This window comes from Ceratotherium simum, chromosome 9 (assembly GCF_057802395.1).
Source record: "Ceratotherium simum simum isolate JZ-2026a chromosome 9, ASM5780239v1, whole genome shotgun sequence".
NCBI lineage: Eukaryota > Metazoa > Chordata > Mammalia > Perissodactyla > Rhinocerotidae > Ceratotherium > Ceratotherium simum.
The window spans coordinates 66456662-66745019 of NC_141908.1; the positions used below are offsets into that span (position 1 = coordinate 66456662).

At 36.0% G+C, this 288358-nt stretch overlaps 2 protein-coding genes across 2 annotated transcripts; one reads left to right on the plus strand and one right to left on the minus strand.

The window, feature by feature from the left end:
- The first annotated feature begins 583 nt into the window (after positions 1-583).
- Positions 584-39611, plus strand: COL3A1 (collagen type III alpha 1 chain). Its single transcript, XM_004426721.3, has 51 exons — positions 584-786; positions 11053-11255; positions 11517-11567; positions 12005-12118; positions 13416-13496; positions 14382-14435; positions 14908-14961; positions 15735-15788; positions 16414-16467; positions 16636-16689; positions 17336-17389; positions 17821-17865; positions 18002-18055; positions 18519-18563; positions 19147-19200; positions 19632-19730; positions 20289-20333; positions 20491-20589; positions 20791-20844; positions 20967-21074; positions 21272-21325; positions 21940-22038; positions 22348-22401; positions 22562-22660; positions 23055-23108; positions 23224-23277; positions 23607-23660; positions 24231-24284; positions 24621-24665; positions 25243-25341; positions 25429-25536; positions 25794-25847; positions 27358-27411; positions 27500-27553; positions 28463-28516; positions 29112-29219; positions 29667-29720; positions 29990-30043; positions 30240-30401; positions 30524-30631; positions 31603-31710; positions 32362-32415; positions 32504-32611; positions 33337-33390; positions 33773-33880; positions 34180-34233; positions 34331-34438; positions 35306-35603; positions 36677-36864; positions 37263-37505; positions 38491-39611. Exons 1-51 carry the CDS (start codon positions 708-710, stop codon positions 38635-38637), a joined length of 4401 nt encoding a protein of 1466 aa, XP_004426778.1. The 5' UTR covers positions 584-707; the 3' UTR covers positions 38638-39611.
- Positions 39612-54779: 15168 nt separating this feature from the next.
- COL5A2 (collagen type V alpha 2 chain) lies at positions 54780-199141 on the minus strand. Its single transcript, XM_004426722.3, has 54 exons — positions 198748-199141; positions 126047-126271; positions 121012-121025; positions 116547-116579; positions 115441-115473; positions 113920-113973; positions 108748-108858; positions 107308-107385; positions 105624-105668; positions 104586-104639; positions 104112-104165; positions 102977-103030; positions 99976-100029; positions 98960-99013; positions 97822-97866; positions 97280-97333; positions 94337-94381; positions 93157-93210; positions 90802-90900; positions 90427-90471; positions 90214-90312; positions 88884-88937; positions 88541-88648; positions 87461-87514; positions 86771-86869; positions 85549-85602; positions 84721-84819; positions 84558-84611; positions 84411-84464; positions 83426-83479; positions 82371-82424; positions 80711-80755; positions 80292-80390; positions 79167-79274; positions 78837-78890; positions 76561-76614; positions 76299-76352; positions 75816-75869; positions 75304-75411; positions 75140-75193; positions 74535-74588; positions 73607-73768; positions 72851-72958; positions 71599-71706; positions 70090-70143; positions 68054-68161; positions 67468-67521; positions 64383-64490; positions 63926-63979; positions 62526-62633; positions 60401-60692; positions 58741-58928; positions 56861-57100; positions 54780-56165 (listed from the first exon to the last, which is right to left on the minus strand). Exons 1-54 carry the CDS (start codon positions 198842-198844, stop codon positions 56019-56021), a joined length of 4500 nt encoding a protein of 1499 aa, XP_004426779.2. The 5' UTR covers positions 198845-199141; the 3' UTR covers positions 54780-56018.
- Between the last annotated feature and the right edge of the window lie 89217 nt (positions 199142-288358).

Genomic DNA, 288358 nt, shown 5'->3' on the forward strand with positions numbered 1-288358 from the left:
AAGATGCCATCCAAACATAGCTCAGATACTTAATCTTTTGATATTTGCCTGAAATTGAACTTCCAGGACCCAGGGTGGGTGGACGAGTAGAAGGGACAAACAGAGGCTTTTCTCTCGGTTAATCTGTTACATTTCCTTCCTTAAATTGAGTTAGGGTGGATCCTGGCAAAATCCCAATATGAAAAACTTCTAGGAAGGTAAGGTTTGCAAATTAGCCCTGCCCAAGAAAAGGACATCAAGCAATTTCTCAAAATTACAGTTGTGAATGTTATAAGGGGAAATTAAAAAATGCATACATTTAATTCTTTTATTTAAACACTAGGCAGAGCATTTTGATATATATCCTTAAGCTATACGAACATATATATGACTAAACTATGTAACAAACTTATACATAAACAGATGCACACACTCTCCAGCTGTGTATTTTTCTTACTTTGTGGGTTGTGCCTTCTATAAGGGAAAAAGACATATTAATCATTTCTTTTACTGCTAAGGGGATGGGTGCTGCTCTCATGTTTCAGAAAGGGGCTGGAAAATGAGGGAAGCCAAACTTTTTCCTATTTAAGGCCAAAGCAAAGGAATCTCAGTGGCTGAGTTGTATGACGGGCCCGGTGCTGAAGGGCAGGGAACAACTGATGGTGCTACTTTGAACTGCTTTTCTTTTCTCCTTTTTGCACAAAGAGTCTCATGTCTGATATTGAGACATGATGAGCTTTGTGCAAAAGAGGACCTGGTTACTTCTTGCTCTGCTTCATCCCACTGTTATTTTGGCACAACAGGAAGGTGAGTAGGTACCGATTTCAAGACACTTTACCGGGTTTTTGTTTTTACTTCTTACAAATAGGTGTAAAAGGAAAATCAGTCTCCTAAAAGATACTTTCCTCTATACGCTCCCAATTGTGAAACATGGAACTTAACGTGATGGTGCCTGTTTACATTTGCTTAGAAAGAGTATTGTGATTTTTGTATGTAAAAGTTCTCTGGCTTAAGATAAGGATGTTCTCGTACTAACTTGTTTTCATGTTAATGGCACTGGAAACTTTTAAAATGGCTTTTAAAAGTTCCCCTCCAGGATTGTTAACATCTTGGAATGCTTCCCTTGCAGTCTGGAAGTTATTGGACTCTTGTAATAGTTTTATGTTCTCGTTTGTATGCTGGATTCTTTGTAAGGATAGAATATTGAGTATTGTTTTCCCAATAAGATAATGCATTTAAAAAAGATCATGCATGAAGAGTAGTCTAAAGAAAAATACTACACATTTTATTAGAGAATTGTTGAATGTATTTCTGTAAAATGGCAACAAGTTACTATCTTCAATATTCTTTAAAACAGATTCAAACTGCTAAAACTTTTTCATTGTTTCTGTCTGTGTTCTGTTTCAAGCACTTACATGGTTGATTAATACATATTTTCTAATTGCTTATTGCTAAGAGTCTAGTGTTTGCCACATGTTCTACATTCTAACTGCGTTTGCATTAATGAAGAGAATATTTTTAAAAATGTTTTCAACAGGAATGTTTGACTTTTCTGCAAACAAGGTAAAGACACTACACTGTTTGACTTCAAAAAGTTGATTTGTTGTATTTTCTAGTAAGTGCAAACAATGGTTTTCACGTTCTAATTTCCCCCAAACCACATTTGTCTCATTATTTGATTATGTGAAAATATTTCTTTTAATACATGTGCTCATCTTAGTCGTGAAAATACTGGACAAATTGGAATACAAACTTTCATAGAAATGAGTATTTAAATGATAAATTTGAAGGTGCTAGAAGAAATCATTACACATCAATTTCTATTTGCAAAGAATCAAAAATGTTTATCTTTAAACCTACAGTTTTTGCAAACATGGTGTCTGAAAATAGTTTTTTGTTTTTAATCTCAAATATCTCTGATGTCCTCACAGGTCCTATATGTATTTGAGTGGGGGGGGAATACCCAGTGACATTTCTTCAGTTATATTCAGCCTGTGGCCACAAAAGAAAAGCAACGCCCATATTCCTTGTTCCCTTGTTCTCTCCTCCCTTCCTTTCCCCTCCTTCTTGTCTCTCCACCCCTTTTGGCTCCGTGGGACCTCCTCCCCCTTTTGATTCCTTCACTCATCACCCCACCCCCTTCCTAGACAAGCCCATCTCTCCTCATCTCCCCTCCTCCTTCTTCCCTTGCTCTGTCACCCCTCCCTCATCCCCATGAGTCCTCCCTATGCCTCCATCTCTTTTCTTTCTTCTCTCCTCTTGCCTCCTCCCCCTTTTCTTCCCTAGAACTCTCTATCCTCCTCTCTATTCCTCTCCCTTTTCCCTCCCCATTCTGTCTCTCCCAGAAGATGCTACAATTCCCAGTCCTTGGTTAGGATACCATGACTACTGCCATGCTCCCACCTCAATAAAGACTTTTATCCTTTTTAAAGCTCTTAAATTCTCCTGATTTCTGAAAAAAAAGAAATCACATAGTTCCCATTTATTGGAAAGACTACAAATCTTTGGTGTTTAGTTCAAAAGATTGACAAAACATTTGTAGGGGCCTGGTGGTTACAATCTTTTATATGCGCTATGGCTATTTTTCTTCTCAATCCAACTTTAGAGGGAAAAAAGTGTTTGATACCTACATTACCTTTACATCACATAAGTTCTTTTTATTTTCCCCTTCTCTTTAGCTGCAGAAAATAATAAATAGCTATGAATTTTGCTGATACGTTTGTAGCTTTTAAGCTCAAAAGAAGTTGAAAGGGATTCTGTTCAGCTTATTGTTTTTGTCATGAAAAATAAGTTTTTTAAGCATTTTAAGACAGTACATCTTATGTTCCCTATAGGTTTTATTAAAAAAAAAATCTGCCAGTGGATTAGATTAGGGAGGTTACAGGAGGGGGCTGAATGAACAGCACATTGAGGACACTCATATGCAGTTCTGGGGTGTACATGCCCTGGGAATCCCAGAGAGAAACAGCACAGTTCTGATGAACACTAACTTCTAGTTTACTCACATGAATTTTCTGGAGCATAAAACATGTCCTCACAAAGAATTTTGGTCTTTTGCAAATTTGTGAAAGTTATAATTCATATATTTTATTCCACCAATAAAGAAATGTGGTCTGTTTTGTATTTCCCGTAGTTTATAAACACGCCCAATTTTGAGCACAAAGACTCGCCACCTAGTGGCTGACAGTCAGAGTTACATCTACATAACCAAAGCCAACATAAACATTAGACAGCTGGAGTCCCTATGTTATAATGAGATTTAAAAACATTATGTGTGAATTTTAAATATTAAACACTACTTTCCTAAGAAAATAAGTATATTACTGATAAAATATTGCCAAACACACATACTCACACACAAACAAGCTCATTCAAATGAACTGGAATGTTATGGCCATTTTCAAAATTCCTGGTATAACATAATTATTTTTTTGAATATTTGACAAGTTTCTGATGTCGTCCTTATTTGACATAAGTATTTTAGCTACCACTTATTAGACAGATAGATAAATGGACAGAGAGATATTACTACATAATATTGCTTCATTAGGGCAGGAGATAAACTTATTTTAATTAAAAGTGTTCTGATGTTTAAGATGATATTTTGCTCCCTTGATAATTCCACTGTGATGATGAACTGTGGGCCTTTAGTTTTAGAATTATGGAGCCATAAATGGACGCAGGATCACTTCCTTATTACAGGTTATAAGTCTATTTTTCATTATATTTAAAGAGAGAACTTGTAACTGATCAAGTAGCATTCAAGTTTTCTGCTTTGTGTTGTCCCTAAAATCAAACATACCAAACTAATGAAAAAAATATAGCATAAAATCACTAGAAATAATTGTGCTTTTAAGAGGAGAGACTGCGTGACTGCTCACAGATTTCTGTGTTGTTCACATAACATGGATTCAGAATTTTGGTTGTGATTACACAACCAGGAAGTGGCAAAGTTAAGACTAGAACCAAAATTCTGTGAAATCCAGGTAATTAGAGAACATAAAACATAACATTAAATCCAGAATTTTCTTATTTTTGTAACTGTTTGTCATTGAAAGGAAATACTAAATAATTATATATTTTCCTAGAAAATGTACGAGCTAATGCATTCATAAAGGTGAGAAAAGAGTAGATTTTTTTCTGTTTAACACTCAACTTTGAATTGGTAAATCTATTTTTTTAAATGATTTATGATTTAACCAGAAATTATCTTCAGTTCTGTAATATAAATTCTAAGTAAATAAAGTATTGATACAAAATTTTGTGTTTTTCATTCACGATACCTTGCATGTCTTTACCACTTCCAGAGTATTCAACATCAGATGATCTAAAGGTCTATAGGTAAATAGAAATTCTGATGAAATTCTCGCATCAAACATCTTAGTAGTCGAAAAGAGCAAAGCCACTGGAATAATTCTGGGAAAGAGGAAAGACTGTGACTAGGTGCCTTTTTAACTAATTCGGATTCCTGGGTTGATGTCTTAGCTACAGACTTCTTTTAAAAAAATCAAGAATCATTGGCTGTGAGTTTTCCATCAGTAGAGTTGAGACTAAAAAATAGCTCCTCAGAAAAGCCCCTGTTCCACACCTACAGAGTTGCATGCCAGACCTTGAGCTGTCGCTGAGAGAGAAGAGTGCCATCTACTGAAACCCCATGGTTTCCATTGTGGATCACTCTGGTGCAGAGTTCCAAAGATTATGTAGCCAGTTCTCTTATTTTGTAACATCAAATGATATCACTGCCTTGAAGTGATTAAAGTGGATTGCTTAAGAGTTGAAGTTTTAAAAATGAAAGATGTTATTGCCTTTGCTGGACATGGAGAACATTTGTCAAGTCTCCAGGTCTACAATAACTTTCTGGAAATGTCTCAGTGGACTGTTTCTTGTAAAACAGTTTTCCCTGGAAAAAACCTCAGTCTCACTGTTTTCCACGCTCAAAAAAAGGCGGAGGGCCGGTGGGGGGTGTCGCATGGTGTAAAAAAAATCCAGAGTTTTCAAAGGGGAAACTGCCTGTTTCATGTCAAGATGACAACGGAAAAAATGAGATAGCTCTCCTTACACAAATCATTTGTTAACTGCAGTTTGGGGAGTTACATTAACCACTAGAATTTCTGCCTGTGCCTAATGAAAACACAGCAGAAGTGGATTCCTTTCAGATTAACTAATAAACTCCCTGCATTTTCCATGACTGAGATCAAGCACTGCCGTCTAAACCGTAATCTTAATGAACAAAATGAAAGGTTCAAAGAAGAGAACAAAAATGAAAAGTCCCAAAAGATGTACAAATCAAAGAGAAAGGATTCAGAAACCATTAAAAGTTAAATTTGCTTTGAAAACTCGCATTGAGAAATGACTGCTTCAGTAAAATGGCATTTGTTTTTCTGAAACTTTGTTTCCTATGTTATTTGGTGTGGAGGATGATAACAGGAACAGTGTTTCTCAAGTTAATTAAAACCAAAGAAACACTCTTTGGAGCTGGCTAGTATGTTCATTATGTCCAAATTCAGAAGAGAAGCTTCTAATGAAGTTACAAGTTCGTTATTATGAATCATTTAGTAACTGTATTTTCTGAAAATCAGTATCTTAGTGAGATGTCCTAAATATGTTTTTTCGCATTGCCTCCAGAAGCCTTATCTGTTTGTTGTTGCTGCTGCTGTGCTGTTTAAATCCTGCTTCTTTGTATAAAGTAAAATGTATGCTGAGTTTCCCAACCACGTTAATCCTGCTGGTGGTCTGGATGTCATTAGGGTGGCCTTACAGATAGAACTCTTTTTCAGAGGTTCAAGAGAAAATAAACAGCAGATTTCAACTCCAGATGTTATCTTCTTATTTTGAGACCAGACAGAAAAGATATTCTGTAGAAAACCGTTATCCCTTTTAAAATTCTGCCTTTTTAGATTCTGATTTTAAGCTTACAGGGTTTAGAAACCATAATGTGACAAAGCTTTAAAGTTGGCTTCTTTAATCCTACCCTGCCCTTGCAGCTGCAGAGAGAGACTAGAATGTGGTAGTTAAGAGTATCAAATTAGAGACAGCTTTCCTAGTTTCTCCTCTTAGGTTTACCCCTTACCGTCCAACCTTGAGAAAATTGCTTACCACCTCTGTGCCCAGATTCCTCATCTGCAAAATGAACATTATGATAGCATTCACTTCCTGGGGCCTTTGAGAAGGTTAAGTAAAATTAACGTGCAAATCCCTCAGAACGGTGCCTATAACATAGGAGATACTGAACAAGCTCTGCTGAGGATTAGTTTTACTAACACTGGAAAATAAAATTAACGTAAGGGAAAAATTAAAGCACTTAGTGACTTAGTGATAAGAAAGGTAAAATATAAAATTCTGGTTATCAGATGTAAAATTTAAATGTTTGCCAACTAATAAGCCAAGGAGAATATATTTTCTTCAGTATTCCTAGAATTTGTCACTAATCAGATTATATTATAATGCAATTGCTGATTGCTAGATATACAATACTTTTAATTCTACTTCTCTAATTATTTTAATTTTTCACAGGACAAAATATTAATCTCTTTAAAGGAAATTTCTAATTGGAGACATAAAAATCATATATCTGTAAAGAGTAAAACAAGGAAACTTCTAGAAATGATGATTCATAAAGTTTTTTGTTTTTTAGGTTTTTTGGTGGGAGCAAGAATAAGCAGAATCTACCTTGCCCATGCAAAACAACATTGAAGTTAAAATTGAAATTATCCATCCAGATAGGTCTACAGATATTTCCTTCAGAGTCCTTTTTGTTAACTCATCTAACATATTTTAAGATATTCTGATAAATAGATAAGCAGCAGAAACATATTTAATGAAAATGTATGTTCTCCAAACATTAGTATCATTTAAAAGCCAAATATATTTCAGTTGGAAACTATATGAACTCCATATACCCACACTTACAAAATATTCAACTTTATAAAGTAACAGGAAAGTAATGTTATGATAATTTGCATATCACATCTGTTATTTTTAGATTTTCAGATTAAAGAACACCTTTTCCCAGATGAGGCTTCAGTAAGAAGAGAAGAGAAAAAAATTGAACAAGTCACTCAGGCTATATTAAAAATTTGATTACATGCTTTAGGGCATATTATTTTTACTCCAAATGTGGAATTAAGACAAACATAATTTGCATTATTTTTTAGTCTCAACAATGAAATTCTATCAAATCAGTGTAAGTTAACATTTGAAGACCGGAAACAAAAACTACAAAAAGGAAAGCTTTAAGTACGTCTAAAATTATTAGATTATGTTACCTGGTTTTATTTTTCTCAAAAGTCCCAAAACAGAGAGCTAGGAAATGAAAGAAGCTAAGAGTGGATTATGTCATATACTAGCTTTATTTTGTTTTATAATTTAGATCCCAGTAAGGAGATGATTTAGTCTACTGAGTTGCTTGTGTAACCACAAGTAAATTTGTTTCAGGACTATACTTTGTAATAAGGAACAGAAACACCAAGTGACGTGAGAAGTGGGATTTAAAATTAATTATAAATTGGAACTTGGAGACTTGTTTGAGCAATAACAATAAAGGAAGTTATTGGAAAATCTCTTACTTGTTCAGTAGTAAAAACAAGATTATTTGCCTTTTATTTAACATTTTTGCAAAAGTATTTAACTTATTTTTTATCAGAGCTGCTCTGAATTTGGATATCTCAGAAAAGAAGGGAATAATATGAGATGACTATTATTTCTAAATCCCATTTCTATTTCATTTCTTGCTGCAAGTGGCTAACTAGAACATTTTATTCCTCTTGAAAACAAAACATTCTTTTCCTTGACTCTGCCTTGATTTTCCCACATATAACTAGGCTATGGTACTAAAACAGAGGGCCATCAGACATTTGTATGAGAGGTTTAGCTTCTGGTAGAACATATTGCCAACCACATTTTGTCACGTACAGAATAAAAAAATAGAGGAAATTGCATAAAACTCTCCATTTTTTCAACAAAAGTGGCTGAGGTAGAGCAACAGAGAAAAGTCTGACTTGCAGCCACAAGTTTCTACAGGAGCAGACTTTTCAGGAGAGCCAAATTTCTTTCAAATGGATGTGAAATAAGTTATAGCCATAAACAAAACCACAATAATTCTTACTTTTCAAATATTCCAACTTTCTTCTTTTACTTAGAACATCACTTTTAAAAAAAGAGAAGTACGCTAAAATAACTGAGCCTTCATATTGAGACCTCTGTGTTTTAAAAAGCATAACACACAGTTTCTAATAAAATTTGGAAACGAAGCTAAATAACAATTTTTGTTTATATAACATTGGGTTTAGCCCAATTCTAACAAATTTGTTTACAATTTTAATAAGTCAATATGGTGCTCATTTAACAGTTTGCAGAGCAAATGGGAAATACTGTATTGCTAGTGATGTGATGATACTTCAATGAGACATAGACACAGGAGGATGAATACACAAGGGAAAAATTACATTACTTTTAAGGCAAATTAAGAATATAGGAAGAGAAGATATTTGAGATGCTTGACCCTAGCTTTAACTGGTATTCTCCTTTGTCTTTAATACGTCGTTAGTATTCAACAGCTAATTTTTATAACACAGGTCCTGGGTTAAATGTAGAAAGATATTCCCGATCCAGAGACAAAGAGCCGAAAGAATCATTAGTATACACTAGCAATGTTTTTTTCTTTTTTCCCAGATTTACTGAAGTATAATTGACAAAATTGTATATATTTAAAGTGTACAACATGATGATTTGATATACACATACATTGTGAAATGACTGCCACGATCAAGTTAATTAATACATCCATCACCTTAACATAGTTAACTTTTTTGTGTGGTGAAAACACTTAAGATCTATTCTCTTAGCAAATTTCAAGTATAAAATACAGTATTACTACCTCTAGTCAACATTCTATACACTAGTGATATTTTCAAGGGGGCTGGGAAGACTGAAATCCACATTGGTAATGGGGAAATCTTCAGCTAAAACTAATCTGTTGGAACATTTTATATAAAGTTAATTTAGAGAGAATTTTTAAATGATTCATTTTAAGAAAAGGAAGCCAATGCAAAGATCAAAGAGTGTGTCTCATGTAATTTTATTAAACAATCTTGTATCTCATCAAAACTTTTAGACCTTTTCTGAAAACCAGTGAACTTAGTTCTTAAATAAAAAATGTCTAAGATGTCTAAGCAGTTTTGCTTAGAGAACAATAAGTTTAATGCCTGGACCCTCTTATGTTATTACTGTTCAAAATAATGCGGAAAAGATTATTTGTGCTTCTCTCAAGCATATTTTTCAAAACACCATTTAAATAGGCCTACTTCGTTTGCATTAGGTAAGCATTTTGGCATTCAGCTTTTGTGCTCCCTAAGTATAAAGGAATGCTCCTTTAAAAGCTTAGACAATATTTCTTTCCAATGTTCTCATATATCTGTTCTAAACATGGAGGAGGAACTAGAATAACTTTTCTAAGTAAACAGATTCTTTCTTGCTTGCTTAAAATGGCAGTAAAACAATCATGCTTTCATCTATTAGCTGTAGACTGCATCGGGAAATTGTAACAGAACCTAAGAATGGACTTTTAAACTTCTTGAATCGATCAAGGGTGTTGCACAAGATCATTCAAGTTATATTTGCACACATAAGTGGAAATGAGGAATGGAGGCAATTTGGGTACTCAGAGTCTACAGGCTCTGAAATTCTCCTGTTTTTGTGAACTTGTACTAAACCAGCTAAACCTCTAAACCCAAAGTATTTTGCGGGAACCTATATCATTATTACTTCAGATATGGAGAGAATATAGAAATGGGAACTTAAAAAGATGGTCTTCAGGGCTGTATGTAGAATCCAGACGGAAAAATCTCATGAGCCACTCAAAGGCCTCTTGGCCACAAGGCGGCAGAAAGTCTAGTTAAACTACTTGCCTCTTCCCAAGCAGGCCTCTTTCAGCAAACATTCTAAAGGTCTCTGCTCCGGGAAAATAAAATTTCAGTGTTTCTCAAAAATACAAATATTGAACAGTATATCATTTGTTGTTTGCAAAAATTTTTGCAGATGTTTAGAAATTTCTTATTTATTTACTCAATTCCTGGCAAACTATCATAGTAATCCTCAAGAACTAAAGTTGTATTTAACCACAATCCACAGCGAATGCTTTAAGAATTGAGACCAGGTTTTATTTTGGCGATCCCTAAGCTGATTCATTGTTAATAGATGCCGAAATTTCAGTACCTTGCATATAATTAGGAAACAAGTCTAAAATTTTGGTTGAAGCAAATTTTTGACCATTTTAAGCCACAAATACACATGACCATGATTCATATTTTTTCCTATTATTTTTACTTATTCCTTGCCAATATTTGTTTAAAAAAAAAACACCATTCTTTTTTTAGTGGTTTGGAAACCTCTTCACATCCATATGAGATATACAATATATTATATCATATCATGTTGACCTACTAATGCCCAACAGAGCTAGCTGTGATATTCAATACATACAATAAGGTTTGTTGAAGTTTTCCCAGGAATCTAGAAGAATTTTATGCTGCCAAGAGTAGATCAGTTTTCCCCTGAATTTCTCAACTAGGTTAATAAAATCCAGAAAGTCTTCAGAGTTCGTGACAAAATCATCTTTATAGTTTAATGCTCCCATCTACTGTTAAAGCAAAGAATAGCATTTGGGTAGATAGGCTTGTTTTCAATTGCACAATTAATCAATACATGTTTAAGTGCTTGTGTGATTTCCACTGGTGTTAAATTCTTGCTATAAACAAAATTAAAATACTTACTGGACTTAAGAAAAATTTACTACGGTGTGCGAATTTGATGTTAATAAACAGATATTTTAAGCAATCTCTTACTCCTTAGCAAATTATGTAGGGAGAATATGATATTCTTGGTAATTTAATTTGTGTATTTTTTTGCCTAAGCATGCTTATAAGAACATACTCACAAATTAGTTTAATGAAAGGAAAAAATTATTTGTTTCAAATTGTTTCCACCTTGGCAACTGGAAATAGTTACAATAGCATAACGAAAATCACATTTCAGCAAAACATATGAAAACATCACACCATGTAACTTATTTTCCAGCTGTTGAAGGAGGATGCTCCCACCTTGGTCAGTCCTATGCGGATAGAGATGTCTGGAAGCCGGAACCATGCCAAATATGCGTCTGTGACTCAGGATCTGTTCTCTGTGATGACATAATATGTGACGAACAAGAATTAGACTGTCCCTCCCCAGAGATTCCATTTGGAGAATGTTGCGCAGTTTGCCCCCAGCCTCCAACAGCTGTGAGTTTAAAGATAATCTGTACACCTTCAAGATTCATATTTAAACACATGACTAGCTCCTACATCATAGGAGCCTGAAAGGAAATGAAAGTAACATCTGTCAAACAATCATATTGGGGTTACATGTAAAAGGCGAATGTTCTAGTTTAAACTAGGAAATGGATGTGATTTGGGCTGAGAAATAAATATGCGAATTGGGACACACTTCATGGGAAAGTTGTTCCTATGTCTTATTTAATCTGTATCTTTTCCATTTATTAGCCTACTCGCCCTCCTAATGGTCATGGACCTCAAGGCCCCAAGGGAGATCCAGTAAGTAAACATTGTCCAGTGGAAGGAAATTAGTTCCTTGAGTACTTTGCTTTTTGTTTTTCCTTCTAATAGCTTTTCCATATTTGAACGTTCATCATTCATATGTTTCCTCTAGGACCACATATTTAAATGACACAAAATAACTCAAACTGAGAATCCATAATTGTACGTGTAAAGATACAAATTTCCCAAATTTTGTATAGTGTCTTCATCCCCATTGTCAGTTTGAAAAATAAAATATAGGTCAATATACGAAGGAATAAATTACACTGAAATTTTTCACATGATTTGGATAAAAATATATGTATTCTCAAGAAAATGTCTCACTTATGTTGATTTCTTATATTATAAAGCAGAGAAGCTATAATTCAATAACGATTCTGAATCACTAGGAAGTTTCACTGTTTTATTAATTTTTATCCCCGATTTTTTTTTAGGGCCCTCCTGGTATTCCCGGGAGAGATGGTGATCCTGGTATTCCAGGGCAACCAGGTTCCCCTGGTTCTCCTGGCCCCCCTGGAATCTGTGAATCATGCTCCACTGGTGGTCAGGTAATCAGTTCCAGGACTAAAAGATCCCCCTCTTTAAAACTACCTAGTTCATTTTCTTTTCTTTAGCCTATATTACATCTCACTCTTGTGGGTTTCTTATATCTATTTTCTGATTTGATGTATTTAAGAAATCGTTATTTAGTGCTTGTATGTGCTGGGTACTATTCTAAGTGCTTTATAAATATTCACTTTTCCTCATAATGCTAATGCTATTGCTACTATATCTTTGCAAAATCTCCCAACTTCTCAGCAGACATATAATATATGCACCATGTTTGGGGAATGAATCATGAAATCCTGAAAGAATTTACCCAGAGAATTTAGGAATTGCTGCAACTGTGCCTTATTGCCTGTACAACCCCAATGGTAAAGCCTCTGAAAGTTGGGACAAAAAGCAGTTGAAGAGCTATGAACACTCCTTAGTGATTTCAAATCAACAGGACTATTCAAACCTTTGCAACTACTTTTGCCAAGCCTTCAGAGCACAGCATGCTTCTTTTGAAAATCATGACAACCAACTAATTCTGCATGTAAAATAAATAAGTAAGATGACATTCTTACTGTGTGGAATTAGGAGAAATTAGAAAACATATACACAAATCACTATGAGTTTTAAAAAAAATGCTTTTCAAAAATCAATTCAACAGGAATCAAAGGTTATCATCTAACTTATTCTTGTCCTGGTACCAAACAGAACCCATTGCAAGGTCTAGATTTCAAAATAAAATAATCTTCAAAGAAATCCAATAAGAACATGAGACCTTTTATTATTCTTGTGCCTATTTTCTATGAGAATTTTTATTTTTGTTTGAATATTAGGCATATTAACCAGAAGCCAGGGAATATAAATTTTACTTTATCATTAACTGTTGGGAAAGTAATTCGACTCCTCCAGTTTTTCTGCTAAAAAATAAGAAGGTCAGATTATATTATCTCAAGGCTCTTTCAGCCTCCAACAGTCTATGATACTATGTTTCTAATGCTGTGGTTATTGCTTAGAAACAGTATTTTGAGTAAGAGCCTACAGGAACAAATGATTTCAGATTAACAATGCATACAGTTAGTGGAAAGGTCTATGCATTACATAAGTAAGTATTTCTGTAGGATAGCTAATAGCCGAAGCTGCAGAGTGACAGGATAAGCAAGGTAATTAACTAGCACATGTTACATCTTCTGGCCTGCAGAAACTTTCTATCGGTGAATAGTAAATGTTGCATTCACTTCTTCTAAATGCTTTTGAAAAGAACTATGATCTATATATTCATGTGACCATATCTTTCTGGTCTCTTTGCTACAGAACTATTCTCCCCAGTATGAGTCATACGATGTCAAGGCTGGAGTGGCAGGAGCAGGACTTGCAGGCTACCCCGGGCCAGCTGTATGTACAAGCGTTTCTCAACACTTTAGAGCATTATTGAGCCTTCCAGTTTGCTAACTCTTGAATGGTTATTCTTCTAGTAATACAGTATTATTACAGAATTGTGCAAAATAGCTTATTCTCTATTAAGGCTGGGAACTAAAATGGTAGGATTATCATGATCCTTCTACCCTAACTCATTAACTTGCTAGCATTCCAGAAAAGAGGTTACAAGAGAAAATTTAATTACAAACTGTAGTTTTATAAATTTATTACCAGTATTTAGAAATAGTATGCTACAAAACTGAAGGTTTTCTAGTTTACCCTATATTTCTGAACAATAATTAATCAATTGATTGTATTTGTAATTCATCCTTGTCCCATATATGATGATTCTCATAAGCACATCTAAATCTTCATGTCAACATAACTCAGTGATAGCGCTAAGAACTTTTGGGTTGATTTACATCACTATTTTTAGAAAACTGGGATTTATAGTATGCAGATACTTTTCTGCAGTGAGTTTGGCTGCCAGGCAAAAAAACGCTTCTTCACCAGTACCAGTATTTTCCTAACGTTGCAGGGATTCTCATAGTATTTTGCATGGATTTTTCCAGATTTTGAATCTCCTTTTGGGAGGAGACATTGGAAAATATTTTATAACATTTACTAATAACTTTTATTGATTCTGTGGGAATTTAATTTAGAGTGATGCTTTTGTGATGAGACCTTCATTGTAAAGCTAATAAAATTAATCATATCCATGAATAGTTATCACATATTGACGTATGTTCTCATTTTTAAAGATGTCGGTATCATCCCTAAACAGAGGCATCTCTTTGATGCCTGTACAGACTATATTTCAGTGCGTTTGTTTTGTATTTATCCTTCAAATTTGCATTCCAGGGTCCTCCCGGCCCTCCCGGTCCCCCTGGTGCATCTGGTCATCCTGGCTCTCCTGTAAGTATAGCTGTGATATACATACATAGTGGTGCTTTCTTCTTCATGCATATTATATAAATCAGGTTAATACAGATCCTGCTGTAATTTAGCCATTCCGCTATGAATAATCCCAATTAAGTAGAGAAGTCACAACCAAGAAACTGTCATTCCTTCAGAGATGTTGGAATTTCATATTTAATTCCTTTCTACCAACAACTATTAGCAATTAAAATCTTGGTAAAACATGTTTAATTTGCATGTAATATGGCTTCAAATTCGAAACAATTCAGTTTCAGTGGAATGAAGTGGATGGAATGGAATAAATTTATTTTATTCTGGTCTGAAAATTTGGGTTTCAGTTTTTATAAACTGGAATAAAATTCGCTGACTACATTCACAAATCCTGATTTCATACTGTTTTCAGGATGTAAATGGATCATACGGAGACTAAGTCGCTTAAAAATTATTTACATATTATTCTATTCACTAGGGTTCTCCGGGATACCAAGGTCCCCCTGGTGAACCTGGGCAAGCTGGTCCTGCAGTAAGTAAAAATTATATCTCTGTTTAACAAATTGACAATTCTGTATAGAAACCACCTCCATTTTCTAAAACATTATTATAGGTCCCTACAAAGAACAGATTAAATTTACGCTTACATTTAAAAATTATGTAGTGTTTTTATAGTAGTTGAACTGGTTTCAAAGATCTTTCAGAGTCTTTTCATGGTCTAGATATCTTACATACTTACTATTTTATCTAGGAGTTCCTTGGCTAATTAGCGATCACAACAGTCCACTTCCTAGTGTGGATACAAATCCTCCATCTTAAATATGGATTTAATTTTCCTGTCGTCACTTGGTTCACCTTCATATCTACTCTACTGATATATAATTTTTAAACTTAGTATAGTAGAAATAAACATAATGTAATAGAGTCCTCCAGGAGAACATGCTGTGTAAATAAACAAATAAGGAGAAGTTAAATTTAATATTTCGAAATATTTGGAAATACCTATATATTTAAAAATTCAATATCTCAAAAAACGTACAAGCATATTTGGGCTTATAAACACACACATGTGATATAAAATGTAGATAAATAATACTTTTAATTTTCATTAAAAATAAGTTTAGTAAACAGTAAAAACTGAATATAATGTAGGTATGGTATTAACTCAATGTGTCATTTTCATGATGAGAAATATTGACGATATTTTCTAAAAGGAAGTTCCAGGAATACACATAATATATAATAATAAATTGATTGTAACAGAAAATCTACAGATATATTTGTTCTTTATTTCCTTATTTTCAGGGCCCTCCAGGACCTCCTGGTGCTCTAGGTCCATCTGGTCCTGCCGGAAAAGACGTAAGTTTTTAAGGATTGAATGGGGATACAGCAAAATTTCACTTGGAATATTCTAAATAGCATATACCATATGCCAGAATCTCAGAGAGAAAAACCTTACTCAAAAAACTTTGACATCTTAAAGACATTTTAGATCATATTAATCTTTGAATATCCATACAGTATTTACATAGCTACATATACCATTTACTGAATTCCAAACTCACAGAACCCCCCAAGTCAAGAAGATTCATCATGTATTACTTAATAGGAGGAGAAATAAGTTTCTTCTCTCCGCCTCTTGTAATGAAGAAATTTATATCAGTACTTTATGAATTTCAACACTTATAAACACCTATTCTTTCTTTCCCATTTAATTTCCAATGGCAAATTCTTATACTGGATTGAGAGATGGTCACAATATTTCAGTGATGAGAGACACTTGCATTATTCATAAGTGTATATCAAAGTGGGAGAAGCCCTCCTCATTCCTTCTACTAAGAAAGCTGATCGCACAACTGTATGTTTAGCCCAACCATTTTCATGAGTCCTTGGTGATAAAAATGCAAAGTTATCAATTTGCTAATTGGCTACAGTGTATTTTCCCCTCCACAAGCACCGACGTATTGTTTATTTCTTGACCTAGGGGGAATCAGGACGACCCGGTCGACCTGGAGAGCGAGGATTGCCTGGACCTCCAGTAAGTCTTCGGTATCCAATGAATTCATTGGAGTAATCACAATGATCCTAGCTTGAAAATTATTATGTAATTAAATTGAATTAAACTTAAAAATAGGGAGGCATTTTACTACTGGATTGTGATTCTATTTGAAGGTTCATTAATATCTTTTCTATTCATTGCTTTTAGGGTCTCAAGGGTCCAGCTGGCATGCCTGGCTTCCCAGGTTTGAAAGGACACAGAGTAAGTAGAGTTTCTAAATTGACTATAAGCCGTTCCATTTGCCTATGTGTGTACTTGTCTAATCAATTTTATTGGACAATTGATATGTGCCAAAAAAGGTTGATTCTGACAACTAGTTTATTTTTTTTTAAGTCTACCAACTTTATTGACCAAACTAACCACTTATTTTACACAAAGTAATCAATTTTAAGTTTATAGAAAGGCTTGGAGAAGAATAATTGAATTTTCTTATCACCAAAAAGAATCAAAATATGTTATCGAGAACTGTGTGTTATTCATTGATTTAGTCGATATGATTTATAGATTGAATCAAGCAACATTATTCTACGCAAAACATTAGGCAGATTTAGCCAACTGAGCCAAAATCTATCAACTTAGAAATAAAATGTATGAAACTAATACTTGCTACTCTACAGTTAAGGCAACTTCCTAACTGGACTAAATTGTACTTTCTAATTAGTTCAGATTTTTTACTGTAAAATCCAAATCAAATGTTTTCAATCTATTTAAAACAGTTTTAAATCAAGTTAATGTTGAAAATATTGCTGTGTGGTAAAAGCTAGTTATAAAAATTTCAATGTAAAGTTTTCAATCATTCTGGATTATCAACAGATTTTAATATTTTTATTATTTTTATACTTCATAGGGCTTCGATGGACGAAATGGAGAAAAGGGTGATACAGGTGCTCCTGGATTAAAGGTGAATCACAACAAAATCATATTTTCATGAGTAAATTTATTTAAATGTTATAGTTATATTTATGATTTATATTTGGGGGTTTAGCTTTTTCTGAAATTTGCCTGAATTTTGCATTTTAGGAGCTAAATATCGGTGACTAATTGAGGTGTTCTATTAAAGCTTCCATGAAATCTGATAACTTGGACTGCCTAGATTAGAAATAATGGTACATCCCTGAGTAACTCATTGATTACTTCTGTTTAGTCCTCAAGTTTTTAAAATACAAAAATTGAGATTTATAGCAAATAAAATGTTAACAAAAACTTGATATTGTTAAAATGCATATCTTTTTCTTGGGTTCCATAATATTTTTCATAATATGGAGTGTTCAAAAAAACTATGCATTTCTCTTCCTGTTATACACAATGGTGACATATTTTATATGTTTCTAGGGTGAAAATGGTCTTCCAGGTGAAAATGGAGCTCCTGGACCCATGGTAATCATGTTTCCCATATAATAATCAGTTTTACTGTTAACCTCCATCTAACCCAAAACTCGCCTTGCTTCCCCAGCAACTGTTCTTACACATGTCAAGTTTAAAGTAAAACCATACTTCCAACTTTATTCGGTAGGGTCCTCGAGGGACTCCTGGTGAGAGAGGACGACCTGGACTTCCTGGAGCCGCCGTGAGTATTGTTACTGAAATTGTACAGTTACAACCCAGAGTTACAGCTAAGTGTCACAGCTGGGTCTTCAGGCTGTGATAATCTGCAGGAAAATTTCCTTTCTATGAATTGCATCTAAAGTCACCTCCATAAAATTTTAGCCATAATTACAGGGAAACAAGTAAGTGTTTTATAGTTATTATCTCTGTCGAGGATTTTTTTTAGTGTTAACTTTGCATATGGTGTTAGAGCCATTAATTCACATTCAGTTCTGTAAAACAGAGAATCTGATTCTTCTACATTAGATCATTGCTGTATATATCAGAATTTTAACAATTGGACTCTAAAATTATATAATTAGTAGGCAGATTTTAATATACTTGAGGAAAAGTCAAGTCAATTGAGTCCGAATTCTAGTCAAACTATTACTTATGACCAGCCTTTTAGAATTAAGAAGATACTTGAGACAAACTTCTCTTTTTAGGGGGCTCGAGGTAATGATGGTGCTCGAGGAAGCGATGGGCAGCCGGTAAGAAATTTTTTTATCTCACCCTGATTTGCTTCAGGGTAAGCAGAGATCATGGATTGTGGAATATTGGAATAATATGGATTGTAGACCCCAAACTCAACCTTGTTCATAAACATCTGATTCAAACCAACACTAAGCCCATAAACACAATCTGGAAACACTAAGCCCATGAACAAAATTCTGATACTTTTCATTATTCTTGGCCGGTTGCTGACATCTGTATGGTGCTTACACTGTTAGTTAGTAGCTGGTATTGGAGATGACAATTAAGAACCCTGCAAAATAGATAATACTGTTACCTCCAGTTTATAAATGAGAGCTCAGGGCTGCATAATCTGCACAAAGTCCCGGAATTCGTGGCAGAAGTGGGTGGGGGGATCCAAATTTTCTAACTTTAGATTTCACTGTCTTTTTATTTTACCACATTGTTTCTCCATATAATATTCATCCATGAATGATAAATACTATTTTTACCTGCATAATTGTCTTCTGTATTGGGTATGTGCTCACAGATTATTTACTAGTAGCGTTAGCTTTCGTTTACTTGATTAAGAGCTCTTGACATTGTGTTTAACTTTTTCAGGGCCCCCCCGGTCCTCCCGGAACTGCAGGATTCCCTGGTTCCCCTGGTGCTAAGGTAGATAAGTATTTCTATAGAAGAATATAAATACACCTTGGAGACAACAGAAAATCAGTGGATTGCTTCTTGAATATGACTTTTTTTTTTTTTACCATTCAAGTGGATGTCTTTTATCTATATAGACCTTTAAAGCCCTATTCTTGATCCCAAAAGGGGTGTTATTCCTGGCATCGTATCAGCTATCCTAATATCTCTTCTGATGCCTTTTCTCTTTTCCCAGTCTCTTTTGGGGAAACAGAGGTAACACAGTCACACACATAGTTGCCATTTTTCTATGCCTTCATGTTTAATGACTCTTTCCTTTAGATAGAGTATATAGTCATACTACTCCAGCCTTTGGGAGATGAGTTTAAACAGAGCTGAAGGGTAAACTGGCTAAGAGATTGGAAGTGGCAGGGGAAACTGACTACTTAGGGTTTATCCTTTAGGGTGAAGTTGGACCTGCGGGATCTCCTGGTTCAAATGGCGCCCCCGGACACAGAGGAGAACCTGGACCTCAGGGGCAATCTGGTGCTCCAGGTCCTCCTGTAAGTAGCAAATATGGCCTTTGAGAGGGAGAGTGTTGCTACACTTATTTTGTGAAAGCATATATTTTCACGTTGCTATCAATTAAAATTATTTTTTTGAAAGGAAATGTTGCTTAGTGCTCTGCAGTGACTCTACTGTAATAAATACTGGTTTGATTAGTACTGAAAATGGTAGTTTTTGATTCTTGCATTCATCTAGAATTTATGAGTTTTTGGTTTATATGACAGAGTGCAGTAGAGGATGGATAGTAATCTGATACTTCAAAGAATGTGCCCCAAACTAATCACCAATCAGAAAAATTCAGAGAAAAAACAAGACCAAAACCTCTTCTATTTATTTATTATTTAATAATTTAGACCAAGTGCTTATTACCTCTAATTTATTCAAATCATGATTTTTTTTTGCCTACATTTTATGTGTTATGCTATAGTAGGAGAAATCATCTAATCTCTAGAAAGCACAACACCCCCCAATAAATTTATTTTACAAATATACAAACAACTTCAAACATATATACACTATCTGCATTGTTATTAATATGCTTTTTTCTCCTCTAGGGCCCTCCTGGGGCTAGTGGTAGTCCTGGTGGTAAAGGTGAAATGGTAAGATGTCCCCATCCCCCACCCTCATTTCATCCACACACACATTGTTGACTTTCTTTGCATTTTGCGTAACAATCCATTTGGGATGTTTTGAGTTAGCTATTCAGAAAAGGAAGCTCAAGCTTGGCTAATGTGAGTGTTCTTGGCTTGTTCTTAGGGTCCTGCTGGTATTCCTGGAGCTCCTGGGCTGATAGGAGCCCGGGGTCCTCCAGGACCGTCTGGTACCAATGGTGCTCCTGGACAACGAGGGCCTGCAGTAAGTTGCCTATTTTTCCTTTGTTGCCTGAGAGGTGTGGCTTAGTTCTCACAACAAAAATGTAAATAGCGGGGATTTTGTTCTTGTTCAGCTGAATTTATGTTGATTTCATTCTGGTTTTACAATTGCATCAGGTGTTACTGGTGATGACTCTGCTAGTCTACTCTCCTTGTCTTTAAACCAAGATTTTGCTCCGTTTAGGGTGAGCCTGGTAAGAATGGTGCCAAAGGAGAACCAGGACCACGTGGTGAACGTGTAAGTATTACCTCAGCAGATTTGGTTATTTCTTAGAAAAATGCAATCTAATTAGAAAGTAAACCAGTAAAAATTTTGCAACCAAATTCAGTGATTATTCTTTTATTAACATCATTCCTTAGGGTGAAGCTGGTTCTCCAGGTATTCCAGGACCTAAGGGTGAAGATGGCAAAGATGGTTCGCCTGGAGAACCTGGTGCCAACGGAGTTCCAGGAACTGCAGGAGAAAGGGTACGTTTTCCATGGGCATCACTATCATCCACACAGAACTACACTTCAGGGTGAGGCAACCGTGGTTTTTCTTGAGTACTCAATCCCAAATATTGTTTTGAAGCATTTAAAGCATGAGAATATTTCTATTGCCACTTCAGAATTATGAAAAAGTTTTAATGCTTTGGACTGAAATATTTACCTTTCCCTATTTCCAGGGTGCACCTGGATTCCGAGGACCTGCTGGACCAAGTGGCCTTCCAGGAGAAAAGGTAGATGACTGTAGTTTCTATCTTCATAAACGCTGGTACTACAAATAGATATATCCTTCTCTATAGTTTCCCATTAATTAAAACCTAAATATCTGAAAGAAATATATTGGAGTTTTTAAAAAAACAATAATTCCCAGTGTAAAACAATGATTCTAGCCCCTGCTCAACCATTTCCTAGCTTTGTAACTAAAGCAAGTCACTTAACCTCTATGAGAATCCTTTAACTTATCTGTTAATTGGGAATTATTTATCTTAGCATCATTGCAAGAATAAGATAAACTAAAATTCCTGAATGTCCTTTGAAAACTCTAAAGTGTTGTACAAATATGATTTCATATCATCAAACATATGTAACTTTATATGCACAGAAATATATTGTTAAGCCCACTAAATATTGCTTTTTTAAGCATGTGATATTCATCAGAGTTGCTTCAAAATATTTTCAACAAGACAATCCAAGCTAATAGATAACTGATTTTATACAGAGCATGTCAGCAACATACCAACTCTCTCTAAGAGAACAAAGGAAGTTCTCTAGTTGCAACATAAATATTATCCATGTCTAGGTCAATGACAGCTCTTTTACATATTTGTTGACTTATTTCACCTCTTAGGGTGCCCCTGGAGACCGTGGTGGTCCAGGCCCTGCAGGGCCCAGAGGAGTTGCTGGAGAACCTGGCCGAGATGGTGTCCCTGGAGGCCCAGGAATGAGAGTAAAGAGAAACACTTGTTTGATTGACACTGTCATTTAGAAAGAAGCAAGGCAAATGGAGAATGACCAAAGACAACTTAAATCAGACTACACATTTTGTCGGCTCAAAATAAAACAAAATTATTTTCAGAAAACAGTCTAGGATTGATGGAGGAAGAACAGGAAATAGAACACTTGACTAAGACACTTTATAGACAGAAAAAAATGTGTGCAAATATATAAGTGGAAATCTTAAAATTTTAGGTAGACGTTTTATTTTTTTTAAATGATCATTTTTAAATCACCTGACTGACTAACTTCTTTAATTTAGGGTGTGCCCGGAAGCCCAGGAGGACCAGGCAGTGATGGGAAACCAGGGCCTCCAGTATGTACATTTTTAACATCTCATTTTACAAGCCCAGTGAATAATAGAATGCATAGTTTGGCCTAGCCTTGATGTATATTGTACAGCCTTGATATGAATATTGTGTATTTTTATCAGATATTTATCAAACCTCTGTTAATGTAATTTTTTTTCTCATTAGGGTAGTCAAGGAGAAAGTGGTCGACCAGGTCCACCAGGCCCATCTGGTCCCCGAGGTCAGCCTGGTGTCATGGGTTTCCCTGGTCCTAAAGGAAATGATGTGAGTTCCTGCCTTCCTTTTTTCAATAAATATTTGACAGAAGGGCTTTTACTTTCCATATGGAAGTGCAGAGATGACCAAAACTTGATCTCCACTTCAAAGCAGAGAAGAGAAATATGAAATATATGAAAGAGATATATGAAAATCAAAATAACATGTGATCAGGGAGCTAAAATATTCTTTGTAGAGTTCCGGGGAAAGAATGGCAATATTTATGGAAATCTAGTTCTAGAAATAGTTTTTGGTTGTGGATGTATGTATGTATGTTTATGGAGGCGATAGATCAAAAGTATGAGGGAACAGTATGGTGAATAATTTCCTTTTGAGAATTAGTAAATATTGGCCACTTCTTCTTTAGGGTGCTTTTAGTAAATATTGGCCACTTCTTCTTTAGGGTGCTCCTGGCAAGAATGGAGAACGAGGTGGCCCTGGAGGTCCTGGCCCTCCGGTATGTAGCTTTCATCAACTTATTTCCAGCTTTCTAATAGAAGCATTTTTCTCCAACCTATGACTTCTCTCTGTTATTTTTGTTAACTCCGCTTCCCTAACTGGTTTTTTTTTAGGGTCCTGCTGGAAAGAATGGTGAAACTGGACCTCAGGGTCCCCCGGGACCTACGGTCAGTTTACTCACATAAATTGGAGATGGACACGGGTGGGAGTGGGGCAGAGGAAAGACTTCGGGAATTATGTAATCTCTAACACTATATCATTACAGTTCACCAAAGCAATTACGAAGCTTCCTTACTTAGCTCGCTTGCTAAATACTGACGTTGAGTAAAGTTTATATTGTACTTGTCTCTTTTGCATCACTTTCACAGGCCACACTCTGCCCTCCTTCATACCATTAATTTTTAAATTAAGCCATCGCCTGCTGAAATGAAAATGTGTAGACTAAATATGAGAGGATATTTTATAATGGAGCATCTCGTTATATTTTTCAATATAGGGCCCATCTGGTGACAAAGGAGATGCAGGACTCCCTGGTCCACAAGGATTACAAGTAAGAACTGGTTATTTAAATGTCATTGAACACCTGCTTTTATCAGACAACGAAGTACTTCCCTTTGATAGCTGTATTTGTTGAGTTAATTGACACTTCAGTTTTTTTTGTGACAATAATAGATTAAAATTCATCTTAGGCTTAAAATTTGTGGGTCTGTCTTCCACCTTGAAATAAAATGACAGACAATGTTAATAGACAGGCATAACTTCCATGTCTATTCCAGAATGGGTGCATTAATAATTTTAAAAAAATAGTTAAGCTCACATAATTCTATATGTTTATACTTATTTCCATTATAGTTTAAATTCATAAAACTATATCCATCTTACCGTGCTCATCAATTCATTTTTATATACAGCAACAGAAAGAGTAGAAGGAGATGAATAGGTTTGTAAGATATGAATATCACATCTCTGTCATTGGATTTTGAGAGCCACAAATTTTCTACCCCTAAAAAGATCACTTAAACTATTTTTTGAATACTTTGCAGAAACATATTTACATACTAGAGGGAATCAGTAAACAATGTTTGAAGTGATTACACAATACGAATATGATTCTTTGTAGGGCTTGCCTGGAACGGGTGGTCCTCCAGGAGAAAATGGAAAACCCGGTGAACCAGTAAGTTGTATGCCATTGTTTCAAAACTCAGACACCAAAAGAATAAATAATAATCATTTATCAAGTATTAACTTTTCCATTTTCTTATGCCAAGGTATCTGAGTTTTCACATTTAGTTTTGAAATAGACATAACAAAACAAAGAAAAATTATTCAATCATAACTATTACGTAGAAAGTTTGAATTTTACCATAAAATAAAAGGAACTAAAAAAAGAGTACATAGCTCAAGAATTGACAAATTGTACAGTATGCAAACAAGTCAAAAGCGTACCTTGCTTATATTTATATAATATGCATTGTGATCTAGGCCTAATCATAGAATGCCGATCTTATAGGGTCCAAAGGGGGAAGCCGGCTCACCTGGAATTCCAGGAGGCAAGGTAAATATCTCAGTTTGTTTTCTAATTTCTTCTGCATGTTATAGAGCAATTGATTAGTGACACATTTTTAGTGTATCAAACCAAAATATTCTTTTTTTTTTTTAGAAGCGCAACATTGCAAATGTGTGGTGAGCACACTTAGGGTAACTTGAGACATTTCCAATACATTAAATTTGCTTCATCTGGAAAATCAAATTCTCTGATATTATTAAATACCATCGAATCATCTACGGGCCTGAAATTTCAAAAGAAAAATCTTTCCAGTCTATTGATTCTATATAGGAAAACTGTTTTGATAGAAGAACTTTAAAACTTTGCCCTTGTGAATAAAATAATAATAGTTTCAAAGCTAGCTCATTAGACCAGGGGTCAAAGTTTCCCTGTTTAGACTCTGTCTAAGTTTCAAACTCTCACTTAGTTGATCAAATGTCTTTTATACCTATAAAAGTTTCCGAATTGTTCAAAAATATAAGTTAAGAACCTAATGGTCTGCATCAAAATAACACAATTTAGGGTGTTTTTGGCTTGTTTTTGGCATTGAGTTTTCTAACACGGATACTACATTTTCCTACTACAGGGTGATGCTGGTGCCCCTGGTGAACGTGGACCTCCCGGATCAGCAGGGGCCCCCGGACTTAGAGGTGGAGCTGGCCCCCCTGGTCCTGAAGGAGGAAAGGTAACTCCAAATAATTCAATTCACCTAGATTTTACAAAATGCATTCCACCTTTTTTTTGTGATTTGTTATTTATCCTTTAATTTCAGGGCGCTCCTGGTCCCCCTGGGCCACCTGGTGCTGCTGGTACTCCTGGTCTGCAAGGGATGCCTGGAGAAAGAGGAGGTCCTGGAGGCCCTGGCCCAAAGGGTGACAAGGTGCTAAATGATTTTCTGTTAATTATGTAATAAAACAGACTTTGTAGTTAAAGGAAAGCAACATTGCTGGAAAGTAGTCTATTTTTAAATTTAATGTTATCATTTTCTAATAAGTGAAATATGAGATGTATCACTAGAGCAACTATTAATCAGAACACCCACTATTCATCACAACAAACCTTAAGGTTTGCTCCCGTTCTTAGCAGACTTTCATTGAAGATATGTCTAATCTGATGACGTTGGCTTTTATTTGACAGGGTGAACCAGGTGGTTCGGGTGCTGATGGTGCTCCAGGGAAAGACGGTCCAAGGGTGAGTACTTGCACCGGGGAGAAACAGGACTTATCTGTATGTGATATGGAATAGTCCCTCACCTCAACTTCTATTTTTTTCCCAAAACGCCTCATGAAAAGTTAGATGACACTTTGCCACCTTCTGGGCATTAATAAGACCCAAGTGACTTGGTTGTTAAAATTTATGATTCATGTCTATCACTACCTGGTAGTTCAATAGTAACCTGAGAATGGAAAAATCTCAAAAGTATGATAAAGGTTACAAGCTAAAGTCATAATAAGTCACTAAAATCCAAGGTAATCAATACTGCTCATGAAGGAAATTTTTGATTTTATGAAACATTGTAATTCCATGGTATATTCATACATGGAATACTACTGAGCAATAAAAAGGAATGAACTATTGATACACGTAACAACTTATACAAACCTCCAGGACATTGAGTGAAGAAAAATCAATATCAAAAGGGTACGTGATGCATGATTCCATTCATGTGACATTCAAGAAATAACAAAATTATAGGCATGTAGAACAGCTTTGTGGTTGCCAGGAGTTAGGAATGGGGGAGAGGGAGATGGGTGTGGCTATAAAGAGGTGACACAAGGGAGTCTTATGGTGATTACCATTTGAGTATCTTGATTGTGGTGGTGGCCATGCAAGGCCACACGTGATAAAATTGTTTAGAGCTACATACACACATACACACACAACAAGTTCATGTACAACTAGTGAAACCTGAATAAGCTCTGGATTGTACCCATGTCAATTTCTTGGCTTTGATATTGTACTATAACTGTGTAAGATGTAGCATTGTGGGAGGCTGGAAGAAAGGCACACAGGATTCCCCCCTATGTTTTTTTGCAACTTTTTGTGAGTCTATAACTATTTCAAAATAAAAGTATACAGAAAACATTACAATCAATTCTACTCACGTTAGCAAACATCTTCTAGCTATGACTACAGCAAATAAACATGATAACTAAGCCATTACATAGATATAATATTTACTGTAATTGCCTTAAAGAAACTTATAAATACTTCACTTTTGACAGACTAGATGGGTAGCCATCATCCAATTGAAAAAGAAAACCTAATATTTTATTTATGTAATATAAGTAAAACATTAATATTTGAAAATGTCAATTTGAAAACTTTAATATGTGTAATGCTACTTTGAGTAGTTGAATGAAACATTCTGAATTATCAAGCAGTTGAATAAGGCAATGTTCTTTAATTTTTAAAAGATTTCACTGTAAGATCTTATATCACATCTTATTCTTCTTCTGCAATAGAAAGAAAAATGAATCAATCAACTGCCACTGAATCTTGTCATCCCCATAGAATCTTATATTGACTAAGCTCGGCAGTATTTACACACGGAGTGAAGAGCATATCATTCAAGCCATAAAAGAAATCATCTTCTCTAGCTTGTTAGATAAATGATATGTCTATATACTCTCTGCTTGATTAATAGGAAAAATGATGCTTTTTATCTTCAAAATTAAAAATATATTTTTGTTTCTTCCAGGGTCCTACCGGTCCCATTGGTCCCCCTGGTCCAGCTGGTCAGCCTGGAGATAAGGTGACACTTATCACTATTCAGAAACAAAAAGAAAATGTTTTTGGCTTTTTGGATGCGGGGAAATATTACTTTTTTTCTCTTTTTCCAGGGTGAAGGTGGTGCCCCTGGGGCTCCGGGTGTAGCTGGTCCTCGTGGTGGCCCTGTGAGTATTAAAGACGTTTCAACATGCTTTTTAACCCCACACAGGCAGCGGCTACTTGTGCCTCCCTCTAGCAATTCTGCCCAGGGCTCTGAGTGTCCATGGTGGCATTCCGTCTTTAGGAATCATACGACATGCAGTGCAGGCTAAAGTTCTTAAATCTAAAATTCACAAAAGACCATTTTAAATCATGCCTTCTTTCCTAAATAATTCTGGAAAAAATATAAAAATTGTACAAGTAATATACCCTTGTAAATGAGTATTTCTTAAACCTATAGGATCTTTGCCTGAGGCTCCTTCTAGACCTAAAATTCTCTGTCTTCAGAATTTGTGACTCAGGAGAGAAATACACTTAGTGCCCTGCTTAACGATGGGGAAATGTTCTGAGAAATGCGGCGTTAGGCGATTCCGTCGTTGTCCAAGCATAACGGTGTACTTACACAAACCTAGGTGGTGTAGCCTACTACACACCTGGGCTCTATGGTACTAATCTTGGTCTATGGGACCACTGTCATATATGTGCTCCTTGACGAAAACATCTTTATCCAGCACATGACTATATAGTAAATCTTTTAATTAATTAATTGATTGATTGATTTCTCAACCCTTTTACCATATTTTTAAATCCTCAGATTTTTAGAAGTTATACAATTAAATGTGCTAAACACTTCAAAATTCTCAAATTATTTTTCTTGAAAATAATATCAAAGTCAGAGGCAGAAGGAATCAATGGTTCTGGTGTTGTCCACTTCTAATTTTGTTGAGAAATGGAAAAGTCTTCAGGGGTTAAACTATGTTAGTTAGCTTGGCACTCTTCCTGCTTAAAGGAAAGACAAGATATACAGAGGGTGATGTGTGCTCCCTCTGGGAAGACGTCTTCACTGCGACTAACAAGGATATTTTTCACTTCAGGGTGAGAGAGGTGAAACTGGGCCTCCTGGACCTGCTGGCTTCCCTGGTGCTCCTGTAAGTATGAACATTAAAATATACACGGCACATAGCCTAGAATCGCGAACTCACTGAAAAATAGCAGAGGTATAAGTCAAGTCTGGATTCTAGTCCTGCCTCAGACATTCATTCCCTATAGGGTTATCTTATCCCTATTTTTTTTTACTTTATTTCTATTCTTGCTCTTTAGAAGATGGAGATGAAAACAACTGTCCTGTTTTTATCCAGGTTAATAAGGCTAATATACCCTAGATTTAAAAGCATTTTGAAAATTTTAAAAGTTTTTCCATTATAGGATGATACTAATTAAAATTAGCTCTTAGCCCCATCTTTCTCAGATGAATTTACTGGTGCTGACTTTCAAATGCACAATCCTTGCAGACACTTTCTCCCTTATGGCAAATAATGTGCGTCTTAACACTTTCTTGATAATTTTCTTGTATCATGGAAATATTTTGCTTGACTTTGTTTTGCCATGTCTTCGGAGAGCCTTCTTCTCTGATTTTATCTCGACAACTCTCTCCCTGAAGAATTCTATTTTCTGAAGAAAAATAATGATAAGCCAAATGTATTGTGAAGGATGTCAACTCAGAGGCTGTTGTTCTGGATGTAGGGACAAAATGGTGAGCCTGGTGCTAAAGGAGAACGAGGTGCTCCTGGTGAGAAAGGTGAAGGAGGCCCTCCTGGAATTGCAGGAGCCCCTGGAGGTTCTGGGCCTGCTGTAAGTATTCTTTCTTTCCCTAAGCCTTCTATTGGAAAGCACGCAGGTTTATCAGTAATTTAACACTTCATACTGAGAGAGCTCGTCATGGTGACAAGAGTACAATCTTCAAAGGAATATAGTTCTGAATTCAAAGCTTATCTCCAACAGTCTAGATATGACCTCAATCAAGTTATTTTGACCTCTTCATAGAGTTACTGGTTTTTGGCTTTTCAGGTTTTTCTGCTGTAGGTTCTCATTTCTGTTGTAGATTTTTTTTTTCAGCTTTATTGGGACATAATTGATATGTACCCTTGTATAAGTTTAAGGTGCTCAACATAATATCACAATTACAATTATCACAATAAGTAGAGTTACTGATTTTTCAAAGACTTAATACTTCTCCTAAATTTTCATTTTGGTGCTATTCTTATAAACCATTTCCATTTCCACCTCCACTCCATATAGGGTCCCCCTGGTCCCCAAGGTGTCAAAGGTGAACGTGGCAGTCCTGGAGGTCCTGTAAGTATTGATCCTCTTAAACATTATTGAAAAGCATGAATTAATATCAATCTGTATAAATATTGCTTTGAAAGCACTAGATCCCTAAAGACAATACAAAAATGGTAATCACTCATACATGACTATGTAAATTCCAAAAGGAAAAGCAAACCATGAGTGACCCCAGGGTAGAATGAAGATCCTACCACATTTCTTATACTTTGTTTTTAGCTGTTAATTATTTGTTCTACTTAACTTTTGATATTCAAAAATGTGTTATCACTTCACAGGGTGCTGCTGGCTTCCCTGGTGCTCGTGGTCTTCCTGGTCCTCCTGGTAGTAATGTGAGTACTTTTTAAAGTATTTTTTCACCATATACTCCATAAAGAGTGTTCATATATGCATAGCATGAGAAATTTACCCATTGCTAGTTTTCTTTGTATTAAATCTCATATAAAATTATTTGAACTCAGGCAAAGAAGGGAAGAAAAATTCACTTTTTCATTATAAAACACTCAAATTTCAAACATTTCTTTGTAGGGTAACCCAGGCCCTCCAGGCGCCAGCGGTGCTCCTGGCAAAGATGGACCCCCAGGTCCAGCTGGTAGCAATGGTTCTCCTGGCAGCCCTGGGGTGTCTGGACCAAAAGGTGATGCTGGCCAACCAGGTGAGAAGGGACCACCCGGCGCCCAGGGCCCTCCGGTGAGTCAGTAACTTCATTGCTCTATTGATTGGCAATACTGTTTTATTTTTCATCACAAATTCAGTACAGGAAAACATAGTCACATAAAGAAGAGCTAAGGCTTCATTCTCTCTCACAACAGGGAGCTCCAGGCCCACTTGGACTTGCAGGGATTACTGGAGCACGGGGTCTTGCGGGACCACCAGGCATACCAGGCACTAGGGGAAGTCCTGGCCCACAAGGCCCCAGGGTGAGTACAGCCATCTTTCACTGGACTCTCGTTTCCTTTGATAGACTTCAGAGATCACCTAACTATATCAAATATAGTATGAACAAGTTTTCAGATACAAATTCTTGATATTTTCACATTTTCTGGAAGTGTGCATATGATTAAAAGGATCCAGAACACAAAAACAATGCACATCATAGACTAGCCTTGAACATAAGCACAAATAAATGGATATCACAGAAAAATATCCTGCCATCTCAAACACCTCTGTTAGGAAACTTAGGAGCATTTTTCATTTTGTTGACTGTCAGTCTTGAAGAGGGAAATATGTCAGTTTATAGACTTTTGAAAGCCTTTAGTTGATGCCAATTATCCATCCATTCTATTTTTTTTGCACTCCTGATTTTCTTTCACTAATATTACTATAACATCCTAATGCTTAGCATCTTAAATATCCATTTAGCAAGTGGGAAAATAAAATTCTGTATTATTAGGGCTCACATTTTGGCACTTCGAGCACCTCTCTATAAATAAAATGTCATATAATATTACGAAATTAAAATATAACATTTAAGTGTATTCAATTTATATGAACATATCTAGTAAATGTGTATTCTTTAAGTAGAGCCAAATGTTCAATATACCCTAATTCTAAAGGTCACCATAAACCTACAGTTTCATGATGGCTCATCATTATTATTTTTTTACAATAGTTGTGTCTATTTATACATCTCATATTAGAATCTATTCTGAATATGATAATCAATGTAATTACTCAGCCATTTGGGATCCAGAGTCATTGGCCAAGTTCGAAAACACAAGAAGCTTGCTTCCCCAAAGCTTTTCTCCTATAGTGGGGATAGTTTTAGGAAAAAATTCAATAGACATTGAATAAAACAGGGCTTTTCCCTGGGAAATAAAGACATCTGATAACATCATAGTAATTGATTTCTTAAGTTAAAATAAAATGTCTTTTATTTCTTTGTACACAGGGTGAAAATGGGAAACCAGGACCCGCTGGGCTCAGTGGAGAACGTGGTCCTCCTGGACCTCAGGGTCTTCCTGGTCTGGCTGGTACAGCTGGTGAACCTGGAAGAGATGTAAGTACTAGTTCTTAGGAAACATCCAATCAACCAGGTAGTATTTGATAATTTATTTAAGCAACCGTCAAATTAGGCCTTCGTGTCTGAGAGTGTAAATATTGTCACATGCCAAAATTCTCTTTCCTCCTCTAATAACAGATATTCTTTTTGTTACAACTTAGAATAGCCTTAAATGTTCATGTTAATTAGTATTTACCCAATGAATGATCATTAATGGAGAAGAATATGGTCTCTAGCTAAATAAACAAATTGGGGGTAGGGAGATCCCCAGTTTACAACATTCCTTCTGGGTGAAAACGTTCTGAATGTTATCTGTGATTAGTCTTTTCTTAAACTGTAAATTTCCAATATCAGTTTAAATTACTGTCTGTCAAGCTTTTATTTATTATCTCTCCCCTAAGGATCATTTTTAGACTTTTTTTTCCTAATTAATTCTCCCTCTCTCACCCCATGAAATTTTAGAACTAGATACATTGCATATACGTTTAGATATTGTCAACTTTTGAAGGGCCACACACACACGCTCCCAAGAACCAGTTTTTATTCTCTTTAGGATGATATTGCTCCCTTTGAGAACGCATGACTTAGATGGTATTTAAATGGTTCCAAAGAGTTTGATTTCTTTTCTCCTTTCTTCTCTTTAATCAGGGAAACCCTGGATCAGATGGCCTGCCAGGCCGAGATGGAGCTCCTGGTGGCAAGGTATAACAAACACATGTACAACAGGTTTGTGTAATTAAAGCAATAACTGCTGCTTATATTTGTTTTGGATCTGTGAATTTTCCCACAGGGTGATCGCGGTGAAAGTGGCTCTCCTGGTGCCCCTGGTGCTCCTGGTCATCCGGGTCCAGCTGGTCCCGTCGGCCCAGCTGGAAAGAGTGGTGACAGAGGAGAAACTGTGAGTTCTGATAAGCACCATCTTTCTCTACTTGTCTGTTTTCCTCAGTAAAGAGATTAGAAGGCAGAAGATAGAATGTCATATCTGCTAATCCAAAGATCTACTGTCATTTGTTTTACAGTTTTCATGCTAGTCATTCCTTAGGAAATTGTGGTGATAAAGATAAATGAGAAGTTTCTGGCAGTGGTCAATGAAGAATTCATTATTAAAATTCGAAACAGTATTAATTAAACCAAATGGATATTCACTGGGTAAATGCAAGGCTGAGTTAGTACAACTTTCTCAGCTTCCTGTTTAGACTTCCTGGGAAAGATATAAACAGGACTTTGAAGGAGAAAATGATACTAACTTTCGATAACAGTATGCATGCTATTATTCCATCACAATGAAATTATTAACTTTTTTGTGTGTGTGTCAGGAAGATTAGCCCTGAGCTAACATTATCGCCAATCCTCCTCTTTTTGCTGAGGAAGACTGGCCCTGGGCTAACATCCGTGCCCACCTTCCTCCACTTTATGTGGGACGCCGCCACAGCATGGCTTGACAAGCAGTGCGTAGGTGCGCGCCCGGATCCGAACCCTGGGCCGCCGCAGCAGAGCGCGCTTACTTAACCATTACGCCACCGGGTCGGCCCCCTGAAATTATTAACTTTTAAATAAAACAAAACTATATCAACAAATAAACAATTCCCTGTGTGTTTGTTCATTTGTTTGTTTTTATTTTAGGGCCCTGCTGGTCCTGCTGGAGCTCCAGGTCCTGCTGGTGCCCGAGGTCCTGCTGTAAGTCTTTTCTTTTTTTAACTCATGCTGCAGGGTTGGAAATATTCTATTTTCTGGCATGTTTGGGAAAAGGGGATGACAAAACACATAACTATAGAGCAACATTTAAACTTTCCTTTGATGATATAGAAAGCAATTCAGGATCTAAAAGTTCTTTGGGGCTAAGGATACACACATTGATTATTGGAATTCCATGCAATTATCAGTTTAAAATCGAAACAACCACAAGAACAATCTTTTTTTGTTCCATGTATGCAGTGTCTGTTGATGGGATTTCTAGCTAATAGAATGTCATAAAATGGACTTAATTGTTATAAGTTCTATTTTGTTTTTCCAATGTGTAACTGTGTATATGACCTTAATTTGAAATCTGTTTGTGAAGGGTCCCCAAGGCCCACGTGGTGACAAAGGTGAAACTGGTGAACGTGGTTCTGCTGGTATCAAAGGCCATCGAGGATTCCCTGGTACTCCAGGTGCCCCAGGCTCTCCAGTGAGTGCATCCATTTTGTTAGAAAATCCCCTTCAATGTGTTTTAATTGATGAGATAGGCAAGTCTTAGAGACGGATAGTAGAAAAATATTCATCTCTAAAAGTATATGCTAAAAGAGATGAGAAATGGATTCGAGGTCTTATTTGAAATAGTAGTTGGCATGAGACAATGGAGAGAGTTAAAAAAAAAAAGGAAATCATATTTTGTCATGATCCCCAAGTTTCTTGATCTGATGGTAAATGTACAGTTTTCTGAACCTTTTTAGTCTTCACTCATATTCACCCTTCCTTTTCTTTCAGGGTCCTGCTGGTCACCAAGGCGCAGTTGGTAGTCCAGGACCTGCAGGCCCCAGAGTAAGTACCACAGAAAGATATTGGAAGGTCCGTATTTTTTAAATGTTTGCACTGCAGGAAGTTATTCTAGCATTGTGATACCATGATAATGTTTTAGGGACCTGTTGGACCCAGTGGGCCCCCTGGTAAAGATGGAACAAGTGGACATCCAGGTCCCATTGGACCACCAGGGCCTCGAGGTAACAGAGGTGAAAGAGGATCTGAGGTAAGACATCACTTAGAAACATGTATATTTAATTTGCTTATCATCTTCACGTTTTCAGAACCACTTTGCAATATTTTAAAGCTGAGATAGTAACTTAAACACAATGCAATCACCCAACTCGATTTAGAAAATGAACAATGACTTTAAGACATTCTCTACCACGTTAAGACTTTCTCCATCACACTATAACAGGGAGAAAAAATCTGTGTACAGTTTGATCAGATAACAGTTATATCAGGATAAAAACATAAGCCCAATTAATCGAATGAACTCTGCTAGTGTTGATCTCACACTAGAGATTTCACACTTATGATAATCATAATGCTTTGCAAGTGTGTGGTACATTCTACTTCTTAGCTTCCATGATTCGTATTTTGCTACTGACACCAACATTCCTAGTATCTTCCTATCTTACACCTTTAGTGTAAATGGAATAAAAACTACTATCCCCACAAGTTACATACGAGGCAATTGAAACACAAATAAATTAAGTGACCAGCCCAAAGACATAAAGTTAATGACAAATCTGGGATCAGAATCGGGGTTTCCTGATCACATCCCCTCTGTCATGTCAGCATTAGAATTGCTTACATAACTTATACAGAAGGAAACACGATATAGTAAAATTTTTGCTCTGACACTACTGATTCTTACACAGTAGAACACAACAAATTTCATGATAATGAATTATAGTTATTATAAATTGGTTCTCATTTGATTGCAAAACAACCCAAATAAACCTTTATTAAAATAATTATGATACACAATGTATTTGTTATTTTTAATGCATTTCTTGGGCTAGGAACATATTCTTTCAGTGGAGACCAAACAATTCACCTCGATGATGTATGTTCTTACCCTTCCTAGGGCTCCCCGGGCCACCCAGGACAACCAGGCCCTCCTGGACCTCCGGGTGCCCCTGGTCCATGCTGTGGTGCTGGGGCTGCTGCCATCTCTGGAGCTATTGGAGCTGAAAAATCTGGTGGTTATGCCCCGTATTATGGAGATGAACCAATGGATTTCAGAATCAACACCGAAGAGATTATGACTTCACTCAAATCAGTCAATGGACAAATAGAAAGCCTCATCAGTCCTGATGGTTCTCGTAAAAACCCTGCTCGGAACTGCCGAGACCTGAAATTCTGCCATCCCGACCTCAAGAGTGGTATGTTGGGGAACCTTTCACACTCGTGGCAACAAGATTACAGAGAAAGCTGCTTATATTAGAATTTGGGGAAGAGGAAACTTCTACTGTGAATAGAAAATATTTTATAGCAGAAATAGTACTTAAAGAACACTAGTTGAATTGAAACTGCTTGATATTGTAAGAAAACGTGAACTTTGCAGGTGTACTTAAAATGTGACTTGAATAACTTCAAAATATTCCAAATGTGAGAAAAGCTAAAGACAGTTTTGTGGAAATCTTAATACAAAGCATAGTTTGATGGGTTTCTGCATATCATGCAAAGTTGTTTGACTGATAAAGCAACGTATATCACTGTGTTTTCAGGATCAAATGTATGTAATTCGATGCAGACATAAATTGCAATTTAATTATTGCAATATTTATTTATTAATTTTTTGTAACAAATCTAATTGTTAAATTTTTTCAAATTAATGAAAAATTCCAGAATATTGTATAGAATTAAATCAAATATTGTAATAATGTAAGGTTTTGCAGGTATTGGGTTAATTCTTTCTGAAAGATAAAATTACTTCAAGCTTTCAAATATCTTGACATGGAGCATTGCCTTTGTTAGGTGTTATTTCTGGAAATTACGGGACATTTCTTAAAACAGGGGACAATCATCAGTTGTAGGGACTTTAGGTTTAGACTTATTGACATAAATCTAGATTAGACAAAGAGCTCACATTATTAAGCAAAACTACATTAAACAGATAGTCATCTTTAAAAAGAGAGAGAGATTTCAGTAAATATAATACACCAATCAAAATGTCTTGGTTTAGTATATCGTCTTTGTTCAATATCAAGATGCTATTTTTTACTTCAGTGCTTCCTAGTGGTTATAGCTAACTCTTTTACCTCAATAATTTCAATCTAAAAGTTTGTCTATTATGCTCCACTATAAAGTAGAAATATGTTAGCAGTCATAATACATTAACAGTCGTAATACATTATGAATGCCTTATCAGGTAAACAAACAAAATCATTCTGGTCCAAACTTTCTTACTGGATTTTATAACCAATTCCCATTGTCCCTTTTTGTGACTATTCAGGAGAATATTGGGTTGATCCTAACCAAGGTTGCAAGATGGATGCTATTAAAGTATTCTGTAATATGGAAACTGGGGAAACATGCATAAATGCCAGTCCTCTGAGTGTTCCACGTAAGAACTGGTGGACAGATTCTGGTGCTGAGAAGAAACATGTTTGGTTTGGAGAATCCATGAATGGTGGTTTTCAGGTAAGAAAGGATATACCGTTTTTTTTAACTAAGTCATCCCTACTTACCTGAATTTTTTGGTTCCTCCCATTTGTTCATCACAAAGCAAAGTTAGTTAATAAATAGAGAAGCCCAATTGATTTTATATATTCAGGTGACTATGTTTATAACTCATCCCTCAAGAGCGAAGCTAGATTGAATTATTCTTTGTTTGCAACCACTTTTCTTTCAATTCTTAAGACCTTTTTTTCTCTAACATTATACGTTATACATGCAATAAAAACATATTCACATATAAAATATTCATACATATAATATATGAACAACCTACGATAGAATGACCATACTATACTGCATGAATCCCTTACATACAGTTGTAACTAAAATGTTTGATCAGGTTTATTTGTTCCCTATCACAGTTTAGCTATGGCAATCCTGACCTTCCTGAAGATGTCCTCGATGTCCAGCTGGCATTCCTCCGACTTCTCTCCAGCCGGGCCTCCCAGAACATTACATATCACTGCAAGAACAGCATTGCATACATGGATCATGCCAGTGGGAATGTGAAGAAAGCCCTGAAGCTGATGGGGTCAAATGAAGGCGAATTCAAGGCTGAAGGAAACAGCAAATTCGCATACACAGTTCTGGAGGATGGTTGCACTGTAAGTAACATTTTTATAAGCATGGATCATAATGAGCTTAGCGTTTCTAGTTTAATCATGTTGACTATTTTGAAAAGAAGAAATAGAAATAATGAGGGTGAATAAAAGATGGCATTTGGTGTGAGTCGTATAGAATCTATAGATTCATTGCAGGGAATGTTAAGAACCACAAAAAATAAATATATATTTTCAACCTCCAGGTGAAAACTAGTTGAAATGAAAGCAATTGAAATTTAAATCCGTAATGTAAACTTTACCAGTTACTATACATTCTGCATAATAGCCTAATATGGACTCGCTCTAAAATCTCTGCTTTCTTTTTCATTTTAAAGGTTAACTTTAAGTTTACCCTTTGTTGTTATCATTTATGAACGGAAGGAGAATTGACTTCTAATATTAGCAAATTCCATTGTGAGAAACCTATCCACTTCTTAGTAAACCAGCTATATACCTGGTAGTAACAACCAGAACTGAGCCTTCCAAGAATGGACTGACCTATGGCAATCTCCCTGCTAGGTTTACCTGGAGGCCTTTTAAGGCTTTTGGTTAACAATTTGGTTTATCAACTGGGACGATTATGGCTTTGAAGTGGAACAGGTCTCATATGTATGGAAGATAGCATGGCAAGTTGGCAACTACTGCCAAACAAATTTTTTTTTTGGGGGGGGGAGGAAGATCAGCCCTGAGCTAACATCCATGCCTATCCTCCTCTCTTTTTGCTGAGGAAGACCGGCCCTGGGCTAACATCCGTGCCCATCTTCCTCCACTTTATATGGGATGCCGCCACAGCATGGCCTGACAAGCGGTACTTCGGTGTGCACCCGGGATCCGAACCCGGGCCGCCAGTAGCAGAGCGCGTGCACTTAACTGCTATGCCACGGGGCCGGCCCCCACAAATTTTTTTTTTTTAATTTGGCCAGTCAGAGAAAGTGTCTAAGTAATTGTAATGTCATAATTACTTACATTTTGTTGCTCTTTTTTACAGAAACACACTGGGGAATGGGGCAAAACAGTCTTCGAATATCGAACACGCAAGGCCGTGAGACTACCTATTGTAGATATTGCTCCCTATGATGTTGGTGGTCCTGATCAAGAATTTGGTGTGGACATTGGCCCTGTTTGCTTTTTATAAACCAAACTCTTATCTGAAACCCCAGCAAAAAATGTCACACTCCATATGTGTTCCTCTTGTTTTAATCTTGTCAACCAGTACAAGTGACCAACTAAATTCCAGTTATTTATTTCCAAAATTTTTGGAAAAAGTATAATTTGACAAAAAAAGATACTTTTTTTTTTTTTTGCTGTTACACCAAATACAGTTCAAATGCTTTTTGTTCTATTTTTTTACCAATTCCAATTTCAAAATGTCTCAATGGTGCTATAATAAATAAACTTCAACACTCTTACAAGAACACTGCGTTACATTCTTTGAATCCTAGCCCATTTGCAGAGCAATGACTATACTTACCGTGAAAAGATAACCTTTCTTTCTGAAATAGTCAAACAGGAAATTAGAAAAGACCTCCCTGTTTCAACTACCTCAAGCTGGTCAGAAACACAGATGAATTCAGTAAGTTCCAGATGACAAAAAAAATTGTATAAATTGGTAAAACATAAATTTCATTTATTTATCTCCTAAAATACTGGTAAAAAAGAAAAAGTAGAATGTAATGCAGGAATTTAAAGGAATATTTTAAAGGCCACAATTATTTAAATCTTGGATATCAACTGCTTTTAAGGTGCTTTTCTCTTTTCTTGTCATTGCTGGTCAAGATTACCAATATTTGGGAAGGCTTTAAAGACACGTTATGGTGCTAATGTACTTTCACTTTTCAAACTCTAGGTCAGAATTGTTGCCTTGCATTCAAAACATAAATGCACATCATCTGTCCATGTCTCCTGTCAAAAAGATTCATTGGCGTGTCACTTCAGGGGACTCTCTCCCTCCATCTTGTAAAAGTCAACAACAACAAAAAACAAATTATGGGGCTTCTTTTGTCACAGTAACACAGAGAATGTGTTGAAATTTAACTTTGTAAGCTTGTATGTGGTTGTTGATCTTTTTTTCTTACAGATGCCCGTAATAAAATATCATAAGAAAACGTTCCTGTTTTTTTGTCACTTTTCATAGATTTAACAAATGCATGTCTACACTCAGGAACTCGAGCGATTTTCTTGAAAACAGCATATTGAATTCTAAGTCTCTAGATTAATAATGCAATGACCTTCAGGAATGTGAGATAATATAACCTCTGTTCAGAACAGAGATAATGCTCAGTGGGGAATCTTGCAGATTTTTAGATTATATTTAGTGGAACCATTGGGGCATATTGAAAACTAAGGGCATTCTATCTGAATCAATCCCTGGAAACAGTAACCCAGGAAATTAGGGTGCCCCCAAAGTGGGATTAATCGGAGGAAAATGCTGCTACTTTATCAGGAAGTAAGCAAGGTCTGGCAAAACAGACATTAATATTAAGAATAATTGCAAGCTTAGACTTGTTCTACCACCTCTAGACACTGCTCCGTTGCCCTCTTGGGTCAGCCCCTTCTCCACCATCCAGTTCTTAATCTTTTAATTACTGTAAATAAAAATAGTATGGTCTTGCACATTTGACTTTATAGTTTGAAATTTACTCACTCTATATGGTTAATGAAAATAATAATACTTTCAAAAATTAAAATTCCATCAGTCAAATGTCAAGACTCTTAGTCTACTTGTCCTCCAAGCTAGAGACAACCAATGTCAACGGTTCTCACGTCAGTTCTCTTTCCAGAAACATTTTATTCATATACATATAGACACAGACAGTGAGAGAGAGATAGAGAGAGAGAGGCAGAAAGAAAGCCTGTTTGCATTATGTGTTAAAAGATTAAATTACTTGGAGTTTATTTTAGACATCTTCAAAGCCAGCAATATTTGGTCGAATCTTTTTCACATTGCATCACTCTGACATTGGCACTCTTGCCTTCATCTTTCATTTATAAGGACTCTTATAATTTCATTGGGCCCAACCAGATAACTCAGGATAATCCCCATCTCATAGTTAACGGATTAGCAACCTTAATGCCGTCTGCAACCTTAATTCCTCCTTACCTTGCCATGTAGCATAACATATTCACAGGTTCCGGGGGTTAGGATGTGGACTTATTTAGGGCTAGTATTCTGCCTCAGTAGTGACTCAAAGAAGTAAGGAAAATAGAAAATCCATGTTGGTGGTGGTCACAGCTGTAGTCAGGGGAGCAATAGCCAGATTTCAAAAGAAGCTTGGCCAGTAGTGCCAGAAATGGCATCCAGTGTCCAGTTTTATTATGGTTTCATGAGGCTGCTTTTGGGGTATGATTCTGAAGATGGCTCTGAATGTCAGCATGCTCTTCATATCTGTTCATTGATGATCCTGGGTTCTAGAGCTTTCCCTGAATTTCCCTGAACTTCAGATAAAATCTATAAATTACATTTCTACTTACATCAGCCCAAGTTGGTTTAGGTTGTTTGCAACCAGGAACTCTGACTAGGCCAGCAATCCATAACAGCAGTGATGACAGGCAGCAGAAATTCAGGAAAATGAAAAGACTATGGGGTCAAATGTTTGCACTGGTTAGGGAAAAATGTAAGAAAATCCAGTTTATATCCAGGGACGAAACCTTGGCCGTCTATGGAAACAGGACTCACCATCTGTGGTCACTTGGTGTGATTCACACTTTGAAGTCAAGGTCTAAGGTCTAAGAACATGAGTGGCCTCTGCTATACAATAGCATATTCAGATTTCATGAGAAATTGCAGGACGGTGTGGGGCTGTGGCTGTTTTTACTGTTGATACACAGAAAAAGAATGACAAGTTCAAATCCCTCACTTCTTGGCTCAAGGTGTAGAAGGGAAGCTATGACCTTTCTCTGACTGTGCTAAAAGAACATAAATATTAAAAAAATATTTAAAAACTCATTCCTTGCATGGGTCTGAGATAACTGAAAAGCAAATGTAAATCTTAATTCTGCAGATCACAAAACTTCAACAGAAATCTAAATGGATTTTCTAATTCTCTGTTTGATTGCTACATAATTGGGAAATAATAGGATCCCAGAAATTTGAATATAGTTTATGGAAGAATTCTCTTCAAACATTCCTGTTTCACATTAAACTTCTCTAGCCATCTAAAATATGACCCCTTATTTCCCACCTGGTAGTATTTCTGCCTTTCTTGAAATGCAAGATGCCCACAAGAAAAGACCAATCCTCATCATACCTCACTACATCCACTGCTTATTGTCTCCAGATTTATAACTAGAGCATAGCCCAGAATGCTTCAGGAGGGTGACAATTAGAAGGTCAATCTCAGGAGGAGGCTTACACATAAGAATGGAAGGATTTAATTAATTAATATTGTCTAAAATCTGGGCCATATATGTGGGAGCCGGTTGTGAGGTACTAGACAAAGGAAAATTGTGCAATCAGATTAGACAAAATTTATCAATATGTGAAAGTATCAGAGAGTTCTAGGAAGGTTATAATTATTAACATAGTTGGTTGACTGAACCAGGCCTCAAAGGCAGCCCAAACTAAATGAATTTGAGACATCACAAACTTCTTGGCAGAAGGAGGACGTAATTCAAAAACTTAAGATAGAATGTTGGAATAGTTTCTCACATGAGACACATCACTCACCTTCTAACGGTATTCCCAAAGTGGATGACCAAAGTCTTGAGAACTACACAGTGAGACGTGTGCCAGCACTTTTGAAAACCTCCCTGTAAGTGTGTCTTTAGTCTGGAGATGGAAGGAGAAAAGAATCCAGCTGAAATAAGCTTCTTGATTTCAATGGCGATGACAGGATTCCATGCCAGACGGCATCGCTAGACTACCAGAAACAAGTGAAAATAATTGTAAGAAAATTATAGGCCCTCTTAGACAGGCTGCTTGTGACAGTCACACTTAGTTTTTTATAAATAATAATGAAAATTTCAATGCAAGTGAAAAGACAACTTAGCTGAGCAACTACACAGACTGTAAGACTATCATCCAGTTTCTAGACTGAGTTCTTCATCTTAAATGAAGAAGAAATTCAGTGCTTTGGAGGAAGTCTCTTGCAATAACACAACTAATGGGCAGGTAACGTGGGCCAACTATTATTCTAGTCACTTTAAATTTACTCATTGATGTATTACTCACTTGAGTCCTAGGAGGTACTATCATCTTCATTTAACCAAAATAAGAAAATAAGATATGAAAGTAGGTAAATTGCCCAAGGTCACATAGCTAGTAAGAGGGAGAACCAAGATTTTATCCCAAACAATGTGACTTTAGAGATAATTCTCTAAGCCCTGATGTAAACAGTCTAAAATATTTATCATACTCTTTCTCCAAAAGAAACCCAAGTTACCATGTGAGAAGAAAATGCATGTCTTGGGGAGAATTATTAATAGTAATTATAAATTATCAATAATTGCTAGGGATTCAGAATCTTACTCTAAACTTGAGTTGGGATTTTGATTACTCACTTCTAGGACGATCATCGCTCATTCATATACCATAATTTATGTAAGCGTGCATTTATTTAGTAAGCCACTTAGTCCTAAGATGTTTATCAAGCATCTAATCTGTACCAAGCACCGAGAAAATATTTTATCCTAAGTGAATTTTTTCCCATTGCTAGGCCATTCCTTCTCTATCTCCATCATCTTCCTCTAGCCAATCATTAGAGTGCCATTAATCACTCTAATATCTCTTCTTGACAATCTCATCTATTTCTACCACTTCAGTCATCACTTTAGCTAATGATAACTCACAAAATTACATCTGCATTTCGTGGAACCAAAGACCATATATTCTATGTCCTAATTGAGAGCCCCACGAATGTTTTCAAATCTTTCATGAAGCAAGCAATGTGGAGATCTTGAAGAAGATCATTCCAAGCAGAGGGAACAGCAACTGCAAAGTCCTTGATAGAGGGATATTCTTGGTGTGTTCAAGGAAAAACAAAGGCAGCGTGATTGGAGCAGAGTTAGCACATGGGAAAGTAGTACAAGAAAAGACCACAGAAATAGAGAGGAAGACAGATTGTCTGGAGTCTTACAAGAAGGGTGACCATGAATCCAGATATGCCTGGGAAAGCCCCAGTTTATGTGTATTTTTTTGATGTCTCATAACATTTAGCATTTTAGAATTCTTCTAAGTAGTCTGATTTGGTGATATTATACTGCCACCCTACTTTTGTTTGTCTGCTGTGAGGACTTTGACCTTTGCTCTCAGAGAGATGAGAAGCCATTGAGCAAACAGATGGCATGATCTGGCTTACAGTTCTAGAATGTTGTTGTGGCTGCTCTTTTGAGATAACAGTGTGTTGGAACAGAATCTATGAGAACAGATAGGAGTCCATTGCAATCATCTGAGCCAAGGATCATAGTAGCTTCCACCAGGATGGTAATAGTGGAAGAGACAGAGTAGTCTGGTTCCGGATATATTTTGAACACAGAGGAAACAGCAAGTGCTAATAAATTGGATGTGTGGTTTAAGGGAAAGAGAGACACCAAGCATGAATCCAAAGCTTTTGGCCTAAGTAACTGGGAGAAGAGAGCTGCCAATAGCTGAGATGGAGGAGACTAGGGCTCAAGATTTCAGGCTGAGCAGGTTACATTTTGAATGCTTATCAATCATCTAAGTAGACTTGCTGAATTGGCAGTTACATACAAATCTGGAAGTCAGAGGAGAGGTCCAGGTTAGAGAAATAAATGTAGGAGTTTCAGCATATGTATGGTTTTTATATCCATGGAAGTTGATGTGATCATCAAGCACTTGAGTGTAGAAAGAAAGGAGAAAATGTATAAGGACTGAATTCTGGGATATTTCAAATTTACCAGTTAGAGAAATGAAGAGGAAGCAGCAAAAGACATGGAGAAGGAATGGAGGGAAACTAGGCAAGTGTAGTGACCTAGACGCCAAGTGAAAAAAAAAAAGTGTGTTGTTAAAATTTTAGAATTATAGCATATAATATCCTCCATAAGAGGATGAGTAAGCTTAGAGTTGATGTATTTCAAGGCCAGTAATTACAGATTTTAAAAAGTGAGGCCAAATGAGGTTATATAGGTTTCCCTATGTCCTATAGATGCCAAAGAGTGACATAATGAAATCTAATTCACAGTCATATTATCGCTTTTTATCTCTTTCTTGATGGAGAATTGAATACAACTCTCTTTACCTTTAAACAGGCATTTAGCAAAAAATATTTCACTTATAAAATTTATTTTATAAGTCTTGAGGATGAAATTTATACAGTAATTATAGCATATTTGGGAAATGCAGAAAAGTAAGAAGAAAAATTAATGATCCATATTCCACATCAGAGGATATTTCCTTAAAGTCTTCTTCATAATTTTCACAATACTATATATGCAATTTTGTATGGTGCTTATTTCATTTAACATGACACCATTTTTTCCTTGAAAAAAAATATTTTGATTTTGGTAATAATCAGGAAAAATATAGAGGAAACTATTTTTAAAAAGTAATGGCTCTGAAGTTAGAAATCACATCAAAGTGATCTTACTTTTATTTAGTTTATATTGAAATTTTACTTGTCTGGGTTCTTTCTTAAAGGAATGTGCTTATTTTTAAAAGTGAGTCATAAACTGTGAAAATATTTTCCTTTCAGACTCCATTGAGTCATAACTCACGAAGTGAGCTTGACACAATATTGGTGAGAACATTCTATACAACAGAGCATACATGAAAGCTCTCCTCAAACCTTCATGTTCCCCAGGTTGCCACCCCTACAAAACCTGGTGAAGAATCCCTTCCAGAAATCTTATGAAGAACTGCCTTTGAGTCAATGCCATAAAGAAAAAAAGACACTATTATCCATAGCCAATATTTTTCTAGACAAATTCTTCTCTGATGATATTTTTGCTCCTCCTTTTTCTTCTCATCTCTTTAAATCTGTTCAAAAAATATTTCCCTTTAAAACTCCTGAGTGTTTTCACTAAAATGCACAGATTTACTTGGCATATGTTAACCATATCTGACATGATTCTCGTTAAAAAAGTAAGATTACTCTGTGTGGTCCATAAAGTTTATAAATGGGAATTAGTATATTTCACACCAGTTTAGAGATGATGTGAAAGCAGTGATATGCTTGTTGCAATTTTGAAATTTTAAAAAGGTGGGAGAGAAAAATAAAGATTTAAGCCTGTTTTAGATTGGGTTCCCTGGAAACAGACTCTAAGATGGTGACTTAAGTGCAGAAGATTTATTGAGGAGTCATTTATTGAGGGAGGTACAGAAAGGCAGGTTTGGACAGAAGGAGAAGCTGACCACATGGAATGGACATTGAGGTTTCAGGCAATCCTACAAGAAGCTCCGGAGCTGAGATGGCCCTTCAGAGTAGTTATAACTCACAGTGAGAGGGAAGGGTCTGTGTATCCTTGACCCAGACAGCCATTGACTATGGGCCAGAACCTGGAAGGGGTGGGGGTTACCTTCAGTAAGGTAGTCTTGGTGACTGAGGGCAACTGTCAATGAGGGGCATGGCTGTGAGTCCTCAGTAACAGATATTCCCAGGGGGCGATAGGTGGATGCTTTGGCTTTCAAGAGAGAATATGGGTGGAGCAACAAATTATCTACTACAAGCTCCTACTCGATGCTCAGCACTCTGCTAAATGCTATAGGAAAATATAACACATGATTGCTCCTCTTTAGGAATGTGTTGTCTACAATAGATAAGTTGAACTCACATGAAACGGTACAAAAGAATTCAAGATGGTGAATGATTAAGTGCTAAATTGTGCTGGGCCAACCATACAAGATTTAGATAGTAGGTCAGAAAAAGAATTGGCTGGTGATGATTATATTGCCACAAGTCTTCTTTAAGAAGATAAAACTTGAGTTGTGCAATAAAGAAGAGATACGATTTTGGTAAACATGGAGAAAAGGAAAGCCATTTCAGACTAAGAAACAAAAGAAGAGGAGAAATAGAAGCAGGAATTATTCCATGTCCATGGGACAGTGAAGAATCCAGGCTGTCTAAATCTTTCCATTTCAGCTTAGCAACATTATTGGAGCAATAACGAAATGCAAGGCCCAGAACCAAGTGCTCAAGAAGATTCAAGGAGAATGAGACACTATGAAATTTGGTAAATAATATGTTACGTGACTCAGCATAATAAGTTGTGTTAGAGAGATGTGAGGTAATAGAAAGGCATAAAGAAGGAACATTCCTGTCTACTTGGAGACCCTCAAGAACAGCTATAAGAGGAGGGTAGTATTTGAGGCAGACTTTAAATAATAAAATGTTTTCAAGGAGAGAGAAAGGAGGTCTACAGAAAATACTGTAAGGAAAGAGGTGCAGTGATAGGTATATTTGGCAATTCAAATTAGCCCAGTTTCAGATGGAGCATGGGTTTCATACAGTGATATAAGAGGAAAGGCTGGAAGTATAGTCTGGACCAGAGAGCCTAGAATAGCAAGGTGAAAGGTTTTTGGTTTTTGCTTCTTTAATCTGCTTCTCATTGTAGAGCCATATAAGGGTTTCAAATATTGAAAGACCATTGCCTGAGGAGAGCACAAGGGCAAGGGAAGTGCAGGGAGACAGGATCAGATTTGCAGGCAACGAAGAGACATCTACTGTGGAAGAAGGAGGGATGAATTCACGTTTTAGGGAAGAAGGAGATAAGACTAAAGAACCTTGGCAAGGAATCAGAGCACATTTTTTCCAAAGACTAGACTGAAGAAAGAGTCACAGAGCATAGACATACTTACTGGGAAAATTAGGTTAAGAGGGGAAAATGGGGACAGCAAAAGGAGTATATCAAAAGTCATGCAGGAGATGTTTTTGTTTAATAGAGAAGGACTAAGTGGAAAGTTACACAACTCCAGTCTTACTCACAGCTTTCTACGTGGCAGTTCAACATGACATTGACTCATTTGGAAGGGTAGTTGAACATGATAAAATGTGTGACTGATTGGAGAATACTAGGTCAGGGGTGGCTAAGTAGACTTGGAAATTATCCTTATACAGATGGTCGATGAAATCATCTGGCTCCGGATGAAATCATTAGGGAGCAAAACTTTCAAAAGAAAGGGGAAAAGGACAGCATGGTGTGTATGCGGAGGGAGGGAACATGTGGAGGAAGCATCACCAAGAGTCTGATTTGGCATCTTGTAGCTTTTAATGGCTTAAGAAAAGGAAGATTTAATTTTGGGGGCTAATATTGTGGTTAATTCAAGGGCTATGAGCACAGAGAGGAAACTGAACAGAAGGAAGGTATCATTAGTGCCATCGATAAAAAAGATTTGGGTCTGATTTTCAAATTTTGTCCTGAATTTAAACCACCTGGAGACTGTCTTCAGCAAGAGCACAGATTTGAAGGAATAAGGGAGTCACTGCCTGTGAGAACCCACAGAGCACAGCATTGTGCAAGGAAAGGACATGTCAGATGTCTCGGGGAGGAGCTTGGACTGCAGTTTCCTATTTGAATATTTCGGGCTTACATTTTGACTACAGATGTCTTCAAGTTCTGTTGCATTTTTCTGATTAAAGTGGCTACCAAGGGTGATCATTCTGTATATCTCCAGCTGCCTTTCATTATGAGATCTATCGCATAACAGTTTCAGCTGCTGGGAAAATTGTTCACATTGACATGGCGCTGCTACCTTCCTCCATTTATTACCATTTGAATCCGCATTTGTTACTTCACACATGTACAGACCAATCTCTTACAGTATTGACGGCATTTAACATAATTGCGTATATGCGTAGGCCTTTGGCATGCACTCCTTAAATTGTGGGGACTCATATTCTTTGATAAAAATAAATGCAATCTCAGGGTTTCCATTTTTTTAACTTGTAAGATAGTCACATGGTAAGGCACTAAAGTGAATTAAATATCATTTGAGATGTTTGCTGATGGCATCAAAATAAAATCCAGCAGAGAATTACAAGCATAAATTATATAGGATTATGCTCAATTAGTACAATTTCATTTTTAGGGTTCCCTATTACAACAGTCTCACCGCTGTCTTTGCCTAGATTGATTTTCAACCAGAACTTTCATCTTTCTTCATATTTTCTTTTATTGGTCTTCTTGAGTTTAGTCATGAAAGTGTAAAAATGAGACTAAGGACTGCATGATAGCATAAGAGGTAGCTTCAAGTTCTCTTTTCCAAAGTTCATGGTTACCTTTGACAACCAAGGTCCAGGATTCTATAACTAAGAAGTAATATTCTCAGTAACAGGAATATAACTTTCTTCCTCCTCTCTTTTCCCCTTAAACGTCAGTGTTCTCAGTGATCTGTCCTAGCTCACTGCTCTTTTACATCCTTCTTGAGAGATCCCATTCCCACCCAAAGCTCTAACAACTCCTCGATATGATGGCTCGCATCTATTTAGGTATAACCCTAACCTATCTCCAGCTGGATGCTCCACAGACACATCACATACATCCACAGCCTGTCTGCTTCTTTATTCCCCATCTTAGTAAATGCTATCATTTTCCATCCAGCTACTCAAGCCAGCAACCTGAGAATAATCCTAAATTCCTTGCTGCCTCACCCTCTCACTTTTCCATCAGATTCTATTGATTCTGTTTCTTAAATATCTCCCAAATCCATCTTTCTCCATCCTCAGTCGCCTTGACTTCCCACTCCCTGTTTCTTTTTCTCCAACATTGTTCTAACTCATCTCTGATTTCAGTCTCACTCACGTTAAAAATTCTCCCTGAGTATCGCTGCCAAGGTGATCTTTCTAATACACAAATCATAACACTTGTCTTACTTACTTAAAACATTTTAGTATTTTGATCTTTTGGATGGTTCAGATTTTGTTCAACGGGATTGGCCTGCATGCAAGATATTCAACATCTTTTGGCCCATCCACAAAATGCCTAGAATATTTCCCAATTTTTATGATAACCACAAACACCCTCCTCAAGAGAGGAGGGTGTTTCCAGAGGCTCTCTAGAGGGTACAGTTACATTCCTAGCTGAGAACTAAAAATAGTTTCCATAAAAAAACCCCTTCAGAATAATTTTCAATCTGTTCAGCTTGGCATACAGGTCTGTTCATGACACCTCTTCCTACTTCTTTAATTTATCTCCCAACAACTCCTTGCATGCAGTCTGTTGCCATGCCAGCCCACTTGGGATTCCCCAAAGCCATATCCTTTCAGAACTCCATGCCTTGATCTATGTTGTTATTTGTGTGTGGTATGCCTCCCTTGCTCAAGACACTGCCTTTATCCCTCCAGACTCATTAATAAAAACCTTTTTATTCTTCTTTTCTTCCCCTCCTTTCCAAATCTCAGCCTAGTTTAGATGTGTCAGCCCAATGGTTCCACTGTGCATTCTTCGTTAAGATCCGTCATCACCATGTATTTATTCAATTTAGTTGGTGTGTTGTTCTGTTTTACCCATTAAATAGTAAAAACAGCATACAAAGCATGAAGTGACTTCCTATAGCATTGACTGGATAATCATTTTACATTCCAAATAAAAAATATCAGTATCTTTACGTGAAATGCACATGCAGAACATGCGTCCACAATAGATTCTTAGGCTGTAGTCTAAATCAATCAGCCGCCATTGTGAAATTGGTTTTATAGTGTGGATTTTAAGTTTCACTCTATTTCACATCTATATTTGTAATTTTTACAAATGAGATTTTAAATTACTTGTCATCTGGTAAAATTGGCAGTCCTGGAAGATACCCCAGTGTATCCTGCTCTTTCTCCTACCCCCAGCTCACATCTGGCCACACTACCTTCTCACATTTACAGGAGTGCTGAATAAACCAATTTGAGAAAGTGACTTTAACTATACTTTCCACATCTACTGGGAAAAACAGAAAAAAACTATGTGTTTTCTGCATCTTCTTTTTCACCTAATACAATCAGACATTTTAATATTTCTCAAATTCTGATAGAATTTAATATCATTGTTTCAGTTGCATTTTTTATTTCTAGTGATATTAAGTATCTTCTACATGTTTATCTGCCTCTACATTATGGCTTTTGTGAATGATCTATATAGGGTTTTGCATACCTTTGGTTTTTTTCTTACTAATTCTTAAGGACTTTTGCAAGTATTGCAAGTAAGCCTATTCTGTCATATTTATTACAAAATTTTTCCCAGTTTGAACATGCTTATAAGCATGCTTATTTAGAGTTTTAGAATTTGATCGTCTAACATTTTATTTTATTATTTATATATTTGTTTTCATTCTCGTTCCAAGATTATTAAACTACTCAGAATATTCTATGCTAATATATTTAGAGGGTTTTTTTTTTAATTGAAATCTTCAGTCCATTTGAGAAATGTTTTTGCATAAGGATTAAGGAAGGAAATATGCTTTAAAATGACAAATATCCATCAAGTTTCTGTAATACCATTTACTGAATAATGATAATTAATTGAATTATATACTAAATTCTAATATAGATGCATGGATTCATTTCTGAATTCTCTTCTTTCACCACGGCCAGTAGCTTTTTATTATTTATTTCATATCTAGTAGTGTCAATGACCCTACTTCACTCATCATTTCTGTTTTCTGGGGAATTCTTTATCACTTTTCTTGAATATTTTTTTTTCCAACGAACTTTAGAATGGTTTTGTCATGTTCCATGTGTTTAAGATCCTAGAGAGATTTTGAGTGAGATTGTATTTCATTTAGGAAAAAGAACTACATTTTTCAAATATTGAGCTTCCCTGTGTGAGAATAAGGTACATTTATTCCCATTTTTCATCTTATTTTACATATCTCAGTCAAAAATTTTTTTCAATCAGGGTCTACAAATTTCTTGTCATGTTTAGTACTTAGTGTTGTGTCGTCATTGCCATTGTAGGTAGAATCATTTCTTCTATTATGTTTTCTATCCGGTAATACTAAGAGAAGCAATAATAATAATACAATAGTAATGACAGATGATTCACACTAGGACATAAATCAAGTATTAATACTCTAAATGTACATTTTGGTTTACACAGCATAAAATTCTCATCATTCACTCAATGAATGTATTTTGAACAAACACAAAACCAAGCAGTATGTTAGATCTTTGTAAACAGCTCCTGCCCTTGTAACAAATACAATTAACAGAGAAGACTGACACTAATCAAATAATCATACAACTATATAAAGCATCATAATTTGTGCTGTAAGGGAAAATACAGGGTGCCAAGAAAATTTATAACAAGGTACTTTATCTAAGCTGGGTGGTAGTGAAGGGTGAGGAGCCTAGGAAGGATTTCGTGAGAATGTAGCATCAAGCAGAGTTCTAAAAGACGAGTACAAGTAAACTGGGCAAAGGGATACATACCCAAATGGCCTTTGACAGGATGGGGATCTGGCTATTAGGAAATGGACAGAAATCCGTTGTGTGGAGCAGAGAGTAAAGCAGATAGATAGTGGCAAAATGAAGCTTGAGAAGTAGGCAGGAGTCAGGTCATACCAGAGCCTCATAGAGTTTAAGGATTTTGGTCTTTGTCCTAGAAGATACCACTGAAGCTTTTTTTTTTTTTTTGTGAGGAAGATCAGCCCTGAGCTAACATCTGCCAATCCTCCTCTTTTTTTTTTTTTTCTGAGGAAGACTGGCCCTGGGCTAACATCTATGCCCATCTTCCTCTACTTTATATGGGACACCGCCACAGCATGGCTTGACAAACGGTGCATGTGTGCGCACCCGGGATCCAAACTGGCGAACCCCGGGCCGCTGCCGCGGAGCGCGCGCACTTAACCGCTTGTGCCACCAGGCCGGCCCCAACTGAAGCTCTTTAAGATATGTGTGTGTGTATGTGTGTGTGCATTGTGTTGGGTCGAGGGGGAGAGCAAGTTGACATATTCAGATTTATATTTCAAATTGACAGCTCTGGCTCTCGTGGGAAGAATGGATCAGAACAGGGCATGAATGTTTGCCTGAAAATCGGTTAGAAGGCTATTAACGGAGCCCAGGTGAGAGATGATAATAATGTGGACTAAGATGAGGCAGTGGAGACGGAGAGAAGGGTATGGCTGTAAGGAAGACTTAGAAGGCAAAATTGAAAATACTTAGCAATACTAGGTTTCTGGCACAGAACATAAACCAGCTTTGAAATAGAAAAGTTATGAAATTTTTTTTTAACACACTAAGTTACAAGAACCTCTGACTCCCAAATGATGATGGTGAGTTAAACATTTATATATGCATTTCTCTAGCTCCAAGGAGAGATTTGGGCTGCGTATATGCATTTGGAGCTATTGACACATAGGCAGTAATTAAAGTCATGGGCATGAGTAAGGGTTGGTCAGGAGAGAGTATTGAGTGTAAAGGTAAAGAGAAAAAGACTGATCCCTGGGGAATACCGACACTTAAGTACTGAATAAATTGATGCATTGATAAAGGAGGTGAAGAAGAAAAACTGCTCTTGGGCAAACCAGCTATTTTAATAAAAAATCAGCTTACTGGTATGCCCCACGCTCCACCAGCTTTTGGTTGTCATTGTGGCATCATTGCCTTGGTTTGCCACTGTTGAACCCCAGTACCTAAATTAGCTTTTGAGAGATTCTTAATCTCTCCCGAAATCTTCACAATTTCAAAGAAAAAAGTTAGCTTGAGATGCTCTTTATTCATGGTGGGACAGGGATTCTAAGTGTTGTAGTTTCAATCATTGTGGGGTTTTTTCCTCCATATTTCTTTTGCACTTGTTTTCTGCCATATAACACTATTCTCTTGAGAAAAGATGTTGTCTATAATTTCTTTGGCTCTCTTTTCAATTTGGGGTAAATTACACTGAACCTGGCCGTAATTTGCCAAATTTTGTGTTATGAGTTTGAGAGTTATTCAGCATTGTTTGTGCTTTCTTTGCTATTTTTCTTCTTTATTCATTTCTTAATTGATTATTTAGTTAATTTTGAAAATTTTCACTTGTATTTTTTATTTTTATTTTTTTTTGCTGAGGAAGATTCGCCCTGAGCTAACATCTATCACCAATCTTCTGCTTTTTTTTGCTTGATGAAGATTAGCCCTGAGCTAACATCTGTGCCAATCTTCCTCTATTTGTATATGGGTCGCCACCACAACATGGCTGATGAGTGATGAAAGTTCACGCCCGGGATCCGAACCTGCGAACCTGGACCACCAAAGCAGAGTGCACCAAACTTAACCACTATGCCACAGGGCTGGCCTCTCATTTGTATTTTTTAATAAATTAATAATAAATTAATGTCACCATCCTCCCCAGTCATAGATTATTTCACTTCTGATCATGTAGAGTTTGAGGTATCTGTTGGACATGAAGGTAAAGAAGTCCACTAGTCTAATGGAACTTATAAATCTAGAACTTAGGCAAGAAATCGGAGGGTCTTTGGAATTGTCTGGGGCAGCATTTTACTTGTAACATTCTTGAGCTCCAGATAAGAACTGGTATTTCTATAGTTAAAGATTGTTAGTGTTTTTGACCTAGGAGAATCACCACATATTTCCAGCTCATCTATCTAAATGTGTACAACTTGTATAGGTTGGACTCGAAGGAAGTTTTAACACAAAAAAAACTCACAAACATCTTTAGGTATACCAATATTCAAATTCAATATGTAGAGCTCAAATAATAACCAATTTGGGGAAAAACAATGTTGTGAAACAAATGGTGAAAATAAAACTCTGAAAACATTTAGGCTAAATTCATATGTGATACACTTTGAGACAGATGTTTTATTATCACAGTTTATTCAACCATGAAAAATCAGTTGCTTTTCTCTTTTTATCAATAATACTACCCTGAGATTTTTAAGGGCATAGACAGTGATAATTGGCATCATGTAGCCTTTGTGAGTGAGGCTGCAAATTGAATTTCATTTCTAAGCCAGCATATACACAATGGAAGGTATTTGTTGTTTTATCTTCTAAACAAACGGAATACTACAACACCTTACTTTTCACTATTGGAAATGAAATGGATCTAATATGTTCAAAGGAATTCCACAAAACGAAAACCATTGACATGACAAAAGCGTGCATTTAATTCGATGCTTTGCAGAGATACATAACTAAAGTTGTGTGCATGGCTTGTCCTTTGGGATGGCCCCAGCTCTTTATTCTTAAAGAAAAAATAAAAATGGAGCCAACAAATGCAATTAAGGAGAAAAAAAAAAAAAAACCTTGAGACACAAGGGGACCTACATGTTCTGGTCTAAGAAACATGCAAGTATTACAAAACATTCCAGATACAGAATGACAGATGAACAGTGAAAAGGCACTGGAACAATGCTCCTTCTTTCAGAAACAGGAAGTCTAACAGTTATGTTTTCACAAATGGTAGTGATGAAACCATCTTTATTTTTAAAGAATTTTATAGAAGGAATTTTAGCACCATCATTAAAGGAAAAATAATAATAATACATTTTAGCCCTGCCTATCTCCAGTCTTGGAATAATAACAGAAGCATAGCACCTTTTAGTACCTAAAATATAAACAAGAATAGTAAGTCCATCCCAGCTTCTAGAGATGAGGTAGCTCATGCTAAGAAATGTTGGGTCATTTTTCCTATGAGGATTCAAAGGCCAAATGTTCTATTTCCAATCATCGCATGTGATTAGAGTCAGCTCCACAACTCAGTTTCTAAATCTTTTTCTTCATTATAGGCTTCAGGATGATGAGATTGTGCATGTGGAGGACTCTCAACTTTGGGTCCTGGACATATGTTTATAAAGTTGTGTGTGTAAACTATTTCGCATTTTACTTCTTCTCAAATAAGAAAGTGCAAACGATTTCAATGGCATATTCATGAAACTTCTATCTATATCGATAGATTGAGTCAAGAGGGAAAGGTACCTTTAAACTTGAATGAGAAAGAAGTCTAAACTTATCATCCTTTACAAAAATTTAAGATCACTTTGTTTTCCAGAAATTCCATTGAATATATGTTATTTTAAAATTCCATTTAAGACAGTGAGAAACTGATACTTTTTTCAAGGTTCTCTTTAAAGAGTCTCTATGATAGTTTTACAATATCGAGACATGCATGAGGGTTTCAATCACAAGAGTAAACATTTTGATTTCATTTTTAATTGATAATCTGGGACATGAGAGGTCACAAAAGGGCACTACTTTCTATTTTTCAAACCGCAGCCAAGTGAAATAAACACGTGTTGTGGTTTTACATACCCCACTCTTTAAGCTACCTGCCAGGAAGAAGAATTTTCTCATAAATACTAAGCAACTTTGTCATTACACTGAAATAAATTGAAGAAAACGGAGATTTATTTATTCAATCAGTTTACTTTTTTTAAAGGTGGTCATTGTCATTGGTCGTCTTAAACCTAAACTGCTGTATTGAAAAATATTTTAAATCAATCAAAACTTGAGGATTGTAAGTAAAATAAATATTCTGAAGGATAAGGAGGCCAGGCACTTAAGACCATATATACAATGCTGATGCAGGATCAGCCATTACTTCAAGAGTCTCAGGATCAGCTTCAAACAGTCAAAGTTCTTGTGAATGGTGGTGGTCGTTGATGGTGGGGGTGGTGCTCATTGTCGTTGTATCTCGGCTTTACACAAAACAAACTGGCCCAATTTCAATGCCAAATTCCTGGTCTGTGCTGCCAACATCCACAGGAGCAAGATCGATGATGGGCAAGCGTGCCACGTTCTGTGTTCTATATTCAAAGATGGTCTTGCCCACATTTCCATTTCGTTTCTGGAATTAAATGGTACAATGGATTAGTAGTATATACAAATTATTCCAAAGATGTTAGACAGCAGCTTCCAAGCCAATTTTTATAATGTCAAAGCAATGATTTTTAGAGCACTCCTTAAAAGTAAGAGCATTGCCAACATAAAGTGAGGTGCTCGCATGCCCGGTAGGCATTTCTGTCATGCTTTCAACTGAGGAAATGCCCTTTGTTCTTTTGCAGCTTCTCAAATGGTCACTAACAACATAAATTATGAAAACCCTTTTGCTTTTCACAAAGAAAACTATAATTCATCATTTAATATTTTCCTTTTATTTCCCTAGATATGCAAGTGGGGAGACATACAAATCAGTGAAAAATATCAGGTATGTCAGATTGATTATATGTTTTAGAATCAAGGAATTTTAAGTATAGAATTTAGATTAAATAAATTAAATGACTTGCAGAAGAACCAAAGTGAGTTTGCAGAAGAGCTGGATTGGATCCCAAGGATCTGGTCATTTTTTATTGTTTCATATAAAATCTCTATTATGCTTCATGTACTAACACACATTCAAGTTTACCCTAAAGAACAGCTATAAACAATCTGTTATGCTTATATACAGGGTAAAATTGCCCCCACTTCTAGTGCCACGACAGTATTTTTAATAAAAATAAATTTTTTTCTTCAACCAGCTCAATATAGATCAAAAGTACTTACAGAGCAAGTATCTTGAAGAACTACATATCTGAATCTAACATTTCCCTCCGCTTTGATTTCTAAGTCATTTGACCCTTTGAGAACCACAGCTTTCTTGAGGTTCTTAGCTTGATCATCCATGTATCCTACACTGTTTTTACAGATGTACGTGATGTTCTGGGAGGCTTCTTTTGACAAAAGGCGCAAGAAGGTCATTTGAGTAATGGCTGCATTAGGTGACTGGTGGTCTCCATAAACAAACTAGAAAAACAAAAAGAGTCTCTGTTATACGCAATACTAAAGTGTTTCATAGTGCAACGTGCGTGTATGTGTGTGTGTGTTGATTTTAGGCAAATCAATTTTGGAGAGTATTACTTTTATTCTTTCATACAAGATACTCTACCTTTATATATATATCTTAAAATTTCTATAAATATTCACAAGTAAGAACCTCTGTCCTTACTACCCCAAACGAGAGGTGATGAAACCAATGAAAATTATAACTCACCAGAGAAACTTTAAGTATTTTTAAATTTGCTTCTCCGTTTGTTTAAAAAATTCTTGAATATTACTTTTTAGAAGTAGTTATATATTTGAGCATTGGCTTGGATGTTCAATCATGTATCAAAAATAACTCATTGTTTTTATTGCAAATTATAATTATAATTAGGACTCAACTATTGGTATAAAATCTTTTTTATACCAACTGCTACATACTTGTAGGAAATAAGAATTATAAGTTTTCCATTAGCTAATGAAAACAAATAATCAAAAATAATTTCCTACAGGCTCTTTTCTACTCATCTTTTACTTTGAGCTTTATTTTCAATGCTCTGATTTGAGCTTTTTACATAATATTAACTAAATTACATTTCAGTTGGGTATATTTAAATTTTAAAATTTCCTGCTCATCAAATAATGGTAAATTCTAGTATATCCTGCACACACCCATGATGTCCTCACATCATGTGTACTATGAACATGAGTTCTGAAGACAGATCAGGAACCAAGGTGAGAAGAAAATTTCAGAGTTAGGCTGCCATAAACAGATCCAGAATGAAATATCATATTGCAGTTGGAAGTGGCAAGACTGGTTGAAAAATCTAAATATTGAACCATGAAAGAAACAGAGACTGGACTCAGAGAAATAGTAATAGAATTCATATAATTATAAAATGCCTTAAGTCTAAATAATATTACAAAATTTACCAAAGGATTCAATTATTAAAAATACTATCATGGTAATTATCTAATATTTATTTATAACTTACCATGTACTACATACTATATTAAGCACTTTTTATTCACACAGACTATAAGATAAATATTATTACTTTCACTTTAAAATGGCAAAACTGAGACTCTGAAAGGTTAAGCGACTTCCTAAGGTCCCAAAGTCAGTAATAGATCTAGATACGAGTCACGTAGCTCTCCTGATGCTAAATATAATCCCTGTCTTTCAACTGTTGCAAGACCCCTTCAAGTATACTCCACAGTCAGTGTCACATGCATTAAAGGAACTAATATTAAAAATAATTACTTTTCTATAAAGTGGAGGAAGATGGGCACAGATTTTAGCCCAGGGCCAGTCTTCCTTAGCAAAAAGAGGAGGATTGGCGATGTTAGCTCAGGGCTAATCTACCTCACAAAAAGTAAAAAATAAAAAAAAATAATTACTTCTCTGCATTTCATCAATGTGAAAATTATCATTCAAAATTTATCTTAATTTAATTAATAGTAAAACTTTGTTTATGCAATGATATTGCAATTGTAACTAATGAAAATGTATCACTTCAAAATAAATCTGGTCAAAAAATAATAGCGTAGTCCTAAATAAATACTAAAATACAATAAATAGTGAAAAGCAAAGAATACAATTTTAAGTAAGCACATTAAGTTACCTGAGATCCTCTATTCATATCAAGACCATACCAAACAGGCTTATGGTCAGGAGATTTGCTGGCCCACCAGGTTTTCCGTGGTACACTGGAAGGGTTTGCTGAAATACATGTTTCTCCTGTTTCCATGTTGCAGTAAACTTTGATTGCATCTTCAGCAGATCCCTGGTTAGGATCAATCCAGTACTCACCTATTTTCCAAAATAAAAATATTTGCTAAATAAAGAGAATTTCAAACATGATTATGAGTCTCTAAAAGAATTAACAGAAGGTTTGAAAATATGAATTCATTGATTACGGACTCCTTCGAGAGAGTAGACAAGTCAAGGAAGAAGCACTTTGCAGCTAAGGAAAAAGTAATTGTTACACATTTGGGTTCTTTCTACCTGCCAGGCACTGTTCTAAGGCACTTTGCCAAATCATGTACTTAAGGCTCAAAACATGCATGCGAAGAAAATATCATCTCGCTTTTATAGATGACAAAACTATACCAAAAAGAGAAAATCCACAGTGATTGAGTGGCTTTGCCAAAATAGATGTGTTCCCATTAAATTTACAAAGCCAATATTTTAAAGCAAATTATCATTTGAATGTAATAAAATAATGTATTGTTAAAGCTATGAATAAAGTAAGTAAATGAACTGAACTACAATTGGAATGCTATAAATTATCTCATTGGCCCTATTTAAAATTGTTCTCATATATAAGAGATTCTCGAAATAGGCTATACCAAATAAGTGCTTGGTGCTGGACATATAGTCAAATAAATACACAAACAAATATATATTTGTGTACATATCCCTATGTATATGTTTGTGTGCAGATGTATATTTTATCTATATCTATATACATATATAATATGCATGAAAAACTAAATTCTAAATGAAATGGACAGTGGTGAAATGTAAAATATAGAATTGAGAATCAAATTGCCTATTCTTCAAAGATAACAGTTTTAGCTATCCCTGTCAATGTCATTTCAAAGTTAACCGAAACTCTTAAGCATTTCATAGCTCATTCCTATGGCCTAGGATTCCTCTTCTCCAAGTTTTATTAGACTAATCAAAATGATAGAATAACACAAACTTTAGGCATGGTGTATGCAACTAGAGCATTTTAATTTAATTCCAAAATACTGTAGAACATCACTATAACATAATCCTGCCAGTAGAGATTCCTAAGGTATGATTCATAGAATATTAAACTACATGAAAGGAATTCCATATTCAAATAAATTTGGAAAACAATGTATACTTTACTCTACTCTTGATGATCCAACAATACATGTTTGCATGTATTAAATCCCTGAGAAGTCATGTAGGTAAATAAATATGTTTAACCTTGCCTAAGCAAGTATTTTCTACATTTATATCACCACAAAATTACAAATATTTTAAGACTTCTGGATGGAAATGGAACGACCATCATGAAATTGGATCATTAATAGGATATATCCTCTATTCTAGTAATTATCATCTAACCCTATAATTTTTCATGTTATTGACGGTCCCCATCACTAAACCATAAACTCTGTGACACGTTTACACTTTTATCTCTTGTGTCTATCACAAAGTAGAGGGTCGGTAAAATATTTTGGAATTCAGTTGAGAATAACACAATCAGAAACAAAGGAGTTTGCTCAAGTGGTCAGCTGTCCACTCACCGCTCTGCTTGGCGGAATGGCAAAGCTTCAAGTCATCACAAGTCCGGGCTGGGTGCTTTCTAGAGCCATCAGGGCTGCGCATGGTTTCAATCTGACTACTGAGTGACTTCAGGGTAGCGTGGACCCCTGGGTCAGTTTTGTTTTTGTCGTCAGGAGCCGCCTGATCTTCAGTAAACTCTGGAAGTGGATCTGGCATGCTCTCATCGTAGTGCCCCATGATATCCCCAAGAGCAGCTGTAAGGTGGCCAGGGGGACCCGGAGGGCCAGGTGGACCAGGCTCACCAGGAGGACCCTAATTTTTAAAAATTGGAAATACAGTTAACACATTTTTTGGTTTCTGTTTTTCTATTGGGTACAAAGGCACTGATGGAACTTGGTACATAGGGAGTTACAATGCAACATCTCAGGTTGATGATACCGAGAGATCTCTGAATCATGCCCTTATTTAACTAGAGGGTTCTGGCCTGCCAACCTGTAACATTTCAAGGATGAGAAATGATGCATAACTGTTTTTTCAGGTAACATATTTGCAAGTCAGCATCTGAGATAAAGATCAAAGCACAAAATATTTGCTCTGATGTTCACCCTGCAGATGCAATATATTTTACGTAGAATTTGTAGATATGTACATTCATTTCCAAACTGTTTTGGACAAGGCACCACTAAAATGTTTTCAAAGGATTTATGGACAGAAGCTGGAGGAGGAGACGCAGAGGAGTTGTGGGTGCTAGTTCTATAAGACTTCACATCAATACCAAGGAAACACCCACAAGACGATGTTTCCCTATTTCCAAATAAAGGGGAAGCACAGGAAGTATTTTTATGGGCATTAACTAGTGTGTAGATCAAAATTCTCCGCACTAATCAAAATTGAAGAAAGTTCTCTTCAGCCTTTTTATTAACAAAAATAAAGAGCTTTCTTACTCTTTTGCCAAACAAGAACTGTTGAAGTGATAGGGAGATAAGCACAAAAAGTAGCAGAGGCTACAAAGTGGATCCTCTTTATTAACTCCCTTCTGCATTTTCCCAAGGAATAACTCAGCAACTTGAGAGAATCAGCTGACAACTGAAGTGTAGTCCACACCTCACGTGGGGGGCACAGTCCTGGCAGTCAGAAGGCTGGAGTTCTAATACTGGCTGTACCACTTGTTACATGGTTCTGGACAAGTTGCTTCAACCTTCAGTGCCAACATTTCCTCACCCTCAAAAGACCATTAAATCTGTTTTTTTTCTTTAAGGTGATATCACGATTCCATGCCTTCCTTTATGCTAATCTCAGGGGAAGAGATTTTTTTTTTTTTCCTATCAAAGATCACAGAACCACAAAATAAAGTCAATCAAGAGTCACATAAGTCAGAGGTATTCCAATTCTGTGGTTGTTTTTCATTCACAGTCAAAGAAATAAATAAATTAATAGGAAATATTCCTCCACACCACAGGAAATATAACGCTATTCAATTTATATAATAAATAATAAATATTTGGTTTAATAAACCAGTAAAGGGCAGAGACAGAATAAAGAGGGAAAGATAAATAAGACCAAAGAGGAAGAAACAACAGAGAGGGAAGCACAAACTCATATACACACATGCACACATGTGCACACATGATGGCAGATACATGAGGACGCTTCCCAAAGACCTGAGAGCCAGAATCTAATGCAATTTATAGTTTTACATAGTCCTCGAGTTGATACTATTGGAATTTTCATGAAAAGTTTTGATTGAAAGCCATTCTGAATGTTGTTTTCAATGGAGAAAAACTTTAATTTCATATTCTCTACTTTCCAGCACTTTCATGAATGACTACCTTCATCAAATCTCACATTTAGTATGTTGCCATTTAAAGCAAAGCAACACGTTCATAACTTTAATAATAAATACAATCATAACTTACTACTTGCTCTTATTGGTACCGCATGATGTCAAGGCCTACATAGCTTCGACTATGATTTTATATACTCTGTGTTAAAATATTTGAAATAGTTACTTGTACAGACAAGCTCTTGTGTGACTTTTAGGTTTGTTTTCAGAGTTCCTTAAATCTCTTGTCCACCAGGCTGCACAGCCATTCCTTGGATAGAATCCAAGCTATAAGAACAAACAGTAAGACCCTGTGGTTTTACCTCAGGTCCTGCTTCTCCGACACTGCCCCGCACACCAGGAGGCCCAATAGGCCCGAGTGGACCAGGGTTTCCTTCTTTACCAGAAGGACCAACTGGGCCTGGAGGACCCTGCAAGAGACAGAGACTGTATTTTAGGTTCTACAAAGAACACTTTTACAATGCCTTTCTCTAAACAAAGAACTATTTTCTTTATGGAGCTCTCACAATGATTTCTCAGATTTGTTTTCCTAATGACTAATAAATGGAGTTCTGGCACTTTCTAACGTTTACTATTTCATCAGACATCAATCCCCCATCATTCGTGCATGGTAAAAGACCAGTATCAGTTAAAAACTTTAATAGACTACTCATCTACTTTTACTGGTAGGAGCTGTTATATCAAATCTCATGTATTGTAAACTTAATTAGAAATTCAATTAACTAGAAGTAAGAAAATGACAGAAGTTAGAGTGTTTAACTTAAATTTGTGTGCTTATACCTTAAAATCCCATCATATCCTAGTAATTTTGTGTGTGTGTGTGAGGAAGATTGGCCCTGAGCTAACCTCTATCAATCTTCCTCTTTTTTTGCTGAGGAAGATTAGCCCTGAGCCAACATCTGTGCCCATCTTCCTCTATTTTGTATATGGGATGCCGCCACAGTATGGCTCACAGCATGGCTCGATGAGCGGTGCGCCGGTCTGCGCCCAGGATCCGAACCCAGGATCCGAACCCGAGAACTCCGGGCCGCTGAAGCAGAGCACACGAACCTAACCACTACGCCACCGGGTCAGGCCTCCATATCCTGGTAATTTTAATGCTAATGTTCTCAATGTTAGGTGTGATTTTCTTACACTATATTTACATGTAGCAGAAATTCTTTCTAATGATTTTCCTAAATAAGTATGTGTGTCAATTGTCTAACGACATTAATGACCTATTAAAGGCAACATTAATATTAATATGGAATTTCTAAAAGCTTTAAATATTGGTTTCACTTTATGATTTGCTTCTAAATTAGCCTCATACAAACTACTTTTAAGGAAGTATCACAATAACTTAAAGGAAAAAATATATCCAACTTCAAAATCTGTCTCCACTTCATGGTAAGTCCTACTAGATCATCTCAAAGAGTGAAAGTTTAATAGAACTCTCAATGAACACACAGTAAGAAAATGAACTAACAGATGAGTATATCCACCTTAGATTTTAATGTAGGCCCATAAAGTAATATGTCATATTTCAGGATATTTCTACTTAAAGGTAATTGCTAAATGGTTCGTCTCATATGTTCACTGTCAGCTTCAGAGAACCTGGGTCGACTCCAGCTTCAATATCATAAAAATGATACTCAAGCACTAGCAGTATGTCACCAAAAGCATTATTATTTACATCTGCAACTTATTAAGTTTTGTTACTTACTCTTGGGCCAAATGGTCCAGGGATTCCAGCACTGCCTTGTTCACCATTTGGACCCTAAGTAGGAAAAAAATAAAAAATGTTGCCAAAATATTTACATCTTACATTTTTCCATTCTCACCTTTTTTAAAATGTGCTCTCATTGACTTTAGCAGCAAAACTGCTTTCATAAAGTCATCAGTCTCTACAATGTCTACATGAGCTGACCAATACTGAAAACTATTGTGCATATATTCTTTGGCTTTATTTCTTTATTTTGCTTTATTTCCCAACAAAATTACAGCTAATATATGGGCAATTATATTGGGCAGCTGAGTATTTAATCATTCATCAAGATATTCTCTGAAATGAAAATAAGGTATAAAAATATCCATTCACTTTATAGACAAATAAATGTTCATGTCAAGATATCTGTGTATTTTCACATGGAGGGCAAATAATACTTAAAGGAATAACTTACAGGAGGTCCAGGAAGACCTTGAAGACCAGTAAAGCCTCTGTGACCCTTCTGACCTCGGTCACCTCGATCTCCATGATCACCTTTGTCACCACGAGGTCCTTGGGGTCCCTAAAAATAAGGTCACAGCATAGATATTGCCTGTTGAGACTATAGTTTACTACAATTTTACTTTTTACAATTGTATTTACTACAATTTTGAATACTGTATTTTATATGAACTAACATGTTTACTTATTTAAATAGCATTAGACCTAGGAATTAGACCTAGGAATTCTATTTTTCTCAAAGAATGAAGATGATCACTAAGAACATAAGATATATAATAATAATAATGTTTTCCTAAAGATTCATTTTTTTTAATATTTATCCTACATTCATACTAAAATGAGGTATTTTTAAGTTCAATCTAGCCTATCTGAAACATTTTCCAAAGACTATATTTCACATACTTAGCTGATATCATTATGTAAAAATATCACTACCATATGTAGATTCTTTTAAATTAAAACATGAATTCCTATTTACTTATGTTATCTCTAAGAATGAAATGTTTATTAAATCTGCATATGCAGATAAACTAACTGGATATGACAGCTGGGATTATATTAAGAAATTGGCCATGAACAGACATTTCTCCAAAGAAGATATACAGATGGCCAACAGACACATGAAAAGATGTTCAAAATCACTAACTATCAGGGAAATGCAAATCAAAACTACAATGAGATATCACCTCACGCCCGTCAGCATGGCTATAATTAACAAGACAGGAAACAACATGTGTTGGAGAGGATGTGGAGAGAAGGGAACTCTCATACACTGCTGGTGGGAGTGCAAACTGGTGCAGCCACTATGGAAAACGGTATGGAGATTCCTCGAAAAATCAAGGATAGAACTACCATATGATTCAGCTATTCCACTGCTGGGTATTTATCCAAAGAACTTGAAAACACCAATTTGTAATGGTACATGCACCCCTGTGTTCATTGCAGCGTTATTCACAATAGCCAAGACTTGGAAGCAACCTAAGTGCCCATCAAGGGACGAATGGATAAAGAAGATGTGGTATGTATACACAATGGAATACTACTCAGCCATAAGAAACGATGAAATCCAGCCATTTGTGACAACATGGATGGACATCGAGGGTATAATGCAAAGTGAAATAAGCAAGAGGGAGAAGGTCAAATACCGTATGATTTCCTTCATTAAGTAGTAGATAATAACAACAATAAAGAAACACATAGGGACAGAGATTGGATTGGTGGTTACCAGGGGGAAGGGGAGGGGAGGGCGAAAGAGATAATTTGGTACATGCATGTGGTGATGGGTTGTAATTAGTATTTTGGTGGTGAACATAATGTAATCTATGCAGAAATAGAAGTATAATGATGTACACTTGAAATTTTTACAATATTATAAACCAATGTTACTGCAATAAACAAAAAATTAAAAAAAAAAAAGAAATTGGCCGTATTTGAAATTTGCTGAGAAAGTAGATCTTAAAAGTTCTCACCACAAGAAAAATAAAATTTGCAATTATGTGAGATGATGGATGTTAATTAAACTTATTGTGGTAATCATTTCACAGTATACGCACATACCAAATCATTATGTTGTACACCTTAAACTAGTACAGTGTTATATGTGAATTATAGCTCAATAAAACTGGGGGAAAAATAAGAAATTGGCAAAAACTTGTTTGAGCAAATGAAAGAGGAATATCATCAAGTCGCTCTCCTCTAAAGAAAACAGAAAGAAACTCAATGTTTTTCTCATATCTGCAATATCTGTACCCAAATCCATCAATCCTAATCCTGAGAAACTAAAGAAAAAGCAATAGTTAAGAATCTTATTGTGGGACAGAAGTTCCTCTGAGAGAAGAGATAAAAATTATCTGATCAGTCTGATCAGTCTCAGGCTTCTTTTTTAAGTCTTGGGGAATGGAAGCAGCTCTAGGGGTCCGGGGGTTCAAAGTAAACGGACAAGTGGCATAGGGTCACCTACCACAGGGGCAGCTCCTGTTTTCTTTCGAGTTTTCCTAAAACAATTGAAAATCAATCTAACTTTGGAGAATGGAAGATATCAGCAAATAGACTGGCTCTCAGGTTAATTTTTCCCTTATTAGTTTTTTGCTCCTGTTTTGTTTGGTTCTTTTTTTTTTCTAAGTTGGATATACTAATTGTCAAACAGTATGGGAATCTCTTTGTAATAAAAACAAGACTAGATCTCAGTAACTTTTATATATTTTATATAACAATGTAAATTTAAATTCTAAAATCAGCCTGAACGTTTTCATAAGGTTAAAGAGATTATTTTACCTTTGGGATGCCCCAAAATTTTCATAATTGAAAATAAACTAAACCAGAAAGCACTTTCTTAAATTATTAACTAAAATTCATTTAATCATGGAAAACAAAACCGTATTGTTTGTAAGTGGTTAGAGAACCATTCCCTTGACATGCTGTGTAATTATGAAATCTTCTCCAGTCAAGCTCAGATCAAAGCTGAGAATTAGGATATAATAATAGGCCATGATTTTAAGGCTATAATTGTTCTTCATGAATATAGATATTGATTTATATAATGGGTGTGAAAGGAACATGATCTATTAGACTGCCCATAAGAGATGATTCGTTCATGGTCTGTATAACAATCATTAACCTGCAAGCAAGTGCAAATAGCAAAAAGATCACAACATGGGTAGGGCAGTCTAGGTGAAAATAAAACATGGTATTTGAACAGCACTTTTCAAGTTTACAAAGAGCTTTCAAATCCATTTTCCTATGTGATTTTTAGAAAATCTCTGAGAGAATGACACTATTATTCCTATTATTTTGGAAGAAAACTGTCACTCTAAAGGTCTTCATTGGCTATTAAAAGAATTCATAGTTTAATTCAGAGAAGCTAGGTTAAAATTATAAAAACAAATATAAATTGCTGGGTATTATTTTAAATTAATATTTTTGTCCAAAGCTTGAGGAATTTAGTAATTTTTATTTATGAATCTTAAATTGTACTTTTTCTTTGGAAATATATTTTATGTAAGAAGACAGATATTTTTAAAGAAAACCAGAGAACTTACAGGTAAGCCACGTTTCCCAGCTCGACCAGGTGGTCCTATAGGGCCCCGAGAACCCTGGAAGAAATTTTCACAAAAACTAACTAAAAAATATATGCATATATTGTACAGATATAGGATTCAGAAAACATATTTTTGTAGTTGGATACTTATATATGTTTATGTGTATTTATGTGTATACTCTTATGGCTAATTGACTAAAATCAGGCTAATGTCCCTAGGTATAAGAATGTGTTCACTATAACTCCAATGACACTTCTATAGTCAACTTCATTAACTGACTTCATGAATGAAGATCACCTTAGTTGATTGTAGTTAGACATTACTTTCTCAAATTTAACATGATGCATACTTATCACATTTCCTATAAATCACAACATTTTTAGATGAAAATCAAGATTTTTGAATATCTATTAGAAATCAAATGTTTTCCTTTAAGACTAAAAAAATGTAATTCATATTTGTTTATCATTCTTTGTTTAGAGTCCTTGATCAAGTGCTCATGTATGACTGTATCCATGCACGTATGTACCTCATAATATAGCATATTGATGTTTATTACTGTCAGTATGAAACCAACTCTCCTTACCGGGTCTCCTCTCTGCCCTGCATCTCCTGGGGCACCAACAGGGCCTGGAGTCCCGGGCGCACCCTGAGAGCCTGGCAGGCCTGCAGGCCCAGGGTCTCCACGATCCCCCTGACAAGAATAACCATATTATTCTTTAAATATTTATTCTAAACCATAGTATTCTATATGCCCGTGCTATTCATGATAAGAAAAAAATGTACCTTTCTAAAAAATTATTGATTATTTTACTTATATTTTCTTAGTATTACATCAAACTGACAAGAATAAGATTATTTCTCCCGAGTTTCAGATCTTATCCCTCCCCTTACTCTCATGTTATTACTCGCATAGTATAGGAGTATAGGAGTGGTCACCTCCAGAATTGAGCATGTTTCTTAGCCCAGCAGTCTTCAAACTGGGGTATCCATACACTTGGGATAAACAATGGCTTTCCAAAGAGTGTTAAAACAGGAAAAATTTTAAAGAAACCATTTTCCAGATTTTCAACTCCATATTTTCCAGATTTCCAACTCCATATGTCTTCTTCCTCTTTAATAATTGCCCTTCTTCCACTTTATAAAAGAAAAGCAGACAGCATACCATCTGCAATCTTATTATGGTGCAATGCCCCAAGGAGTAGACACCTCTGGGCACCAAACTAAGGGACTTTTCCAGAATGCACAGTTCACTTGAGAATAAAGCAGAGAGGTATTTGGAAAGGAAGAAGTTGCTCTTTATTTTACCCGGGTGACCCAATTATGACAAGGCTTCAAACCTGACTTGTCTCCTTAAGAAGTCAGAGGTGAGATTATTGTTATATGAACATATAGTAGCATAATTATTTGACTTGAAAAATGTAGTCAGACTTTTTTTTTTTTGACAGAAATTGTCTTATTTGACTGATTAGTTTGCCAACCGATAAACTTTGGCAGTTAAGTTAGAGAACAGATACATAATACATTGAATAAGGTAAATTGGCAACTCCAAGATTTTGAAATAAAATATATTGAAAGCATGTATACAGTTAGAATTTAGCAAGAATTACCTCCCTTGCAACCATTTAAACTTATGATTAAAATAAAATGTGATGGCAACTTAAAATGTGCATAGAGATTCACAGACTCTCTAAATTATATCAGGGAGTACATTGGCAAAAATCTTTGAAGGCTACTGCACTCGATAAATATCCTGACCAAGGGAAAAACCCAGACACCAGAAGAATTTGCATTCCCTGGCTTTACCCCAAGATTCCTCAAAACTCTTTCTTCGCCTTTCTTTGAGTGCCTACTAGATACTTTAAATATGTTCTTCAAAGCACAGATGTCTAATGGTACAGGTATTAATCATAAAGTATGTGAAAACTGAGGTTCAGAAAATTTGTTCAAGATCACATAGCTAGTCACTTAAGGAATCAAGATTCCAATCCAGGTCTGTCTGGCTTCCCCAAGTTCATTCTGCTACAGGATGAGCTCTTAAAGAGCCATTGATCAAAACAGACATTAGAATAGGGGCTATTTTTTGCCTTCCATGAACTGATGAGTAGTCTGAGACAACTGTGTGACTGCCCAAAGGGACTGGAGCTTCAGATAAAGTTGGGGATATTTGCAGTTTAGCACATGTCTAATTTGAAAGCACATCATGGAATATACAATACTTAGAAAGCCACATGGTTTATTTCCTCATGGAGCATTCGCTTTAGGAGGTGAGTAGAGAAGTTCACACAGCTTTATTTCTGCTTCCACACTTCTGTGAATGAGCTTGCAATTTAGACTGCTTCATGTATATCTTTATCCAAAGCCTTCATGTTGCACCAAATACGAAAGCAATGTGCTTTCCTACTGTTAAAAAAAATGTCATCTCCTTTTGCTCTGAATTCAAATCTCATTTCAATAAGATCTACCAAAATTATGACATTACAAAAAAGGTTGCTACTATCAGAAAAAATCAGGGCTGCATTGGAGCTATGAGAAGAAAGTGTAGTTTTTTTACTTTTTAGTATTACAAAGATTTCAAATTTACATTACTCCAGACTTTTTAATCAGTGAAATTGTCCTTACACGTTCTCCCACAGCACCATCCCGTCCTGGGGTACCATCATTACCAGCCGGACCCTATAAAAAATCATATTTGAAAAGTGAATTAACTGAGTAATGAAAATAATCTCATTCCAATTGCCAGAAATATTACAGCATATTTTCCACCTTTCTACTATAAACTATAAATTAACATTTATGGAAATTTCAGTGGAAGAAATGCTTCTGCCATTTTTTCTATTACTCTGAATTGGTTGTAAAATTATTAACACCTTCTTATTTTTCTCTCTGTGTGTGCACCAATTTGAAACACAGTTTTATTTAAGACATTGCATTTTCTACTTACAATACAATCTTATAAAGGCCAATGTTATTTCCTTTCCCCACACACATATCCCATATTCAAGTCTTAAGAATGCCCAGTTATGTACTATAGCAGCTCAACTTTAAAACTGCCATGGAATTTGCTACAAATTTGTGTCCTTCAGTGTTTTGTGTGGAATAATGCTAAATCTATGCTCAGGTTGGCTCAATCAACCTCTTTAATTGTGGGCCCAGGTGAGGTACCACCTGATGGAGAACCTCCACCAGTGGGAAGTCCCAGGCATTCCTCCTGGCATGCCTCCTGCACTTAATCTAAATTCTTCATTTTATTTTAAAAAAGGAAGAAAAATCCTCCAATTCCTTGAAATAAATAGATGACAATTACATTTGGTATTTTACGTTTCGTTTGTATTACCAGTGAATGGTTTTTCTCCCTTTTACTTCTTAAACTTATCCAAGTAATATCCTTAAAGTTTTGAAATAAAACAAATGCTGTTTACATGATATTAAATTACTTTTTTTTAAAGTATATAGTCTTCTCCTTCTATTTTATTTTGATTTTTTTTAGAACTATGTTTTTACCATTTGATTAAAAATTGCTCTGAAAGGCATTGATTGTTTCTTTCAAGAAAATGTGACATTAACTAGTGATTTACCCATTAAAGCACTGCACAGGGAAGATTCCAAACTATAAGTTCTCAAACTACCTTTCAAAAACTAAAATCCACTCAAAAGAGCCTTACGAAACACAACATTCATAACGTTACTTCATAGTGATATTTACATAAAATGATCTCTACTTAACTTTGCCCTTTTCACAAGCTGTAATATTTACATTAATCCTATCACCATAAAACTTGGCAATTTTGACAAATATGCCGTTACAGAATGAAATAATAACAAGGGAAAGATGAATGGATGTGTCCTTTCACTTTCAAAACAATTTAGCAACAACCTAAATCAACTAAAATACTGGCTCCAGACTAGATGAAGGTCAGTGCACACACACCAGTCTCACTACCTTTCCCTTAACGTCATCATTTAGTCAACTCTTTAGGGAGGCAGAGGACATCAAATAACATCACTAAGAAACTTCCTTCAGCCCAAATGTACAATCAGTTTCTAGACTTCTAAATTGATTTCTAAATAAAAAATTGTCCCCTGGACACCCAGATAAGGAGAGGAGAGTTGTTTCACTGCAGTACTCACTTCAGGGCCAGGTTCCCCCACAGGGCCGTTAGAGCCTGGGGGGCCCACGGGTCCAGGTGGACCTTTGTCTCCTGGTGCACCAGTTGGTCCTACTTTTCCTGGTGTGCCCTGAAATAAAAGTATAAATTTGTCAACCACTTCTGAAGAAACTTAAGAATACCAGTTCACATACAAGCTATGTGTATTCAAATGGCAGTTCAGTAGCTCCTACTACAGTAACAATCGTCCATTATCCCACAACTTCCATGTCACTGTAGTGCCTTCTCAGAGGCATGCCCACAGTCCGTGACATATTAAAAGGACTAAAAAGTATCCCTTGCCACACACTCAGGTGTGCATTTTGGGTTCTAATCTGGTGTTCTATGATCAGTTCTGGCTGCCCTTCTGGAATCTGCGTCACTAGTAAGACATGCTCATCCTTACTCACTTCTGCTTTGTCTGCTCACTTTATTTCTATATCCTGGCACTTCGGTCTCACTATTGGGAGATTTTGCTTCCAGGTTCTTGGCTCACTTCTGCTAACAATAAGTCATCCCTTAACCCCTGGTTTGCTGGTTTCAGATCTCTACCCACGTGTCCCCCAGTTCCAAGGTCCCAGAAGTACATCTCTCCATTTACATTCCATATGAAAACATCATTTATTTTGTTCTCAACCATGTAAACTTTCAGCAGTAAAATTTAGTCTCTTCAAAGCTAACCGTGAGTCAAACTTTCATCCATATGCCAGGGAATATGAGATTCTTAGCACTCTCCAGGGAACAGGAGATTACTTTCAGAGTTCTTTATGGTTCACCCTACTTTCACCTCCAATATTACTTTAGCTCAATTATTTCTGCCCTTTAATGGTTTATGAAAACTTACCCTCTGAACTGTGAAATATGGACGTTTTTGTTAGGCATGTTTATTTAAAAAGAGGCTATCTACTCACTAGGAGATTATCCCCCTTCTCTAGCTCCATGGATATTTTTCATCTTTGAAGAAAGATTTAGAGTCACCAAAAATCTGTATCCTTATTTGTCTACTTCTCTAGTTCCAAGGTTAAATAAATATATTTTTCAAAGACTTTGTAAGGTACTTAAGTAAAGAATTTGACATTTAAAGTCAAAAGGCTTTTAAGATACTCAGAATTTGTGTCTCAAGAAGACTGGAAGTCTACTAAACAACAAGAACAAAAAAGAACCATGATAAATTTTCTCTTCACAAATTATATTGTACATAATCAAATTAAATATTGACCAATATAGCAACTCACCGCTGGGCCTGGCAGACCGGGCATGCCTCTCTCTCCACGCTGTCCAGGCATGCCAACAATTCCTCTTTGTCCAGTCGTTCCAGCTGGACCAGGGGGACCATCTGGACCCTAAGTTTAAGGATAAACTACTAATTAGAAATTCTCCAGGGTAAAACTATATGCAAGCTTTACAGGTTTTTTGGTATTAGAAATGTTCCCCATTTTCTAAAACCATACTGTACATGAGTAGTCATAATTTGTAATCCACACAGAGCCTCTAGCATTATTTAAAGGTGAAAATGGCTCATTAGTTGGATGGGAACTTGAAGACTAATGTGAATATTGATGGAATAAAAGAGGTAACTACTCAGGCAAATATTTTTTCTCTTTTTAAAAAAACAAAAAAAATTTTAAAAATAAAGAAAAGAAATAGTGATCTATTTAAACACACTAATGTTCAGAAGCATTTAGATATTAAATAAAATAATGTGCTTTTTAAAAATTTTCTGCATATACTGCAGATTTTTAACAGAGTGTTTTCTTTTTTAGTTTTTTAACACCATATCCCTTACTGTTATATTTTTATATCCATACATATACATTTTTTCTAGAGCAGAAAACTGTTAATTAAAAACCTATGGGGCAAAATGCACCTAATGGATTTATGAAAGTACTCAGGATAACGTATAAACAGTTTCTTTGTGGCAGTGATTATTACGGATTTCTATTAGTAAATATCTCAGTTAGAGGCAGTCTGAACAAAGATACCAAACTCACAGGTTGTCCATCTTCTCCTGGGTCGCCTTTGTCTCCTGGGCCACCAGGGGGGCCAGCTGGTCCTCGATCTCCCACTCGGCCATGAGAGCCAGGGTCCCCACGAAGACCTGGTGGTCCCTCCTTCCCGGGTTCCCCTAAAGGCCCTGCAGGTCCTGGAGCTCCCTAGCATAAGATAGAAAGGAACCCAGGAGGGCGAAGTGAAAGCCATGTTAGAGGACCAGATGCAATGGTCTCTGCCTCAGAGGCAGAGTCCCAAGCCTCACGGGTCCATTTTTTCCATTAGATAATCAATCATTCAGTGGATTTAAACAAAATTAAACAAAACACAGCTGCAGATTCATTCCCCAGGAGAAAAGCTGAATCATTTGCAGACAATTACCTTTGGGTCATTATTAAAAGAGTGCTGAAATTAACTTGAATTTTCAAACTTCTTAAGGTTCTGCTCCAACAATGAATATATAACATTTTATTCTGTCTGACCTGATCTTATAATGAAAGAATAACATTTATTAAACAAAGTTTCAGAGATGCTTCCTAACTGAAGGAAATGATTATTGGCACATAATATTGTTAGTATTTAGTACCCAAATGGAATAATAGTCTAACATTGGGGCTAAAAAGGACTTGCAAATAAGCTACTCCAAGAAATATTGGATGATTAAAGATGAATTTGCATTGATAACATGCCAGTATACTGGTACAGTACCAGTACCAACATACCAGTACCGGGTTTTCTCCACAGAATTGGGATGAGAGTTGTTAACATGAGATAACAAATCATTAAGGGATTAAATAAAAGAATAAATAATAACTCAAATATTTGTGTGTATATCTATATAATATGTACATACATGTGTGTTTTTATACATTTGTGTGTGTGTGTGTAATAATTCCACTATCAATTATTTGAGTTATTGAATTGACTTACAGTGGGGCCTGGAGGTCCAACTCTCCCGGCAGAACCAGGAAATCCTGTAGCACCCTAAAAATATAATATCACATGAGCAATTTTAAAATAACAATTAGTTTCATATACTTTCTGGGATCTTTTTTTTTCATAGGGATATAGGCCTTCATATTCCCTTTCTTGTGACCAATATATTTTTTTCTTGTATCCTATGTTTTTGAGAATAGATCAGGATTAATTGGTAGGAAGGACGCTATTTTCCTCTCTCCACATTCCTCTCTCTACTTTCCACTTATCTTGAACATATACACGTACATTCAAGGCTAGGGCTACAATTACATTAACATTTTATATAACAGAATTATATAAAGTTCTTCCCACATTTTTCATTACCTCTTCCATAGGTAATACATTATTTATGTTACGTATGAGGCAGCTGAGTCTCCAAGATCATAAAACTAATTTTAATCCAGATCTCCATCTAAGTTAAGTGACTTTTCTATTACAGTATAGTTATACAGGTAAAAATTTGTTGTTGTAGCTTGAGATTAACTTTAAAGCAGCCGTGAAGTACTAGATATCTGTGACTAGCTGTATGTAATTCCCAGAGCCCCACATCAACTCACAGGTGGACCCTGAGTTCCTCGACCACCTTTTAGTCCAGGAACACCATTAGGACCCTAAATGGAAAGAAACAAACAAAAGATCACTGTAGTAAAGCCAAATGGCCTAAACACAAGGTCTAAACTTGGGCGCTGGACTCAAGTTGTGTCTTTTTTTTTTAACTTACATGAGGGCCTGGGGATCCTGCTAGACCTTGTGGTCCAGGAGAGCCAGCATCACCCTTCTGTCCGGGCTCTCCAGGTTCACCTTTTACTCCAGGCTGCCCGTCAGGGCCCTATGTCAATTGTATAAATAAGCAATTGATTATAACACTTATAGACAAATTATGTCACAGTAATTATTACTAACATCTCATTTAATCATTTGTTGTAAAATGGTGCTTTGTAATCAGTATTAAAACATAGAAGAAAAAAATGTCCTGATGAGATCTTTGAAGACAGTCTGAAAAAATGTTATCCCACCACATTTTTATTTAAGCACACAATTTGAAATCATGCAAATTCATCCATTTTTGTGCCAGTCTATGAAAAAAATGTGTCTAAAATGAGAATGTTGCCTAGAAAACTATAAACATTCCAGAATCTTAATATACCTTAAAATATGAGTGATAATTAATTCAACTCATTGTTATAACAAGAGGACTGTTAGTTGTAAATTAGAGATATTTGAAAATCATACCTGGGGTCCAGCAAAACCAACAGCCCCAGTAGGGCCGTTTTCACCACGAGAACCCTGGGAGAAAACAAAGATTACGGTAGCTTTCACGCATTATTCTGAACAGGAATAGTATTTAAAAATACAATTATATAAATTTGTAGTGTCTTGAAATATACAAATAGAGAAATTAGACATATTGCTTGAGGAAGACTCTTCATGGTGATATAGAGATAAGGGCTATAGAACAAAATTTCCAAGGTCTGAAGTCTCAAAGAAGCTTCTTAATTATTTAGTAAATGAGCTGCTTACCTAGACTTAATAGATTGCATAGAAATAATATAGTGAAAATTTTTTTAAATTTAATGAGAAAAGCAAAAGTTGAAAACCATTAAGTCATAAATAACCTAATCCAATGGGCATGGTTTAAAATAAATATCAAGACAAAATAATGAATTGTTTACTGCTCAATCTTATACTAAAGAACATCAAAATACTGTCACTTACAGGATTGCCACGGGAGCCAGGAGGACCAACTAAACCTCGAGGACCAGGTTCACCCTAGAAAGAAAATTTTAGATGGTTATTATCCAAAGCGATAGCAAAACATGACACAATTGCAGGATGCTGGGCACTGTGTGCGGGGCAGATAATGAGGGACCACTCTGCGATGATCTAGCCCAACTACCATATTCTATAAAAGAGAAAACATGAGAAAGAGCCAGACCTCATAATTCTCAGTCCACAAAATAACACTTTAGGACATTACCTTTTCTCCAGTGGGACCTGCAGGACCTGGAGGACCCAAGGGACCTGGAAGACCCTGTCAATGAACAGAACGTAGGCACGCTGAGGAAACGAATGCACAGAAATCTCCAATGTTTAAACAGCAAACAAAGAAGGGACTATTCTATTATAGCTTAACTGCTTTTGCAAAACATTATCTATAGCATATGATATAATCTGTATATTCTCAAGAGTTTTCAATCAATTTCCACCGGATTTTCTCCACAAAACGTTTTAATCTCTTTCATCCAGCTCATCCATGTATAATGTCTTCAAACACTAGTTCTAAATTAATACTATTCTTCAACAGGGTTCCTCTGTGTCTTAGCCTATTTCATGTTGCTAATAACTATCTGAAGTTTGAGTATAGATTGAAGGGAGGCTTTTCTTCCTTTGAATAGAATATTATATTGTTCAATTATAATATACTAGTGAAATATCACTCTTTGTATTTAAAAAAAAGTGAAATTGTGCTAAAGCATTCCATTTTCTACATTTCCCTGAGATGAAAAGGAACGTTACTACCAGCTACACTGAGGTCGGTGGGGTTCTTTGGCTCAGAGCACAGGGGAGCCACCACATGGGGAAGAACCTGAGTCTTCTTGACATTGGTCACAACCTTTAAACTGCTGGACTATAGAGGAGTCCTTTCTAAAACAAGTTTTCTCTCAAAATTTGTGTACTGCCTCTTCAAATGCAGCCCAAATATTCTTTTGTCATTTAATTTCTGAATGCATTACTGAAGAGATTTGAGGAGCAAAAATGACTTTTTAATTTTATATTTTTGACTAGAACAGGAGAAAACTGTGATCTTACATTCTCTGGATCTATAATGAAACAATATTCTTCCAATAATTTACCTAACATACCTCCTTAAAGGATTTGATTAATATAAAGATCACTTCATTAAATTCACAGACATTTTTTTTTCATAGAGAGAAAACATGTTATTCATTTTTTTTCCTTTACTATAAGATTACAGTGAATGCTCTGGTCTGCTTTTTCCCTAAAACACTGTGTTGCCCTCACTAAAAATAAAGCAGTCATTGCTTAAGTCTTGGTCCTATTACATTTCATTTTCAAAGTAATTCATAGGAACAATAGATACATATTTCAAGTTTCCCCTTAAAATAAACTGTCAATGTGTCACTCCTTCAAACAGTATTGCACTACTTACTACGCAATCCAGACCAGTCATGATGTAAAATACAAACCATATACCAGATTTACTTAAGATTGTTTTTGAAATATTAAATCAAATATTAGATTTAAATAAAAGGCAAGAGACATTTTGTGTTCATAATTTGCTAAACTGTTTCACCCTCAATTAGCTTTTCATAAAAAGAAAAAAGGGATAATTACCACTAAGGCTAAAACTTTTCTATATTTTACTTTATTTTTTTAATTAGAAGCTAATATAATCAATGTATTAACAGCAGCTCAGCGTGATCTCTTTTTTTGTAGCATAACTGCTATTGCCAGGGCACAACAGGACAATTAACCACAAACCATGTCTCACTGACACAAATCATTTATCAACTATCAGGAACTATTCTAGGAAATGTTGAATGTCTCAGCGACTGTAACTATCTGCTCTTACATGACAGAATCATTCATGTCTGAAAATATATTTTCCGTCTGATTATTCTTAGAATTGCAAATGCATTCAAATTTGAGGACCTAAAGCTTGTTAAATGTCAGTTTCTGACATGATATTAAACAATGCTTTGGGGTCAACCATCCTTCTTTACAGTTCACTTATTCAGCCTCTTTATTGATGAAAGCACTATGATGACTCATCGGGCAGTAATTTTCTCAGCCCTAACATCCACTATGTTGAGAAACGGTCATCACAACTTTGGCTGCTCTACAAAACTTTACGTGCCTGCACTGGAGTGAAGTCTGGGACAGCTCATTAGATCGGCATTTTAATAGAAACAAACATTGCACATGAAATAAAAAGACGATAGGCAAAGATAAAGAGGATCCCACTGCTTAAAGGACTGATCCTATGAGCACAATAAAAATGTGTTGTATTCATTCTCTCAACAATGACTTTACTTTTTGGCTTGCTCTAATTCAAGGGAAGCAAAATGAGTATCCATGGTTGACCAACATCAAATCTCAAATTTCATCATTCTCCGAATCCTGACCACCATGGAAACGTGATGAACTTTATTTTGGAAAGTTCGGGCAAATTCATATGATAATGAGGATGTCGATTTCTAGCCCGGCTGGTAAAGGAATGGTTTCACTTACTCTCGCTCCATCATTTCCAGCTGTGCCTTCAGCACCTTTCTCTCCTACGCCACCCTGGGAAAACACACAAAACATCATTTATTCATTTAATTGTCTTTTTCCCACACTTGCATGAAAGCTTCATAAGAGCAGGGGCTTATCTCTTCTGTTCGTAGCTGTATCTCCTTGAGCTTAGAACAATGCCTGGCACTGTGCATTTTCTCAATAAATGTATATTGAAGGAATGAATGAATGAATGACTTGTGACTCAGGATGGTAGAAGTACAAGTCTGCCCAGGAAATCATTATCAGTAGAAAGTGTAAATGAATGAATACAAAAACCAGACTTACTCTGTCACCCTTGGGGCCATGAATTCCTGCAATTCCTCTTTCTCCAGGCATACCTTGAAGGCCTGGTGGGCCTGTATCTCCAGGGGTCCCAGTTGGTCCTGGACTGCCCTACAATGAACCAACAATAAGTGAGCTTACCTAGGTATTAAGGTTGAACCACATGGGATTTCTGTCTTGGTAGGTCAAAAATAGAATCTCAGCAATTTCATACGGTTCAACCTAGTGCTTAAATTTTTCATTTGGGAAAATTGTCTCTGAGTTCATTTTTTTAAATTAAAAAAAATTTGAAGTTGCCATTTTGATTGTTGGTTTATGTTTCAAGTTTTCTCTTTGGAGAAATTGAGTACCAATTCAAATAAGAATGATAGGGTTGCCTTTTTTTTTCTTTTTTTTTGGCAACATCATAGGGATTCTAATAAAGAAAGAAGACAATACATTTAGAAAGTATTTCATTCTCTCTCTAATGAACCCTGCCATTAAGCTGCTTTTCAGGCTCATTCAGGGATTACATTGAAGCAATCTTATGCAATCACTCTGGATCTTGAAGATGATAAGGGATCTAATGTTGTATGATCATGAAAAATTCCACTTCAGTTGTTTGCACTGAAGTTGGCCACATTGTCTTCTATCAATCTTAAAACAGCACTCAAAAGGAAATGGTACTGATTTTTGCCTTATGATGTATTGTATTTTCAGATTTCAAAAACAACACACTTTCACATATTTAATAAGCAGAATAGTGGAACTTGAGACAAGGAAAATGGAGCATATGATTAGGAATACCTCCTAATAAACTATGCAATTTTCTATTTCTTGTTTCTGCTTATTAATGGAAGTCATTAGTAAAATTTATATAAATAAATATTAGAAATGGGTTTATATATGAAAACATATCACTATGTGTACTAGACCATAAATCCCATCACAGAAGAGAGAGTCCTTTTTAGCTGACTCTTTAGTGCCAAGGGTAAGCCTAGTAGGTACTCATTAAATATTTGTTGAAGAAGAAAATTATATAATCAAACGCCCTGCAAAAACAAGAGCAGTACACTCTGGTACAATCGTACGTTTATTGAGCAGTAATTTTAGATCATTTTTAAATACTGAGCTCACAACCATACTTACTTTTGGGCCATCAGGACCGTGTCCTCCAGCCATGCCCTTCTCACCAGGGAGTCCAGTTATTCCTGGTTCTCCTCTTTCCCCCGGATTTCCTCGTTCTCCCTAGCACAACATTGGAATGTCAAACAGTCTCAGTGCTTGATCTAAAAATGGGTGAAAAATGTTTCTGGAAATCTGAAAAATGGCTTCTACTGGAGAAAAATTTGGAAATGAGCAATTATTAAGGCTCGATTTTCTAATTTAGTGATAAGAAATGAAGTAAGGATACGCTAGTTTCTCAACACAAAATATTCCTTGTAAGATTGATTTTCATCAAGCAGAAGAATTTTAATGCTTAAAATAAAGCCCAGTTTAAGATAAAAGATGCATTTTTAAACTAAAGCCAATGGAAACAAAGTTAATCACGAAGAGAAAATACTTACTCTAGGTCCTAGCGGGCCAACTGCTCCGGGATCTCCAGGGACCCCCTAAAAATACATTTTTAAAGATTGAAAGAAAAGCTTTGAGCTAAATTTCAGGTATTTATTAGAAACATTTCCAGATCATACACCTAATTTCTTTTAATGTACTATTAGAAGTCTGGCTAAGCCCACAATATTGAAGAATGAAAAATGTATGCACTTTTATACATGAGGTGATGTCACATACATCGAATGAAAATACTATTCCAGAAAAATTTATATTATACCTGAATGTTTGACTTTTTGGCAATGAGAATATGCAAAATATTATCTCACAAAGATAATACATTGGTTTTTATGCAGAGACAACAAAATACTTGATAAGGCCTTTTATTTCCTAATGGAATGTGAAAAAGTTTTAATAGAGGAAAATGAAATTAAAAACAATGAAGTGCTGTACTTTTAAATACAACCAATTCAATTCAGTTTAGTAAATATTTCTTGAATATACAATATGGACAACACACTACTAGGACTTGTGGGTTCAAACTAGTGCAGTCATGACTACATTAAAAGTTTGTTCTTAAGGAAAGTTTGTTATTTAACACTTCTCTCTTTGATAAAGATAATAACTGTATCAAGTAGGCCTCCAGTCTTATCTCTCAAAATTTATTGTTTCGCTGTGGCACGATCTTCCTAAAACCCAAATCTAATAGTATTACTCCCTAATTAAAAGTCCTGCATTAGCTCCCATTACTCTAATAATAAGAACAAATTAGACTCACGTTAGGACTCTCCATAATCTGGCCCCTGATTCACCCCTCCCACCTCATTTCCACCCTCCTCAAGTTGTCCTCCATATTCTTGACTTACCAAACTTTTTTCAGTGCCTTAATTTGATCAGCAAGCCTTTGCACCTGCTGTTTCCATTTCCTGGATTATTTTCTTACCTTTCCTCCTCGCCACTTACCATCATTCATCCTTCAGATCTCATTAAAGATATTACTTTGTCCGGGAAACTTTTCCTAACCCCAAAGTCTGAATTAGTTGGATCTTCTGTTTCCCTACACTCAATGCCTCCCCTACTCTAGCATGTAGAACACACTACTATTGTAACTGTCTTCCTACACTCTCTATCTCTTACTATAATGTAATATAAGGGCAAGGTCCATGTCCATTTTGTTCAATTGGTTAAGGCCTGGGCTTAGTAAAGGTAAGCACAGAGTGCTCTGCAAATATTTGTTGAACAGTTAAATGAAGGAATGAACAGTTGAATGAAGGAATCATTCAAAGAAAAATAAATTAAATAAGCCTATGCGCCAGTAAAATGACAGAAATAAAATGGTTAATATCTGTTCTTAACCATTTACAAAGCCTTCAGTAAAACTGTAAAGTTGTGGTAAGATTTATTTAGTGATTCAGAACACAGTCTTGGGAAGCATTTAATCTGGGTTCAAATCATATCAGCTGTGTGACTTTGGGAAAATTACCTAACATCTGTGTGCCTCATTTTCCTCATCTGTAAAATGGGCATAATAATAGTACCTAGTTCATAGGGTTGTTTTGAAGATTAAAAGAGATAATATATGTACAGCAAACCAGAACAGAGCCTCACACACAATAAGTGATATTATGAGCCAGCAATTTTTAGTATTACTATTCTTATTATTTAAAAACTTACCTGGTCACCTGGCTTTCCACCTTCCCCAGGTGGCCCTGGAGGACCAGGAAGCCCCTAAAACAAAAGTAAGAAAATAAAATTGTGACTCTGTGAAAGTTTAATAGGCCACTAGTGTTAACAGTTCACCTTTCACAATTCATAGAGTTCCATGGCTACATTTTCAAGCAAAAGATATTGTTCAAACACAATGTTAAGCAAAACAGAACGAGAACCCTCATCTTCTAACATAACACAGCAGCTAGTCAGTTGATAGGTTTAGATTTTCATTTGCACACTAGTTGGCAAAAAACAGATAAGAATATAACAGGAGGGGGGCCAGCCCCATGGCGCAGCAGTTAAGTGTGCGCACTCTGCTGCTGGCGGCCCAGGTTCGGATCCCGGGCGCGCACTGACACACCGCTTGTCAGGCCATGCTGTGGTAGCGTCCCACATAAAGTGGAGGATGATCAGCGTGGATGTTAGCTCAGGGCCAGTCTTCCTCATCAAAAAGAGAAGGATTGGCACTGATGTTAGTTCAGGGTTGATCTTCCTCACCAAAAAAAAAAAAAAAGAATATAACAGGAGGTTCTTCATAATGGTAGAATTTTCAATGGCTCTTAAAACAATACTTTAGGCTGCTAGGTTAATATTGAAAGTCAGTCCTGAAAGTTTTTTCCCATGTTATGATTATCGACACTATTAAATAATCTACCATTCCAATATATTTAGATAAATCATGAAAACTTGTTCAATAAAAAATTTTAGACACTGTTCCAATAAAATCAGATAAGCCTTAAAATAGTTAAGTTAAATAAACCTTGTTGAGATGTTAAGAACATTTTATGATTTTTAATTTGTTAATAGTTTTGGGTTTTGATCAGTTTTTCAGGGGAAGTCTGTTCCTTCTCTTTGAACAAAAAAGTTTGATTTTATCCAAATGTCTACCCTATTTACTAAAAAAGGAATGATTTCTTTGAAAATTGCAGAATTTCATATCATTCAACTATATATTTTCATATTTTAAAAAAGCATTTTAGGTAGGGGAAGAAGAAATGGAAAACTGAATTAGCGCATACCTGAAAGCCAGTGGGGCCTGGAGGGCCCTGTTCTCCTCTCTCCCCAGCTAGACCCTAAGTCATGAAGGAAAGAAAATCATGAAATCAAGAGCCAGATCTTTACATGTGCTTCCTGTTTATGTGAACCACTAGAAGTATTTATGTCTCTCTGTATTTCTTCCAATCACATGTTTTTCACTTTAGCCAGATAATAAACTAGTACTAAAAGTCATCTGATGGTATTGTTTGAAGTCTCTGCTGGTGAGAAACTATCCTCTAAAGCCAGAGAAGGGAGTAATGACATGGTTTATTTTTTGATCCAAACATAAAATGCCTGAAGCCAACCATAAAATTATGTAGAAATTGGATAAAGTGGACATGGGAAAATTTATTACTTTCATCTATCCAGTCTAAAAGGGTAATATTTCCATTGCAGTTCATTTCTCAGTGTCATAAAAATTATTAATCAAACCTTCAAAACTAGAATAAATAAAGCAAAGCTAACATTTTAGAAAGGTATTTAAATTGCCCCGCCCCAAAACAAATATGCCAAAATATTTCTGACACAATTTTAAAATCCTAAGATGAAAATATACCTCAAAGGATAAATATTATTCCTTTTCAGTCCCTCCACAGAAACCCAGCTTAAATAAATTTCTATAAGACACATTATTAGAAGGTAGGTATAATTCAGTATTTAGATATTTTAAACAAAATATTTGTCAGACAGTATTTTCCTCAGTTGATACATTCTTCAACTGTGACACATAAAGATGATGCGGTAGCTTTGCCATCAGCATTTTATAGAAGCTTAAAATGAAAAGACCAATCATTCTACTTAAAAAGGCAGAAGATAGGCACAGGAATCAAAAGAAAAGATATAAGTGAAATTCTTCCATCCTGCCCTTTCTTGTTCACTTCCTCTGAAACTCATTCATAGTAAAATCTTGGACAAATGTTTTTGAAAAATGCAATGTGAATATATTCTTGCCAAAAGATCACCTACCGGGGGGCCCACAGGACCAGAAGGACCAACTTCACCATCTTTTCCAGGAGCTCCCTAGTATCACACGGAGACAATTTGTGAGGTGAGGCCATGATAATTTGGATAATTTCACATATATATTTTTTCTTTATCAGAAAATGTAGTTACCCTCTGACCAGGAACACCAGCATTTCCTGCTTCTCCAGGTTTTCCAGGGTCACCCTAAAAGGTAAATAGAAACTAATTTAAATTTCAATCAATTTGCTAAAAACATGCCTGTTCCAAGTGAGGATTCTGAAGAGATGGCAAACATATTATGCACTGTACTCACACTGCTACCTTTGGGGCCTGGAAGACCCATGCTCCCGGGCTGCCCTCTGATGCCTATGGAGCCTGGAGGACCTGGCCGGCCATCCTCACCTGGAGCACCCTACAAAATCGACGGGAGCAGTGTAAGTTTTACCTAGGTTCTCTGTAAATATCACATCAGTCAAATTGTTACTTGTCTTTGCTTACTATAAAAGTCACCTACATTTAAAATTATCCTACATCTTTATCTTAGTGAATCAGAACAGTTGAGAGTCTCAAAATAAAACTGCTGAAGTATTTTGAGTATTTAGAACAGAGATTTTATTCTTGTTCTACACACAAACCTCATCTTCACGTCTCCTTACACCCTCATTAATAGGGGAAATCTTTCTCTTTTCTTTCATTTACTCTGGTTTGTGGTAATGAAAACTCAGGACTTCTATTTCACATTTGCAGGATAAGGGAAGGGCCCAGATTATATAAGCTGTCCAAATTCACACCTACTTTTCTCTTAGATGTACGAAATTGGAAGGACATCAAGAAATGAGAATGTTCTTAATAGATAAATTTCATTAATATTATAAAATACATCATTTCAACTTTTTTACTGATGTTAGGAAGCAATTTTTATTCTCAAACATTTATTTCAATAAAGTCTGATCAATTTTTGGTCAATTTGAAAATACACAGATCCTAAGTATTTGCTTCTGGAGGGGGGCATTTTAAACATATAAACATGATCAGCATCCACATGATCAAAAACATTAATGTCAAATAAATATCTTATCCTTTAAGTTGCATGTCTATTGAGAAATATTAATAGTTGTCGACTTTTATTTAAATTACTTACCAAAGGTCCAAGTTTTCCCTCAGGACCTTGAACACCAGGATTTCCGGTCAGACCCTGAAAATTAAAAGCAATTGTCAGTTTGTTGCTCACCTACAATTGAAGTAAAAGTTCTAAAGAGTAAACATAACATTGCATTAAAAGGATTCAGTTCCACTTTTCAATGCTCACTCTCAGTAGCCTTAGGCTCCTCTAGACAAACTCACAGGACCATCATGGGCCCCGCCCAGCCTGGCTTCAGAAGGATACAGGGCAGACAACAGAGCATGCAAACAGGGCAGCACCAGCTGGGATGCTTCACTGGGAGGAGCCCTCAAAGCACAGCCTCTGAGCCTCCCACAGTGGACAGGCCAGATGTGAGGGAATGAGCCTACATGGTGGGTGCAGGAGCCACCCTGGCTTAGAAATGTCATGTAACCAATAATTGTAACAGCATCTTGGACATAGTATACTGGTCCCAGCAAGGTAAAGGCCCAGGTACCAGCCACTCCAAACTCAGGAAATCCAAAGCTATGTCTCCTACCAGGTTTTTATAATTCATTCATAGTCCTCCCAGTCCAAATGCAGTCTACACGTGGGGTCATCTTTACTATAAGCAATGTTGACCGGTCATTCAGCTGGCATTCCACCTTTATTAGGTGTCTAGGGAGGGATATCTGAGCAAAGGTGAACCCAATGGCAGTTCTCACGTAGAAGGAGAAAGCGGTAGACTTTGACATACATTTAACGCTGGATTCAAGATACAGAACGTAGGTTGAGCCTAGTGTATTTTTCCACCCCTAACAACTTTTTGTATAACCTCTTTCTCTTTCAGGAGCATGGTTGACAACTGAATTTAAGGGCAATTCCATAGTTCAAATGACTTTTCAAGTGGCATCTTATTAAAATGAAATTTATCAGGAAGTCTCTCAGCCAAAAGTCAAACAAGTTGTTTATCAGCAAGTAAAGAAAAATTATGAAAATTAACAGAATTTTTTTTCATGTAAAGTGGCAAAACTATTACCACCTACTCCTTTGAAAAAGCAGACTAGAAGTTCCTGTGATTTCCATACATGATAAAAATAACAAACTAGTATTTAAAAAATAATGAATCAGGTCAAAACTATAAAAACAAAGAAATGTTCCAAGTTGTGAAAGCAAGCTAAACAAAAAAAAAAAACCCTTCAATAAATTCTCAGGAGCATTTCTGTTGGGTTGATGTAACAACAAACTGCCGTGTTCTTACCCGAGCACCTGGAAGCCCAGGTTCACCTGGACGTCCTGGATCCCCCTGACCTCCTTTAGGTCCTGAAGAACCAACAGGACCCCGCTCTCCTTGAGCCCCCTATTCCAAAGCAAAGCAGAATGTGTCAGACAAAAGGAGGTATGCAGGGAAACAAAATCAAGTATATGTAAATTCTTGTTTTACAAACGAAAGCACTAGTATAACATATAAAGGGTTTGTCAAAGTAGTTACAAAGACTTCTTTGAAAACAATGTCACTTCACATTTTGTTCTATTTGGATTCCTTGTAGAATAGTGCTTTTTCATCATTAACGAATGAAATTTGTGTTTAGATCCTGACTCCAATAATTTAGACTTGAAAAAAAACAAGAATTTTGAAAGAGTCTAAATTTCTAGATAAAGGAAAAAAATATATATCAGCTAAAGGAAAAGTCTACGACTTTTTCATCTCAGGAACGTCCCTGGAAAGTCTGAAAACAAACTCTCATATACCTCCAACCATCGTCCATGTCCCCTAGACTTCAATAATACAGAAATTGCCCAAGAGGGATTTGGCGTTAGGCCTGACATCTGTGTCTGACTCTTTTCTGAATCTGGACACATGTGGGCCAAGGTTAGATCACCACGCTAAACAACGGCATCTTTTGGAGCACCACCTGCAAGAGTGTCAACATTGATGGGATAACCTCACCTTTGGTCCAGGTAAACCATCAGAGCCTGGAAAACCTCGATTGCCAGGAGCACCCTACAAATGATCAAAATGCAATTCTTAATTGTTGTTGATGTTTTTGTAGTATATGAGTGGGTAATTTTTATTTTTAGTACTATAAGGTTTTAGGAACTGTGATCAAGCCAACACAGCAATAGATTTGTATAAGATAAAAAACTTGACTATACAGAAAGAAATTTTAAATTTTGAAGAATGCATAAGCACTGAGCCAAAAAATTATTCAAATCAAGAAATATTCTAACAATTCATTGTAAAATTAAACCTAGAGAAAAACTGAGATCTAGATATGAGAGGCAAAGGAATGGCACCATCTACCGGGATCAAAATGCCAACGATAACATATGTAAGCCTCTATACAAATGTAAGGAGACCTATTCTTGTCCCTTTCAGACCTGTTTCATTATACTCCAGTCACAGCAGCCTCTTCTGATCTTTAAAATCACCAAGCCCTTTCCGGCCTCCTGGCTTTGCATTTGCTATTTCTTCTGCCGAAAATGTTCTTCCTCCCAAGTTCGCCTGCTGGTTTATCCTCTTCTTCAGGTCTCAGCTAAAATGCCATCTTCTTCGAGAATCCTATTTCCTAACCACCTAGTCTAATGTCACACCACTGCCATGTACTCGAAGTTACTATCTACCACATCACCCTGCTATGTCCTAAGTGTATATGGCACTTATTAAAATTTGTAAGTATATTTTTATTTACTTGTCAACTTGTTTTTTTGCTTACCTCCCCACTAGAGTAAACCATTGTTCACTAGTCCTCACGGGAGGGGAGGCACCTTAGCCCTCTTGTTCACTGATGTATCCCAAGCACCAATATATCAAATCGGCATAGTGTAGTTGTTCCATCAATACTAGTTGAATGAATGAATGAACAATGACAAACAGTGGGCTCATTTAATTCACAGATTACCATACTGAATGGTGCAATGCATCTGCAAGCATTTCTCTTAACTGCTCTAGTTTTCCTTATGATCCCAAAACTTACTCATGCATTTCCCCCACAACTATAAGAATTTTATTTTTTTATTCAAATTTTACCCTTTCTCCCATTGGGCCTGGAGGACCGACTGTCCCTGGATCACCTCGGGGACCTCTTTTGCCTTCTTCACCAGGTGGGCCTATTGGACCCTGAATGCCATGTGGCCCCTATTAAAAATAGAAAGACATACCAGAAAGAGCCACGGTCAAGTGAGTTATAGTCAAAAGACTCATTTAAGGAAGTCAGTCATAAATTTTAAACTATATTAAACAATTAAACTATTTCCATCCAAAGGGATTATAATTCTCATTGTTATTATTTTAAACACAAGCATTTTGAGCTGTACGCTTCTAGACAATATTTATGCTTTTCTTATCAATTAAAAAAAAAATGAAGCCTTACTGGTTCCCCTTTCGGGCCAGCTTCTCCTTTGAAACCTGGAACTCCTGGATCACCCTAAAATAAAAGCACCATTAGTTGTAAGAACCAGGATATTTGGCCAGTCCATACTCCTTTAATTAATTACAGTGAATGGGCTTGGAAACTTTTTTGCGACTGAGTCTGTATTGAATCAGCAATAAAATATAATCATTTTTTAAATTTTGCAAATCTTATAGAATGTATGTGAATTTTTATAAAATCCAGTATAAACTGGTAACAATTTGCTTATTTTACAGTGGTCTTCAAGAGATTTATTTTTAAAATCTTGTTTTTTCTTATGCATACTAGAACAATTAGAATTATTGTTATTATTTCAATTTGATAAATAAAATTCAAACTAACAATGACAACTTCTATAGATAAACCTACTTAGGATATATTTTAGGAAATAGACTTGTTCACCCAGAATTAAAATAATCTTATATTTATGTTTTATTTATTGAGAGTTTGACAACTTCAAATAGGGTATTTCACCTTTGACTCCAAACGGTTTTAGGGTCTTGTTTTGTTCTAGGGTTTTGTGTATGTGTGTCTGCACATACCAATTGTAGTTTAAGTTGTAAAATCAGATTACTAAATTGAGACCATGATAAAATCAAATGTGAAATATCAGCAACACTCAGGTTTTAATAACTCTGTCACCAGCACTTAAAAAGGATTTATCAGCATAACCAAATCACTTGGGACAGAATCCAAAATATTATTTTAAGTAGCACTAGGAAAGAAAGTTTTAATTTTTATATATCAAGCTAAAATATATGTAAGCACAACTTCTCAGTGTGTTTATTTCCTATGGGCTCATCATAATATTTTTCCTAATAAATAATTTCTACAAAATATGGAAACTCATTCAATATGAACAATACGTTGGAATCCTATTTCAAGAATAACTCTCAAGAAATAGCTATTGAACCCATTTTTAGCCAAATCATCATTCAAAGTCCTCAATAAAACTCCACATTTCCCCACACAGCCTTGCAAAATATTTTCATAATGTTTATCATTCGACTACTCATACAATTCTATGAGGTAGACCATGAAGTTATGACCTTGTTATTTTAAATAAAAGAACACTAAAATTTAACATAATGCAATACTGTTCTACTTTGAATTTAAACATCTAAATTTTGCATTAACGTTTGCTTTCACTTTACAGAGATTCCCATCTTCGTTTGCCTTATTCAGATAAGTCACATTATCTATGTTTCATTGCGTCTCGTTACATGTTATTTCTCTTGGCAATCTTAGCTGGATTATACCAATGGATGATAGTTGTTTTAAAGGATATTACCGGTTGGCCTCGAATTCCTGGAGGTCCAGTGCTACCCTGAGGTCCTGGAGATCCAGGGGGCCCTGCTAAGCCAGGAGGACCAGAGGTACCCGGAGAGCCCTGTCAAAATGCAAGAGTGACATGATGAGCAGGAGACATACGCAGAAGTCTACTGCCAATGTCCAAAGGACTGTGGCCATTTGAACTTCACGTGGCTTAAACGCAGTTACTTACTGTTGGGCCTTTGGCACCAGGTGTACCATCAGTTCCCACTGCACCCTGAAAGATACAGAAAAAGTTCATGAAATATTAAGCCATATCTAGAGTGGTATTCAGATGTCCACCCACCTTCCAAAAGGAGGCAGAAAAAATTATAAAAAAAAGAAATCAACCACCTTTGTATCATAAAAATCACTTTTTTGACGAATTCTCTTTTGCATAAAATAGACAAAATTTGCAGAGTCAACAAGGAAAATGTGGTTTCTTTATGAGTTGTAAACACTCATTCAGCATTCACAGAGAATATATTAAAATAGATTGCCTTTGTTCTGATGTTATAAAACATGTCCCGCTTTCTGTGATAGTTTCTTAAATACACTAGGAACCTACAGGAAGACCTTGTGAGCCAACTGGACCCGGTGGCCCAGTTTCGCCTCTTTGCCCCTGAGGACCTTCAGGGCCTCGAGCCCCAGTGGGACCTGCTTCTCCCTAAAGGAATGCAAAGAGAAATGTTAATTTAAGAAAAATATAAACATGGTGCAATTCAAAGTTGATTGTTTATTTGGAGTTTTACATTTTACACCCAAACATTTAAAGGGATCAGGAGCACAGAGAGGTTCACAACTGAGTTGGCCCTAACCCAGCCTAAGGAGCCAACTCACGTGTGCACCCTTTCACGTGTAACGATGCCTGTAGCATTAAGAGCAGAGCAAAGTGGTCAGGGTCGCCTGATAGCTACCCTTATTTCAACCCAAGATAGTGATCCAGATAGTAAATAAAAAGACAGGATGCCTAGTTGTTTTAATTCAGATAAACAACAAATAATTTTAGTGTAAGTTTGTCCCACGCAACATTTGGGACACATTTATACTAAAATGTATCCTTTATTTATCTGAAATTCAAACTTCACTGGGTTTCTCTATTTTATCCAACATATCATGTACCTATGTAGATCTAATCACAGAAGGATCTGAACCTGGAATTTTAGAATTAAAATTTTAAGCCTTAAGGAGCTCATTAGTGTTAATAAAACAAATAAAATCCCTACTGAATCTCTGTTACCCTTCATTGAAACTCAAAGAAGTGGCTGTGGAAGTTTATTCTTCATCCAGAGAGCCAGAGATCATGGAAGAACCGTACAAGTATAGCAGAATCCTGGTCAAAGACAAAGATCCGGGGCTTTTCTACTTGGTGGGGTGGGATGGTGGTAGGTAGGGAAACAATTTCAGAGAAACGGTTTTGCTAGATGTTTGACTTTATTAGGCAGTTTTCAGTAGCCAACAACCAGTGATAGAAAAACACAGGAGAAGAGGGAACTGTTGTATAACCTGATTGCTGGTGAAGTCTTAACTAGATGCCACAGCAGGAGCAGAAACCGCTTTCTGCTAAGTCACAGTCCTGGGCATTGTGAGTATTCTTTCTTTAATTCTCTAGCCACAGTTCAGTGTGAGGGTGGAGGGTCTCACACGAAGAGAAAAGGATTTCACATATTTTGATCGGGGTACCTAGGAAGGTTGGGTCCTCCATGGCCAGAGTCAGTGGACCTCAGGGAGCAGAACAGACACAGAGGGGAAGAGAGGGAAATAAGTTCCCACCGCCTGAGTTCACAGTGAGCTCTCAGTGAAAGAAGGGACTGGTTAGTGAAATGACTTAGGGCATCATTTCAAAGCGGCTGCATCCCTGAGGCACAGAGTTTAAAGACAGTATTAGAAAGAGCCTAAAGAATAATTTGACTTGATGACTCTCATATTTGAAATGTCAGCTACAGACCTTTTTTTCCGGTTTGTTTCGAAGTTCAAACCCAATTTGAGTAGCACTGCTAACAAGAAGCCTGAACCTATATTGAGGGCATCCTCCGCATCAGGCACTATGCTAAGTGTTTGTGAAGATTATCTCACTTAATCTTCAACAAAACTCCATGAGAAAACAAGATGTGGAGAGGTGAGGTAACTGTCACGGCCGCAGTCGCTTTCGTACAGCAGAATCTGGTGAGTAAATCCCTTCTTCGAGATGAAGAAAATTATTGCCAAAGCGAAACTGGGTGTGAGGGGGTAATCAAATGTATTATGTTGTTTAAAATTTGAAAGTAGTGTTCTGAATTTATTCACTAATTTACCTAATATAATCTTAATAATCTCCTGCTGTAATCCTTGAATTTATCACGCAAAATATTGAGAGAAAGAACAAATTGTGACTCATACAAATGTAAACCATCCCAGCAGAATAATCCATTCCCATATGGAGAGCCAAATAGCCTCTTGTCCATTCCTTTAAAGGTTGTGTAAATGAGGGAGCAGGGGCAGGAGTGAAAGCCAGCATTGTGTGAGAGAACAGCCTTTTGACAACCTCTGATTTATTTTAACCTCCTATTGTTTAGAACATTCTGCTGTTTATTACTGCCAGGCACTGTATCCAAGAAGAGTTCCAATTCAGATTAAGCTCATTCCTTGCAGCTGTTAACAAGTGTCTGACATTAGAGTCTTAATGCAACAGATTCTTTCCTATTACAATTGTATGATTAAGTAATTCTCTTTTAATTACACAGTATATAGTAATCTCATTTTTTCATTTTCTTTACTTTTTTCCCTACCATAATGGACATTGAGAATACTCGACTCTTTCCTTAGTTAAGAGCAACCTCCATATTCTTTAATTAATGAAATGACCTTCTTCACTTTGGGATTCATGTAATCAAGTAATTCCTATAATTCATGTAATCAAGAGCTAAACGTATTAACATCTTACCTTCATCCCAGGATTTCCCGGAAAACCAGAAGAGCCAGGTATCCCAAGGGGACCCTTTCAAAAGAAACCAGAAAAGTGATCAGACATGTATTTTAATCAATATCTAATTAAGTCATCTTTTATTATTTGACAACATTCTGTATTTTGACGCATAATATAAGAATAATCCACTTTGCACTTTAAAATCACAAAGCTAATAATGTAACTTTTATAAGTACCTTCTAACATTGACATTAAATAGTGCTAAAAGACATGTCCACATGTCCAGTGGTATTAAACATAACAGGATTTCCTAGTTGTAGCATATAAGATTAAGTTGGTTACAAATACAAATTCTTTGCAACAACTGCTTCTTGAGAGAGGTACTTTCTTTGCATTAATCAAGTAATAAAGATAGTGTTCAGAAAGTTATGTTTTGTACCAAAGTCTAGGACTGCACTTTATAAAAATGATGCTTAAGAGTCATCTGGATATTTTAGAGTGATTTTTTTCAGGCTAACAAGAAGCGGCTATTTGTCACTATCCTACATTTGGGAAGGCACGTAGTGAGTTTAAACCATTGATTTAAAGGCTGGATTTAAAGGAAATGAGTGTAAGAGGAATTCCATTCCAGATTATCCTGGGTCTTCTTTGACGGCTGTATTTTAATTCCATCAGTTTTGCATTAATAAAAGCCCTTTTAAACTTACTTATTTTTTCCTCCTATATTTTGTTTCTTTTTTATGAGTGACAAGGGAGAAGAGATCCTAAGGGCAAATAATTTCAAATCCGATTTACCCTCCTAGTATTTCCCTGAGCTCATCATGTTTTTCATCTATCCATTCTATGAACCATGCTATATTCTTGCACATTTTAGATACTCATCTTTCAAGACAGCTTGAAAGCTGCTCCTCTTTGAGTCTTCCTTGACATTTTCCTCTCGCTACAGGTATAGGTACTTTCTCCTCTTATGTTCCCATACCTCAAGTCACATTCTCTATTACAATAACAATAGCAGTATACAACAATATTAATTGATACATCTCTCTTCCTTGATAGACAGGTCAATTTTCAAAAATAAGTGCTGTGTGTTTATCATTTTCTTACTCCAAGTGTCTAGGACACAGTAGGTGCTCTTTAAATGTTAAGAACTGTACAAATGGAAGAATGAATGAGTGAACATGAAAGTAATACAACTCACCATTGGCCCAGGTTTTCCAGGCATACCGTGAGCACCTCGTTGTCCCTAATTAGGAGGAAAAGAGACAAGATAGAATAATATTACATTTTTTACCGTATTTGCTCATAATTCACTTGTTTTATAAAAATTTCCATGTTAAAAATTGAAGAATAAATATGAAAGTTAGCTGACGACAACCTTAGCTGGGTTAATAGCAATAAAAATACACATTTATACAACACTGGTAAGTAGTAATAAACACATCTATCCTTAGAGCAATAAGAAAGAAAAATCAAGATTGAAAACATGAAACTGATTAAAATAAATCTTTTTACTTGAATGTATCACCTGCTGCCAAATGAGCTCAAAGACAATGAAATTTTGAACATCTTAGTCTTCTTAACAGCCAGTTTAACTCAGAGGAGGAAAGCACTCCTTATAAAAACAAAAAAATAAAGCACACACGCACACGCATGTACACACACACACACACACACACAAGGAAGTTAAGAGGTGGCGAATGCTGTAGGTGTCACCCAGATCTCCTTTCAGCACTGAAGTAATCATTCTACCACTGCTGGAAGTATTATAAGCTGATGGCTCACAGTTGAGACTCTTCTCATACATCTGCCCTCAGCTAAAAGCAGTTAGCTCTCCCAAGGTTGTGCCTCTTCCATGGTCAATGCAGTGGTATAAAGGTTTGGCCTCCATTCAAGACAAGTCCAAAGAGCCATCCCAGCTCCATAGTTTCCATGGAACTGAGGACTCAAGGAGACCGAGGTCTCTGTTGCAACTGTAAGACAGTTTAATTTCTCCCTCTGACAAACCGTGCTTCTTTTATTCATTTCTTCACAGCACAGTCTCTGAGAGCACTCCTCAATAAATTTCTTGCACACAAGTCTCTGCTTTGACGCTGTCTCCTAGGAAACCTGACCTAAGACTTTAATACTATTGGCGCCAGAAGCAGTACACAAAAGCAGACTCTAAAATGGAAATTTTAAGCTGGATTCCTCACTGACCAGCTGCTGATAGACGAAAAATGGATCACTCTTCACGTGCTGTGGTGATGCAGTGGTAAATTTGTCTCCAGTGGTGAGCTGAGACAGGGCACAAATGTAAGCGAATGGGCTATGGGTGTAATAGCTCAGGAATTCGAGAAGTTTTAGGGGAAACGACAATTATAAAGTTGACGGAATTGCATGGGTCTGTTGAGTGAATCCATTGGAGAAAGACATTGAAAGGCTGATGGTGATTGATCATCAATATAAGGCTCCTTGGCAGTATTGAAAAATACTACCATCTTCTACAAAGATGGGAAGAAAAAGCTGAAGATCAGGCCAAGGATTTAATCAGGTTTAAGAGCTCTTGAGAAGGTTGAATTCTAAAACATGGAAAGTCTGCTATGCCATGGTCAAGACCCTTGTTTGGAAGGAATGGGACTCTGTAATTTGGCACTGGGACATCTTAAGAACTTTGAAATCTCAGATACCCTGAAGCCTATGGGCCTGTTGATGTGGCCCATTCCCACCTTAACAGCTTATACTTCTCCCTTGCTTAAAGATGGTACAGAAGCCTCTACTTTACCAGACAATATATGCCACCACCTACCACCTGCCCCTCCTCTCTTGGCCACCAGACCAATAACTAGCAACATCACAAAATAACCGGGTTGAGAAAGTGCTGTTTCTGAAAAACGACAGAGGAGACTACACACCAAAGGAGGTACAAGTCCTATACATCAAGTAGAGGCAAGATCCAAGAAAGAATGTGTCGGACTAGGTCCTAAAGGTACTGGATCGAGAACGACAAGATGTAAAGTTGGAGAACTTTAATGATATGGGAGCACTCTCCCATGATACACATTTAACACCCTGATAAAGACGTTGGGGGATGGTGTTAACATGGTAAATGGTTCTTGAAAACTTGGAAAGAGCAATGGCCCACACTAAGTGAGGTAGAAATGCCAGAACTGCTTTGGCAGATGGCAGGAGAAGGCACAGATAAGTAAATATACTAGAATGGATATATTATGTAAGGCTGCATAAGGCAACAGCTGACTATATTCTACAATATTCTCTACATTTCCAGAGGATACTCTGCTTACCAAAGTGATAAAGATTGACCTATTGAGAGAGTCTCACTTCTCCCGAACCAGGGCCCTGACTTTGGTACCATTGAGAAGCTCTAAGGTGGTTGTCTTCTGTGGGGTAACAGTAGGGGATGCTGTAAACCTGGGATTCCTAAAACTGATGGGAATGACAGGAGCTCGAAACAATAGAGGGCAGGTAGTAGTTTTTAATTGTTAAAAGCAAAGTGGGTGCAATATAATGAACTGCAAGTTCAAAGTATTAGCAAGAGTAGTCTGACCCTCAGAGAGCTGTGAAGAGAATTAATAGAATAGGCCCCCCACCTAGGTTCAAGGTACATGGGCAGACAGCAAGGGTATCTCTTTAATTTAATTTAATTTAATCTCTTAAATTAAAACAGACCAAGGATAGACGGTCAGGAGACTCAGATCTTCTATAGGGTACATTCATAGTACTTGCCTTTTAAGATTGATGAACATGACGTAAAGATGCTTGGAAGAATGCTTGGCATATAATCAGAGTTTGATAAATGTTACCTATTACTATAATGCTATTTCTATTCCAAAGTCTATGTTTTTTCATGTACTATATTCCATGCTGCTATATGTTTTCATTATTTTCTTAATTTCTGTGTTAAAATAAGTAGGCAACAAATGTACTATGGTTATGCAAGATGTTAACAATAAAAGAAGCTAGGTGAAGCATACACAGGAACTCTCTATACTATCTTTGCAACTTTTCTGTAAACCTAAATTTATTTCAAAATGAAAAGTAAAAAAACAAAATTAAATTAAAATGTAGGCAACCAGTACTGCTTTTCTCATTTAAAAAGCATGTTCAATAAAGCATTTGAGAGAGTAGAAATACACATACTTACAGGAGAACCCTGTGGCCCAAGCCTCCCTCTCTCTCCTGGCATTCCCCTTGGTCCCTGTAGATGAGAGAGAAAAACCATCTACTGAAGCATCTTATTTGAACTCTAGGGTAGTTTGATTACACCACTCAATCCAATTGAGACTCCATATAATTGTCTACCAAGCAATAGTATTTTGGGGGGCAATTTTGGGTTTGAAAAACTCTCCACCTGTGGAGATACATACCCTATACCACTCACCTAAATAGATCCCACCTAACCTAACTTTAATGGGCTGAATATGCAATAATCCTGAATTGGATCAGTGAATACAGAAAAAGAATAAGGGCAATCAACAGTTAAGAAAAATAATGAAATGGAGGAAGCCTTTTCTATTTGAAGGGTACAATTCTTACAGTGTGCTTGCCTGTCATCAGCTTGTAATCAAGATTATTTCACCAGCTAACATATGTTCTCCATGTCTTTATTTTTTTTTTTTCATTTAAACATTCTCTGAACATAATCTAAAAAGCAAAGCAATAACAAAGAATTAAATTGATACCTACCATAGGTCCCATGGCACCCATTGGACCAGTAGGGCCAGCTTCACCCTAAAGTAAAAATGAGATCACATTACAACATGAGAACCTACTTTTGATATTCACATCATTTTGTTCCATGTGTGTATCCTTCTAAAAGCATATTTTCAAAGTGGGCATTTGAAAGGCATATTTCAATGAAGGACCTCAAAATTCTATTGTATTATCTTTTCTCAAAATGCAATAGAAATTTAGTTTCTATAGAAGTAAGTCTAAAATAAAATTGGGGATTTAAACAAGATTGATAGAACTATCACACCTAGCCACATTGTTTATGTCTGATAATACTTTAGGTCAAGAAAAACTTTACAAAGCTAAAAGTGACTGTAATATTCCTTTAAGATCTGTTATAGGAAGCTTAGAAATAACAATTTTGAAGCCAAATGCTTTTCCACTTATGTATTTCATGATATTTCTCACTACAAAGTCCTCTGCACTTCCTTGATATTTTCTCTCCCTCTAGAAACATAAATACATTTTAAGAAGAAACAATGGCCAAAAGGCTTGGAATTAAAAGAGTACTGAGTAATGGGGCTAATGAACCATCTAAACCTCTCAGATATTTTTTTGTGTATGTGAGGAAGATCCCTGAGCTAACATCTGCCAATCCTCCTCTTTTTTTTTTTTTTTTTTTTTTTGCTGAGGAAGACTGGCCCTGGGCTAACATCCGTGCCCACAGCATGGCTTGACAAGTGGTGCGACGGTGCGTGCCTGGGATCCGAACCGGCGAACCCCAGGCCGCCGCAGCGGACCGCACGTGCTTAACCGCTTGCGCCACCGGGCCGGCCCCATCTCTCAGACATTTTTAAAGAAAAAAGAGTGAATGTGTTTTAGAGGGTGGATGTGTAGTGCCATCGTCACGTACAGACAGCGCCCACCCTGCATTGGCAGAAACCCAGTGGCTATTCTTGGCAGCAAAGGTAGGTCATGTCACGTATTCTGGTAGATCTATTGCCACTCATCTATGAAAAATTACATTTATCTACTTTATTTTTTTCTATACTCCTCTTTCCTCCAGAATTAAGATAGTTCTGGAAAAGTTTTAGGCACATGAAACAGAACTGAAATGCCATAGCAAGGTTATATGGAGGCATCATACAGTCACCTTGGAACCAGTTCCTCCAACTTCACCTTTAGGGCCTTCCAGACCTTTGTGTCCCTGAGAAGAAAAATATCAATTTGTATTTTAATGTTTTTTTGATTCTCAGATGTGTAAAAGAAGAACCAAAAGTAAGCTGACAGAAAGTGCCTTATGAAAACAGATCTAAAATTTAAAGTTGTCATTCAAAATGTTTCCAAATTCTCAACATTTTTTGAAAGTCTATTCAAAGAAAATTAAAGGAGTTTCCCCCTGTAAGTAACATTTTCAATTTGCCGTGTTCTCACCTTTCAAATTTTTGTGACTTCATAGAAATTTAATTTATAGCTACAAATAAAGAACTTACAGTGGCTGTAGAGAAAACAAACACTTATAGAGTTTATATAATTATAAAATATGGGTTATATCCAAGCGTGATGTTCAAAATATTTAATAACTAGTACAGCAGCAAGCATTCTAAACAGAAGCTCAACCACTCAAAACAGAGGCCAACCAGTGGGTACTGAGTGAATATCAGCCATACTTTCAGATAGATGGATACATAATTTCCATATCTGCATACAATATACAATAGTTACATACTAACTATCTTGAGTCATAAAGAGAGAAGCATTCTATGGCCTTCCAAGCCTGGGTGGATGGGCCCCTCCTGTGATCTAGTGCACTCTCTGGTATCATTTCACTTAGTCCACTATTCAATAGTTGCCTATTTTCTTAACTGTATCCCTTATTAGCCTGAGGCTGAAAGCCATAGACATTTCTTGTTTATCACTGTGTCCTCTTTTGTAGCACAATATCTAGTTCATAGTAAGAACTCAAAATGTATTTGTTTAAAGAATCAAATAAAATTTAAAGGAAATGTAAAAAAGCATTGTGATTCTTGTAACCACAGATGACTACTGCAACCACAGCCAGTTAAAGATAATTGATAAATGGAATTGTAAAGATTTTGAAGATAATGCTCTCAAGACCCTACTCAGTAAGCCATAGTATCTGAGAGGATTACAAAGGATTGAACTTACTCGGTGACCCTTCAGGCCTGGAAGACCAGGAGCCCCAGGAAATCCTCGAGCTCCCTGTGGGGAAAATAAAAGACAAAAAACAGATAAGGCGTTTCAGAGTCATTAATAAAAATAGGAAATTGTTTAATATCCCTTTTTCCCTAAAAATATCTGATGCATAGTTTTTCTCCAACAAACCAAAGAAGAGAAAAAGGAGCAGTATACTTTTATCCATCAAAATACATCTAGGTAATAAAAAATTAGCAAGGGAAATACACTGTTAGGAATGGAAACATAACTTACACAGAGACATGGATTAATGCCAGGTATTGATTTGATGATATTTTCAAATTCTCAAATGATATAACTGTGTATTATAATTAGTAGCAAAAAAAAAAAAAAAAACACAACCAAAAAACAAGAAAATACATCTGAATCAATATGTTCAGTGTCTGAACCAACTAAGCCAAGGTATAGGAAAAACATCAGGAGAGGAACTTGAGGAAAACTACGCTTTCCCTCCTTTATATTGTGCTTTATTTGTGGTAGAAGAATAAGTGCATTTGCAGCAAGCCAAGGTGTTTTATTTTCTCTGAACTTCTAAATATTGACAGCAGAATATGATTAGAAAGACTACATTAAAATGTGATCAGAAATTTTTTTAATTAAAATGTTCAGGAGAAGCTTGTGGATCTGTGATTGTTTAAAAAACTAACTGAAGAAATGAAATATCCAGCAGAAAGGAAAGTCAAGAAATAGGAAAAGAAAGGAGTGGTTCCTTGACTCAATAATTTCTGTTAATCTTATGCATCTTTCACCTAAGTATATTGAATACAAAAAATAGATATCAAACACAAAATCAAATCCAAATGGTATGACTATTTTGAAACGATACTTGAAACTTTTTCCTCATACTCTCTTAAAACAGATAAGGACCCAGTGACTTAATTATTCACGTATTCTCGTTGCCCACATTGATTAGGTCTTGAATTGAATTCCATTACTACTGCCACCAGTAGACGGAGCACCTTGAGAGCATAGATTGATGCAATCAATTATTATCAATTATTATTATTAATCTGCATATCTCTGGCACTTAGCCTTATGCCTAATTAGTGGGCATGCAATGATTAATCATTAAATAAACAACTGAATAAAGAAATGGTTTAACATTTTTCTTAATACTCAGAGCGCTTTTCCTACTCCTTTCTTAAGGAACTTCTCTTGTGCTAGCACAATCTTACACAGATGGCAAAATCCTTCTGTTCTGCATTATCATAGCCTTCATTTACTGTTAATTAAATGAATGAGTAAGTCAATAAATGAACTCCATATGATAAAAGCAAAGCAATAATTCCTCTGTGACCTCTTGCAGAGAAAATGTTTCTGGAGTGTTTTGGGGGGGTTATCACAGTAAAGGCACATCAAACCATTTCTCTGAACAAATAAAGTTCCACTAATTCTTCTGTTTACATAGCCCTGCTTAGGAATCCTTTCACTTCAAGAACTCCCTTTAAGTTTTTCCACTGGAATGCTCCCCTTGACTGAGATTCGTCTTCCCTCCATCCTGAGCAGGAAACTCAGTACACATCCATCTAAGCCTATAGGAGAATTACTGAGCTATGTTACTTCAAATTATTAGTTAACTTTTGAGTTTTTGTGGTCTGCAAGGGAATTCTCATGAGATTACATATCTCTAGTATAACAAGAAAATGAACCAGATGTACTAGTGCTCGTAAAATGTACTCATTCTGCTGACCCAAGACTGTCATCACACCCCAATCACACATCATTGCACTGCACTTGCAGAGTGCATCTGTGACATGCTGGCAGGACACGCTTCCTCCCCATGGAGGCCATGCTGTGAATATGTGCAAGAGTGCAGCAGGACGGGAGGTTCAAGCCTGGATTGGTTGACATGGACATCTGTGCTAACGACTAAACCGCATGCCTTTGTCTGCACTGACTTTCCAGGCTGATGGGGGAGGACAGGAAAGAGACAGAGCAGGGAGCTGGGGGACTGGTTTTATATTTGAATCTCAATAATTCTTAGAACTCTGTAAATTCCCTTAAAAGATCAGCATTCATTTGTTTAAAAAAAATCTTAGCATTGAACCTCATCAATTTTCAGAAAGTAAGTGGAGAGTAATTCAGTACTGTTGGATGTATTGAGTGGCAGAAACATAAGGAAATTATAGGAAATATAGTAAGGAGGAGGCCGAATCAGTTTAGGGGATGCTGGACAAGGAGAAACTTTAAGAGCAGGAATATTAGAGGATTTTTGCTTGCTTATCATTCTCTGTTTTTCTCCATTGCCTGTGTAGCACATTCAAAGGGAAGGCCTATCAAAGTAATGTGAGTGAGGACAGCAAGGTGGCTTCAGAGTGTGGCCAAGTGGCCCAGGTCCTGAATTCTGGTGGAGTGGGTTGCCAGGGACCTGTCTTTGTAGTGAGCTAAAGAGGAAGAAAACAGCTGTGTTAGAAGCACTGGCGATTAGTGCATCTTGTCATAACATTTTAGGCCCCGGAACATCAAATGAGAATTCCAACCAACATTAGGGTTTGGGGAGCAGCCCAAGAAGCATCTTGTCCACAATTTATTGTCCCTAGCATATGAAAAACATGTCAATAAACTCTCTTTCAAGTTGTTGCATTTAACATGTAAATAATAAAAAATAAAAAATATTAAAAAGATAAAAAAAGATAAATGAGATTGAGATGTTTTAAATGTAAATAGGTCAGGCTGGTAACTTATCTGAAAATTGGATACTCAATTTAGAGAGAATCCATGTTAGGTTATAATTCTCTGGCTCTAGAAAGGTCATTCATATAGTGCCAGTGAAAGAAGAGAGTTGGAATTAACTATCACTCTGGCAAAATGTCCTGTTTCACAATGACAAAAGGAAACATATCTTGGTGATAGTGCCTAATGCACATGCAGACATGAACTACGAGTAAATTTCAATGTTGTTTATGTTTTGATGTTTCTCTTTAGGTGGTTGTATTGATAAGTATAAACTTACCGGAGATCCTGCAAATCCCACTTCACCAGGATTTCCATTTCTACCAGGTTCACCCTTTATGGAAAAAAAAACAAGATGAGGGGAAGCAAAGAGGGATTAAAATGTTCTCTTCTGACACTAGATGACAAATCAATTGTAGATAAAAAATCTTCTTTAGAAAGCTCATCCCAATGCTCTAAACAGTGTGAAAATGTGGAGCTCTACTCCTGATGTCAATCCATTCTAGCAAGTCAGTTTGTGGAGGTTTCATTAATTTATCCAGAAGAAGAAATGAATATAAAGTATACTGGTCTGACCTAGCTCACCATTTCATAAACATCAAAATTTACACACACAAATGCTATGAAATTCTACATCAACATGTGGCACTGAATTAAAAGAGTGTTTCTTAAAATACTACTTGCCATTTCTTTTCTTGTGATTAAAAAAATTAAGAATTATCAGAGATATTCTCTTTATGGCCAAATTCAATGTAACGTGTTTAAATAAACCTCATGACACACAAAGAGAAAAATATATACTTGGTTTAGTATCACACAGAAATTGATGGCCTACCCATGATCTCATCCTCGACTTTGGTACAACTAAGAAAAGAATCCAGAAAAGCACATCTGTTGTTGCACGCTGTGCTTTGATCACATGTTCTTAATGTTAAAATCTGAAGTTGAATTTTAACTGTAATTAAAGCCCAATCGAAGAAATGACTTTTTCAGCCTAGGAGAGCAATATTGACACTATCCTACTAATACATTTAAAAAATCCAATTGATGAAGACCTCATAATGATGTTTTGCCATCAGAGTAAGGTGTCTTTCCTTAAGATTACTTCAGAGATTCCACCAGCAAAGGTTGTAGCTATTGTGACAAAAATTCTAGCATCTCATGGAGAAATCACAATGGAAAACCTGAGGATTGCAGGGAAAGAGACAGTACCTAATAATATAACACCATCAAATTAAGAGCACTTTTACATTTTGTTAAATTCCATTCTGAGTTCTCTAGTTTTGATTGACTTTAATGGAAGCTAAAAGTGGGGGAAATGAACTGGGAACTAATGAATAATATTTCTGTTAACACGGTAGCCCCTTCTTAGACTCTTTTAAAATTTCAAAGCAAAATGAAGAAAGGCAGCTTACATCTTCACCAGGTTTTCCAGGAGGGCCCTCTGGTCCACGTGCACCAATTGGACCCTAATCACAAAACAAAACAAAACAAAAGGAAAAAAGAATATTTACCTATATTTACCTACACCTACCAAGGATACAATCCAAAATATTGTGGAGACAAATGAAAAATATCAGAGAAAATAGTTTTGTTAATATTCTGAATTTTATGTTGTATCCCTTCAATTATGTGCTCAGCAGGAAAAATGTTTAATTTCGCAAATGCAAATATCTCAGCACTGTCTGCTGACCATGTTCAAAGCCTCTGAATTTAAATACTCTGCCACAAGAAACATATAGCTTAAGCACCGTCCACAACACAGGGCTCCTGAACTGGACTGTAATTTCTTGCTACATTAGGAAAGACCTGGTTAAATAAATAACTCATGACATCATTACAATGGTGGACCCATATTTAACTGGGTCTACATGCTACTTGACATTTACCATTGGTCCAGGTTCACCAGGTTCACCAGGAGGTCCTGTAGGGCCAACGCCACCCTAAAATTGAGAACAAATTATACATATACAAATTATATATACAAACCAAAGGGAAAAAGAATACTAAATCCTATATTGTCTGCAGTATAGCACCATTGTTCAAACTGCTGGTTCCACCACTCTCCAGCTGTGTGACTTTGGGTGAGTTAATCTCTCTATATCTCAGTTTCCTACTCTGTGAAATGAGGATAATATGGTACCTACTTGATTAGGCTGTTACAGCTCTTCAGATAACTAACGCATGCTAAGAATCTAGAATGGTGTTGGCACAGAGTGAGTGTTCAATCAATGGTAGTTATCATCATGATCACCATCATCATCTACTTCTTCATCATCATCAACAATACATTTTCTAGTCACCAATGGCAGTAATATAAAACGGCTTAAAGTAAAACTCCACACACCTGATAATGACAATATGGTATCTTTGAATGAGCTAAGCATTCTTTTCTTTCTTTCGAAAAATTATTTCCTACTGCCTGTCAAATCGTTACAAAAATTAAAATAACTCTACATCACTATTTTATTGGTATTTGATAGGCTATAGAAAAAAAGTATAGCATTATGTTCTTTTGAAAGATTCCATGGAGTGATCACCTGGACTGTTATTTCTAATAATACCACGTGGTGATGGCCTTCTATGATCTGATTTCACAGCCTCAGAGTTGGCACATAACCAATTATGAGAATTCTCATCACGATATAAGATAATTATCTATTTCAGAAGCAAAGGCACATAAAAATTCTTTGTATTGTAGGTCAGTCACATAAAGAAACCAGATGATAAAACTTTAGCTGCATTAAGAAACTCTGAAAAACATACTGCATATATTTCTGAGTAAAAATTAATTGAATACAGCCCATTCAAAGTGAGCATCGCAATATGCAATTTAAAGGCCAGACAAAGCATCATGTCACAGAGACCTTATTTATATGTTTTTCTCATTTTTGCTACAGTGTGTAATTTAATTATAAAAGACTTACTTGCTGCCCTTGTAAACCTTGAGGTCCCCTTGGGCCAACAGGACCCTTGAAAACAAATGAAAAGAGAAGTTGCATAGTGTTCATGACAATTAAGTCAAACATTTCAAAAACATGGAATCAGCTTCAGAATCTGGAGAAGTGAAGCTTTGACAGTGGAAGACGATGACATTCTCCATGTGTGCTCATCTGGAATGCAGCTAAACGCAAGAAGATTAAGGCTTGGACAACATTTGGGCTGCGTTTATACACCTCCTCAGTGTCATAAAGAGAAATAAAGAAGATGCCTGTACACACTCACTGTCTCTGGGACGAGAACACTTGCATGCTTAAGAGGTGGTTCTGTGAAACCAGAACACCCGACAAAGGGAAAATCTTGGCAGGCACAACAGTTATCAAACTATCTATTTAATTCTTCGGCTTCACAGCAAATAACTCATAAATTAAATGAGCAGATTGAATTAAAGGCTTGTGAAACCATCAACAAAAATGACTAGATTATTTTAAATTAACTTTAAAATCATCTGGGGCACTGAGTTTTCTGGGTTATGCCTTTCTTTCATAACATACATTTCAAATATCCACCCAGGCTTTCCCCATTTAAACATGAAATGATTACACTGAGGCATAACAAAGGGAAGAAATGGAACAGGCAATTCAAAAAACTTTGCTAATGTATGTCTACACAATTTTTTAAACGTCACACTTTAAAAAGTGAAATCAATTAAATCAAAATCAAGTTTGTTCTTACTGCAAAAACTTAAATTTTGTTTTGAATTGATCATGTTTTTAGCTAGTAAGAAATTAGAAGCTTCATTAAAATACATATATATATGTAAGTGGAGCTTCAAATGGATGAAAACTCATATATTTCAAAAAATTATCCCAAGATAATCGTTGAATCAGACTGTACTGCTAGTGACTTAAAAACACACAAACAAACAGTGTTTAAGTTACTCATAATGCTGGCCTTAAGGATGGGTAGAAGGAGTGGTTGTCTTTGTGGTCTGACTTTACACTTCTCATTGCCTGAAATTCCATTAATCTGGGTTGCTTTTGAATTAGGTTATGAGCAAAAAAGCCTGGGAGAGTTGGTTTGAAAAGTGTTAATTCATTCTGTGAGACTGCATTGCTCCAAATACTCAGGTTAAATTGCTTTCCCGGAGAAAAATGGGAATCTTTCTGGCTGTTGAAGAAATTCAAAAGAGGATGGGATGGTCAGTAGGCCCAGAGAGGAAACTTCAGAGTTGTTGTCATAGGCAGCCAGAGCATATTAAGATAAGTAGGAAATGATGAAAATAAAAATTGACAAAACTTCTTAGTTCAAAATTTTGCCAAGTCACTACTTCTAACAACACCATAAAACAGGTTTTTTTAAATATTAAAAAGTACAATTTTGTTGTGGTAGAGGTGGTTATATGTTTTAAAATGTTTTATTTGGTTTAAATATTAAGTGAAATATACAGACAGCCCCTTATTAAGGTCAACAAATATTCTGCACAGTGATGAATGGACTGTTACTGGGTTTTTAACTGGTACATAGCAGGGTTTGATAAATAAATTGAATGAATGAATGGATGGATATGTTTAAGAAAATATATATTACTTCTTACCTAGCTAATTCAAACCTCTCTTTTTATAATGGTTTTTTCACAAGTACTTTGATTATCAGTAAATGTGCACTTACCACCGATCCAGGCATCAGTCCGACTTGACTCCCGAGTCCGGATTTTTCATCCAGCCCAGCCATCTGAGCTGAAAACGGCTGTAAAGGCAATGTGTTGACATTATTTCCACAGTAAAAGATATACATCAACATACTTCTTAAATTGAGAAATGTACATTCTCGGGGATTCTTATAGAATGGCTCTTCTGAGAATCATTTTAAACTTTTGACTTTAGAGCAAGGAAAAAGATTCAAGTTGTTTTTCATTGTAAGTGTTTCTGATTGAACCATCTTCCTCAGAGTATTTTATAACTATGTTGCTTCAGAATAACTACTGCAAAGGGCCAAATGTCTGGTACTTGACAAAAGCATGGATCATTCTGATAAGTACTTAGCCAGTCTAACTGATTTCAGGTTTAAATCTCTTTATCCGATTTCCTGGCACAGTTAGAGCATACCAGACATCAGAACAAAGCCTAAAGGATGCCTTTAAAACAGGTGTCCTAAAGATTCCAGATTCCATTTCAGACTATTTTACTTAGATGGTATTCCACTGTCTTTGTTCATGGCCAGTACACTTTAAACTGCATTTATGTAAGTTGACAAAAATTTTATAATCCTTTTAATGAATCCCTGAATGTTCCAAGAATTGGCAACAGTTTTGCCTATTCTCTTTCACATCTAAAAAACTCTGGTAACCCAATTGACCAAAATTGTCCATATACATTCCAGGAGTTGTATTAATTTCCAGATTTCAGTGGAAAAAGAAGGTGTATATTGTTTAAAAAATAAATTGACAATTTCTTCTACAATCATTTGAGAAACAAACGTATGAACTGTTGTAAAACAAAAGTCGCATTTCAGGGCTCCATACGTTCTCTTGTTATGCCGTGCAATCTACTCATAAATCCCCTACGTCTGCCACTAAGAGTTGAAACAGGCAGATAGAGAAAGACATTTTATTTTATTTTACTTCTGGTAGGACACTAAAATTCAGTAAATAATCAGATAGCATCTTTAGTGTCAACTCGTTGGTCCTTTCACATACATCATCATGGATGTGTCATCCTCCCTCGATGTGGAGGACGAGGCACAGACGTCATCAGCATTCTGAGCCTATAGAACAGCAGAAGCATGGAGACACACCTCTCTCTTCAATTCATAGTGGGGACAATGTTAGTGGTCTTACAGAATGGACAGAAAGAACAAAGTTGACAGTCCAGAACTGACGTTGAGAAATACAAATAATTTGTAGCGACACTTTAAAAGAATGCTGCTTAGAATTTTCCAACAATTCCCTGTGGATGTGTTAGTTTTATGCTGTTCATAGCAGCACTGCATTAACTCAACTGCTCTTACAGTCAAGGCTCAGCATCTGGACTAATACAATTTAAAACCAGAGCAACAAATCAGAAACTGAATGCTATCGAAATATGACATTGAACAACGCACACAACTCACCCTGCTCATGCCATCGGGTCCTGGGTGAGAGGGGTGCCCAGGAGGCCCTGGGGCACCAGGTTGACCAGGAACACCGGGCTCTCCATCGATTCCCTGAGGACCACGAGGACCCTGGAAAAACAAGCCACTGGAAATCAGAACTCATGGCCAAATATGTACTTAGGAGAAAGCTAAAAGCACAGACTTCTTGATGGAAATGAAGTGTTCATTATTTTAAAACTGAATAGCCATACTGGATGATTCCAACTATGACATTCTGGAAAAGGCAGAACTATGGAGACAGTAAAAAGATCAGTGGTTCCCAGGGGTTGAAGATGGTGTGGGGAGATTGAATAAGCAGAGCACAGAGTTTTAGGGCCGTGAAAATACTCTGTACGATACAATATTGGTGGATACACGTCACTACACACTTGTCCAAACCCGTAGAATGTACAACACCAAAAGCGAACCCGAATGTAAACTATAGACTCTGATGGGGGATGTTGATAATGGTGATGGCTGTGCATATATGAAGGCAGAGGGCATATGGGAACTCTCTGTACCTTCTTCTCAATTTTGATGTGAACTCAAAACTTCTCCAAAATAAATCAAGTCTTAAAAAAATATAGCAATCCAGCCACTACAGTAGTTTCATCAGCTATGCCCACATTGCTGATTTTAGCACTGGTCACACGTCTTCCATCAGGACATGATATGTTCTCAGTAAGAATTTTACTCTTGATCTGTTAAATCCCTAGTAATCAGCCTTCTTGGAATAATGATAAAATTATATTTAGTTCATCGGTATTCTAGAATAAGCTTTCTTATTTGGTTGAGTTTTGCTATTAGAGGGTATTTAATCAACAATTTCTAAATTCACTTGTCTGTCTTCGATTACAGTTGACTATGTATGTCCTGTTTAAACTCCCCCCGTGGGGGGAAAAAATGTGAAGGACATTGATTGGAGTTTGCGGTTTTTTTCATCTTTCTAATTTTTTAATGCCACGCATAGTTCCTGGCACACAGTAGACACTCAGTATATGCTTATTACATTTTCACATTTCAATCTCTTTACTCTAGTACTTGAAGTCTGGCACCCTTTATTTTCCTTACCACCCCTGAAGGTAGACCAGACCAATGAGAAACAGAGGGAAAGGCACAGTGACCCAGCCAAGTCTAGTTCTCAGAGAAGTGAGCAATGATTTCCAGCTGCCAAATTCCACCCTCCTCCTAACCCACATTCTGAAGGCAGCTTGGGGAACAGCCACGTCCTCAGTTCTGGAAACGCTCCGTCCCCTAACCTCATCATTCCCACAACTCTTGTTAAGTATTTTCTGGCTTTTTAACCCTTAAAAGTCTTGACAGACTTTAAAAAGAAAGAAAAGACTAAAGAACTCAAAAGTTAATATGATGTTTATTATTAGAAGCAGGGATCAAAAAAATATGGAAGCGAATTGAAGTTTAATAGTAAACTTTAGTTTATAGTAAACTGAATGCCTAAACATGAGAATACCTACTGGCCTACAATAAGCGATTGAAATACGAGCTGATACAGCAGAAGGAGTAAGTATAAGACAAACTGAGGTGGGAGAGGGGGCATTTTGCATAGGATGGTTTTGGGAAAGGAGGCATAATAGCTATTCAGAAATTTAATTAATATGTTTTAATATATTGAAACATTCATATAGATGTGTTTACTTTCTGGAAGAGTAGAATAAATAAGCAAATGTACCTACTCAAATAGAAGTAGATAACTTAGCCTGAAAAACTCACATGTTGAAACATAATTTCTCAGAAAATTATTCTCATCCTTTAAAAATCAAAGCCTTTCTGACTCCTAAACCACTGACAATTCACTGAACTCTTTTCCTTATACATAATGGAGGCTGATTTTAATTGCTCTCTAGGATCCCTGGATCATGTAAATGTGAGCAACAGGAACTGGAAATGTGTAACGTCCGTGGTGACACAGACAAAGCAGTAGTCTGACCTACTCATAGAGCCTTGTGTGGAAAACTTGTAATGTGGTTTTGAAATGTGAAATTGCTAATTGATAACCAGGCATTGTTATATACAAAAAACGAGCTAAAACATTATCTCTGCACCCAAAGAGATTTCTAAAGACAAAAATCAAAAACTACATTTAGTGTTAATGGGAGTAGAGAGAAGTTTGGGTAATATTAATCCTGAAAACATTGTGTGCTTTCTCCAGCTCTCTGCGATTAATAACCATTTCAAAGTCTGCTCTGAAGACAGTCCACTTTTTCATTGACTTCATGATGCAGTCTGTGTCTCCCTGGCATCTCCTCTAAATAGCTTACGTGATTTACTCTTATACAAATTGAGATTAAAATTAACAGAAGCTTGTGAAAATTATCCCAAATTGAATGAACATAATAACCCAGATTATACGTGAAAATAACAAAAAAATATTATAATACATGAGCATTTTTACTGATAACTATTGAAAACAAAAATTATAATCTGGGAATCCATTAAAATATATATTTTCATATTTCCAAGTGAGCTGAATCACAAAAATTTTATATTAAGGTAAATGTTCTATTTATAATCATTCCCTCCCATCCCCCAGGATACTCTAGTATCTCAGGAAGCAATCTACAATAAAAAGTACTTGTAGATCGCCACTAGGTGGCGACCTTTAAACGTCCACAAGCAGAATGGTGTAACGACCCAGAACGGTCAAGAACTTTTTATTCACTGCTGGTTAATAGCATCACACACACACAAATTACGAAATGTTGGAGTAGGGGAGAACTGGTATATTTCCCATTTCACATGTGAGGAGACAGACCTATAGAGTTTAAGTGTCATGTGCAATTAGAACTCAGCACACCATTGGCTGACCATCTCCTGACAGGTTGCTAGTTTGTCACTATGAAGTTACCAGGACAGCACACTTAAAACTAAGGACATGTGATGAGAGATAGTCATGATGATTATTGGCTAGTAATGAAAGCTTTTTGAGAGTATCTCTATATCAGTATTCTCAATCCTGAGCAATTTTGCCCCCCAGGGGATCTTTGGCAACATCAAGAGACATTTTTAGTTGTCACAATTGTATGAGGGAGGGGGTAGGTGCTGCTACTGGCATCTAGTGGGTAGAAATCAGGAATGCTGCCAAACATCCTACAATGCGTAAGGAATTATCTGGCCCCAAATGTCAATAGTGCTGAGATTGAGAAACTGTGCTGTACCTTGTGAGCCTTCTGTAGTGTTTGATGGTAGTGGAAGTAGGGGGAGAAAAATGGTATTTATGGTTACAGCACCACCCTATATTGTGCCAGCCATAGCTTTAATCCAGGGAAGCAGATCTTGCAAGTCTTGGGACCTGGGGCAAAACATTCTACCTACGGGTATTTTGTGACATCAAGCCAGTATCTTAAAATTGGCCACGGTGGGAGTATTTACACCAGGGAAATCAGCAAAAGCTACAGGCGCATTTTTTTTTTTTAATGAGTCAGTTCTTTAACGAGTACCATCACACCACTGCTTGCTAGGATTAAGAGAGGAACAGATTTCCTGCTTGGGTATCTGCCAAGATTCTCTGGCTTAATTCCAAATAAATAACTACTCCTCATCCTTTTACACACACACACACACACACACACACACACACACTCATACCCAATTCACATTAATTATTTCAGGCCTCACCAAAACAGGAAATGGAGCACATCACACACTAAGTCGAGAAAAGAAGAGAAGAGAAGTAGGAGGAGTGAGGAGGAGATTCACTGAATCCTAACAAGGAATTCTGAAGTCCAGCCACTGTTTCCACAGCAATTCCACCCAGACTCAGGACTCAGTGTTATCAACTCTTCTGGGCACAAGCACATTGATGCGCAGAGTTTTCTGCATGACCACCTACCCTCCACCCAATTGCAGTCATCTTCCACCTGTCTCTCTCCTTCTAGACCCTGAACAGACATCTGGAGAGCTACCAACAGTGTTTAAGCTCCAACATGGGTGAGACAGCTCGGCAGAACAGCAATGAAGAATGGGGCATAAGATCATCGCAACTCAGCCTCGCTGCTCACCTGTGTGGCTATGCCCCACTTCCTTGGGGCACTATCATTTACCTTCCTGCTTCCAAGTACCATCCATAACTCCAGCTCCAGTCTGGAAAAAGTACAGGCATCACGCTATACTTGGGGAAATGTGTAGAAGCATAAAATAATATCAAAGATGAAACCAGTGGCAAGAGGTCCTAGGGACAGCATCTAAAATATGTTTTTTCCTCATTTATATGTTCAAAGTTGTTTGTTGCTTCCTTGCTCATCTATTTCTCCCATTTAGGTATGGATAAATACATATTTGGAAGGCTAAAAATTCATACGGTTAAATTTTAGCAGCTATCATTAGAAAATTAACCAGCACAAATTTTTCTGATTGAAACATGAGCTAATGATAGCAATACAGAAATTAATCCAGCTATTTAATATATGAAAGACATTAGTTTTTGAAGGTGAGATATAAAAAGGAAAAAGAATTGCTATCCTAGGACTTAGTAATAAGAGAAAACATTTGGCATATATTATATAATATCCTCATGTTTTACCTCAAGGGGATAGATTTGATTATTTAAATTTAAAGGTGCTCCCTTTGTTCTGATAATGGATTGTGTTGGTTTTTAAAATTACTCCTCTCACAGCTCTGCAGCAGCTGCTCAGTGAAAAAGACAGAGTGTTACTTGGGAAATAAATTCATTATACGACCACTTGAAAGAAAATTCTGTCATCTAGTAATTTCTTTTTCCATTATCCAATTTGGTTATTCCTGTAGCAACAACAGATCACAGAACTTGGGTGTTTTATCTCAACAGTACGTTCTTGGCATTGTTTACTCATGAGTTACAACTTCTGAAAACAACAGGAGGTATTCATTATGTTTCCTTAGATTCTACTTTATTTTACTTTGACCTCATAAAGGACAAAGAAATATCATTTGTGTTATCTAAAAAGATAACAGGTAATTATTAGCATGTGATAATTTCCTCTGAATCAGGAGAGGTACACAATCACTTGATGGCCTGAATTCTATGTCCCATTTAATAGAAGTGAGACAGGGACAGTGCCACTGGCTCTTTGCTGCATCCAGGGACCACGGTGTGGATGGGCTTACGCAGTACACTGTACAATTCACAAAAAGGGCACTCCACTGTCAACTTACAGGTTTTCCTTTTGGGCCTCTCTCTCCTCTTGGTCCTTGTGATCCTGGAGGTCCCTAAAACAGAGAATGATGGTTATGCCCGCAAAATGTGTATACTTCAGAGGCTTTTGTTTTAAAGGTTTGCTTGATACAAGAAAATTGGAAAACAGAAATGTCACCCCTCTTTATGAATTCACTTCAGTTAAGACTATAAAAAATAAAGCCATGTGCATATAAAAGTTCTGTGTACATAGAAAGGCTGTTTATTTTAGCAGTGAAACCTAAAGGCCTGTAAAGAATTAAGTGCTACGTTATAGCATCATGGAGCCCAATGAGTTGAATCTATTAGTTTGAACTGTAATTGCAAATTTACAAGGATCATTTTTGCTGTCTTGTCCCAGACAAGCCTTTGCCAACAAATTTATGGGCACAAAAACTTAAACACTTCGGATTCTGAGAACTGCATAGATGTGCAAACGCCAAATTATCAATTATCTGAGGGAACGTATGAGTTCACATTGGCACATGATACCCCAAACTATTCATCACAGCTCAAGTTGCCGTGAAAGCAATGGAAAGAAAGGCCTCTTATTCGACTACCTCTTTATGTACCTTCAAGTGACTTTTTTTAACTTGATTTAGAATGTTGCATCACCTCCATTGTATATTTAAAATCCACTTAGAATTTTCCAAATGGTAATTGTAGTTATTTCTCCCTTCAAATAACAAATAATTTTTATATTTCAAAAGTGGCATTATTGTACTAATATCTTAAATTAGCTTTTTTTTTCTGGAAAATGGCAGTTGCCAGGAGAATTTTATTTCTCTTCAAAAGAGAGTTTCAATCGAATTATGAAAATTCAATTGTGCATTTACTCAGTTCAACACACAGTATTGCTTAAAAGCAAAAGCTTCAGAAAGACTGGATCAGGTCTGGTAAAGCATGATGGTATTTTACTTATGTTGATTTAATGTGTTTTAACATTTACAGGAATTGTGTGTGTGTGTTATTCATCTAGTTACCTATGAATGCTACTGCTAATCCAAACCTGAAATCAGTAGTCTTTTATCCTAAGCCACAAATATGCTATTCTGATGTGTACTGTCTAAAATTCTACTGCAATATATGATTTAATTTCATTAACAGATGAAATTAACAGTTTGTTTCATTAAACAGATAGAAGAAATCTGCCCTTAATCATTGTCAAACAACAGACAAGTATGCCCTAATTTCAATAAGTAAAGTTAATCTAAAATTAACAATGTAACAATAGATTGCTTTGCTTTTCACATAACCGATAGTAACACTAACACATGAGGAATAATAGGGGTCATCAATTTCAGAATGAAATGATCCCCTATTTATCATTCATTGCTGCAAAGGAATGCCTAAACTTGAAGATGTTTCAAGACAAAATGCTTCAAGAAACCAAGCATCATTGTTTTACTTTCCATTGTCTTTTCATGGATATAATAGCTGTAAAGATTTTCAGTATCTCAGAGAACTTAAGAGTACCATGAATATTGGAGGAAACTACTTACTGCTGGTCCTGGGCGACCACGTATGCCTGTTACCTAAACGATAAACAAAATAATCTATAAAGTTTCTACAGAGTTTTAAGTCAAGAGTCAGAAAATTTAGAATCACAACAAAAGCCCCAGTGAATTTTTTTCAAACAGATAGACGCTGTCAATTGATGCCCATTTCTTCCTTGCCTTATGAGTTAAAACATTATCTAATTTAAACTCTAATATAGGGAGGCAGTACTGGTAGCCTAAGAGACCAACGCTGGAGCCAAGATGCCTGGGTTCAGATCCGACTCCATTCCTTACCAGTTGTATGACCTTGGATTAATTACTTATCCTCTCTGTGCTTAAAGTGCCTCTTCAGTAAAATGGTGATGATGATTATGAAATTCCCTCCCTCACAGAGTGGTGAAGACAAATACATAAATATTTGTAAAGCACTTAAAACAGCACCTCAGACATAGTAAGTACACATTAAGTGTTTTTAAATGAAAGAAAATGATATGAATGATTTTCCTTTAGGTAACCTTTGTTAAAAAAACAAGCCAATGTAAAGAAAAGCAAAAACGCAAACACTGCCAAAGAAATTGACATACGTGTACTTTTGTCTTGACAGAGTGATGACGACTCCTTTAAAATCTATGAGAGTGGTGGTTGAAGAACTTTCATCCTATTAAATAATATACTTTTTGATCATCTACAAATCTAAATAACTTTTAAGAATTCAAACAATATGGAATCTCAATCAGGATAATGGCATGACATATTTCCATATTAAATCATGCCTTTCTATTTGCATTACATGGCTATTTATACTATTAAAAAATATACATCTTAATTATCACTTTGTATTCACATGTGGTATATTTAATTTTGTAAAACTTCAATTTCCACTTTTAGTCATGGGACTATAAAAGTCAGGAATATTATATTAATTAAACATTAAATTTTCTATTAAATAAAGAATTAATCTATTTTGGTTTGCTTGTTTTATACTAAAAACTCAGTTATAAAATAAATTTCTCTTTTTTTTGAGAGTTCGTACATAAGCAATATACAACTATACTATAGCTAAGTTTACTACAGGTACATGAAAACAATATATGTACATATATACTTACAACAGGCACTAATCCTGGTTCTCCTTTTTGTCCCTATGAAGTAAAAAAAAGGTTCAATTAGAAAAATGTAATAGCTAGTTGGGCATAAACATGTCATACTAGAATATTCTATGAGAACACTGAGAATTTTTATACAAGAAATATTTTTAAAAATAGGAAAAGAAAGTTAATCAATTTTTAGGATACTTAGTCAGATATTATTCACACACAAAAAAGTACTACTCGTCTGAAAGACACGAAAATAAAATCAGTTCAGTGTGTGAAATGCATAAAGCTGTTTCACTTCAGTTTTTACAGCAATCCAACCCAAAGAGTTGACTAGACCGAGAAACGCTTGTGAGGAAAAGATGTCAAGTCAAAGCACCCTAGGAAAAACTACCCGGAGACTAAAACAGAAAAGAAAATCCAGAAATTTGGATATATTTGAATTTTCACACTCATATTACATGCCATCTAGTTTTTAGTAACTTATCAGATGCCATTCCTGAAACACCTGCCACCCTTTTTTAAAACTCATGGAAGAATCTGAGAAACAACGAGAGATAAGTATGCTCATATTTAAAAAAAAGAAAAGATGTAATAATATTAGGTAATTCTCAAAATCTGAGGAAAATCTAGAAAATATGTTAATTGAATAGGAAAATAAAAAATAACACAAGAAACTATCATAACTTAAAGTCAGGCCGTTTAATTTCTTTTTATAATAGATGTAGCAAACACACCAGATGTAGATAGAATTTCTTTTGATTCTTAGAACTTTGGATTCTCAAAAATTGTATTCTCACAGCATGATGTCAACTACATAGGTTAAATAATACCAAATGAATTGTAACTTTATAGACCTCTATTTGATCACATATTTACTTGTATTATTTATTTCAGGATTAGTCTTCCAGCAGATTTTGGTCTCCCCAAGGTCATGATCATGTCTGCTTTACAACCTTAGTTTGGCACACAGAAGTTCTCAATAAATTCTTCTTGAGTATATTAGTTTCCATTAATATATTATGAAATAATGCTTTTAACTAGGCAATTGTGGAGGATGAATACATTAAGGATTATGTCAAAATGTAGAAAAAACAAGGGTAATATGTTCTATTTTATTTAATTTCTCCTTTCACATACATTGTTCTTTTATCTGATTATAAAAATAATATGAGTTCAGAGTAGAGAATTTTGAAAATAGAAGAAACATGCAGAAGAAACTAACCATCATACTCAACATCCAGGAAATAACCACTGTTATTCTCGTATTCCTAGTTTCCCATCATGTACCCGAACTTGGTTTACCTAATCAATGCCTCAGTATTTTACTCTTGGATTTTGTTTTCATTTTTACAATTAAAAATAACATTACAGGGCTGGACCCCTGGCTTAGCGGTTGGGTGCTCGCACTCAGCTCCTGGCGGACTGGGTTCGATCCTGGGTGCGCACCGACGCACCGCTTCCCCAGCCATGCTGAGGCCGCGTCCCACATGCAGCAACTAGAAGGATGTGCAACTAAGACATACAACTATCTACTGGGGCTTTGGGGGAAAAAAAGGAGGAGGATTGGCAATAGATGTTAGCTCAGAGCCAGTCTTCCTCAGCAAAAAGAGGAGGATTAGCATGGAAGTTAGCTCAGGGCTGATCTTCCTCACAAAAAAAAATAATAATAATAATGTTACAGTGAATATTCTTGTTTATAAATGTTTTTTGGCATCTCTAATCAATACCTGATGATATATCTCTGGAAGTTCAAGTTGTGGATTAAAGATCACATGTATTTTTAAGGTTTGTGATCTAGACCACCAAATTATATTCCTGAAAGGCACAATCTAATTATATCCTTCCAATAGTATCTTACATCTGATAAAATTTGTAAAGTGAAATTTAAAAATTATTTTACAATCTTGATAGTCTTAAAGATGGACTCAACAGCAGAACAATATCCTGATCATGTTTGCTGATTTTAACACTATAGTAGCTAATACTCTGGAAGTCAGGAATAAATTGAGAATTCAGAAGTGAGAAATGGCTCTACAGAACAGGCTCTGTATGAATAAGTTCAAAGAAGAAAACAGGAGACTAAAAGACAACCTACAGAAAGACTAGAGGAAGAAGGGATCAACACGTATGGGCAACAAAGAAGAACAGGCTTATTTCTGCATTTCCACATCTGCTTACTTCTAGACTGGCTCTTTCCATTTTTATTATAATGTGGAAGTGATAAAAATTAACCTTTTAAGAGCTGTAAGAGCTTTCTTTGAAATGCTACAAGAATGTGAATTGTTTAGAAAGGGCATATAAATCTGTGTCCGACAAATAAAGGACTTTATTTGAGAGGATCCTGAGAAGGATGCTGAAAAAAATGTTCCTTTCTGGAACAAATCTAGAAAAATAAGTAAAAGGGAGGAGAAATTATTTCAGCCAAAATGAGAAAAATAGAATCGCCTGCTAAGAATGGTTGTGAAATCTCCATCCTAAGACACCAGGTGTCTTTGCTCTTACTTTGTATTTAGGAGAACTGAACCTGCTGATATGTTTCTTAGATAAATTGTAGGCTTTTTGATATCTTATTATGAGTTTTTTATTGTTCCACAATATTTGATATGGGATTAAGTGTTCCATTACCAGGTTCTGATAATAAATTTGTCTAATGATTCTCTGATACTTCTTATTTTGGATATAAACTACAAATGTAAATATGTGTTGGTTTTGTTAATATGGGCTTAGAATAAGTTAATTTATGTGGAACGATGATTTATCTCAAGTTTTACTAAATTTGATTTTCACACGCACTGGGAAACAAAATTCAAGTACTCAGATTCAGATGAGAATTACTGTTTAATTTTATTTCTCATCTGTTACTCATCCCTTAATGATCTGTGGACATGACTCATCACTTTTATAGGATGCCGTGACCATGGCATCATGGAGGCAATCAGTGTTTTTCCCCACCATTGTGTCATCTGCATCATTTGCCTCTTACAGGGTTATAACAAAGGCTCAGTAATTGTTTGGAAGTTAACATGAATGAATGAGTAAATTATAAATAAAAATAAAAATTGATATAAACCAAGCACAAAATACATTTTTATAGCATGTCTCTGCTCTCATATTTCTGATGACACCTGATAATAAATGAGAGAGTCATGAAGATAGGGGCACATAACAAAAGTATGCTAACTTGGCAGCTGCTTTGAGTGTGTCCTTCTTCCAGCTGTCCCACAATGTCTTTGGAAAAAGGCAGTAAACTAAACGACATAGCCTAACTGTTGTCCCTCAGCAAATTGGGTGATTACTAACCAAATTAAACTGACTATTTCAGGACAGTTCTCACTGTCAGTTCTTTTTTTATTTCACAGACTATCACCTATCTATCTACCTAGTTTGTTTGAGGCCTATAGCCAAACTTTTAATTTTCCACTTTTTCTAGTTTTCAGATATAAATTAAATGTGAGCAGGTATTTGTAATCCTTCTCCTTTGACGTGTATTCATATCTAAATAGCTTCACTGATATTTATTCCAATTAAGACAAATTTATGGTATTACCCTCTGAACCAAAAAGTATAAAAGTGGCCAGGACTTCCCCTTGATAGCATCACTTTCATTTACCATGAAGGTATAGCATTGCTTTATCTGGTTATCTGATTATCACTTTACCGAAGTTCCACTGTATGCAAAAGTAAAGACAATTTAAAATCGCTGGTAAACTTCTGATATCTGCCATGAAATTTGGGATGACTGCCCATTTCCATCCCTGTGCCCATCCCATCTGGATAAGATTGAAACAAATGCCATAGTTTTCAAGTTACCCAGAAAACTGAGAATACATCCAAGGAAATGGAACTCTCTTTGCTCAGTGGGATCACCCATGTCCAGATGACCAGAGGCGAAACTGGCCAGTGTACTAGGGTCATGGCTAGTGACCTCTCAAGTGTAAGGCTTGTCTCTAGGATTAGATTTTAGGCTCCTTGAAGGTGGAGAAGGGGAGAGAAGGGGAGGTGGTGTTTATTTGGTAAAATGCTCAATTAATTCTTTTAATTGAATCTTTACTTCCTAAGCAATAGAAGAGGGACTACAACTCCATCAAAGTAGAACACCTTCCTTCCCCGCTTCCTTTCTTCCCTTCTTCCTGCCTTCCTTCCATTAGACTTTGGGTGCACTTCCAATATGTGTGAGGTATGTACTAAGCACTGTGATAAATGTAACTAATTCAAAAGTTAGTATGACACAATCTCAATCCCTAAGGGATTCATTACCTTCTGGAAGAAACATCTATAAACAAAAGTGAACAAAGTGAATAAAATAGAAGCATTGGTAATCTATAAGTAAAATAGCTGAACTGTGCTCATATGTTTATATTTGTTTGGTACTTTGTGCTTTACAAAAGGCTTTCAAACACTTCAAAGCACAGACATGTGTGGACAGTTTTACAATGAAAATAATTATTAAAATGAAACTATGCAAAGTAAAACTTACCTTTCTTCCTCTCCCTATAAAAAAAAAAGAAAAAATGTGTTATTTTATGCAGAAACCATTATTGAGAATCTCCTAAGTAATTATTTTCAATAAATGGCTTTTTGTGGAGTCAGAATTTAATGTAAACAGATTTCCCTATTACCAGTAGGCAGAACTCAAAAGTTGTTTTGGATCAATATTTCCATCAAAGGTAAAATAATACATCCCTTTGGAAAATCCTGACATTATTTGAATGTTTTTCACATCATTTATATAGCATTTAAAATTCATTCAATTATAAAATTAATAATTAAAGTTATAATGAATTATTTTCAATCAATATTCTCTATTTCTGTTTTTTATATTTTTGAGTAGGCTATTCATTCATATGGTTAAAAAACCAAAATATATTAAAGGAATACAATTATACAGTGAAAAATCTCCTTCCATCTTGTCCCCTATCTCTTATTTCCTCATTTCACCCCCCAGAGGAGGCCACTATTACCGATTTTCCTGTTATGATTCTACCTAACCAAGAACGTACTAGAATATTCCACTTATTAAAGTCATCATTTGAGTTAGTAGTGTTTTAAAGTTTTCTTCAGATAGATCTTGAACATTTTGTGTTAAGTATATCCTTAGCCACTTTATCTTACCTGTTGCTATTATAAATGAGGTATTTTTCATTTCCATTATTTATTCTATGAGGTAATTATTAGTATCTAGCAAATCTATTAATTTGTTAATTTTACACTGCACTGTCTTACTAAATTCTTTTATTTTCATACTATTTTTTTATCCCATTCCTTTATGTTTTGTAAGCACACAATTATATTTACTGTAAATTAATCATTTTGCCTCCTCTTTTCTAATTTCTAAACCTCTAATTTCTTTTTCTAAGGTAATTGTTTGTTCAGGTACATTCAATAATGTTAAATCGCAGTCATGATAATGGATATCCACGTTGTAACTCTGAGTATAGTGGGAATATTTCTATTATTAAACAAAATGAAGCTTTTAAGCTGAGATGAAAATATTTTATCATGTTAATGAAATGTCATTTATTACTAAGTTACTAAGTGTCTTTATCAAGAATATTTATTGATCTTTGCCAAATATCTTTACTTCAATTATAGAGAAAAGCATATGCTCCCTCTTTATAGATCTCTTAAGATAATTATTTTTATTAATAGCTTTCCTAACATTGAATTATTCTTTTACTTACGGAACAATCTCTACTTTTTCATGACTAATTATTCCTTTAATGTGCTAATAGATCTAATATTTTATTTTTGTTTTTAAACAAATATACATAAGATTACTCTATAGTTTTCTCTTTTGTGCAATCTTTGTCACGTTTTGCTATCAAGGGTATACTTCCTTCATAATAAGATGTTGGAAGTTTGACTTCTCTTTGAATGTTCTAGAGAGTTTAAAAAGCATTAAAATCATCCGTTTTGTAATGGTTTGGCACAGCTGTGAAACCACCTGCTACTTTTTTGGAAGTCTACCCACTTTACAAGTTTTTCTATTTCTTCTAGAGAAATCTGTGTACTCAGTTTTTCTCCTTCTACCAGGACTAGTTTCCACAAATTATATTTTCCTAGAAAATTATCCGTTTCATATAGGTTTTCAAATTTATAAGCATAAAGTTGTGCAAAGGAGTCTCTTATTATTCTTTTATGGTCTTTGTTTTCATTTGGTCATTTTTCCATTATCATTTCTTATTTTATTGCTAATATATTTTGCTAGTTTTTTGCAGAACCATCTTTTGAATTTACATATTCTTTATACTATATTTCAGTTTTCTTATTTTTGACCTCTGTTTTTTCTTTATGAATTTCCTTTGCTTATTTTCAGTGGATTTTGCTGTTCTTTTTCTAATTTTTTTGAGATGGATGCTAAATGCACATATTTTTATTCTTTCTTTTTTTATTTATTTAAGAATATAGCTGTGGATTTTTCATTATCTTTTAAAAAAAGTTTTATCATATTTTCAAGAATATTTGTATTGTTTGGTGTGTTAGTCCTTCTGATGTTTAGAATATTCATATATTGGCTCCACTATTTATCTTAACATTATTCTTATATATTACTCTCAGAGTTGTATTTAGACAGTTTCTCAGTTTCTATTAGTTCCACTAAAATGGGCAATGATAAAAATTACAGTGCTTCCTATTTCTTCCGGTCCCCCACCCTTTCTTCCAGCACTCAATCTTAGACAAGGAAATGCCCTTTCTTTGCATTTATCTTTGTAGTGTTAAATGTGTTAGTACTTCTTCTACATGATTTGTCAGCTTTGAATGATATTCTTTGACTTCTACCTCTTAAGGATGAGGAGTTAGCCAACTCAACTCTATTTCACCTCTTTATTTGTCTTCCCCTTTCATTATGTATTAGTTGTATTATTTCCATATTGTCAGATTCAATAACATTCACCCTCCCATGTGTCACTCTAAACTGCACTTCTGTTTTAGTTTTTTCTGGAGTTAAATATATCAATGCTCACATCAGTTCTTTGATAGTTTCTCCAATTAACTCTGGGTTGTGTTGGGTTTGTCCCATAGTAGTTTCCCCAAGAAATTTAGGGAAACAACATTCCCAGAGTTCCTATGTGTTCAATATTTTTTCTATAGTTTTTATACTTGACGGAGAGAATGGATTTATATTTAAATTTTGGTTCATATATTTCTTTCCTTGAGAAACATCAAATTATTGCTCCATTCTCTTATGGCATTGAATGTTACTTTGGAGAAATCTGTGACTAATCTGAATATATTTTCTCCTTAGAACTTACTAATTCTTTTTCTCTGATTTTCCAAAAGATTCTTTTTCTTTAAAGTTTAACAACTTTACTAAGATATGTCACTATATCTACTCTTCTGGGCCAATTTTTTCAGATGCTTGGTTTCTCTTTCAATTCCGAAATTAAGTTTAATTTTACTTCAGAAAAGTTTTCTTGTATTATATCATTATTTGCTGTGCTCCATTGCATTTATTTCTTCTTTGGGGATTCTTCTAGAAGGCTATCCTTTACCTTTCCTCTATTTTATATTCTATATATATTATCATTTTTTTGTGTGAGGAAGATCAGCCCTAAGCTAACATCTGATGCCAATCTGCCTCTTTTTGCTCAGGAAGATTGGCCCTGGGCTAACATCCGTGCCATCTTCCTCTACTTTATATGGGACGCCACCACAGCATGGCTTGACAAGCGGTGCATCAGTGCATGCCCGGGATCCAAATCTGTGAACCCCGGGCCGCCGAAGCAGAGTGCGTGCACTTAACCACTACGCCACCGTGCCAGCCCCCAATATATATTATTACATCTATTATTTTCTTTCTAATCCTTTCTAATTTTGTTTTTGCTTTTCTCACCTCTATTTTCCATGTCCCTTACTGTATTTCTGAAGTATGAACTCTCCTTGTGCTCCTTCCTATTTCATCTTCATTTCTCTATGATGGTGTTGGTTTTCCTTCTACTTATTTCCTAATCATCATTATTATTATTTTTTGTATTTCTAATTTATGGCCTTCTTTCTTAGATGCAATTACTTCATAAAGTTTTATTTAGTTTATGGTTAAATGGTTGCTCAGAGCTTTTATCTGTTCTGTGGTAATACATTTACTGGTGTATAATTTAGCTAAACTTTCCTACCTTTTTTCTTATAGTATCTTTGGATCAATGCTGTTGCCTGCTCTTTTTATATTATTCATCTTGGAATGAACTGAGTTTTCCTAAACCAGCTATTTGGAGGAGGTTGTGTATTTTGCTCTGTTTTTTGATACTTGCCACCATTGTCCCAATGTACTATAGTCATGTGCCACATGATGACATTTTGGTCAATGATGGACCGCATATATGACAGTGGTCCCATAAGATTAGTACCATATAGCCTAGGCGTGTAGTAGGCTATACCATCTAGGTTTGTGTTAGCACATTCTATGATGTTCGCACAATGACAAAATCGCCTAACAACACATTTCTCAGAACATATCCCTATTGTTAAGCGATGCATGATTATATTCACTTATCCACACAGGTTTATTTTACTTCATTCTTAGGGCTTCTTTTCAGATTGTATCTGCTTCATGTAGCCCTTAGGTGTCTTGTTTTTATTCTTCCCATTATATCTTCCTTGTTACATTGCCAAAAACTGAGTGCAGGTATTTATTCAAGCACATTGTTACTGTTTAATGATATCCAAGAGGAGAATTGGTAAATCACCATCTAATGTTTCCATGATTATACTATTGAATACTTCATTATATTTGTTGTTATTTGCAATGGACTTTTGAGGAACAAAATAAAGTCTTGACACTGTCTTGACATTGATGCATGAAAGTCTTCATGACTGCTAAAACAAACAACCTAAAAGTTCAATTAATCTTACCTGATTCATTAAAACACATAAATATGAACTTGTTTCTCTTATATGTAAGTCTCTTTAATACATGTATTCAAATACGTAGTCTATGTTAAACACAGGCTCTTTTCTCCAAAAAAGAGTTTTAAAAACCAGTAATTTATATCATTCTTTTCACCAGACAACCCATTCCATTACCTTGTCTTTCTTAGCCAGCATTAAAAGCATTCTGCATTTATAAGCCAATGTAATAGAGGGTGCTGTGGCACTAAATCACATTAGAAATCATTATTCCATTCCCAAGGGCAAAGTTGGCACCAGGGAAGATAAATGTTTTCTAGATCTCCTCTTGGACATTAATGGACTTCATAGAAAACTAGCAAATATCTTGGAGACATTCAGCATGGATAGGATAACAAACAACCATCTTAAGTGGTACAAAGAATTCTCAAATTAGACCTAGTCACTCAAAATTCAGCCAAGAATTCCCTTGATTTTTAATAAGACAGGAAATTTCTGTCTCCTACTCACAAATATTAGATAAAGCAGGTGAGCAAAATCATTAACCAGAAGACTACTGAATAACAGCTTAATTATTCTCTTGGGTTGCTGAATTCTGGGAGCAAAAAGCACTACAACATAAAGATGAGTCATTGAATCAATTCTGAGTTGGTCCTAAGCATTCTTACCAAAATTGGTATTGCCACCTCCAGTTGTATGTTGACAGACAGGACAGCATTCCCCAGGGGGAGTTATAGGATCGGCACATTCAAGCACCTCCTGGCACTGTATCGTGTCACAAAGAATGGCTCCATTGTCACAGACACAGATCTGGCAAGGAGCAGGTTTCCAAATATCCCTGTTTAAGTACATCTGACCATTCTGAGTGCAGGCTATTTCTTCATCATATCCTTCTAGAATAAGAAGAAAAAGAAGAAAAAAGGAGGTTAGTAATCTTCTGAAATTTCAGAATCTGGGAAATATTTAAGAAGGTGAATCATCTTGTGGGTTCTAAAAAATTCTGGGCTAAGCAGTAACCTCTCAAGAAGGCAAAAGACAGATGAACTTACTTCATTTACTATTTCCATACAAAGCAATATGTGATTCACAATGAAACAGTTATGATACATATATCTCAGCATGATAGGAGAAGAAAAAAAAATGATCCAAAGTAGATACACTTAATCACAGAAACTTTCCCAAAAGATTTCATTTTGGAAAGCCTAAATAACTAATCATGGGAAGATCAGTAAGGAGGGATAAAAACAAACCATTTGAAAATGGGGAGAAACAGAATAGCTCTAAAGGGAATATATAATTTCAGTATTTGGTGACTGCTTTGTGACTTTCAACTCACTGGAAACTTTAGATTAGTAAATCCTGCAACAACAGAAGACAAGTATTCACGTACCGTGAAGAAAAACTTTTAAAAAAGTGTATAAGTTTATTAAAAATAGTTTTAAACATAAGGTAAAAAAAGAATAACAGTGTCCGATTTTATGGACTAGATTTCCATTAGACATCCTAAACTAAAGGCTTATAAACTGTAAAAGAAATGCAAAGCTTATACAGGCAATGCATTAATTTATCTTTCCATCAAAATTAGTTTTACAAAGCCATGAACAAAACAATATGGTAAGCTATTGTACAATATCTGCCAAATACTTTTCTATATTCAGATAAAAATTTGATGCAGATATGGAAAATATATACACACATTTACACACACACTAATAGTAATTCTATTATACATTTACTATAAAATAAACACATATATTACATCTTTAACTTTGTGATTTTTTTAAGAAGCAAAAGCATATATAATATTTTAACACATAACGTGGATCATATCATTCTTCCTGAAGTCCTTCAGGAGCTTCCCAACTACTTAAATTCAAAACTCCTTTGTAAAGCCAAAAGGTCCTCCCTCCTAGTTCTTGTGCAACTTGATCCCTTTGCCTGGCACTACCTTTCCTTCCCTCATCTCAGGCTCTCACAGCTCACTATTATGGTTTGCTTAATTGTTACCTGTCCCCACAATTCTTCTCTGACTACTCTGTAAAAGTAAACTTCCTTTACCCAATTGACATGCTTTACAGAACTCTTTCAAGAGCTCATTCATCTATCCATCCATCCATTCATTTTGTGTTATATGCAAGGTAATTAAACAGTTACTAAAATGTGAACAGATAAGCAAAAAACACTGCTCTCATAAAATTTATCACAATTAGTATTAATTAATTTATTTTTATTTGTTTATTTTCTTATATCCTCCACTAGACGGTAAACTTCATGAAGGTAAGGACTAGTGTGTCTTGTTCTTCATATTTCTAAAGCTTGACACTATACCTTGCATAGAGTCAGCACTGAACAAGCGCTCGTTCAATGGATGTACATGAATGAATGAATGAATCTAAATTATGGCTCATTCACTTAATTGTACCAGCATTAACTTTGTACTTTACAAAAATAAAGCTAAAAATTAAAAAATGCATTTGCAATTAGCTTATGAAAGAAATTATCATTTGACAAAATATATCTCAAATGATCATACATAACTACAGAGGAAATGATTTCAGTTTAGAATAAAGACATTAACCCAAATATCCATCTTCCTAGCTTTAGAGTTTTTCTTGGATAACATTCTTCTCACTGCTCTATGGAATACTTTGCTTCACATATTTAGTCTTTCATCAGAGATATTTGGCAAATGGAAAATTGCTTTCAGAGCATGACGCTATATCCTGGTTTCTGTGCTATTCATAAGAAGAGCACAAAGTTTCTAATCTGTTTCATCTTGATCAAAAGATGTTTATCTCATAAAACATAGCTAATCAATAAAACAACATGGCTCTGTATACCTAGTGCTATTATAGGCATTTTAAACCAAGGGGAAAAAAAAATCTGCTTTAATATGCTTTTCTGCAGGACTATTTAAAAAAAAAATAAGAAATTTGTACATCAAACAAGCAGTGTTTCTTTTAGATGAATAATCACTTTGAAACAGAATAGTTCCATGATGAACATTTCCACAAAACATGACCTATTTAAAAATGGACTTACATCCATAGTCCACTGGATAATTCCATTAAGTAAATAAATTAAGAATAACTTTGTTCTTTAAGTTTTATGACTGAAAAAGAGATCACAAGCACTAAATACCATTGGCTGAAAATGAAGTATGCCCTAAGTTCGATTAGCTTGCTTCTCCCTCTCACACCCCAGGGGGCAAAAGTGTTCACAAGTACTTACTGAGGGTTAAGTGAGTCTGTGCCTAGTACTGAATGTGCAAAATATTGAAAGTATATGTGTTCTGTTCTCAAAAACATAGATTATAATTGTGAAGTAGATCTCAATTGCACCAATGAAGCAATTAGATATGTGGAAACAGTATGAAAAACAAACAAAAAACAAGATGGCATGCAATAATGCTGTTGATTAAATATCATTAAAATGTGTGAGAGACTCTTCAGGGGTGAGTTGTTCTGTTCTCTGCGACTCCTTCAGGGTTGGAATAAAAAGACACATTCTCTCAGTCTTGTGTTAACTCACACGAGGTCAGTTTCTTCCTGAAAGTTTAAGACAGCATGACCTTAATCCAAGGGGCAAAGAAGTGGGCTACTGTATTACCTTCTTTAAATGACAATGTTAAAAGTTAGTAGTTTTGTGCTTTGAGTCATCACTGGTCCTTTTCCTCTGAGAATTTATAATTAAAGTTAAGATGATGTGGAAGTTAGTTGGAATGCTTTTAAATGGCAAGGAGATGAAAAACCACATTTGCTGCTAAACCCTGCCTTCTCTTCCCCCGAAAAAGACTCCATGCCCATCACTCTGTGAACTCTCATTGTTCATGTCTGAATGAAAGACACTTACAAAGAAACACTGGGCAGAAAATAGAGGGTGTCTTGCAGTTTTCAGGTTTGTACATGGTAGTTTTGCACCTTATGATTAGGCTGTCCCTTCTGTTTTCTATGTAGATATTTATTTAAATGAAAAGAAAAATAAAATAGAAAGCAAAATTGCAGCCAATTTGCAGTGAAGTTGTCATGACATAATTATTTTATGAAAGACAATATTATTTAAAAAAACTAAGTAGGAATTTTCATATGACATTCTGGGAGATTCAATACTGTCTTCCTAGTTCCTCTACCAAATCATAAAATTAACCCAAGCTTCATTAACCTTTATCTAAGGTACAGAACTTAAAAATTATTGGTCTTAAAGTACATAGGTAAACAAATAGTTTTTATAAAACCTGAAAAAGAATTCCAAAACCATAATATTGTGACACTTGTATTTTTGCTGTCTATGTTTCTTTAACTTGCCTAAAATTGAGGAGGACAGATAGATAGATGATAGTATTGCCATTATTTTTTAAGCTTCCATGGTGTTCTAACTTCCAAAAATTTTACCTTCCAAGCTATAGGATTCTTTTACCCTTGCCAAATGTTTCAACAAATTGAACCAATCCATTGTGAAGTCATTACCACAAACGTCTTGGCACTGATACCTCAGAGAGAAGAGATCTATTTTATCTGATCACATTTTATTTGAGAGTAACTCAATTGTCATGTGTTTCTCACAAATCCTCATGGATTTGTCTTCTCATAAAGCTTATGTGCTTTTAAATTTAGTTGTAAGAATTCAATTCTTAATCACTAGATGGCAGACCAAATCCACTACCTTATTATAATAGACAATTAGAAACTCAGTCATTAGTGATGCTGCTTGACAGCTATGGGCCACGCCCTAGGTCTACATTCCTGTATATAATTATACTTGTCCAAAAAAGCCTGCATAGAAATGGCCATACTGAAACCTTTGATTGTCCAGGAGAGATGTGATTCTATTTGTATATTAAATTATTGGGGTCTACCTAAGGACCTTGAAAAATATATGAAATGAAAGTTCCTAAGCCTATGCTGGACATTCCCTAGACGTTAACCAAAGTTCTTCCTTGCAGAAATAGTGAAGAGTGCTCATGTGACACAAAAATTTTAAATCTCTTATTCAGACAGTGTTTGTTCATATCATTTTCTCCCACTGGTCTGTGAGCTCCTTGGGAGCCAGACACGTATCCATCCCAGTAAGCTTCACACTCAGTATCATACAATCAGTCTTTGAGAAATATATTTGCTGTGTGGATGAATGCATGAGTGAACGAAGCAAAGAAGGAACCAGTTCATTGATGTACTTATTAAAAAGATAGCACACGAAGCTCTCTTTCCTAAACTTCCCAGAGAGGCTGTGCACTTAGGACCCCTATTTTGAATGAAAGGGAAATGGGTCACTCGGTAATTCTTGCCCAGTCTGTCCCTGACATCTAGACCTCTGTGCGGCCAGAAAGGAAGAAGACTGTGTCAGTCACAGCAGCTCATATTTTGGAACAATTTTCAGAAAGTTATAACAGTCCTTCAGCCTTCCTGACCCAGCTGGCCTCGGTCCCTTCTGGGGTTGTAAAGGTCTGAGCTAACATTGTTTAAAGTTTCTCTAACTTCCCAAAAGTCTTTGAAGGGCTAGAATCACGGCACTGTCAGCCGGTGCCCTTGTGAAGTGGGCAGAGAATGCTTTATGGGAAAAGACAGGCAGCAGCAGAGCAGCCCCACTTGTCCCTCTGGACCAAACCACAGACGCTGCCTTCACCAACGCACAGCATAGCCCCAGCTGCTGGATTCAGTTCCAGAGAATCTTCCAAGGAAATCCCTCCCTTCCTTCTGCTCGCAGGCACTGTTTATCATCAAAAGGGAGAGACAAAGAAGTTTAGAGTACTCAGTTCTTCCTTTAGACCCTTGTGAGTAAATGCCAACAATTCCACATTCATCATTTCCCTTTCCTTATCTGATCCCCAAGATTTAAAAAATTAGATACATATGAAGCCACCAGGGATAGTTGAGGGGATCTGTTACACACTTTGAAAATATTTGTCCACCTCAGCCTCAAGGTCTGTGAGAGGCTGTGTGAGTAGGTGAGCATGGAGCAGGCCTGCGGAGTTTTGCATCTTTTGTTCTTGAAGCCACTTATAGACTTGCACTTTCCAACGAGCCCTCCAAATGTAAATCACTTTTTAGGATGGTTATTCAAATTATTGCTTTTTTTATGCCCTCCTCCTCTCTTTTATTGCATTAACTGAACAAGAGTAGGCATTCAATGATAATTTGAGCTGAGTTAAATTTCTATTCTACTAAGGACAATCATATTTTATATTCTAAAGCAATATAGTAACAATTAATTTTGAAAATTTGTCTTGAAATCTGAGAAAGTAAAAAGAGGACAACTCATACACAGTATTTTAGAGAAGCATACAAATAAAATGAGATTAGATAAACTGTCCACAAAGGTGTTTACTTTCTTTAGTGCAACCGTTAAACATTTCTCAATCTCATACACAAAGGCTTTTCAGTTAACTAGTAAAACTGCTGTTTTTACTTTACTTAAAATGGAAAAAATAAAAAGGAAAATCTCTCATATTAGGTACTACTTAAGTTTCTTTCCATGTATCCTTGGGAAATCTAAATGATTGTGGCCAAAATGTGAAACTAAAACTACACATAATGCACATGCAATGCTCATCTACAATTTTGTCTGGAAAACCAACTTTCAGTCTGCTAATGCATTTGACACAGATATTTTTTTTTTTCCCAACACATTGCTCAAACTATTGAATAGCTGTAAAAATGTCACAAAGAGACCCGGGCTTGCCTTATATTGAATATACTAGAAATTTTAGTAGTAATCTCTATAGCAAACCCTAGTCCTATTCTCAAATGTTCATCCTCAGTGAATAAATTAAGCACAATCTGTGCTATGCCAAATATGTCTGCCTACCTAAATGCATGAACAGTTTTGAATTGTTTTGAATGAAGTCTGTCTACTTAATCTCTCCCCAGCATGACATTGCTTGAAATAAAGAGGAGAACCAAAAATCTGCCTAGCTATTTCTCTTTCAGTTGGGTGGTATCATGGCTTTCACCTAGTCTGAAGATAAATTAAGTAACAAACTCTGAGCAATATATAGTACCCACATTCCAGATTTCCTTCATCTCCTTCAAGTCTTAGCTCAAATGTCACCTTTCCCATGAAATCTACTCTGACCACCTTACAAAAAATGGAAAATTACCACACACAGATACACACACCCATGTGACTCTCAGTCCAACAAGTCCTGCTCTTTTTTTTCTCTTTTAATGTAGTACGTATCATTTTCAAACTTACTATATTATTGTATTTATTATGTTTATTGTTTGTCTCCCCATGATAGAATTATAGCTTTTTAAGAACAGATATAACTTATTTTGGCTTGTCCATTGATACATCCTGATATCTTACAATAGTGTCAGGATCATAGCAGATGCCCAATGAATATTCGTTGAATTAATTTGTTAAATATTAGTTGTTTGTGTTATCAACTTTAGATGGTGGAGTCGTTTTGTAATACTCTATAGTATACAAAAAGGAACTGATTATAAGAGTATCAAGGAAGTGATCGGGCCATATTGGATATTAAAGTATTTGCTTTGATTCTGGGCATATTATATAATTTTTAGAGAAGCCCCATTTTTCACTGCTATTCAAATGTGGGCCATACCTACAGGAATTTAAAATACTTGGCATTGTGAGAATATCATGTAGTAATGTTATTTATTCCAGATGTTTATATCCTAAAAAGCATGTATATTTTTATTCATTTTTTTTTTTAAAGATTTTATTTATTTATTTTTCCCCCAAAGCCCCAGTAGATAGTTGTATGTCGTAGTTGCATATCCTTCTAGTTGCTGTATGTGGGACGCGGCCTCAGCATGGCCGGAGAAGCGGTGCGTCGGTGCACGCCCGGGATCCAAACCCGGGCAGCCAACAGCGGAGCGCGCACACTTAACCGCTAAGCCACGGGGCCGGCCCCTTTTTATTCATTTTTATAACTAAAAATTTTTATATTTTAAGAGAATATTCAGTATGGGATACTCAGATGGGTATAAAAATAAATATTTTATATAAGATATTTTTAGAATCAGTTCAACTCTGTATCTTATGACTTCTTTGCAGCTACGTTTGCTTTCTTTTCCTATCTTCCCTGATACAGAAGAATGTTTAGGCCTCTGGAGAAAATCCAGACAGTGCAGTCAGTTTATTCCTTCTAATTCATTCTTTATTGACTTATTCGTTATTCACTGCCTTTGCCCTGACCAAGTTGAAATTTCTTTCACAAAGAACTAAACATTCCACTGTTCTCAATGGGTCTTTGATCCCATTCACTTTACTACCAAGGATTCTAAAATATTTTGAAGTGTCTAAAGGAGACGGAAAGGGGCCGTCTGTTTCTGCTCTGTTCCCTCTGGAGCTCACTTCTGGAGGCAGGGGGGCGCGAGAGCTTTCACCCTGAAGCCATAATTTCTAAGTCTATCCACCGGGATGTAGTATTTAGAGACATGATCTAATATCCATAATACCCAATTTTGTCCTGATCTATCTAGACTTAATTTATGACTATTTTGTAGCTATTGAAAATTAGAAGGTGATTTCACTGAAGAACAAAAACGAAAATGGATTTTACCCTTCTTTCTGGCATTCTTTACCAAATCACTTCAAGAGCAAGTAATAGACTCTTTAAAATAAGATGAAAACCATTATTTCAGAATCTAAATCCATCTCTTTATCTTCATGTTCAGCTTAGCTTCTATAATGCACATTCATGATTGTATAAAAGGCACCTTATTTGTTGTAGTTTTAAGGTCAAGTCTCAATATGCACCGAATCTCAACACCAGACAAATGCCACAGTAATGTTCTGGAGGAAAGAGAAGCTATTGCCTTTACTGGGAAGTTATATTAATAACTTTCCAGACGCACAGCAAAGGTATTCAATGGGAAACTTCTGTGCTTGTAGGGGGAACAATAGACAAGAAAAGCAAAGATAGGAGGAGGAGGGAGAGTAGGAGGAGGAGCAGAGAGAGGGAGAGAGAGAGAAAAAGGGCGAGGGAGAGGGGAAGAAGGCTGAAAAGACCAACAACCAAGACGATCATTTTCTTTTCTCGTACATGTTTACTAAATCGAGAAGGAAGATTTGCAAGTCTTTTAGCAAGATACAGAACTAAACTAGGGAGATTTCATTATCCTATGGTTGGATAAAAAAATACAAAAAAATAGAACCCAAGATTTTGACCTGTAAATCCACGTGCTTCCGAGAAGATATTTTCCTCAATAAGTAAATGAATGTAGACCAAATTAAAACACCCTTATGTAGAGGAAATGTGAACACAGACAAGCTTTATTAAAATTTCAAAAGCTTTAAATTATTAATAATTATTCAATATTATTCCCTTTAGTTGTGTTTAAATTCTGAGTTTTATCATTACTGGTTAATTCCTATTTTAATTTCTTAAAACATGGTGACCATGAAGAATAGATTTATAAAGAAAAAGAAAACTCTTGGGGGCTGGCCCCATGGCGTAGCGGTTAAGTGCAAGCGCTCTGCTGCTGGCGGCCCAGGGTTCAGATCCCGGGCGCTCACCAAGGCACCGCTTGTCAGGCCATGCTTTGGCGGCGTCCCGTATAAAGTGGAGGAAGATAGGCACAGATGTCAACCCAGGGCCAGTCTTCCTCAGCAGAAAGAGGAGGATTGGCATGGATGTTAGCTCAGGGTTAATCTTCCTCACCAAAAAAAAAAAAAAAAAACAAAACTCTTGTTATTTTCTCAAAATATCTGTAAGAAGATTTAGAGTTTTCAAAACTTTTAAATTATTTGTTCATCCTCAAATAGCTATGGAACACTTCTTTTGTGCTAACACAGTGGTTAGCAGGTGTTGAGATCAGAATGTAGAACATTTGCTAACCTGTGGAGTGTAAAATTTAGGTTGGACAAAAGAGAGATTAACTAGGTTGTTTACTTTAGTACAGGAAAAGTGTGCCTCAGTTTCTCTACTTATTAATGTATAGGAAAAGATAAAATATGATCCTTCACATTTAGGCGAAATGAAATATTCTAGGATATCATAAATAAAGTTGCCTTAAATTGCTGCTGAAAGTTAATCCAAATGAATTATTCAGTCTGGAAAAAGGAATAGAGGCATTATTTAATCCATTTAGTCAATATTTATTTATCCAGCAAATTTTATTGAATACTTTTCTAGTACAAGAGCACACTTTAGATCATGGAATGAGACATTTTGAGCACACTTTTCTCGCCGAAAACAATCAAAATATACAAAAGCTGCAAAAGATAATGAAACTTTCTTGTAGGAGAAAAAATATTTGCACATTTGTGTATTTCAGTAGTTCATTCTGGAAAATTTGCATACACATTGAAATTTATAAACTCAATTTTATTTTCTCATTAACCTATATGAGTCCTGGGACCTTTTGAATTATTGGTTCTTATCCTGGAAATCTTCCTCTGTGTTTTGAAAGGCCTTTTCCTAACGCAACTTATTTTAATTAAAGAGAGCTAATTCTCAGGAACATCAACCTGAAAATTTTCTAGAATCTCAAATAAAAACAACCTTCAATGATTTTGAAGAAAAAAAATTATGTTTATAAAAGCAGATTTCAAATAAGCTGGGAGTGAAAGGAATAGAGAATTCCAAATGGCATTAAATTAAGAATAGATTGATCACCTATTTGACTGTCCTTCACTATCCTATTAGGTAATAACATGTATTTCAAACTCCAGGGCAGTCTGAATGCACACCAGTGAGAGAGTGTAAACCCGCAAACGCACACTACCCAATGAGCCCCGACGGTACGGCAGCCTTACAGCTGAGGCCACAGTTTCGAGATCCCCTGTGTGGATTTCAGGCTCCCTTAGATGCTTTAGTCTTCCAATATCTTTGGTATTAAGAATGGTTTCAAATTATAAAGTAAATGCACTTACTCTTGAAGCAAACATCTAGATAATATAATATATGCATTTTGATAATATAGTTTATTTATTTAACAAATATGTATTATCTATCTGTTACTTTGCCAATCGTAGCAGTACAGAGGTAAGGTAAGGAATTCCTCCCACCCTTATTAAGCTCACAGACTAGTGAGGGAACCAGTTCAGCAACAGACAAGTAGAACACAGTTCAAGTGTAAAACTAGAGGCAAACCCAGGTTGTAGTAGGAATACTTAGGAGGGGCACTTCACCTAGGCTGGAGGTAGAGAAGTCAAGAGTGGTTCAAGTTCCGTAATTTCCTTATTTGCTTTCTTTAATTTAATACTTTAGTTTTTTTTTTTTTTTTAAGTAAGAAAACTAAGATCCAAAGTGGTTTCTTCCAAAAATTCACTTCCAAGCTGTATAATATTGTTACTCCTGGCTCATTGCTGGTAACTGGCAATGGACTCCTCATTTCTGCCAATTGGCCAGGATGGATCTGAAGGAGCATGGGCACTTCCTGTCACTCCTTACTTCCTATTTTCATTTCTTTGCCATCTCTTCTCTTGCCTGAGGATAAAACAACAGCACTTTTGTTTCTAAACCTCCTGGGGCCTTCACAGGTGGGTGCCTTAGAGCAGAGTAGGGGTGTGGCTCACCAGTTGGTGGAGCCGACCAACAGAGCAGACGCCAGGCCACTGGCGCACAGCAACACTGGAGGACTCAGTTGCCGCCGATGACTAAGTCTGGCAACATTGTGATGAACTATAAATGCATTTTTCCAGGTCCAATTCCACAGCCATCTGGAAATTCAGCAAAGCCAAATTTAAATACCATTTTTCAAATTTAGATACAGCATTCTGGGTTATCCTGCCTTGACATTTGAGGAAGTCAAAAATAGTTGTAGTGTATAACGTCTAATTTGAAAGACAAGTTTCACCTGTGGTTGATAGTTTATAATTTAGAAAACAGTGCAAAATAAGGTATCAAATACCTGAGCTGGAAGTTCACTTATTTTATACTTAGCAAATCCATTCATACCCATTTTCATAAATGACTTAAGTATTTATCATGAGTCTATGTTTGACTATATCCCATGCCAGAGAGATACAAAAGTAAAAGACACACAAGCTACTCCAGAAGAGCTTTCAGCTGAGGAAATAAGAAGGAAGTTTATAAAATTATGCTTTTAACAAATATTTGCTAAGAACTATCTAAATATAAAGTATCTTGTATCCAGTTATTTCTCCAGTGACCACAATTAGTCAAGGTAGCAAATCATTTAAGTAAGATACTAGGTTTGAGTAATTATGCATAAGAAATCTGAGAAGGTGTGTTTATTGTGAGCTGAAATTATCTGAGGAGAGGTGAACAGAAGTGGGTTCTACAGTAGGCCTTGAAAAAAGGCAAGGTATTTGAGATGGTGGCGGTAAGGAAGACTGCCTGGGAAGGGAGCAGGGACCCCCCAAAAGAGGCATGGAGAGGAGGGCAAACATATCATATCAGGAGGGGGCAGTTCAATGCACAGAAAAAAGAAATGATGTGAATTCTTTGTTAGAGTGATGCCTCTTCCTCTAGGAAGGTTTTCATGACTTGCCCCTTCCACATGTAATTTGGTCACTCCTTTCTCTGTGCTCTGATCGCACCTTCTCCGTACACCTAGCAAAGTACCTGCAACAGTCTATCAAACTTACTTTTTTGTTTACTTGTAAACCCTATTAGGCTATACATTTCTTGAGGGTGAAAAACATATAATTTCTCTCTATATTGTGAATGTAGAACAGTGCCTGACACATAGAAGATGTCCAATCAATGCTTGTTGAATAAATGAATAAGTTAATAAATATGAGAATGTATAGGTAGCTTCCAGGAATATTAATCTAACAACAGAATTGAAGATGAATTGGAAGCAGATGAGACTAAAGGCCACTAGTTAAAAATGTTACACTGTACTTAGGAGAAATGGTTGTTCTAGGAATGAAGAAAGGGTAAGTGAAGAAGGGGTAAATCCATGAAACACCAGACAGAAAATATGCAAGGTTTGGTTAACTATGAGTGGGATAAGGTATTAGAAAAATTAAAATAACTTTCGAGGTTCAAGAACGAATGGAGGAAGTAACATCTATTGGATATGGTTATGGGTTGAATTATGTCCTCCAAAAAGGCATGTTGACCTTATTTGAAAATAAGTCCTTTGCAGATGTATTTACGTATTTAAGACGAAGTAATACTAGAATAGGGTGGGCCTTTAATTCAATCTGACTGGTGTCCTTATAAGGAGAGGAGAAGAGAAGACAGAGAGACACAGATACACGTGATGGAGGCAGAGACTGAAGGGCCACAGCTGCAAACGAAGGAAAGTCCAGGACTGCAGGCAACAACCAGAAGCTAGGAAAAGGCAAAGAAGGATCCTCCCTCTACAGGTTTCAGAAAGAGTGTGGCCCTGCCAACATCTTGATTTTGGACTTCTAGCCTCCGGAATTGTGAGACAACATATTTCTGTTGTTTTAAGCCACCCAGTTTGTCATGCTTTGTTATATAGCAGTCCTAGATAGCTAGTACAGATATCAACAGGATAGGAGAATGATCTAGACATGGAATGGAATAAAAGTTTTGGAAAGATAAATAAACTCGATTGGAAAAATTCTAAATTCTATTTAAGGTATATTGGGATGAATATTAAGGAAGAACAGCCCAGTATAAATATTAAACTACCATTTATTGTGTTGTAAGAGCTATGCTATGTGTCTTATAAAAATTTTAGACTTAATCCTTACAACTACCCTGGTAGAGGCTTGGAGTCAATCAAGATCACAAAGTTAGAGTAGCAGAGCCAATATTTGAACAACCACTTAACTATTATATTCTAAGTTAGACAATTGGACTGCTTCTTTAGGGAAAGAATAAAAGGGAAGACAAGTTTGCATATATACAATGTAAAGTTCACACTCTAAATGTAGATTTTGAATAAATGAGAGTAATAAACTGAGCCCATGCAAAGGATGAGGAGAGAGAGGCATCTGGATTAACTTAAAAAAAAACCCAACAAAGCAGTAAAGCACAAGTAACCTTAGAAACAAAAAATGGGAGAGATTATGATGGTTTTTTTGAAAAATGAATGTACTATCAAAGGGAAGCAAGTGAAACATACTAAGAATGTGAACTCCATTCTTTCTGTCTATTCAGCTCCTAACTCTAAACGGTCAATATTTCATTTCCTGATGCTATGTCTGTGTAGCCACCAAATGTTACCATCCTAATATCCTGTGAAATTTCCCCTAGCTTTCCTGAGGGTTCACAGGATATTGATGGGGAAAAACTATCTCCATGATACAAATAAACCTTCAGGCATTTTGATGAGTATGGACAGCAAATGATTGCATACCAACCATGCAATTGGTTCTTTTTTAGATTGGTTTATAGGGCACAGGAAATTAAATTTTCCCCCAGAAAATTCAGCTTACATTGTATAAATATGACTCCTTTAATAGCAAACAATGTACTGTATTCTATCCACTTTATTTAAACTAAAGAGGTGATGCTGAAAAAAGCCATTGGGGGAAAATTCAATAAAATTTAACATTTAAAAATACAATTTAAAGTAAACCTGCTTTTTAAATTACATCTTATCCAGGTCTTCACTTCCTTTCATTTTTCTAAAGTCTGAACCAGTCTTCACAAAAGTTCTTAATTATTTTCTTTTTTATTAATTTAATCTTCTGTTAAGAGCTTTGAAAATAGAAACCTCCTCCAAGGACTACAACTTCAATTTTTTCCTGTTTAGTAACTGTCAGTTCAGTCACAATTGAGTTGACTTGCAATAACGATTAGAAATAAAATCAAATAATGGAATAAATGTGATTGCTCTTTTTGTTTTATAATAATAAAAGAGGCTATGTCATCTAATAAAAAATGTAAAGCCGATCCATTTGCATACTTATTTAATGGAAGATAATTGGGTGAATATGGATATTCTTATGATGTTAACGGAATAGCAGTAATTCAGAGTTATTTAATGGAAATCTATTGGCTAAATATCAAGTATGAAGACTAATGGAGTTTATCATGAGCTCAGGCAAACTTCTCATGACTGGACCCATATTATCAAATGAGATGACAAGGTGGGCTGGATGAAAGAAAAAATTTAAAGAATGTCTCCAGCAATTGAAATCTCTCTGGATTTGTAGATGTTCAACCATAGGGAAATAAGGCCATTCACAGCATCTGAATTGCTAAACAGAATAGTAGACTTAGAGGCATTATTTCACACCCATCTACATGTACCAGTGACTTATCTGAGAGACAGGAATTCTAAGGCATAGACCAAATCATTCTCCACATCCACACCAAAATGCATGTTAGCAGAATTCATATATTCAATGTTATTCTACCTCATCTCATAAAATTAAGAGAACTATTTTTTATCCCTATGGGCCCCCAGGCTTTGGATTCCTTTAACTGTCCATTGCATGAGTGAAGAGCTTACCCAGAACTTACAGGAACATGAAACATCAGTGATAACCCTCTTCCAGCCGTGACTTCAAGCTACTTTGTGCCAGCCTGTGGATGATAAATTGTAAACTCTACTATCTAGAGTGTTCTAAAGATGTGAGAAACTTAAAAATTGATTCTTACATAGAAACGAGATTATACTTAAAATTATTTGGGATGAATTTAGCTTAACAATCATTCAGTTTGTTAATCTTAAGAGTTAAATAATTAAAAATATTAGCAAAGGGAAAAAGCCAATGTGACAATAAGGTAGCAAAATGTATATTATCCAATGGTCAGTATATGTGGATTCTTTACAATGTTAATGTTCTGTGTGATGGAAAGAGACCATGGCAAATTTCCCTCAGTTATGATTTCCCTCAGATATGACACTGAATTAATACTTCTTATTTTTAAAAATATTGTTAATACTTAAGAATGATTTATTATCAAAGGAAAGTATTTCTCTTCCCTAATATTTAAAAAACATTTATAAAATTTTATTTCTTTTCATGTTGCTAAACAAGGGTGGGTTTCAAGGAAAGTGATATGGCACTTAGAGCACATAAGTGAAACATTCTGTAGCATTTCTTAAGAGGAAAGAGGAAATCAGCTCTTTGGCGGTTATACTAAAACATCAAAAAGTCCTAAAACGCAGGAGGAATAAGTTATGTTTCTTAGGAAAGCATGTAAATAGAATAATGTAAATCAAATCTAATTTGCCCTACCAAGGTAGCATTCTAATAAAAAATGCATTCCAAACTAAGGGACTAACAACAGCAACAAAAAAAATGACCATATTTAGTAAAACGAAATATATACAACCCAGTGTGCTTTGTAGCAGCCTTGAAAAGGTCTTGGCAGGGTGAAGGAACAAATTGGGGTCTCCAAAGAAATATCCACAGAAATACTTTGAGGAATGCTAAGGCCATGAGCAGACAGAGAGAATACAGTCTTTATCCACCTAACGAATATTGAACACCTACCATGTGCCACTTCTCCACTAAGGACTAGAGCTGAACAAAACAAAAGACATCATTCTAACTCCAAGTAGCTATAGCCCATTGAGGCAGACAGTCAGATAACCAAGCAACTAAAGTACAGAATGATAAGACTTTGATAGAAATAAACACAGAATGCTAAGGGAGCATACACAAGCATTGTTTAAGTCATGTTGTAGTTAATCTTTCTGGTGGAAGTAGTGTGTCGGCCGAGAATTGAGAATAAGTAGAATTTATCCAGGAGCTCTATGTAATTCCCTATGATTAGAAAGAAGAAAGAGAAACAGAAGAGAAAGAAGAGGAGACAGAACTTGAGTGGTGGGTGAAGGATAGAGCTGGAAGAAATGGCAGCATCAGGGGTCTGGAGCACAGATTTCTGATGCACTTGAAGCCTCTTTCTTTGGCTCCACCTTTAAGGTAAGCAGGGCTCTGCCAACTCAAATCAAGAGCATGAGGAATGGGGAATGAGAGGGCAAACCTGCCACTCTAACTGAGAAGGCTTTCAGATGTATTTTGATTCTTAATCTGGTCATTGGGAAACCCTAAAAGGCAAAGTGATTGGGGGGGGGGTGGAAATGGAAACTGAGGAGTAGAGGAAACCTAAGTTTTTTATTTCCTTTGCTTTTTTAACCCTGGCACTGAAAATTATGTAATCTTTGGCAAATGACAACTTCTTTGATACTCAAATATTTTCTTGTAAAAAATAGGGGTAATATACTCCCCACACACAGGTCGTTTTGAGCATCGAATAGTTGTGAAAGTGCTTTGAAAAATCAATATGTGTTATTCAAAATCAACCATTATTATTTAGCACAGAGGTTCCCAGACTTCTCTTACCTGTCTCACCCCATTTACACGTATATCACGAGCAAATTCATGCTCACCTCTCTTTCCCTTATGGGGACCTATCAGAATCTGGAGTAGGGTGAGGAGGACAGAGAAATTATGCATTACATTATGTTGGCAGAAATACATTCATATAGGGCTATGATCACAGTGTAGGAATCCTGTTTCTCCCACAAAACACCGAGGTCAAATATTTAACAACCAGGCTTCTGGTCTGTCCACATAAACAACATCACAAAACAGGAGCACACTCAGATTTCAAGAACAGCAGTGGTAAGACACAGGGAAGAGGGAAAGGTGATTTCTGCAGGGCAAGAGGAATTTTTCTGACTTAACATATGATACTGGACAAAGACATTGTAGCCATTAGTGGGGCCTGTTAATGTCACAATCCCTGAGCTACCTGCCCACAGCAATACACCTGTGTTTAATATAATCACAGCTGGAAAGTTTTTGAGGCTAATTATATGGCACCTTGACAAGAGGCTTTTTAAACCATTGCAGAATATTTTGTCATTTCAGCCAACATGACCCATACCTTGCCAGTTATGTTTTTAAAAAGTAGGTGGCATTGAGCCTGCAGGGTTAGGAGGCAAACCCTAGTATCATCTTCCAGAGCCATTTAAAGCTTCAGGGTTTTTTTTTTTTTTTTTGAGGAAGATCGGCCCTGAGCTAATATCTGCCAATCCTCCTCTTTTTGCTGAGGAAGACTGGCCCTGGGCTAACATCCATGCCCATCTTCCTGCACATTATATGGGACGCTGCCACAGCATGGCCTGACAAGTGGTGCGTCGGTGCGCGCCCGGGATCCTAACCGGCCAACCCAGGGCCGCCGCAGCGGAGCGTGCGCACTTAACCGCTTGCGCCACCGGACTGGCCCCAAACTTCAGGTTATTTTTATGATCATATTTTACCACCTTTCAGTTCTTTCCTCATTCAAAGATTTCACCTGAAATCAGTCCCATAAAAATTATATGTGTTTAGTGACTTTAAATGCTGCGTATTCCCAAAATTGAAGGGTTTCTCTTTTAATTTTTTTTTTTTTTAATTTCAGCCTTGATTTTGTTTTAAGTTGGTGCTTTTCAAATCTGGCTTTGCATCAGAATCACTCAACAAATTTTTTTTTTAAATATCAATTCCTAGACCCTACCTATCGTGATTCTGATTTTGTTTTGCAACTGGAAATGTATATTTTTTGAGAGCTACTCTAGCACTTTAATGCCAGAATCAGGAATAATTACTGTAGTCGTCAAAATAAGCACTTCGAATGATATACTACTTTCTTTAAATGGAAGAAACAACAAGAAAACTATTGTTTCTTAGCATGATCATGCCCATTTGGGGCCTTCCCTTCCTTCTGTCCAGTTGTTAGAGAAGAACATATATTCTGCTCTTCCCAATAACAGCACAGATAAAAGCTGAATAGTACTCTCCTCATAGGAAAATTTACCACTAAGAATTACCACAAACCTGAAATCTCACTCAATAATCATCTCTTTTAATGTGTGAACACCCTTAAATTAAAATCACTTTAATCATTATGACCCTCTGGTATTTTAGTAATAAATCTCCCTGGAAAAGTGTCCAATTTAGATCAGTACAGTGAGATTCTGGTGTGACAATAAGAAGTGGCAAAGCTCCCCGGAATCCGTTTGTGCCTTTAGGGTCCACTAGTGAGATGATCACCGGGTAAAATTCATAGACCGAGAAAAGAAACCCCAAGAAAAACATTTCATAGGGAGAATTTAACAAGAAAAAACAACAACTACCTTATAGAAAACAGATGGCTGGTGTTACCAAAGCTGGAAAGCTGTCAGCCATGCCTTTAGCCTGTTTTCTGTGCTTTTATAAATTGGCAGGAAAAATCCCGTACCATTTACCAAAAGGGACCCAGCCCATAAATAATTTGCTAAAGAAATCTGAAAATCCATATTATGAATATGAAGTATGTAAAATGATCGAAGAATAACTTTAGTTCCTTTTATTTTGAGAGATGATTCTGAGACATTCTTTAAATACACAAGAATAAATAAATAGAAAATGGTGTACACAAAATAATAGTTGATGTGTCAAAATCAGTTTTGTTTTCCTCTCTCTTTTACACGCAAAAACTGCTAGGTGATATTTACTTTCATAAACCACAATATGTGTTCTAGAAAATAATTTTCAAGTTAAGAATCAAAGAGTGACTTACTGTGTTATGTGCATTCATTCAAACTTCACTTATGCTAAGATTTAGGGGAAGAGGTTGGATTATAATTTAGCCATTTATTAAATAAACCTATTATGAAGACATTATAGAAGGTAGTGTGCTGGCAGGTTTACGGTGATATAAAGTTCATGCCCTCATATGGCATTAACCCTTTAGTTTTAAATTGTGCTCTTTTAATGGTCCTATCTACAGCAATTATGAACTTTATGACCATAACTGACCTTGAAGCAAAGAAAGCTGAAAGAAATGAACAGTTAACAAAAGTAAGATGAATGTATCGTGACATTCTGGAGATCTTTTTGGCCACAGAATTAAAATACTTTTCCCTCCTTGTAGTCCTTCAGTTCAATTCAACAAAAATACATTTTCTGTCTTCTCTGTGCCAGACACTTCCCTGGACCCCGGTGATGGAGCGATGGACAACACATTTCTGAACGCTTTTACTTCTGAAAGGTACAGTCTCACCTGGTTTTGCATGAGAATTTTCCTTCCTCTAGGAATTCATGAAAAGGTGGCAGTATTTTACGGGTAGAATCTATGTGTGTGCTTTTGGACAATTTACTTCAAACTCTACTAATCACAGAGATAGTGTGAGAGGAGATTCTATGAAAAATAGTTGACTTCTCACTTATAGAAATAAGACATAAAAATAAGTGCAAAGGGATTAAATTTTGATTTAGAATTTCTTTAAAAATTCATTTACTCATTTATTTAACAACTATTTAGGGAGGACCTAATACATGCTCACTTTCAAAAGGGAGGGTGCTTCTAAAAGAAAAAGCTGATCATACTCATCCTTAATTTTTGCTTTGATACCTAAACTACACTCTGCACTGAGGTGAGGCATCTCTGTCTGGTATCCTTGACATCCAGCAGGGCGTCTGGGACATATGGGTGTTTGTTGTAGCAGCAAGGACTAGAAGGGAAGGGAGGAGATCAAATCAGAGGATTGCTACCATATTCAAACAGCCGCCTTGGCTCTGGAAAGATTTCACACATATCTATCACCTCTTCTACAGGGATAAGTTCCCATTTCATTTTATAGATGAAGAAATATTCAGAAGACAAACCAGTCTACAATCCTACAGTTTGCACAAGTAACTGTGAACTATGAGTCCAGTTTTTAAATCCCACATCCCATCAACATGTTCAATATATTTCTTTTTCATTCACTCAATACATATATATTGAGGACCTACTGTATATTTGCACCATACCAGTGTTAGGAATGTAAGTGTGAACAGCACAGAAAAAGTCTAGTCTTCAAGGAGCTTACACACTAGTGGAAGGAAATAGAATATAAGCAAATAAATACATAATCATATAATATGTCTAATAGTGACAAGTGTTACAAAGAAAACTTCAGCAGAGTAAAGATAGAGTGCTAGGAGAGAAGTGAATTGAGTGGGGAGGAGAGACGGGTTAATTCTGAATAATCAGATATGATCTCACAGGTAAAGCAGAATGTGAGCAGAGACCTGAAAGAAATAATATAGTATTCTAAAATGACCATTCTTATTAGGAGAAATATCATCTTTAAGTACTGTCATCGTGTACAGCAACTTCAAGGTCTTTCACGGTTACAGGAAATCACTGACAATTAAGTGCATTGTAAAGTCCGTATAATGTGACACTTTGCCAATGTGACTTAACAGCAAATAAAACACAAAGCATCAAAAAATATTTCTTTTTGCCCTTAAACTACATGTGCCATTTCAAAAATTTCATGAAAATATGACAATCATTCAGTGGGAAAATTTAACTTTTGCTTAAAGAGTTCTCAGTTGAAAAAAAAAATGTTTCATGAATTAGGTTGTCTTAAGACACCAAGATAGACAGTCTTAGGACACTTTATCGGACAAAGGATTTAAGTGTCAAAGGTTGGCTTTGAGCTGCCATTGGATACTGGAGGCAGCTGTGAGCACTGTGCTTAATGCATAGAGAAAGGTGCGTGTCACGAGCGGGTGGGTTTCTGCTGAGCAGAAACAATAAGCAACTAGGCCTGGAGCTCATAATAAGACACTCAGCCTGTCTGGATCAGGGAGAAGGAAAATATATGATGATTCTCGGCGCAATTTGGTTTCAGGAGAATACACGATGATACCTCCTTTTGACCAAAAAGGTGAAAATCTAGCAACTCTAATGAAATGGGAACTTAAGAACTGAATTGTTGACAAGAATACTCAACATTGATTCAATTACTTTTACAGTGTCTCCAAGAGAATTTCATCATATATACATAACTTTTAGTTAAATTCACCTCTTGTACTTCGTAAAACAAATTAGAGGAGAAAGGGAGAGATTCTACATGTTAATCAATAATTACATACTTCTCATAATAATATTTGAATATTTTGAATGAAATAATTCTATGTAATGTAATTGATAAAATATAATATGAATACTCAATTTTGGGTTAATTCAGAAGATAATAGATTTTTATTATAAAGTATCTATTACTTCATTCACTGAGGTTCATATTCTGATTGTCTTGTATTAAAATGTCTGCTATTTGAAAAATTAAGTCATTGAGATGTACGGACATGTGATTAAACATGCTCATGGCAAGGTTCTCTGACCTCAAGAGGCCAGAATAGCCACGTTTTACATCTATTTTTATGATATGTAATCATGGCCTACTTTTTAGAGACATAAGTAGAAGTTTCCTACCACATCAACATTCCAGAATAACAGTATCATTTTGGTACAGACAACTTCAGAAAATCAGAGAAAAAAGAGAACTTGTTTTAGAAAAGTTTACAAACCCGATTATATATTTAAAACATTTTAAAAAACCCTTTTGTTAATCAGATAAAATGAATATTGTGTGTTTAAAGGAGTTGTATAAATAACTTTTTAAGCCCTGGCTTCAAATATTAAGTAAAAACTATCTTAACTTTCTAATAAATTGGCTGTACTTTTATTTAAACCAAATACCATGAATCAGTTTTACAAAAGCATAATAGAATTGAAAAACAATGAATGAAATTCCTATAACCAAATCACAAAATAAAAGATGTATAATTTTTAACTATCCATCTAATTTATTGTCAAAAATCAATAAAACAATATTAATTGAGTATTCACCGCCTGTGAATGCCTGGCTAGGAGCTTTGGAAATAACAACTGGAAAAATACTTAAGCAATTACTCAGAGATAAGCAGTTGAAGATGAGATGTGCTTTGGGAGCATTCTAGAATTTGGTTTGTTTGATATTGAGTACTCTATCTAGGCAATAAGTGGAAGAAATGCCAGAAAGTGTCAGTTGCCTCCAATCATAGAAGTCTGACCACCAATTAACAGTGTTGTATTTAACTTGGTTGACGGTGATATGACAGCATTGAAGTCTTTTCTTTCACTGAGCAGCAAAACGAAAGAAGGAAGATTGAATCCCTGAGATTGTAAGCTGACAGATTCATAGAGGAGAGAAAGATTCCAGGAGCAAACCAGATAGGTGGTCATCGCTCTGGTCCTAGTATGAACTGAAGAGAGTTCAGCCTAAGGACAGAGGGGAAAAAAAGAGAAAGAAGCTAGAGAGGCCATGTGAAGCCAAATGTTGGTGACAGAGTCAGAGGAGTTCAGAAATTATGTTTCTTACAAGATAAAGATTTGGGGAGCAGTTTGTCTCACCTTGAAGTTTGGAAAGACTATTTCTTTTGGTTTTCTTTAAGTACCTATTTCCGAACAAGGGACTAGGGAAATACACAGGAAATCAATGCCCCATCCTCATGGACCTTACAGTCTAGTGAGGACATAGCCATATAGAATAGGCTTACCATTCCTGAAAGCTTTCCTTTTATTAACAAAAAAGAAACAAATACAGAAAATGATATGCTGATCAATGTTATTTGATATTCAAGACAGATTCCTAGATCTAATGTTTTCTTCATGCCACTCGCAGAATTAGTACCTCTAGCCCTCCGTTCTGCTCTAAAGTCAGTCACTTAGCAACTTATCCTCCCACCAGCCAGGCAGCCTTTACAGAGTCAATAGTATCTGTAACCTGAGCCTGAAAATTATTCTATTAAGGTAGTTGACAATATAAACATAACAATCTCATAGCCATTTGCTAGACTGTATTGGAGTGCATCATTTTCAACAGTTTTGCATAAGGCAAATTCAAATTTGATGAACTATAGAGTAAAAGAAAACCTACATGAAAACACCCTTTTGGAATTTGGGAGTTATCAAACACCAAGAAATAAAGGGCAAAATCCAGGAAAATGAGGCAAAGTATATCATAAATGCCAATGCAAAAAGTTTCATTTGTATTTCTTAAGTCTGGCTAAAAAAAGGGAGATGGGGTGGATAATCAGTTTTAAAACTTACAAAATGAAATCCCCTTAGTCCCAATTAATCCATCATTAGTGAAAAGACTAGCTTCTACATGCCTCATTAACCACATGAAATTAGTACAATCTGAGAAGTTATAAGAGGCATTAGCTTCAAAGCCTTGGAAAGTCACCTTGCTTTTTAAGAACAGTATCCATATCTCCAGCTCCATAACCTAGGATTAGCTGGAATATACATAGTATATATAATAAATCTTCAATTTAAGTCATAATTTTTCTTCTTCCTGTCCTTCTCTCTATTATCCATTCAAGCTTACATTTATGGCTGAAGTCAAATGATAAAGTACTAGCTTAATTTAAAAACACATAATTTCTAATTCAAACTAACCAAACAGCAAGAACAGAACCTACTACAGATGGTCATGGATTTCTAGACTATTACCTCAACCCCTTCAGCAACTTTTTTCTTCCCTAACCTCAACAATAATATGTAATATTTAATTTATGATGGAGATATTTTATGAAAAAATATTGCCACACAAGCAATTGGGTGTTACTAATAGTAATGCAAGTGTTTTCAGTGCTCCATGAAACTGCAGGATACCTACCTGGTAAGGAAAACACTACCTAAGCTTGCACATGAGGTACTGCAATGATTTCTAACAAATTCTCCTCTTTTGTGTCATAAATAATGGTTACAAACAGTGAACTGAAAAACAAAAGGTAGTACTCCACTTGGCAGTTTATTGTCAATAATAATTTTCTGGCTAAAGTGTTTCAATTGTTTCAGCTTCAAACAGCTGCAAACACTATGGACATACCTACACAATTAGGAACTCTCCAGATTAACGATGATGAACTGGTAACTCAGCATTTGGATGTGGGTCTTTTTTTATTTTATAGGAGTTATTAAAACAAAAGACAATTCAGTTTAACAAATTTTGTTTAAAGTGATGGCAGTCATAGTAATGGTAGCAGTAGAAGTAGATAGAAGCTTATATTTATTGAATACTTAATATGTGTTAAGTACTGTCCAAACTGTTTTACATCCTTGATCTCATTTATTCCTCAACATAGTATCATCCCAATGAGGTAACTAACAGTAGCTCACAGTAATTAAGCAACTTGCCCTGGGGCCAAGATTCCCACATCTCAGAAGTGATAGGCCCTGAATTTGAAACCAGACAGTATTATTGATGTGACGTCAGTATTATGGTGGAGTGAGTTGTTCCCTTTGTTTCTTCCCTCTAAGTTACAACCAGTAGGACCTCCACAGACCAACAAAGGATCCTCTGCACAGCACACCAGAATGCCTGGGAGATCCATACATCTATACATCTGAAGGTGGTGGACTGGTCTTTATGGCGGCAGCAGAACCAGGGAAGCAGTGGCAGTGGCTCTTGAGACTGGAGGCTCCAGGAACCTCAGCATTACCTGATACCAGAGCCTCCAGGAACCATAGCAACACCTACAAACAGATGCTCCAGGAACTGAGATAGGACACAGGACCAGAGGCTCTAGGAACCACAGCAACACCCACAAATGGAGGCCCCAGGAACCAAGGTGGTGCATGCAACTGAAGACTCCAGATACTACAGTAGTGCTCGTGACTCAGTCTCCCCTCCCTTCCCCAGCAGAGGCGGCAGAACCTGTGACCCCAGCCCTCCCAGCAGCAAGGGCTGCATACAAGACCCTGATGCCCCTAGCCATGGTAGCAGCACCCATGACCTGAGATTCCAGGAACTGAGGCAATGTCCAAGACCAGAGGCTCCAGGAACCACGACAGTGCCTGTGACTCAGGTACCTGGCCCCCCACCAGCAGCAGTGGCTACAATGCCTGCAACCCGGCCAGTGGCAGCAATGCCCACAAACCTGGTGCCCCTGGCAGTGACAGTGTCAGCACCCCCAGAAAACCTGGGAGCAGCAGCAGAGGTGGCACATGCAACTTCTGCCCCCCAGCCACAGAGGCACCCAAGGACGTGAAGAACCCAGTACCAGCAGCAGTGGAGCCTGTGACCCTGGTCCCCCTCAGCTGTAGTGGCACCCACAACCCCAGTCCCCAAACCTGCAGCAGTGGCACCTGTAGACCCAATAACCCCAGCCACGGCAGAGGCACCGTGACCCCAGCTCTCACCCCAACCACCCCCTTCCCCCACTGTGGTGGGGGAACCCCTAACCTAGGCAACCCTGAAAGCAGCAGAGGCACTTGCCAGCCTAGTGACCCCAGTGGAGATGCCCACAACCATGACACCAGCAGCCGCAAGGCACCAGCAACCTCAGAGGCACAAGCAGCACAACAAGGGCATGACAACACCTCTAGCAGAGGCAGTAGAGGATGGAAAGTGTTGGCTCTTGAATACAACCAGAAGCAGCTCAGAATCAAAGAATACAAAACCTTACCTAAATAAGAAAGGTGTTCACTGCTACAAATGCACTAGCAGACGAACAACTCATCTAGAACCATGACAAATTATAGTAACAAGGTATCACAAAAAAAAGGCAATTTGCCAGAAGCCAAACTTGAAGTCACAGAAGACTGTGATCTAACTGATAGAGAATTCAAAATAGGTGTCATGAAGAAACTCAATGAGCTGCCAAAAATTCAGAAAGACAGTTCAATGAGCTCAGGAGTAAAATTAATGACCAGAAGGAGTACTTTACCAAAGAGACTGAAACTCTAAAAAAGAACCAGACAGAAATTCTGGAGCTGAATAACTCAATAAATGAGATGAAGAATAGAGTAGAAAGCATTGGAAGTAGAGAAGACCATAAGGAAGAGAGAATTAGCAAGCTTGATGACAGAAATCTATAAACGGTTTAGGTGGAAGAGGAGAGAGAACTAAAAGAAGTTCTATGAGAAATATCTGACTAGAAAAAGCAACGTAAGGATAATGGGTATTCCAGAAGGAGAAGAGAGGGATAAGGGAGCAGAAAGCTTCCTTAAAGAAATAATAGCTGAGAACTTCCCAAATCTGGGGAAGGGACTGGATATATAAGAATATGAAGCTATTATAACACTTAATTATCTTGATGCAAAAAGACCTTCTCCAAGACACATTATATTAACGCTATCAAAAGCCAATGACAGAGAAAGAATTTTACAGGTAGTCAGGGAAAAAAGACAGTAACCTACAAAGGAACCCCTGTTAGGCTACCAACAGATTTCTTACCAGAAACTCTACAGGCCAGAAAAGAGTGGAATGACATATTTAAAATATTGAAAGATAAAAACTGTCAGCCAAGAATACTCTACCCAGCAAAGTTATCCTTCAGGTATGAAGGAGAAATAAAGGCTTTCCCAGACAAATAAAAGCTGAGGGAATTCACCACCACTAGACCTGCCTTACAAGAAATGTTGAAAGGAGCTCTTCTACCAGAAATGGAAAGGCAAAAGTACACAAAACTTTGAATAAGGTGATAAATAGACAGAACCAGAAAATTGCAAAGCTATTGCAGAATAGGATGTTAAACATTTAATTATACCGTAAAGATTAAAGAAAAGAAAAAGCATTACAAATAACCAAAGCTACTTGCATATGGTAGTGAACTCACAACATAAAAAGGGATAATTTGTGACAAGAAAAACGTAAAAGAGGAGGAGGAAAAGAATGGAATCTGTATAGGCGAATGAACATAGATGCTATCAGCAGAAAAAGGACTATTTTATCTATGAGATATTGTACACAAACCTCATAGTAACAACAAAACAAAAATCTAGAGCAGACATGAAACATAAAAAGAGAGGTAACTGAGAAAAACATCATAGAAAACCACCAAACTAAAATGGCAGACAGAAACACAAGGAAAAGAAACAATGTAGATATAGAACACTCAGAAAACAAAAGACAAAATGTCAGTAGTAAGTCCTTATCGATAATCACCCTAAATGTAAATGGAGTGACCTCACCAATGAAAAGGCACAGAGTGGCTGGATGGATTAAAAAACAAGACACAATTATATGCTGCCTTCAGGAGGCTCATCTCAGCTCTAAAGACAAACATAGGCTCAAAGTGAAGGGGCAGAAGGTGATATTCCAAGCAAATGACAAGCAAAAGAAAGTAGGTGTAGCCAAAATTATATAAGACAACATATACTTCAAGACAAAAATGATAACAAGAGACTAACAAGAGATAAAGATGGACATCATATAATGATAAAGGGAACAATCCACTAAGATATAACATTTATTAATACATATGCACCCAACATAGGAGCACCAGAATATATAAAGGAACTATTATGAGATCTAAAGGGAGAAACTGACAGCAATACAATAATAGTAGGGGACTTTCACACTTACATTGATGGATAGATCATCCAGACAGAAAATCAACAAGGAAACAGCCTTAAATGACACATTAGACCAGATGAACTTAATAGATATATACAGAACATTCCATTCCAAAAGTATCAGAATACACATTCTTCTGAAGTGCACACAGAATATTCTCAAGGATAGACTATATGTTGGGACATAAAAGAAGTCTCAGTAAATTAAAGATTGATATTCCATCAAGTATCCTTTCTGACCACAGTGGTATGAAACTAGAAATCAACAAAAAGAAGCAAACTAGAAAAATCACAAATATATGGAGATTAAACAACATGCTACTGAACAACTATTAGGTAAACGAAGAAATCAAAAAACACGTGGAGGCAAATGAAAATGAAAATATGACATACCAAAACCTATGGGATACAGCAAAGCAGTACTAAGTGGGAAGTTTATAGCAATACAGGCCTACCTCAACAAACAAGAAAAATCTCAAATAAACAATCTTATCTTACACCTAAAGGAACTAGAAAAGGAAGAACAAACAAAGCCTAAAATCAGGAGAAGGAAGGAAATAATAAAAATCAGAGTGGAAATAAATAAAATAGAGACTAAAAAGGCAATAGAAAAGATCAATGAAACTGAGAGCTGGTTCTTTTAAAAAATAAACAAAATTGACAAAATTTTACCTAGACTCACTAAGAGAAAAAGAGAGAAGGCTCAAATAAATAAAATCAGAAATGAAAGAGGAGAAGTTACAACAGATACCACAGAAATACAAAAGATCATAAGAGACTATAAATAGCTATACACCAACAAATTAGAAAATCTAGAAAGAGTAGATAAATTATTAGAATCATACAACCTTCCAAGACTGAACCATGATGAAATAGAAAATCCGAATAGGCCAATCACTGGTAAGGAGATTGAAACAGTAATCAAAAAATCTCCCAAAATACAGAAGTCCAGGACCAGATGGCTTCACTGGTAAATTCTACCAAATATTCAAAGAAGATTTAATACCCATGCTTCTCAAACTCTTCCAAAAAATTGAAGAGGAATGAACACTTCCTAAATCATTTTACAAGGCCAATATTACCCCAATACCAAAACCCAGACAAGGACAACACACACAAAAAAAGTTGCAGACCAATATTTCTGATGAACATAGATGCAAAAATTCCCAACAAAATAACAACAAACTGAATACAACAATACATTAAAAGGATTATATACCACGATCAAGTGGGATTTATTCCAGGGATGCAAGTATGGTTCAACATTCACAAATCAATCTATGTGATACACCACATTAACAAATCAAAAGATAAAAATCATACGATCATCTCAATAGATTCAGAAAAAGCATTTGACAAGATTCAACATCGATTTATGATAAAAATTCTCAATAAAATGCGTATATAAAGAAAGTACCTCAATAAAGGCCATATATGACAAACCCACAATTAACATCATATTCAATGGTGAAAAACTGAAAGTTTTTCCTCTAAGACCAGGAACAAGACAAGGATGCCCATTCTTGCCACTTTTATGCAACATAGCACTGAAAGTCTTAGCCAGAGCAATTAGGCAAGAAAAGAAATGAAAGACATCCAAATTAGAAAGCAAGAAGTAAAGCTGTCACTATTGTCATGGATGATATGATTTTATATATAGAAAACCCTAAGGAGTCCACCAAAAAACTACTAGTAATAATAAACGAATACAGTAAAGTTGCAGGGTATAAAATAAATATACAAAAATCTGTTGCGTTTCTACACACTAACAATGAACTCTCAGAAAGATAAATTTTAAAAAACAATCCCATTTACAATGGCCACAAAAAAAAAAAAAAAATACCTGGGGATAAATTTAGCCAAGGAGGTAAAAGATTTGTACACTGAAAACTATAAGACATTACTGAAAGAAGTTAAAGACACAATGGCATTTTTCACAGAAACAGAACAAAAAAAACTCCTAAAATTTATATGGAACCACAAAAGACCCTGAATAACCAAAACGATCCTGAGAAAAAAGAACAAGGCCCGAGGTATCACACTCCCTGATTTTAAACTATACTACAAAGCTATAATAACCAAAACAGTATGGTATTGGCAGAAAAAGAGATACACATATCAATGGAAGAGAACTGAGAGTGCAGAAATAAACCCATACATACACGGACAACTAATTTATGACAAAGGAGCCGAGAACATACAATGGAGAAAGAAAAGTCTCTTCAACAAATGGTGTAGGGAAAACTGGACAGCCACGTGCAAAAGAATGAAACTAGACCACTATCTTATGCCATACACAAAAATTAACACCAAATGGATTAAAGACTTACATGTAAGACATGAAACTATATATCTCCTAGAAGAAAACATAAGCAGTATGCTCTTTGACCTCAGTCTTAGCAATATCTTTTTGGCTATTTCTCCTCAGGCAAGGGAAACGAAAACAAAAATAAATAAACAGGACTACATCAAATTAAAAAGCTTCTGCACAGCAAAGGAAACCATCAACAAAACAAAAAGACAACCTACCTAATGGGAGAAGATATTTGCAAATCATATATCTGATAAGGGGTTAGTATCCAAAACATATAAAGAACTCATACAACTCAACAACAAAAAAATTAACAACCCAAGTAAAAAATGGGCAGATAATCTGAATAGACTTTTTTACAAAGAAGACTTACAGCTGGCCAACAGGCTCATGAAAAGATGTTCAACATCAACTAATTATTAGGGAAATGCAAATCAAAACCACAATGAGATATCTATCACCTCATGCCCATTAGAATGGCTATTATCAAAAAGACAAGAAATAACAAATGTTGGAGAGGATATGGAAAAAAGGGAGGTCTCAAACACTGTTTGTGGGAATGTAATTGGTGCAGCCATTATGGGAAATAGTACCTGATCCCTCAAAAAATTAAGAATAGAACTACCATATGATCCAGCTGTTCCACTTCTGGATATTTATCCAAAGAACACAAAAACACTAATTCGAAAAGATATATGCATGCCTATGTTCACTGCAGCATTTATTTACAATAGCCAAGATATGGAAACAACCTAAGTGCCTATCAAGGGATGAATGGATAAAGAAGATGTGATACACACACACACACACACACACACACAATGGAATAGTACTCATCCATAAAAAAGATGGAATCTTGCCATTTGCAACAACATGGATGGACCTTGAGGGTATTATGCTAAGCAAAATAAGTCAGATGGAGAAAGTCAAATCCCGTATGATTTCACTCATAGGTGGAATCCAGAAAAACACTACAAAACAAAAACACTCACAGAAGCAGACAACAGATCGGTGGTTAACAGAGCAGAAGGGGGGTGGAGAGAGGGCAAAATGGGTAAAGGGGCTCAATTATATGGTGACAGATGGAAACTACACTTTTGGTGGTGAGCACTTATCAAATTGTAATGTTGTACACCTGAAACCTATACAATGTTATAAACCAGTTACCTCAATAAAAAAAAAAAAAGGCAGTATTATTGCAGGCATAACTTTTTTCATCAGGAATGAAGATCAGCAGAGAAATAAGTTTTTATTAATTATACGTTCTTCATCGATCACATTCATTTCCTGGATGGGCTGCGGTCAGGTGCCTGTTAGAATAAAATGCCTGGTAGCATGGGACCTGCTGAGGCAGTGTCCTATCTCGAGCTCTGCTTCCCACACTGCAAGTTCAGAATCATAATGGTCAACTCAAGCTGTATTCATCATATTTATTTTTCTAAATGCTAATTTATGTGGCATATGTTCATAAGAAATTAATTTGTATATGAAAAACCAACATATTAATCTGCAGACCAGAAGTTTCCATTGAGTTCATCAGCATCTTGTAACAGAAACATTATTGTTATGTATGTAAAAATATCTGGTAAAAAAAACCAATATCATATATATATATGAATATGTTTTCATTATTCATATATATTAAACTATATATGAAATATAGTTTCATATGTGTGCATTGTGGTTGTAGATATTTTCATTTATATAAATGGTCATATATACTCATATTAGGCAGTTGTAGATTTTTTTTATAAATACACATATATACATAAAGTCATACATGTATAAACATGGTGAAATCTTGTTTTTATGTATTTATATATACAGACAGACACGCATAAACATGGTAAAATCTTATGATGCTAACAATTATGCAATGATATTGAAGAGGGAGGTAGTTAAATTGTTAAATGATTTATTTTTTATACTTTTAAATTTTATTTTATACTGTATTTTTATACTTAAAATTTGATCTAAACTCACCCTTATTCACGCAATTACAATCCTTTTTCCTTCTTCTTGCCATAAGTTCATTGTCTTGCAAAATATATTTAATTTGGTTCAGTCAGTAAAACATTGCAAGCTTGCTTCCCTTTCAGCTACTTATAATCTGGACATTATTTTCATTTTAACTGTTGATGGCTCAAACTTTTTCTCATAACATTCATCATTTTGAAAACAGGAGAGAAATGTCAAATAAGATGCTGAATCCATATGCCGTTATCTTTAGCACACTAGAAATCTATAGGCTACAGTTAATAATTTTTTTTTCATTCATGTGTCTTCTGGATAAAACCAACTAGACTGATCTCTACAGGCAAAAATAGCAATATGGTGCTTTAAATACAGCAATACAATGTAGTTTATAGATCTTAAGTAAATTATTTATCATTGGCCTTTTACACAAAATAATGTGACTTTAAGATTTATAAAAATTGTTATAGAAAATAAAACGAAAGACATACAGATGTCTTCTAATTAAAACTAGGCCATATAATAATGGTACATACATCAAGGCCACACCAAAATCCAAACTCTCTATTGGATCATATTACTTTATGAAGTCATTTTGTAGAAGTGGCAGGAAGGAAGACTTATGTTCTGATCTCCATTGGAGAACAGAGGATTAGGGCAGAGATCCAAATTTAGTGAGCAGGGTTCATTTTGCATGAGAATTTTAAGCGGTATTATTTTGATGCGGTCACACTTAGGAATATACTTTCTCTTACTTTATTTAAAAAATACATATGTCATGGACTACCTTTCATTTTCCCAATGTATTACCCATAGATTCAAGAAATATTTTCCTCTCCTCCTTATTATGGGAGAAACAACAGCACATGTGGGATGGAACCTGAGCTGGCTCCTCAGTGTCCACGAGGTGGAGGTGGGAGCGGTAGATGGGCTTATGGTGGACTTGACCTTGTGCAGAACTCAACAAGATTTGAACCACCATTCAATGCAAGGTGAAGGGTGCATGAATAATGTGGGTCCAGAGTTTCTCAGACATGAGAAATTTTAAAGAGAACCTAGAAATCAATATTTGTATTTAACATCTCTCAATTTTTTAATGTTGGTTATGTAATTCAAATATTTTTGAAAAGCACTGTGTGGGCCAAACAAAATATAGTTGCAGGCCTACACACCCTGTGAATTCCAGGTAGGGAAGTCTGGTTTAGGGTATATTTTTAAGATACTGTTTCCAGCTTTTGCCTAGCTCTACTCTTACGGTGTTACATTAACATGTCCTAATTTGCCTCTGTTTTATGATATCCAGCATATGAAAGTTTGGGAGGAAATGCTGTAAAGGCCAAGGTGTAAAAAGAATGACTCCTAGTAGCAATGAACATTCCTAGGTCCCAGATTGTGGTTTCTAATATCATACTCCAATAAAAGGAGGCTATTTGGAGAAATGACTGATTCTACAATGGGGACAAGAAATATATACGATAAACCTGGAGCATCTTATAATGCTAAAAAGTAAGAAAGTGCTCAAAAAAAATACAAAACCCCACAATGATGGGAGTATACCAAAGGGGCTCCAGAGCCAACAGAAAGAACTCCCATTGGCCAAAGCTGGAACAATTTGACCACAAAACAAGCAAAGTAGCATTGAATTATTACCCAAATTAAAAAAAAAAATCCATGAGGCCATACTGATATAAATGCATGAAAATAAATAGATGATAGATAGATAAATGGAATAGACAAATCTCTGTGCAGAATTCCAAGGTAATTTATGTAGATTCTGTACCCTCAAAGAGATGGAACATAACTTCCACTCCTTAAGTGTGGGCTGCACATAGTAACTTTCTTCCAAAAAGTACAGTATAGAAAAAGAGAAAAATAGTAAATTTATAGTGGAGACACCTGACAAACACTACCTCATCCAGGGGATGAAGTTTAACATTGACAGTGATAAGTCATGTTAGTAGTTGACAATGACACTTTACCTCTGAGGTGGTCCTCCCCAAAATCCACAATCCCAGTCTAGTCATTAAAAAAAAAATCAGATACATCCCAATTGAGGGACATTCTATAAAATACCTGACCAGTACTCCTCAAAACTATCAAGATCATGAAAAGAAGTACGTCTGGGAAACTCTCACAGCCAAGAGGAAGCTAGGAAGATATGATGTCTAAATGTAATATGGTATCCTAGATGGGATCCTGGAACAGAAAGCGGTCATTAGGTAAAACCCAAGGAAATCTGAATAAAGTATGGAGTTTAGGTAACAGTAAGAGTCAACATTGGTTCATTAGTTGCTAATATAAGATGTTAAGAAGAGGGGAAACTGGGTCTGGAGTATATGGGAACCCTATGTACTATCTTTACAATTTTTCTGTAAATCTAAAATTTTTTAAATAAAAAATATGTTTTAGGGGCCGGCCCCATGACGTAGTGGTTAAGTGTGCATGCTCTGCTGCTAGCGGCCAGGGTTCGGATCCCAGGCACGCACAGAGGCACCACTTGTCAGGCCATGCTGTGGCAGCATCCCATATAAAGTGGAGGAAGATGGGCACAGATGTTAGCCCAGGGCCAGTCTTCCTCAGCAAAAAGAGGAGGATTGGCGTGGATGTTAGCTCAGGGCTGATCTTCCTCACAAAAAAAATACACGTTTTAAAAAATGAGCAGAAGTTAAACCACGTCAAATAACAATTGTTTAGCATTTTTATAATTATCTAGTTAGAAAAAGCAAGAATAAAAATAAGCATCAAAGTTAAAAACATAATTCATTTATACTAACAGAGAACTCACTTTGACATATATACGTAGTCCAAAGCAAAGAACAAAACAAAAATTTCCCAGCATATTAAAACACAAAGAACATGCCCAAGGCCTCAGAGAGGAACAGAGTCTTTTGATTCCCTCTCCGGGGCTCTTTCCTGGGGGCCAAGTTGCTTCTTTCCTTTATTCTGTCTTAAACAGATTAGAGAGCTGTTCTGAACATCAATACATTTTAAGCCTGGAGGCACATATGGCACTTGATTATGAAACAAAGCTATGTTTATAGAACAGAAAGCTAAATGTAGAGATACCACTGCACTTCAACCAAGCTAATGATAAGGATACAGAAAATTTATGTATATGTGTGTATATGCACATGTTCACAGAAAGAGAGAATGGAAGTTTATCTTTTCTCAAAATGTATAATGCTATATAGTCAGAGCTTTAAGTCTCCATACTTCTTTCCTTTTAGGGCATTATCTTTACCACTTCTCCCTGTTTTTATTAAGCCTTATTTCTCGTTGTAGAGGTTTAACGTGTACTAGGAAGAACAGTTTCTGGCATCAGAAGACCCAGCTTTAGTAATTACTAGCAGGGACACTTTGAGTAAGTTATTTCTTTTTCTAAGGCTCAATTCTTCCAATTAAAAAAATAGGTTTAATAATTCTCACCTCCAATCAAATGAGATAATTTACATGAAAAAAGCATTGTACACTATTAAGCACTACACAAATATTCCATATTAGTTGATACAGATTCAAATATTCTTTTCTAAAATGTACCAAAAAAAATCATACCTTGCCCATTTGAGATTTAAAAATATTTTTAATGATAAATCATCATTCTTTTATCAAAAGGAACTATAAAATAGCCAGATGTGTTCCTTTTACTAGAGATGTGCTGAAAGTGAGGTATTCTGGGAATTAAAGCAGGATTGACAGGCAGGGACCGGAGATGAGTAACATGAGCTAAGGATTCCAGATGGTTTAGTGTGGAGGCCAAGTTGGAAAAAAGCTGGAAATATAGTGTGAAACACACCAATGAAGACATTGGTTTATTAATATGCTTAACGTCACCAGTAATAATAAGAACCATTTATTAAGTGTTTACTTTATACAAGGCATTTTTCAGATGTTATCTGACAAATGTTCATAGCTATTTGAGGTAGGAATTGTTTTCCTGTTTCCCCATTTTACAGATAAGGGACTGCGGCTCACAGAGGCAAATGGTTTTGCCAAAGTAGTGAAGAGTCAGTTTTCAAAGGCTTATTTATGTGACTGCAAAAGGTGTGTTTTATCTACTTCTTTAGCCAACAACTATGTCATTGATACATAGTGGAATGCCCATCTGACTCGGAAGATTTATTTGTGGCTCTGGTTAAAGATCTTCTCTCACCCAATAAATAAAATATGTTTACATAGTCACATGGGTCACACGGTTAAAACAACCTTTAAAGTTAACATGCTCTCATCTCCCAACTTTCCCCTGAATTCTTGAAATTTACCAGTGCTGCAGTGGAAGAGGGAAATGCACTGCTAAGTCTCCTCTGGATTCTTAAGGTGTATTCTGATCTGTAAATAAAGTTAACTGGTCAGTTAATGGGATCAAAGATATTATAGAGTTTAGTAGTGAAGCCATCTCTTTTAAACTTGAAGAAATCCAGTTGTCTGATATATTTCAGTTGCTTAATTTCACAATGAAGTTTATGTCAAGGATCAAAGACCAAAAGTTAAGCTTCATGATATTAAGGAAAACAATTTGAGATGTTTTTGGATGGTCATTTTAGAGATACTATCAAACTCTTTTCTGGAATTTCTTATGTCTTATGCTAAGAGATAGTATAAATTTGATGTAATTAACAGCTAGAGTTTTCCCTAATCTATGTAAGTATTGAAAACATTGCATAAACTTGACAAGCTACAATTCGAATAGAACATTCTAAAATATTTAAATTAAAACTATGTTTTGATGTTATGATTGAAAATAATTATAAACCAAAAATTTCTTTTAAGTAGTAAAACTCTTTCCACTATGAAACAAGTTCACTTTCCAACTAAATATGTTTAAATATTTATATCCCCCCAATTCCTTTTTCTTATTTTTGAGACAAATGCTTAATATTTATCATGTAAGTAGACTGTAGATTAGGATTTCCCATACAGTGGTCAACTAGCTCACATAATTATAAATTTTCTATATTTGTGTATATCATGTACCATTATTTATCATGTACCATTATTTATGTGTATTTTCCATTAAAGTCTATTTTAAGTTAACTCTTCCATTTTTTAAGCTTTAAATTTTTAGACTTAGTTCTAAACAAACTTCATATTTGACAAGCTATGTAGTTTTTCCTAATACATATGAACATATAACTTGCAAAATATAAAATGTTGTGTGCTACCTGAAATTATCTTATGTAGCACTAGAGACTAAGGTCGTTTGCTTTGTGAAACATTCCCACACATCACAGAATTTTAGAGTGTGAGTATTTTTAAAGTTAGCTTATGCCATAAAAATTATAAGTAGATTATAAATTCAGGAAAACAAATGATCTCATAAGAAAAAAAGAATACTTTAAACCTATATGAGATCATATTTTTGAATGCCATCTCAATGTACTTGCTTTATTTATAATAAGAACGCACTGTACATAAGCTTAATAATTGAGTGCACATGTTAGAAACTTGATAAATGGTATCCTCAAAATAATAATAATTATATTCATGAATATATATTAAAGAATAATAATTTAAATCATTATTATCCATTCCATTTCCTTAACTTTCAGAGCACACATCTTCAGATTTTATACCTACATAGAGTCAACCAGAAATTTCTTTCCATACTTCATCTTAATCATTCCCCTTTCTTTCTACTTTCAATACCACAGACATCCTACAGATATCTTTCTACTATTGCTACCCTGCAATCTATTTTAAATGTAGCTACTAAAACTGTCTTCTTGAATTGCACTTCAACCATGTCACCTTTCTCAAACGTCGTCAGTTGCCCTCAGTTGCATTCTGCCCCAGTAACAATTTGTTCACACCTTCAAAATTGTGTCATTTTCTTCACTCTCACCATTGCTCACTCCTTATAAACTTCACCTACTGCTTCCTTACCTACCTGCCCATTCTCTGGCTTATCCATTCTCTTAAATATTACCTTCATATTCCAATTAAAAACCTTGATTCTTAAAAAAATTTTTTTCACATCAGCCACAGCGACTCACATCTCTCTCCCAATATGTAACAGATAAAATTCTCTAGGTTCTTAGACTCTAGTTTCATGCCACACAGAGTAGGCCACACAGTGCAGGGACTCCCTAAACTACCAAGCCTCCTTTACTTGCATGCTTCATCTGTACCACTATTTGGAGGGCTGTGCTGTATTGCTTGCAGTTTGTGAAATTCACAAAGACTCCAATTGAGGGACCAGTGGGAGTTGACACACACTCCAACTCTGCTTGTCATGCGATGGGCCCTAGCTTGAGGGCTGTACCTACTGGAGGAAGGGCTTCCTTGGTGTTTGCACAAGGGTAGTGTCCACTGGCCTAGGGTCACTCAGAGGTGATACCTTCTCTAATTCACACAAAAGCTATGTAAGGGATAGACCTGGCCTCGTAATTGAGGTTAATATTTCACATTGTAGAATTTTTTCTTAACTTAATCCCATCCTAATACAGTCTGTCTCGCACTCTGTATTAGAAGGGACTTCTTCATTGGCATTAATGTAGTATTCATTCAACAACTGAGTGCTGAATATCCATCGTACCCCTTATACTGCCCCTTATACTTTACAAGATAAAATAAAAAATAATCTTGTTATCAAACAACTTACACTCTGACTAGGGAACCAAAGCACACACGTGAAACATTTAAACCAACATACACCCTGATTTGGTATGAAGACAAGTGCTCCAGGCAATGAGAGAGAGAGATGCATGAAGGTTAGATTAACTAGAAAAGACTTTACAGAGGAAGCAGGTCTAAACCAGCCTTTGAAAAAGCAGTAAGATGTGGCTAGGCTGTAGTAAAGAATGAAGACATTACAGCACCATGCAAAATGTCCTACAAGTGGAATGTCATAGGCATTGTGTGTTCAGTCTTTAAAAAATACATAGCTGGAGAATTGAATTCTTGACATGGTAATGAAGATTAATATATTAGGGATCACCAGGGTAGAATTTTAGGTCCAATCTGTTTCCCAGATCTTTAGGGGAAAAAAAAACAAACCCTAGTGCTTTTATTTATCATCTGCAAACCAGATGGTGATGGAAAGGGGTGCGGGCCCTCAAAGGCATTCTTCCCCTGCAAGAAACACGTTGCTGTGATGCAAGACTCTCGAGCCTCTAAAAACAGGGAACTCAAAAATACTTGAGGGTTTTCTGAACAATTCAAAAATCGATCAAAAGATCGATAAATAAAAGAAAGAAAAGAAATATGCTGTTTAACGGATATTAAGAATAAGAGTCTCCGTGGCAATAAGCAAGTACATCGTTGGAAATTTGCTTAGTTTTACCTAGTTATGAGAGCAAAAGTTTTATTTTTGAGCAAGAATTTTCTCAAAGAAGAGGGAGGAAAAACAAATAATCAGTACTTGTTTACTATAAATGTTGAATTATAAAACTAGATTGTGTTTTTATACATATGTCTTTAGCTTCATAAGGACTCAGTAGGCTACAGTGTCCTTGTTGTAACCACACAATGCTGAAAGATTGAGACCAAATCAAAATACATGTACATGATAGATAATATGTGATATCTTCTCAAATAATCTGATTGAATGAATTCCATGAGCCATTTTGTTAAATTTTAAAAATTTATACATTTTTATCAGTTTTTTTTAAAAAACCCTAACAATCTTGGGAAATGGTAGGTGCTTATAATTCCAAAAAGTAACGTGAAACACTAGCTGCACTAACTAGTTGTATGAGGAGAATATACTGAGCGGTAAGCACAGTTTGAGCAGCCCTGACTTGCTGATGTGGATGAATTCCCCATTTGGTTCTGAGTAGGAACAGATGCCCTATTTTCTTTTAGAAAGGAAATTACATTCTACACAAGAGGAACTCAGCACTGCCAAATTAATAAGATAAGAGATTTCATCATCTCCTGGAATACGTTAGCACGCAATTTTCCTCCTATTATAGCGATTCTCACTGAACTAGCCCTTCTTCGAGTTTGGAACCTCATGGAAAGCTGAGCTGACCTAGTCCGCAACCAGCATTGCCTTCAGAGCATTGAGAATTCTTTCCAAATCCCTATATTATGAAACAATGGAAGCCATGAGTGTTTCCATGTTCTCATAAAGACTTCTTTCCCCTAGACTCTGAATAAGTGGATATGAGAGGACATAAGGGTTCTCGCATCTAGAAAGGGTTAGAAATACTAGAAGGGAACTATAAGTCCAATAGAAATCTTATTTTAATGAGTAAAATAATGTGATAAATCATTTACATCAGGAATTAAGAATAAATTATTCCTTGACCATCTTTTCCTTGTTTAATATTTTTTCATAGGTTCAAGGAGTGTTCACTGAATTTCCAATTTAATAGTAAGAACATAGTAATGCAAATATACTATAGTTCACTAAAATAATGCAACTAAGCTGAAAATATAAAAGATTCATTCACACAACCCCAAATATTTATTGAATACTTACTACAGTAGAGCATAGTATGTGCAGGTGCTATACTTAACTCCAAGAATGCAAAGTGAAATCAATCATTCCTCCTTTGAGAGTCTGCAGACTAATAGAGGAGATCAACCACCAATAACCAATTGTAATAATGCATGGTTACATCTAGAAATAGAAGTATGTATTAGGTAGCTATAGAAACAGCATCCAAATCAAACTGGGGATCCAAATCAAATAATTTGTAATTATGCATTGCTGTTTGGATCACGTACTAAATTAGAAGCTCCATGAAGGCAAAAATCTTATCTGCACTTTCACCACTGTATAATCAGTGTCTACCACGTTGCACAGATCATTGTGGGCATTTAAAAAATTATTGTCAGGCAACGAGCCAAAGAAGATTCCATTCAGTAGGGTTTCTATTGGGCAAGTACAATATTTTAAAGAAAAGAATATATTTGCTAAGTTGCTTAGAGTATAGGAGAAAACCTGTATGAAAAGTGAGGTCAGCTTACAAAAATGTATGAGAAAAGAAAAGATTATTTTTTCTCTGAGAAGGAAGGTAACGGAGAAAAACGAGATAGTAGAGATAGAGACAGAGACAGAGAAAGGAAGGATGTAGAAAGAAAGTAGTTGAGATCTCAGTCCTTAATAATATGACAGTTCCTTAGAACCCTAAATCTTCAATTAAATTATTAAATTCTCAAAGACTTGGCATGAATGGCTGTTATCATGTGTATGAGTGAGGTGCTGACTCTCACATCTGGACTCACAGAGGGCAAGACAGTAGAATTACATAGAAGGCAAAGAATCACAGATTTAGGGGAAGTTACACACAATTTAACTGGAAAGTGGCCTACAACTAACATTTTGATTACAAGCGAAGACCTCTTGATTACATTTGGCTATATGGACAATGAAGAAGATGGCAGAGGTGCTCCAGGAAGATCTGGGAGAAGGTATAAAATTGTGAAATGATACCGTTTAGGAAGAACTGTACTGAGAAAGAAAAGAAAGAGTTCATGAGAAAAGCAAATGAAGATACAGTAATTAGAGACCAAATTATTAAAGGCCTTGGTTGTTAAACTGCAGAATATGAACCTTATTCTGAATGCTTTAGGGAACCATTTTAAGCAAAATAATGAGAATAGCATACAACTAAGAAATCGGAAAATATTTGATAAAGTACTAATGTGGATTTATATTGTAATTCTCTCATAGGCAGACAGAATGCATATTGGAATGCAAGGATACAGGTGATTACAGGCATCTGCTTGCTAAAACTGAATTTTCAGAGACTAGACAGATTTGAGCAGGAATTGATGCAGGCCATATCACGGGAGCCCATTTTTGTCTATTCATTATTTATAACAATTAGGCTCAACATTTGAGCAAAAGAGGAATGCTGTATAAAATAATTTAATTTTAGGAAAGGGAGCTTAGGAAAATGTGGTCACTATAAAAAATGTAAGAAGGAATAGTTTAAAATAAAATAAACCACAGAAAATCTGGAGACTATTTTAAAATACACCATTAAATGCCCAAGATGAATTTTTTGTCATGAATCATAAAAACAAGCCAGATGCAAAAAAAATGCTTTCACAGCAAATTGTTACAGTAAAAGCTGACTTCATAGAGAGTAATAGGCATAAAATGTAAAGATTTCCAAATCAAGGGAAAAAAGAGAAGCCTCCAAAATGTGACAGATTAGATACAACTGGAAATTAGGCAGATCAGAAAAATATTTGTGAAACTATCTTACGTAGAACTTCAAAGCAAATAATGAAAGGATCCTTAAAAATGTCAAAGAGAGGAAGGAATCCAACCACAGAATCCAAAGGAATCCTAAATATAAAATGATATATTTGGGGGAATACTCAAAGAATGGTTAGTTCTTTTCTCTTTTGGTGTATTCCCTGGAAAATTTCAACACTAAACTGTATATTGAGGTAGGCACATCAGATCAAATTGCCAAAAACATATTGTGTTTTATTCAATAGGAAATCTGCCACAGATAAATATCTGTGATGCCATAGCATCTACACAAAAATTATGAAAGAACTTAAAAGTGAAATATTGAACAGTTAGTCAAGACATGTGACCTGTCAATAACAAATTACACCAAGCCAGAAAAGGCAAATTGTCAATATGACCCCCATTCATAAACACAGAACCCAGTGAAGACCTTGGAAATCCAAGACTCATTTCCACCCAGGCAATCTGTTGCAAAGCCTGTTATAATGGAGGGATAACTATGTACTTAATACAACAGAACTCACAGAGGAACCATGGTCCTGGAGGGGAAAACGATGCTTGACTAACTTGTTAGAGTTGTCAAGCTAAGTAAGCATTTGGACAGGAAAGAACTGGTGAATGTAATTTATTTATATTTTCAAAAGGTCTCTGACAAGGTCCATAACAAAACCACTTGAATACTGAGTCACCATGGGATTTAGGAAGATGTTTTGACATGTATAAGGAGCTGGCTTGGAGTCAGGAAATAAGTAGGGCCAAATAAGTATTTATTCAGGTAGAGAAGCTCAAATACTAGGGCCTTCCAAGGACTGGAGTGCTATAACTTCTCTAGACAAAGCAGTGCTCAGAGAATTCTCTAGGCTTATAGATAATACCAAAGTGATTTTTACCTTTGAATCTGTCTACAAGCCATCCCCAATATCTTAGTGTCCCAGCAAAGTCCCTTGGGTAAGGAGATGAGAGGAGGAGCAGGAGGAGGACGAAGAAAGGGAGGAGAAAGAGAAGCTTCAAATCCTCTCTGATGCTTTCTGGGCCTCTACCAAATGAGCTGCTGGGGAATTTCTTGAGTATTTTATCCCAAATCCTTAGAATCACTACTGGACAATCCTAAACCCTTCTGGGGATTAAAAAACCGAATTGTGAGTGATTATCATTGAAAAGTTCTGTGATTCTCTTAGTAGATAGATAAAGGAGTAATAAACTTCTTTGTGGGAAGTATACTTACATTCACAGAAAAATAAATTTCTATTCACTGGGGGATAGGGGATCCAAATTTCCTTTAGATGACAAGCTACATTATGATGGGAAAGACGAAGAAAAAATTCTGAGTTTTTGCACAGTTCTCCCTGAAGACAGTCCAGCAAGATGCTAGTTTAAAAAGCCAACATACTTGTGAAAAGAGGAAAGTATATAAATAAAGTAGCATCCAAAACTTAAACCAAGTCATAATACAGCTGGGCCTGGAATATGTCACGTGGCTTAGGTTGCCACATCTAGGGAAAGATACCCAGAGGTAGAAAGAATCCAGCAAAGGGCAAGCACAGACCCAAGGGATGTAAAGACTAGATAAATTCACACAGAAGACACAGGGCTTCCAGGCTGAGAAGATGAAACCAAGAAGAGTGTGGTAGGCCAGCGAAGTCTACTAAGTCATGGGCGGTGTAAATTGAGACTTGCAGGATGTAAACACAGGATTAAAAAGAAAAGAATATTATAAAGTTGGTAATAAACATAGAATCCATATTGTCCTCCAATACGGTGTTAGAAAATTATGAAGTACTGCAACAATCAAAATTTAGCTACACCTAGAATGCTAGACAAGGTACAAAAATATTTGGGAATACCTTTAAAAGTCTTTTACCCCCACATACTCTAGAATCAAAGATTTAGCTAAATCTTCATTTTTCCACAGAGAATCTTCACTGTATAAACTCGATCCCACATACAGATCACTAATTCATACAGACCATGGCCTTAACCAAAGCTGGAATTCCTAAAATATTTGAGTGGTAGTTAAGCTCATTTTAATTGTGATACAGTCTTCTATAAGAAATACTGATTGTACTCCAATAAAAGTTTGAAAAATGGAAAATGTTATTCCTCCATCAAGGCCATTTCACTTTCATCTTATCAAAAAGAAAGCTTGATATGTGAATTTTAGGTGAAGTTTTTCTCACCATTACATCTTATATGTTGTTTCAGAAATTAGTGGTGAAGACAACTCAACTCAATTTCTACAAACTTCAAGCAAGATTGTTTTAGAAAGTGAAATAAAGGCAGTAACACTTGCTGATTAATAACCTTGGAACATTAATATTTGATTGATTACTAAAATTTTTGGTTTTCCACAATCTAAAATAAATTACTTGTAAATATCTTTAATATTGGACCTAAATTCCATTTAATTCTTAAAGTCTATGACTCTTTTAACAGTCACATGGAATGCAATTTCACTTGCAGAGGTCTAACAGAGTAAAAACTAATGTGGAAATTTACATTAAAAAAAACAAGGTGGGGCTGGCCCAGCGGCATAGCGGTTAAGTTTCCACGCTCCACTTCAGCAGCCAGGGGTTCACAGGTTAGGATCCTCAGCACAGACCAATGCACTGTTCATCAAGCCATGCTGTGGCAGGCATCACATATAAAATAGAGGAAGATGGGCACAGATGTTAGCTCAGGGCCAATCTTGCTCAGCAAAAAAGAGGAAGATTGGCAACAGATGTTAGCTCAAGGCTAATCTTCCTCACCAAAAAAAAAAAAGAAAAAAAAAAAACAAGGGGCAGGCCCAATGGCCTAGTGGTTAAGTTTGGCATGCTCCACTTTGGTGGCCCAGGTTCGTGTGTTCAGATCCTGGGTGTGGACCTACACCACTTATCAGCCATGCTGTGGCAGCAACCCACATATAAAATAGAGGAAGATTGGCACAGATGTTAGCTCAAGGCTAATCTTCCTCAAAAAAAAACAAAAAATCTACAACACTATTAACCAAAAAAAATCACACATGATAAAGATTACCTAAAAATTAAGTTGGACTTGGCTAAATATCAACATATTCTAATAATGCAGGAAATGAAAAAACTATAAGTACATTAAAAATGGCTGATCCTTCCAGTGGGTTAAGATCTAAATTCTACATTTCCCTTTTCCTTTTTAAGTATTTAGTGGTTTTAAGACAGTTTGGAAGGTTAGCATTAGAAATTTCTAACATCAAGTCATTAACTTCCAGAATAAAAATGTGGCCTCCTTTTCCAACATTCCTCTTTCATAGCCAAATTTTTCTAGAGAAAAACTCCGTGATAACACTTATTAAAATAGAACCTTTTATTTAGTGTTCTTTGTAAAGTCTTAGTAGAAACTTAAACATACACTTTTCAAAAATGACATATGTCCTATATGGCTATGTAATTTCAAGCTTAGTGCAATGTGAGGGCTTTAAAATCCCTCTGTGAAGTGTATTTTATGTGTACCCTCAGTTGTTATGGTTTGCTTTAATTTATGTAATTATGTATGAGGTCAATATGGAAAACTAGCCCTCACTCATTACTGGCAAACATTCCTGAACTATGTGTGTGCCTTCAGGAATCAAATTAACAGGCTCACAGTCCATAACAAGATCAAATGAAAGCAACCAATTGTTTAGCCACTAAACGGTTGTGATTCTTCCTATATTACAATTGTACTTTGGAGATGGCTTAACAGGCAATAAATTATATCCAAAATGCTCTCAGATGACAAGCAACAGCACAGGAAGTGAATAGAGTTCATGCCAATTGTCACATATCAGGGCACAAATACAAATTTCGTTCTATGTCAATATAAAAATCCTTGAGACATGGTGCATAGAAAGGATTACTATTTGAAATTTAGTCACCTAGAAGGCTGTGCGACACAATTTTGTGTGTGTGTGTGAGGAAGATTAGCCCTGAGCTAATATCTGTTGCCAATCCTCCTCTTTTTGCTTGCATAAGATTGGCCCTGGGCTAAGATCTGAGCCCATCTTCCTCCAGGAGTCGCCACCATAGCATGGCTTGATGAGTGGTATAGGTCTGCGCCAGGGATGCGAACCCATGAACCCTGGGCCACCTAAGTGGAGCACACCGGACTTAACCACTACACCACTGGGCCAGTCCCCAGACACAAATATTTTTGAAGATGTAAATTTAAAGTTCTTTAAAAGTTCTCAAAGATTAAAATGTTAGTCTGAAATGCCCGTGTCTCTGTGGCCTACTATTATTTTCCATCTTATAAGAAAACCAATCTAATCCAAGCTTGGATTTCATCACCTCCATTAAAAAAAATCCTTGAAAGAGAAAGAATTTTGTGTATACAATAATGTTCCCTGATATTCACTGGAATCTCTATTCTCAGATGTTTGTTTTGGAACAAACTTACGGAGCTTGTCTTTGGTTCCTCGAGGACTAAATTCATTTGCACAGAGCATCAGAAGAGAACAAGAAGCTATTTAGTCCAATTTCTTAGGAATTCCTTCTCCAGCATCCCTAAGTGACTATAAAGCCTCTGCTTTGTTACTTCCAGAGATGGAAACCTCACCACCTCAACGGGAGCCCATTCTATTTTCAGTTAGGTCATATCATTAAAAAGATCTTCCACTGGATATCCCATATGGCATTTTAGAGAGTGTTTCTACGTATTAATACAGAGCAGAGCAGTCTTTAATGTAATTCAACGAACATATCACAGATTACCTGACATCCCAAATCGACCTACCTATACTTTCTACCATATGGAGCTACCTTGGCCTGTTGGAGTTATAAGAAATGAATCTAATTCATTTCCACACAGATGTTCCCTTCAAATATTTTAAAACACACTAATAAGGCCCCCACCTTGTTATCTTTCCTTCTTTTCTTCTTTGATGTGAACTCAATCACTTCACCCTTTGTATTACAATAGAATTACGATATTCTTCCCTGGACATACTTTCAAAATGTACCTTCTTTAAACTAAAATGATCTCTGTGGCAAATGCTGTTATAATCGGTCCCAAAATGGGTTTGTGGTTTATATTTAATAAAGGCATAATGACAAATGAAGCAATCTTCAGAGTGAAGACACTCATAACATAATCTAGGTAACAGATTCTTTTAAGAAAAGAAGTAATGAAAATAACGGGGCATTGACTGTCTTGATTCTATTCCATGACTGAAGACATAAATGCATGGTAAATATTTAAAGAGAAGTGATGGTCTAGATAATCTTCAAATTAAATAAACACCTGACATTTAGCTACTGCTTTTATAAGATTCCATTTCAGTTAGCTTATCCTCCTTCTACAATGAGTTGCCAATGTGTGTTTAAATCAAAATCTATGCAAGACAATAAAAACACATATTCCTTTGGAACTCTTCTTCTTACTTTCTTAACTTCAAAACCAATAGATTAGCTTCTTTAAATTTACTCTCTATAATTATTTTCAAAGCTCTGCTGTCATTGACCTTCTTCAACTGATTGCACACATCTTACATAGTTCTTAATAGCTTGGTAAAACTATATCCTAGTAAGAAATGATATAAAAGTCATTTTTATTTAAAAAAATCATGCAATTATAGAGTTCACCTGAAAGTTGTATTGTTGGGTCTATAATCCTAGTATTTATATTAGAGAGAGAAGTGTGCTGTTCCTTTGTTTACTTAAGATGCTTAAAAAGATGAAGGCTTATAATTCAAGGCATAAAATATTGTTCAAACTTCTAGGAGAAAAAAGCATAATCATCTAATGTAGAAGAAAATTTATATTAGGTAAAGAAAACCTCATTGGGTGCGTTTATTATTTTTTTTAATTATTGAGTACCTATAATAAAAATAAAAGCTAAAGAATTTTGTCGGCTTAATCCGTACCATACATTGTGTTAAATGCTGTAGGTGTGTTCTCTTGTTTGATAAATGGATTAGGTAACCGATGATTTTCATCCCACTTTACAGATGAGGTAACTGAGGCTTAGTGAGGTTAACTGTCCTGCTCAAAGTCACATAGAACAAGGTAGCCTGAGATGTGGATTCATTGCAGCATGACTTCAGAGGCCCCAGTCTTAATAATGTTGTATATATCTCCCCTGGACCAAGCAAGTACTAGGTACTGAGGCTGAGACAAATACACAGAAATAAAAATGATCTCTATCTTCTAGTCACTAAGGACAGAGAGTCAAATATTTGCAAGGCACTATGAACAAAATTATTCAAAATCTCAGAGGAGGACTGAGAAGGGAGTGATCTATTCTGCTTTAAGAACTTCAACACACAGGATCTCATTTAATCCTCATACACTATGAAGCAGTCAAAGTATTCTTATCCTCTACATTTTGTAGATGTAGAACCTGAGGCTTACATGTATGATTAAAAATAGAAGATCATGAAGCCAGTAGATAGAGGAGCCAGGATTTATGCTGAAAGTTTCTAACTCCAAGTATAATACTAGGTAGAGCCAGCATCCTATGATTTCCAGGCTACACAAGTCATGATACACAAAAAATTCCAAATTGTAACTCTGTGACGTTTCTTCAGAGAAATTAAAATGGCAAGGGGCATGGCAGCTAATGTGCTAAGTTGAAGTCGCAGGAAGATCAACACACAGTGTAGCTCAACTCAAAATTTAGACTTCAAAGCCTCCCCACCAAATTCACAGTGGAACACAGCCAGGTGACCAGGTGTGGAATGAGCTAGTTCCCCACAGGGATCTCTTCCTGTTATCCTGGCTCCCGTTACCCTGCCCCTTGGGAAAATAGTTGGAGTATGAATTAGATTTTTAGGTTCCAACTCCCACAGAGGCTGACCTTTTGGAAGAGCCTGGCTTTTTCTGGCCTGGGACCAGGCTTAGCACAGATATTGGAAAAGAATCTCTATTTCAGAAAAGATCCGGGGCAGAGAGTGTTAGAGAGAGAAGGGGGGAAGTCAAATGATTTAGAAATGAAAGTACAAGATCTCACCAAGATATGGAGGCAGATGGGGAATTTTATTTATCCTGGATGGCTTGAAACTGGTTGACTAGTTTGGGATGGTAATTAACAGTCTGCATTGTTAAATCAACACATAGGTTAAAAAATGTTGGAGTAAAAGAAACACCGTGGATATTGTGTGTAAAACGAAATATTCCATTGAGGATGGATTTTTATTTTCGTATTTTCTTCACCTTTTAGGAAACAATCCCAAGAGGGTACTTGATATGTGGACAGAATACCTGGTTGTCTATGTGTTTCTATTACAAGAGCTCCCCAAAAGTCAACCTGGCTAAAAATATCTGTGAGTCTGCCAACATTATATTCAATTCTCTGATGTCTTCTGAAAATGTGTTTTTCCTAACTGGACAAAAACATAATGCTAATTCTGGAGGTTGGTTGGAGGGGGCGGATGGGAGGAGAAATTCATCCATGCATGCACTTCACATTACTTCATTTGATTCTCACAACAGACAGGTCTTCGGCAATGATATTATAACCTCCATTCTACAGATGAAAAAACTGGACTGTTTAGAGGTTAAGCAACTCAGTCAAGGCCACCCTGGTAGTAAATAATGAACCCAGGATTTGAAGACAAATCTGTTCGACTCCAGTCATGCATGTTTTACTAACCCCATAATATTTAACAAACATATGAGCCAGGAAGAGTTTCCATGATTAACATACTGACATCAACAGTTCAGGAAAGATCAGGAAACTACAGGAATAGGTAAGTTGGGTGCAGAACAGTGATAAGCTTTTGTGTGCATCCCAGTACAGAGGCAGACACACCATCACTACATGCAATTAACAAGGCTTCAAATTTTGCTCTCTTGGCTCAACTATCTTCCCTGTATCTATTCTCTCTGGGTTCTGCTTGCCATGCTTGCCATGTGCCTGATCCCTCTTACATCAGTGCCTCACATCCCCTTCTGGTTGTTCTGGCAAGACATGTTTCAGCTTTCTGTAGCAGTTGCCAAAACAAGCATTTCAACATCTGGTAATCATCCTCCATCACTTTCACCGGTAAGACGCATTGCCATAAAAGGTAGTTCCCATATAGACCCCCTGAGATTCCACATTACCTTTGAGTAGCAGCTTTCTAATATTTCCTGCCTATGGAAAATTGCAACCCACTGACTGCAACTCTGGCACTTTCTATCACCTTAGTAATGACATATTTTGTGAGTCAATGTTATAGCATCCTGAAATAAAGTAGTTTAAAAGGAAAAAATTAAAACAACTGATCAAGCAAACAAAAAAGCACATACAGAAAATTCTCTGGATTCCTTAAAGGAGACAACAATACCAAAAATATTATTTTTTATTCTAGAAGACATGATAGTTGAAAGTCAATATCACTGATATAAACTGCAAAAGAACAATGAAATGAATATATAGCAAAAACAATACACGATCAAGATAAAGTTCTAGTTCAATACTGACTGGCAGAAGGGCTTAACAGAGTTTATTAAAGATAAGCCTTCTTTGCTAGGGGAGCCATAACTCATGACTCCTACTTCTGCTTCTTCCACTGATGTGATTTGTGTTTTTGCCAGGGGTAAATCGGTTCCACAAAATGACCAGGCAAATGTCTTTGATCCGGAACAGGTGGGCAGTCCCAGTGTAGCCGAATCCTGCCAGTTCCCCTCTTCCCTTGCCCTCTCTAGAACAATGCAAAATTGTCATTTAGTTCTCCACCTGTAGAATCAACGGCCTTCTGACGCCATCAAAATGAACCATAGTTTTTAAAAGTAGAATTTTGCCAAGCTGTGATTTCCATGAGTGTGGCACCTCTGTCATATTCACGTTTTTATATATTTTACCTGGCATAAAACCTAACACAAAATTAGGCTGTCAGGGGCGGGTCTGGTGGTGTAGCGGTTGGGTTCACACGCTCCACTTCAGAGGCCCAGGGTTTGTGGGTTCGGATCCCAGGCGGGGACCAACGCACCACTTGTAAGCCATGCTGTGGCGGCGTCCCATATAAAGTAGAGGAGGATGGGCACAGATGTTAGTCCAGGGCCAATCTTCCTCAGCAAAAAGAGGAGGGTTGGCAACGTATGTTATCGCAAGGCTATCTTCCTCACAAAAAAAAACAAAAAAACAATTAGGCTGTCAGTAAATGCTTGTTGAAGGAATGAATGAATGAATGAATGGTTTTTTATGGGTACCTTAAAATAAAATAGTAATCATGTCTCTAAAGCACATTGAGAGGTTTTAAAATGCTCTACATCACATCCCTCTGTTCTACTTATTTTATGGCACTTATTGCATTTTGCTCCTTTTGCCTGGAGTGCCCTTCCATGGCTGTTCACATGCCTGATTCCTTCTTCTCATTCAGATCTTCACACAACCTGAATCCACCTTACATAAAGAAGCACCACTCTCCAGAACAGCACTGTCCAGAACTTCCTGTTACGATGGAAACGTTGAATTATCTGCCCTGTCCAATATAACAGCCACTAGCTACACTAGCAGCACTCAGATTTTAATTAAATTAAATTTAAACAGCTATAAGTGGTTAGTGGATATTATATTGGCCATCACAGCTCCAGAACCCTACTCTGTTTTAGTTCCTTTATGCCACTTATCACCTGAAATTATCTCCTTTTTAGAAGAAATAATTTGTTCATATATTGTCTTATCTCAATGCATTAATTTTCAATTGCTGCTGTAACAAACTACCACAGACTTAGTGGCTTAAAAACAACACCAATTTGTTATCTTACAGTTCTGGAGGTCGAAAATCCCAAATGGGTCTCACTGGCGAAGATCCAGGTGTTGGCGTTACTTCTGGAGGCCCTAGTAGAGAACTCATTGCACTGCCTTTCCCAGCATCCAGAGGCTGCCTGTATGCCTTGGCTCATGGTTCCATTCCATCGTTAAAGCCAGCAATATCAGGCCAGTCCATCCAACACTGCCATCTCTCTGTTTCTTTCTTCCAATTCCCTCGTCCACTTTTATATTGTTGAACTAGTCTCTTATTGCTGCTGTAACACATTACTACAAATTTACTGGCTTAACAACACAAATTTATTGTCTTTTAGTTCTGGAGGTCAAAAGTCTGAAATAGGATTCACTGGGCTAAAATTAAGGTGTCGACAAGGCTGCCCTCCCTCTGGAGGCCCTGGAAGAGAAGCCATTTCTTTGCCATTTGCAGCTTCTGGAGGCCACCTGCATTCCTTCCTGCGTGCCCCCTTCCTCAATTTTCATAAGCAACAGGGTAGCGTCTTTAAACCTCTGTCTCCGACTCTGACCGCCGCTTCCATCATCACATCTCCTTCCCTAGCTGCACCACTTCATCCTCTTTCTTTCTTTGATAAAGACCCTTGTGATTACGCTGGGCCCACCCAGTTAATCCAAGTTAATCTCCCCCTCTTCAAGTCAGCCGATTAGCAGCGATAATGCCAACTATAAACTTAATTCCTCTTACTGTGTGAGGTAACAACTCCACACGTTACAGGGATTAGCACATGGACATCTTTGGAGAGCCGTTATTTTCCAGCCACACCCTGCAGTACAATTCCAGTTCCCTGTGGTCAGAGACCTGCTCCTTGCTGTCTCCCCAGAGCCACGAATTGAGTCTGTCACGTTACACTCAATAAATATGTGTTAAATAAAAGAATTTTAAATTTCCTTTTTAGGGAAATAGCTGTTGGCTGCATATTAAAGGCTGTAGAATTTAAAAAATAAAAGAATAAAAAACACCACAAAATTATACTTTATATTACATTTGAAAACAAATCAATATATTATTTCTTCTTTTCAAGATATACTGTCTTTTCATAAGAACTTGTCAAGATTTGAAAGTTTCAAATATACTGAGTTTTCTGATATATACTGATAGCCTTGTCCTCATATATTAATTTAAAAAGAGTTTGGTTTTCCTGCTTTGTTGGAGATATTGCCCCAATGAGACATAGACATTATATAAGCAGAATATTATCACATATTGATGCATTAATAGAAAGAAATTAATGATACTTTTGCATAGCCCAAAATATATATTGATGTGTCTCAACTGAGGTTTTGTGCTAAATATCTGAATCCATTATCTAAGAATAAATTCCATTGAGCTGACAGTGTTACATTATCTTCTGAAACTTTCAAAATGGCTAGTGCAAAATCCAGTATTAACTCACACGAGGGAATATAACAAGCATATGTTACTCTAATAATTTAAGTTACTCTAATAATTTGCAATAAAATAGTGGAAATATGATTGAGGATTAGTTGCCATGGTAGCTGAAAAATAACATCTGGTAACAAAATGGAAAATTCAGTCTAGGCAACTGTTAATATGACTATGTAATAGCTCTGACTACCTTCTATATTTTCACCCATCTCCCCAGTGGATAGCACTCAGCCCTCAGGCTATAATGGAGCAAGTAGCTAAACATTCTGTACAGTTTAATGAAAATTAGATAGATAGATAGATAGATAGAAAGATAGATAGATAGATCACAAAGCACAGCACAATGTTCTAAATGACCTTTGTGTGGTATATGAAGAACTGAATACAAATAATGCTAACACTATTAGATTACACTAAAAGTAAAAGTTACGTAAATTCACTTTTTTTAAATTTGTTTCTTTTCCATGTTTATTAAAGCATATACAAATAATAACACCTCTGGAAGTTTAAACCAAAACCAAAGTAAAAAACAAAACACTGGTACAGAAGAATTTAAAATATTCATTGAGTTAACAGGGCATGCTAAGAGCATTTAAATAAAAAGGTCCAAAATGAATAGGAATATAATTTTTATCATTTATCTTGAACAATAATCACAAACACAGGATTCTGTTATTGTGCTAGAGGAAGCAATATTTGCACCACGTCGCCAACCTGACTGGACAGAGTAGACAACATGGAATCCCAACCTAAACTGTTGTCTACTTCAAAGTGTATTAACACAGCAGAAACAACAACAGATTGTATCCATTATTTCATTACTAATACCCAATAGGTCCTTAAGATTAGAAAACAATATAGAGCTAAAATTAGCTGAGTACACTTTAGTTAAGTAATGACCTAAATGGCTACTACACGGAATTAGTTCAGAAATCAATATATCAGAATATATACGAAGTCTAACCTCTGCAAATTTTGCTTTGGTTCTTGACTGGACAACTGCTCTCTCAAAGGTCATCAGAAAACTCCAGACTGCCAGATTCAGCACCTTTCCTCCATCACCCTTCCCATGGGTCTCTGTGATACGATTACCGTTGATTTCTTCTCAGAACACTTCTGATGGCTTCCATAACACTCTCTTCTCCTGTCTCCTTTCTCTCTGAAACCTTCACTTATCTCCTGACAACTCCAGCTGATTTTCCCCTTTCCTGAACTTACTTCAGGCCTATTCTCAAAAGTTTAATGTATTTTTGTTGAGTGCTTATACATCCTATTTCTTAGCCTAATTATTCCAAGTGTTTACTTTGCAACTAAATTGGAAACTTCCCAAGGTCAGGAACCAAAGATTCTACTTCTGAATTTATTAATAAATATATAGATTGAGTACACCATTGCACTTGGCTTGGTACACAGAAGTCAGACAAATATTTATTATTGGCAGATTGATTTATTCTCAATGGGCAGCATTCGCACAAATTGGTAAAAATTTCTGCAGGTGATTGAATTTTTAACTCATCTGTAACTACCTTCATGGAAACTTGAACAAACGTTTTGAACAAAAATGTCACTACAGGTGTCCAGCCCCGTGGCATAGTGGTTAAGTGCACGCGCTCCACTGCTGGCGGCCCGGGGTTCGGATCCCTGGCGCACACCGACGCACCGCTTGTCAGGCCATGCTGTGGCTGTGTCCCATATAAAGTGGAGGAAGATGGGCACAGATGTTAGCCCAGGGCCAGTATCCCTCAGCAAAAAGAGGAGGATTGGCATGGGTGTTAGCTCAGGGCTGATCTTCCTCACAAAAAAAAAAAAAAATGTCACTACAGCAGGAAGAAAAATATTTTCTCAGCAAATAAACATTTTCATTGGAGATCCTCCTACTAATTTAACTAATTTAACTGGAGATCCTTTTAAGTAATTTATAGACCAGCTTAAGCTGGTCCACATGTATGCTGTTACACACACATTCATCAGTTCTCTTTACAAAAATCTGTAGCTAGTTGGATCTCTCATACTTCATGAATTTTCTTCCTATCTAGATGCCATCCTCTTGCTCCTCCCTTGTCTCCTTTCTGCTGGTTACCACACAACTGTCATTAATGTTTTGGGTCCATCTCCTCCAGGAAACCAATCCTTGCCCTTACAGGTGGATTAGATACTCCTTCACCATTCTTTTGTGCAATATTTATTATATTGTATTTTAGTTACTTGTTCATGTATTGATTCCCCTCACTATGGATGCCTCTTAAATGCAGGGATAGTGTGATAATCATCTTTGTGTCCCAATAGCTTGACTAAAATCCTATAAATATCACAATCATATTACAATATTTATAAATGTATCAAAGTAACACATAGTACACATTAAATTTACACAATGTTATATGTCAAATTTATTCAATAAAATTTTTTAAATAAAGTCACTATAAATAAAATGGGTAAGTTATAAAATTAACTTTCGTTTCTATTTAGTAGCCAATTCGTGTGCTTTGAAGTATGTTTTTTTCTGAAGCTTTACACAAAAAGGCACTAAATACAGCTAACCTATACATAAAAGCTGAATCTTTTTTTAAGTTTGCTGCTGTGTATATAAAAACTTAGGCAAGACTGAGTAATATAATTAGGCAACAATCTGATATTTAATGGAAAGGAGGCACTTGATTTTGAAACATCAAGAGAAATATATTTTGCTTGAATTATTAATCACAAACATTTATTGAGTACCTCCTATAAACACAGCACTGGATCTGTGTCTGACTTTTTGGGTTTGAGAGATGGTCTTTACTCTCAAAGGGCATATGATATAACCAAGAGATCAATGACATTCATTAGGCGAAACTAAAACAATGGACAATGCAGAAAATGTTCTATTAAGTGCTAAAAATGCCATAGAAAGGGAAAGTGCTGTAGTTTAGAGAAAAAGAGTAGAGATGTCTGGGATAATTAAAAGGTTTCAAAGAGGCTGCACATCGGACTTGATTATGGATTTGAAGGATTTGGATGAAGGAGAGGGCAGTCTACAGATAAAGGAATAATGAAGTGAATGCAGAGAAATGACTCTGCTCAGGCGTCCCCTCCTCTGACACCTTCCCTGACCTCTCACCCCGGCCCTCCACCTCAAGGCTGTATGTGGTAGGGATGCCTTCTGATGTTCCCCCAGTGTCCTCTGTCTGCCTCCATCACAGTACACCACACAGTACTGTCCTTGGTTTTACTTGTCTCCATTAGACAATTAGCTCCTTGGAGGCAAGAATTAAATGTTGTTTCTGTATCATCCAGTAAAATGCCTGGTAAACAATAGGTACTCAGTAAATGTTTACTGAATTAATGAAGAAATGAAGAAATGAAAGTAACTGCCCCATAGGTTGCATGGTGGGGATATCCTCCCCTGTAGAGAAAAGCAAGTCGAAATCACCAGCATGAGAGATCAGAACATTATTTCTTTTAATAAAAAGTCAAATTTTTTCAGAATCATCTGAAGCAAATTCTACTGTCACTGACACACTTCTATAACGGATTTTGAGGGTAGGATGGGATTTATATTCCCCAAAGAAGTAAATTATTGTCAAGTGCTTTAAGATGACCAAGTATATCTCACTTAATGAAGAGTACTTTAATCTAGAACCTGACAGTTTTCTCCCACTGGCATCTCTGACTTGAACATGGATGTCAGCATTTGTGAGTAGTTTTTTTTTTTTAATCTTGTCAGATTTTTAATCTAAATTATTCAGGAACATGAATTAGACACACACGCTTCTTGTAAAGACACTAAAAAAAGAAAGAAAAAAAAAAAAAAAGACTGCTGTCTGCCCAGAAAGCCTAAGAATGAAATTCTAGCAGGACTTGGGGATATAAATGTTTAGAGGATTCAGTCAGTATTAGTGAAGCAGGGAAACTGGGAAAAGAAACACAGAAATGGAGTCTCATTTTCCCTGAAAACAAAGGAGGGCAAACAGCATGTTCTAAGATGTTCTGTGTTCAAGAAATACCAATGGAAGAATAAATCAAACCTTCTAAATATTCAAACGAAACACATACATATCTCCCAACAAACATTACTGCAAAGAAAAATAAGGACTCAAGAACACAGATAAAATAAGGAATCAAGACGTATGACAATGCCATGATCTACTCCTCAGGTAAAAGCACAGAATCTTTTTTTTTTTTTTTTGTGAGGAAGATCAGCCCTGAGCTAACATCCATGCCAATCCTCCTCTTTTTGCTGAGGAAGACCGGCTCTGAGCTAACATCTATTGCCTATCCTCCTCCTTTTTTTTCCCCTTTTTCTCCTCAAAGCCCCAGTAGATAGTTGTATGTCATAGTCGCACATTCTTCTAGTTGCTGTATGTGGGACGTGGCCTCAGCATGGCCGGAGAAGCGGTGCGTCGGTGCGCGCCCGGATCCGAACCTGAGCCGCCAGTAGCGGAGCGCGCGCACTTAACCGCTAAGCCATGGGGCAGGCCCCGCCCATGACCTTTTAATTCTTCTTTTTTCTTCCTTTTAAGGCTAGATAGAAGAGCAGTTTAGTAGACTCAGTAGGATGGCGGGAAAAGTAAGCAGCGTCTCCACTGCAAAGACAAATCCATTGGGTACAGCGGGAAGAGTGTAGGAAGGCATGCCGATACACTCTGACCACCCACCCCACCAAAAATATTTAAAGAAGACTGAGTCTTATGGTTGTAATACTGTAACAGAACACATGGTACATTTACACATTTTCTCTCTAATTGGAAAGTTCAAAATCAATCTAAAATCTACAAAATTTGATACCAGACTATTGTGAATTTTTTGTTCACAATCATCTTCGTTTACAACAGTGTCTAGAGACTTTGTTGTAAAGCCATTCACTGAAAAGTAGATCATTTTACAAAGTTATAAATTGAGAGTTGTGTTCCTTAAATAAACCATAGTTAAAGAAATAACTAGAAACCCTGAATCAAAACTTCAAATCCTAAATTAAAAGTACAGAAACATATTACCTACAGAGATTATACATGATACCTCAATCTACCGAAACGTGTCCGTGAGATTCTCCACAGTGTTATAGCACACATCTGACCTATGTGAAGGAACTTTATGTAAACATTCTATAGCCATAGACTTTCAGAGCAGGAAAGCCCTGGATAATATATCACAGGTTTTACAAAGGAGGATACTGAGGCCCAGAGAATTTAGGTCACTTGCACAAAATCACCAAGTTGGTTCATGACAGAGCTGCAATTAGAATGTAGATTTCCTGTGCCCTGGTCCAGTTTTAATTTAGAAGCTTTTATTTAAAATTATTCCAACAATTCATTCATGAAAGAAAGGAACAGTCTATTTAGTTGAGGCCCTCATCTCTTTAACTGCATGTTTCTCTCGGCACAAGTAGAGAGTCTTAAAATATACCGGAAACTAGACAGGCTTGAGGGATGATGGAACCTTTGTCTAAACACTTGGCTTAGATTGCTGTGGATATTTGTCACCAGTTTAAACTTCTAGCTCAAAGTCACCTTCTGACCCAGGGAAAAGGGATACCATGCTACAAACAGATTCTCAGAGCTTAACTTTGATTTTGAGACAGGCTTCCTGATGAGAGATGAACAGGGAAAAAGTAATAATAATAGTGCATTCAGCCTTCTGCCAGAAAGCTACATTTTTGCTTTCAGAGAGACTGCAGTCCAGTTATACTAGAAAAATCACGTTTTATTTTTCCATCTGTTCTGTTTATCCTTAAGTCAAAGCCTCTATTTTTGTTTTTTCCTATACAATTCCTATTTTGGGGCTTTGGGAGGTTTCTTCTAGATCGTTATATGAGTAGGGTATTTTACTTTCCTCAATTCAAAGTTTTAAATTAAAAAAAAAACACCTTTGCTTTCTTGCAATTCTATGAAGAAACTTATGTTCCTTCGGATTACTAGCGTTATCATTTACTTAAAAGAAAACATTTATTTTGCATTTAGCTAGATATTCATCACAATAAAATCATGCTAAAATAATAACATTACCCTTATATGGGCCTTTACAGCTGACAAAATTTCCACAGATATTATGAATTCTTTATTTTGAACCTGTGAGATAGTAAAATAAAAAGTATTATCCTGTTTTATAAATGAGGAAATTAAGGGTCCAACACATGATATTTCTAGGGAAAGAGCCAGGACTTCATTCCAGTCGTCTGACTCAGGGCCCGGGCTCTCTGGCCTCTGTTGCCATGTTGAGTAGCAGAAGTTGGCTGAGCTCACACAGCTCCTTACTCTCCTTGACCACCCAGGTGGAGACGCATGCCCTTCTTCATACAAACGCTGCCCAGCCTTCAAATAAGTCTGTCTTGACGCCAGTGAAATATCAGGAAAGTAAACAGATATTTTATGTGTTGAGCGTAGTTTCACTTTCCTTGAACAACTGTACCTGAATCAAACAAACCAAAATCTACCTGTGCAAACAGTTGCCAAAACCATTATATTAGGAAAAAAAAATAAAATTCAATGAGTATTTGTACCACCAAGTTTGTGAAGTGCACCCTAATAGCAAAATATAACTTTCAGGGTTTTTGCCAGTTTGCTTTTCCTGACTTGCTTTGTGAGTAAACAAGAGTTGAGCATAGGCCTGGCCCAAGGGAAAAACACGAGATAAAAATTTGTTATTGCCATTTCAAACCTCCCAATTATGCTTTCTCCTCACCCCCCATTCTACTCCAGGTGCTGGGAGTCACTGCTCCCCATCCTTTCTCTTATCAAACCTAGTACATAACTGGGAATAGTCTGATGAAAATTATTTCGGTTACGGAGAAAACAATCTGTAACAGCCCAATCAGGGAATCCATCCTAAAAGTGCTAACAACCTCCACTTTTCTTCTGTGCCTATAAAGCGCCAAGAATTTTAACTCAATTCTTCAATATGCAGATGAAGAAAGAATCTCAAAGAAGATCAGTAACTTGCTCAAGTTCACAAGGTTGCCAATGGCCAAGTCAGGACTCAAATGTGAGACTCCAAAGACCCCTGCTGTGTTAACTGCTTGCTGAAAGTGAACGGAAAAGGAAAAGTTCTAAATGTGGAAACTGCTAACTCTTCAAAGCTCTGAGTGTAGGAAAACAGTAATAGTTGGGAACTGAGGGAATTTCCCAGAATCAAAATATCTCACTTTGACACAATGCCCTATTCCTACTGCCCGTAGGCCTAACTGACAGTATACATGCTATTGGCTCAAAAGTATAGAGATATAGTATTGTGGTAGAGTTTATTTATGTGTTCTAAAATGACTATATTTTAGGAATATAGGATTAAAAAAAAGTTAGAGGAATCCAAGAACAAAAATTAAGAGATATCAGAAACTTCTTCAATCTCTTTAAAATTCTCTAAGTAAATCCCACAAGATATGATATAGGAATGGTTGTGGAGCCTCACTTTAGCTCAGAGCCTTACATTTTAGTGTATTTCAATGAGGCTATCTGAGCCAACTGTTAACTGGTATCCTTGCGTACCCACAGCAAACCCATCTTCCCACGCACTTATGCCTTCTATATGATGCGGCAATCATAGGGTTCTATCCTAAAGAAACTCAAAAGCTGTTTTCAGAAACAGTGGGAATCTGGTGGGCTAATTTCCTTTTTGAGTATATTCAGGCAACTTTCAGTTTCTATTAGAATGGATTTGAAGTGATTCTAATGTCTTGATTGTGAACCCTCTGTGGACAAGTACAGAATGTCCATGACAGCTGTTTTTCATCTGCCTAGAGTGTCAGCCAGAGAGTCCTTCTGATACTGGGGTTTTCACTCAGAGCCACGATGTCAGCTGATTGTGATGGCCAGAGAATATTGGAAAAAAGACTGTAAAAGGCAAATTACCATACAATGATCTCATGTTACAAGAGAATAATATCACTAAAACTGTGCATTAGAATAATAACTGAAGGGGGCATGTATTATGTATTAGTTCCCTATGGAGTAGGAAAGGAGAAGGCACCAAACAGGTAAGTTTTGATAGGAGGTCAGGCTGGAAAGAAAAGTCTGTAATTTGAAGCAAAATTTGGGAAGGCGACATCCGATGGAATTGCAGTGTGAGACCCTGATTCTGATGCAGAATCCTGAATGCCTTTCCTTCAAACAGAAAGGATGTTGAAAGCATATTTCCTTAAAATATAAAATAAAATAAGTCATCTATTTCAAAATTGCTTTCCTCGAACTGGACCTCCTCCTCCTCCTAGGACTCTAGCAACATTGTATCCGTGAAATAGATGTGGAAAGGGTATAAGGTAACTCAGATGAGTGTACCTCTGGCAAGCTTGTGAAACATACTTATTTACATGCTGAAGATACCAAAATATCATACAAAACACTAATTTATCATAAAAATACTAATTTAATTTTATTTCATTATTTTCCATGTACCCAAACACAAACACTGTGAATGGAACCTTGAATGTATTCTATAGAACTAATTCTATTTCAATATTGTCTCATTCTCTGCATAAAGGAATACACAAATACATAATATGTAAAGGAATTACCCCACCTATTTTTTTAAATAAAACAAACAGATTCTAAGTATACCGAAATCTTCCCAAGGCTAATGAGAACTCTATTGTTTCAGAAATTTATTAGCTGTTTCTCAGCAAAATTCAGTTCAGTTTTGTATGCTTAAGGGAAAAAAATAAAAGCACAAACAAACACATGCCTAATCTAATCAGTAGAGATCAAGATTTAAGTGGAAATGGGGAAGGTTGGAGAAAGAAGTGAGATTTTTTATGAACACTCAGAAAGACATCACACTTGTAGCACCTTAAGTCTTGGACACCAGCTCCCTGATGGAATGTTCAATTGTTCTTTGTTCATTGGCTTCAAGTCTTTTTTTTTTCCCCCAAGTATAAACTCATGTAAAAGAAAATTCCTATATCAGAATCACTCATTTGCCTTGGAATGGCCAGTGCCCTTCTGCCCTGTCAAAAGGAAATATAAGCCTTCTTTCTAAAACTTCAGAGGTTTTGTGTTCGTAGCCAAAGACCAGAAAACTAGGAACTTTTTCTTTGCAGTTCATCTTCCCATGGTAATCAGTTAACCTCACTGTCTACCAGTCCATCCTACCAGAAATTCTAGCTAAAAATTTAGCACTAACATGAGAAACACGATGTTCTGAATTAAACTGTAACTTAATCATTTCTTCAATATAAAGCTCTGGAAAGAATGAGAAAGAAAAGGCTTAAAAATAATTTAAAACTAGCATAAATGAGTCTGATAGGTTCTTCTACCTCAGGAGCAAATAATAAGCACATAACTGCTATTTAAGACAAATGAATACATTAAATCTTTGTAAATAAACTGTATTTGCTACAGGAACCTTCCATATTTTTAGAAATCATAGTGAAAAAATCTAAAGCTGATGGTCACAGAATATCAAAGATTTAATTAAAGGAATTCATAGCTACAAAGTATCTGGTAAAATTCTACGTGCATACCTCCTTCCAAGTCAAACACATCATTTAAGTTTGAATGACTGAGAAGAAAGAAAAGTGCAGCAAAGTAAGGAAAGTGTGAGTATGAATAATGTGCCTACATTCTACACCAGTTTATGCTTTCTGGAGTCAATTTCACAAAAGTCTCCTGGGAGTGAAGAAAGCAGCAGCCTTTGGAAAATGAAGAGACTTGCTGCAAAGTCTGGGAAAAGATGGTCACCCTCGCTACTGTATCCAAATAGTCCTGGGAGCTGCCTTGTAAATCCCTGTGCAGTGAGGCAATCCCTCTCATTCCAAATGCAAGCTAGTGCAATGCAGTGTGGAAAATAAGCTTCCAATTTTTAATAGAGACTTTTACGACTATCATATTTTCAAAAAATAAACTCTGAAGCAGACAGGGCTGGTAGACAGGCATGAGGTAGCACTGGGGCATGGAACGATGGTGCTTGGCTTGCTCATACACTGGGAGCAACCACAGAGAAGGAAAAGTGTGTGGGGGTGGGAAACAGGAGAGGGGGAGTGAGAATTCAAATCACATGGCCATTAGAAAGTCTCCAATGTTCAAAATATACTACAAAGCTATAGTAAGCAAAACAGCATGGTACTGGCACAAAAACAGACACACAGATCAATGGAACAGAATAGAGAGCCCAGAAATAAACCCACACATCTATGGACAGCTAATTATTGACAAAGGAGCCAAGAATGTACAATGGAGAGAGGAAAGTCTCTTCAAAAAAGGGTGTTGGGAAAACTGGACAGCCACATGCAAAAAAATGGAAGTAGATCATTATCTTACACCATACACAAAAATTAACTCAAAATGGATTAAAGACTTGAATGTAAGACCTGAAACCATGAAACTTCTAGAAGAAAACATTGGAATACACTCTTCAACATGGGTCTTAGCAACATATTTTCAAGGACCATGTCTGACTGAACAAGAGAAAGAATAGAAAAAATAAACAAATGGGACTACATCAAACTAAAAAGCTTCTGCACAGCAAAGGAAACCATCAACAAAACCAAAAGACAATCTAACAATTGGGAGAAGATATTTTTTGAGGAATATCTTTTCAAACCATATATCTGATAAGGGGTTAATCTCCAAAATATATAAAGAACTCATACATCTCAACAACAAAAAACTAACAACCCAATTAAAAAATGGGCAAAATACCTGAACAGACATTTCTCCAAAGAAGATATACAGATGACCAACAGGCACATGAAAAGATGGTGAACCTCACTAACTATCAGGGAAATGCAAATCAAAACGACAATGAGATATCACCTCAGGCCCGTTGATGGCTATAATTAACAAGACAGGAACAACAAGTGTTGGAGAGGATGTGGAGAGAAGGGAACTCTCATACACTGCTGGTGGGAGTGCAAACTGGTACATCCACTATGGAAAACAGTATGGAGAATCCTCAAAAAATTAAGAATAGAACAACCATATGATCCATCCATTCCACTGCTGGGTATTTATCCAAAGAACATGAAAACACAAATGTGTAAAAAAACATGAACCCCTGTGTTCATTGCAGTGTTATTCACAATAGCCAAGACTTGGAAGCACCTTAAGCGCCCATCAAGGGACGAATGGATGAAGAAGATGTGGTGTGTATATATATATATATATACACAATGTGGTGTATATATATATATATATATACACATATATATATATATACCACATTACTCAGCCATAAGAAATGGTGAAATCCAGCCATGTGTGACAACATGGATGGACCTTGAGGGTATTATGCTAAGTAAAATAAGTCAGAGGGAGAAGGTCAAATACAGTATGATCTCACTCATATGTAGAAGATAAAAACAATGACAAACAAACACAAAGAGACAGAAGTTGGATTGGTGGTTACCAGAGGGGAAGGGGGGAGGGACGAGGGCAAAAGGGATAATTAGGCACATGTGTGTGATGATGGATTATAATTCGTGTTTGGGTGGTGAACGTGATATAATTTATGCAGAAATAGAAGTATAATGATGTACAACTGAAATTTATACAATGTTATAAGCCAATGTTACTGCAATTAAAAAAAAAGATGTCAGAGCTTGACATTCTTTTCCTTTTGTTTTTCTTTATAATTCAATTTCCTAGAGTTTTCTTATAGATTGTTGATTACAATTTGTTGATATTTAAAAAAAAAAAGAAAAGAAAATCTCTAATGGAAAAACGTTTTGGTTTGTCTTATTTTTTCCAGTAGTAACCTACACAAGGAGACAATACGGTAAAGCTCTTCTATTAGAAGAGTAAAATTTTTAAATGGGCTTAAAATATAGCCCATTTAGATATTAGATAAAAATACTGATGTATTGTCAAAATGACAATAATAGAATAGTAGATGAGATTTGCTATTTAAGTTTTACGCTGGACTTTAATCTCTTTGAGAGCAAAAGTTGTCTCTTTATTTTTTTCCATGACATCAAACATTTTGGCTCTCATAATCACCCAATAATCATTTATTATTATTGCTATATTATTAAATAGTAATGGAATAATAATATCAACTACTGCTTAATGAGCTCCTACTATCTGTTGGGAGCCACACTAATATGTAGGTGGGTATATATGTGAGAGTCTTCATAATAATTTGAGGTAAATATTATTATTCCAATTCTATAGATGAAGAAACTAAGACATAGAGAAATTAAGAAAATTGCCCAAGAACATGCAAATATAATTTGAAAAACCTGAATCTGAAATCAGTTCACTCATATTTGAATGCATAAATAATGGGAAAGACTTTTTTTAGATCTTCAAAAAAAGTTCAATTGGCATAGATGCATGGAATAACTATTATGTATCTAAAACATAAAACAAATTCATGACATGGAGTGGAGTCTGGCAAGTGGAAGTAAAGAAAGAAAAAGTGTGTGTGTGTGTGTGTGTGTGTGTGTGTGTAGTGTGTGGTGGGAAATACAAGCTATTTCTTATTTTGATGCAGAGAATGACAGCTGATGTGACTAAAGTTCTAGAAATAGGCCAGATCATGGAAGGTCTTGTATGTCATGCTTAGGAGCTTGAACATTATTCTGTCTTCAAGATATGGGAGTTAATGGAAGGTTTCAAGGTAGGTAATGACATGATTAGATTTTAGTTTTATAGCACAGTGGCAACAGAGAGGGTCTATATGCGTGAGGGTGGGAAGTGGTCACATGGGAGGCAAGGAAATGAATTTAGGTACTATTGCAGTAATCCAGGGATAGATGATGAAGACCTGAACTGAGGCATTTGTAGTAGAGAAGAAGAGGTATATCTGAGAAATATTTAGCAGGTAAAATGGTAGAATTTAGTGACTGGTTGGCATTTTGCTTGAATGACCAGGTAAGATGATATTGCCATTAACTGATATAAGGCATACATAAGAAAGATAATCTTGTCTTTGAAGGAAGAGAATGAGTTGAATTTTGGATACCTGAACTTGAAGTGGTTATGGCCCAACCAGTGGGAAGCTGGGTATTCTGAAGTTCATGTGGAAGGTCAGGGTTGGAGAGAGAGATTTGAGAATTATCAGCATTTAGCTGTTAAGCAGAACCCTGAGAGTGAGTAAGATTCCCAGATGATCTAGGAAGAGAATATACAGGGAGGACCAGTGAACTAAATCCTATGAGAAAACAAAGTACTAAGAGATAAAGGAGGAGAAGGAGCCCATGAAACTGAGAGGGAAAAGTCAGGCAGGTAGAGGGAGAACCTTCAGGGAGTAGCCTTTCAGGAAAACTGGAGTAGTCAGTGGTATCTAAAAAGGAGAAAGGCCTGGTAAGATAGGTGAAAGGGACCCACTGGAACATCACACATTTCAGTCCTCCTCTTACTAGAGCAGCTTAAGTGGAATGCAGGGGCCAAAAACCAGAGTGCAGTGGGATGAGTGAGGGCATGGAACTTGAGGCAGAAAACAATACTGCTCCTTTAAAGCAGCTGGGCTGAGAATAAAGAGAGGGTGGGAGCCAGACACAGGCCCTGGGAGAGAGCTGAGCTTGTTTATAGGATAAGGGGAAAGAGCCCATAGAAAGGAAGTGGTTGAAGTTATGGAAAAGAGAGTATGATTGATGGAGCAAGTTCCTCCAGGAGATAGAGAACAAACAAAATACAGAGGGAGAACAAATCCAGAATCTTCTTCAAAACAAATTCAAAGATTTGGTGAAAGTCAAAAATACACCACTAGGGTTTGTATCTGTGATGATTGAAATCAGTTTGTAATATCACTTTCTGTGTCTCACCTAAGTGCTCTAAAATTACCTTCAGCTAAAGTTCCCAAATGATCCTCCTAAGAGTCTCATCAGATTGATAGGGTTGTGTACAATTTCCCCAATATCAGATGAGGACCCAAAAGCCTGGTGAGGTTAAAGGGGTCTCTGCAGGGTGCAAAACTGCTAAATAGCAGAGATGGACCAGAACCCAGGTGGTCTCCTGAGGATGGACTGGGGCTTACTTTACTTACTAAAATATATAGACTACAACAGGCTATGACGCTTATGTTGCAAGTAACCTTTCCACCAAGAATAGTTTGTTGTCATCTTGTAACTGAATTTATAATTCTGATTGAGCAGACACCCAAAAAAGAAAAGAAAAGAAAAAAAGAACTGTGGGATTCTTTTCTCCTTCCCAGATCTAAGCTTAAAAAAAAGCATATAAACATTTTTGAGTTTGAACATTATACCAGAAAGCTATAGAGACAAATTTCCATTAATTTATTATTGTTAACATTACTGCCTTCTCTGTAGAAGGCACCACGTGGGTAAGGAAAATCAGGTACTATTGTAATTTCCCTGGTACACTGTTCCTTAGAGAATATATTCAGTATAAGATGGAACCACCTTGATTTCTTTTGAAGGGTTTGGTTTTAAACATATCAGTAAAATAAAATAGAAACACTAAAACTGCCAATGCAGTCACAACTTGAAAGTAAAATTTTCCATAGGATAGACTGCTCCCATGCAAATGCCAAGAGTAGATACTCTTTTAAATATTGAATATAACAGCTCAACAGTCTTACACGAAATTTAGATGAAATATGCACGAAATTTACAAGGAAAGAAATTCAGGGGAAAACTGAATTGTCAACATCTTCCTAACAGTTTCATAGTTTTATATGAACTTGTACAACTTGCCCAAATGTATATAATAGATCAATTAATAATTAACAATTTTAGTCTGTTTCCCCTACCATTACCATATCTCTCATATGTAAATCTAAACTTTTCAATGTGTGATCTCAGAGCAAAACACTAAGTCAAAGAGTGGCTGATCCATTTTTAAACCTTTTATGAATGCCATATATGGCCAAGTGAGGATGCATCAATCATCCTTCAAGTAGGAGCAAACTGTCTGATTAAAAACGATTTCATTCTGTGGCCATAGATTAACACGACTCCAGTCTTCTAAGTCCTAGATTATCAAAACAATCCTCCTTTCTGTTTTTTCCTCACATCCTTCATTATGTGCATTTCTAGAATGATCAACTCAATAAATTTCAGGTCTGAGGTGACAGCGCTAAATGTGTGAAGAGCAGAAAGTAAAAGAGAGAAAAATGGAAACTACATATTCACCTGGAAATACATTTTAATAATGTGTGTCCTTTGCATAGTAGAATGTTTCACCTAACCTGCCATGAGGAGGATTTGGGCCTTGAGTTATTTTTCCAGATATGATGGTGAATTTGCAAGGTTTATCTACAAACTTTAATTAGGCAGCCTTATCACTGAAATGAGTAACTGGAATAGCAAGTTATCACCAAAGTCACAGTGTGTAGCCTTGAAACAAGAAGCCAACTGGTCCGCATCAAGATCAAAAGTGTATTAGGCAGAGATTGAGTACAGCAGTTCACCAACGTGAATCAGAATCATGTAGAGAGCTTCTCAGATCCCATCCGAACCCACTAAATCAGGATATTCGGCAAGGAGGGGAGCATAGAATCTGTATTGGTCACAAGCTCTTCACATTGTTCTTTATGCAGCTAGCTCAACACTGATCTGTGGGTTGCTCACCAACGAACCTGAAGAGTCAGGGTCAAAGCGTAGATTGTGTTTGTCAGTATAAAGAATTCACTATATCTATCAATCTACCAATCTACGTATATAGAGAGAGATACTCTTCAAAATAAAGCCTCATTTTAGTTCAGATAAAAGTTATAGGTACATCTAAATTTATCTGAAGTGTATAAGGAAGCAAACAATTGCAACCTGATATTTAAGTGCCATCCAGTGTTCTTGGCTTCATAGTCTACTCAGAAGTGAACAATAACCAGGGGAGATGTGGTCACTCAACTATATTCTGAACATTGAAACCAGAGGATCTATTCCACTGAAAATGGCTGACACTTATGCTCACTGTGGTCGGGACTATAGTTACATCCTAACAGCTATGCTCCCTTTTATATCCTTCATAACATAACCCTGTTTAGTAGACTAAACACACAGCTAAAAGACTACATTTCCTAGCGGCCCTTGTAGCTTTGTGAGACCATATGACTAATTCTGGCCAACTACAAGTGAGTTGAAGTGGTATGAAAACTTAATAGTCTCCATTAAAAAAGGGAATCACAGTCTTTGTCTCCATCCTTTATCCAGATGCCTGGAAAGTAAACGTAAATGCTGGAGCTCCAGCCGCTGTCTAGGACCACAGCATCAAGGACGATACCCTAGCGATATGAGAGTAGAGAGCTAGAAAGAGGCTGAGTCCCCGATGAGTTTGTAGAGCCAATATACCAGCCTTTCACTATCTAACTAAAAGCTGCTTTCATGTAAGGAAAAAAGCCACTTTTTTGTTTGTTTACACTACTGCATTCTGCTATATGCAGCTGAACCTAAATTAAAACATCCATTATAAAAGAAAAGTTTGCATGTCCAACATGGTCAAAAGTATGTATTTTGATAGTAATGAGTTTAAAACAATTTATGAGTGAACAAGTATCTTAAGCTATGTATTCATATTCTCTACCTCCTTTAAAAAGATTCCCATCCAAGTACAGCTGAGTGTTAAGCATCTGCTTCTTCATATCTGTGTTTTAACAACGAGATAAATGGCAGACATACATAACAAGAATGCAGAAGACCACGATATAGAAAGGATTGTGAGCCCCTCATCTCTTAGTAATCAAAAGTTGGCTTGGGTCCAGGATATCAGTGTAGGGTTGCAAGTTTATGGTCCATGAGCCAAACTTGGCACTCAGATATATTGTATTTGGCTTACACAATGCTTTCTGAAACCGTTAGTTCTGAATGCCTTAAAGTGGGCATGCATCTTCAGTTCTCCACAGGCCCATCAACCCCTGTTGATGTACAAACACTTGCTTACTTCACTTGTTTATGTTACCTGCCTGGCCTCTGAAAAGCACTGACGTTTACAGTCTTGGAAATCAAATGGTACAGCTCTGCACCTCCCTTCTCTCCATTGCTCCTCTGTTGTTGAAATCAATGATTCATATCAAAGATTATTTTCTAAGATTAAGTATGTCCACTTCTAATAACAAAAATGTGCATAGCTCACTAGGTGTTAGACCCTTATTTAGAAATATAAAAATTACCATAAATGCACTTGCATTTTCTCCTACAAAAAATAAATGGAAACTTTTCAAAGCACCCCCCACCACAAACACATACACCAAAAAACTCATGAAAAGCTGATTTCATTGTATTAAGTAACTATTAAGTGACTTAATAGTTACTACTGTACTGTATTGTAAGTTACTTAATAGTTGCTATAGTTAACACATTATATTAACAATTAAGTAACAAAAGTCAGAGTCACTGTAACTCTGACTTTTGTTACTTAATAGTTTCAACTATTAAAGTTAGCCCAACTCCCAAACTTTCTCCTTTCAGTTCTTATGAATTTAAAAAATCAATTCAGTTCTTAAAATTTAGTGAGAAGTAGTAGTGATTTTGGCCTAAAACTTTATTTACTTCCTTTAATCTCATCATTCATAAGTATTTCTACCAGGCAGACACTTTGCTTAAGTTTTACATTTCCGGTAAACAGCCACAGTCAAATAGAGGAACAATATACCTTGAAGTCTTGAAAAGAAAAAATAGAAGCTTGTAAATATGTACTTACATGTGATAACAGGCTTCTACATTTCCAAGGGTACATATTTGTACACAAAGTCAGTACCACATTATATGACTTTTATAGCTAAAAGTGATAAAACGTGCTTGTTTTACACGTATATCTTAGACATTTCCTTAGTTTAAAGCATTCACCTAAGTTTACTGTTCCACAAACTTAAAATCACATGGAGTTTCAAAATTCTGACACTTTTATTAAGCTTCTGACAAGCCTGAACAGGGGAAATAAAGTATTGACAAGTATCCAAACAATACAACTTGAACCAAAATATGCATGATAATTAAGTGTAATATAAGTTACATAGCTCTGAATATACTGAGTTCTGGAGTTCTTTTCTATGTTACCTTTAATTAGGGTTATAACTACATTCTTTTGCTACTGAAATTTATCACATATATTTCTCTTAGGTTGAGTAATAAAACAGAGGAATTTATTTTTTACAGTATGTACGTATGCAAGCAGTTATTCTTTTTCTGTAAAATTTGATGTTTAAATTCCAGTTTCTGTGCTGTTTGGTTATATTGTGGGGAAAAGGGTTGGTATGGAGTTGGGAACATTTTTGCACCAAGCATCACATTCCTAACATTTAGATAAATTACTATTAAGGAAAATTAAACTCTGCTCATTTTTCAGAACATCCTACAGAATAATTACAACTATTTGGGAAAATCTTTTAATGTATGGCCTATTCCATATATCTTATGAATCATTCTTTTAGTTTATTCATATGTTCAAGTATTTCCATACTTTATAAAACTTATTTATTTAAATTTAAAATATATTAACAAGGAAAGTTGTATTAATTAAGTTTTAAATTAAAGTTGTTGGTTGTTTGTTGGAGGAGGGGCGTCAACTGTTTCTTTTATAATCAGATTTTCTATTTCTATTGTAATTTTCTGTATTTTTTCTCCCCTTTCCCGATTTGTACTTCCTATTCAGTTATCTTCCCCACCCTTCCAAACAATGCATGCTTTTCACACCATTACAAAGAAACTTAAGAGTTTTTAACTTTTATAAATTGCCTCATTTTTTAAAACATAAAGAGTAATATGTAAAATTCCAAGATTTTAGAAAGTGCCCCCTCTATGGGACTACAGACAGATTGTTGGCTATTCATCCCAGATTCTTATTTTCACTCTTTAAATATTTTTTAGAACTTGCGGTCTCTAGATTAATTTTATGAACGTCTTTAGAGAAAAAAGACACAGAAGCAGGTATTAAAAATATACATACACACATATGTGTATATATATGTGTGTATGTATGTGCATATATATGTGCAAAAATATATACAAAAGACAGTAACAGAAAAGTTTAATAAATGTGCCAAGTTTTACAAGCTTGAGTTTGATGTTAAATAGTTATGAAACTCTATAATGGCCTATTATGAAAGAGTACATGTCTGTATTTCAAATTTCACCCCTGGAGGGTAAGGATTTAACAATCAGTGGAACCAATTTAAATATTTTCTTATATTCTATAGTAGCCATGCATTTTTGCTTAACCATACCATATAACCCAACCCTAACATATGCAAATTGCATAGGAAAAAATTTGGTAACCAGGCAAGATTTGTCTTGAAAAGAAACAAAACGAAACCTGTGCCTAAAGAATAATGCCCATACAAATACTCCATGATAAATAAATTATATAGAGGGCATGCTGATTCCCTGCCTTCCGCCATCCAACAGGGAACCACCACTGTCCTAATAATCAAGTCAGTAGGGTGGGAAAATACCACTGTTGAAGAAATCTGGCTTCTATCAGCCTCTGTCATGGAGAAATAAACGAGACTGTCTCTCAGTAAGCAAAAGTGATTTGAAGATCACAAATGAAAACGGGGAAGAAGTGAAAGTCTGTAAAGAGAAAAGAATCAGAAGCCAAAGACAAAGAAAAATCAGTTTTCAGAGTGGCTGCAGAGGTTTTTCTAAACAAAGAATTTTATGAAGCAGCTGAAGTTCCGTACAAAAAAGACTCCACCCTACCCAGCTTCTGCTGCAACTTTTCTCTGCTCCGAAGACTCCAGCCCACAGAACAGAACTCCTCTAACTAAAAGTGCCTTTAGGGCTCCGTTTTAAGCACGCTTCTTTTCTTTTAAACTTCCCACTCTCTACATTCAGGCAAAAGGACTTATCCTAGGCTTTCCCAGAAATATTCAGCAGTGTACTCTTTCCAACGGCAGATGTAGAAGCTACGGAATTACAAACATCCCGATTGTCTTCTGAGCCGTTTCCAGGTGCTGTCAGCCCCCTTCTCAACTTCAAACCAGAGCCTCCTCTTCACGCTCTTCCTGAGCTTAACATTCCACCTATTTCCCAAACCGTGCAATAAACACCACAAGCAAAGCAAACGGCAAACTCACCATCCTCGCCTTCTTCCTGGGCTTTTATTGAGACAAATTGCCCTAATAAAACAGTAAGAATGAGGAGAGGTCTTGCTTCCACCCAGTTTGCCATCATGTCTAAATATTAGACATGTGGGTCCTCCTGAGAGTGAAAAGCAGATTCTAAGGTTATTGTAGCACCATGAAGTCAGCTGCGGGCTCTTCTGTCAGCACCAGCCCCGGGGCAGCCTCTGCAAACCCCCTTTTTCAGCACCAGCTCCAGCACAGTCTGCGAAAACTTTTTTCAAGCGATGCAGCTTTAAATAGGAAGAATGCTGCCTCCACTTCTTTTCCTGCCCCTTTTCAGCTTGTTCAGGCTCATAACCATCCAGTGTCTGCCAAGCAACGGTCTGATTGATGGTAAACAACCAAATCAGAACACGCGCCTCTGTGCCTTGAACTAGCCCTCTTTCATTTATGTTTTAAACATAAATGGGGCTTAATCACAGAAACAAACGTTTATTTCTCTTTCTTTTTTTTTTTTTTAAAGAAATCCTGTTAGAAGGAAAGAGTTTTATTCTCTCCTCCTTAACCCTTCCCCCAGATGCACACCCCTTAACTTTTCCCCTATAAGCTGAACAAGACATTAGGGAGGAAATACAGCCTTTTAGCCTAGTTTTTGGCGACTAGATAATTCACGACTCTTGTCCACTTTAAACTTTCAAAGGCTCAGATATTAACCCTTTCTTTTGACTAAAGAGGAAGTATGCTTGTCCCCTTGCCAGATTCTGTTTCTGTTCCCAGATTCTGGAAGAAGACTATTAAAACTGTGCCCAGGTAAAGTCCAGGTGAAGAAACTGTTCTAGACAGATAATTTGTGATGCATCCCACTTGGAATTAACATTCTCTCCTTATCTCTCCATCTCTCTTGTTTAGAGGGTCATATCAGCAGGTCCCTCTTGTCCCAGAGAGTTTTATTATGTAGAAAAATAGTCTACTACACTGGGATAGAGGAATGGGAAGTGCACTGCAATTGGATGCAGAAAGCCTGGCTCCAAACATCAGCTCTCCACTCTCCAATTTCATAAACAAAAAGTCCTTTATCTCTGTGCACTCCAATTTTCTCATCTGAGTAAAGGGCTTTGCCCTGACCAGTGTACAGGGTTTAGTGACACTAAAGTGAGTAATATATTATTAACTAAGTTCCAAATTGCAGACAGCTACATAAAAGTAGGTGGTGGTGTTATTATCTCTAAACTAGCTTTCTGGGGAATATGGTAGTCCCAGTTGCACATGCCATTTAAGAGCAATATTCATGAACTTGTGTGCCACACTAATGCTTGCCAAGATCTTAATGACTTCAGACTGTTCTACACAATCTTATACATTTGCTACCTTGACTCCCCTAGAATCAGAATGGCTGTTCTATACAATTCCGGTTGAGTCAACCGTTTATAGCTACTCCACAGTGACCAGGAACCCTGCACTGTGCTAAGCGCTAGAGGGAGAGGATGAAACAAAAGAAATGACAGGCATGCCCACTGCCTTCAAGGAACGCATGTAGATCCTAAGAAAACAGATTTACATGAAACAAAGAAATATAAGCCAGAGCATATAAATATGTGTGAGTGCATTAAGCCCGGTAGAAATTCAGAAAAGGGCAGAGATTATAGGGTGCGATTAGGTAAGTAATGCATTAATATCACTTTTCTTAACAGAAGAAATCCAAAAACCTTTGAATTTTAGCTTCGGAGCTAGAATCTCTGGAGAAGTATTCCAGAGGAGGTCAGCTTTCCAAGCAGCTCTGACCTGTGCCTCTCAATTTAACTTTGCACTTAGACATGTCTCATTTCAGTTACTTCTGTCACGACCACGCTGTTCCCCAGGGGTGGCCTGCTCCTACTTAAATGAATGGGCTGAGTAAGGACCAAAATTCACCCTTCTGCCAATACTTTCTAGAATATCTGAGAGAGGCCAGCACTTGAAAAACACCTTGCTAAATATTCAAAAATAATAACAGGAAAATAAATGCAGAGAAAAAAATTGAACTTTTCTCTGGGCTTGCCAGTTCTATTCTCCCATGAGACCATTTGAGACACCAGTACCCCAATACCAAAGGACTGGCACAATTTTCAGGCATCTTGTGTGGAATCTTAACTGAAGTGCAGAGACAAAAAACATTTATGGAGAATCTGCAACTCTCAGAACGTTTTCTCAATGCTGAGGGTATCAACATGATACGATAAAATCACAGCACTTGTAGCAGAATCAGTGTATATAAACACTCGTGTTTGCTCAGACCGATATCTTAGTATTGTTATTAAAACAGTTACTATCAGCTTATCAATAGTTATTTTAAACTTAACTGTAAACAGCTTTCATAAGAAAGATTAAAAACACAATGTAACCTCTCACATTTCCCTCCAGTTTCAGCGTCCTCTTCCCAGCATACCAAAAGCACGTGGTATGATAGGGCCGTAGCAAATATTTTCAGAAGTACTGAGATAAATTAGCGTTCTCTCTTGTCTCTTGGAGCTTTGCGACTGGGCTTTTCCGCAATGTTTGCCTTTGGAATCCGACGTTACAATTTGGGAAAGAGTAAAACATACACAGGTGTCGGCCAGGTGTGTCTGTTTAATAGATGTGGCTGAATTCAGGATAGATGGCTCAATCATTTCTTAGTCCTGGAAGGACTGATTCTAGGCCTCAGTGCTTGAGTGAGGAGCTCAGAAATCTGCTGCAATTCTAATACAGCCCAACCCAAGTGTTCATATTACAATACATGCCTGGTGGGTGAATTTTTATCAATTCAATTTTTCACAGCAATCCTGAAAAGTATTTTTTATTTTTCTCTAGTCATATGTAAGGGATTTGGTTTAAAGAAGTTTACCTGTTCAAGTTTGCTCTGCTAATAAATGGTAGATTTAGGATTCTATTTCAGAGATGTCTGCCTCCACGGTGACCATCCTCACTGCTTCCTAGCTCATAGATCTACCTGACACCAATACATTCAGCCTCAGGAGAAAAGGGGTGTCAGCGCCCTGCAGGGTTGATCCCTCCCCTGTCTCTTTATCCCTTCCCCTCACATCTCCTTCAGGACATTACTCTGTCAATGCCCTCCTCTCTTTCCTCAAAACAGAAACAAAAAGCAAAGGTTTCTCTTAACTCCCCATCTTCTATAGTCTCTTTTATTCCTTCCACTCCTTCACCTTTCTCTTATACTTCATGCTGTGCACAGGCTATCATCACCAGCACTGCAAGAGACATAGATACCCCTTTGTTGATAAACCCAAAAGTGTTTCTTCTCTCCTCCTCATAGTGTTTGGTACTCTGACTCCTCCCTTCTTACTGAAACTCTTGCCTCCCATGGCTTCCTGGTCCCACTTAGTCCTCTTACATCCTTGACTTTCTTGTCAAACTTCCTTCACTAATTCCTCTCTGAAAGTTGTTGTGCTCTCTAGTGTTGTACTATCAGCTCTTTTCCCTGTTTGCCCATTGTCTTGAGCTATATTAACCATTAGATCCTTTGACTTTATTTCTATTTACATGATAATGACTCCCAATCAAGGCTTCTCTCCTGAGTTGCAGACCTGTATTTCTAAGTGCCTGTCTTGAATCTCCCTCTGGACAAGTCCATGAAACTCACAGTCCAAAATGAAACCATTATCTCCCGTTGTTCTTTATACCAATTAACACTACCACCATTATCCTAGTCCTAAAGATCAGAAACATAGGACACTCTTCTTTCTCCCTCAACCCCTTGTTTGGTTTTTCTACACTCAATTACTTCTCCTTTCTTAAAAAACTAAATTAACTCCCAAGTACTTACAAAATATAGTAACGTGATATTTTAAAATAATAATAATAATAATAATGAGGAAGAGGAGGAGAAGAAGAAGAGGAAAATTACTACTTCTTGATTCCCGTCTCCTCTGCTTTCCTCTTTTGGCTTCAGCCATTGGAAACATAGATTTTCCCAGGCACATAAGCAGTTTCACACCTCAGAATTTTACTCAGGCTCTGACCTTTGTTTGAAATAACCACCTCCTTAGTATAACTCATTCACTCATTCAACACATATTTGTTGAGTGTCTGTCATTTGCCAGGTTCTACTCAAGGCACTAAGGATATGGCTGTGAACAACACAGATAGGGTCCCTGATGCTATCGAGTTTACAACCTTGAACGGAAAACAGCAATAAATAAGTGAGCAAATATGCAAACAAGGTAATTCCAGACAGTGATATGCCATGAAGGGAATAAACAGTGTGTTTTAGAGTTGCTCAGGAGTTGGTAGTTAGTATGCTACAGATAGGGCCATCAGGGTAGACTCATGTAAGGAAGTAACGGTGAATCTGAGACCTAAAATCTGAAACAGATCTAAACCTGGAGAACTGGGGGAAAAAAGGCATTTCAAGCAGAGGGAATAGCAAATGTGAGTGGCCTGGAATTTTCTATGGCTGCCATAAAAATTACCACAAACTTAGTGGCTTAAAACAACATAAATGTATTATCTCACAGTTCTATAGGCCAGAAGTCTGGGTCTCATTGGGCTAAAATCAAGGTGTCAGCAGGGCTGCATTCTTTCTTAGAGGTTCTAGGGGAGAATCCATTTCCTTGACTTTTTGAGCTTCTAGAGGTCACCCACATTCTCATGGCTTCTTCCTCTATCTTCAAAGCCAGCAACATAGCATCACTCTGACACCACTTTTGTGGTCACATCTCTTTCTCTGACTACAGCCATGAAGGGTTCTCTGCTCTTAAAGATACATGTGACTGCACTGGATATTTCCCCTGGATAATCCAGGGTAATTTCCCCCATCTCAAGATCCTTAGTCATATCTGCAAAGTCCTTTTTGACACACAAGATAACATATTCACAGGTTCTGGAGATTAAGACATGGACGTCTTTGGGAGGCCACTATTCCTCCTATCAAAGACAAGCATAAACTTTGAGTGTGCAAGAGTAGAAAGAAAGCCATTATGGCTAGCCTGATACGATGTCAGGTTGGAGACGATGCCTATAATTAAAGTCTTGTAGGTCATAGGGAGGCGTTTAGATTTTTTCCTAAATGCAATGAAAATCCAATAAAGAGTTTTTAAATAGAGGAATGACACAGTCTAATTTACTGATTTTTTAAAAATCTGAATGCCTTGTGAGAAATGTATTTTAGCAAGACAAGGGTGGAAGTGAGGACACCATTAGGAAGTACTTTTAGTCCAAATGAGAGGTGATAGTGATTTGGACTAGGAAAGTGCAGTAGAAATAGAAAGAAGCAGAGGGATTCAGGATGCATTTTGGAAATAAAATTTTCTGATGGATTATGAGAAGTTATATGAAAGGTGAAATTGAGGAGGACAGCTCTGCCAGCTAAATGGATGACATAGCCAGCAGAGTTCAAGTGTCGCCCCCCTAACAAACCAGCCTGCTCCTTCATAGGACTGCCCAACATGTTCTGTATAGACCTCTCTAACATCACACTATATTCAAACGTGTGTTTCCCCTGCCAGATTGAAAGCTCCCTGAGATTATGGACACTGTTCGGTTATTTATATTTGCCCAAAAATTATTTGTTGAACACATATTGTTTGGTAAAGAATCAGTAGAACTTGATGACTGAATGGCCAAGACAGAAGTAGCAGTGAGGATAAATAAAGATTATTCTAAATTGTCAACCCCAGAGGACTAGGAAAATGATGGTCCTAGTGAAAGAAACATCTAAGCAAGGAAGATAGACTGGTAATAGAGTAGAAGAACAGCACGTAAGTGATGAGGTGCATCTCTGCACATATATGCTAGGAAATAGCATAACCATAGTTTTTGAACAGAAAAAGACCCATATTGTGAATATACTCTCTTTCTGGCTGAAAGCCACTGTGAAAATAATAACCATAATAATAATAATAATAATAATAATGGCTAGAATGTAATAGGTACTTACCATGCGTCAGATACTATGTAAGCACTTTATATGTATTAATTAATCTTCACACCAGTGCTATGGGGTGCGTGCTATTATTTTCCCTATTTTACAGATGAGGAAAGGAAATTGAGGCTCACAGAAGCTAAATAACTTACATCAAGCTATATATCAAGAAATGGCTAGATCCAGGTTTGGAACTCTGGCTGCACAGTCTTTTCTCTTAACATGGAGTAGAGGTTCAAAGAAATTATGTGATGTTTATTTCCTTAATTTAAATTCCATCACTGACTTTTTGTAAACAAACGACAATACTGGGAGAATCCCTCAAAATGTCTTTAGTGTAATATCTTTTCAAGTAGACAAATATATGAACCAATGAATTTAATTATAAATGCTATCTATATCCAAACTTTATAAATATAGGTTATTTCTATCTGAATGTTTGTATTAAAAATATATCTTTTTACATTTAGGCATAATTAGAAATATGTTCTTGTTTGTATGAGAAATTTCTAACTTCTTAAAACACGAACTTTCATTTGAATCTGGATATTTATGTTTTAGCATAAGTCATATTTTGAGAGAAGTTTGCAATTTTACATTTTAAAATATTGTCTTATCTCCCAAGGCAGTCAACAGTCTCATTTAGAAGTTATGGGAAGTGCTGTGAGCCAAAATCATAAGTGATCTGACAAATACTGTTGGCTCGTGTAGCACCCTACTCTGTACATAGTGTTTGAGTGCACACACACTCAAGACTCACAATAAAGCAGTAAAACAATATGGGCAGCATGGTCATTCCCATTTTATATGGAGATTCGGAGAGATTAAGTGACTTTTCAGAAGTCACACAATGCAAACAATGGTCTCAAATATAGGTTTCCAACTCCTAGCACTCTATCCACTGCACCTCACAATAATGTACTCATGATCACTATAATTCAAATTTTACTAACTAGGAAGGTAGCCTCAGAAGAGTCTGCAGACTGGGGATCTAATATACACAATGGTGCCACAGTTAATAATAATGTATTGCATACTTGAAATTTGCTAAGAGAGTAGGTCTTAAGTGTTCTCACCACACACGCAAAAAAGGTAACTATGAGAGGTGATGGGTGTAACTAACTTGATTGTAGTTATCATTTCACAGTGTATACACATATCAAATCATCACGTGGTACACCTTAAATATATACAATGCGATTTATCAATTACCTCAATAAAGCTGGAAAAAAGCTAAAATAATAATGAAGTCTTCAGAATGATAGTGGTTATGAGCACAGACTCTGAAGCCAGACTGAGAATCCAAATCTTGCCCTACCACTTACAAGCTGGACTATGAAAAAATTGCATGTCTTCTCTGCAGCTTGGATTCCTCATCTGCAAAATGAGAATATAATATAGCCTACCTCACCGGGTTGTTATGAGGATTAAATGAGTGATATTTGTAAAGCTCTTAGATAATGTCTGGCATAAAGATAATATTGTATAAGCGCTGATTAAATAAAAATAAGTAACTGTGCTAGTGCTTCTTTCCAAAAGCATTTAATTTATCATCAGTTTAAAATTTAACTATTGGGCCAGCCCTGGTGGCCTACTGGTTAAGTTCAGTGCGCTCTGCTTTGGCGGCCCGGGTTTGGTTCCCAGGCACGGACCTGCACCACTAGTCTGTCAGTGGCCATGCTGTGACAGCAGCTCACATACAAAATAGAGGAAGATTGACAACAGATGTTAGCTCAGGGCAAATCTTCCTCAAGAAAAAAAAAGAAAAATTTAACTATTAAAATTTACTTAAAGATCAAAACCCGAGGTAACTAGAAGGAAGTTTAATTATCCACTCAGCATGCTCCACTCATTCCTTCATTCAGTTTTCTTTTTTCTTTTATATTTGTCATCATTAAATAGAGCAAAGTTCGCCTTTTCAAGAGTACAGTTCTTTGAGTTTTGACAAATATATACCATCACGTGAACATCATCACAATCTAGAGGATAATTTTCTTCACCCCCAAAAGTTCCTCCTTTTGGAGTCAATCTTCTCCTCCCATCCCCACCTCTGGCACCATTGATCTGATTTCTGTTCTTATAGCTTTGCCTTTCCGGAATTGTATATAAATGAAATCACACAGTATGTAGCCTTTTGTGTCTGGTTCTGAGATTCATCCATGCTGATGCATGTATCAGCAGTTCATTCCTTTTTTTTAAACTTCTATGTTTACATGTTTTTATTTATTCCTTCATTCTTAGCAATTAATCCATTATTTATTTAAGCCTAATAAATCCTGAAACTTGGATGATTGTTCGTATCGGAATAGACAATTCTCTGTAGCTAAAATGAGAGTCCATGAGTCAGGGCTTCCCTGGAATGAGGGAAACTTTTCAGATGGCAGGACTAGGTACAGGCTACAAAGGGGAAATTGTCCAGAAACTCAATGACAGCAAAGGCCATTTATACCAAATGAGCTTGCTATGCTCCATACACTGCTTTTAAAAAAATTAAAGAGTCTAAGAGTCTCAAGTTGTTTCTTCACAAAATAAGAAGTCATTCAGCCCATCAGACTCTGAGATCTTACATTGTTCAGTTGACAATTATATGGCGGCCGGAGGTCTGGGAAATAGGTCCTTAGTGTGAAGAAGGCAGTAGAAGGCAAGGAAGTCAATATGATATATTTTATCACATTTCACAAATCCATCATTATTTTGTTAATGTCTTAAATTGTCCCGTGTACTGGGGCAAACTATTCCTTCAGCCCCTTTAGTAACTTTAGTCCTGTTTCACAGAGCTGCAGAATTCTCTGCCTTTGAAAGGAGATGCAATAAGTTTCTGTAAACCGGTTCTTGAGAAAAGATAGCATTTAATATAAACTTGCCATTTTAAGTGTCATTTACGTTGTAATTTTGTTTTACATTTCATATTTGTGTCCATTGTTTCAATAAAAATAATTATACCAGATATCAATATTTCAGAAGCATTCAATACCAATTTTTGAAAATACTTTTTTAGACAATCTATGAGTAATGAAAAGATTCATCCCTCTCTCCCTCTCCCTAATGTAGATATATCAAATGAGAAATGGCCAGCAGTTGCCAAGTCTTAATCACTTCTGAAAAGCAGAGACTTCTGCTCACAATCCCTATTATCGCAATTCTCTATAAGTACTTTAATAATCATCAAGAAGCTAAAATTATATTATTGATTGAAAAACATATTATGCATTTGGATTACAATTTTTATTTAAATATCTTCAAGTAATCAATGAGTTCTTTTTGGTATAAATACACAAATATGAATTAAGGTAAGCTCTGACTACAGTAATTGAAGTCTTAACTAAGTATTAAAATTAGTCACTATGTAGGCAAGTTTTTCAAAGTTCTGAACACCACAAGGACCCAGTGTCTCATCGATTATACTGCTTAGAAATCAGGAGCATTCTGTTTATTTAGCTCATATTGCCCTAATTACTATTTAATTAAAATGTGTAGATATCCACACACAAAAACACACACATACAAAAAAAGTTGGTGACAGAGTAAGTCATAAACTTGATTTTGAGTATGTTGTTACCACATCCACATAAATCTGAGTTCTCCTTGACATCCAAGGATAAGAAAACAAAGCCTTCCGTGAGCACTTACTACAAAAATGGTTACTATTCCAACTACATAGAAAAGACTAATGCAGGTTTCAGAAACTCACCAGTTGGAGAGTGTATTATTTTAATATTTTTTTAAGTATATGAGTGATATCATCTCATGAGATTTGGAGGAACACATGGATCTCATTTTCTTGTTTTACAGAGACTTACTTTTGTTTTCTCTGGAATAATTGCAATCATAAGATATTATTGGATAAGTGAGATTTTAGAAATGTGCCTTGTCTTCCCTTTCAGCATCATCTCCACTTCCCTGATTTTGGAATGAGAGGAATCTGGAAAGTTGTTCCTGGAACATCTGAAACCTCTTTCCCATAAATATAATACACAGCTAAAACAAGCAAAGATACTTAGGATGTCTGGCAGTTTCTCTCCCTACTAACCTAAAACTCAAATTAAACTTATACACCTTTACTTGTAAGAAGAGACCCTTTGTTAATCCATGTCTTGCAGTCAATCTCTAAGTACCATCAGTGGGCTCCCAAAGCCACAATGTACTTCATTTACTAAATTTATTCTGAATTCTGCTCAATTTTTATGAATCTGTTAAAAACTCTCCAAATTACTTCAATTATTTGGGACACAGAAACCATCAGTAAGCGGAAGAATTAAGGATGGCTGTGCTGCTAAGGCATGAGCATCAGCCACCACATCCTCATGTCAAATGTGCCTTGCTCGCCTAATGCATCCTTCCTGCCTACTTAAGGAAGAGAGGCTTCTGCTTTCAAAAGTGTTATATGCAACTCAATATAATGTGCATTTGCTGAGAGATAACTTTGAGGATGCAAATATGTATAGGACATAGTCCTGGCCCTCCGACGGCTCTCCTGGTTTGGTGGTAATAGACATAAGCACTGATATCTATAATCCCCATAATACTGGAATAAGTTCTATTATAGATGTACACAACAATGGAAGAACAGGGTAGGGTAGAAGGAACGTAAAGTCACAAGGAATCTGGAAAGAGCTTATGGATGTGGTGGAATTTAAGCAGAGCTTCAGAGAATGAATAGCATTCCAACAAAGAGTAGCGGAAGGCAGGTTAGGGAAGACACAGAGGAAACATTCAAGTGACTTAAAGAAATTGTTAGTAGCCCAGCAGCGTTAAATCATAGGCCACTCAACACTACAAAATAGAGGGAAAAAACTTAATATTTTAATTCATATTAATACTTAAAAAATATTAATACTTAAAAATATATTAAGTAAAATTTAATATTTTAAAAGCATGAAGTATTTACAGAAAAGGAGATGGGAAAAGGAGCCAGGAAATATTTAAAAGCCAACTGCAAACTGCAATAAATCCCAATTTTAACAATACCTTCATCTTTTAATGGTCTAGTCAGGATTTCAGGATAATATCTACATTAATTATTATATTTCAGAGCACTATGATTTTTAAATTATTTCACCAATAATAAACGATAATAAACTACTGGACTGGATTCTCCAGAACACTTATTAGAGGCACTGAAGAGAAGTCATTAGAGAGGCACAGAAAGACACCAAGAATATGCCCCACATCTTTACTTTTGTAGCAAAAAAATGCATTTTTAATACTCTGCGTGGTTTTGTTTCTTGTAGAACCACACCCATATATTTGCTTCCAAAAGAAGACATAGCTCAAGAAAAAATGTGCATGAATCAGTAACCATACATAGATTTGAATTCTGTTTTTCACTTAGCAACCTCATCTCATCTTCCAAGCTCACTCCAAAGTGATTTTTCAGCAGCCTGAGTCAACATAGCAGAGAAGTGGAAAACACACATCTGTGAGTCCCTCTCTTATCTAAGTCTGTGAGAATTACTAGCCCTATAAAACATTTAGAAAGATAAATACAGTTCCATATTCCAAATCCTGAAGAAAGAGAATGAATATCCAGTATAATCAAAGTCATTTTAGGTTATAAAAAAAGGAAACTAAGAAAAAACTCATCTTGTGTCATTAAGAACTTGAAGTGAGATATCTCTGAGAGAACTGTTGTACAGAATATTATCTCTGGCAGTACAGGGCCATGGGAAACACGAACTCTGGTCCTGGAACAGCCTCTGACTGACCACTTGACCTGAGGAGGGCCTCATGCATCATCGGAGCCCAATTCCTTGTTTGCAAAGTGTAATAGTGAAAGCCCTTTCATATTTCCAAGCATTGTTACAGGAACTATTCATGAAAGAGTTTGAAAAATTCTAAAAATTAATAAAATATAAGCTATCATTCTTCTTATTATTACATTGAAGGGATGATTAAATACAAATGGACTGTTTGAGAAGAACCCTGTTCAATTCCTTGCTTAAGAATGGAGAGTATGAGATCCTGAAGTTATTTTTAGCCATTAAAAGTGTATTTTCAATGGGTAAAAGGACAAGACAAGTGAGCAATGAAATGTTCCTTGGTTTGGCAGGGTTCCCTTCAGACTGCCTAAACTCAGCAAGAACTTTCAACTAGAGCATTGATTTAACAGGATGAGCTAAGAGGAGAGCGAGAGTTTGGAGACAAAGAACGGGAAAGAATAATGAAGGAGACAGTCTGATACCCTCCTGGAAAAAATAGACTTTCCATTTGCATAAAAGTAATGTACAGAATTGAAATATTATTCCTTTGCCATGTATGACTATGAGAGCTTCATACGTAACTACTATAAAAGATCTTATTTGATTAAATAGAGAAAATACAAAAATGACATGTGTTGTGTCCCAAGTCTTTGTTTCGATACTGCAAAGGACTTTCACAACACCCCACTGAATTTTCTCAAGCACACAGTAAGATATGAACCTCATTTTATAGGTAATTAACATTTAGTTCAGTGGGGTTAAATGACATGCAAAAATTACACTACTAGTAAGTTACTCAGGACTCAACCCCAGATCTGACCTCCAGTTCTTCCCCTGCTTCGGAGGAAAGTCTAAGCACTCCTTGATGCTCCCAAGATCTTCTTTTGTGAGGGGTGAGGGTGAGTCTGTAAGGATTTCCATTTTCCAAGAAAATATCTGTATGAGGCCAGATTTTTCATATACTTTAACCATAACAACATATGGCAACAGATTGAAATCAGATGCAAATATGAGAATCCTGCTGTATTTCATTAAGCCAGACACTAGATTTGCAAAAATGTAAAATAATGTCACTCTTCTCATTAATTTTTTGTTTTGGTAAATATAGCTATTTTCATAAAAATACATTATTTGCATTAACACAAAAGAGGTATATTATTGTTATTTTAAATTAATTAATAACTTTTTAAAAATTTTTCTCAGTTTTAATTTCTAAAGTAGTAAATATCAATAGATATAATCTACTAAATGTATTCGAGGTCATCAATACTTATAAGTGCAAAGCGCTCCTAAGACCAAATCAAAAATTTGAGAAACACTATTCTACACCATCATCTAAGCATGTCCATTTCTCTTCTACATTTTTAATGTAATATTTAATTTTCAAGTTTACAAACATAGCACATGCTTCTCCCCCATCCCTAGGGAAGGGAAAATGCAAAAAACATAAAGAAAATAATTTTACTAATAAACCCTGATATAATCATTGTTAACATTTACAACAACATTTATTTCTCTTTAAACATTTTTTCATTTGATAATTAAGATAAATGTAATCTCTTGCTTGATGCACTGCTTTTTTTCCAGTTAACACTATGAGATAAGCATTTAATGCATGTTGCTAAAAATTCTACTAAAAGCTCTTTTAATGACTATATAATATACTTTCATATATCCAATCTATAGCTATTTAGCCATTCCCTATTGTCACTTAAGATGTTTCCCAATTTACAATATTATGAATAAAGGAAGGTGGAGAGAACTCTTGGAAAGATTCTCTAAGTTTCTGGGTGGTAGATGAAGGCACCTGGAGGCACCAATATGCTTTGTTGTGGTTAGGGAAGGGTATGTTATAGCAGTTGAATTGGCCTAAAAAGAATGTTTATTTAAGTTTATTTATTTAGTTTACTAATGATGTTTGCTGAGATCCAAATGACAAAAAGTAGCCAGCCATGAGAATTTCCAGGGGAAGAAAACTCCAGTAAAAGCTCATACAAATGCATTGACAGGATCTGCTTGATATATTTAAGGAACGGAAACTACCAGTATGGCAGATGCTTCAGATTACTATTTTTCTCTTATGTAGCAGAAATTTCTCATAAGCTCTTGTTTTTTATTCGTCTACCTTAACCTTTAATAAAATATATGTTTAGATACAAGAGTATATTACTTCTCCCTGGAAGTAGTGTATATTACTCTATCCCGTAGATTTTCCACGTGGAGGCTGAGAAGATGAATATATAAAGATACATGTTATCTTTATATAATAAATATAAAAATATGTAGATATAAAGATAATGAATGAGTTTACAGGTACAGAATCTAGTCTGGCAGTCATTCATGTTTTGCAGTACTGCTGGAGTAAAGTGAGGTCTCTTACCGCCACTCCGAGATTATTTAAATATGAGCAAAAGTCCCTATGAATATGAAACAGTACTAAGTTCATCTTTAACTGGATGAGATATAGACAGCAAAAGAGGAAACATGTGGTAGAAAATACCACTTTTTGGAGAAATCCAGTGCTAAAGGAGGGGCAGAGTAGAAGGTTTGCTAGAAAGATGAGAAAGACAAAAAAAAGTTTAATTTGTTAGTTTGTTAACAAATGGGAGGTGTATACTGACCAGAGACATTTTTCAGACACCTTCATTAATGCTATGTCTGAGAAGTCAATTTAATCATCCAAAAATTGCTTTCATCATAGTAGATGGAAAGCAAATTAAAGGTCTGAAAATCACCCCCTTACCTTCCCTTGTAGAACATATATGAGTTGCCATTTTGAGGGATAAAGATAAGTAATAATAAAAAATAATCATTAGAAATGGTGGTTAACATCAGGCCACCCATTTCTCAACTTGAGAGACAAACTAAATTTTTTTTTCAGCAATTTTCAGTTTTTTAGATCACAAGTTGGGAAGCAAGAGAAAGTTGTTGAGTTTTATTTTCAGAGTAATTTCTGCTCTAATTTATAATTTATTCATCAACTACTTTATCTACGTATTGACTCATTCAACCATGTTAATATTTTTCCTTCTCTAAAATCCTATATACTTACTAACTTGAATTGTTTATTCCCCACATGTCGTATGCTGATGTGTACAATTATTTATACTTTCCCATGATGTTTTATCTCTTCAGTAGACTATAGCTCAAGAGAAAGAATCAAGACTAATTCTTTTTGTAACTTTTTCTGAGCTGGATTCCCATAAATTGAATTGTTGGGTGGGCTCATGATCAAAAAGCAAGATTGAGTAGTTATTAATTCTATCCTTATTTAGCGAAGATTTATATAATCCACATATAAGTAGTCATTAAAAACTTAAACATAAAAGTACCTGATTATTGCTAGCAAGAAGGATGAGCCATGGGATAATGCCATAAGTAACTACAGAGTAAGATTTATTAAGGTAGCAGTTAGTCAAATCTTTTCTCTTCTCATTAAAATCTAGAACAGCCCACAAAGTCATGTTTGTTTGCCTTGAGTTCATCAAATCACAAAGTTGGAGAGTGGCTAATAAAAAAAATATAGTTAGAACTCTAAAAATTCAGTTGATAAAGGCTGTATAATTTAAAGTCTAAATTTTGTACAAATATAGATATACAGAATTTTCTACAATTAGAATATTTGTCCTGATAAAATAAATTCCCAAATGAAGCAACAGATGTACTCAGTTTTCTCCTTTTGCCCCATCAGATTCATTCTCCATTCTTCTTTACACATCTCTTTGCCCCAAGAGGCTAACATTTACAGGTTGCATCAATAGACACCCTTGTTCTCTGGCTTCTTATTATGGTTTGGCCATTGGGAAGCACAGTAGGGGATTGGAAAGCAGGAAAAGAATGAGGTCAGAGTATTTATTCCCCTGGCCCCTTCCTGCCAGGCTGTGGTTAGAGAATGGCTGCATTCCTGTGGGATAGCTTTTTCCTACAGCAGCATCTCTCCAGGTTCTAATAACCACTCTCCTCTTTTTCTCCTTCAGGCCTAAGGATGATGAACGCAGGCCGTGGGTGCTTCACCAAACAGATGACTAAGATGATCCAGAAGAGATCAAGACACATATTTGCTTTAGCAACCTGTAGGTGAAGATTTCACCAATTTCTAAGTGAGACAGAATTAGTAGTTAAAAGCAAAACCATATAATAAAAAAAAATTAATAATAATAATAATTACATTTATTGAACACATTGTGCCAGGCATTCTACTAAGTGATATCTGGAGATTACATCATTTAATGAACTATCTATGAGATAGGCTCAAACTTAAGAAAACCAAAGCTTAGAATGGTTAAGTATAACCAGGCAAAGATAGTGGTTGGAATTGGGTGTCAGAACTCTGGTATCTTTGACTCCAGAGTCCATTCCCTCAACTACAATACAGTATCACCAAATGGTAGTTATTTAGCCATATAATTTCTACCTTTTCCAATTTTCACATATATACACAGATACACATATACATATATATGCCATTTACCGGATTATAGATACTTCATTTCAATGTAAGTATTTACTTATTCTTACCTAATAATTTATATGAGGAGCTAGCACAGCATTTTAGTCAAATGAGCTGTAACATTTACCCGATCAAAGCTCAGAAAGTCTGTGGGGAAAGAACAGGCAAGCAGGAAGGACAGTTTCACTATAAATGTCACTGTCAGCCATGCCAATCTCAAGGACGCTTAAAACTGAGTGAAGATGGACCTTGAAGAGTGCTCAAGAAAATAAATCCAAATCAAAGCCACAGAGCCTTCCAGCTTGTTTCTTTATTCCTTTTCTTTCTCCACTTTATTTTTCAGCAAATTTCCAGCCCCATTAAGTGCCAGCATGGAAATTAAAAAGAGAAAGTGAAAAATAAAAGGAGAAAAGGAAGGCATGCAGAAGGCAGAGAAAGAATGGGACAACACATGAGAAAACAGAGGAATAGTTTAAGCAAAGAATTTTTCAGACCCGCAATAAAATTAGCTTATGATATTTCTATTAACAAATCACACAAATAATAAATTACTATTTACTAAGTTTATATATTAACTTATATAACATATTAAAAAGTCAAAAAAGTTTGTATATTAATAGAAGGAGATGGAAAATGAGTTTATCAGTGCTCAAAAAAGAAATGGAAGATAAAAATGAAAATATTTAGAAATGAAAGCCATACTTGAAAGTAGAAGCAATGGAATGAATATTACTGAAAACAAAGAGATAGTGAACAGACTAAAGGCACTCACACAAAAATTAAATGGAAGATAACATAGTTACTAAAAATGTATAAAGACAATGATAGATTTTGGAAGACTAAAGAAATGAGAGATTCTATATATATATAATTGGTGCTCCTGAATTGAAAAATAGAACAAATAGACCCGAAAACATATACAAGGATAGGAGAGAAAAAAACAATTTGAATAAAGTGAACAACTTAAATATACACGTAGAAAGAGCACATATATCATAACAAAAGTTGTTACTAGAAAATCAACACCAGGTAATATCTAGGTGGACTTACTGAATTTCTATGATGAATAAAAAAGTGATATGAATAATGAAGCAGTTGAAAGAAGAAGTCCAGTACAAAAGAGAAAAATCAAGTTGGCTTGGAAATTTTCTGCAATAATATTCCACATCACAACAAAATGGAATGATATCTAAAAAATACTGAAGGAAAAGAAAAGTGGCTTGATAATATTTTCAAAAAAATCTGCAATGATGAAATTCAGCCAATCAAGAGATGACTTTAAGTACTGTGAAATGCATGGTGTGAAAATATCATGCTAAGAACTGAAAAAATTGCGGGTAAAAGAAAAAAAATGTGTTAAGTTTGATGGCATAAATAATAAACAAACAAACTAATCTGAATTAAGGATTTGGAGAAGAGGGAAGGTGGAAAGAAGATGAAATGTACTAACTTTCACATCTTTCATTACTCAAAGTCATTAAATATTATCTCAAAATACAATATAGTACTAGAGGGCATCTAGCATCTGATGAGGAAGTAGAAAGCTGATAAGTGCATTCTCCCACCCTAATAATAAGTAAAAGCCAGATAAACTTCAAAATCATAATTTTTCTTTAACCCTGTAGACAGCTGAGGTTACAGGACAGCTAAGCAGACTGGATTCCAACAACATGAGAAGAAGATGGGGTTGCAATACAAATTGAAGAAAAGAGAGGAAATGGGACAGAAAAAATATTTGGAGAGATAATGACTGAAAGATTCTCCAAAATAATAAAATATATAAAAGACACTGATTCAAGAAGTTCAGAGAACACCAAGGAGGATAAATATGAAAGAGGAAAAACAAAACCCCTAGGCACATCACATTTAATCTTTGAAAAACCAAAGATAAAAAGGAAAATCTTTAAGGCACACAGACTAAAAAGACATAATACATAAAGAGGAACAAAGAATGGCACCAGATTTTTTATCAGAAACATTGCAAGACAGAAGACAATGGAATACCACTTTTAAAGTGGTAAAAGGAAAAACAATGCCAAGCAAAAGTTCTTCACCCAGAAAAAACATCTTTCAAAACTAAAAAGAAATAGACTTTTTTAGACACACAATAACTGAAATAATGAATTATCTGGAAGCTCTGGACTATAAGAAATGTTACAGAAAATTCTTCAGGAAAAAGCAATATGACAGAAACTTGGATCTACACAAAGAAGTGAAGATCTTTGGAAATGGTTAAAATGAAGGTAAATATAAAAGATTTTTTAAATTATTTTTACTCTAAAATATAATTGAATATCTAAAGCAACAATAGTAGCAATTATAGCATATTAAAAAGTAAACTATATGATAAAAGTAGCAGAAAAGATGGGAAAGAGGAATTGGAATTAGACTGTTGTAAAGTTAACACTACATGTAAAGGTTGACCTTGATTTAAAAATCAAGAGCAAACACTAACAAAGTTCTAAAAAGAGGTGTTAATAATAAGTCCATAATGGAGATAGAATAGAGTCATACAAAATACTCAGATAATCCAAAAGCAGACTAGACATAGCTGAAGAGAGAACTAGTGAATTGGAAGATAAAACTTAAGAAAATATCCAGAATGCAACGTATAAAAACAATACAGTAAGTCATATGAAAGGGACATTAAGAGATGTAGAGGATAAAGTAAGAAGTTCTAATATATGTCTAATTAGAATCCCAGAAGAAGAAAGCGGGAAAAATGCAATATTTAAAAAGATAATGGATAATACTTTTTCAAAATTGAAAATTACCCTGATCTTCAAAGTTATGAAATGTAAAAAACCTAAACAGGATAAACAAAAAGGAACTCACAAATAAGCACATTGTATTCAAACCACAGCACACCAAAGACAAAAGATTGTAAAAGCAGCATGAGAAAAAGAAAGACAAATTACTGTAAAAGGAACAATAAATAAGCTAAGAGCTGATTTCTCAACAACAGTAGAAACTAGAAGACAGTGTAAGTCATTTTAGGGATATACCTTAGAAACAAAACAAAAGTTATCTCAGAAAAAAATCTGAAATGCAAGCAAAGAAAAATGGTATACCGTATGGGTAAATCTAAACAACCATCAACCATATAAAACAATTTCTAGAAAATCCAATGGGTTAATAAAAATAAAATAAAACTAAACTTATATGCATATATGGATTGAGGAGTAAAGCATTTTAAGTTCCTGTTTTAGTTGATAAGAAGTTAAAGATAATTTTAGACTGTTAATTTTAATATGTGTGTGAAAATATCTAGGGTAATAATTAAAAGAATAGAAATTAATGCATAAAATACAATCTAGTTGGCGAAAAGGGGAGGAAAATGTGAACATAAAACAAAATCCATTAACCTCCTCCCTGATAAAGCAAGAAAGGAGAAAACACAAGAAGTAGGATAAATCAAAAGAATAAAATACAATATTAAAAATTATCATCATAAGGGGCCGGTCCGATGGCGCAAGAGGTTAAGTGTGTGCTCCGCTGTGGCGGCCCAGGGTCCGCCGGTTTGGATCCCGGGTGCACACCAATGCACCGCTTGTCAGGCCATGCTGTGGTGGCGTCCCATATAAAGTGGAGGAAGATGGGCATGGATGTTAGCTCAGGGCCAGTCTTCCTCAGCAAAAAGAGGAGGTTTGGCAGATGTTAGCTCAGGGCCGATCTTCCTCACACACACAAAAAAATTGTCATAGTAAATGTAAGTAAACTGAATTACGCAGTTAAAAGCCATACGTTCTCAGACTGGGTCTTGAAAAAAGGTAGGATTTGGAATGAATGAAAGAGAGAGATGGGGAGAACAAGTGCAGGGAAAGTGCAAAGGATGGAGTAACTCTGATGTACTTAAGAGGCTGTAAGTGAACCAGCCAGACCAGGCAGAGGTTTCAGAATCAGAAACCGTAGAAATTAATTTCTCCAGGTTTAGAATTCATGTGGTAGAAAAGTGAGTGCTACTGAGCAAAAGAAAGAAACGATAAGAGTAGTCTATAAGCACACAAGGTAAATTGAAGGACATAGGTTAGAATATGAGATTCCATAACTAACTTTGAGGAAGATAATACATTCACTGTGAGCGTGGTGAATTTGAGAACCATCGTTAAAATCATTATCTTTGTTGGAAGATTGAGCCAGAAAGCAGGGATGAGAATGAGGGGAAGGGAAAGTTGGATCAGAGATGTAAAGCTCATCTATTAAGCTTTTCTAGAGAACAATTTCAATCATTCATATTTCACTACTTGTTAACACTTAAATTTTCAATGTTTAAACATGGAATTTAAACATTCCAATGTTTAAATGAAGTTATTTATTGTTTAAAAGAATTTTGCTTAACAGCTCAATGTTTCCAGAACAATATTATTACTGATACATTCCAAGCCTCTTCTCTGCTAAATGTTTTTTCTCTAGCAGCATGGAAACGTATTAAAATGTTAAGAATGAAATTCAAGTTCAGTCACTTCCCACTGGTACAGATAAAGTATCAGTCTGAAATGGTGTCTTTTAAAGTGTATTTTGGAAATAAGAGAAAGGGTGAGTCCTTCAAACATATGTACGAGTCAAGGAAATATAATAAGGATATATCATGACCATAATATACTTGTCCCGCCTTATTTCTTTGCACCCTCCCAAATCTAAAAGTGGCATTGCTTTCAAGTTCCAACCAAAAAAACATAGAATGAACTTAAGTACAATGTAGTCAAGAACCAAACACCAGAACTCTAACTTACAATCAACCCACCCATCCCATAAATACAGGAAAAACTCTGGTGGCATAGTAGAATTACAGGGAACAGACCAGTATTTGCTTTGGCAGATGTGGAGTCTGTGCAAATAGGAACATAGCTGTATGCTGAGTATTTTAGTGTTTCTAAAACTGCTGAATCAGACATAAAAGAATATCCCAAACTGCAATGATGTATCAGCAAGTTTAGAGAATGAGTGCCATTCTATTTCTTAAATTTTTATAGAATAAGTGACCTATATTAAGCATTTTTGTCACCATGTCAGTTTTAACATAATACGTCCAGCATCAATGTCAAGGGCCACATCTTACTTACATAGCTACAGTTCTTGCCCCAATTTAGATATTTTACCATTTTCCACAAATGTAGCATAGGCAAACTCCAGAGGAGCTGGTGACCCTTTAGCCGAAAGAGACTTAATTGAATACATAATTAGTTATGTATGTGTGAAAATTTCAATAAAAGTGAAATATCTCACATTGAAATTCTGAACAGCAATGCTGGAAAATTATTGAGAATAAAATTGGAGAACTTGGTCCATGACCATCCCTGTCTAAAAATGAGGCATTTTCATGTAAAGCACTTTAATTCTCCTATTTAGTAAAATTATGCTACTTTATGGGGAAGTTTAGGTCTCTTTAGCATTTCAAAAATGAAAATGAAAAAGAAGCACCTTTTCATTTACCAAGTAGGGTTTTGCCCAAAGATGTTTGCTGAATGAATAATGACTGAAAGCCCCCTTAGTGCCTTATTTGTCCCACCATTGGAAATTTTTAGGACTTGTTTCCAGACTAATTAATCACGACCTACGACAACCTGCCTTGTTTCTAAATTACGTGTTCTTGTGTGCCTAACTTCCCTACTGATTCAGAGCTTTAGACCTATTTCTGTTTCAATAATTGTTGCTGAATTGACTTAGACTTACTTTCAAATTATCAAATCCATTTCATCTGTAAACTTTAACTACAGCACACTAGGATAGTTCCCTACTTTAATTCATTTTCTCTTTAGATTTCTTGTCCCAATACTAGAAAAAAAATGAACACTCCACAAAGACTACAAATAGGTTTCATCCTGGGGGTGACTCCTGATTGATTCATAGTGACTGCCTGGAACACTTAACCAGGAAGAGCTTGAGGACAAATCTCTGCGTTGAACAGGAAAGAATGTTGTATCGGATGAATTATGTCTGCTCTGGACCTAGAATGGTGAAGTGGAAAGTGGTAGTATACTTACCACTTATTTTCGACCCAGGGTCTCGGAATCTACCAGTAGATCTTAAAGTCTTATCTCATAGAACTCTAAACTAGTTAAAGCCACCACCTATCTTTCTGTAGAATTCTCCGAACTCTGTAGTTTTTCTTACCTTGAAAAGGGGAAAGAGAATCCTAACACTATGATCCTAACAACAGTGACACTTCCTCCTTACTTCATTTACCGATAGTCACCTCTACCTCCCACCTTCATGTTGAGGCATCTATAAAGAAGCAAAGAAACACAATTTCTTCCCACGGGAATATGGAGCCCCCTGACTTAAACACATAGCTTTTTATGTTTCCTATTTTGTTAGCCAAAAGAGAAGAAAGCTATTTTTTTAAAGCTGAAGTGTGTGAATTAATGAAAGAACAATTATTTTGTGTAGACTGTATACTAATCATCACGCTAACTGCTTTACGTGGATTACCTCATTTAGCACAGACAATCCTGGAAGAGACGAACTGTTATCATCTTCACCATCATCATCCCTCATTTAGAGATAAGGAAATCAAGTCTTGGAGATGAGTAATGTGCTCAGAGTCTCAGTGCTGGTGACTAACAGAAAAGGGATATGAACCCAGGAAATCTAATTCTAAATCCCATGTTCTTAATTACTGTGGGAGGCTACTTAATTACAGTGGGAGGCTACTTCTTTAAATGATACAATGGGCCACCTCTACTTCCTAGTAAAATAACTGAACTGAATGTCATTGTTCAGAAACATCACAGTTTGCCTTTGGCCTTGAGTTAGATTTCTATGTCCACGCCATACTTGTTACCTAACTGCGTCTCTATGAGACACTCTTCCATTGAGTGTAAAATGGAGATAATGCTCCCTAAATGGTGAAATGATTATGAAGATTAGTAAAATAATTACATGTAAGACATCTGGCCAATAGTAGATTTCAGTAATTGTTTGTTGTCTACACTCATTTTAATTTCTTATAGTTCCTATAAGTAAGATCTTTAGGGTTTAAAAAAGATCTGTAACTCATTAGAGAAGCAAAAGTAACGAAAATTTTTTGGTGAATTACAAGTTTGTGTAACATACTAGAAACAGGATATCACATTTATTAGAAAAATTTGTGGAGATTTTAATTATAGCACCAATTTCATACTACGCCACCAAAATCATTATTTCCTAAAATTAAGCGTTTAAAGTAGAAGAGCAATTACTCCCCTCCTCACCGCAACAAACTGCTCTCAGTATCTCTTAAGTCTACAATAAACTTTTCAGTGATTACTAGATGTGTATGTCACATCACGGCCTAGGAATGAAGGAACTGAGTAGGGAGTAGGGAAGGGATCATGGGAGGAGTGTGGAGATAATGGGCCCCTGACATGGCTGACCAGGAGTAGGAAACTATAGAGAAAGAGCTGGTTCAAGTGAGGTCAGGCTCATTGATGGACTCCATGAGAAGGACAAGTGGTGAGAAATATGTCAATGCCAGGGAGGTGATTATAGCCACACAAACAGATGGCAAGAACAAGAGTATCCAACCTTGAACCAAATGCTGAAAGGGGCTTCTGGAGAGTAAATTCAACAAAGAAGTACAAGTGCAGAGGCCTAGACCAAATCCTGCTGTCCTTACCTGTTACAGCACTCTTAGTGTCCTAAGGGCACCACACCCAGCTTGGAGTGAGGGCACATGTGGTTTCACATTGGACATACATGGCCTCCAGCTGCATGCCGAGGCAGAAATAGTAGCTGCCTGTATGCTGTGTTTTGAGAGGAAATAAGTTTCTTCTCCAAAATATATCCTGTGATGAACAAAGGTCCTTTGAGCTAAGGGGTGGTTCTCTGTTAAAAGTATGAAGGATTAGAACCAAGTCTGAATAATCACTGGTGGGAAGGAAAATCTACCAATCTTTAACTTTCATTTACAACTTACATGAAAAAGTATTTGCCTGGCTTATTCACACTGACAGCAATTTTGTGGAAGTTGTTTGAGATTGACAAAATGTAGGAAGGGAATGTGAGAAGGGAAGAAGAGCCACTGGGGACCACACAGCTGTGACAAGTGACATTGAAAGACTTTAGTAGCAATATTGCACACGACAATTTTGTGTAGAATTGGTCACAAGGCCCTCTGATAATTTGTTTTCAACTGTATTGTGAGCAGCAATTCAATAAGAACATCTAGGTAATAATAAATTTGGAACCCTAAATTAAAATCCTTTGACTTGTAATATTGCAGATAATTTTTACACATAATTCAAATTTATACTTTTAAAAATAGCAAAAGTGACTTTGTAAACAAAACCTTGGATTTTATGCAAATTAAAGACCAAAATTGAGATATTTACTCCTACAAGATTGGAGAATATATGTTGCAAGAAACTAGTGATACCATTGCAGATCAAGCACAGGCTTAATTTTCTTCTTGCATATGTTAAATTGGAATTAAACTAAGGTACATGTATAACTTTTTAAACTTAAGAGAAATGTGGACTGGACTTGTGAAGTTTATTGCAGTGTGGTGTTTCCAAAAATTGGCTATAATTTCTAATTGGTTCCTCTAACCTCTGTTTTTAACTTTTAATACACAAGATACTCTTGAATCATTGAAACATATCTCCAAAATTAGGTCAAAAATAACTTAAGAAAAACAATTAACAAACATTTCAGCTTCCCTTCTATTAAACCTAAGCCACAAAGAGCTTTCTCTGTGCTTAGGTCTGAATTTGTCACCCCAAAATTCATATATTGACATCCTAACTCCCAAAGGTAACAGTATTTCTTGGTGGGGCTTTTGAGAGGTGCTTACGTCATGATGGTGGACCCCCCCCATGAATGAGATTAGTGCCTTACAAAAGAGGTTCCAGAGAGATCCATAGTCCCCATCCACCATGTGAAGAAACAACAAGAAGTCTGTGACCCAGAAGGAGGCTTCACCAGAAGGTGCCCATGCTGGCCTCCTGACCTTGGACTTCCAGCCTCCCTAACCAAGGGGAATAAATTTCTGTTGTTTATTAGTTACCTAGTCTGTGATATTTTGTAATAGCAGCCCAAATGGACTAAGATACTGGTAGTTTACAGTTTAAATTATCCCCTTTAATAACTTTCATCGGTCATACAACTCCTTTATCAAGCATCCAGTAGGTGCCAGTTTCTGGTCTAAGTGCTGAGGTTACAAAGATCCATAAACTGCCTGCAGGAAATGCACACTCTAGCTGGCTAGAAAAGCTGGTAAATAACTATAATACAACGAACTAAGTGCCCTGGGTCACTTCTCCTTCCAGCCAAGTTTCTAGAACAAGTACTCTACATTAGCTGTCTCCATTTTCACTCCCTCATTCTTCACTCTACTGTGTGTGGTGGAGCCATCACTCCACTGAAAAGGATCCCCCTATGATCACCGATGAGGTCCCTAAATCCAGTGCAAAAGTCTGCAGAAGTCTCATCTCACTAAACCTCAGCAGCACTCAACACTGTTGCTACCCCATCTTTTTAAAATATTTTCTCACTGTCTCTGTCTTTAATCCTGCCTCTCTGATCACTCCTTCTCTCCTTCTGGAGTCATCCCCCTTGACTCGGCATTTAATTGTTGAAGTTATCAAAAATTTTGCCATTATCTTCTTTTCTTTCCTCTCCTCTCTTCCCAAGACCTTGATTAGAATGTGTATGCTAGAGAGTGTCAAAGTAATTTTCCATTTAGCCCTTACTTTTGAGCTACACACTCATTTACACAACAGTCCTCTTAACTCTCCTCTTGGATGTCTCAAAGGAATATTAAACTCAATTTGTCTGAAACCAAATTCATTAGTATTTTCCTTCATCTACCCTCCTTTGCCAGTTACCTCCTAGTTCCCTCCAATCCCAGTTCAAAAGTCACTTCCTCAAGAAGCTCCATCTAGCAGAGACCAAGGGCATTTGGTTCATCATTGTATGTACAATGCTTGCACAATGTCTATAACATAGTATGGGGTCAATACACACTTGAGTTGAATGAATGAACAGACAATCTACGGAAGCACAGAGGAACAGGTCATTAATTTTGTCTGGAACTCAGTTTAACGGAAGAGTTGACTCTTAAAGGATAAACAGGATTTTGTGAAAGTATAAAGGGAGTCAGAGAGGCCACAGAAGCCAGACAATGGAAGTATTAAACGTTTCAGGAGAATGAATCAAGGACTGCAGAGCAAAGGGCAGGGTGAAGGGGGGGCTGGAAGTTAGGAGGTGGGATGGGGATAGTAATAAGGGAGGAAAGGAAGGATTGGGGAAAGGGTCAAAAAAAGTAGATTTTGACCAGAGTGTGAGGAGTCTAAACTTTATCCCATAGGCAACGAGGAGCCACTGAATGTTTCCAAATTGAGGAGGAGAAATGATCTGTATTTTAGAAAGCATACTGTATGATTATTAAACTATTGACTCTTTTCTCCTATCCGTCCATCCATACTCTGTTCCAGGGTGTTAGTGCTGGGACGCTGCAAATCACTCTCTTTTGCCAGCTGGTTCTGTGTTAGATTCTGTTATTTGGGGACTGAAAAGGGACACCAGAAGCCTGGGAAAAGGAAAAGGGACCCTCTCCTTTCTGCTTGCTTCACGTTTTTGTCAGAGTCTTGGCCTTCCCACAGCCCGCCTCATCAGGCCCCCTTGGAGGTACCAGCACCTTCCAAGCTGTGCCCCTCCCCCCAAGTCTGAGTCCCTTTCACAGGTCTTTCCTTTCATCTATTTTCTGAAAACCCCAGCCTCGTGCCTCTGTTCCCTCAGCCCTAGGAGTGGTAGCAGATTCTGCAGTTACTCCTCTGGTTACTCTTTTCGTGTTCTCAGTCCTTTAACAACTATTATTCAATACTTCTTCAATTCTCTGTTGAAATACCTAGTGTTGCTTCTGTTTGCTGACTGGACCCTGACTCACATAACACTTTGCTGTGAATTAGAAATGAAATAGCAAGAACTGGAGTTAGAAGACCAGTTAAAAGACCACTTGAATATTCTAGACAAGAGATAAAATAAGTCAGTGAAGATGATAAGGATGAAAATAATAATAGCTCACATTTATGGAGCACTTACAATATACCAAGCACTGTTCTAAGCCCATAATCTCAATAATATAGGTACTATACTTATTTCCATTTTATAGACAAGAAAACTGAGGCCCAGGTCACACAGGTAGTAGTGGTAGAAACCCCAGTTTTCTGGTTCCAAAGTCCTTCCTTTTAACAACTAAAAAGGGATTAAATTCTTGAGTAATTTCTGAGAAAAAAGCAATAGTATTTGAACACTTATCCAACAAAAAAAAATCATGGAGAGGGAGGAGTCAAAAAAACCCCTCAGAGACTTAGTTTTGGTGACTGGGTGGATGATGAAGTTATTAACTACAATGGAAAATTTTTTTAAAAATCAGGTTTGGGTGCCGAGTAGGAATAATTAATTCACTTTTGAATATTTTGAATTGAAGGTGTTTGTGGGACATCTGAGGAGTGACGTCAATTGAAAGTTGAATTTGAGCTGGGTCCTTCAAAACAGTTGACATAAAGATAAATATTTCCCAGCTCTCAGAAGAAAGATGCTAGATGAGTCAGGAAAGCAGATGGTAATGCCTGCCCTGAGAGGGAGGCTGTGGAAAGAGAATGAGCTGAGTTTTCAAGCTGCTGAGTATAAATCTTATGGCTCTTTTTCCTACATAAAGAATAGCAAACAGTCTTCAGAAGAAATATGTGTTTAAGCAGTGGAATGGAGACACGGGGGATGAAAGGAAATGTATGTGGTATGACACACAAGAAAAGTATGAAACTATTCAAGAGGTTTCTCTGTTTGTCTGTTTTTTTTTTTTTTTTTTCTTGAAAGGAAACATAAAGGGGAAGGAAAAGGGAGATCAAGAGAGTTTAGAACAAAATGCTTTACTTCCTACACGGAAATGCAGGATCCCCTAGATTGATTATACACGCCTTGGAATGATTTGGCAGCAGAGAATGGGATGACATCAGCAAACCAATCCCTAGCCGAGTAGAATGAGTCACATTTTCGTCTGTTTTCACTTGATTAAAATATTTTACATTTGTTTAGCTTGAAAAAAAAAAGACAGAGGAAGCCATTGAAAGTGGAAACTTGCAAGTCCAAATATGGTTTGTTTCTGACTCACCAGAATTGCAGCATCATAGGAACTAATAACATTGATTTAAAGAGACATTTTTATTTAAAAAACTTCTATTCAAGAACTAATTCCCCAAATCACATAAATGTGCATTATGGCTTTCTTAAACTTTTAACTTAATACCAAATGGAGAAGACTGTAAAAACGGTGATCTTTTATAATACTTTTAAAAATATAAAGAACTTGTCAGCTGTAGAAAAAATGGGTAATATTTGAATATTATCTGGTCCTTATAACTTATTTTGTTCAGATTAGTATAAACTGCTAATTTTGATGTTTCAAATGTGTCTAAACATTTGCTTCTTTAAAACAGAGCAGGCAGGAAAAGCAGAGTAAAGGGGGGACAGAAGATTTGCTCTTCAGAGGGATCTGTGCCAAGTAATCTGCAAACAATCCATTTCCTGGCAAATGTCTGCGAAGTGGTTTGTCCATGATTTTTTTTTTAATTGTAGCTGCTAATACTGACCTTCAGATCCCTTAACAACAAGAGAGATTTATAATCAGGCAGAATTCACTTGGAAAAGAAATCCATTGCTGCTGACTTTAGGCAGTTATTTTTCTAAGTATGTGAATTATTGTGAAGCTCAAATTATATAAGCGAAGGAAGTCTTTCAATTGTGAGGCACTGCATAAACCTGAGTTATTATTTGTTTATTAGACCAGAGCATGTAGAGATCATCGATGAATGGAAATAACACTGTTTGGTGTCATTTCATATTAAGAAAATGTGCTGCTTTCCAAGATTTCTTTGTTCTTTATCCTGTAGTGATATTAATTATTGTTCATCGGTGAAACTTACCAAACTCTTCAACAACCAGTGAGTGAGTTTCTCTAAATATAACCAAAAAACATATAGAAAAAAAATTGAGAAATTGATTCACTTAAGGTTTAAAACTATGTCAAAATAAATAAATGTAAATGACAAATGCCACAGTGTAAAAAATTATTTTTATTACATGTGATAGACAAAGAATTAACATGTATATCTTAAGAAGAGTTCTTACATAAGAAAAAGGCAAAGAATCCAATAGAAAAATGGGCAAAACTATGAACAGGCCATATATAAAAGAAAAAACACAAACGGCCAATAATAAATAAATACACAAGAAAATAATTATCAGGCTTACTAAAAACCAAGTAAAGTTAAAAACAATGGGTACCATTTTCACATTTCATATTGACAAAGATTAAAAATGAAAATACTCAAGGGGGTCTTGGGAAGATGACAGAAATAGGGACAGCATAATTTTTGGATCTTCTAGAAAACCTACATAAAAATGAATGTAGGAGCTAGAGAGTAAAACCAAAAACCCATGGACAACATTTACAACAAAATTAGATGGCAATATACAAGTGTGTGGGTACAGACCAACAGCCTCAAACCTGGGTGACATGGGAAGCTGTGCAGGAGAGAGTTGAGAGAAGCCAAGAGGCATCTGATGGACTTGAGAAACAAGACAGTCCCAAATAGCATCCTGCAAGTATTCACTGAAAAATCCAGTAGCCAGCTTTGAGATTAATTACTTGGAGGTGGAGGTGGCACAACGAGAGTAATCCACCCAGGTGGAGAGGATTATCTTGTCATTGACATTGTTTAGAATTGCCAGTGGAGGCTGATAATAGAAAGCAGACCAACTTTTAGTAGTTCATTTTTTTTAATTCTCTATAGACAAAGTGATCCCTTTGGGTCAAGCCACTAATCTCTACTGCCTGCTGTTAGATTCATTCGGCAATTCACTAACTCATTCATTCATTCAGTATTCTTTTCTCTAGGACCTAGGGGATGAGAATTCAAAGATGAAAAAACTAAATACTTGCTACCTTGGGATCTCAAGATCTAGTATGTAAACAACAAAAAAGCTATAATGAGTTTAGTGTTACAGTAAAGGTTATACAGTCATGTGTCGATTAACAACAGGAATGCATTGTGAAGAATGTGTCATTAGGAGATTTCCTCATTGTTCGAACATCATAGAGTGTACTTACACAAACCTAGGTGGTATAGCCTATTACACATCTAGGGCTATATGGTAATAATCTTATGGGACCACTGTCTTATATGTGCTCTGTCATTGGCTGAAAGCTCATTATGCGGCACATGACTGCACATGTCACTAGGATGAAGTAATCAGATTAAAAAGCAGTTGCTTTGAAGAGCAGATAGTAGGATTCCAAAGAAAAAATAATATAATATAATAGTTAAGATCACAAACTCTGGAGTCAAGCAACTCTAAATTCTAACTCTGAACTTTGCCACTTACTAGCTGTGTGAACTTGGGTAAATTATCTATGCTGTCTCAGTGGCCATTTCTTTAAGTAGGAAAAATGTTAATACCACCTCAGAGTGTTATTAAGGATTAAATAAACTCAATAATACTCTGAGCCCTTAGCATTGTCTCCAACACATTGTGTATACTCAAAAATGTACATTTTTATTATTATTGAATGAATTTATAATTTTATTTATCTATTTTTTCCCCCCTAAGCCCCAGTAGATAGTTGTATGTCATAGCTGCACATCCTTCTAGTTGCTATTGAATGAATTTAATGAAAACTAAATTTGCTGGAGGGAAAGGCATGGACAGACGCATGGATATTTCACTGATCAGTGAGCACCACCATGGAGAAATTGCAAAATTTGGTGAAATTTTCCTTGAAAGAGTGTAAAAAGGAAGAGGGAGGGAAAGTGACAGCAAGTATCTATGTGACAATATTTCATTGGGCCTGTCTGATTTAATAAAAGAATTCTTAAAAAAAAACATTAACACTCTGGTTCATTATTTAAAAACAAAGACTCATTGGTTACAAATAAGAGTGAAGAGCTCCATACAGTCTTTGTATTTATTTACTTCCTGAAATAAGAATGACATCATCACCTTGTTGTCATAGAAAGACACCAATACTGGAGGTCAGAAATTCCTTAAAGAGGACCATGACCGTAATCAGTGAAAGAGCTGAGTAGATTTACCCTTCTGAGCTCTGGGATGGGCCCTAGCAATGTGTGCGCATAATCATATTTTTTGTAAAATCTGCAAAAATAAGATATTTAACTGTAATCAATTAAGGCCGCTTTCCACTCTGACTTCCTCTTTGTCACACTTTCCCTCATGGTCCAGTAGTGTTAGAGCAGCCACAGGCATTTTGGGGATCCAGTTAAGAAGCTCAGTTGGGGATACTTTTATTTTTTATTTAGTGGGATATATTTATGTGGTTCACAGTCCATTGCACATATAGGTAAGATACAGCTAGCAGGCCCAGTGTAGGAATGGCTTCCAGAAATACTCCTACTCATTGTGCTGACTGACCCAGCATCGTAACACGACAGCTCAACTCTAGAATTTATATATTAACATGAACATCTCCTATGGTGCCTTACATTGAAAACATGTAGGCAGTGGAGACAATACAAGATTTGAAACATATGAAACCAGAAACTAGTCTGTGGAAAATTCTTCCAATCACCAGCTGTGTACAATTAAACTGGAATATTAGATTCTCATTGATGCCTAGTCAAAATGGAAGTTCTCGCCTGTCTGCAATATATTCGATAATCCAGTGCACACAATTATAAATGCACCATACATTCTTTTTAGGTTTTGGTGGATAGCACGTGAAATAGAATTATTCGTTACCCACAGCAGTAGTAAAAACAGGAAGTACTTCAGGGTGTGAAAATGCTTGCTTTATGCATTTCAGTGTATTGGATTATATTCTAGTGTATCTGTTTTATCTTGTTCTGATAGTCTGGTGCTTTCAGAGCAAACAAAATGCAAAATTCTGCCAGTGCAGCAAAACTTCTTGAAAAAGCTAGTGTTCCAACAACAAAACTGCTGCACACATACATATGCATCAGTCAGTGCATATATAGAACAATTGCATAGTTCAATACAGAAGAGCAGCCATTTAAAAATGCACTTAAATTGCTCTTCTCTATGCCTTAATTTTCCGTTAGTTTTGTATATTTTTCACAATTATTTACTATACTAAAATTAAAATATAACAGGAAGAAGTGTCCTAGTGGAAGCCAAAAACAGTAACTTAAGAAAGATTGGTTAAAACTCAGTCAAAAAACGGCTATATTTACAGCATTTGTCAAGTCTTTATAGTCCAACTTATTATTATTTCTTTTCTCATTCTAAGTAAATATTAGCTCTCTTACCAAATCTGTATTTGGAATTTGTATTTTTTTTCTTATAGAGGGCCTCTCAAACTGAATAAGTTTCAGGCCCCACAGAATCTGGAAGTACCCCTGTGTAAGGGCAAAAACGAAATGGATGAATAAAAGCATCACATTCATGATGACTTAGGTGGGAAGATGGAGATTTTCCTGTAAAATATTTGGATGCAACTTAGATAAAACAGAACATAGATACCAGAGTTGCTCATGTCATGGTATTTAGAGCTACAAGTGAACCTGAAAAGTATGTAGTTTAAACTTTTTATGATAAAGTATTTGAGATTTAGAGAAAGTAAGCAACTCACCTGGTTACACAACTAGTCGGCACAACAGTGGGCTTGGAATCCAGGTTGAACTACAGTGTAAGCCGCATAACACCTCAGCCAAGCACACGGGGCGCTGTGGAGCCGGGTCAGCTTCACGGGTGTGCGACCTGTGCAGACGCAGAGAGCCCTACTCTTAGAAGCGCCATGTGGTTGGTTTATTACTCTGCTGTCATCCTGAAACTCTTAATGTTTTGAAAAAAAGGGGTCCACATTTTCGTTTTGCACTGAGTCCTGTGAATTACATAGCCAGTTCTGTGTGGAACACAGTATGGCCAATTACAAGGGCTCAGGTGGAGCTGAAATGGTAAACCTTCATGTTCTCCTGGCTGTCACTAGCTGCGGGCTACCACAAGGATGTGACCTCAGGTGAGGAGACATTCTGCATCTGAGGCCCAAATTGAAGGAGCTGACAGCTGGGCCACAAGGCTTCTCCTGGAGGGGGACCTGGGCAGCCTATCTCCATGTCCACCATGGGCACAATGCCCATTTACTCGATGTTGTGTTAAGATCTTATCTCGAGACTTTAAAGATAACTTTAGGAGCCGGCCCCATAGCTTGGTTAAGTGCGCACTCCGCTACTGGTGGCCCGGGGTTGGATCCAGGCCCACACGGACACACTGCTTGTCAGGCCATGCTGAGGCGGCGTCCCACATACAGCAACTAGCAGGATGTGCAACTATGACATGCAACTATCTACTGGGGCTTTGGGGAGAAAATGGGGCAAAAAAAAGAGGAGGATTGGCAATAGATGTTAGCTCAGGGCCAGTCATCCTCAGCAAAAAGAGGAGGATTGGCATGGATGTTAGCTCAGGGCTGATCTTCCTCAAAAAAAAAAAGATAACTTTAGTTGCCCAATTTTCTCTTTCCTCATTATGAGTATGTAAAGATTCCAAGAAAGTCTAAGTCATTTTCCAAAGTCACTTAATTTCTTAGAAAATTCCTTAGTGAGCAAACTCAAATTTGTACGAAAATTATTCCTTCAGAATTATTTTAATTGTATTTTAAGTTTGCAGCTTTAACATAAATTCAGTGCATTAAAGAAAAAGGACAAGTACTAATTTTCTCCTGGGGTTTTAATATGCCAGTCACCACCCCCCACGTTAGCCAATACAGAGACAATTTTCAGTCTCTATCTTTGTGTGTGTGTGTGTGTGTGTGTGTGTGTGTGTGTGAGAGGAAGATTAGCCCTGAGCTAACACCTGTTGCCAATGCTCTTTTTTGCTGAGGCAGATTGGCCCTGGGCTAACATCCGTGCCCATCTTCCTCTACTTTATATGGGACACCGCCACAGCGTGGCTTGATGAGCGGTGCATAGGTCCACAGCTGGGATCCGAACCTGCGATCCCTGGGCTGCCAGAAGCAGAGCGTGCAAACTTAACCACTACGCCACCGGGCCAGCCCCCAGTCTCTATCTTTTTAAATCAAATTTCACTTAGATATACATTCAATTCTAATTCAGATAAGGACATATTTTAGGAAGATCTTGATAAGGACATATTTTAGGAAGACTAATTCAGATAAGGACATATTTTAGGAAGATCTTGAATTTAAGGGATTCTAGAAACACATCAGTAATCTTGGTTATAAATTAGGAAATAAATCACCAGCAGCTACAGTATGTAAAGTGAAAGACCCAATGCAAACAATATTTTAGCCTCCCAGCGTCATTTCTGATGCTCTGTGGTATGCAAGCAAGATCATAAGCATGAGGATTATCACCCAGCCCTCCTCACCCATCTTCCCTGATCATTTTTTTCCATAGCAATTATTTCCTTCTAAGTTACTGTTTGTATTTGTTATTTTCATTGCCTGTCTCCTCCCTCTACAACATAACCTCTACGAAGTCAGGGCTTTTCGTCAGTTTTGTTCATCGTTGTATCCTCAGTATGAAGAAGAGTGGCTGACCCACGGTAGGTGCTCTAAAATAAGTTGCTGAATGAATGAATGATTGAATGAATAAGTAAGTTTGCAGAAATTTATGAAAACTTTCTAGAATTGTGACTAAATATAAAATCCATAAATTCACATCTGCATAATTAGCAAAGGCCAAGTGCCTTATACTGCAGCTCTCGACAGAAATCAAAATGGAGACAATAACGTAATACTCATACTCTTAAACACTTCGAATTATGAAAAATAATTACAGCATAAACCAATTTGAAGTTCAGCTTGTTTGTGGATGATGAAATCTACTCATGGTCATGTTTTTGTTGCAGTCTAAAGGTTATCTCGAGCAGCTGAGAAAAGTTTGGAGAAGTTATTCTCATTCTTCTTTAAAATAAAGACCAAGAGAATAGTATCATATGCTAGTAATAAAACTTGGCTTCCGTTTTGCTGATCAGGATATGATTAAGATCCTATCATTCACTGAGACATAGGAACTTGAATACTCAGGGTATGGGCGTGGGAGCATGGAAAGAAATGCTAAAAAGAAAAAAAGGAATAGTCATGCTAACGTTAACATTGAAAGTATGTGTTTACTATAAAGCCCATACACGAACATTACAACTTCTTTAGCAAAAGGTAGTTATCCAAGAAATGTAATTAGATAAGCTTACATTTAGGTAAAGAAAAAAAGAAGGTGCACAGAATTTAGACAGGAACAGCTCTTGACTCTTGTAAATAGGGATTTCCCATTCTAATAGATCAGGTTCCTAAGAAAATTTCATTCACTTTTTTCATTCTCTTCTCTCCCCGTCTGCTCCTGTTTGGCAGCAAGGGTGAAAAATGTGCAAGGCAATATTATAAAAGTTGGACTAACATTTGACAAACTAATAATGCTGGAACCCCACTATAACTTTATTGTCTACAGAATGGACTATTCAAGACTCAAATTGAAGGGCCTATAGCTTCTGAAATGTGAACGTGTTCATGAGACGGTTACACCACATCCTGAGTCCATTCTGAGTTATAGCCTTGAGGCCTTAAAAAAAATCCTAGGGTATTACTGGAATTAATCACTTAAAATAATGCTTAACTATTTCAATTGATCCAGGTAAATCACTATCATTTTGTTGCCATTTAAATTTCCTTTTATTCTCAAGTGGATTCTAACTAGTAGAGTAAATTCAGCTGAGTGTGCTTTGGAGTTTAAGCCAGATATCGGTAAATGTTAGTGTACATCAGAATCATCTGAGATGACTAATAAAAATTGAAATTCTTAGGCCCCTTCCCCAGAGATTCAGAACTAATAGGACTGGGGATATAGTCCACATACTAAGAAACATTGGGACAGATACCTGTGGATTTCAGGCTTTTGTTAGAGTTAGAAATAGTGTTAGAAACACTATTATGTGGCACAGATAAGGTACGTTTAATGGAAAAAATATTAATGATTTTTCATAATATATTCTCTAATACTTCTAGGTCGACGAAAAATATTTTGTATCTCCTACCAGTTGTATCCTCCTATCCAGGAAGAGTGCCAGTTCAAGTCTGTTCTCCTACAGAATCAAAAGAAACATCTGTGTACTAATAAATGCCAGAACAGAAATGACTGGGTAATTTCCTTCTTAGGCTACCAAGCAGACTGATCCTCAGAGAACCTAGACTGGGCACTTGAAAAAGCACTTAAGGGCTTGACTCTGGGCCATTGGACTTTAGCCAAGGCAAACCTGTCTGCTTTCCTCCTCAGAAGGGGCAGTTGTGTTTGTAGTTTAGGAAAGGAAATCACTGATGCCCAGTAGAAAGCCTCCCAGAATTCCAGTGGTACAGCTCTGCTGTAGGCCGAATGCAGAACATCACTGAGCATATGAAAAAGAGATCTCAGGAAGAGAGGAAGTCAGCACTGGTCCTGAGAGCTGCTTCACATGGGGTTACTCTAGTCTCCTATGCTGGGAAATTCTCATTCACCCAGCACAAGTATTCCCAAGATGGATGTCAGAATAATTCATGGATAACATTCAAGAACTATAAATAAATAAATTCTAAATTTCAATCGAAAAGGACAAATATCTGTGTTTTCTCTAAGTCAGCCCAGCTAAGAACGTGTCCCCATATAAATTAGTTTTATACTAAAATATCTTACTATCTTGCATTCATTATAAAGTAAATTTCTCCAAATAACTTACCGCCCAAGAAGCCTCCACCAAAAGAACTTCTAAATGAAGCTATCTTGGAAAAAGCATCTTACTCATTCAAATTTAAAGTTTTTCCTCATCCAGACTATTTCATGCACAAGATTTACTGCAACAAAACTGTATGTTCAAACAGTGTTTTATGCATATAACAAGTCTGGCCTACACTTGCCTAATCTATAGTCTCTTCCTGTTTTTTAAAATTCAGATTATTCTGTTCAATTACTGGCTCTCTGTGAATACTAGACCAAGCTAGGCAGTTAGAAGGTCAGCAATAAGCCAGGAAATCTAGAAAAAGTTAATCAGGTTGAAAGTAATGTGTGTCCACCAACAGACATGTACAAGAATATTCATAGCAGAATCATTCCTACTAGGCAAAAACCAGTAACCACCAAAATATGTATCAACAGCAGAATGGATAAATAAATTTATGGTTATAATCACATAGGAATGAGAATTAATGATCTATAATTATATACAACTATATGAAAATATTACAAACATAATGTTGAGCAAAAGAAGCCAATATCATATTGTTGGCATACTGTATATTCCCATTTATATAAAGTTCAAACTCATGAAAAATTAATCTATGGTGTTATAAATCAGAATAATGGTTAACTTGAAGGAGGAGGAGAAAAAATCTGATTGGATGTTGACACGGGGGCATTCTGGGTTGTTCAGAAGATTCTGTTTACTTATCTGGGTCATAACTACGTGGTCTGATCATTTTGAGGAAATTTATTGTATGTGTTGTATACAAAAGATATGTACACTTTTCTGTATGTACATTATACTTCAATTAAAAGTTGATTTAGGGGCCGGTCCCATGGCACAGCGGTTAAGTGCACGCACTCCTCCACTTTGGAGGCCCAGGGTTCGCAGGTTCGGATCCCAAGCGTGCACCGACACACCGCTTGTCAAGCCATGCTGTGGCGGCGTCCCATATAAAATAGAGGAAGATGGGCACGGATGTTAGCCCAGGGCCAGTCTTCCTCAGCAAAAAGAGGAGGATTGGCATCGGATGTTAGCTCAGGGCTGGTCTTCCTGGCCAAAAACAAAAAAAAGTTCATTTAGAAAATCCTATCATGTTGTGATACCTCTGAAGAAAATAACATGAAAATGGGTTGAAGGACATGAGAAGTAAGAGCAGGGAAAGCTCAGAGAGAAAAGGAATAAACTGGAAGGACTGTCTCGTAAAGTGACTGCCAGTCTCCGTAAGAGGGAAGGTATGGGGACTCAGGGTAAAATCTAAACCAAAATGCTTGAACACCAAAGATCAAACCCAAAAAATCAAAAACCAGTTTCTCACCTAATGACAAAATACATGTCAAAAATCAAATGCAACCAAGAAAAATGAATGGCATTGGGGTTCCCTGACTAACCATTAAAAAAAATAAAGTGAGCTCCCTAGCTCATATCATGTCATCTCCCCAGAAATCAGTTGTCCTTTCAAGTTAGATGAGATAAAGTATAAAATATGAGATATATAAAAGAGAAATCAATTTTTTAAAAACTAGAAAATATAACTTTGCAGCATGAGCTACTCTAAGCATAATACCAGAATTTTTTCAACTTGAAAAATCAAAAACATCCATGTACCTAGAAACCATAACTGGAAGTGAGAAAATTTTAAAGAGATTCGGCAAAATATCTGCAACTTATTTTAAAGATAAAGAGTTAATATACTTTATTTGCTAAGAATTCTTTCAAACCAATAAAAATGTTATAACTGAAAAATAGAAAAAGGACACAAATAGGCATGTCACAAAAGAATACAAGTAAATTAAAAATGAATCAACCTCCGTGCATATAAAAACAACTGTAGCATTTTGCAGTTATAAAAGTGACAAGGACTTTTATAAATATTAATAACCAGTGTTGGTATAATACAGAGATATGATGGAAATATAAATACTAAAACCATCTTGGAGCACAATTAATTACACTTTATACTGTACATACCAAGCTGAAGCTTGACCTTCTGCAACCTTCACAGAGAATCCAGAAGATGTGATTGTGTGGGAACAGTGGTGATAACAACTCTAGGATCCAGAAGCTTGCTGGGCAGTTGGGTATAGCACAGATGAGGGAGTAGGTGGCTGGGCTACCCAGGACCTTTGATAGAACAGAAGCTGGTCCAGGAGGAGGCTAAAAATGAAGAAAAATATTCATGACAAACTGACAGAGAAGGACCACCTGCAAAATGACAAAAACCTCTCCTATCTTGAAAATAATCTCTAATATTATTTTAACCTAAAAGAAGTCTTAAAAATTTGATTTTTTAATTATCATAGTCAGACTTTCAAGGAACTCTGTATTCAAATTTGGCAAAACATCCGTTGTGCTCCCTTTGCACCATTTTGCTAAAGGATAAACCTGCTGTGGGCTTTTTTCTCTATTACAACAAAGAAAATATAGTCAGTGTTTTGAAAATAATTGTTTTTAAACCAAAAAAGATACTTTTCAACTACGAAAAACAAAAGACTTAACTGTTTAAAAGCAAAGTCAAAGCAACAACAACAAAAACAAACAAAAAGAATCCTTCACATATAATACATGTTCCAAATTGGAAACTGAGTTTTGGGGATTATCTGGGTTTTTTTATTTTTTTATTGTATTGTTTTGTTTTTTCCTACTCTTTTTTACTTCTAGAACAAAAACTGAGTTAGTTACATAAATGTGACAGTTACTGTGTACTGTCTCTGGCTCCAGGGTACAAGCTCTGTAATTAAACTGCTTGGGTTCAATTCTCAGTTCTTCTACTAATAAACTGCATGACTTTCGGCAAGTTAAATATTTTCTCTGCGCATCAGTTTTATCCTCTATAAAATTGAGAAAATAATAGAAACATATCTACAATGTTCTTGTGAAAATTAAATATCACTGCATAACACTTAAGATAGTTGTTGATGCAGTAAAAGTGCTTAATAAATAGTGTCTGTCATTACATCTATATCTCTGAGCTGTTTCCTCAATACAGATAAAAAGCATAGAGCATGATTTGTTGGTGATCACGTTTCCAAGAACTTAAACCTCAAAAGCTTATGTAAGTAATAAGAACTGGTACTAATAGATGAAGGATAGAGGAGTGATATCAGCAAGATGACGGAATACGATACCCCAGACCCACCTTCCTCCCATGGAAACAATGATTCAACAATACGTGGACCAATTCCCTTTATGAGAAATCCAGACAGAGTTAAGAGCCTTCTGCACCCCAGGAGAGCGTGAAACCAGCCACATTGAAGTTGGTAGGAAAATTTGTGGCATTCTTTTCCCATAATCCCTTTCTCTGGCACCGCACCACAATCGGGAGGAAATTCTCACCTCTTGGCTTCTCCTTGGCAACAAAAAGAGAAGACTGAGGCGTACACCTAATATTCTGACTTCTCAGAGAGGCTGTCCAAGGGATTGGCTGCTGTCTCACTTGTCTTAGAGTGTTGATGGAACCTGGCCTACTCTAGATGCCTTGGGGTCACTGAGAACAAAAGAGCTGGGTGGCACACCGATGCTCCAGAGGGCCCACAATACAACAGACAGAGGCCAATACAGCTCAGCAGCCTCTCCCTCAGGGGATAAAGAGAAGAGTGAAGTGTGCGACCAACTCTTCAGCTGTCTGAGGGCTGCCCAAGGGACTAGTTTCTCTATAGCCCAACTCAGAGATCTAACAGGACCCAGCATACTCTAGATGACACTATAAAGGAAGAAAACTATAGGCCAATATCCCTGATGAATACAGATGCAAAACACCTCAACAAAATATTAGCAAACCAAATTCAACAGCACATTAAAAAACTCATACACCATGATCTAGTAGGATTTATCCCTGGGATACAAGGATGGTTCAACATATAAAAATCAATGTGATACACACGTTAACAGAACAAAGGATAAAAATCACATAATCATCTTGATAGATGCAGAAAAAGCATCAACAAACTTCCACACCATTTCACAATAAAAACACTCCACAAAGCTAGGAATAGAAGGAATTCACTACAACATAAAAAAGATCATATATGACAAGCCCATTGCTAACATCATACTTAATGGTGAAATACTGAGAGCTTTTCCTCTATGATCAGGAACAAATCAAGGATGCCCACTCCTGCCACTTGTATTCAATATAGTACTGGAAATCCTAGCCAGAGTAATTAGGCAAGAAAAAGAAATAAAAGGCATCCAAATTGGAAAGGAAGATTAAAATTGTCCCTATATGCAGATGATAAGTAGAAAACACTCAAGACTCCATTAAAAAAAAAAACTTAGAACTAATAAATGAATTCAACAAAGTAGCAGGATACGAAATCAGCATACAAAAATCACTTGCATATTTATACAATAACAATGAATAATCTGAAAAGAAAATTAATAAAATAAACCCATTTACAACAGCATCAAAAAGAATAAAATACTTAGGAATAAACAAAGGAGGCAAAAGACTTGTACAATGAAAACTATAAAACATTGTTGAAAGAAATTAAGAGGATGCAAATAAATGGAAACACATCTGTGCTTATAGATTGGAAGACTTAACACTGTTTACATGTCCATACTACCCAAAGTGATCTACAGATTCAATGCAATCTCTATGAAAATCCCAATGACCTTTTTTTGCAGAAATAGAAAAAATAACACTGTAATTCATGGGGAACCACAAAGGACCCCAAAGAACCAAAACAATCTTGAAAAAGAACAAAACTGGAATCCTCACACTTCCTGATATCAAAATGTATTACAAAGCTACAATAATCAAAATACCATGGTATTGGCATAAAAACAGACATATAGATCAATGGAACAGAATAGAGAGTCCAAAAATAATCTCACACATTTAAGGTCAACTGATCTTTGAGGAGAGTGCCAAGAATACACAATGGAGAAAAAACAGTCTCCTTAACAAATGTTATTGGAAAAACTAGATATCTACACACAAAAGAATGAAATTGGACCCCTATCTTACACCGTACACAAAAATCAACTCAAAATGGACTAAAGACTTAAACACAGGACCTAAAACTATAAAACTCTTAGAAGAAAACATAGAGGAAAATCTTCATGACATTGGTCTTGACAATGATTTTTTGGATATGATACTAAAAGCACAAGCAATAAAAGCAAAAATAGACTAATGGGACTATATCAAACTAAAAAGCTTCTGCACTGCAAAGGAAATGATCGTTAGAGTGAAAAGGCAACCTACAGAATGGGAGAAAATACTTACAAATCATATATCTAATAAAGGGTTAATATCTAAAATATATAAGGAACTCCTATAACTCAATAGCAAAAAAAAAAAAAAAATCAAATAACTCAATTATAAAATGGGCAAAGGCCTCGAATAGGTATTTCTACAAAGAAGAAATACAAATGGCCAACGGGAACAGGAAAATATGTTCAACATCACTAATCATCATGGAAATGCAAAACAAAATCACAATGAGCTATCACCTCAAACCTGTTAGATTGACCATTATAAAAAACAAAAACAGAAAATACAGATGTTGATGAGATTGTGGAGCAATTGAAATCCTTGTGCACTGTTGGTGGGAATATAAAATGGTGCAGCTGCTATGGAAAACAATATTGAGGTTCCTCAAAATATTAAAAATACTACTACAATAAGATCCAGCAATCCCACTTTTGGAGATTTCCAAAAAAAAAAAAAAAATGAAATCAGAATCTCAAAGAGATATTTGCATTCCCACGTTCATTGCAGCATTATTCACAATAGTCAAGAGATGAAAACAACCTAATGCCTATTGTCAGGTGAAGATAAAGAAAATGTGTACATACATACAATGGAGTATTATTCAGCTGTAAGAGAGAAGGAAATCCTGCCATATGCTACAACATGGATGAACCTTAAGAACATTACACTAAGTGAAATAAGCCAGTCACAGAAGGATAAATTCTGCATGATTCCATTCATATTAGGTGTCCAAATTAGTGAAACTCATCTTAGCAGAAAGTAGAATGGTGTTACCAGGGACTAAGGAAGTAGGAAGTTGCTGTTCAATGGGTATACAGTAAGATGAAAAAGTTCTAGAGATCTGCTGTACAACATTATGCTTATAGTTAACAATACTTCTCACTTAAAATTTTGTTAACAGGATATATCTCATGTTATGTGTTTTTTTATCACAATGATAGGTAGGTAGATGATAGATAGATAGATAGATAGATAGATAGATGGATAGATAGATAGATAGATGAATAATAACTCTACCAGAAAGAGTAGGAAAATAAGAGAATGGAATGAAGAAAGAGAAAAGAGAGCCCCTTCTGAAAGGTAACATCACAATAACCTGGGATTCTCATCCACATCCAAAACTTTTGCTCCCCTCTCTAAAAAATGTTCACCCTTAGGTCTTACATTTAAATCTTTGATCCATTTTGAGTTAGTTTTTGTATGTGGTGTAAGGTAAGGGTCCAACTTTATTCTCTTGCCTGTGGATATCCAATTTTCCCAGCACCATTTGTTGAAAAGACTGTCCTTTCCTCATTGAATGGTCTTGGCACCCTTGTCAAAAATCATTTGACTATATATGGAAGGGTTTATTTCTGGGCTCTCTTTTCTAGTCCATTGGTTTATATGTCTGTCTTCACGCCAGTACTACAATGTTTTGAGAAAGAGTTGATCTATAATGGAAGAATGAGTTAAGTGACAGAAGTTTGGTTCAAGAATACGGCTATTGAAAAAAAGAGGTGATTCTGAGTTATCACGTTGTCATCCAAAAAAGTCCTAACTGACTCCAACCGCGTGTTAAAGGAAGGGGCTGCAATAGAAGAGTGAGTAAATATCAAGTAAAACCCAAACATCTGTAAATCACTACAGGGCACTGGAAATGCAAGGCATTAGAAGAATTGGTGCCAACAGCTTCAGCAGTGATGGAGATGGAGCCAGTGACTTTGGTAGTGGTAAGAGAAGACGGGGATGATTCAGATATCAGTGCCCTCAAGGTCAGACATCAGCAGCAGCTCACATGCAGTCTGCTGCAAAACCAGTAGTAGAGTCCTTGATGTAGCCATAAGCACTCAACTCCAGAAAGCAATTGCAACTTCTCTCGCATGCATTCACAGCAGTATCTTGAGTGGGATTGAATGACGAACTTCCCTGTTGGGAAGACAGAAAACACTACCACAATGAAGTAAAGCAGGAGAAAAAAGAATGGCTGATATCTTGCAGTAGTCAGCAGGATTCATGCCTGAAGTTGAGGGAAAAATACCTGCTGAGCAAAGGAAGATACAGTGGAAGAGGGCTGGTTCCTAAGAGTGGGTTGGGATTATACCTGATAAAAATGCTTTCCTCTGTGTGACTATTATTGAGACTTAGGTTATGCCTCAAGGCTGCTGTGGCCTGTGAACACTGATATATCAATAACATTTAAGAGAATAAGCAGCTAGATTTCTAGTACACTGAGTTTGCTATTTCAGAATTTTCTCAAAATAAAGCAAGAAAACTTCAGTCAAAAGCAAACATATTGTAACAGTGGTCTCCACATCAGGGATACGTGTGGTTATTATAATGAATGTACAAATTATTGTTTTCCTGTTGGTATCAGTAACTTTACTCTGATTGCCTTCATTTTGTTTCCAGGTAATTGGAGGCTGAGATCTAGGAAAGATAAACAGTGTTTTCAATGCTTCCATTTAAGAATAAAGTTATTATTGCATTCTAAAGCAAAACTACATGTAGCCACAGGTTAAAATAAACAAGGATAATTAGAAATGAGACATTAACCTTTCTAATTCATACTGCTGGTTGTCAATGGATGTAGACATATTAAATAGTCAACAGGATTTGAGAGCCTAAGATCTCTAAAAGGCAGAATGAGAAAAGCATATGGAATTAGATACCTTGGGGTCATTAAATATAGCTTTGCTTTTACAGTTTTACTTTGGTATTTGGAAAATAGAATCTAATAGCAAATGTATTTATTTCATATTTCTGCTCTTAATAATTTTTCTTTCAACTCAATCTTTTTTTTTTGCAGGGTGGGGGGAAGAAGATTAGCCCTGAGCTAACATCTGCTGCCCATCCTCCTCTTTTTGCTGAGGAAGATTGTCCCTGGGCTAACATCCATGCCCATCTTCCTCTACTTTATATGTGGGAGGCCTGCCACAGCATGACTTGATAAGCAGTGCATAGGTCCGTGCCTGGGATCCAAACCTGCGAACCCTGGGCCGCTGAAGCAGAGTGCATGAACTTAACCTCTACGCCACCAGGCCGGCCTCTCAACTCAATCTTTTTTAATTAAGTTCATTCCATTTTCTTTTATTGCTGGAATAGCTGTGATTGATCTTTAAGTCATTTTATTTTAAAGATTCTGTTTTATTTCTGCTTCTTTTCTATTTTCTTTCTTTTATTTTATGGTCTATATTTTCTATGATATCTACTCTCAGTATATTGTAAGTCATGAATTCTGTTTTTAGTTCCACTAATGTTTACTTTTATATCACTTAATGACATTACTTAAGAGTATAGTTAGCTTATCAAGTTCAGGGATGAAATAACGTCTATTAACTTCCTCATAAGAAATATGAAGAAATTATTGAACTACGCACTTCCACAGCTTCATCCCACCTCGCTACAAACCCCCTAATTTTTGCTTTTATGCTCTGGGACTTTGAAATCACTACTATTGTTACATTTTAAAAATTTTTTTATTTGAGAATTATATTTCATTCAAAGAATTATAATATATTTCTCTTTTATAATTCTACTTATGACAATAATTTGACTAAATTCTATGTTTGAATAGACTCAAAACACACCACCAGCTCTTTCACACCACAAATTCCCCATTCAAGGATTCTTTATTTTAGTTTTTTCCCTAAACTGGCTGAATTGAGTATTTAGATGGAGCTTTGGGTAAGGTAGATATGTAAATAATGTATTTCTTTAGTCTTTGAACACGTAAGAAAGTTTTTTGTTTGTACTCACATGGGGATAATAGCTTAGTTAGATATAGAATTCCTGAATCAAACTCTTTCTCCCCTAGAAATCTGGTAGATAGTGTTCCCCTATCTTCTTAGAGTGGAGCACGGAGGTGAAGAGCACAGGACCTAAAATGGTGTATATATCTAATTTTAGCTCTGCTAATTACTTGCTCTGTGACCTTTACAAATTACATAACATTTTCTTTGTATTCTAAATCTTAGTATTCTTATCTGTAAAATGGGACTACCACTTACCTCTCAGGTTTGATGTAAGAAATTAATGACATGATCTATATTAGTGCTATCTAATAGAAATATAATATGAGCCACATATGTAACTTGAAATTTTCTAGCAGTCACATTTAAAAGGTAAACAAAAAAACACACAATATTAATTTAAATAATATATTTTACTTAACCCAATATATTCAATAATACATTGTCATTTCAAAATGTAAATAATATAAAAATATTAATAAGACATTGCATTCTTTTTATACTAAGTCTTCAAAATCTGGTGTGTATTTTACACTTACAGCATATAGCTATAGCATACACTTAGAGCATAAACATATAGCATATACAAATTTGGACTTGACACAATTCAAGTACTCAGTAGGCACGTGTCTAGTGGCTCTCATACTGGACGGTGCAGAGTAATATAATACAATTCAACAGAGTACCTGGTATAAACATTCACTAAATTGCACATATTTTTTATTGTTTTATTTTAATATTATGCAAAAGTACTCTGTTATTATACAAAATATTATACAAAAAAAGCTCTGTTTTATTTGCTTTCTATTTAACCTGTTTTTATCTAACCTGTTTCTTCTGTCTAAATATATGCAGGAATCTTTATCGCATTTTTAGGTTAAAAAGTGTTTATATGTAAACTTTTTATTGAAATGTAATGTAATACAGAAAAGAGCACAAATTGTAAGTGCTTGACTCAAAGAATATTTATACAGCTAACTTATAGCCAGCACTCAGATCAATAAACAAAACAGTACCAGTATCCCAGAAGCTCCCCTCATACCTATTCTAGCTATAACCTCCCCAGGTGACTTCAAACACAATGGTGTTTAATTTTACCTATTTCTGAACTTTATACAAATACAAACATACAATCCCTTTATGTCTGGTTTCTTTTGCTCACCACTACGTTTCATCCATATTATTGCATAAGAGTTTGGATTTTAATTCTCATTGTTGTATAGTATTTCATTATATAAATATACAACAATTTATTTACCCATTCTTCCATTCTACCGTTGATAGACTTTTAAATTAATTCCAGTTTGGAGTCTGTACAGCAATGGGCTAACATAGCAAGGCTGACTGCTATCCTTAGGCCGGCACACACTGTTGGCCCTTGGTTGGCATCTGTGAACTTGAATTTTGGATGTTTTCCCACCACCTTAATTTTGAGAGTGGCTCACTGTGCCTAAACTGTTTGTAAAAACAATATGGTTTATGTAAACATCTGCTTTCCTTCTGGGAGTCTGGAATTTTGGTACATGCCAGGCAGAGGCTGTGTACTTGACGAGCCTCAACAAAAACTCTGAGTGCTGAGTCTCTAATGAATTTCCCCAGTAGAGAACATCTCACAGATGTTGTCACACCTCATTGCTGGGAGAATTAAGCATGTCCAGTGTGACTCCGTTGGGAGAGGATTCTGGAAGCTTGCACCAGGCTCCCTCTGGACTTTGCCCCATAAGCATTTTCCCTGTACTGATTTTGCTTTGTACCCTTTCGCTATGATAAATCACACCAATGAGCATGACTCTGGTCTTGTTGAGTCCTGTGAGCCCTCCGGTGAATCATCGAACCTGGAGGTGGTCTTGGCAATGCCTGACACAGAGCTACTAAAAATAGTGCTGCTATGAATATTCTTGTGCATGCCTTTTGGTAAACATATTGACTATAGAAACTCAGGAGTGGACTTGTTGGATCATAGGATATGGATATGTTCAGCTTTACTAAATACTGACAAATAGTTTTCCAAAGTGGTTGTACCAATTTATACTCCTATCAATAGTTTATGAGAGTTCTAGTTGCTCCATATCATCTCCAACACTTGGCATTATTTTTCATTTTAGCCAGTTTGGTGAGTGACATCTCAATTTAGTTTTAATTTGTAATTTCCTTGATGACTCACTAAAGTTGAGATTCTTTTCATATGTTGATAGGCTACTTGGACACATCACCTCCATGGTGATGTGTCTATTCATGCTCTTTGCCAATTTTTCTACTGGGTTGTCTGACTTTTTCTTATTGATTTGTAGGCACTTTTTATGTATTCCAGATATAAGACTTTTATTATATATATATATAATGTGTGTATATATATAGATATATGTATATACACACACACACATACATATATGACAAATATCTTTTCCCACTCACTCTCTTAATGTTAACTTGTAATAAGCAAAAGTTGTTAACTTTAATGTAGTTCAGTTTATCACTTTTTTGCTTTATATTTAGCTTGTGCATCTTGTTTAAGAAATATTTACTACCCCCAAAGTCATAAAGGTAACCACTTATGCTTCTTCTAAACGATTTACTCCTTTACCTTTTACATTCAGATCTACAATCCACTAGAAATGACTTCTTCATATGTGGTGAGGTCTTTCTTTTTTCTTAAAGTCCAATAACTTCATCAGGATTTGGTTCACAATTGATTATTATTATTTATTTTTCCTGGAATACGTTATCCTCTTTTGATCTGCAGGTTTACTGTTTACATCTGTTCAAGAAAGTTTTTCTTTGTAGTTATAGAGCTTGATGTTTTCCTGTTCCATTTGTTTTATCTTTACTCCAGAAACACTACTGTCTTCCACCCCGATATGCTCTGTTTGTGAACATTTCTTCAGAAATTATATTATTGTTCTGTTTCATTCTCTTTTATTGTTCCCTCAACTTTCTCTCTTATTTTATAGAGTTCCCAAAAGAGGATAAGAATAAGGTCATAGAAAAGATTACCATTGCAAGACAGTAACAGCAAACAAATGCAGCTGGGCTCAAGAAATGAATATAGGAGTCAATATTGCTAGTAAAAAAGACTTTCTTTAATTACATATAAAATGATACACACTAAATGGCAGAGGAATTCAAAGGAGTGAGGAATCACATTCATCTGGGGTTAAAAAGGAATGCACCTCATAGAACTTGATGAGTTTGATGATGTGATAATGACATTACTGTGATAAAAGCAGAAATATGTGTAATCACTGGTATTTTAGTCATCTTGGCAATATATCTAACCATTCTCAACCAAACAAATTTGCAATGACAGCCTGTAATGTGTGCTTTTAATAATGAACCCAAATCTACATTTTTATTGGGCACAAATTTTCCACTTGTTCACAGAAGTTTATGAAAGTCAAAAAATAATAATTAAATGTGACAAAGTAATTATAACTCTACCTTTGATGGACTTTGGATTTCCTTGGCACTGAATATCTCAAAGTCCAGTTACGAATCAAATAAATTTAAACATCACAATTTTACTTAAGGTTATATGTTAGAGCCATTCTAAAGCTTTCATCAGACTAAATGAAAATAATAACTGACCCTAATCAGGCTTTTCACAGCAGCAAAATAGCCTCAACATAACTAAAGTTATCAGTGGGATTCAGGAATAAAATATGCTTTATTTGTGAGCTATTATCTTCCCCACTCAGAGTTGAAATATACATGCACATAAAAAAAGTTCATTCTAATTTTCCAGAATATTTCCAGTTATAATTCTTCTCTTCTGCTTGAGAATTTGCATTGTTCCAACATTATTAGATCTCTTCAGCTGTCTTGTCACAAACATGATTATGTTTTTTTTTTCTTCTGCTAATGTTTCAAAATGCAAATGAGGTAGCCAGTAGGACATCTCCAAAGGGGTCTTACTGAATATCCCCATCCATGGGTTAACCACTAGCCAGGAATTGGGCCTCCATTTTGCAGCCTCAGAGACCTGATTTTTCCTGTTCATTGAAAATGGATCATGGGGCCGACCCCGTGGCTTGGCGGTTAAGTCCGCACGCTCCGCTACTGCTGGCGGCCCAGGTTTGGATCCCGGGCGCGCACCGACGCACTGCTTCTCCGGCCATGCTGAGGCCGCGTCCCACATACAGCAACTAGAAGGACGTGCAGCTGTGACATACAACTATCTACTGGGGCTTTGGGGAAAAAATAAATAAATAAAATTAAAAAAAAAAAAAGACTATATCACTTCAATTCAAAAAAAAAGAAAATGGATCATGAACCTGAAGTATGAATTCAAAGTTCAAATGGGTAAACTTTCAGTGAGAAATAAGATCCTAAACAGAACTAGAATATTGTATCTCTCACTAGGAAAATATACATGAGAAGCCAAAATATAATCAGAGATCACCTTTTTAAAAAAGTAATTATTTAGAAAAATTAAATATTTACTAGATCCTGCTGAAAGTAGCATTATGTATCCTTTTACAACAGAGAACAAAAGTTCAAATCCTAGAGGTCGGACAGGTAATATCAACTAGCAAAGGAATCCCAAATGAAGACTTGGGTGAACTGAAGGGCCACAAGCCCTTAACAAGAGACCTACCAGATACTCACCGTCAGCCAGTTATTGTCATGAGAGAGTATAGACCCAGTGTTGACAGATCTTCTCATTTTTTTAAAAAACTCTGGAACTTTGGGGCCGGCCCAGTAGCATAGCAGTTAAGTTTGCACGCTCTCCTTCAGCAGCCTGGGGGTCACGGGTTTGGATCCCAGGCATGGACCTACACACCGCTCATCAAGCCATGCTGTGGTGGCATTCCACATGCAAAATAGAGGAAGACTAGCACAGTGTTAGTTAGTTCAGGGACAATCTTCCTCAAGCAAAAAGATTGGCCAAACTTCCTCACCAAAAAAAAAACTCTGGAACTTAAAATTTTAATGTGTATCTCCAGATTTAGACATGTTGAAAATTGTAATAAGATAATGGCCTCCTAAAGATGCCCACGTCCTAATCCTGGGAACCTGTGATTATGTTACCTTCCATGGCAAAAAAGACTTTGCAGATATAATTCAGTTTAAGATCTTGAGATGGCAGGATTATCCTAAATTATCCAGGTGAACTCGATGTAATCACAAAGGTCCTTAAGGGAAAGGAGAGGAGAGATGTGAGAAGGAGATGTGAGGACAGAAGCAAGGATCGAAGTCAGAGAGAGAGATCTGAAGACAGAAGAGGGGGGCACTTTTTTTGAAACATACCTACTGTCACACTGAGGATTACATTGCATATCAGTTTAGGAAGCCTAGTTCTAAAATTTTTACAGTTTTCAAACTAACACAACACAGCAAGTAACTAACGCACTCAACAACAATAGGTTCTGTCGATATATTTGATAAATATTCAAAACCTTTAAAATTAATACATATTCTAATTTTTCTAGTTGTAAAATTGTTATAATTCACTTGGAAATATTTTACTCCCAAAATAGTTTAAGCTGCACTTTAAAAAATATTAGTTTTAGCTAGTTCTTACTATTAGCTACAAAATATTAGACAGGGGAATCTACAAAATGTCACAGTTTCTATCCTAACATGCGCTTTTATCAACGTCATGAATTAGTAGTTTTCATTCTCAAGATATAGCTATATTACAATTTATGTTTGTACAACAAAGTCTGACATTTCAGAGAAGTTTCCCTTATCTACAGCTATTTCTATGTTTTAAAAAGTTGGAGAAGAAACAGATGTTGAATGGCAAAACACATTTTAAACTATTTCGAAAATATTTGGCATCAAGTGCTACAGCATTAGTGAAAGAATAGCTCTGTATAAATGACAAGTTTATTTTCCATGTACTTTTCTTGAACGAAAAATAATTTGAAATGAGACAGGAGAATTATTGATGTGTATTATATAAATATTTATTAATATGGAAACAACTTTCAGTGAATATTATATTTCATCATGATTTTGAGTCTATAAAACTCCATACATTTACTCATACATGTAATATATTGAAAAATTTTCAAGTTCCTTCTGCTTATTATAATCTGTGAGTTTTTAATCAACCCTGATGATTTTACCCTTTCTTCCTACCTTTTATTTTCTACTATAGCTTTTAAACTAACCCTTGTTCAATAAAATAGACTAATTAATGATCCAATATCATTCTACAATAATTTCTGAAACATTCCTGTGGTTGAGTAATAATTCAAATTTCTGGGCATATCTGGTCATTTTGCATAATACGTTCATTTTATTCCTCATCAAGCTATGTTTTACATCATTAAAATAGCTTTAAAATAGCTTTAAGCCTATTTTGGTGGAGAGATTAAAAGATGATTCCACTAAAAAGAAGGTTTTTATAATATTTCACAGGATTTGGAAAAAAAAAGCATTAGTTAGCCTAACTCAAAATTTTGCAATGAAATTTTTTTTTAACCATTTGTTACAGGGATAGCCAATTCCGTAGTTTTGTTTGGCATACCAAGAAAGATTTTATTAAAACAAACTTTCAGGGAATGAAGTTAGCAATATATAAGATAGGCATATATTAACTCAGATTATTTTTCCCTTTGCTAAAATTCTCTAAGATGGCTGCTGATATGTGATACCGTTATTATCACTAATCGCAATCATATACCAAAAGAGGCAAAGTTCAGAGATTGTCTAAGTGCCATATCAAAAGAAGGTAGCAGTCTTAAAGCAATGAACTTATTACTAACGCAAAGCTTAAATTCTTTCTCCCATTGACCTTGAAGTTTAAGGTTTACTGTGTATATTATGGCCAAACTCCAGCAACTGACTAATTTATGAATAGGGAGTAGACTGGTTATAGTTTACTATGGTAATTCAGGACCCAAAGTTTCTTTATTCAAAAATAATCTGGAACTCATCAGGTGCTTTTAGCATCCTTGAAGTACAATAAATTGTCTTTGTCATTTTGTTCCAGAGTCCCAAATTAAAGTTTTAAAAGTAGTCCTTTTATCTATGATCACCCTTGATTCAATATTCCTGCTTAATTAGTTAATTAAAAATAAAACAATTCAAATAACAAAGACACCACTCAATCACAAGCTGTCAGTTGGATTAAGGCCAGTGTAGTTATCTGTGTATCATTCCATGTACATGCATATTGTTGTAAAAGCGGAGGAAAGAAAAGCACATGTCACTTCTGGTCTGCAGCTAAGCCACATCTTCCAATGAAAATATATACTACATGAAAATAATGAAGAATATTCAAGATACTTTCAGTGCTAGGGAACTGGAACACATAGCAACAGCAGCTCCCACTTATTTTAAAGCTTACTGTGTACAGTGTACAGTTCCTAGAGTTTTGGATATATTAACTCATTTAATTCACACAGCAAACCTACGAGGTTGGTACTATCTTATCCCATTTTACAGATGAGGACTAAAGCACAGAGGTTAAATAACTTGCCAAGATCATGAAGTTGGCAAATGAAGGATCCGTGATTAAAACCCAGACAGTTTGACTTCATAATCCATGCTCTCAACCAAGTAATGAAGTTTAACCAGGCTCTTTTGCATTTCTAGAGACTCATTTTAGCCAATTACCCCAAATTTTCTCTGTCCAACCAATTTGGAGTCACTTTAGCTAGAATCTTCAATCAAGTGGCTAAACTTACCATTACAATTTCCTGCAACCCCTTCCCTCTTGTACTCGAAAATTTATCTTAGAGTGCTACTATTTTCTCTGCTTTCTTCCTTCGTTGAAGAAATAAGTATTCCTCTTCATTTCAAAGACTAATTAAAGGTTCCACTTTCGCACTTAATTCCATTTCCTACCATAGCCTTTAAACGATCTGGATGCAGAACTGTCCTCACACTACTGCACAATATTTCCTCCTTCACCCAAGACTATAACATATTCAGATCTCTACTTCCTTCAAGAAAATAAATCTTCCCTCAACCCTGCTCCCTCTAGAGCCATCATCCCATCTTCACTCCCTTACCTCTTGCAATTTTTATTTTAATTAAGAAAAGGTGGCTAAAGCGAGGCCAAATCAGTCACCATGATTTAGTCAGAGATCAAAAAGAAATCACAATACAAATTGTTCAATTGCTTTGGTGTAAAAGGAGATCAGGACTTGAAGCCAGAAATCTACTCTGCTTAATGGTGTGAACTCTGGGCGTCAATCATTTGCAAAATGAATCCAAAAAGAATCCCATTGGGTTCTTGTGAGAGTTACATGTGATCAAGTGTGAGTAAACCTCTCCAACTCATCTTAGAACATGAGAAATGATTAGGAAATATTTGTTGAGTATGAATTATTACTAACTTAATTATAATTAAGTTAGTAATAATTAAGTTATTATAGTTATTATAGTATATTTACTATTATATACTATATATAAAACTATAGTATTATAGTATAATTAAGTTATTATAATAACTTAATTATTACTATAATCACAGGTATAATTAAGTTAAATAATTATAGTAATAATTAAGTTAAAAATTATCCTGTATTAATAAATGAGGAAAGAGATCAGAGTGGATGAAAAGGAGAGAGCACATGTGTGTGAGGGAGAGAGAGAGAGAGAGATCAAAATGGAGAGACAGAAAATGAGACTGTGTAAGCGTTAATCCTCAGAAGTGCTCTGGATTCATTCATTCAGGAAATATTCAGAGGGCTCCTATTATGTTCCAGGCAGTGTTCTTGGCCCCTGGGATTCATGAGTGAACTAAGCAGAGAGAATCTCTCTTCTGTCTAATTTTGCCCACTCCAACAAACTAATCCTTAAAGAACCACTATGATGGGCTATTTCCTCATTCAAAAGTCTTCAGCAGTCCTTCAGCGTCTACTTAATAAGTTCCAAACCCCTTAGCCTACCATTCAATGTCCTTTTTATGTTTTTATCTATTTTTTCAGGCTATTTCAACTTTTCCCACACACGAACTCTCAGAAGGCATAAAAAATAACATTTTAAAGGGATTCTAGAGCTCCTCTGGAGTTTTGGAGTCGAGGCATATTTGAATACGGCCGGGACATTTGAGAGGCTTGAAGAGAGAGTGAAATTGCAGATGATGGGGCTGTGAAGGAAAATTGGACTAGAGCCAGATTATAAAGAACATTAGAAGCCACCCTAAGAAGTCTGAGTGTGTTCCTAAAGGCAACCGGATACTATCTGTTTTCACAAAGGAATGATATGATCAGATGTGTATTTTCCAAAGGTAAATCTGGAGGCAAGGGTAGAGTAAATTTGAAGAGCTGTCTAGTGGCATGGAAGGCAGCTAAGAGAGCATTACAGTAAAGGTGAGAGATGGTGGTAGCTAAATAATGAAGTGAAGCTCATGGAGTGAAGGATCTCATTCCGAAGAAACATTTCAGAGTTATTATCAATAAGGTTGGCAGAATGGTTTAACGGTTATGTGGTTCTGGAGTCAGTCTGCCCTTGTCCCAGCCCTGTCTTCCTTATTTACTAGCTATCTGACTTAGGCCAAGTTAACACACCTCCCTTAGATTCATTTTGCTTATCTGTAAAGTAGAGATGACCACAAAACTTTCCTGCAGAGATGCTGTGAAAATTAAAGGCAATAATTCATACCAACTTCTTGGCACCATAACTGGCTAATTAAGTGCTCTATAAATGTTAGCTATAAATTGTATCCCTAGAAGGTGGAGAGTCAGATGCATCATTTAGACTTTAGGTCTCCCTCCCAGCTTTGTGTGTCCTCAAATTTGTTAAAATTTCCTTATATTCTACATATATTGCCTTTTTACCTCTATTAAATCATTCTTCATGCCATCTCTTTTACTTTGATTTCCATCTGCCAAAACCCAAGCTAACACCATAGTCCATGGTTTTAAAGTCATCTTTAAAATTAGGTTGTTAAAAGTTTGAATTAAATTTGATCAAAGTTCTCTGAAAACCTCACCAAACAAGCCCCTGAACCTTCACAGGACTCTATCATTTTTGCCCCTTACCACATACAGTCTTGCATTTGAGGGCTTGATGTATGTAACTAATCTCCCCTCATTGCTCCATGACTCGCCTCCCCACTGCAACTTCTCTGGTGCTTCACACACGATCAGGTTGGTGCCTTAGAGAAATAAATCCAATGCATAACTATTTGATGATTTGCTCACTCACTTAATGACAAATTATTCAAAGGAAAGCCACTAACTAGATTATAAAGTCCTTATTGCTGAAAACTGACTGGTCTTGTAGCCAATACTTACATTTAATGTTTCATCATCCCGGAACCTATTGCTGGGGAAGTAATCTGAAAAGTGCTCATTAAGTAATCTTGAGTTCACAGAATTTGGTCTTCTGTTGATTGCCCTTGAGTATTTTATTATTCTCACAAAATCTTTCCAAAAAGGAAAACTCAAATCTTCTCAATTAGGATAATTTGAATTTTTAAGCACATGCTGTGCTATAATTTAACAGAGATGATAGTTGTTTATCCTGCTGGGGACACATTACATTTCATTGTGTGGGCAGACAGCTGAATGTTTCACAAACAGCAGTTATGAGGGATGTAAATATTGGTTGGCTTATACTTAGTTTAGAAACTCAAGGCTGCTATGGCCAATGATCGAAACCAGAAGCGCTGTTCTGCTAGAAGATCACGGGCAGGGCTTTAAAATGTCTTAGAAAGGCAGCCAGCCAAATGCATGTGCCCTCCAGCTTTCCACGTCTGGGGATGGGAAAGAAGGAAACCTGCTGGAGCATGCTCAGGGCAGACCGCATCCTCACGGCCACTTCTCCTGGCCTCCGGTGCTGGCGCTGTGCTCCTGCCTGCGCCCCTGGCAGCGCGCCCGCACCGACTGCTGCCACCAGGCCCCGTGGCACAGAACACTGCCCCCGACATTACACCAGAATCAGGCTGCCTCTGCTTGTCACCAGAAGCCAAAAGACAGTATTCCACTGCATTAGAAGCAATGCTGCCGAGGGATGCCAGGAAAAATGTGAATCTGGGGCCAACTGGGGAAGTAAATCACCTCACAGACTCTTGCTCAACCTAGCAACAAAACTCCTATTATTTGAAAGCATCAGTCCACACTTCTTTCATTCCGAAAACACCATAATCACTCTGTATCTTATAGACTCTATCCTGCTACCTGCAAACATGTGTTATGCTTACTCATCAGATGCACAAAGAAAGTATCTGCACACTCCATCCTACTTCCCTTCCCAAGGGGTAGCCCTAAGGTCATAGAGGGTAAAAGCGATGTATCACTCCCCGTTCCACCAATCAGAAAACAGGCCAGCCAGGTCCTTTCTCACATATTAGAAACATATGCCTCTGACCCAAAGACTTTGGTTGATATGAGTCTAAGAATCCCAACACAAATTCCAAATGTTGATTAAGAGAATATGTGATTAAGTTAATTTAAAAATAGTTCAAATCTAAATATAGTAAAAGTCTAGTTCAAATATAAATTCCATGCAAGGCAAAAATTTGTACTTCTCAATTAATTATTAAACTGGTCAAATTTGTGTAGTCATTTAACATTCTTTCCAATGTGCAATAAAATTTATAGGGTAATTTTAAAGCCATCTGTACTTTTACTTTTCTCCATCCAAATGGTTACCTTCTTTTCCCCAACCCCAACTCCCAAAATTTCTGTTCTGAAATCCACTATTATTTATTTGAATAAATGTCAAACAAATCTTTGAAAAAATGTCAATAGTCTCACAAAACAAACTAAATTTATATTGCCTATGATATAATGATGGTTTGTGTATCAAAAGAGTCAGGACCAAATAAATATTTTATATTTTTTTAATATTTGGACATGATTCAATTTGATAAACATTTATTAATTCTTATTACAGGTTGGTTCCAATGCTAGGCACTATATGCAATTAAGTAAGCTCCCTCAAGGAGCTTATAATCTAAGAGATGAAATAGACATAAAAATATCTAACTATAACATACAGTGGAATGATGTAAGAACTACAGTGAATTGTAAACATGCTGTAAGACTAAAGTGGGAGGAACTGTTCATCTTGATGAGGGGAATCAGATAATGTTTCATAAAGGAAGTGGCACTCGAGCACCTTGAAACATGAGTGAGATTGTAACAGAAAAGAGATGGAAGAATATTCTACTCTCTGGAACTTCATGCCTTAAAAGTACAAAGAGGATGAAGGGACTGTCAAATGGTGTAGCCAGAGTGTATGGAGGGTTAGAATAGGATGTGGGACTTTAAAGGTGATTAGAGAATGATTGTGACCTTCAGCATTTATTTACTATACACTCAGATGTATCTACTCTGTGCCCATTATGTCCTAAACAGAGCACTTGGTACTGAGGATTCAATGGGGATTAAGAGTCAGTCCATGCCTTCCTGTCTAGAAAGTACTGAAGACAAATTTAAGGATTTTTTAATTTCATTTTTGCAGACAACAGGAAGCTTCTGAAAGGCATTTTAGAAACAGATGGAATAAATGAGCCTGTATTTTGAGAGTACTGCTCTCATGTACTGTAACATTTAACTGTAACATGTTAAGTAGATTGGAAGGACAAAAGATTGAAAATGGAAAGATGGGTATGTCTTGAGGGACACTTATTTCCCTCTTGTGCTGTTTTCTTCTTGGTAGAATGAGGGCCATTAGCAGTACTATCCATGGCTTCTCTTCTCACCCTGAGGTGGAAAAACGACGTACCAGATGGGTGAATTTCAAAGGAGAAACCAGGCCCGTGGAGCTCTGCCCATTTCTCTTCCTGTCCCCTTGGGAGAGCAGCTCGCCTGGGAGAACTTATGTTCCCCTCACTTCTCCAGGATCCAAGTTGTCCACAGTTGACTGCAACTGGACAGGTGAAGCTGGCTAATTTAGGAGTTTATAATTAGGAAAATTTGGAGGTCTTTCCAAATCAACAAGGACTGTCCTCAATAATTTTTTTACACCTACATCGTATTCCCTTTTTGAATGTACCACAATTATTTAACCAGTCTATTATTGTTGGAATTTAAGTTACTTGCAAATTTTTCTATTACAAACATACTACGGTTAGTGACTTGTGCATTCCTCATTTCACACACATCTGAGTTTATCTTTAAGAAAAGTACCCGGAATCAAAGGCTATATATATTCATGATTTTAGTAGATATTCATAAATCATCCTGCACAGCAGTTGTCCTAATTTACGCACAGCAACGTATGAGAGAGCCAATTGCCCCCACCATGCTTGCCACCACAGTGTGTAGATTTTTATGCAGCCATTTCTCAGTTTTCAGAAGATGTCTTTTCTAGTTATGACACACCGTGAAAATTTTTATTTTTATTTTTGTTATCTTTGTCGATTAAACACTTTTAACATGCATGATATGTAGAGAAATGGGTCAGATCTTGGGAGTAAAAACAAAAATAAGATAATGGTTGCCCCTGCCCTCAAAGCAATTGCTATGCATTAATAACTATCATACAATATATTTTAAAAGCAAATCTTCCAAACATAATATAACCCCAATGGAGATGTGTATATTTTATCTAATCCAATGAAAAGCGTTTTTAGCTATACCGTGCTGTCTCTCATTACAATACACCTAATCCCTTTTGTTGTGAAATAAGCGTATTTAAGTTTATCGTGAAAGTAAGTTCTGTCGGGTTAATTCCTATTATTTCTGTTATGAAGTTAATTTCTATCAATGCAAAACTATAGTTCCAGATGATTAGATAGATAATACCACAAACTTTGGCAGAGTGACCATCTGCTTCATATTTTCTTCCACTGGTCCATAAAAATTAAAATAGTTGGGCTAATAATTACTCTATGATATCTAATTTTGTATCCAAAATAATTCACTTACATTGTTGTTTTTTCTTTATAATTTTAAATTACCATCCTTTTCTGAACAGACATCTTAGCTAGTGACATCCGATCATTTTATTGGGAACCGGAGATAATTAATTCAGTAAAAAATGACAGTGTCCCATCTTTGCTTAATTCTGGTCCCAGGACAGCTGAAAAAGCAATCTGGAGTTACTTAATTAAATCTTACCCTCACAATGAAAGATTGTAAGGAAGGTGATATGTATTTGAGTTTGCGTGTAAAAGGGGAGACATGTAACGTTAGAAGGATTCTTTTTCATTTGTATTGGGATTTTATTCCTTTCACCTGAAAGAGGAAGGACCTGGAGATGTAGCAGTCCAGAAAATAGCCAAGTGGCCAGGGAGCAATATGGTGGCACAAGAAGAGCATGCATCCAGGAGCCAGGAGAACTGGTGTCAACCTCAGCTCTGACGGCTGAATGAGCCAGGGCAAATCACCTGCCAAACCTTGACCTGTTTCCTCAACTGAAAAGTTTGACCAGATGGACTCCAAGGTCCCTTCCTGGTCCAATATTCTAGTCTATGTTCTGATAATTCCAACCTTATCCAACTTTATCCAACCCGTGACTCTCACTATCCCAAACAGAGCAGATCAGAGAAGTGAAGCCTATCTGAGTAAGAAAGGAGTGAATTATGACTTCCGTCTCCTTTTACACACCTCAGTCAAGTAATCTGCAATGAACTCTTCGTCCGTTTTAGCCCAGAAATGCCTTTGGTGGAAGAATAGTTGCTATTAAAAGAAAAAAGAGCACTAGGAGATAATTATGCAAGCAAGAAATGTGTATTAACTTCCTTCTCAAAATGTGAAAAAAAAAAATGTAACTGAATGTTGTAAGCCATTCTAAGATTTTCCATTTATAGAGTCTTATAGCAATATTCATTCAAATCTAATTTTCCAAGGTTATTTTTAACCTCACAAAATAACAGTATGATTGTTCTGTTTCACTATGGTAACCATATATCACCAATTTTCCAAGGCAGCCTCAATTCCAATCGTTTTGTCTCAAATTTAGACCAAGTTTTAGACTTTATCTCTTTTTTTAAGTTTGGAATATGATTACCCATATACTTAATTATTCCCTTTCTGTATCTTTCTTCCCTGATTATAATAACAAACTTGAGATAAGAATAGACTAAGGAGAGACCCAGATTTTCATATTTCACATCTTTGTACTTGGCTAACGTTTTCACAAGCTGATGTGGTGGACAGAAGAAGTTGGAACCTGACATAAGATTTATCCATTAGGTAGACACAGATACTGGGAGATATTTGGCTTCAATAACTGACCACACAGACTTTAGAAGGCCTGGGAAACAAAGTCAGAATTGCTCTATTGTTAATGACTTTTCCAAGTGGAGATATTAGGGTCCCTATCAGGGGAGGGAAGCCGAGGTTAGGAAGTTGGACAGGCTGGCAGTTGTCTTCTGGGCAGAATATAGATGGACCACAGGACCTTGGTAGCTGGACTGAGGCCCTAGTTACTACTAGGAATCCACACAGGAAGAAGAAAAGGGCAAGGTAGGTATCAGGTTCCAAAGGAAATACCCAATGGTAGGCACGAGGACATATGGAAGCAAGGAAAGTGTTTTTTTCTTTAATTTTATTTTATATTGGCTGTAGAGATCATGATATTGCACACCTAAATCCTCCAGTATACATATATAAAATATAAATTGTTTATAAACTTTGTTGTATTACATTCCTTTTTGAGAAACTACTGAAAACTACAGAGTCAGAAAAAAACATATACGTATACAATGTCTTATGGACAATTTCAGAAGATTTGCAACTTCGTAGTTACCCACAGACTTCAATTCGAAACCTTTAGCAAAGAGAGATGTGACTTTCTAGGATGATCTAGGAGTGCAGTGGCCAGCAAATGCCAAGTCTGGTTGGCAGCTAAGACCATTTGGATAGCCCACTGACCAGTGGGGAGGCCCCAGTTTCAAGAATTGGAAGGATAATTAATAGAGTCGGCTTCCAACCTCAGAAGCTGAGGTTGTTTATTACCACCTTCTGAGTGCCCTGTTTGGTCTAGAAAGTGGAGCAGGGCTGACTTGTGGTATGAAAATCAGTGGCCCAGTTCATGGGAGCTGAGTCTAGCAAAGGTCAAAAAATAAGGTATCCAATGAGGCTGAGGCAATCAAAGAATCTGCTGCCTGTGCACCATGCCTAAACACCACAGACAAAAATAAAGTGGGATTTTAAGGGTCAGACTTGAATAGTAAAGGTCAGAAGAAAGAGTTCTGTTAATGGCTTTGGCAAAAAGTAAAAGAAAGAAAGAAAGATGATGACCAGATGTTCTCCATTTAGAATCTGTAAAAGGGAAATTACACTACAGTAGGAGGAATTCAGATTATATAAAAGGAAAATCTTCCATTCAATGAACCTTATAAAGCATGAGACCTAGTTACTGATGGACACTGTTACTATCCTTCCACGAAATACTTAAAAATAGAATAGATGTTTGTGCGTTTTCAGTGATTTGAATATAAGGTTGTCAGAAACAAAAGATCAGGTCAGACATACATGGACATATTCAAATTCCTTGAAAGATTGGCATATCTATATTTAACATTTATTTAATTATAACAATTTTTATAATTACTTTTAAAATCCATTGAATTCCTCTAATCTGACACTTCACCCAAACTTTTCTATACAAAATTATTGAGAATAAAAATATGCTTAATATAATTCATAATCAACATAGCCACACAGAATCCATTCATCCTCTTCAGTATTCCTATTAATTCAAATTAATATGTATTAATAAGAATTAATAGTGAAAACATCAAGATATAGCAGTCCAGTTATATATCCTTACTTGAAATTATATTTTTTAAGCAAAATGACTTTCATATCTATATACACATGTTGAAAATAACATCTTAAGTAAAGTACACTCCGGAAAACTATGCAGAAAATAATGGAAAAGTAAATACAAAAGAAGTTCTGGAAAGACTGTTAGAAAAGTAATGAGATTTACAGATTGACTAAAAACGCCAGGAAAACATCCAGAGGATATTTGACATTTGGTCAGTCAGTCAGAAGAGAGAGCTAGCAGCTGGTCAGGAGAAAACGTGAATCATTGAAGTCTATCTCCTCTGTCATACAATGCATATGAATCAGATGTCTGCTAGCTAATCTTTTGTCTCAATTCTAAGTTAGTATCTACTTTACATATTCGGCTTCATGACGAAGCTTAGATTTCCTGTTCTTTCAACTTGTAATATATGGAGCTCACACTGACAAAATTTGAGATAGAGTGTCACAATCCTCCCATCCATTCACACCATCCTTTATTTTGGCCAATTGCAGAGGCAAAAATTGCCATGTCTATCACCTACAGTGGAAGTTTCTAGCCAAATATTAGGAATCACAGTAGTGAATGCTGTAGTAACAGACTAAACAGACAATCTAAAAGGCAGAGGTAGAGGAAGAGACAAGCAATTCCAAATACAGGGAAGTATGAAAGTAGTTAAAGAATTTCCAAACATAACCCAAAAGCGTAAAAACTAAGAGAATCCACATCACAGTTAATGGTATTCTTCATAAAAAATGTGATTATTTTCTATAATTGTTTTACCAATATTACCATCTAAGAATTTGTTAAATGGTTTAACCTCAATTTCTAATGAACTACAAATTCAAAGAATATTTCAAAATAGGAATTCTATCTAAAGTTTCCAAACGCTGACTCTTTAAATAAGATTATATACAAATAATTTGAAATTATTCCATTCATTTAGAGCTGTTTCCAGCTAGCCTTCCAGTTGAAAAGGAAAATATTAGCAGCACCAAATATAAGCCACAAAGGAAAAAAGACACCACCTGTCCAAACTCTATGTCCTTCAGTTTTTTTCTCTCAAAGCTTTTAGTTTCCTAAATCTTTCCACTATAATCTCACTCACACACACACGCACACAAAGTGCCTTACCGTCATCTTATCAGGACAGAGATCAATTTTTAAAAATCCTTTTTTACAATAGCATGAGATTATTGCCACTCTTAGACCATGGTATTTGTGTAGTTGGGTGAAACTTTAAAACCGTTTATGAAGAGAATTGCCATTTAGGGTTCACCAACTGATTCTCTATTTAGACCAGTGATTTTAAACACTGCTGACTCAGAGCCTTCTTGTACAACAAACACTTTGTAACACTTTTGTGATACCATGGAATGAAGTTCTTAAAGTACATAACTTATAAACATATCTAATTTTAACAAATCAATGTGCCTAATTGCAATGAAAACAAGAAATAAAACAGAAATTTAAAATAAAATAATATGTATTTCAATATATGTGTTCAGCCATGACTATACTAGATGACATAAGAAATAATACAATCAATAATAATAATAATAATCAACCAATATGGATATAAGTAGGATAATATTCATCTAATTACTGCTGTACTTTTTTATGTTCAACATCTAGATATGAAGGATAAATAACTATAGTCATATTAAATGTACTTGTCAGTTACATTCTAGAGAAATTTGTTATATATTAAAAGTGTACAGAAAATACTTTGTGTTTGCATATATAATAAGGTTGTTTCTAGGCTCAAATAATTACAAATAGAGTTTTCATTTACATGAATGACTGGTAAGATCTTCAAGTCATGCAGGATGTGGGACATTTGTTCCCTGCATTTGAGGAAACGTAGCATCCCTAGCTTCCGCCCCCAAAAATGCTCTTATAAAGATCCTAAATTCCCCTAGAGAACAGCTCCCCACTCCCACTTTCAACCTTGAGAACCACAGGGCTAGGTGTCTCCACCTAGCCACCTTAGAATCAACCTTGGATTTATGGAGAGACACAGAGTGGCTCCTCTGGAAAGATTATAACAAAACTTATGTGTGCTGTTACAAATATTGTCAAGTTCAAAGAATTGGAATCATGCAAACTATGATCTCTGACTATAAGGAAAATAAATTAGAAATCAATAACAGAAAAATCTATTTTAAATTATGTATGCAAAAATCAATTGCATTCCTACTTACAGCTACAAATGGCTAAAAATATGTTTATAAGATACAATTGATAATAGCAAAATGAAATGCAAAGATTCAAAGGAAAACATAACAGAGGAGTTTGGAAGATAGCGGCATAGGCGGATCCTGATCTCACCTCCTACTATGGACACAACAAAAGCACAACTACCTGTGGAACAATTTCCTCTGAGAGAGATCTGGAAACTGGATAAAATGAACCACGACAACAAGGGACAACACAGACAGATGTGGAAGAGGCAGAGATACAGCCCCATTGAGGAAAAAACTATACCCTAGCCCAGCACTTCACCACTGGGAGTGATCTCAAAGGTACAGAGCTTTTCCCAGAGGACTGGGGGATCTGAGCTCCACGTTAGGCACCCCAGCCCTTAGATCCAGCAAAAGAGAGATGAGATCACATAATACTTGGCTTTGCAGGCTTTGAAAACCAACAGGGAATACACCCAGAAAAACTGTAGAATTTCAGGGAAAGAAGAAGCTGCTCTTACAGTGCTCACATACAGAGTCACCTGATCCAGAAACCAGCACAAAAACACTAGCTAGAAAAGTACATAGTCCATTGGTAAAAGAGACTCACTTACTAAGCTCTGAAGGCATCCTGGAGAGGCAAGAGGCACTGGGCCCAACCCCCAGGGACTGAAACACTGGAGGCAGCCATTATTGTGACCTAGTTCAGTTGTGCTGACATAGAGGCTGACAGGCACCATTGGAAGCCTCCCTCTAGTGTGTTAGCACAAGGGTCTGCCCTGCCCACTAGAGCACCCAAGGCAATTGAGTGCAGCCAGGCAGCAGGCAGCCTGCCCCAGGGACTGGAATGGCCTACCAGCAAGCCTGCGGCCTTGTGGGCCCACAGCAGACTTGTGTTGCTGGCCATTGCAAACAGCCACACAGGGGATCTGCCTCACTGCTTTCCAACACCTGAAATGGTTGTGTGAGGCCTGCCCTGCCCACCAGCTAGTTCTTACCAGACGCCTACCCCACCCTAAAGCAAGCTGACAATGGCTACCTGCAACACAGCTAGCCTCGCCTGAAGCCTGCCCCATCCACCAAAATATAGACAGCCGGGTGCTGCAGGGAACCACATGGGGAGCCTGCAGCATTTGTGGGCCCCTAGGCCTAGCACCCAGCTACACTAGGGGCCTGACTCATTTACCAGCAAAACTGCAGTAGTTGTGTGCTACCGAACTGTCAGCAAGATATGCTAGGGGCTTGCCCCAACCAATAAAGTGCCCAGAGCAGTCACATGCAGCTGAGCCTCACAACCAGCTGGCCTGGGGGCCAGCCTAACCTACCCATGTGCCCACAGCAATAGCAGTCCCACCACAACAGAAGGGCACATGCAGCCCACACAAGGGACACTCCTGGAGCATTTGGCACGGGTGATGAGAGGGGAGCATGCTGCTGGGCCCCATAAGGCATCTTTTACATAAGGCCATATTTCCAAGTTTGGGAGACATAGCCAATCTACCTAATACATGGAAATAAGCACAGAGAAGCAGGCAAAATGAGGACACAAAGGAATATGACCAACATAAGGGAACAGGAAAAATCCCCAGAAAAAGAACTAAATGAAACAGAGATAAACAATCTACCTGATTAAAAGTACAAACTAATAGCCAGGAGGATGCTCACTGATCTGGGGAGAAGAATAGATCAACACATTGAGAACAAAGAATTAGAAAAAATAAAAAAGAATTATCAGAACTAAAGAATACTAATGCGAAACCGGCCCGGTGGCATAGCAGTTAAGTTCTCACGCTCTGCTGCAGTGGCCCAGGCTCGCAGGTTCAGATCCCGGGCGCAGACCAATTCACTGCTTGTCAAGCCATGCTGTGGTGGCCTCCCATATAAAGTAGAGGAAAATGGGCACAGATGTTAGCCCAGGCCAATCTTCCTCAGCAAAAAGAGGAGGATTGGCAACAGATGTTAGCTCAGGGCTAATCTTCCTCACAAAAAAAAAAAAAAAGAATACACTAATAGAAATGAAAAATTCACTAGAGGGAATCAACTGCAGTAGTAGACACAGAAGAATGGATCAGCCATCTGGACAAAAGAGTAGAGGAAATCACCCAAGCTGAACAGAAAAAAGAAAAAAGGAATTAAAAAGAAAAAGGACAGTATAAAATACCTCTGAGACAACATTAAACATCCTAACATCCACATTATAGGTGTCCCAGAAGGTGAAGAAAGAGACAAAGGGGCAGAGAACTTATTTGAAGAAATAATACCTGAAAATTTCCCTAACCTGGGGAAGGAAACAGACATCTAGGTATAGAAAGCACAGAGAGTACCAATCAAGATGAAACCAAAGAGGTCCACACCAAGACATATTATAATGAAAATGTCAAGAATTAAAGATAAAGAGAAAATCATAAAAGCTGCAAGAAAAAACAACAAGTTACATACACACAAAACTTCATAAGGCTATCAGCTGACTTTTCAGCAGAAACCTTACAGCCTAGAAGGGAGTGGCATGATACACTCAAAGTGATGAGAGAAAAAACCTACAACCAAGAATACTCTACCTGGCAAGGTTAGCATTCATAATGGAAGGAGAGATAAAGTGCTTTCCAAAAAAAAAAAAACTAAATGAGTTCGTCACCACACACAGAAAAAAGACCTTACGATAAATGTTAAAGGGACTTATTTAAGTGGAAAAGAAAGGGCCACAAATATGAATAAGAAAATTATCAAAGAAAAAAGATCACTGGTAAAAGCAAATATACAGAAAAGGTAGTGGATCAATCACCTAAAAAGCTAGTATGAAGGTCAAAAGACAAAAGTTCTAAAATCATCTATATCTATGATACAAGGTTAGTGGATACATAAAAATAAAACAGGTAAAATAGGATATCAAAAACATAGAATGAGGGGGAGAAAAAGTGTAGGGCTTTTAGTAAGAGGTCAAACTTAAGAGACCATCAACTTAGTATACACTGCTATTTACATAAGTTATTATGTATGAACCTCATGGTAACCACAAACCAAAAACCTATAACAAATACACAAAAAATAAAAACAAAGGAACCTAAACTTAACACTAAAGATAGCCATCAAACCACAAGGAAAGAGAGCAAGAAAAGAAAAAAAGGAAAAGAGAAGAATTACAAAAACATCCAGAAAAATATAACAAAATGGCAATAAGTACATACTTATCAATAGCTACTTTAAATGTCAATGGACTAAATGCTCCAATCGAAAGGCAGAGGGTGGCTGATTGGATAAAAAAACAAGACCCATATATATGTTGCATAAAGAGACACATTTCAGACCTAAAGACATCTACAAACTGAAAGTGAAGGGGTGGAAAAAGATACTCCATGCAACTTGCAGTGAAAAGAAAGCTGGGGTAGCAATATACTCATATCAGACAAAATAGACTTTAAAACAAAAACTGGAACAAGAGACAAAAAAGGGCACTATATAATGATCAAGGGAACAATCCAACAAGAGGATATAACACTTGTAAATATCTATGCACCAAACATAGGAGCACCTAAATATATAAAGCAATTATTAACATAAAAGGAGAAACAGACAGTAACATAACAATAGTAGGGGACCTTAAAACTCCCCTTAAATCAATGGATAGATCATCCAGACAGAAGATCAATAAGGAAACATTGGCCTTAAATGACACATCAGACCAGATGGACTTAGTAGATATACACAGAACATTCCATCAAAAACTGCAGAATATACATTCTTTTCAAATGTACATAAAACATTCTTCAGGATACATCACATATTAGGCCACAAAACAAGTCTCAGTAAATTTAATAAGATTGAAACAATACCAAGTATCTTTCATGACCACAACAGTATGAAACCAGAAATCAACTACAAGAAAAAAACTGGAAAATTCACAAATATTTGGATATTTTAAAAAACGCTACTGATTAACTATCAGGTCAATGAAGAAATCAAAGGAGGAATCAAAAAATACCTGGAGAAAATGAAAATAGACATACCAAAATTTATGGGATATAACAAAAGGGGTATTAAGAGGGAAGATTTTAGCTATATGGGCCTACCTCAAAAAACAAGAAAAATCGCAAATAAACAATCTAACAATATACCTAAAGAAACTATAAAAAGAAACAAAGCCCAAAATTAGTATAAGGAAAGAATTAATAAAAATCAGAGCAGAAATAAATGAAATAGAGACTAAAAAGACAATAGAAAACATCAATGAACCTAAGAGATGGTTATTTGAAAAGATAAAAAAATTTCACAAACCTTTAGCTAGACTCACCAGTAAAAAAAGAGAGAAGGTTCAAAAAAATAAAATCAGAAATGAAAGAGGAGAAATTACAACAAACACCACAGAAATACAAAGGATTAAAAGCCAATACTATAAAAGGCTATATGCCAACAAATTGGATAATCTAGAAGAAATGGAGAAATTCTTAGAATAATACAACCTTCCAAAACTGAATCAAGAAGAAATAGAGACTCTGAATAGTCTGATCACTAGTAAAGAGATGAAAATAGTAATCAAAAACTTCCTAAAAAACAAATGTCCAGGACTAGACAGATTCCCCGGCAAATCTACCAAACATTCAAAGAAGACTTAATACCTATCCTTCTCAAACTCTTCCAAAAAATTGAAGAGGAGAGGACACTTGCTAACTCATTCTACAAAGCTAACGTTACCCTGATACCAAAAGCAGACAAGGATAACACAAAAAAAGGAAATTACAGGCCAATATCACTGATGAACATAGATGCAAAAATCCTCAATAAGATATTAGCAAATCAAATACAACAATAGATTAAAAGGATCATACACCATGATCAAGTGAGAGTTATTCCAGGGATGCAAGGATGGTTCAACATCTGCAAATCAATCAATGTGATACATCACATTAACAAACTGAAGAATAAAAATCACATAATCATCTCAATAGATGCAGAGAAAGCATTCAACAAGATATAGCATCTCCATTTGTGATAAAAACTCTGAATAAAATGGGTATAGAAGGAAAGTACCTCAACATAATAAAGGCCATAAATGACAAACCCACAGCTAACATCATACTCAATGGTAAAAACTGAAAACTATCCCTCTAAGGATGCTCATTTCCACCACTCTTATTTAACACAGTATTGGAAGTCCTAGCCAGAGCAATCAGGCAAGAAAAAGAAATAAAAAGTATCCAAATTGGAAAGAAAAAAGTAAAACTGTAATTATTTGTGGATGACATGATTCTATATACAGAAAACCCTAAAGAAACTACCAAAAAACGATTAGAAATAATCAACAAATATAGTAAAGCTGCAGGGTACAAAATCAACATACAAAAACCAGTTGTGTTTCTATCCACTAACAACAAAATAGCAGAAAGAGAAATCAAGAGTGCAATCCCATTTACAATCGCAAAGAAAAGAATAAAATACCTAGGAGTAAATTTAACCAAAGAGGTAAAAGACCTGTACACTGAAAACGATAAAATATTGTGGAAAGAAATCAAAGACACAAAGAAATGGAAAGATATTCCATGCTCATGGATTGAAAGAATTAATATAGTTAAAATGTCCATACTTCCTAAGGCAATCTATAGATTCAAAGAAATCCCTATCAAAGTCCCAACAACATTTTTCACTGAAATAGAACAAAGAATCCTAAAATTTATATGTAGCAACAAAAGACCCCAAACAGCCAAAGCAATCTTGAGAAAAAAGAACAGAGCTGGAGGTATCACACTCCCTGATTTCAAAATATACTACAAAGCTATGGTAATCAAAACAGCATGGTACTGGCAGGAAAAAAAAAGACACAGAGATCTGTGGAACAGAATCAAGAGCCCAGAAATAAACCCACACATCTATGGAGAGCTAAACTTTGACAAAGGAGCCAAGAACATACAGTGGAGAAAGGAATGTCTCTTCAATAAACAGTGTTGGGAAAACTGGACAGCCATACGAAAAAAATAAAAGTAGACTATTGTCTTACACCATACACAAAAATTAACTCAAAATGGATTAAAGACTTGAATGTAAGACCTTAAACCATAAAAATTCTAGAAGAAAACATAAGTAGTACACTCTTCGACATCAGCCTTAGCAGTATCTTTTTGAATACCATGTCTCCTAAGGCAAGGGAAACAAAAGAAAAAATAAACAATTAGGGTTACATGGAACTAAAAAGCTTCCATGGCAAAAGAAACCATCAACACAATGAAAAGACAACCAAACAATTGGGAGAAGATATTTGCAAATCATATATCTGATAAGAGGTTAACATCCAAAATATATAAAGAACTCACACAACTCAACAACAAAAAAACAAACAACTCAATTAAAAAATGGGCAGAAGATCTGAACAGACCTTTTTCAAAGATATAAAGATGGCCAACAGGCACATGAAAAGCTGTTCAGAACTACAATGAGCTATCACCTCACACCTGTCAGAATGGCTATTATTAAAAACACAAGAAATATCAAGTGTTGGCAAATATGTGGAGAAAAAGAAACCCTAATACATTGATGAGAATGTAAACTGGTACAGCCACTATGGGAAATAGTATGAAGATTCCTCAAAAAACTAAAAATAGAACAACCATATGATCCAGTTATTCCACTTGTGGGTATTTATCCAAAGAACATGAAAAAGCTAATTCAAAAAAATATATGTGCCCCTATGTTCATTGCAGCATTATTCACAATAGCCAAGATTGGAAACAACCTAAGTGCCCGTCGACAGATGAATGGATAAAGATGTGGTATATATACAATAGCATACTACTCAGCCATAAAAAAAAGATAAAATCTTGCCATTTGCAACAACATGGATGGACCTGGAGGTCATTATGCTAAGGGAAATAAGTCAGACGAAGAAAGCCAAATACCATATGATTTCTCTCATATGTAGGAGACGAAACAACAACAACAAACAAACATATAGACACAGAGAATAGATTAGTTGTTTCCAGAAAGGAAGGTGGGGAAGGGGGGAAAATGAAAAGGGCACATGTGTACAGTGACAAATGACAACTCGACTTTTGGTGGTGAACATGATGTAGTCTACACAGAAGTTGAGATATAATGCTTTATGGCTGAAATTTAGATAATGCTATAAACCAGTTACCTCAATAAAAATTAATTAAATTTAAAGAAATGAACATCAAAAAATACTCAAAGGGGACCCAGTTATTTGGGGTTGGGAGCTTCCACAGTTTTGTAAGTTTTACCTTCTGAAGCTCTACCAGGTTCTCACAGAGAATATTAGAGAGAAATCCTCCATGCTTCCGGTAGAGGGTGGAGGGAAAAAGAGCTATTTTAAAACACACCAGAGCACTCTGTTCTTCATAACAAGATCTGCCTTCCAGAGAAACTACCTAACCAGAACCTAAAATGCTGGGGGTTTTTCATAGCTTAATCGGCCTAGGGGAAGGGAAATACCCAACTCTAGCCCACACTATTCATCCTGTCCCACCCAACAGGGGGAAAAGAAATTGAGAAGCATATGTGAAGTTCACAGTCCAGGGGCAAGGACACAATAAAAGACTGAGACATAATCATAAGACTATAGAATGCTTCCCCACCTCCCACATCAAACAACTGCATTACTAAAGGCCTATTTATAATAATTCCTTTTTATCAGTACACCATGTTTGGCTGTCAAGAAAAAATTACAAGACTTATCAAAAGGAAAAAAACAATTTGAAGAGACAGAGCAAGCATCAGAACCAGACATGGCAGGGATGTTGGAATTATCAGATCAGGACTTTAAAATTATGCTACTATGCTAAGAGGTCTAATGGATAAAGTAGGCAACATGCAAAAAACAGATGGGCAATGTAAACAGAAAGATGGAAATTCTAATAAAGAACCAAAAAGAAATGCTAGAGGTCAAAACACTGTAACAGAAACAAAGAATGCCTTTGTTGAGCTTATTAGTAGACTGGTCATGGCTGAGGAAAGAATCTCTGAGCTTGAGGATATCTCAATAGAAACTTCCAAAACTGAAAAGCAAATGGAAAAAAGACTGAAAAACAAAAACCAGAAGAAACTATACAAGAACTACAGGACAACTATAAAAACATACACATAATGTAACATATATGTAACACATGCATAATGGAATACCAGAAGGAAAAGGATAGAAAAAATATTTGAAAAAATAATGACTGAGAATTTCCCCCAAATTAATGTCAGACACTAAGCCACTGATCCAGGAAGGTCAGAAAGCACCAGGTAGGATAAATGCCCAAAAAACTATACCTAGGTATATCATATTCAAATTATAGAAAAATCAAAGATAAAGAAAGAATCCTGAAAGAAGCCAGAGGAACAAAATACCTTACATATAGAGGTGCAAAGATAAGAATTACATCTGACTTCTCTTCAGAAATCATGTAAGCAAGAAGAGAATGAAAGGAAATAGATTGTTGAGAGAAAAAAACCACCAGACCTAGAATTCTGTACCCTGCAAATTTATCCTTCAAAAATGAAAGAGTGGGCTGGCCCCATGGCCTAGCGGTTAAGAGCGCGTGCTCTGCTGCTGGCAGCCCGGGTTCGGATCCCAGGCACGCACCGACACACCGCTTCTCCGGCCATGCTGAGGCCGCGTCCCACATATGGCAACTAGAAGAATGTGCAACTATGACGTACAACTATCTACTGGGGCTTTGGGGGAAAATAAATAAATAAATAAAATTATAAAAAAAAAAATGAAAGAGAAATAAAGACTTTTTCAAACAAAAATTGAGGGAATCTGTTGCTAGTAGATTTGCCTTGCAAGAAATGTGAAAAGAAGTTCTTTAGAGAGAAGGAAAATTATATGGGTCAGAAATTTGGGTCCACATAAAGACAGGAAGAGCATCAGAGAAGGAATAAGTGAAGGTAAAAGAAAAACTTTGATTTTTCCTATTCTTAATTGATGTAACAGACAACAGTTTATTCAAAGCAATAGCAACAATGTATTCAATTATGTGTGTTTATATACACATATGTTTATGTATAAGTGAGATGAATGACAACAGTGATACATGGGACAGGATGGAGGAATTAGGATTATTTTGTTATTATAAGGTACTTGCACTATTCATGAAGCAGTATAGTGCTATTTGAAAGTCAACTTGGATTAACTGTAAATGTATACAGTGAACTCTAAGAAAACAATTTCAAAAATTTTTGAAAAAAGAAGTGTAATTGATATGCTAAGAGAGGAGAGAAAATATAATCATATAAAATGCTTAATTAAACCTCAAAAGGCAAAAAAGAGCGGAAGACAAAAATAGGAACAAAGAACAATGGCAACAAATAGAAAACAATAAAGAATATGGTATATATTCATCCAACTATATCAATAATCACTTTGAATGTCATGGTGTAAATGCACCAATGAAAGGACAGAGATTGTCCAAGTGGATCAAAAAACAAGACCCAACTATATGTTGTCTACAAGAAACCCATTTTAAATATAAAGACACATACAGATTAAAAGTAAATGGATGGAGAAAGATATACCATGCTACCACTAATCAAAAGAAAGCAGGAGTAGCTGGGGCCAGCCCTGTGATGTAGTGGTTAAGTTCGTGTGCTCTGCTTTGGCGGCCCGGGGTTCAGAATTTCAGATCCCAGGCGCAGACCTATGCATCGTTTATCAACCCACGCTGTGGCACGCCCCCAGATATAAAGTAGAAGAAGGTGGGCACGGATGTTAGCCCAGGATCAATCTTCCTCAGCAAAAAGAGGAGGATTGGCAACACATGTTAACTCAGGGCTAATCTTCCTCACTAAAAAAAAAAAAACAAAAGCAAGAGTATCTATATTAATTTTGAACAGAGCAACCTTCAGAGCCAGGAAGGTTATCAGGGACAAAGAGGGGCATGACATAATGATAAAGGGGTCAATTCTCCAAGAAGACATAACAGTTCTTAACATACATGCACTAATAATACAGCATCAAAATGCATGATGTGAAAACTGATAGAACTGCAAGGAGAAATAGATGCATCCACTATTACAGTCGGAGACTTAAATACTTGTCTTTCCAAATGGACAGATCCATCAGACAAAAAATGAGCAAGAACATAGTTGAACTCAACAACACCATCGATCAACTGGATATAATGGACATCTATAGACTACTTCATCCAACAACAACATAATACATATTCTTCTCAAGCTCATATGAACATTCACCAAGATAGACTACATTCTGGGCCATAGAATATATCTTAACAAATTATTAAGAAAACATGCAGTGTCTGCTTTCAGACCACAATGGAATTAAACTAAAAATCAGTAACAGAAAGACAGCTGGAAAATCCCAAAATACTTGGACATTAAACAATACACTTCTAAATAACACAGAGGCCAAAGGCAAAATCTCAAGAGAAATTAAAATATATTTTAAACTAAATGAAAATGAAAACACAACTTATCAAGATTTGTGGAATGCAGCAAAAGCAAAGCTTATAGGGAAATATATAGTATCGAATGCATGCATTAGAAAAGAAGATCTAAAATCAATCATATAAGCTTCCACCTTAGGAAACTAGAAAAAGAAGAGAAAATTAAATCCAAAGTAGGCAGAAGAAAATAAATAATAAAAATTAGAGCAGAAATCAATGAAATCGATTAGAGAAAATCAATGAAACCAAAACCTTGTCCTTTGAAAAGATCCATAAAATCAATAGGCCTCTAGCCAGGCTAACTAAGAAAAAAAGTGAGAAGACACAACTTATTAATAACAGAAATGAATGAGAGGACATCACTAGAGATCTCATGGACATTAAAAAAATAATCAAGAAACACTATGAACAACTCTCTGCCCACAAATTTGATAATGTAGATGAAATGGACCAATTGTTTGAAAGATACAATCTGCCAAAACTTACTCGAGAAGAAATAGACAATCTGAATAGGCTTATATTTATGAAAGAAATTGAATCAATAATTAATACCCTTCTGAAACAGAAAGTACTAGGCCCTGATGGGTTCACTGGTGAAATCTACCAAACATTTAAGGAATAATTTACACCAATTCTCTACAATCTCTTTCAGAAGACGGAAGCAGAGGGAATACTTCCTAACTCATTATATGAGGTCAGCATTACCCTAATACCAAAACCAGCATTACCCTAATACCAAAACCAGCATTACCCTAATACCAAAACCGGACAAAGACATTACAGGAAAAGAAAACTACAAACCAATATCTCTCATAAACATAGATGCAAAAATCCTCAACAAAATATTAGTAAATCGAATCCAATAATGTATAAAAAAAATCCCATGACCAAGTGGGATTTATCCCAGGTATGCAAGACTGGTTCAAGGCTCAAAAATCAACTAATGTAATACATCACATCAATAGGCTAATGAAGACAAACGTGATTATATCAATAGATGCAGAAAAAGAATATCACAAAATCGAACACCCAATCATGATTTAAAAAAAAAATACTCTCAGTAAACTAGGAATAGAGAGGAACCTTCCTCAACTTAGTAAAGAATATCTACAAAAAATCTACAGCTAACATCATACTTAATGGTGAGAAACATATACATGTATATAATCTTCACAGAAAAAAAATCTCATGTGCATATTTTCTGTATAAATTAACAAGTGAATTCTAAAATTCATACAAAATAATGAATAAGATGTAATTTTGGTTCAGGGAAAGACAAATGATGCAATGGAACAGAATGGAGAAGCCATTAAAAAATCCATGCATACTCAAAACCTTTACATATAAAACAGGGACCATTGCAGAGCAGTGAGGAAAAAATGAGCTATTTCATATGAACTGAGAATTTAAATGAGAAAAGCAATTTTTTTAATTCTAGAAAAAAACATAGAACACGTTTCTGACTTCACTTTTATTAAATCAAACACAAAATATAAATCATAAAATTATGGTGAAAATCACCAAAAAAGATTAAAAGACCACACTAGGAGAATATATTTGAGAAGCATGTAACTGACAAAAGGTTTGTATACTCTATTATGTGTATGTCAGGAAACATGTACAAGAATGTTTCAAAGAAGCAAATTTTTTTTTTTTGCAGTGCTGACAAAGCATTTGTGTGTGTATGTGTGAGGAAGATTAGCCATGAGCTAACATCTGTTGCCAATCCTCCTCTTTTTGCTTGAAGAAGATTGGCCCTGGGCTAACATCCATGCGCGTCTTCCTCTACTTTATATGGGACGCCTCCACAGCATGGCTTGATAAATGGTGCGTAGGTCCGCGCCCGGGATCTGAACCTGCGAACCCCAGTGTTGGTGAGGATGTGGAGAAATTGGAACCTGCATACACTGCTAGTAGGAATGTAAAATGGTGCTGACCCTTTGAAAAATAGTCTGGCAGTTTCCCAAAAGGTTAAATGTAGAGTTACCATATGACCCAGCAATTCCACTCCTAGGTGTATACCTAGGAGAATTGAAAACATATGCCCACATAAAAACTTGTACACCAATGTTCATACCTTCATTATTAATAATAGTCAAAAGGTGAAAACAACCCATATGTCCATCAAATAATGAATGGATAAATATTCATGTGGTAAATCCATACAGTAGAATTTTATTTAGCCATAAAAAGAAATGAAGTACAGATATATGCTACCACATGGCTGAACCTCGAAAACTTTATGCTAAGTAGGCAAAAGGCATATATTGTATGATTCCATATACATGAAATGCCCAGAATAGGCAAATACGGAGACAGAAAGTAGATTAGTGGTTGCCAGGGGCAGAGGAGGGACTGAGTACAGGGTTTCTTTTTAGGGTGATGAGAATGTTCTAAAATTAAACAGAGGTGATGCTTGCACTCTGTGAATATACTATAAAACACTGAATTGTACACTTTAAAAGGGTGAATTTATGGTATATGACTTATACCTCTATAAAACTGTTACAAAAAGAAGCATACTTTAAAATATCACTTCAAAAGAGTTTTCTGTTATTAGTTACTGAAATGAAGTATACAGATAATCTATGACCCAGCCATTCTACTCCTAGGTATATATGTATATCCCAAAATTCTTGGACAGTTACATAATAACATCTCTGGAAATGTTTATTATAGTGTAATACATAGTGCTGGGAAGTTGACAGCAAACAATGTCCATCACTAGAAATGTGTACGGGTAAAATGTGGTTGATGCACATTGTATGGTATTAGGCAACCATACAAAAAAACAGATTAGATGTACATATTTCAGTGTTGCTATGTGGGTGAATCTCAACAATTGCTTGGCAAAAAAAATGCATATATTCACTTATTAAAAACCCATGCACAAAAATGTTCCTTTTGCAAAAACACATACAAATGAAAAGATACACATTAAATACATTTGAATGGTTGCCTAAGGGGTGAGGAAGAAAATAGGAGCAATGTAAATAGGAATAAAAGGGAATTAATCAATTTACTTGTCATGTAACTATTATTTTAAAACAGCAATAAAATAAGAATGCCAGGGAATTGAGGAGCCAAGATACCAAATGCAGAGCAGAGTGCAGGTTGATGCCTAAGTCTTTTATATGCTCCGAGAGACAGGGTTGAAAAGGGCGGGCTGACTCCATCTAACGAGCCAGTGCTAGGGCAGACACAGGTGATGTGTCTTACATTATATTTATGTTTACAGAAATGCTTTTAGGGTCAAGAATAAGTGGTTTGTTAAGAGTCATTTGGCCAGCTATGAGAATGACTCTAGCAAACCAAGTAGGTCAACCAAACTCATCACAAAATTCTTGTTATTATATTATATATTTTAGTTGGTTCCATGGCTCAATGTTTTTTATCAATCCATTTGTTCTTTCTTTATATTTTTATAAATTATTCCTTCTATATTGTCTTTATTGACTATTTAGTACAAAGATATATTTCCACATATTTAGACTTCATATGTCTCCCTATCCTCCAATTGGCATTAAAAAATTATATTATCCACTATTTTTTTATATTCAGCAAATATTATTCAGATTGAGTTCTGGTTTATTTTTTCCCACACCTTTTGGGTCACAGAAATTTTTTATAATTTTAAAACAGAAGCTCTTCATTACTATGGCCTCTTCATTTACCCAGTCTTACAATCACCAAACTAAAAATTGGCATTGTTTCCACAAGAACAAAGTTATCCTTTCATTTCTAAGATATAACATTCTTTTCGCTTTGAATAAAACTTCATTTTCTTGCCTAAAATTGTCAGTAGTTCCAGCACCATTTCTTTGGCTTACTGAATATGTGGCAGAAGTTTAAATTGTTTCCAGACCTCATGCTATTTTTATATTAGTCATCTGAGCAAATTCTATTCAGCGTACTCTTCACTTAGAAGCAATTTTTCAGATAAATTCCCTACCTCCAAGAAGTAAGAAGCAATGAGAATTAGTATGTCTGAGGTTCAGAGAAAATCCATTTGTTTGACAAGGGTAGATTTGCCGGCAATGAATGGTTTAAAATAAAAGAAATTTCTCAACTGTGAGTGAACATATAAAAAACAATATGCTTTTTCTGGGAAGAAACTTTGAAGCATACATAAGGAACACTTTACCGGTTGACCAAAAGATGAATAATCTCTTTTTAACAAAATATAGAGAAAAAAGTGCCACTATTAATAGCTATTTAATTCTCCATCAAAACAATAACCCCACTACATAGAACTACACATTAGAGAAAACAGAAAAATTGCATAGCCTTTGATCAAGAAGACAAGTTTACATAAATCAGATTTGAGTGTTAGCAACCACTCAGCAGTTGCTTAGCTTTTCAGAGCCTTTGCAAAGGCAAGATATGAAATAAGATGATCACTTGTGTCCCTAAAACTCTGTAATTCTCTGAAACCAAAGTCTAGCCTCGTCTTAATGGAATGAAATCAGAGATTCCAAACATTTGGTCCTTTACCAACTCCAAGTCTCAACCATTTTCACGATCAGGAAATTCTTCTTGGTTAACCTAAATCTTAAGCCCTTCCAATAATTCTTTCTATAATGTGGTTAGAAAACAGATGATTACTTTCCCTTGCATGGAAAAAATTAATTCCATACTTGAATAGAGCTAATAAATCACACCTCATATTTTCTTCTCCAGGCTGAATAGTCCCAAACTTTCCTTAAAAATCTCAACTTTCAACTATTTAATCATGTAGTGGGTTTTCTATGCTTCTACTCCAAGTTTTCTAGATATTAGCTGTAGATCCCAAACTTAGACAACAAAGGAGGATCTGAAGAGAGCTGAGTGTAATTCTCTACCAGTTTGTGGACATGGACAAGTAGCATAGATATTTCAGGGGCTAAGAAAACCTTTTAACCTTGTATATCACGACTACCAATTTTGTGAAATGATTATAACTTTCTCTTTGCCAAGAATGCCGGTGTAAATTACTGGGTGGTTCTCCTCTACCATCCACAAACCAGAAGGTACAAACAGCTTTTCTTTATAATAATCTAAGGAAAGATAGATTTCAAATTAGGTGGATCAAAACACTGGTTATTTTCTGATCTCTTACAACAGCAATGTGAACATATGTTGTGCTTTTTACATGAAGTCTCAGATAAAATTAAATTACTATGGTGACGGAAGGCATTATGATGACAGAAAGTATAGAAAGTTTTGAATGTGAGATCTGATTCAAAAAACTACCACTTGTAAATCTATGTCTTTCCATAGGTTATTACTTAATTTCTCTGGGCCTTAGTTTCCTCAAACGCAATTGAGAATAATAATATGTACCACCTAGGATTATTGTGAGATTTTAACAAGATAACTAAGGTGTAATCCATAGGTACATTACCATCTCAGCCACTCAGGCTAACTCTGGCACAACATTGATACAAAATTAGAATCCTTCGCAAGCATCAACAGGGAATCCACTTATAGCAATCATATTATGATTTGGGTATTTTTATGAAGATTTACAAGGTCTCAGGAGGTTGCATATACATTTCACTCATAGTTCTCTGTACTCTTTCCCCAGATTTTGGCCACAGGCTCTGTCTTCTCCTAATCTTGAGTTCAGCCTTGCAGGTGCTCATCTCCTTCCTCTTGCATCATCCTCACAACTTTCCTTGTCCCAACATTATTACATGAACGATTCAGCCCAACCCCAGGTTCTGCTCTAAAAACACAGACTTTCCCATAACTAAGCACTCAGCAAATCACAGAAGGCACTGGAGAATTATAGGTACCTGTTTTTCCTACTAAAAAAACAAAGAACTTTCTTGATAAGGTGCCTGATGAATGTTACCTTCCTTCATTCATCCCTGTGGGAAATGCATTAAAGGGAGTTGTCATGACAAAAACTAAAATAATAAATACTGAATCGTGGTACCTATTTCAATCTTAAAAACACTTCTGTTTTGTGCTTTACAATTTATAGTTTCAAATATATGTAGTGATCATGGTCAACCATTACAGTAACAAAAATCAAAATCAAATGCATTGATACTCTTCAAAGCAAGATCTGTGGGCAGTAGTTGAATGACTATTATTTTTTTGAACTTGTGTACAATGATTTTTATCTTTACTTAACCCATGTCTTTTCTCTACTTACGGTATTCCAGTTTTGCTCTGCTAAGTGAATTAATTATTTTTAAAAAAATAGTCCTAGACTGGGGAAGCACTTCTATGATTTTAAGTTTTTTGGCTATAGTAAATCAAGCATTAGCCACACAACAGTGAATTTTACTGAGGCTCTGAGATGATTAACAGGAAAATAATCTTTCAAATTCCTTATTTTTCTATTACAAGGCTTTTCTAGAAATTGTTAATTAAATTGTGTTACATTTGGTTCCTAAATGTCATAATTTTTAATGGTAGCAAAGTAATTTTTTTTTAGTTTAAGGTGTACAGCATAATGGTTTGATTTACATATATTGTGAAATGATTACCACAATAGGTTTAGTTAACATCCATCATCTCATATAGGTACAATAAAAAGAAAAGAAAAAAATTTTCTCCTTGTGATAAGAACTCTTAGGATCTACTCTCTTAACAACTCTCCTATATATAAAACAGCAGTGTTAACTATAGTCATCGTGTCGTATATTACATCCCTAGTATTATTTATCTTATAACTGGAAGTTTGTACTTTTTGACCACCTTCCTCTAATTCCCCCTCACCCTATTCCCTGCCTCTGGTAACCACAAATATGATCTCTTTTTCTATGAGTTTCGCTGGGGGTTTTTTTGTTTGTTTTGTTTGTCTGTTTTTAATTAGATTTTGCGTATAAGTGAGATCATACAGTATTTGTCTTTCTCTAATTTATTTCACTTAGCACAATGCCTCCAAGGTCCATCCATGTTGTCACAAATGATAGTATATCCCCACTTTTATGGCTGAATAATATTCCGTTGTATATATAAACCACAACATTATTTATTCATCCATCAATGGACACTTAGATTACTTCCATGTCTTGACTATTGTAAATAATGGTGCTATGGACATGGTTAGTGTTAGTTAGTTAGTTAGGGTTTTTGTTTCTTTTGGATATATTCCCAGAAGGGAATTGCTGGATCATATGGTAGTTCTATTAGCAAAGTATTTTTATTAGCATTAAATTATTCTCCTTAAAGAAAAAGTATTGCCTTCTAAATACCTGCAGCACATTTTTCTAATTTGCCATTTTAACATCTTTTTTCAAAATATAATTATATTAGTAAATTAATGTATATATAATAGTTGAAACATGAAATATCCCTCTAATTACATTATTTTTCAAATAAAAGAGAACACTTACTTTTAAACATCCAATCTCTTGGAATTAATGCTACTGCTTCATAATTTGGAGAAAAAGCTTACAGATTTCCATTAATTTACTTTGTTGCATAGTTTAAGCTTTTCCCTCTAAACACCACCAACTAATCCATTAACTGCAAATATGTAAGAATATAGAAAGTTTTTTAATTTCTAAATAACAATACTCTTTGTCACAAGTCAACATGATAGACCAATTGATTTAGTATTTCTATTAGATTGAACCTCATAAAATTGCCACTTTTTAGGTCAAAAATGGCCAAATAGTAGCAATTTCATATGGTTCATAATCTTTCCATCCCACAAGAAAAAATACTGACACATATTCCTTCCTATCAGTTACCCATAGAGCTAATAGGAAATGGTGGCAACCTGTCAAATGCACCGCACATACTGCTTGTGATTTCAAATTTTTATCTAGACCAAACCAACTTTTATATTTTTTCCTCCAAATTAGGCAGTCTGTACTCTGAGGGCAGAGTTGAAGTTGATTGAGCATTATGACTTTTTATTCACTATGTGTAATGACCACCAGACACTATTTAATGTCATATATTCACTGGATTATATGTCTGGTGAGATGCCTTACCCATTGTTGTTTACTTACGGTAAATTGTCTCCCTTGAGGTTAAGGAAAGAAAAACTTGGGGATTTTTTTCTGGTTTTATCAATGACATCAGATTTCCAAGAGACTGCTAAATTTGATCTAGAGATTTAAAGGGCATGCTTACCATATTGCATACAATTATTGTCTTATTGCTACATTTAAATTCTCCTTAGGAATTGCTCAGTCATGACTCATGTTACACACGTTTGACTCACTTAAGGCTGTAGCATTTTAGAAAATCACTTCAAAAAGATATTTAAACAGAAGTTGGCGTATTTCCATACTACTTCTGGAAAATAGCATCATAACTTAGATTTAATATATTTAAAAGTGCAAGATTTATTTTGTCCTATACGATAATTTATTGGCGTATTTCATACTTTCTGGTAGTTTTCCAAACTTTTTGGTTCTTATCTCACACTTTCTGGTAGTTTTCCAAATTTTTTGGTTATCTCATTTCCATTACATCTGTTACTTTGAACTTCCTCTTCAATTGCCAGAAATCATGTCTAAAAATTAAATTCTTATTAGTATTTTCATTTTCTTATTTTTCTAAGGTAGAAAAGATATATTTCATGAATGCTTATCATTATAGGTTAAGTTGATTTTTGGAGTAAAATAGGTCTGCATTTGAGTCTCCACTTTGCATGCACTAGCTATGAAACTTTGGGGACATTATTTACCTCTCAAACTCTGTTTTCTTATTTGTAAGATGATGACAATAAAAACTATATGTAGAGCCAGCCCTGATAGCCTAGTAGTTAAAGTTCAACACATGCCGCTTCGGTGGCTCGGGTTTGTTTCCCGGTTGTGGAACCCCACCACTCATCTGTGAGTAGCCATGCTGTGGCAGTGGCTCACACAGAAGAACTAGAGGGACTTACAACTAAAATATACAACTATATACTGGGGCTGTGGGGAGAAAAAAAAAGAAAAAGAAAAAAAGAGAGGAAGATTGGTGATGGATGTTAGCTCAGAGCAAATCTTTCCCAGCAAAACAAAACAAAACTAGTTGTTCATTAAGAAAAAAAATTTATGTAGAAATTAAATTAGGTAACAAATATAAACTACATAATTTAACGACTAACCTATATTAAGTGATGAATAAAGGCATTAATTATTAATAATATTCATATTATTTACCTAATAAACCAAAACAAGAAGCCCTCTAACCATAGATCTTTTAATTATCTAATGGCTATATATACATGTGAATGAGCCAATCAAAATGTTCTCAATGTGACCCCAAGATTCACTGAAGAACATCACAGAATTAAGGTAAATCAAGCAAGCAAGAATAAGTATGGCTTATTTAGCTAAAAAAACAGATTGAAAACGCAAGGGCTGGGTTAATTATTACCTGTAAGTTTAGGTTAATCATCATAAATCCTTGCTGCTCTCTATACACCTCAATAGCAAAACATCACAGATGTTACAAAGGCCTACCTAGTCATTTTTCCTAGACTTAAGAATAACGAGGAGGAGGTCCCTTGCAGGCCATGGTTTGGGAAGACATTAGGTTTCAGAAACAAGAAAAGCCTTACTAGCTACAAAGTATACACAAATTCTGTGGAAACCATATATTTTAAAATAAAACCAATGTAGATTGCTCCATATTGTCATTACATACAGTTTGTATATAATGATCCAGCATCTAATTCATCACAGACTCATTTAAAATATCCTAAAAGATTAGCCATTCGTCAGTGTCTCTACCTATTTATTAGTTGACCAAATACATTGGACAAAACAATAGTGATCTGTGCATCCCCATTGGCAGCATTTGAATGTGGGTTTGGCAGTCAGGAACTTTCCTTCCCTTTTAGGGAAAATCGGAATCTGTTTAGATTCCAAACTGGGTGGGTCCCAGGGAGTCAAAGAACATCCCCCAAAACATTTCTTTTACTACTAAAAATAGGGAGTTTCCTCTAGGAAAATAAATAGCCCCCGCACCCAGAATGCTAGCAGCAGACGCCTGAGAGATGTTCAGACATCTCTGCACTGCAGCGTGGACAGTAGTGGCCATAAAGCCAGAATAGACAGGGTATGGTCAGTACCTGAAATGAAGCCACACTGAGCAGAGTGGCCCCGGCAGCGTTGATCAGTGTGTCCAGGGGGGTCAATATGGAAAATGATCTATATGAAAGATTAGGTCATTGAGTTTGTAGTCAATGGGCTAAAGCAGGATCTCCTGAAGGAATAAAAGACTTAATTTCCAATCTCAGTGATTCAGACAAGGAAAACGTTCAATACTGAGAATGAACTATGAGCACACAAGGGACATTAAGCACTACAGGGCTCAGTGCATCAGCTTCAACAGTGTAGTGTAGCACAACAAAACCTGGATCTAAAATTATACTTGATTCAAAGTAGATTGTTTACTTGAAGTGAAGTGGAGGAATCTGAGAGACCCTGCAGCCAACTGATGTGTCTTGGTTTGAAATTTTTGACCAAAACCAAATGACTCAGAAGAGTAAGGGATGACCAGTAGGTGACTTAGGACCTTGACTCTAGACATCCATGCCTAGATAGATGCAAATATCTAGGAAGGAAACTCACTTCAAGATAAATATATAAGAGTCATATTTATACCTGTTAATTGTTGGACAGAATTTACCTTAAAAGTTTTCTCAACCAATTCTCTGGTTTGATTTTTAAGTCATCTCTCAGATTTTATAACCTGACAATCCAGAGGTTGTTATAAACATATTTAATCAGGAATTGCTGTGCAAATGACTTCCTTAAGGTTAGTTCTAGGAATACAACGCAAACAGGAAACATACCTGACTTTGGATGTTACCAGGAACATACAGGTTACATATACGTGTGTGTGCACAAATAATTGTATTTCAGTTAAAATTCTGCAGAAACAATTTTAGGAAATATTTTCTGTCACATTTCTTTTAAATCACAATTTGATATTGTCTTTATTATATTTCTCTTCTTTGTAAGCTGAACTAGATATTCTTCTCCTGGCCAGACATTAGGGCGGGAGTAGCTAGATTTAGAAAAAAAAATTTCACTTTTCATGCAGGATTAAAATTTTTTCAATTTCTGGAAAATTAGTGAAGTCATTTCTCAGTGACAGTAGAGTTTTCCATCTTCTTGGTTTTTATTCAGGAAATTTTGCTGGAGCATAGTGAATGGCGTTACCTTCTTGCTTGGTTAATAATTAAGGAGAACATTCAGTCAGTCAAGAAAATTTACTGTATATCAACAATCTGCAAAGTACACTTTGGGAAAGAAACAGAAAATAAAACATAAGAAGGCATGAGACCTACTTTCAAATAGCTTTTAGAATTTTTTTGTTTTTGTTTTTGCCTTCACTCTTAAGATCCATTATAAAGGGTCTGATGTCAAATTTTTCTTATATTCTATTTGGCACACTCTGAGCTCTTTCAGCCTGATGTCTCTATTTGTCTTCAGTTTTTGAAGATTCTATGTAATTACTTGTTGAAATATTTTTATTTCTTTTTTTAATTTTTCTCTCTTTTTCTGGGATTGCTATTAGATACTGATACTTCTTTTGTTCTCCATATCTCTTAACTATTTACTCAATCTTTCTATCACTTTATCCCATTCTAATGCCTTCTAGGAGTGTTCATTGACTTACTATTTCAAATCATTAACTCCTTCTTAAGCTATTTCTTTTCTATTTAGTTCATTAGTTTAATAATTATGTTTTCATAGCCATCATCTCCAGCAGTTCCTCTTCATAAGAGTTTGTCTCTGCCTCGTTATTATACTCCCTTAGCTCTCTGAAAATATTTATTAAGCTTATTTTAAATTCTTTTCTGTTTGTTTAGTTTGTTCTTCCTCTGGAATGTGCTATTCCAGATAATTACAACATTAAGGAGATGAGAGTATCCTTAAGTTCAATGCATTATCTTTGTTTTCAAACTCTATTTTCATTTTATATTAAAAATCCTAGTCCAAAAAGAAAAAGAAAGAAAAGAATGGAAGGAAGATAAAAAGGAAAGAAATAAAGAAGGAAGACAAACAGACATACTCTACTATGGCAAGAACTTGACAAAGGAAAGGGGACATGCATTGGAGAGAAGAGGGATAAGCTTTCGAAATAAAACGAAAGACAATTATTAAGCTAATAATGTAAGAGTAAAAAACACATTCCTAGATGATAGCAAAGAGAAATCTCTAGAGATTTAAATAACAGATTCTTTAGAAAACAAACATATGTCATAATGGATAGGAAAACAGAATCATTTACACACAAATGTTGGCTGCCAAATCTTTATTATGTGTAGTTAATGTACAATAAAGATAGCATTTTTGTAAACAAGTCAGACAGCCACACTTTTAGACTAAACATCAAAACCTAATTTTTAAAAAGCTAATAAAAACAAAATTAAAAAGTTAAGGATTTTTTATTTTTGTAGCTAGTGTTTTGTAAGATAGTTTATTAAAATGAGTCTACAAAAAGTGCTGAATTGAATTTTTATCATTGTAAATATAAGTATGGGGACACAATATGTCTGAAGTGTTTCACAAGCAGAGTAAGCCAGTTGGGAAGATACCATTGGACAAGAGAAAACTTTCAAACTTCAAGTTTTTGTAATGCAAAAGAGTTTATCCAAATGGAAAGTTAAAATTAGTTCTTTCAATTTAAACTTATCATTTCCAATACAGATTTCTTTTTCCCTGGGTTTTCATTATCCACGTATTCTTCCCTACAATAATTTAACAATTTGTTTAAACATTTTTGTAGCATTTATTTTGATATACTATAAATACCCTGTCAAGTTCATTCTGTAGGTATAGGTGCTGCTGCTTTCAACTATGCTTAAAATTACTGTGAAAACTCTGTTATTCATATAATAATGTTAAACCCATTTTGTGTCTTATTTGTATCTTACTTATTTTGTCAAAAATCCAGAAATAGCAAAATTAAAACCACTGAATCAATAAAGTTAGTAGTTAGTAAGGGTTTATTGTGCGTATAAGAATAGTTCGCAAACTGGGAGGTTTCAAATTTAAAACTGGTATGAAGCTCAGGGGCCTGATGTTACAGGATGGTTTATAAAGCGAAAATGAGGAAGTTGTTTAACCTTCACAATGATTGGTTATTACAGTGGGGGTTTCCAGACAACATGGGATTGATTAAAAGTAATTATCTTATACCATTTTTAGGAAGATGATTTAAGTTTCTTTTATGATTATCAGAGGCATTTACAAGAAATAAACTAAGTTAAGTTTCACTTATGTTCATGAAATAAGCTAGATTTAGCTTTGCTTACATGCCCTAAATGGTTTTGTCTGCTCAGGGAATTCTTAAGTCCATTCTCCATTTTGTATTTAATTTTAACAATTTCTATACTTTTTGCACAATATCAAGCAGTATACAATAAGAATTTATATTACATAGGTCTTTAGCAGTAAACCATAAAGGAACAAAGCAAAAGACCTGGAATATGGCTTGTTTGTTTCAGAGGATTTTCCTAATTCATTATAGCCCCAAAAACACATCTCCGGACAATGTTGTTTCAATCATTTCTGTATTTTCCAGCACAGAGTATATACATTTTACATTTGGGCAAATACTGTGAAATATTTCCTATATTGAACAAGCCAAATAGATCAGTTGAGGCTCATAGCCTTAGGGACTTCCATGTATCTGTCAGGATAAAATGCAAACAAACAATTTCACACCAAGAATCCAATTCTTAGTTAAGAAGAAGAAAAAACTTGACTTTAAATCAATCTACAGCCTCCCACTTAAGAAGGCACAGGATTATAATTTATGATTAACCAATAATTCTAATACTATTTAGTAAGTATACTATTTTTTTACTGGAATGCATAGCAGTAAATTTAAAACTACATGTATTTCTGCATTTTATAATAAATTTGCATGCTTTACAATAAATTTGAATATTTATTGTATCACTTAATCTTAAAAAACCCTATGAGGTTGCCAGGATGGGTAATTTAATTATTATTATTTCCATTTTATAAATAAAAACCTGAATTGTAGCTAAATCATGTTCCATCCCCAATGTCCTATAACTAATGTGTAGTGGAACTGCATAAGATGTCTAAGCAGATATTGGATTGAAAGTCAAAACTGTTTGTCACAAGCAGTAAGGGTAAAAGAAGCTTGGAACCTCCTACAACAAACCACTGACCCAAAAACGCCACGTGGTTATGAATAATTAGGAAAGAACTACAGCTAGTTAGCCTGCCTAGTGTAAAATTACAATGAATGAAGTTGCTTTTATGAGTAAAATACTTTGAGTTTACTGGATATTTAACAGACAGTGTTTCAAAAAGTCAGACTCTCCAAATAGTGACTAAAGAAGGATAAAAAGGCAGTTGTCACCAACTCATCTTTATGTTTGCTTAGTGAGGCAAAGAATCTCAGTCCCATATTAATCTTTTAATTAACTACACCCTGTGATCAGAATGGCTGCCAGTAATATCACATCTAAGAACAGTAAGTTCAATTGTCTGCAAAAAACTCATTCATTCAACAAATATTTACTGAGTGTATACTATATCTAAGGAGATATAGCAATGTACAAAACAAACTTCCTGGTCTTTTGGGAATTTTACTCCTCTGAAAGCATCAAGCAATAAAGAAACTAATAAGTGTATCTGTGCCACTAATAAGAATAAAGAAAGTGAAGACTGGTCAGGAAGGCCTCTCTGATGAGGTAACTTGAGCAGAGACCTGAAGGAAGCGAGGGAATGAGGTACATGGATAATTGCAAAAAGAACATGCAAAGCAGAGGATCAACTAACTGCAAAGGCGCTGAGTGTGCTTGGCATATAAAAATGGAAATCCTT

What these genes read in the sequence shown, in the direction of transcription:
- COL5A2 (XM_004426722.3), bottom strand. Translation starts at nt 198,844, where the DNA reads ATGATGGCAAACTGGGTGGAAGCAAGACCTCTCCTCATTCTTACTGTT. An exon ending in ATGGTTTACCTGGACCAAAG is followed by an intron (nt 86,870 to 87,460) that starts GTGAGGTTATCC and finishes GCTTTGGAATAG; the next exon opens with GGGGCTCAAGGAGAGCGGGG. An exon ending in CTGGAAATGATGGAGCGAGA is followed by an intron (nt 76,615 to 78,836) that starts GTAAGTGAAACC and finishes GTTCATTGACAG; the next exon opens with GGTCTTCCAGGTCCCTTGGG.
- COL3A1 (XM_004426721.3), top strand. Translation starts at nt 708, where the DNA reads ATGATGAGCTTTGTGCAAAAGAGGACCTGGTTACTTCTTGCTCTGCTT. An exon ending in AAGGCCCCAAGGGAGATCCA is followed by an intron (nt 11,568 to 12,004) that starts GTAAGTAAACAT and finishes ATTTTTTTTTAG; the next exon opens with GGCCCTCCTGGTATTCCCGG. An exon ending in CTGGACAACGAGGGCCTGCA is followed by an intron (nt 20,590 to 20,790) that starts GTAAGTTGCCTA and finishes TGCTCCGTTTAG; the next exon opens with GGTGAGCCTGGTAAGAATGG.